The sequence below is a fragment of the Diuraphis noxia genome, unplaced genomic scaffold (assembly GCF_037042655.1).
Source record: "Diuraphis noxia isolate RWA-SAM2 unplaced genomic scaffold, SU_Dnox_SAM2 contig0005, whole genome shotgun sequence".
NCBI classification, from domain to species: domain Eukaryota; kingdom Metazoa; phylum Arthropoda; class Insecta; order Hemiptera; family Aphididae; genus Diuraphis; species Diuraphis noxia.
In genome coordinates this window covers 45,419,020-45,707,377 of record NW_028301715.1, presented here as the reverse complement: position 1 = coordinate 45,707,377, position 288,358 = coordinate 45,419,020, and the positions used below count along the sequence as shown (strand labels likewise).

Below are 288,358 nucleotides of genomic sequence, written 5' to 3'. Positions count from 1 at the left end.
ATTGAAATATTAAATATGTTCGTATAACTTAACTGCTTGGTTACTTCTATTGTTATTTCAACAATTTTGTATACACATTTAGATAACTTTCCACTGTGTGTTGATCAACAGTTTTTGAATTACGTTGTTGGTATAATTTTTAAAGTTATTAAAACTACTATACATTAACTATGAATGACAATTCCCATTAAAATAAATAAATATATTTTTAGTTTAGCATATTAAACGTATGGTAAAATTAAAACAAGCAAAAAATAAACAAAATAATGTTCTTTTTTCGATAGACTATTATGAACAAAATATATTTAACGTTCGTTTGAAAAAGAAACATTGCAAAAATAATGTGACTTCAATCTATGTAAAACAAAACTGACCTACCTTTAAAAATACAACGATAACGTGTAAATTATTGATATTTTAATCATATTGCATCGGCTTGTCTGGAATACTTCAACGAGGCTTAAAGCTAGTTTGATTTTTCTCAGGCACATCGTTTTAATGGTATTATAGACACTCCCGAACTACTGAAACAGATTAGCTTTAAACTCCCTTCCTTTCATGCTCATCACACGCATTTATTTTTCATGCTTATATCTCTGAAAACAGATAATTATTAATTTTTCTTTTTAGTAGTTTGATTTTGGTTATAGACACGTCTTAATAATATTGTTATAAATTATTAATTTTCCATACGGTATTGGATGTACAGTGACATGTAATTAAAGAATATTATGTTAAATATAGTATAATCGCGTATCGACACACTTCGCAATTAGTATTTTACTATCGTTTCCCTGATATAAGATTAACTAACTAATTTCTGCATTCACGGTAAACTATTCATCCTTGAACTTTCTCATTAGAAACTAGTTCAGTTTCAATTCGAATTAATTTATTCTATCAACACTGATATATTTGTCCCATATTCTATTATAATAGTGGCTTTGACAAAATCGATTGAACTAGAAAACTAATATATTAGTAGTACATAGAATACTACCATGAACCTCACAAGACTGTAAGGAATGGAGAATGGTATGCACTTATAAGGTTATATAATACAGTTGCAGAGTCCTATTGTATTTTTCACTGCGGGAACACGAACACCGAGCCTTTTCGAACCCTTGACGTCAACAACACACGCTAACTGAGTAGCTACGCTATATCTTCAACAAATACCCCACAGAGTCTATAACGCTATAATCGATCGGATTCATATAGGAGATAAATATTATTTATATGGCCGACCCCTATGTCACCTCCGGCCGTTGGAATATCCTGAATTATTGTACGGTCAAGAAACGGGTTATACGCCGATCACAGTATTGTATTTTCTCGTCTGTTTTTGTTGGGATCGGTCATGGCCGCGTACATCGTTAAATGACATAATATCTTCGGTTTCGTGGCACATCTCTTAATAATTCAATTTAATGTTATTTTTACAGTTATTTATCCGTTTAATATATTATTATAATATGTACACATCGTATGGTGTTTGTGATCGTTACTGAACAGCATGGCACTGTGCACATACACACCTAGCAAAACTCGATGATAATAATAATATATTGATCAAATAAAAGCAGTTTGGAGAAAAATCTATACAAAATGTGTATTGCAAATATATTTTAACGCAGACGGATGAGAAATAATGATAATAGACAATTCTACAATAGTATGCATGAAATAAAAACGCTCATCCCTACGGTAATAATAATACCTATTATTTTGTCCGACCGTATTAAAAATATTTGATGTAACACTTTAAATATAAAATAACTATTCAAAAATATTATTTTAAAAATACTCAAGTTTATTGCTTCCCCTATTACTTTCGGTTATTTTGCACTATTTCATGAAAAAAAAAAACATGCTCACTCGCCACAAAATCTAAATTATATATTAAAATATATCTACAACTTACATAAATATACAATACATGTTATAATTAGATTTAAGAAAATTTCAAATACTTAAATTACTATAGTGTTTTGAAATGCAATCTTTAATTTACTTGTGCACTAGTTGTGGAAGGAGATTTTGATGTATCTATATTGCCTATTTGTATCGCCGTGTTTCGTTGTTGAAATTCATTAAAAAATAAATAATATATATTATCATGTCTTGGACGTGTAACAGTTTTTTACCTATAGATTAAAGTAATCAGGTATAGAATATAATTTAAAAGTAAATTTGTATGGATATAAATGTTTTATATATTTTAAGAGACGCCAAAACATTGTTCAATTATTTTTAATTTGTGTTTAATATTATTTTATGAAGTTTAATTTTATTATGTATAAATTAATTTTAACAAAATATATAACCTCATAATTGGAGGAATAAACAATCTAAATAAATAAATGGAACATTTTATTTACAACTAAAAATTCCTGTTCGTGTTGGTTGGTTTGTCGTTTATAATAAAATTGAATAAAATACTCAAAGACACGCAATCTTCATGATTGTGATACAAACTTCAAGTCTTCCGATTTGAATAAAACTTAAGCTTACTCAGATTTGTTTATTTTATTTTCAGTGTTTTTTAATATTTTGAAATTGTTTCTGTATTTATTTGACAGCCAAAAGCGTTGACATTTTTGACGACAGTTTTATACCTAGGAAACAAGACAAAAATACATTCTATTCTGATTTAGACAGCCAAGTAGGTCTAAAACGGGATTATTTTTTAACATATCCACTCTTTCATACGTCAGAAAAACTTTTTATATGATAAAATAAACTAAATAGTTTCTCGTCAAAGTTTATGAAATTTAAATATGTATAAATGTCAATGAAATGAAAAAAGGAACCATTTTTCATCTGTCTTTTAAGACAGTTTTAGATAAGAACTCAATAAATCGTGTCGTACACGTTTTATGACAAATATTCAATATTTTAATAATTCAAAATATCGATGTTAAAAGTATGTATAATAAACAATAATTATAATTTTAGCATTCAGGGAAGTATATTTTACCACAAACAATAATAATAATAATAATAAAACTTTAAACTACTTTAAAATATTATTTTTTTTTTCTACAAACTTATTGAACAGTGTGGCGTTTGATAGTTTATTAGTTGATTTGAAAATTAGTAGTTTGTTGTTTGTAAGTATGTATAATTATATTATATTAACATGTTTTTACATTATCATGTACCATTAATAATACAAACTTCAATTTGCATACTCGTTGTTGTTTGAAGTCATTGGATATTCATGGTTTCAATACATCCCACAAGATTTTACATAATATACAGCCACCCACTATGCAAAAATGAAACACGCGCCGATATTCTCATTGTATTTGATGTTACAAAATAATATCGGAAATTTTGAAATACTAATAGGTACATAATTATATGAGTTACAATTTAATTAAATTACCTTCAAACTTAGAACAAGATATAATATTATTTTTTACAAGACAATATATAGACATTAAACAAGATTTAATATAGGTAGACAGTCTCATTATATGTAAATCGAGATTCTTAGATAATTTCGTTTTTGTCATACAAACATTTTTTTTCTGGCTATCAAATTTTCAAAACAAACAGAAATAATAATTTTATACAATTTCGACAACGCAAATGGTTTAATAAAAAAATATTTATGACCTAGTCAACCCACGAAAAAAATCCCAATTGCATTTATTGTTCAAGCGTAGCTCCAATACTTTTATGTCGTATAACACCAAATACACCATTATATTATATAATACATATAGATATAAAGAACTGCGATATTCTCGTCACGTTTTCTTTATACATTTTTTATTATGAGAATGAAAAATATTCGTTTGTATATGAAGTTGAGATGCAGTATTTTTTTTTTAATACCATTACTTCTAAAAAATAACAGAACTTTTAGGGTTTTATAAAATTCAAACTGATATTTAATAATAATAAATGCCTGTGGAATTTTCCCGTTCAGTTCATTTGACGAATTATATTTGATGACATTTTTGTTTTGGTTTCAATGCTATCCTTATACATTGCAGGGATATCAAATCAATATATTATTATTATTACAACTATAGAATATAATACGATATGCAAAGATAAACATCTAATCCGTTTTTGTGTGCTGATAGAAATGGGTAAATATAATATAATAGAATGTGTGTAATAAAATTAATATCCTCCAAGTGCGGTACAATACGTATCTACCCAAAACCCCATTGTTTTAGGTTTTAAAACGAATGTTTAAAATTAAATGGTCCGTTTCCACGAGCAACACTATTATTCTATGTTTGAGTACTAAGCTACTAACTGTGTAAATAAATTATAAGTAGCAACCCAAGTGAATTGTTTCTGTTCCACTAAACAGAATTAAAGATCGTGTTCGGTTCCATTTCACTTTATGTAGCAATAGTAATAATTATTAAACTTTGATTATAATTACATTTTTTAAATCGATATAACTTAATATTAATTACTTTAGGTACACGTCTATTTAACATTTTTATGAGATTTATTTCATAAAATATTACAAGTAAATAAAGGGTACTTTTTCATGTTAACTAAAAGCCAATATTTTCACATAATATTTTGACCCATTTTTATAGGTATGTAACATGATTTGCTTGTAATCCATCAAATGCATTATCATAATAATAAACGATTTAATTTTATAGGTAGGTACATAACATTAGTCGTTAATCATTGATTAGAACATGATCAATATTATTATTAAAACTACACTAAATAGTAACTTTTGTAATATGAATTCGATTACTTTAGAATCATTTAGAATACATAAAAGTAAAACATTATTATAAGTGTGGATTAAACATTACCTATTATATTATATTATGCATACTTATGCATACTTATGCATACTTATCTTACTACCTAGGTATTACCATATATATAAATTTACCTAAAACATATTATACTCAATAATTCATTATTTACAGTTAATATTTACACGTAAGAAAACAAGAAAAGTAAACGTACGGCAAAGTATTACAAACGAAACATAATAACGTATGATAAAACTTAAACTTATATAATATATTCAATAAATAATATATTAACCTAAATTTTGAACATGAAATATTACATTTTTAATAAACTCATAAAATATTTAAGAAACAAAATGTAAACATTTATCACAATAACGCTTTCTCGTTGTTTATTATAGTACCACTAGTATAGTTGTATATATATAGTTCTGTAAAAAAAAGTTTTAAAATAATAAATTTACGTTCGTAAAAATAGTATGATAGACGACGAAGGTATAAAAGGTATATGACTGTTGCATTATTGAAAATTATTTAAATTGAGAAAAAAAGTATATTATACATATTATAAAACATTTTTAAAGACGGTAGGTATTTGAAACATTTTATCCGTTAGGAGAAAAATAGGACCAAATAATATGTTTATAATATTATACATACGTATAAAAAACAATGTGTACCTATAAGATACCGCTGTACTGAATATTGATTGGATATTTAATATTATACACGCCGGGTTATACACTGCAACGCTTGGAGTAAAGGGAACCGTAAATACGCGAATATTTGGCGAAGCGTTTTAAAAATAAAAATTTTTTTTTACTGACCATTGGTATACGCGAATAACATTGTTCTGCATAGTATTATAGTGCAACATACATTCTGCGTTAATAATTCAGATTATCGTGTTTCGGACACTCGGACCTTCGTTGCCGTGTGAACCACCGCCGTGCCGTCCTCTATTCCTCCCCCCACCCACCTCATCAATGGAGAGAGCTCATTGTTTTATGAATTATTTGACCAGGTTTTTATTTTATTTTTATTTTTTCGCGCGCGCCTCTCCGACAACGTTTCCATTGTTCGGCATTATTTTTGGACGAACAATGGCTCTTTTTGTCTGAACTTTACAAATGTCAAACGAGAAAGTGGGCGACTTTTGTCGTAGATGGTATAAATTCACTGCTCCGCATTCAAAAAGGCAATTTTATTGCCGCTTTTATATTGTTTTTAGTCCACGAAAACATAATAATAATATGTAATCAAAAGACCGTTTTCGGGCCATTTGACGTGCGTTGTGTGCGGCTAACGCCACCGACGCCGTCGCCGCCGAGCAGAATATTAATCAAATGTCATACACCGCCAAATTCGAAATTAGTATCCACAACCGAATTTTGTCCCTTTTTGTAGCACTGCACGGGGATAATCTCAACCGCTGACACCGCCGCTGCAGCCGCCATCGTCTCGCCTAGGAAATTAAATTACGTCCTTTGCCCTCTTGTTCGGCACACAGAAGTGTAAGAATAGAATTTTGATTGGCGCTCGTGACCGGAATACGGCTGGTGGACCTTTTTTTCATTTTTTTTTCTCTCTGTCGCACTGAACCCTTAGCGTTTTACATAATAACATTACCGTATTGATTTTTTCCGTAAACGGAAAACTCAAAAACTATTGGGAAAAAAAATAACGTCTTCGTGCAAAAATATTCAAAACTCCATTGACAATCATTCGGTTCTCTACGAATACCTACAACAACAACAACAACCATACTACACTACTATAATATTACCTACTACAACAACTACAACTACAACTCAGGTTTCGAATTCTTTTTCTCGCGTGTATATCTGTTGATTCGTTTATATTTTTCGTTTTATTATTTTTTAAACGTTCGGAACTATAAACGTAGGTATACCATATACAATATAAAGGTATAATATATGGAAATAAAATTACGATTCATATTTCCGTACATTACACTATTCGCTCGTCAGTACGTACATTTTTCAGAGAATTTTTCGAAAACATATTCGGTAAGATGTTATTCTTACTATACGACAGCTATGTGCAATGTGTCACTCACGATATTTTCAGCTGCAAAGAAATATCGACAGACAAGAGACAACAGTGTGCGGTCGTTGAATAAAAATTATTGTCGTTGCGATCCGAGCAAGCGGTCGCTTTCGAAAACAGAACACTAAAATCAAGGAAAAAAATCAATAATATCTCGTATTTTCATTTCGTTATTTGTGACGTACGGTCGGACACGCGCTCGAAAATCGTCAAGTTATTATCATTTCGCCGAGATTAATCGTCGCGAATTTCAACCCTCGTCGGCGTCCATTCAACGCGGCCACTGCGGTCGCCGCTCATTATTTTCACAAGTGGTTAAATAAATATTTTCCCTCAATCCTCGGCGCACGTATACCATAAACACATACCATCTCGCATACAACCATCGTATTTTACTATAATACTACGACTGCTATACTAACACATGTACTGTAGTTATAATAACGTTTCTACCCCTCCCCCCACCATACATTCGCTGACGCTCCCGCCCCACCATTCCGACGGCCTTGGCGTATCACGTGACCGGTTTTAATGAATATTTTGTGCCCCCGAGTACATATATAATATTGTACGATACGACGCGGCTCGGCAAAAATGGCCTCCTTGAATAGGGTTTCGACGAGTGTGTTTGCGTTGTTGTCGAGAAAACGCTGTCCGCCCACTACTACAGCATGGATTGCTTCCATCGCACCCCTCCCCGGATGAGCGCTTATTGTAATATGTATGTTTGGCACGCGGCCGGTGTTTGCTTGCACGCTGTTCGGTTGAAGACGACGATCGGTCGCGGTGGTACGGATCGAGAAACCATAACGAGATTAACGTACCAGTGTCGAGTATACCGAGTATACCGAGTATACCATTGTACCTATACAACAATATATATACCTATATATATATAATATGATGTATTGAGGTGACCATCGTGCGTAAACTTATTATATTGTGTCAGAACTCAAAACAAGTTGAACAGTATTTATAAAGGTAGATCTCTGTAGGTGTAATATTATATATGTAGGTGTAGCCGGTATAGGTACACGTCCACGAGGGTGTTAACCAATTGCGCTTAAAATGATCTTTTAATATACAAATAGCACTCGGTATTTTATGGGTCGATAGACCAATTGCGCTCAATAAAATAAAACATATTCAATAAACGTCAATATTAATAATATTTGTAAATTATAAAAATAAATCTATATCTAATTATACACATGCATATATAATTAAAATGTAATAAATTAATATTTAAATATTATTTTACATTATAGGTAGGATATACTTTTATAAAAATGTGTATTAATTAATACATTTTTTAAGCCAATAAAAAAATTACATAATTACATAATGAACGTCAACAATACTTAATAATGCGAGTATACATAAAAATATAATTACAATTTAATAGATTACTCTTATAATATTATTTTACATTACACCTAGTATTTACTTTTATAAAAATGTGACCTTAAATATAAGCAGCGCAATTGGTATACTGACATAAATATAAATTTTGTTCTTGTCGCAACTGGTCCATGCCCGTCCACGCAAGCATTATGTTTCAGTGACAACGATATTTTCATTAAATTATAGTATTATTATTATTATTCGTTGTTCGTGTAAGCGATTAAAATACCCCCAAAAAATTAAATTTCCATGTTACCACTCACCGCACATCAATTCGAGTATTATTTTCCAATACCATTTTCACCAGCTTTGACAAATCGTTCTGATGATTTATATTCATTTTAAAGATGTATATGGCATAGGTATACCGTATACATACTGCAGTAGATACAGGTGAATATCAACACTAAAAATAAATTCATTAGACTTTTCGAAAATCTATGAAAAAATAATTGTACGTATTATCAAGGAAAATATCAACGAGAATAAAATTTAAAACAAATTTTCATTAAATTATAGATATCACTAGATCAGTAATATAAAATATAATAATATAGGTAGTATGCTAGTACAAACCTTTGTTTGAATAAGGTTAGGTTAGGTTAAGTACCTACACCCACTCGATTCGACATATTTGATAAATTAATACCGTCTATCTTAATACTTAAAATGTATAGGTAATGATATCTATCTAATAACAATTAGTAAATAGCTACTTTTAATTTAAATGCCATTAACAAACTACAATAACCAGTTTGATACCTTTTAAGTCATTCACGCCTCTTTTTCATTCAAGTAATGACTTAGCATTATTTTTAATTTCATCAAATATATTATACTAACGACATCGTCAATCGAGTGAAAAGAGATTAATTTTTCAAATGTTTTATTTTTTCAACGAAAATCAAATTCACAAGACAAGTCAAGATTTTTTCTTTCATACATCTGATATCACTTCTATTAGTTTTAAATACATCTACTCACAACATTTTACATACTATACAAAATAAATAAGATAAACATAATTAATGTTTTTTTTTTTTTTAAATTTATATATATATATACAATAATATAGTATAATGTTATGTTTAAAATATTTAAAAAGCAACAACATAAAATTATAAAATTCCCTCCAAAAATTCATGTGATACAACAATATTATATCATAATAACGTCTACGACATAACTGCGGATTTAATATTTATTTACGTAATTTTCTGTTATCCATCCATGACATTTAATTCATGCTGATTCCCATAATATGGTTTATTTGTTCTATCTTCATTATCGGTGATAAGAAGGTAGACATCAAATATTAATTTTTAATTAACAATTCTGTCTTTTGGTTTAATCTCTACAGTCACATCAAATAGAATCGTATCAAGTAAAACGTATAATCGATTAAAGTAAGAGATAAGTTAATTATGTCTTCTATAAAAAAAAGTGTATTAATTAAATCCTCTGTGTATTAATTAAAATTAGATTCACCACAATAATAAATAATATACAAAAAACAATTCATTTCCATTAAAAAAATATATACAAGGTGTAACGGATAGAACTGACTTTTTTTCATAAATATTTTTTATTTTTTGTTCATTTAAGAGACCTTAGCACTACACGTATAGTACATTTTTAATGTTTTATTTTTTAGTATTGAAAATAAAAAAAATTAATTTAATAAAAAAATGTTGGAAAAATTCAAATTCGTCTATTTATGAATCTGATTACAAGAACAATTTTGATGGTAAAAAGATTTATTTGAATCAAGTAGTTTATTTTTTAGAATTTTTTTTTTTTGTATAATTAATTTGAAACGCAATAACTTTTAAAAAAATATGATTTTTGAGAATTTTCTGACATGAGTATAATTCTTAAATTATTTATTTATCATATAATATTTAAAAAAATTGTCATACGATGAATTGGCATATTTTTTTCAGCTCTTTCTACTACACCCTGTATACTTATAAATCTTTTTACAACTCCACTAAACCATTATTTAAATGTCATTATGCAATTAATTTTTATCAACCCTTCAATTAAAACGTGTAATCAATATTTAATGATTATTGAATATCCTTTTAGTTATGAATCAAAATATAGTGTACCTACCTACTTGGCGCCTGTCCAAAATGTTTATTTAAAAAAAACAATTTATATTCCATATATGAGTATTTGGTTCAATTCTTTGCATTACTTTTTATACATAAAAAATATTTGAAATTGCTTTGTATAACATTTATGATTGTACAACTAAATACAAAATATACAGTTAGTGTTACATAATATGTAAATTTGTAAGCTAGTGAGGTTAAAATGTTCTGCTACTGTGTTTATTATCATAAATTAAGCCTTTTTTTTTGTTTTTGAGTATCTAAATGTGAATAAAAGTTCACTTTAATCTATTAGGAACATTTTTTCTACATATACACAGTGCAAACGCATATAAAGTACAATAAACATCTACAAAACCTATTGTTTATGGTATGTTTTGTGTCTGACCAACGGATATGGTAAAACTATTTTCATTTTACTGCGAAAATTTAGTTTTTCTTTTATCAAAACTTTAGTTTTAAAATATTTGTACGTTTATATTTTAAATAAAGTTACAGAATAAACATCAAAAAACATAAAAATATTTATTATTATTCTCAGATTTTAGACAGGAATTTTAGTTTATACCATAAAGAAACTTTTTCAATGATATAGTGTTGGCCCAAAAATATGCAATAGGTAGTATAGTGGATTGGTACATATTTTATTTAAAATATTATTTATTTACCACTGTAACATAATATTATTACCTATAAGTAGTTTTTCCAATTAAATTACATAACATAAAATAATGCCTTGCCTATACAATTTCTTTTTGATCTACGAGAATTCTATTATTTTATAGGAAATCAAAGAGGTGCATACTTTAAAACTTAGATTTGAATAATCTAATGTTGTACGATTGTTTTTTATTTCGAGGTATAGTAGGTGTTAGAGATATACAAAACCATCAATATTTATCTACCTATAAGAAATTTCACTTAACCTTGTATCAAAAATATTTATCATAAAAACAATATTTACGACAATTGCATGCATTAAATTACAGCTTAGAAGTTATAAAATACATACCTACTACCTATTTACGAAAAGTTGACTTTATAGATATAATATTTAGTATTAAAAGTAATTCAACTGAATCTAATATACATAGTACTTTTGATCCTCCTAAAAATAAAAAATAAATAATAATAAATTTACACGATTCAATTAATAATACTAAAACCTATGAGTGAAGGCGTTAAAACTACAGATTTATTCAAAAAATATAATTGTAAACGTTACTTCAATGATATTGTTATTCTAAACTATGATTATTAGAATGATATTTTTTTTTCAGAAGCGAAAACTTTAAGCTTCTATATACTAACTCTTATTGAACCATAATACAAAATAATTTTGTTGAATATTTTTACTTGCTTACAAATTATTATTATAATTTAATTATACATCAAAAATAAAACTATGTATATTATAATACTATTATTAGGTATTTAAAACATTTGTGTTATATATTAATTTAACACACTGCTACAATATATACATATTATATCACATAAGTTTATTTCTCTGTTGTTTACGATTTCTCATCATGAGTAATATTTTTGACCCGCTTCGAACATTATATACTAAAACATATCTAAATCCAAACGGATTGTCACCCCATATCTACATTCCTTGTGAACAGTACATTGCTCTAGGCATATGATGCTGTATTGTGATACAAGGTTTGGTCTCAACTTGGAAAATGATAATACGTTGTATCCAATCTTGGTATGTGTTTTAGGGGAAAATCCCTCGAGGTTTTTAAAGGGTTCTGCTATTGTTCCATAGAAAGCAAATGATAACCATCGCACATTTCAAACGTCTCTTTCAGAAGTTCACGTGTTGCATTCGGTGACCTGCGTATGTATTCTGATTTCTAGCCAACGTCGCAATTTTGTTAATCCTTCATTGAGATTTTTGGTCGATAAAATATAAAAAAGAAAACTTTAAAAATATGTCTAAAAATCAAACATTTATACTTTTCAAACTTATAACTGAGTAATCAATGATATACTTTATTTTCTAGTTTATCTCTTAAAATCTTCACTTGACCTAATAAGTAAAAAAAACAAAACCATTGTATTTAAATACATTTAATATAAACGATATACCAACAATTCCCTTAAGTCGTAAGAAATTAACAAGTTCTGTGGTTTATTAGAAAATCCGTCATAATATGTACAATATTTAAGGACTCTCCGCTTATTAGTACAAATATATTATAATTTGTATGATATTTTTTAGTATTTTACAAACATGTGCTTTAATAAAGCTAGTAATTTTGTTTAAAATAATAGACATCGTAATTTACAGCATTATCCAATCAAATTAGATGAATATAATATAATTAAAAAATATTATTAATTAAAAAACATTTACATCACAAGTGGATTTACATATTATGTATCTTCGCTGCTGTAAAAGATTGTGGTCGGTATGAATGAAATAAAAATAGGTTAATTAAGATTGATTTTATAAAATAGTTATTTTATAAGACTTCACCCAGAAAAAAATTTAAAATGTTCATCATTATTTGTTAAATATAATATTATGCAGATACTTACGATCAAGTAAGTGGTTCAGTGCGCTTTTTATTTTAAAAAGTCATTGTAAGAACCGGATAGATGGCGCTGTGAATTTATTACTACTTATTTCATGTTTCAATTTCCCGAGGACAGAGCTATAGTTTTTTGAATTGTGTTGATTCGGTGTTATAATAAAGTCTGCGTTGATTAAAGTTCATTTGTAAATTATTTGTTGATATCTGATTGTTAGTTTCATAGATTGACCTTAAGATTTGAATTTGACAATTAAATTATACTATACAGAATTAAATTTTGATGAATTATTTAATAGTTGAATAATATACAAATTTGTTAGTATTTTGCGTGGAAACTATAATGTATTGTTTATTGTCAAATCAGTTAATTTAAAATGACACGGCATTATTATACATTTTTATTTAACAATATGTTTTTACATTATTGCGTGTCTTCTGTTTATCTTTACTTTAAGTACATTGGTATTTATATGAATAATATATTAAATATATTGACATTTTATTTATTATTGAGTTAGAATAAGTTTTTGATACAATTATGAAACCCAGACTTTCGAATAAATTCCCGCCGAGTACCGGATGTTACTATTTCCGCAAAGATACGTGCACTCCCGAAAGTATATCCTAATATCGATTCCCGGACTGCAATTGCCTGTATTACGAATTTTTCTAAAAGAACCCTTATATAGTCATTCGTATTCCGCAAGATCCGTCGGCGCCCAATACATAAAATTGCGCTCGGTGTTTGTAGTTGCATTTTGGTCGACTGAACCATTGTATGGCGCGGTGGTGGTCGGGTAGTTGTGTGATGGTGATGGTGGTTGGGTGGAGACGTACACCGGAGTAAGGCTATCCGCAGGACTATACGTCAATTACTGGCTCTTTTTTTCGTCTTCTCCGTGCCGAGGGTTAAAAGGAAAACTCGGTTAACCTTCAGAGCACGTTTCGTGTCGAGTCTTAACAAAAGATCACCGACTCTTTCCCCTATATTATGTTTCTACCCCCCGTTTCATTTATGATTGGCACACACACACACACACACACATATTATATTATATCCATGTAATATATGTGTTTCGGTTAGAGACTTCGAAGTAAGACGTATCCCGGACAAATACTGCGCGCGGCACGTGTTACTTTTTACGTGCGCCTGCCTGGTTGTTTTCCATTTTTTTTCCTCCACCCCCTGCCCTCCCACCGTTTCCGTCGCGCGAAAAATACGCTTAGCGACACTAAATCATTTTTAGTGCCACGGCATGTGCGCCCACTAAGCGTCTCGCGTATGTGTTTTATACATGCATGCCTATATAATATGTATTATATTATTACATATATACGAACCATCAGCGTTTAGGGACGAAGTGCGTATACAAATGAGCGGACGGCGTAATGGGCCGTTTAGCGTCGCGAGAAAAAAAACGGCCTGTGTGAAATCTTGAAAAATCTTCTAGTCGTCAGAGTTCGTACGTGCGCCCTTTAGCGGCAGTATAATTTTTATATTACATCGCCGCAACCGTATATACGTCCCTGGAGAGTCGTTGATACACACGAAGAGTACCAGCTATAATATTGTAATATTATAATAATCAATCGTAAGACGTATTATTGTCCGACTATAATATAATATACTATAGAGATAGACCATAGTAATAATATTTGATATATCTATGGAGATTTTCTGGAAACATTGAACGTGTAATGAACGCGAAGAGAATTCATAGAATTATTAAAGAATATACTTATTATTGAATACAATTCATAGATAGAGTTTTAGTAATCGTTACAAACACTGTGACATATATACCTACCAAATTTGGTAACTGATTGATGCAAAATAGTATAGCTCGTATCTATATACCTATACGTTTTATACTAACGCGATAATGCAATGTGTTCCCGGGGAAATCACCAATGTATATTATTGGCACGACGAAAAAAAATAATTTACCACTGAACGTCTGAACGATATAGACTCGATTGTTATCCGGGATCGTCCGCGTTATTGATGGTTTATGTCCTCGTGTGCAAGTTACTCGCACCCCCCCCCCCACACACACACCGCCAAAACCTACCTCGCCACAGTTCCGCGGCGACGAATATACGCGTCCTCTAGAACAATACGTGAGATCGATATCAATGGGACGGAATACCGACGCGGTGGTGGGTGGGTGTGTCGGCGGGTAGTGTGCGGGGGATCGGTAAGTAATGGTGGCACGGAAGCATATGTACGGATTAAGGAAAAACGCCCTGCCTGTTTCGGCGGACAAGAGAGGGGTCGATGAGACGGGTGGGCGGTTGGGTGACAAGGGCACGACGATGCCGGCAGAACACAACAGCACGACGAATATCCAGACGATTACATGGAGGGTAGACCGCGCGGCAGACGGGTAAAAACAGCCGGCGGCGGTGGCGGTGCAGTTAATCCTGGCGGCGTTCCAGAAAATCGGATATCCGCCCGAATCGCGTCCCACTCTACACACACACACAAATAATGATATGTGCGTATGTGGTGAAAAAAAAGGACGAGAAAACTGTTTTCTGATATGTGTGTGTGTGTGTGTCCTGTGTGTCAAGAGAGTCTTCTTTTTCCACACTTTCCGCCAATAAATCTCGAGTTTCTCGCATCTTAAATCCACCGCCGCCGACGCCATATAATACTGCGACGATGCCGATACTCGCACATCCTGTTATGACCGGCAGCAGAAAACCGTGAATGCTAAACGATTCAAAGTTTCACGCAGTTTTTCCTCATGACGCACGAGGCGCCGCAATTGTTTTTTGCTCCATCAGAAACCATTTCCTCAGAGCAGCCGGCTTTATTCCGCCGGACGCATCTCTCTGCATAAATTATTATTATGGTTCTTCTCCAAAATACGCCAATGACACTCAAGAGCAGATTGGTCTGACGATATATTATATTATTATTCGTTTATATTTTTTTTCATTTGAACCATTTATAATAACTGAATTGAATATATAAAACCCAAGAATGTTACTATTGATGACTCTCAGACTGACAAGTGGTATATTAAAAAAAAAACTTTTATTAAAACACTTGAAACTTTTTAAAAAAGAAATAAGGACGGACGTTTCATTAAATTGATTATGAAAAATATCTTTTCCTTTTAAACATTAAAATGCATTGTCTAAGCGAGACCATTTATACTGAAACTTTATTAGTGTTCAGTTATTTGTAATATATAATAATATAATTATATGAACTACACTGAAATTGTTCAAAATATATAGATTCATTCGTTCGTTCCTTAGATTTCATTAACAAGTTTTGAATAAAGTAAAATATGAATGCTTCCAATAACGTTAACTTTAAATTATAATTTATTTTTATTTTTATATTATAATATATCAATTTTATTTTTATATTAGTATTTTTATTATTTTACTTCTTTTAATCAAAATGGTTTTATTCATAAATGCTTTCATTTTTATTTATTGAATAGTATTAATTTTCACAAAATTATTTTATTTGAAAGGATGTTTAAATTTTGTAAGCCAAACTTACAGTTTGGTAAAAACTCAGCCAAAACTCTTAGGGGGTACTAAGTGCCAGAGAAGAAGAAGAAAAAGCCAAACTTGAATTATCTTGTAAAATGACAAATAAAGAAAACGAACTTAAATCTAGAAAATAACTTTGTAAAAAGTATGTAAAAAGTTACAGCGATGAAAAAGTTACAAAGTTTCTATTATCTATTCAGCCGAAAAAACATCATATTGCGTCAAATCATTTATCATTATTTTGAGCGCAAAAACAATAATAGGCATTAACGACAATCGCATTTTCATAATGTCATTCCATTACGATTCTTTTAAACCTTAATATAATTTTTATACTTCAAAAAATCTAAATTATTATCTTTTATACCCTATTATATCAATATTATTAGATATGAAAATATCGTGAATATTTATTTTAAATAAAATTCTATACACAAAATATTATAAGATACACTTTGGCGAATATTTCGCAAGCTCAACTAAATATTTGTCGTTGTAATGTGCAAGCGTTCCGGCAGCATCGTCGATAACAAGAAGCTTAACATTATTTAAAGAAATATAAATTATGAAAATATACATAATTTATTAAATTCACGATTTAAACTAATACAATACCTAATTCAAAATTGTTATACGCCTATAGTAACATGTTTTACTATTTTTTTTAAATTTAAATTAATATCAAAAATATATAAATATATTGATTAATATTACGTGTGATTGTTTGTTAAGAATTATATTATAATATGACATAAATTACAACTCTGGTACAGTTCATAAACATCATAGAAATTTGAGCTAAACGTTATCTAAAAAAAAAAAATCGAAACAATATAGTATAGGTACGTTATTAGTCCTCGAGTAAGGTTAGAATTAAGTGTTAAATATTATGTATTTTTAAGTTAGGTATTTCACAATATGTATAATACCTATAGCTAGAAATGATAACATTGTTGTTCATTGATTCCATTGAATTTCACAAAATATTTTCGAACCATATGGTTACCTATGTGTTTTCATTGTTATAAGTTACAAGACTACGTTAAGTATATATATATATATATATATATATATATATTGCCTCAATATCGATGTTCTTTAACTTTTTTATCACATATTTTATAACATGCAATATTAGTTTATACTACTTTTTTATATTTATAAGTACATGCATTACAATAATTTATCTAGTTTTGAGTTGTTTGAGTTGTTAAAGAAGATGATCAGCTATTAAGTGTTATCCGGGGTTTAGGGCTACTGACGGAATACTGGAAATTCCAGGTTCTTGTCTCTCCTATAAATTAACTATAATTATTGTAACCTTAACATACTTCATGGCTTTTCGTCTTGACTAAAATGTTGATTTTTTCATTACTTTTACTAAGTTGTTATTAAATCCTCTTATTTTTTACATCAATAACTATACGACTTCAACATACTGTGTAGTAGTTAAAAATTTAAAACCCATGGTATTATTTCTCATCTTTACTATCTCGTTTGACTTGGCGTCTTATAATACACACCATTGAACGCTTCATTGAGGTTAGGCTCATTATCGAGTGATTTACGACATAATGAGTTTGTGTTTTTAATATGTCACCGTACTAAATTTAAACTTTATATTATCTTAAACTGTATTTTGCGATTTACTTATTAGTATTACTTTATAGTGACAATTTATAAAATATCCAAGGACAGCAACGATATAAATTTGTGAATATAAATGGTAGGCAAATTTCTACACTTAAAAACATTAAACACGATATAAATAATTGTCATAAAAATATATGTTCGGTAGGTTAATAAAAATAAAACTCAAAGTGATAGAAGTTTTAGTAATAGAAATATCAATACCGCTTTTTATTCCATTATAACGATAAATAGTCATTTTTAATCATATTATAATCATCTGCAGATCAGATACATCGCGTATAATTAATTTGTAAGGATCTAAATTATGTTTGATCAGTAACTCTCAATATATTTGTATTAATAATAGAATATATTATACATCTATTACATTTTATATTTAGTTTACATATCACAGTAATATTTACTCTCTTTTTTCTTATCTCTAAATTTTGGATTATAAGTCGAAATGTATTCATCAATATAATCACAATAATTTTACTCGATATTAATTACGATTTATTTTACTTTTTGTATTATACAAAATATTCCAAAATGTAACTTATTAGTTATTTTAAAGCAGATTTTAATTATTATCCTCATATTTAAATCGCGAGAATTCCATACGAGTACATTTTATGTATATGCTCCCGGGCAGAATATAATATTCTGCCTATATGTCATATATATTATCATTTTACCTTTATTTTTACTACTTGTTGCCCGGGTTCTTTGTATACATATTATATATATATAATGTATACAGTACGGTCACCGTGTTTTCCCAGTGCAAGGTCTATATGTGTGAAAACGGAAAAACACAGGTCACTCACCCTATATGGGAGGCCACGAGCCCACAAAATACGAAAAACCAATTTGTATTCAGATAGTAATGGAACACGGATAAATTGTTTTTTTGTTTCTTTTTTTATTTCTCTGGCAAAGAGATCAAGGGAATTGGTCGGTGTACGCACAGAAAGTAATCTTGTTTACGGCACTACGCAGTGCGTCCCCGTCCCTTTGGCACGTTTATTGTTTTGATATAGCAGATTTTGGCCCCAGAGGACGCGAAGTGAGCAGAAAGCTCATAGAAACTAATCAATGGCATAGAAAATTCGTACGGACCGCGCTGCGGCGATCGGTGATTTATTGGTCGGCAACGACGGCCTGATGGAAATAACAACGTTTTAATCCTGTGGTCGTGGGGGGGGAGGGTGCTGAAGAAGTGACTATACGAAGAGACTTTCCACGAAAACAACGGATATTTATTGGTTTTCGAATTTAGACGGGTCAAGAAACGGAACGTACACGAATACAATAATTATTGCATTTATTGCATTACGATCTATCAGTTGATTTCTAATTTCTAAATAACAACAATGCATATTTACGTACTGCAATGTATTCGCATAATGCTTGGAGGTGAGTGACAATGTTATTTATTGAGCGTATAACGACGTGGGACATTAGTGAAGTACCTATTAATCACTATTGTAGTGGGACTTCAGATTTGTGATCAAGTTTAAATTATCTGAATTTCCTATTGTTTATAAGAATTTAAAAAAATAAAATATTATAATATCAGGATGAGCTAATATATCATATATGTGAACTATACGCGTTGGTGTAAATCTAACTATGATTAAAGACTTGAAAATGTAAGGGTATTAAATCCACTTACCTCCCCCCCAAGTCACTGGTTAGGATGTAAATCCCACAACGTTAAGGTAAAAAAAAAATCGAATTTTATAAACATTTTACTATCAACTACCATAGCCATGAATTTTGTTTTCAAATATTTGTTCTGTAAAAATTATATTTAGTTTTTATTTAAATTTGTTTAATTTGTTTAATTTGTTTATTTGTTTGTGTATTTTCATATCCTTTGTGTACTAAACGATTAGATATTTTTTTCTTTTTGAATAACTTGCAATGTCATGTACGACAATAATGTGAATGTCAAATTTGATTATTAATGTAAGTTTAGAAATGAAGGTGTAGAAATTTTAACCACAGACTTGAAACAGAATATAATTTTATAATTTGAATTTCATTGTCCTCAATTATTTTGTAAACGCGTAATTTCTGTTACACAAGATGTGCATATACTTTGTTTGGATAATACATTTACATTTTACAACTTAAGTTTACAAAGAAATATTAATTACAAAGCTGAGTAGTTACAGTATAATTTAGAACCCGTACGTATGAATATGGTAATTAAATTAGATACATTATTATTATGACAAGTAATAAGTAATAACATACCTAACGCCTTTAAGCTTATTATGTATAGTCAGAGTTTGTTATAGATACATAATTATAGGTATTTTATTTCTCAAGTATTATGTATACCTACTTCTATCCTTTTAATTTTTAGAATATTTATATTTTTTATCTTATTATTATTGAATGTCAACAATTAGGTTATAAGCTTCATTATATAATTACCTATATTAAATCAACTTATACTTATTATTAAATCGTATAATTTATTGTTTTTTTTTTAATGAAGAATTTTTAACTTCAGAAAATGGTCCGGTCATTACTTATTTAGCTTAATATTTAATTATAATAAAATATTGATTTTATGAACAATTTATTTGAGTAAGAAATATGCGTGAAAATTAAACTTAGATATTAACATGTAAGCACGCACCAGCTGCTTTTACCCCTTCTGTCTAATGCAATGAACAAAAAATTATTTATTAATCAACAAATAAGTTAATTTAATTTAAACAATAATTATCTGTAAAATAACAATGACTATCAAATCAGAACTCTATTAACATAAAAACGGCTGATCACCAATTAATTAATAATAATATAATTAAAATACTCGGCATTACTTTTAATTCAGTTATATATATGGAGATAAATTTAGTTAAAATTTTACCTCAAAAGAGCTAAGCTACACCGAGCCTATAATCTTTGGAATATGTCTAGCAAATGTGTACTCTCGTTTTTTAATCAATCATAATAAGTTATCCCGTAATTCTTTAAAGAATACATAAATACCAAATGCAATATATGTAATACATTACATACCTTCTGTATAAAAAAATTAACCATACAAACATAGTAAGAGTAACCTATTTAAAAACCTAAAATCAAATCAATCGAAAGTATCACGTATACAGTATACACTATACGTGATACCATTTATTCTTATTATATTGATAGAATTCTATGAAATAAAATTCATGAAACAGTACTCTCACTATATTCAATAATATATTCGATATAGTTTTATGCTTTTTTTTATATCCTAATGCCCATTCGTTTTTTAGTATCGATTTGAGTGAAAAAATTGGGAATCGTTCACACTATACTCGCGTTTTTTTCATTCTTGGAATAGAAATCCAAAAATATGTTATTTTTTTAGACGAGTAAAACTAGCTTTATTGTTTATTATTTAAAATTTAAATTTATATTAGCTTAAATTTTCATTTTAAATAATAAACAATAAAGCCTAGTTTTACTCGTCTAAAAAAATTACATATTTCTTTTTCTTTATTATTGTTTTCTAATTTTTATTGTTTGAACTTGACTGTAATTCGTGTAAGTAAAATATTATTTTGTTCATTAAACCAATAGCATAATAATATTCATATTGAGATTTATATCTTAATGATATCTGAACCTCTACATGTTGATACATATAGGTATACTAACGAAAAATGCTGCACTAAAATATTTTATTCAAATCGGCACGTTGCCACAATTTTAATTATTTTATTTTATTTTATTTTAACATTGTAATGTATAGTTATCATAGTTATTATAAGTACCAGAAAAATTATTTAGTGCCTATATAGTGCTACCACAAGCACAGAATCTGAAATAAATTAATACGTGGAAAAGTTCAGTAAAAAAACATATTGAAAAGTAAAACCTCATTACTGATGAGTATAACGCTTTTAATTGTAAAATACTTATTTCTTCGAAAAATCTTCATTTAAGCAAATACCCTTTAAAAAATCCTTTATAATTAATGATAAAAATAATATATATATAGTGAGGTACGGTCGCACGCTCAATCTGCGGAAACGCACTAAGCGTACGTACCGGCCGCAGTTGTTAGCTCCCGGGTGGTCACCCACCCGGGATTTTTAGCAACATATTCTTACCACTCATACAAATACGTGTTACAATCTTCTAACTAAAAAAACCTAGAAACAAATATACAAAAATAACCCTTACTTAGTAGTTAGTACTACCCCACACAATGGACTATGATTCCGCAGGTCCCCCCTAACAAAAAATAATAATATACATGTATACATAAATTATTATCGAAATTATGTTTCACATAATTTGTTCAAATATGGTTTAAATTGTTAGTCTTAAAAATGTTTTTATATGTTGTATGGCACTATAGCGTACAGTCTTTATAGGTATAAAATAAAAAGCATCTGTTTTTTTTTTTCAAAGAAAATAAAACTATACATTTCATGTTTTAAAATACAGAAGTTTTCTGTCCTCTATACGAACGTTGCCTTTTCATGTAAAGAGATATCTGTTCATGGACCGACGGCACGTTTTCAAACGGTTCCTGAGGGATTTGCCTACCAAGGTAAGACATCTCCTTTTCATTGGCTCGCGGGTCCCCCATCATCAAGTATTAAGTTACCACGTTGCCATTGATCAACAACCAAATTTCCCGAAAGCTTTCACGGTGTGCATGCATAATACTTTAGAATGTACAATAACAATATACACAATACACAAACGCATTGTGGTCTTAACTCTAACGTATTGATCTTGACCGAGGTTATCACCAGTGAACCTAAAATCCGGAAATGAACTTACGAATTTATCTGCAAATGCACATGCAGTAAGTTACTCGGTGGTTGGTATAAATACACGTTCTTCCGGTCATTATCTTTATAATTAATAAGTTATAAGCGGACTATTAACTATTGTTATCTAATATAATAATTATATCGATTACAAATAGTGAGTAAAACTGAATAATGAAAATTAACGATATAATTATAAATTAGATACACAAAAGTCTTTAATAAGAGTCAATTATAAAAATTATATTATCGTTTTGAACTTTTTAGTCATTTGAAAATTACGAAAAAAAAATTTGCCAAACATAATTTTAGTATCCTAATTGATTAAATTATTTACGTCATTCACAAGATAACTAATTTTTTAATTTTCTTACTAAATGTATGTTAATCGTACAAAAGTTAATCGTATACAACATTTCAGCTTATCTTTGAAACAAATTGTTGAAAAATTTAATCTTAACAAATGTAATTTAAAAATAAAATTATTCATAATATTTGTTACTTTAATTTTCCTCAGCGAACTTGAACAAGCTAAAATAATATCCGTATCTATTTTAAGGATATATTATTTAAATTATAAGAAAATAACAATATTAAAATATCTTAATTTAAATTATTAAGTTATTCATAGTAAATATTTTTTGTTTTAACATTTTACTTGATTATCTAGTAAACTAAGACGTGTTAAGCATGTAGAAATAGTGTTCTAAATAGATTAGTTAATAATATATAAGATTTAAAATAAAAACAACAATATTCAAGATTTATTACAAAATATAGTCCTTCCAGAGATCTTACATAGCTTGATGAAAATCAGAAGATATTTTGGATCCCTTGTTTGTATTATATATAAGCGAAAGCCTACCGTCTTCATACCGTTACGTGATTTGAATAACATTCCATTTCAGCATCAATAAAAAACAGTCTTATATCAACTTCTATTCCGTAATTTAGATTTATGTTACTCTTTTTTTGCAGTCTTCTAATTCAATTAGTTTATCTCAAAAATACAATTGAAATTTTATAAATATTGTTATTTCAAAAATATACCAGTTAGTTTAGTTAAACCACGAAGTCCGATACTAAAATTATTTTCAATTGTTAAAATATTCAATTTTGCAGACTCAATGCTTAATGATTTGTGTACTATATTTTATTTGTTTATATTTCATTCGGTAGTTATTCTTATTTTATCGTGAAACAATCTTAATTTTAAACAAACATTTTTTAGTTTCTAAAATAAATAATAACTAAAACAACTAAAAATCACTTTTTGTCTTTTTATACATGTGGCTTTTGCTAATATATGGCATCAAACAATTATGTCTAATCATTTCGACTGTAAAATTATTTTTGTTATAAGTTAAGTCAATACTTTTAAATCCGAAATGATATGATTTTACTATTTTAAAAAAGGTTTTTTTTTTCATATCGGTCAAATATTTCTATTGTGACTTAATTGTAAGTGTATTAGACCACCGATCTCGATCAGAACTATAGTTGGATCTTGAGTAGGAATCACGTTCATGAGATATTATTAAACTCTTGTTGTAACACATATATTTATGTACATAAATTATATTGTATTATTTTGAACCAATGAAAAAAAACTCGTTTAAGATTAATGAAAACCATGAAAGTTTATCGCACATTCAATTTTATCAATTTAGACATCCGTTTTCAGTCAAAACATAATATAATATTAATTTTACGAATATTAAATTAAGTCATATTCATACCTACCTATATATTAAATATATATATGCGTTCGGACGTGGAGTTGAATTCGTAACAGCCAACCCATATACAATTTAACGCAATATGATTCTTTGTCTCTCGGAGGGAATCCTTCAAAGTTATCGTTTAGAAATCAAATCGACATCGTAATTTCAGTCGACCACCGCCATTCACGGATAATCCAAGCGTATCAAAAGCGTATAGTTGGTGGTGGGTGGCAGCATCATGAAAATGCCCGAAACTTTGTTAATAAAAGATAGAGAGTGGAAACGGAAAATACAAGCAAATTGCATGGGAAAAGGAAAAAGGGTTAAGTGTAGACAGAGATGGCAAAGTTTTCCATATAATATAATCACTAAAGCAGATTTCTGCTTATGGTCGTCTCTCCTCCCTCCCCAGCATACATTTCCCGTCCACGAAGCACTCGCACTCCGTCACACTATCTATCTGTACCGTAATATTCACAGCACCGTAACAGTTACTGTAATCGCATGCGGTATATAAGTATTTATACTTAAAATGCAGTCCAAACAAAGATCTACAGTAGATTTCAAGTAAGTCGTGCTTAAAGTTTTGCCTATAAAAGTAATTCTGAGATATTTAACACAATCGTGTGTGTCACACGACGCACACCCTTAAAAGTCCTATAACAATATTGTGCACACTGCCACACTAACTGCGATCTGCATCTATATTATAAAGACTATTTAAATACAATGGGTCTTTAATATATAAACAAACCTCACTGATTTAACATCTGAACGAAATTGAAAAATAATAATAAAATACATAATTAAAATAAAATAAAGTTGCGACTAATAATTAATGAGAACTATATTATTCAACTAATCAATATTTGAAAATAGGTACTATCGATACTCTAGTAATCAGGCACGCACACAGAATAAATTTTCTGGGGGGGGATACAAAATATATCAATACAAATTGTTAACTGTGCAGCCACATAATAAAACAATTAACAAATTCTTCCTCCTCACACATTATTTTCAATGTGATTATTAACATGCTAAATATTAAAATTGTATGTCGTATTATGTCATTAGTAAGTTCAGAAGTATATATATATATAGAATAATTCGATTTATTTTTAAAAATTAAAAAGGGTCCCATGTCTTTCATCGAATTTTATGATTTGTAACTTTGTAAGCCTATAATTTTGTTTTCAAATTAAAAACATAAGTGCCGCCAGTGGCGTACCTGTGTGGGGGGGGGGGGGGGGGCAACAGGGGAATTTGCCCCCCCCCCCCGGAGAAGTTTTTTGATGTCATAATGCAAATTCATTGTCCAGCTTAAATAATGTAAATGATAAATATTTTTAATTTTCACTGGTTTTAATCGTGTTTGATATCAAAAGTTTTTGATATCACTTATCAAAGTATTATAAAATAATGATAGTATATTATCTATGTATAAAATTTCAATATTCGACTAAATTGGGATTAGGAGTAATGATATATAGTCAGAATATATAGTTACTATTTCATAATGTGGTTATCACTTATCATTGATATCAAGTGATCAACATATTCATATTTTGTTTCAGATTATATTATAATTTATAACCATAAAAAATTGTGCAATTAATTAATGCCTCCCCCCCCCCAAAAAAAAAAAAAAAATGTTTCAAAAGTACGCCACTGAGTGCCGCCTGCAGATTCAACTCTTTCTTGGTTCGCTGAACTACTATCATCGTTTTATTCTTATAACGCGCCCGAACTACAAGCCTCGCTAAACCGCGACCCGGCAGCCGAAATCAACAAATAATACTGTCCACTATTGTGAACGGCGACCGGGTAGGCCAGTTTCGACGCCTCTCGACGAGTGCTCGCCGATATAGCACTTGAACCCGGGCGCTGCGTTACGCCTCAGCACCGACGCCGCGACAAATATCGCTGAAGGCGCGCACCTCTCCGAACGGCGTGCTGTATTCGGGTTAGTCTACGGAAAGCGCGCGCAGATTTCGATACGCTGCCGTAAGTTACGTGGTCGCCTAACCCTTCGTCACATGAAATTGCGGTATCGCTGGCCGGACATAGATCGAGAAATCCTCGCGATTGACCCGAGCCTGCAGCGAACCGTGCCAACCCGTCAAAACACACAAACACAAGACGTTCAACATCGGTCACATTCACATTCACAATCGACTGATTCGAGCGCTATCCAGAGACGTGGCCGATATAGAAAATACGTCGGCCTACGCAATCGCGCAGTGCTGAACAAGGAACAGGATAGCACGGTTGGGTGTGCCCGACACGTCATCACCATCGACCAAGGCCGACAGTTCGAGTAGGATCTGTTCAAATCACTTTTGATCGCTTTCCGCATTCGGCACATTCGAACATCGCTGTATCACCCTCTGGCCAACGGGATATAGTAGAACATCTTCACCACACGCGCATCACGAATTGTCACAGTGCACAGTAAAGCTGCTTATATATACCTTACTACTCGCGCTGCGCAACACAGTCAAAGCGTGCATCGACAAAGCTCCGGACGAGTACTACTCGTCGAGTAGGTATACGGCACCACGAACAGACTCCCAGGAGAGTACTTTCACCACACTCAACCCGAACCACGACCGCCTGAGCTGGTAGCTACGTATAGTGAGACTCCACGAGATAGCTCCGACACACGCCAGGTATGAACCACGCGATACTCAACGCACTACGTTCGTGCTCACCGACTGAGCCGGGTCGGTCATGTTTTTGTCCGGATCGACGCGGTCAGACCACCGGCTCCATAGAGGGCCCACTCGTCGTACTCGAATGCCGGCAGATGACATTCGAGGTACAACTACGCGACCTGTACACGGCGTGGATTTCCATCGATCGAATCAGACCAGCATCATTCAACGCACGGAAGGATCCACTGGCCGACCACGCGTACGCCCCGTCCTTTTTGTTGTCGTATTCGTTATACCCACCGACGTACCTGCTCACGCGAACAGTCGCGCACGGTTCTTTATCCTTCGCAACCGACCACGCACAGGCACGTCTTTTTTGCGCCGCTCGCTGTAGCTTTTTCTCTGATTCTGTATTCGCATTTTTGTCAACTAAGTTAGACTAACTTGGTCGTTGAAGTTTTTTACTCTCGAAACGTCCGATCGACCGTGCTACTTTTTTCAATCCACTCGCGCACATCTGATGTTCGGCGTTCTCATTCTATGCTCACTGTAATATCGAATGTGTTATGGAAATTTGTTGTCTGTATAATAAAAATTGTTACTTTCGACACACACCCGAATATTAGCGTTGGTTTTTTTTTTTGTTTTTGTAATTTTCCCGCTATTCCTCGTGCTGTTCTCTTTCTGTTCGGAGTCGAACGATAAGTTGCGTGAGCGTAGTCACTATATAGTCGTGTATTGAATTATTTAAATTGCTCTTAGTAGCCCGCCGCCACTACCGTCTACACTTACCAAAGAATTTACGAAAATGATCGACGAACGCTATCAGCTGATAATCGGAATATAATATTATAATAAGCGAGATACGGTAAAAATAAATTGTGATGCCGACGCGCGATGGCGTCGTCCAAAATAATTCGCTGGAAAAAAATGTAATTGGTTATGCTAAAAGCACACAATCAGTTCCTATAAATATTTTTAGGTATGTTATATAAAATAGAATAAAATGTCAAACCATTAAGTAGTATGACGTGCCCAGAAAATTTTTCGTGCCTACGAAACAAAATTTCTAGGACTCGTGAAAAAATCTATCCCAGTCTCGCAAACCTCCCGCTGGCGTTGTGTATTATATAGGTATCCATTATTTAATATAATTAAGATCCTTAAACAACGAATATTTAAACTTCGGCGAATGTAAACTAATATACACTACTAATATTATGGTAAACAAAAACGTATTTATTATGTATGTAGATTTTTGTAAAAATTTTATTTCAGAATTACCTTTTTAATTTTTATAGGTATATAAATTGACTTGTAAATTAAAACTTTTATAGTTAATTTGTTTTAAGTTAAACAAAACAATCGATGAACTCGACAATTAAACGTTCCAAAAAAAACAATTTTTGTGTTTAACTTTTAGAAATAAGGTAACTTTTTTTAATCGGAATACTTTTTAATTAAAGATAATGTCTGAGAGGAACTTGATTTGAAAAATAACTAACATTTAAAAAGTTGACTATTTTTTTTCACTCGTACATAATTTATTAAAAGAGCAAAAAAGATTTACGCTAGCGACGTTACAATGTTGTATCAAAATGTAAAGATATTAAAAATAAAGATACAAGAGTCAAGAATACATTTTATCTAATAAATAGTAGATATGTTACGAACCATAATATTTAAGGTCGAACCGCACCTGAACCGAACTTTTCTTTAAATTAACGAACTTGAACAGATCCGAACCTACACACTTTTAATCGAACCCGAACCGAACCGAATTCTTCAAATATTTTATCGAACTCGAACCGAACATTAAAAGTTAAATTGGATATTATTTTATTTAATATTTAATATTTGTTTATTTATTTATTTATTTATCATTTAGCTTTAGCCACCATACCTCAGAATTACTAAATAAAGATTTTACTACTATTTACTTAAATACTTTAATAGTTAATAATTATTATGAATGAGATTTTTAATTTTTAATTATTAACATGATGATAACTGATAAGAAAAAGCGAAAAACATCAATATTTAAAACAAGCAAACATTAAACAACTAATATTAATCTATTAATTATTAATTATTTAATAATAATTTATAATTTTAGCCGTTACTCCATCGACTTTTATTTTTATTTCTCTGGTTCGATTATTGAACGGAACTATTAGATATTTGGTTCGGTTCGATTATTTGGAATTTCCAGTTCGAAAACATCTCTGATAAATAGTTTAATTTTTTTTTATAAGTTTCATTAAGCAAAAATGTTGGTATTTTAATTTTTAAATATTTTCTATCATCATATGATTTTTATATACTAAAGCGTTATAAAAACATAATTTATTTAATTACCTGCAATTACAAAAATGTATAGTAAAATGCATTTTTATTTAATCAAAATATAAATAGTAAATCTACCATTAGGTACATTTATAACTTTTTGAGAGACTAGTTGAAAAAAACTGAACAAAGCAAAGTTTTAGAAAATTTCTTAAGCCTCTAACAAAATTACACAAATTCTGATAAAAAAACTTTCTTCAGACACTCAAAAAGCCTAAAAACTTAAAAGCCATCGGTGTTGTAACAGTTACAAAGTAAAAACAAGATAAACATCCGTAATTTAGTTTCAGTATAGGCAGTATATCTGTAACGCAACAATTTATTTTTCGAATAACGTATTTTTATTTTTTCATATTATGCACTATTATCTTAACGATTGAGTATTAGGAAAAAATTTGTGCAACACTTGGGAATTTATCAATGTCTTAAAACCACCTAAAGACGTCAAGTTTTTACCCAATTACGTTTTTTCTACTATATTAGTATAAGTATGAGTTTACTATGACTATAGTTATCATATTTGTTCCACATTACTAGTATGCATTTGTATAATATTCATAGCCAGCTTTTCCACGGTATCTAAAATTGTTCAAGCTGAAATGTTTCGCTCTCAGAGGACACAGATTTACCGCGTGAAACAATAATTTTTTTTTTTTAAATACCATTAATATTTTTTCTGTAAAATTGAAAACGGTAAATATTTTTGTGTAAGAAGTAAATAGGTGGACAATTTTGTTTACCTAATCACCGTATTGTGTCACGCGGTAACTCTGTGTCCTCTGAGTGGAACATTACCGCTTGAAAAATTTTAGTTACCGCGGAAAATTTGGTTGTGAACGTACAAATGCATACTACTAACATTATTAAATTGAATACCGTATATATGCTCAGCTCACTGCAGAGAAATATGCACAGATTGCACAGTAAATAATTATAATTACATTGCAGTTTAAAATAATTTTTACATAATATAATTCAAGGTGACTCGATATCGCTTTGTTGTTTAACCTCTTTTATTTTTAAAACATAATATTTCAGACTTAACATTTGCAGACAAAATAAGATTATATTAACATTACAAAAATAAAATATATTTCAACAGTACGCAAATGCATGCACAATTTATAATTATGATTCAATATTAATTTAATTAATAACTAAATTTAATAGGTACCTACTATAAGTATATTACAGAAAAATAATATTAATCAGCAAACCGAGATTCTATGCTTATTTAATGAATATATTCATTATAATAATCTAAATTACTACTATTATGATTTTCATTAGTAGAATATATTTTACTGATATGCATTAACATTTATAGAAGAAATAATTGTATAATATTCTAGGAAATACTAAGCATAAAACATAGGTTGATGCTATTGATTGTACTACATCTAATCTGACGCTAGTATGGTCATAAGTCATAACAATCCACACCCACAAAAATCATGGACGATAGTAAAGAGTCTTAGACAATATAAGAATGAAGCGTATTCTCATTTAGTCTATCTTGACTATGTTATTACGTATTATAAAAAATAACTATTAGTGTCACTTAAGTTGTGTATCTAATTTATTAAACCATACTCAAATTTCAAGTACCAAAGCGGACGGATACGTTATAACATTTTGGTGGCAGCGTTGTGTCAAATGTTTTAAGGTACAAATTGAATTGGAACAATACAACGCCAATTATAAGTCAACTTCAGAGAATCAAATCAACTTCAATCAAAATATTGAATTTCATATTCAAACAACTTCAATCAACACAAATTGCATATTCAAGTAAATTATCGTCATGTATGCTACCAATTTATCAATTGCGCTTATCTCTGGGTTTTTAATTTCCTTCTGTTATTGTGCTCCTGCGTTTTCTTCCTCATCAATTGGAATTCCACAGGAGAACGTTCTGTCACGTGATATTTTCCGTCAGTGTCTATTACATTCTATACCTAAATCGTTAAATAAATCTAACATTCCAGAATTTTGTACATATATTGCAGCATGCCATCTAGGTTGTCGCTCTAATAATAGTGTTGAAAATGGTGTTACAAAAACTAGTATAAAAATTGATAGAAATCAAAAAAGATATACCAATGAAGATGTTCATGACTTTGTTGATACTGTAATTATTGTTGATAAAACTATTTGTGTAGTTGGTGGAATTGCCGTTCTTTTGGCAACAGGTGCATCTGGAGGATTGGCTACGCCAGCTGCAACTGGTTTGGCTGGGCATTGCGCGCTTGTATTGGGTGGTGCTGAGCTAGTCGATGCTTTGATGAAATATTTTGACTGGTAATTCACAATTAAAGAATAAATATTGTTAATATATAAAAATATTGTTTTTCCTACAATACGTTGAAAGTAGTTGTCAAGTGTTGCCGAGTTGATTATTTTAAAACTATATCTAAATTTAAGCGGTCACTTGTCGGGTAAAAATTGTATTTAGTTGCTGATGTATTTTATAACTTTTTATTTTTAATATAGTTTGTTATAATAGTTTATATGGTTTTTTTTTCGGAATCGTTGAAATTCAAAAAAAAATTCTTTCTATTATTATTTGATTGATTAGTATTATTCACTGAGGCATTTTGCATTTTTTTTCATTTAATTTTTTATTTTAAAAGTTATGAAATGTCAACTTTTTTGTGTCAGCTTCGCTGAGCAGCAGTTTTGAAATCGGGTATACCCGTTTCACAAGCTATACAAGATATATTATATTAGATACAAAAATATAAAGGATATTAAGGAACGAGAAATGGTAGGTAATACTAGGTTTTTTATCGCAGAAAGCTAATCCAATCTGAAATAAAAGTAGCTGTGCAGTTATTTAAACTTATGCAGGTATTATTTTTAAAATGTTAAATTATTACTTGCAGTATTAACATCAAAAGTTTAAAGGGAACAAAAATGACATTTTTTTGCTGTTAACAAGTATGATGAATTATAATTATTTTAGCTTCTCTATTATTTTTTTTTTCTTATTCTTAGGAATGTACCAGTGAAAAATTACTGTCTTATAATATATCTATATAATATATCTTAATAATATATCTTATATATCTATATATATATATTATCGGATTCATTTATTAAAAGAAATAAAATGTTTGTGTGATAAATGCCTAATATTATTTGTATGCATATTTTATTTGTGCTTAGTCGCAAATAAACTAAGTTAAAATATTGAATTTTCCGATATTTTGATTGATTAATTAAGTCATAATCATACATCAAATTGTATAATAGTAATAAATAAATTACAGAAAAAAAAATGAAGAAAGCGAAATTTCTTAATTTAAAAACTAAAAACTCATATGTGTCATGCACTCTTACGCAGTAATACGCATGTCAGAGCCCAGAAGTGAATACGAGAATGGTAGCAGAGAATCAAAATATTTTTCAGGATTAAAATCGTAAAAATTGTCACACCTATCGTTGGAATTAGGAATAATAGTTTTTGAAATATAATATGTCACTCGTTAAATGTGTAAATTGAATTGGTCTGCATATTTTAGGTATATTTTGTTTTTGTAAGAAAATTGCAACTATACAAAAATTTTCAAGACTGTAATGTGTGCATATATGGTTTTCTGTTTGTATACATTTTACGCATCGATCTGCAGTACATTTATACAGATATCAGTATTTTTTTTAAATATTTTTTTGGTCTCCCATTTTTAAAACCAGATGAAGTGGAGGATTGTTTTACTGACAATATTGTATCCATTGTACCCGAAAATGAAAAAGTACAGCAATTTTCCGATTATATTTTAAATACATACATAAAGCCTGATTGTGACTTCCCGCCTTCTGTATGGGCAATGTACTCATGTTCTATAATTCGAACTACGAATAGTTGTGAAGCCTTCCACTCCAAGTTTAACAGTATGTTTTACTCAGCACACCCGAATATATTTCAATTTATAGATGTTTTAAAAAAATGTACAAAAAGAAACTTATATTAAACAACGAAGTATTCATGTAATTAAAAACAGACGAATGATAGTATGTGAAAAAGAAAATTGACCAAGACAAAATATAGCAAAATATGAAAGTGGCTAATTAACCCGTCTTGATTATATTAAGAAAGTATCATTCAAGTTTTTACCAATTTTTAATTTTATAATTATAACTTTTTTATATGTATACATATGTATATATTTTTTTACTATTATATTATTATTATATTATTAACCTACACATTTTATTTTACTTACATATAATTGCATAAAAATGATAAAAAAACAATATTTTACCGATAGTATTTGGTATCGACAGTCCTAAGTCTGTATGAAATGAGAAGGAAAATAATGTTTTTACGTTGGGACGCAATTCGGGTAGTTGTTAAATATGGTTGGGACGCAATTCGTGTAGTCGTTAAATATCTTTGGGACGCAATTCATGCGGAAAAGGGATTTCGGGACGCAATTCATGTGCAGCGCTATAGCCGTTAGAACTTTTTTAGTTCTCGACGAGGTGAACTCGTTTTTCTGACAGTCGATAGAACACTACAGGCGTCCATCTACTATTGGAGTGGTGCAGGCGTGCAGCGTCTAACACATAAAGAACGCCTTTTGTTTTGGTAAAAAGTGAGCCCCCCCCCCATAACGAAAGGCGGCAACGATAACTGGGGCATTTTAATTAAATTAAAAACGAAAAAAGCGGTCGGGAGTAAGTGCTGGAAGGAAAGGGAACTGTGGAAGAGAAAGAAAGAGGAGCGGAAGGAAGAAAAAATAAGCGAGAGAAAGCTCCTTGAATGAAACGGCCGCAATTAACGTGCATATTGGGTGCAGAGAAAAATTCCGATGGAATTAAATCCCGCCGGAGTGGCGATGTCGGTAGTGGTGAAAGAGGGGCGCACGAAAACTAACGGACTGGAAACTATGTAAGGACAAAGGCGGTAAATCAACTGCCTACGCGCGACGTTTCGTTGCAATTTTCCAGAACGGGAACTATGTAGCATGTACTATATCTATATGGTTATAGTGGCGAGGGGTGGAAGCGTGACAAATTTTTAAAAGGGCATCTGACGAAATGATACGGAAAAGTGAATTACACACCTAGTAAATTTTAATAACTCCTCGGCTACATGGTTTATCTTACTACACTACAACTCAAACATAAGCCATACAAAAAAAAAAAAAAACAATAAAAATAAACTAAATTGATTTAATTGTTTTTGTAGACTTGTATATAGTGATAAATGTAATAACTCAATTCAGTACTTGGGAATGAATGGAAACCGAACATGATCAGTGAAACAGTGTAAATAATGATAACAATATATAATATGATACAATTAGGCACAGGTACTCAAATAAGAAATCTGCGTAAATGATCGCGGATTTTGACGTTACAATTTAAACAATAATTCTCGATTAGTATTGAACAGGAAGATGAATTTAACGTTTATAAAACATAAATCATTTTATCAACGAATAAAAAATAAAAATTGAACTAAAATTATTAAAATATAATGTATTACAATATTATTATAGGTATTAGATTTCATGTTCTATGATGAGAAATTTAATTGATCTAAATTGAATGTTTCTTACTATGAGTTGAGACAAGTCGAATTATTTGAAATTCTGTTTATGTAAATCTTTTCTATAAAATAGCAATGAATAATTATTTTTATCCATTTTAAAATAAAACCACTTTTTCAACCTGTTACGTTACCTTGTATGTGTCTCAATTAAAATGAACTATATTGATTATTTTAATTTAATTTATGTTAATAAATTTATAACATGACGTAACAATTGTTTTACATAATCATTACGTTTTAATATTATGCTTAAGTAATTGACAAGTTTCAATGTATGTAAATACTTCTCTGAAAATGGTTTCACTTAAATTTTAGAAATTCAAATGACAAGGGAAAACGGCGGATCGTGTAAATAACACTATCTTGATGAATAATACGCTAACATCTGTTTAAAACTCTCACACATTAAACGGGTAATCGCATAGTTGCGTTTCTATTTACAGCAGTAAGAATTTGTCTAAGAGATATTCATTATTGTCTGAAATATAACGCGACACAAATAAATTGAGTATTTTATGGTAAATCGCGAAATATTATGTGTGAAATGTGAAAATCGTTATTTTTATTCATCATGAAATAGATCATAAAATATTTAATATGTTATAGAACAAACCATTGATTATAAATACTATTATTTAATTTATAATCATTGAACAAACGTTTAAATAAGAAAAATTATAAAATATTGGTATAAGTCGATAACGATAACCTACATATTATTTAAAAAGATATTTTTATCGAATCGTTTGCACATCACTTTTATTTTCAATATTTTTTTTTTTAGAGTGTGTACTATTGCTACATACTGTATCTTATTCAGAGCTTTCAATATTATAACGTTACATAATCGTTACCATCAATATAATATTAAAAATGCATAAGAATTAAACACAATCATTTTGGAAGTCAGTTATTTTATACGCTATTCATTCTTTAAATTTACTCAATGTGCAAAATTTTTATTAGTCTATGCAGTTTTATAACGGAATGTAACGTGCTATCAGAACCTATTTTATGTGCACCGCGACACACAATAATGTGCACTACAAATGTATAATATAGTGCGCACTACAATTATTTGAACGTGTGTTCACTACGATATAGAAAACAAAAATTAAATTATACGTCAGCTACTAGGAATTATGAATATTTCCTGAATTTTGTTGTTATATTTAATTGCAGTGTTAAATTATTATATAAAACATAATATAAAAAAATATATAATTATGTAATACATTGCTTTTTCTTAGACAGTATAATAGCGAAAATAAAATGTTCGTTTAAAGTTTTGAAATTAAGTGTGCAGTCCGAAATTTTACAAATAATATGGCCTGCATCCTATCTATATTACACTATAATATACGTATAATATCGATATTATGTTCAGTTCATATTTTGTTAATGTAATTATAATGTATTATATTTTCTGAGAATTAATTTCAAATATCCACCACTATAATAACTCTGCACTCTGCAGACCATCAAAGTGTTCCGGTATTGTGAAACTGCAATAATTGGTACCATTTGTACGCCCTTTCCGGCAAACATATTATAAGCTTTCGATGTTTGTTAATGATATTATAGTAGCAGGGTCGGATTGGTATATATCAGACCATCGAGATTTTCACTTCTAAGTGGCCCATTTACATATTCACTGTCCCAAAATTTGGGTCTCCATTATTTTTTATTGGTTTATTACGTCTAAAACCGATACAAACTTATTTAATTATTCTAACATGTATTTATTTTCACCCACACTCTGACACTACCGGCCCTAACTTTAAGCGACCCACCGAGATTTTCTCGGTAGCTCGCCTAACCAATCCGGCTCTGTATAGTAGTGGGTGTATTGTCCCAGTTCACGTGTTAGTCGAGTTGTCTTGCGACTTAAATAAGACCGCACACCATGCGCATACATAATATATATTATGCACTTGTGTCGCATACGATTATTGATTTTCAAAATGAAGATTCGCATTAATTAACACTAAGCATAGTATTATTTATACTTAATGCGCAATCATCCTGCAGTATGAACGGTTTCATTACAGATCGTATGAAATCGTGTTAGATCCCGGCTGAAGTCACCCGTAGAACTGTAGAAGTGGTAGAACGGGACTTAACCACGGGCTCGGTAGGTATTCACCACTTTTTTCAAAGAATACGACCGACGTGAATACTCGATACAGTGACGTCGCTATTGAGCTCTGAAACACATCCCCTCTGTCGGATTAATGCAAACATCCACCAAGAGTTATATTTAAATATAAAATTAACCCCTCCATATAAAAAAAAAATACTCGCTATACGCGAATGGATCATAATGTGGCTTGTCTATTATATTATTAACGGTATTATTAATGGCCGTTAATTTTTAATATAAACAATCGCACTGCAGATAAGCCGACGGCTGCGTTTCATAGTACGCGGTATTCCCGATTCTGTGTATATGTCTGCGTAATACATCGATATAATGTGTTGTAAAGTAACATTGCGAGAAAAAACACTACAACATGATTATATCATTGTCAATAGTTTTTTCATTTTTTCGTCGTGTACGCTCCTCGCCTGGTTCCGTCATCAAATCGAATACAACGAATAATCGTATACATATTTTTATATAGTGTTGTGGCCAACGCAAATATTATTTATAAAGCGTTGTCCGCAGAGTATCATCGTAAGTCGCGACGGGCGCCTAAATACACACAATAATAATTTATCCGCGTATTATATAATTATGGACATATTATTATTGTATAGTAATAATTCATGTCGTATTGGTCGTTTAAACATATTACATTACCTATATACGTTTCTGCACTGTATACTGCACGACGTATCGCGTATAATAGAATAATGCGCGTGTACGAGTACCTATAATATTATTATTACCCGTTCTGTTTGCTGTTCATCGCTTTTTTTGGTACTCGTCCAATATGCTATTTACCGTAAATATATAATCTACCGTAATTTTATGATAGTTTGGTATGATATCTATTGTATGTCCTTATGCTGTATTTTCTCATTGCTGTATACTCTCATAGCATAATATACTTGGAATTTGGATATATCAGTGGCGTAGCCAGAGGGAAGGCTGAGGGGGCTGCAGCCCCCTCCCCCCAAAATGTTAATAAAATTTAAAAATTATTGTAATGGTCTACAAATATACAAATATTCAATCAAAAAGTCTTAAATTGTATTTTACTAATTTTAAATTGTCATCTTTATTTTGTTAGTTTTCTATAGCTTCGGCCGTGCTAGAAGGTATTTAATGCACCGCTGTGTAAAAGAATTGATCAGCCCCCCCTCCCGAAAAAAATCCTGGCTTCGCCGCTGGGATATATTATGCTTACTTTACCATCCCAACTTCAATAAGAGTGGTGGCGCTCGTTACAAAAACCAATCTGTTCGAATCATTCCTTAGAGCGGTCAGAAATACGTATATAAAAAAAGTATCAAAGTAGAAATGCTACATTATATAAAGATGGGTAAGGCAATTTACATTTGTAGATAGTAAACACGTGTTGATATCATACTTCAAAACTACGGTACATAAAATATTTATAGTAGATAGTATATGTATAATACTAAACCATCTGCAAACGTACGGTAGATAGCATATTGGACGAGTAACCTTTTTTTTCACCTCAAATTCCGTTTTAATGTCAGCACCACACGCGTCATTATTATAATAATTATGATTAATTATGCGATATCCGTCATCACAATACTACTCTGGTCAGTCTCAGACTTTGCAACCGGATCACCACTATGTACACGGACTGCCATTATTCAGCACACCCAAACACGCAGCGCCATGTACGTAATGCAATATTATTTTATAATGTATATATGTTAATAATAACATTTTCACGACCACGGAGACACGTGGCGAACAACTAACAAGTGCCGATCATCGTAATAACCTAGGTCCTAGGTGATTTATTCTGTGAGTGGACTAAAAAGGGATGATATGAGATGAAAGAGAGCTAGAGAGAGTGAGAGAGTATGTGTGTGAGTTGGTTGAGAGGGGGGAACCAAAAGTGTCGTTAAACGCAAGCAATGCACGGAAGCTAAATGAAACCAGTTGTGGGAAGGGGGTGTGGGGAAGTGGGAAAAAACTATACAGCCAACTATATATTATGACGTCGCCGATAAACCACGAACGTTTTTTTTTTCGTGTCAACTTTTTTTTTTTTATCGGACAGCGTCTACACCATGATGTCGCGTTGTATAATAATATTAATAAATAGGTGTTCCCGTATAATACGCATACAACATAATAATAATAATAACGATAATACTTAACATAATAATATTATAATATATTCTTTGCTGTTTTACCGCGCGGTGGAGATCGGAATTAAAACATTTGAATTATAAGACCGACGCGAATGAGTATTATGTTCGTGTTTATATGATAATATAACAGGTACCGTGTGAACACTGCTGATCACCGAGTTCAGTACGATACCTGTACAACTGGCTACTGCAGTATTATTTCGTAAAGCATAACCGAGGGTCGTTACTCGTCATTGCGCCCATTTTTGCAGGTCTCCCTCTCTTGAGCGGTTTACTCGCGCTTTTTTTTTTCGTTGTTTTCTTTTTCGAGCCATTAATTCCCGGATTTATGTTCTACGTCAACGCGTGGAAACTTTGCCGGGAGATCGAAGTCGATGAATCAAAATTTTCCGGTCGTTTTCCCTTATAATTTCTCGGAAAACTTTTCCCGTTTGACCGGCAACACTCGAGTTTATTTCGAAGAAAACCGAGCAAGAGACCATATCGTGCACCATCCTAACATGTACCACAGCCGCGACGCTACCTTCCCTCCACTACTACTACACGTCTACATCACACACACACACACACACACAACCACCATCACGCTTGATGTATTTTTGTGCTTCCCGGAAGATTGAAATTCCACCGGCAAACATCCCTTGCAATGTAATATATACTCCTTCGTGCAATGTATAGCTCAGTTTTCACACCCCGCTCGATGGTCGCCATTGCCACGAGGCCATTTGCATGGACAGGAGCCGTGGGGGGATTATACTTTATGCTCGATGAGGAGGGGACGAGTGAAAATAGTTATGTTCACGCTGGCTCATGTAGTAAATAATATATTATAATATTACACTCCCGATTCAACGGAAAAATGAATATTTGTTGTCTCTGTAATAGAACTCCACAAAACACCTATATACGCAATGGTCTCGCATCGCGAATTCTTACCATCATCTAAATGCGATGCAGAACGTTGGCCTTGTCCTTTATCAATTTACATGTTACAATTGCACAACCGGGAAAATTGTCCGAGTATACAAACAACGCTCACTCTGCTGTCCCCACTCGGATAGGCGTAACTTCGAAAGTGGGTCTTTCGTATTAGGAGCAGGGACTAGATCTACGTCATCGGGACCGGTTATTTAAAAAAGCCAGGTTTTTATTTTAAAGAGCATATACGCCCGGGTTATAAAGTAAAGCCCTTGCACAGGTCATTTTAAGGTACATGATTATATTATTATATACATCGTATATTATTTGACCTCATGTGGCGCGCACATTGCACAACATAATGTACAAAAGTGGTAGCAGTGGTACGCTGTATATTATTATATATAAAAATATAGTTGGCGTCTTCTCTTATCCCACCAATCGTTGTTTGTCAAATTGTATTTAATTAATGTTTTTCCAATTCACATTAACTTAGCTTAGAACATTGGTATATTAAAATAATAATTATGAGTATGTACTGTAAATTTACATATAAAAATATACACACATAAATCGAATTACCTAATAAAAAAAAAGTATACAAGTATTTCATACAAAATTTAACAACCAGCTTGTATAATATACGTCGACCTAATGTGTATACGATAAACAAGTCTCAATTTTGGATGTTTAATTTATTTTTTTATCTTTCAATATCGACGTACCTTTGTATATAATCTAGCGCACGTAAATGCAAAAATTAAGTTTGGTTATTCAGAAGATCCGCAGCGACCGATAACAATAAATCAAGACCCTTTTTAAATTGAACACGATTGCTATAAGCGATACTAAGTGAGATGGGCATATAAGTTATAAGTATTAATATTAGCTTTTTTTTTTTTAGATAAATATATAATATAATACACTTATGTATTCATTTATACATTTAATGCTTATATATCCTACCGAAGATAGAGAACCGAAATATTTCAATATTCAAAATGAATACGAATTAAAAATATACATAAACCTTTTGAAGTTGCACATTTTATGATTTAGATGAATAGAATATTAATATAAATATAAAATTGTATTTAAAAATGACGTTCCTTGCGTTCTTTTGTATATCAGAAGTAGGTACATGCACTCGTATTATTTCGAGTTTAACCAACTATTAGCAATGGTTGCATATAGCGCCATAAAAAAAATGTTGTTTACCTCAAAACAAGGCAGGTTAACTACTTATACCTATCTACCTACCTAGTACCTACCTTAGGAATGCATTATTGTATATAATATTATGTATTACAATTTTCATATCTCGCATTGCAGAGGGGTTTTAAAAAATGAATTAAATCAAAACGTACAAGTATAGTATACCTACCTAATGGCTAATACAATAACGGTAAATTATATATTATTTTTAACACCGTGCAGAAGTAGAACAATATATTCATTATATATACCTACTTTGACAGTTATACCATCGTACCAGCTAAATCGACACGAATAATTGTTGCTCTTAAGTTTAAACTGCAGTGGCATACACGATAATTATTTGAATATTATGTTTTTAATCATTACCTCTGATACAATATCTAACTAAATAGCTGCAAAATATGTAAACCGTGACACATTTCACGATGCGATGAGAAATGAATAAATAACCGCGCGTAACATTTGTTTCCATCGACCATTATCGAATAGGATTTTAGGTAGTTGAAAACCGAATATTTTCATCCTTGAAGTTGTTTTTCTGGTTGATGGACAGCTCAGTGAAATCGTGAAATCCTTTTCAAACGGTCGGACAGGAAACAATGTCAATCTATGCGGCACGAAAAGCGCGAAAATCGACGCTGCACCGCGCGCATAAAAGCACAAACTGCAGTGGTGTCGCTTACCGCGCTCATGCAGGCTGCGGCCAAGCAGCATCATTTGACATCGACGACGTCGAGCACTGTCAAATCGCTGTCCCTGCACGTCTTTACTGTGTTGTTATCAGACGTTTTGTACATTTGACACTATTTCCCAAAACTGTATTTAATGCTGTTTCCTATTATTTTGTATTTCAATTTGGTATAATATTTTGATAAAAAATAAATTATCACAGTTATAAAAACAAAATACTCAATCTCATGTTGTTCAGCAGAAATTCCAAATATTCCCGAATACGAGTAAGAGTCGTTATTTTATTATATCTATAACTGTAATAGGCACGTCACTAGGGAAGGAGACTCAGAGGACCTGGCCCTTTAAGAAAAGTCAGTAGCCCGAACTGGCCACTTTAGTTTTAAATATTTTAAATATTATGCCGTTTAATTGTACTGGATCTCAGCTGTTTATCATCATAGGTAATCTGTATCATTAACAATCGTAAATTGTAGTTAAATTCTAAGATTTGAATAACACGTCTAATAAAATATTAAAAGCTAGTAAACACTACATATTTTATGAAGACGCATGTGTTGTCTCCGTCAAATATACAACACATAAAAAACTGTTTTGCGTATAGGATAGAACCACTCAGGGTGCAGTGATAGCACAAACCTCGATGATCTCATGCATAAAATTATAAATTTAAAAATAATCTAAAAATATCAAAAAGGAAGTGTACAGAAATCATTGAATATGAAAAATATTGAAAATTAAATAGGTGTCGTATAATTTCGTAGTAAAAAGCGGGAAAGTGGATATCGCTCTGCTGTACAGTAGGTACAAGTGGGTTACTGCAATGGATGGAATTAAATTTGAATCTAATGATATTATATCATCATTATATCAACTAATTGTGCGTAAAAATTCCCGTTTTTCTTTAATTTTTAGTTTGTTTATCCCGATTATTTAGAAAAATATTGACAATTTTTTACTTTTGACCCTTCAAAGTACCAACTAGATTCACTTTCTAATCTGACAAGGTACTGAAGTCGAAAATCGAAGCATTTTTACTACCCAAAAACGTGATGACAGACAAAAAAAAATAATAATAATAAAGAATAAAGAACACACATAACGGTAAAATAAATACATTCTTCACTCCGCTCAGAATCTAAAACATACATTATAATGATTAGATTTCAAAGTAGATTCAATAATATTTCTATATTTATAATTTAATTTCTATTATTCATTATGAATTTGTATTACGCATCTTGAAAATACTGCCAATTGCTTGTTGGTGAATTAGCTTATTATTATTATTAAATATGAGAACGTAAAAACGTGAAACTTTAACCCCTCTCTTCTCACTAAATATCTCTCTAAAAAAAATGTCATTTCAAAAAGAACAAGCTTTATTCGTTAATCAATAACAATAGATCACGTGTTATTACACCAGAGATATATTATAATTTTTATGTTTATTTAAAAACAATTAGCTGTTTCTGTGTGTGTGTGGTTATTACAACAATACATACTCAGATTTATTCTGAGTTAAGGGCTTAACCAAAACATATTTACAATAATATTATATTTTTAATATAATATAATATAATATAACATATTAATAATAATATAAATATTATATATTACATTTAGCATCATTAAAAAATTATTGTTAACTAAAAACAAGCAAAATTACACTATTGTTTGTATAACATGCATATCATAATATAAAAAAAGTTTAATATTAATAATATTTATTTTATTACTTATCGTGTGCATTTTTATTTTAGTGGCAAAAAATATTAAAAATGTTAATATATCTACATAACCACATAGGTATCAAGTATGATATCAAATAAATTACAATAAGTACTTTAAAGTTTAAAAGGTACTTAGTAGGTACTTCCTATACATATTTTTAATGTATGTTAAAAAAAATAAATATTTTTTGATTAAAACGAGTTATGCATAGATAATATTAATGTATATTTTATAACTCTACGAATTCCTATTCATACCTACCTGATCTCTGTAGTAAAAAAAATCTTAACTGAAAATGCGTTTTACAAGCACTTGAGATAATTTTTATTTATTATTTTTTATGTCCTATATTTGAAACTTGCCATAATTACTTTTGGCATATCTGTGCATTTATCTCCAACCAACGTTTTGCTCAAGTAAAAAAACAACAATGCATATGACATTATAATTTGCAGAAGAAAATAATTTATTACTGAGACTAGATTAATAATAATAATTATTTTACTTTAAGTATAATTAAATTAATTAAATTAATTATTACTGTGGTTGGACAAATTTTATAAAACATAAAGCCATTTCACTGGTAAGTACCATATTAATTTAATGATTAATAGTTCCGACATTTAAAACAATGAAATGTATTTCTAGTTAATTTTAATATTTTTTTTTTTGTTTTTGTAAGCGGAACCCGCTGCAACATAGGCCATTGGGTGTGGGGTGGTACGATAGGGGTTATTTTTATGTATTTGTTTGTAGGTTTTTAATTGGGAAGGCGGTTGTAACACGTGTTTGTGTATGTGTGGCATAGGATATGTTGCTAAAAATCCCGGGTGGTCACCCATCCGGGAGCTAGCCACTGCGACTGGTACGTACACTCAGTGCGTTCCGCAGATTGAGCGTATGATCGCACCTCACCAAGCCACATTAATATTTTTATTATACACACAATGATTAATTTTTTAGTGATTCCAGCATTTTATTTATGAGCATAATACGTATATGTAACTTTAAAAAAAATTTTTTTAATTTTCATTATTTGAATGAAATTTATATTTAAATGTCAATCAAAAAATTAAATTTTCATATTAACTGTTCGTAACATTTAATAAAAAATGTTATTTTATTTCCAAACTTCAATGATTTATACATAGTACTTATCAGAATTATTATCTTGTCAAAATGTACGTATATAAAATAAATAAAGACCACTGGCTTCACTAAATATCATTAAAGAGATTTATCAAAAGATGTAGGTATAGATTGTTTATAGTTTAATTTTGAGAAAAATAAAATTCGTACCTTAAATTATATTAATAAAACTTAATCTAGATATAACTCAATATTTTTTAGTATAAACTGAGATGGTAGTAGTATTGTCAAGATTATTATAGTTATTTTATGCTTGACTGGTCCCGTTTACATCATTCCACAATTATTGCATGTAATACTCAAATTAAAATAAAAAAGTTCTGAATTATTTACTGGAGGAAATTCACTCTTTATTCGAATTATAAAAAATGATGTAAAAAGAGCATTATATTTTTATTTTGAATATTCATAATAATTTATAATTTTCATTTCTAGTTACCATTATCATACACCATTTAATCGAATTCAAATGAGCTTTCAAAAAAAATTCCTTTAAATATATAATTTGTCACTGACAATTCGTAAAAAATAAACACGGAAAGTTGATACTATTCTGAATGTTTTGATGTATATAGTATATATATATATATATATATATATATATATATTATATGGTATATAATCATATACATATCGTATACGATTAAAAGAGCACTTGATACGAAATTTTCTATAGAATAATATAATATTATGTATTGGAATGTTGGAATATTTTAGAATGTAAGAATGTCATGCCGTAAATATTAAAATCTAACACCATTTACCTGTAACCATAATAATATATTGGGTAATTTAAAATAAGTAGCACAAATATGCGGTCATTTGTATACCTAGTAGAATATAGAACAAAAACTTAAACACACAATATTGTATATAAATATATAATAAATTCTGATTAGACTTTATTTGCTGCATATAAATACTAGTACAATATTATTCTTACAATATTATCAGTCTACGCAAATACGCAATTTAACTATTTCCATTGTGCAGTAAACGTCAATGATACAAACAATATAAATTGTTGCAAAGGGGAACGTCACGAGCTTATGACGGACGACCGTTCCACTATCTAACATCACACTCAAAGACACTGTCTCCGTGGAGAAATAGTCTGGCAAATTACATTTCCAAAAGATTTAACAATGAATTCAAAATATGTTTAACAGCATCAATGCATCAGCGTTATGTATGGGTGATGACTGTACATTACATACATCAGTAAACAATAGATGCAGACAAAAATTATAAATGAATAGCCAACATATTTAGGCAGTTTAAAGATGAAATCGATAAAAAATAAAATTAGATAACAAATGTCTCATATATAATAAATAATAATACCGTTTCTGATTATTTGTAACAAGCCATATTACCGACTTCGCCAGGGTTAAAATTAATCCATCTTTTCATCATTTTCCGTTTTGCTTCAGTTGAAAATGTATGTACGTAGATATAATACAAACACAAATACAATTACCATAATTGTTCCAATTCAAATAGTTTTTATTTACTTTCTAATTTTCTCGGTACTTGCTACTTTGGTTATTTTTGGATTTTTCCAAAACAGTCCCAACTGATTTGGAATGAAAACAATCCATTTTATACAGAACTAGTGAACCTTAAGTCATAAGAAACTAATATTCCGCTATGCCACTGTTTTTAAGAAAAAGACCAAATAACAGGTACTAGTACGGTAAGGCTGATGTATAATAAAAATTCCCATGTTACCCACAACGGCCACAACTACAATAGATTGAAAACTTATTAATTTATCAAATGATTTTAATATTATACCATAAAACTAAAACTAGTTTACCAGTACTAGTGCCTAATTACTTTATTCTTTATTCACAATTAAAATATGCTCAATAATACTAAAACACAAAAGGCAAGAAGTAACTTTAAAAAGTATCAAAAAGTATTTCGATCGATTTGGTCGATATATTGAAAAGCAACCAAACTAGTGAAAGTACTTCCGTCATTCTCCAAAATACGTTAGTCGACCATTAATTGGTCGGGCTTTCAAAGCACAGATAAAGAAAAAAGAAAATACCTACCTACGCTAACGATATTGTACTCATGCACAATGAATGACTTCAATCAACCTGTTATAGATTACCTAAAAATATTGCGAATTTACATCAAGAATAAAATGAATGACAGAATTAGATATTTTAGGGCCGTCGATTATCAAACCATCGTATATAATAAATTAAGCAATAATTCCAATCTTTATCATTACGATAAACAGACAAACAATATCAATCACAGTAGTATTGAACTTTGTTGACATTTTATCTCCATACTATTGTATACTAATATTATGTTATGCCGTTAAACAAAATTTCGTTTTAAAAATGCCGATTTATAATAGAGATTGAAAGTTGAAAATTGTATAGTTTGTTTACATTGACATTACATTGAAAACTTGTATAAACTTATGTTATGTCCAATCTTTACAGTAGGATCTCATATAACTGTAAAAAAAATAAATATGGGCCAAACCAATAATCCCCAATAATAAACTAAAAATCAATACAATGCTTCAACAATACCTATCGATTTTTTTATTTTACATAATATAATATTATAAAAATTTAATTTCAATAGTAATATTGTGGAATTCGATTGAATGAAATGTGTTAATATGATTTATTTAAGACTAAGCGTAATAATTATACTTGGACATAAACAAAAAATAATTGTTTTATAATTTGTATTATTTTTTTAAATTAAGCTTGAACTCCAGACTTCATACCTTGGACCACTTTTAAAATCCAAACTTTCCCTTTCCAATAATTTTATTATATACAAATCAATAATTCGACCAGTTTGGACATACGGTATCCAATTATGGGACACGGAAAAACCATTATACACTAAAACGATTCAGGCTTCTCAATCCATCTGCCAACGACTAATAAGTAATAACATCTTCTCCGTGGTACTTCACAAACAATAATCTACACAAAGACCTAAAAATTCCTACATTCAACTCAATCAATTAGCAAAATTATATTACTTTAAATTTCACACCAACTTGAACTCTCACAGTAACCCATTAATAAATCAACTTTCTTCCGCCTAAATTCCTGGTAATGTACGTAGAAGACTGAAAAGACAGTGGCCAAGGCACCTACTAAAATATAAAAATAAAAATAAAAATAACCACAACACTGCAAATGAACTCGGCCGGGTGGTGCTATCCGAAGAATACATTATTTTTGTGTACAATTATATTTATGCATAATTTAATTTCGATTAAAAAGTCATTGTTTCATATCAAATTATAAGTTCCAAAAGTTAATTAATTCTACGTACACGGATCCAATAAATCAACACAGTATTTTATTCAAGCATCGTTTGTTTATGAAAAGTTCACTATTTGAATTCCTTGAAATTTCAGAAAGTGAGAAAAGTGGACGCGTGTTCAGAGCACGCGGAATACGCTCATGATAATAAGAAAACGCCAGTGTTTCAAAGAAAATAAAATAATTACCAACTCGCATTTAAATAATAATTTATCGCGTAAAAGTGTTTTAACCGCAAATCGTCTAGATTTCCGTGGGCGAACGCGTATCGCAGCGGCAGAGATTAATCGAATTGACCTTTACAGGTTTCAGATCTGACGGTTTAATTAAATTCGTCTTATGAATGGTAGTAGCGTTGGCGTGAATCGGTGTCGACGGAACGATAGGAAAGAATGGGTGAAACCGAAAAGGATATAAATAAAGAACTATACTGCGGCGACCGGCGTGCGATGTTTTTTTTACGATGTTTAATTTAATTTGACACTATCGCGGATGCGGTTTCGCCGCGAGTGAAGAAAATACGAGTGCGCCGCCCGAGTATAATGTGTCACAAACTCGTTGGGGTGTTAAATGAGATAGAGAGAAATCTCTCACACTGCACAAGAAGTCAAATGATAATGCGAGACCCTCATCCGTGATGGTGCAGCCGACGAAGACGAACGGGCGCGTCGCTTCCCAATTTGGAAAATTCCCGAGCTAAGGAATTTCTCCCCTTCTACACACGCGCACGTATACACCATAAATGTATATAAGACTATAACCCTTTGCCGTCGTCCACTTTCCTCACTCGCATGCTCTATCTCACTCAGTCTCTCTCAGTCTCTCAGTCTCTCTCTTTCCCTCTATCCGTCTATCCTTTGCGCGCTGTGTCTTCGTCATTGTCGAACATGGAACGAAAACTATTTCATGATACTACCGTGAGGGCGCGAGCTTCCGGTACAGCGCAAGACTCCCGGCTATCCGGTGGTGTTTTTCCGGTAGAGGTTTGACGTTTGAAATTTAAACGAATCGAATAACATCTTATAACGGCTCCTCGCCGACCGTTCCTTAGAATTTAGACTTTTCGCGTGGACCGCTGACGACCGTTGACAATCGTCCAGACTATAGAATCTTCTCTTGAATCTCGCGTCTATATAGCCATTTATTACACTCACTAATTAATAATTATTAACAATATTTAAATATTGTAAATATTTCGACTTTTGGCTGATACGTATTACACATTTACACAACAGAAAATTATCGTTACTCCATTTTCCATCTTAACCTAACTCGTCGTTATTAAGACCAACGTTATAGACGTTCATGGTATACGTTTACTTTAGTCCTCGTTTTTCAGCTTCTTATTTTTCTTTGTCTCCGTGTTATGCTTAAATTCAAAGCTTGATTTTTAACAATTAACGCCCTATATTAATCTCATACGTGAATATGAGAAACGCGTTAATTAATGCTGATTTAAAATGTTTAGACACTATTTCATTCACTCTGTGTCTATTTTTAATATAAATTATTATGATCAAATGTGCAAAATAAATGCGTAAGTGTATTGTTACAAAATCTAAAGGGCAAAATTCAACAAAATAATGCAAAAAAATTATTATTTTTTAATATAAATTTAGTAAATAAAACTTTGTTCAAACTTAATATGTTTTTGAATAAAAACAAAATTAATGAATTCATTATTTTTTCTCAAACAATACAATTTCAAACTTTCTCCTTAGAGTGATAGTGCGTCAAAAATAATTATTTAGTATTTTTTTTTAAAAATGAATTATCCATAAGAATAAATGTCAGTTAAAAAAAGATTGATAAACACGAAAAATACGGTTAAATTAACTTATGAACTTTTTAAATAAATTCTATCAAGAGTGAAATATTATTATTAAACAAAGTCTCTACGTATATATAGAAAAAGAAGAATTTTTCTCACGAAAAAGTATAATAATAATTAATAGTACTGCTACTGTATTATATATTTTATGCAAAAAAAAATTAAATGATAATAAGTTCTTCAATCATTATGAATATATTTTGTAGCATGCTTGTACTTAAATTTTATTAACAAATTTGAATTCTTCGTGTAAATATATATACTACATAAAATAAATAGGCATGTTATAACTTAACCACGAGATTGAATAATCGAAAATGAAGTTTAATTGCCTATCCAAAACGCCGCGTTACCATAATATTGTATTATTGAAACATGAGATAATTAAAATAATATTATAATTTTTAGTTTAAGAGATAGATGAGTATTGAACAATTCTCATAGGGAAAAATCACATAAAATACAAATATTATTTCAGTGACCGAGCTACGTTGTACAGTGTTCACGTACCTTTTATATTAATAAGTATACTATAATATAATATTTTATCACAATTAAAAACATTGTGACCGCAAAAGGAAAGCGTATAGCAATTCTGTTAAACTTTCGTTCGCTTTATGATTAAAATGTTTGTAATTTTATATTGTTCTACAATATTGTAATCGTAGTTCAAAATTCAACCGCAATACACAATAATATAGAATGAGAGGTCCACATTTTATTTGTCAGTCAATAATATTTTTTGTTTTTTTTTTTTTAGAATACCCCCCTCCCTATTTAAACTCGGAAATAATTATTTTATAATGTTAAATATTAAAAGAAATAATTAAAATGTAACAATCGTCTCTCAGTACACTGAAGCGTTTTCAAACAAATCGCTTTAAACAATGCCAGTTTTTTTTTTTTTTTAACGTTCAACTGAAATTCCTCAAGCGTGTAGTGACAATACTGTGTCATAATAATTAATATTTCTGCGGGCGCCCTTGACTCCAGTGTACGCACAACACAACTAATGTCGTATAATAATATATAATAGTATTATAATATATGTATTATGTTTATGTGTGCTGTTTAGCCACCCTATCGAGCATTCGACTTTGCACTAATCAAATCGTCTTTATCTCGGCCGTCCCTCGTACGTGGCTATTGAAGAAGTCGTCGACGTGATCCCTTCGGCCATTCGTATTGTATATGTGCATGTTATTCCGGTTTCTCATAGTTTTTTTTTTTTTTTTTAATTCTCTTGCCCTTTTTTTCCCCGCTCGCGGACCGTCGTAGTTCGATAGGATATAATTCGGTTTTGATACGAATTTGATAACGTTGTACACCCGGTTCGTGTAAGTCGATTTCGCCCCCGGCCGTTTTGGGGTCGAACCGTTCGAACTCCACGGCAGTAACGGCGGCACTGCAGCAGCCCGGCTGGGGTGAATAATAATAACACGTTTAATTCTGGTGCCCGTAATTGCTTCGATTCGTAAACCGCCATAGAGAAGACCTCCCTTATCGCGTTGCTCAGAAACGATAAATTCCGGGTTTATCGTCAGCACGAAACCCTTGTACATTTGTGTCTGTTGCGTTAACACAACATACTTATGTATATATGTATAAAGATGTATAGATAGATACTGATATATACAATATATATAGTGTCTCCTCCGGAGTAATTTCGCCTACGATATTTAAAACCAAACATGCATCGAGTTTGTGGTGTAAAGTTTATTACAAACGTTTTTTTTTTTTTAGATTTTCGCTACAAAATGCAATCGTATACAATATACATAGTATAAATAAATGCGCGGTGTATCGTTAATATCGCTTCAACACTCAAATATTCTTTATAGTTACTAAAAGTTTACCACCAAAAACAAAATTAATTAAGTCAAAATAAACTAATTAATAGTTTCATAACTTTTTCTCAAGAATAATAATTTATTATTATCCATACAGAGAAACACTCCTTCAATAATATTGATTTTAAAGTAAAATATAATTTGATGAAATTTATTACAGTTCTCACTTCTCAATTTCTTATTGAGTATTGTGTTCAAAATTTGCGATCAATAGTGAACCAATAGGTACTATATATTTAAAAATCGTTCAGAAAATAACTTAACGCTTGAAACAACGCGAGGCGCTTTTTGTAACAACTAGAGTTTACACTTCTCTAATTATTTTTTTGCCAGACATGTAGAACGAGCCTGTGGGACCCTAGAGACCATTAATGACAGATTTATGGACTGCAAAATTTATTGGAAATAAAATAGAGAAAGCGCATTAAATATCTACTGATTCCAATATTTTAATAGCCGGAAATTAATTGAGAATGAAAGTAGAGATAGTAAACAGTATACAATATACGCATAGTTTACAATAAAAAACACAGTTACAATTTTATTTGATTGTTTCAAATTTTTAAATAGGATTTGTACGAGTTATGCGCGTCGATTCGTATCATGAGCAACCTTTAAAGATATTTTAAATTGTGATGCGTAAGTAAGGAATGAGGTATTGTATACTGTTGAAGGATCTTTTTTCCAAAATCAAAAACCAAATTAATTTTTAAAAAATCATATCTGAATATTTTGAAGCGTAATATGTTTAAAACCGATATATTCGTTAGTCCGCTCGGAATCTAAAATATACATAAGTCAAATAAATATACAATTTAATTGAAGTTATAAAAAATCACTAGAAGTAACTATGATAACAAAGTGGTATTTAATTAGTTGGCTATACATTTTTAATTCGGTTTTCAGTTCTTTTCTAGTCATTTTTGTACTATTTCAATATGTTGGATGATTTTATATACATATATATAACTATCTAGCTATCTATTTGTAATCTGTATGGTATTGTTTAATATTTTTAAAATGGTAAGAATGTATGGGTCATGAAATCATGAATGTTCCTTATACAATTTCTCGATGAAATAAATAAAATGAGAAGATTTACAATAATATTAGGTATTTGTTGATAATATTGTAATATTGCTACATGCCTGTACATCTTGCATACTTTTCGAAAGTTTAGAATTTTCATAAACATAATGTTCAAAGGTACAATCGGCATGTCGAAATTTTTGATGCTTAATCAGGAATTTCAAACTCAAAATCAAGTGATAAATCTGATACTCAAAGAAGGGTCGAAAAATATTAGTTTCCAAAGTGTGTCACAACATATAATTATTTGGAATATTATACATTACCTCAAAATTAAAATCGTAACCTAACCTAACCTATTCAGTCTTCATAAAATAAACTTGTTTTTTTTTTTTAACTATTATATTTATGTGTTTGACTAATAATAGTTTTTAAATATTTTAAGCATTTAACATTTTTTTTTTTTTTGTAATTTTTTCAAGTTTAATTCGATACACATTGATGTTATTATATAAACATAAATCTTTGAATGAAAAAAAAAATTAATTGTAAATGCATATAGGTCAAACTATATTTTAAATAACTTTATTTCTTCGCGTAATGACCAATTTTAATTACCTATTTAATAAGTTTCGTCTTTTTCCGATAAACAAAATAAAACAATGTTATCACGTGAACCGGGATGTTAACCGCCAATATTACCGCAAAATTTTCGGACCAACATCAATATAAAGCCGCTTTGAAATTCTTTAGGTGACGCCTGAACTCTCCCCCATCTGGACGAGTGCCGCTAATGACTTCAGAGAATTCGTGATATTCCAATTCCTTAAGCTACTCGTTGTTTTGGAAGCCAAAATTCAATTTTATCCTCTGAACATTGGAATGTTGGACCTTTCAAAAACAATGAAAATACTTGAATAATCCTGTGCAAAATCTAAAGTGGTTAACGAAAAATCTCGCAACAAATTGTTTTATTTTTCAGAAAAACAAAACAAAAATATTACCCACAAGGCTTAGACAATGGGAAAATAACAAATTTTTATAAGCTTATAGATTATAAAAATTTAAAAACTATGTGAAACATTAATTCATAATAAATTATTGTTATACGCTTCATATAAGCTTCAAATGTAAGGACACGTAATCAAATATAAAATATTATATATGCAATATATTAATAGTTTTAAACTGTGTAAGACATAAATCGTTATAAAACAATTTATACGCTCAAACAATGTGCAATGTAAGCACGCACAAAATGATTTGTTCAATTGTGTGAATACCTAAATGAAAAACCTAGACAGAATAACCTAAATAAACATGACATTTTCAAATTAGTAGAACAAAGGTAGATACGTGAGTATTTAATAATTCTCACCGATGAAAAACATTCACCATGCAACTATACTACTGTAAAGTACTGATACCTAACTAATAATATTATCTTCAGCATTCACGATTTGTGAATATTTTATGTTAAGTTTGAGTAACTACATTATAATCATATTTATTAATTAAATGTGTTATGCATATTTTAAACATATTTTAGGATAATTTTTCTTTTTATGGAAAACTAGGTAAATGCATACATTTTAATTAAAATGAAAAAATATAAGATTAACAATATAACAATTTGTTTGAAATATATTAAAATTAAAATATATAGCCTGAAAGTAAATGATTATCCAATGAGAAGAAAAGTTATTTCAGACAGAAGCTCCCCACAAATGATTATCCAATGAAAAAAAGTTATTTTCAAACAAAAGACTTAGTAGGATCGAGTTAATTTGCCGTCCTAAAAGATTTCAAATATACCGAGTTCAAAACCACTCGCCTCGCCCCAATATCTCTGGGTCCGAGCACATAAAAACGGCTTCCAGAACAAATAATTACAAGGGAGAAGAATAGTTTTCTACCAGTCCCAGAAAACTTTTCACTTATCGCTAAAACTTCTTTTTTTTTTAAAGATCCGTCCACTTAATAAGTTCCCGACCAAGCAGTTATAATACTTGCATTCTGTTATAACATTGCAACAATTTCCGTTTATTATTGCTGTTACAAATAACGAAAATACTGCTCCAGTCGTGTCCTCCAAATGTCTTTACACTCAATTCATATTAACTATAAATTTTTATGTACGTATTTATCTGTGCTGTACCTACAGTTTCATTTGAATAAAACATATGTTAATGTTATATGTTATATTATATTATATATATATATTAAAAGCTTATTTTCGATTAAACTGTACACATCATTCGTCCGGTAAAATATGTTCTGTAGAGTGCAGGCTATATTATTCTTTATTACAATAATGATGTAAATTGAAAGTACCTAAGAACCAATCGTAACCTGTGGTAGGTAGTAAAAGAGATCTACGGAGTTCACCTTAAGAAATATTATACAATACGTTTTAAAATATAAAAGATAAACTTGAAATGAATTTATTAGATGAATTATAAATACATGCATGTTTCTATCTTAAATTCTTAATGATTATAGTGTTAGGTGTAATAGTAAAATATTAAAGTTTAAATAGTTAAAACAAAATGAACAATCAAACACATTGTGTTAAGGTCGTATTTCACACAACTTTATAACATATAATGACTATAAAGCAGATAACAAGATAAATAAAATTCGCAATATTCCGAGTTGAAGCGTGTATTAAAAGATTAAAGCACGTAAAACTCCTAAAGGATATTGCGCATTTTGTAATTTGATTGAAAAAGCCACACAGTAGTTTATTATGTTAATTATAAAAAAAGCATTACAAGTTATTAAAACTGACTTATTGCTCTGAAAAAAAAAATAACATCTGCCTAAATATAGTAATAATAAACCTAATTCATTGTTCATATATAAACACTAGGTAATCAATTGATCACTATTATGTATGCTAAACTTTTGCAGTGCAGTGGTGCAAAAAACTCTGCTATAACTTCTATAACGAACTATGATATTAAAATATATACATACATTTTAATATTTAAATACAATATGTAGGTATACCTAATCACTAAACAATAGTTACTTATAAATTTCAGCCATCACTCACGCTGCAATTCCATCAACAATAAAAAAATTGTTATATTTAATTATAGTATGAGTAGATCGCATTAGACGTAAAAAATGCATTATTAAGGTACCTACCTAGCCTTCCAAACCTACCGATCTACCAACCTATGGAATCTGTTTTAGAGAAACCGTCTGAATTCGTAACTATTAGACTATTACCATAAAATATGATAAAGGTACTAGAAAAATAACCAAATATCTATTTAAATCTGCTGTAATATACGTCTAGAATAATTAATTAAATTATTTTTAAATTCTATATTTCAATTGAAAACGCGCGAGAAGATAAATGCTTCAGCCTACAGAGGTACAAACTCGTTGAAATACCTAGTCTGTTAGTTTGTACAATTAATTTGCTACAAAATAATAACTTGTTTTCGTTTAGGTATATAGTATAGGTATAATATAAAAATAATCTGCGTTTTATCACTTCGCATTTTTTTCCGTATAAAATAAGAGACCATAACTGAAAGAATGCACTTTACTATATTTTTTTTTATCTTAGTACGCCTACTGCCTGCATATCTATGATAATTTACCATTGTATGAAACATTAATGAATAACCAACATGATGCAACAAACATAGTAGGATATTTTCACAAAATCAAATTACTACACTTTAAAACTAAAATAATTTGACCGAAAGTTTAACTTAAATAAAAAAAAAAAGGTTAAGGCTTTTTAGTTATATAGTAAGAACTATAAAAACTTCTCGTGAAGGATCTTGTATAGGTAGTGTTTAATTTTTAGGCATTTGATACAAATTGAAAATGGTATACTCTTAACGGAAAGTGGTTAGTAAATTTTTAAGATTTGCCGAATTTTGTCAACATTTAAACTTAAACCGCTTTTATTTTTATTGAAAATAGAGAAAATGACAATCTATAAATACACATATTATCCAAAATTAAATTAACAACTAGATTCACATGGAAAAAATATTGATGTTGAAAATCGAATCTTTATTTTTCTACTTTATATTTTAGACATGTAGATATGTAGTTAGTAGTTATTATAAACATATACGTATATTGTATACAGACAACAGGCACAAAACAAAAAACAAAAAACACACATCGTTGTAAAATTAATACATTCAAAATCTTAAATCAGAGCCCAGTAATACATCGCAATTTGTTTTTAAGTAGGTACTTAACTAAACAAAAAAACAGCTCAAATATATTGAACTTAACTTTAGCACACTCTATAGGGAATACATTTTGCATGTTCATTTGAAGTTGTACCAACGATAAAACTATATTAGGCAATTATTTGTAACACAAGTTATAATGTTATAAATAGCAACATTAGTTTACACACTAAACAATTATTCGTGTGATAAATTCTGAATATTTCTATAGTTACATAATTATAATAAGCACTTAGCGCTAAAACAGTATATTATAAACGTTTAATGATTCTATGATATTATAAATCACAGAAGGCCGTAGGTGTGCGAAATTTTAATTTCGCGTTGGTACCTTATTACTGCGATCGAGGAAAACCACACACTACATAAGTATATTGGGACAATAGGTACCTATCTGTATTATATTACATGTTATGGTGCGTTATCGTATAGGTATAATAATAACGCTTAAATTATGTACCTACTATCTGTAAGCGCCTTTTTAGCGATAGAAGTTATTGTTTTTATTTTTTACAGACCAATCAGCATTAATAATGGACCCACCGCATTAATATTCATCTATAGGTAGTTAACTTAGTATTAGGAACCTATTAAATACATTTTTATATATTACCTACCTATTCATACAGAATAACGTAATATAGGTAATAGGTAGCTCTAGTATGTTATATATCCACTGCAGTGTAATGCACTCGTACGAATCGAAATGCCGTATAAGTGCACCATTAAAATCAATCTTTTCGTGGGTTTAAAAAAATAATACATATACCTAAAGGAGCATATTATAAATTATTAAAATATGTATAAAAACGCCCATTTTCCGCGAACACTACCTAAATTACAAGTAAATATAAGTAAGTACCTACCTCGCAGTAGTAAATCATACACTATCAATATTGTATATTATTATATATAAACACTGAATATCATAATATATATATACCTATAACCTACGCACTGCAGTTGTTCAGCAGTATTAGGTACCCGTTAATTATAATAAAAGATGTGTACACACCTATTTACCTGCCGTGCGGAAGATTGTAATTACGTATACCACAAGCCGTAAATAATTTAACCGACTGCGGTTAAAACTTAATTAAAACACATCAATCATATTATTATTATGGTGGCTGCGTGTATTTAATAACAATACTTAACTATTAAACTATACCTACATAAACCTGTACGTGACAATATGCACCTACCTACCTATATAGGTACACTAGTATTTATTATTTGTATAATAAATAATAACTATCGGTGTATAGTGAAGTGAAAAAATATAATTTAAAACGCGCTGAATTGATGAGCCAATGATTGTTTATAATATTATGTTAGTTATAACTTAAATATAAACAACCGTTTTCTAGATTAGGCCACAATGTAATGTCCAATAAACAAAAGAATCAAAATTAATAAATACAATATTTTCAGTATTTATCCAATCGCCTTAATAATTATTAACGACCAGGGAACTAGCTCTGCTGCTATTATAGTCTGTATTTCTGCAATATTGTAATTTGTAGGTGCCGACTGTCGAATGATTCATTGAGTAGGTAATCTGAGTGTTATAAATACACCCGTTATGGGCGTATTAAATTTGAATTCAGTGCTAAATCATTCATCACTCTGTGTAGGTAGGTACCAACAAAAAACGATTCTGAGTAGACGCTGTATCAGCTTGATAATCATATATAGATAATTAAAATTAGGTATTTAGGCATATTCTAATTATACAATTTAGGTATACAAAATTGTAATCACGTTTATTATTATTATATAATTTATATACTATCAAACTATTGAACTTAACCAATTTTTTGTCTTCATTTTTATTATGTTAATAAAATCCTATATTAAGTTTAGGTAAAGGTATTACGACATTCATTCGCTGTTAGCGGTACCAACGAAGTTCGCCAGGTCACCTAAATTAACAATAACTGTTACCAGAATGGCTTAGTCACACTTACAGCAAATTACATCCAAAAGGAATTGGACTATCACACTTTTTTTTAAGGGTTATCATTTTTTATAGGAACGAAGTGCTATACTTGTAGAAAATTGTTATCAAATAAATAATTGATTCAGAATTATGACTTAATATTTACCCGTTTGTCTAAGGTTTTGTAAGTGTTACTCACAACATATGAGGTTTTTGATGATATCAATCTTGCGCGTAAAAAATTATACAGGTAGATAATTATAATAGTAAATATAGAAAAATATATTGAATTTGTTTGCATAATTTTAAATCATTACTATAAAACAATATTATTTCACTAGTTTAAAGTTTATCCTAAACGTACGAGTATATATATGCCTGTATGTTTTATTTTATTTTACCTTATTTATTGTTATAAAAAAAAATATATATATATATATATATTATTTATTTACTCATATTATGCAATATTGCAATGATACATCTAATAGCCATATAAACCGCAGGTCATTTTTTCCCAAATGAAAAAAGTTTAATCTTTATAAAATACAATATACATTTCTAAATTCATTTTACCTAATAAAATATTCTTCTTATAATAATTTTGGTAAGTAAAAAAGCAGGTAAGTCGTGGATGTAGCTCTGCTGTACAGTAGGTTACAAGTGGGTTACTGTAATGGATGGAATTAAATTTGAATGCAAAGATATTATATCATTGTATACGAAAAACAATTCTGAGCGGAAACGGTTTATCTGTGTAGGATATATTATACATTACTAAAAATTTTCAAATCTTAGAGTTAAAAAAATTTTTTTTATGAATTTTCCAGCTTAAATAATTTACGAATTTTCGTGATTTTTACGTATGTTGTCAAAATTCAAAATTTAAATGCTTCTAAAAAAAAATAGTGACTATATTTTCATTTTATTTATCACCTGCTATTGTTACAATGTGTTAGAACCCTTGTATTTAATTTTCAAGCTTTTCTACCCAACAAATACATTTTTATCGATATTTAAAGAAAAAAAACAAAAAAAATTGAAAAATTAAAATGTCAGTAAATAGCTCAAAACAAATCTAAATATTTTGATAATTGTATCAAATATAGAAAATGACTATATAAAAATTTAGTGAAAATTTCAAGTATCTGCGGTAATTTGTTTTAGATTTAAACCAAAATAAGAAAATCGCTAAAAGTGAAATCCAGCGAAAATCTAATGTTGTAAAAATTTAAATTTCAAATGCTTATAAAAATTTAATTTGAATTTCCCGTGGAATTTTTATTTGTGTTAAAGATTCAAAAACTTGTAAGGAATCTTGTATTAAATTTTTAAATCTTAGATTTAAAAAGAAATTTTTTTATGAATTTCTAGCTTAAAATAATTTGTGAATTTTCGTGATTTTTACGTATTTTGTCAAAATTCAAACTTTGAATGCTTATAAAAAAAAATTGTGACTATGAATTTATTTTATTTTTCAACTGCTATTGTAACAATATGTTAAGAGCATTGTATTAAATTTTCAAGCTTTTCTACCCAACAAATAAATTTTTATCGATATTAATTAAAAAAAAACTAATAATTGCAAATACCTATGAATAGTTCAACTTAAGTCGAAAATTTTTGAAAATTGCATGTTAGATAGAATATACTTATAATTATAATCTATTAACATACATTTAACATTAATAATTATTATCTACGGACTACTATACTACACTAAATTATATGTCAAGGCTTTGCTATCATAACTGAAAAAAAAATAATGTCATTTAAATAATTTTCCTTACACAATTAGTTTTAACTTTTAATCCATTTGAACTCTTTATCTGTTATTTAATTGATAATTTTATCTGTTTTATCACTAACAAAACAATTATGTTCATCCAAATATACCATTTTGTGTTGAGTAAAATATTCCTTTTTCATAATGCATAAAATCAAATAATTTTTGGTTTACTCAACACTTATTTATACCTTCTTGGTTTTTTTATAAATTAATACTTAAATAATCATGAAACTGTTTAAAATAAAAGACGAAATCATCTTTACAGCGTTTAATTATATAAAAAAATACTTAAAAAATAATTTTACATTAGTTATCACCAAAATAAATTGAATAAGAACAATTTGTCAAATGTTGACAATTCATTATTAAAAAAAAAAAAAAAACAAATATGAACTGAACAAACAATACTAATACCTACGATGGATTTCCAAATTCCTAATTTTGCATGAAGCATTTAAATATGCCACTAAAAAATAAATAATGAGCACTGAATTTTGAGAAAGGGTGCTCTATTTTTTAAATAATTAATCTGTAAAATATTTTTACATTTATAATTTATATAGGTTTTTGAATTTATTAAATAGCCCTATATATTTCATATATAAAAAAAAAATATTATATTTTTTATAATTTGATCAGATTATCAATGTTCACAAAGTATGATAGGCACCACCGCGTCCCAAGTAGAAGAATCGGTATCCAACAAATCCAACTGCTACAATACCAAAAGCTAGGACCATGCCACCTAAAATAAATGAATTACAACATGTAATTAAAGATTAATTTTGTACTTTAGAAATATAAATTAATATCAATCATACCTAAGAAACTTGGGCCATCCCAACTTCTAGCAGGAGATGGTTCTGGAGTAGGAGGAATAGTAGTCGTAACATTTGGACTCAGCGTTGTTGTTGTAACATCTGGACTTTGTGTAGATGTTGTCACATTTGAACTGGGTGTAGTAGTAGTTACATTTGGTGATGTAGTAGTTGACGATGGTTTTGGAGTTGTGGTTGATGCTGGAGTTGTGGTTGATGCTGGAGTTGTAGTTGGTAATGGGGTTGTAGTTGGTTTTAAAGTAGTCGTTGTTGTGTTAGGCGTAAAAATAGTTGCATTATTTTCAGATAGAGATACTTCAGTTGGTTCTAAAAATATATATATAATTATTACAATAAACACTTAGTTACAAGTAAAAGATTTCTTATAGAGGTGCTTGTTTTATGGTTTTATCAATCTTAAAATAAATAGCATAACATCCGTTGCATAAAGAATTATAAAAATAAGTGGCATGCTACTAGATATTTTGTTCTACAAGGAAAACTGAGGAATCATATATGTTTTTATTATTGATTTGAGTTTGTATGGGTGTATGGCGATAAACAAAATATTACACAAAATCGATTAGAAAAAAAAATGGTTGTATCCAGCCCAAAAATATACATCTATATCTATGTATAAAGGTTAGGTAAAGAAGGTATTTCAAATCAATTATTTTAATAATTTGTTAAAAATAAATAATTAAAACGTTGATTATATATAGGGCAGAGGACTTGTAGCATTTGCATATTTTTTTTGCACAGTCACAAAAATAGCAGAGTGCGAAACAAATGCGTTTCATGCTACCACAAAATTAGTTTTGAAATTTTATTGTGCATATAAATGCATATTTTGCGTTTTTTGGTTTTTAGGGCATATTTTCCTTTTTTATATCGTTTTTATGGCATATTTTGCTTTTTTTTGGTTTTTAGGGCAAATTTTTTCCATTTTTCTCCTAACCCAAATAATTTAAATAATTAAATGTAAGTTGTTAAATAAAGTTGTAAATAACATTTTATCATAAAAATAATAAGTACCAACAGAAAAATTCTTAATTTTTATTCAAAAATATCCACTTTAAAATGCATATTTTTTATACTTAAGTGCATATTTTTAATGCATATTTTGTATATTTAAATGCATATTTGGTGACTTTTTAGAGCTACAAGTCCTCTGCCCTAATTATATAATATTATTCAGACATATCTATTATCTATATATTTTAATATAATTCTTAAGATTCTTAAGAAGGAATGTGTGGTTGTGTAAAACCTCAAATATGGACAAATAGGAAATTTTTATACAAAACAAAAATGATAAGCAATTTAAGAGTGTGCAGTATCCGCATGTGTTGATTTGTCAAACGAGTGCGTAACATAGCAAATTTTACACTCAGCAGATCACGTTTAGCTCCATTATTTTAAAATTAAGAGTGAATTGACCACTTATAAAAATTAAAGGTACATTATTATCAAGGCTTCTTATAGGCTTTTTATTATATTTTAATTTTAAAGGGAGTTGTGTATTTTAAAATTGCAAATTATTTGTACCTATATCTTAAAATACTCATACACACTTTAAAATTAAAATATAATAAAAAGCCTATGAAAAGCCCTCGATAATAATGTTACCTTTAATATTTATAAGTGGTCGATTCACTCTAAATTATAACTAAAGGACCTAAATGTAATCTGATGAGTGTAAAATATTCTAAGTTACACACTTGTAAAACAAAGGTATCATAATATGCGGTTGTAGCATCCTCTTAACTGAATTGATTCTTAAAAGTTAAAATAAACATGACTTGTATGTTATCACTCACTGCTGAGCTGTATACAATTTATCACCCATCCCCCAGGATTAAATTTACGTCATTTATCTAATCTAAAATTTCGATATTTCCTGCAATATTTAAAACTGGCATTCAATTTTTACAACAAAAATGTATCAATGAAATAAAATTACAGATACTTATAAAATTGTCTTATTTTTTATTGAGATATTAATTATATTATTAATTATGTTACTATTGGGTCCTCATAATCAAAAACTACTGTTTCTATCTTCAACAATGTGTTTAAACAATTATCATGATTTTCATTTCGAAAAAAATATTCAAATTCCCCGTTATATGTATAAGGGAACATTCAAGCCACATTTTTCATCGTAATTTAGAGAGCAATAAATGTTGTTATAATTTTTAAAAATTTACAAAATCTCTAACTTACCTAAATATTTAAACAACCAGATAAAATAATATAAATGTGCCTCCAAAGATTCCTTATACATGTTTTGGAAAAATATTTCGTCAAAATGCAAATTGACATAATAGTTGAGAGGTATAGTTAGAGTTCAGATTGAATGAAAAATAAACAATTTTTTGTGGTCACAAAATTGTTTTTTGATATGTGTGTGAGAGTGTATGCAAGATGCCTCTGTGCTACTACAATACGTCTATACAGGTTACTGCTACTGACAGTATCATTTACAACAAGACTTATTGCTGAATGTACAAGAAGTTCCCTATACAATATTCTTTAGAATTCAGTAGCAATGAGGCCCCTTAAATGTTAAGAATTTATAATTATTCTTTACTTTTGTTTAGAAGTTTTTAGATGGTATGTAAAAAATATTATCAGTGGTCAACCCCTTAGTAGGGTGATTAATTTTACATGGTGTGGTGGCAGCGCTGCAAAATGATTTAAATACTTAATTCATTAATTTAACAAAATCAAAAAATAAATAAAAGTTAACATGGCATATGGAATAAAAATTGTAACTCATAAATTAGTATAGCATATATTAATATGAAATTCACAGAACTTAAATAGACAATTTAATATTATCGAAATTAAAACAATATTTTAATTGATTTTATAAAGCTAATTCATTAATAATTTATAAAAATGAAAAATAAATCTTAGGCAACAGATGGTAGTCCAATTGAAACAAATTGTATTATCATTCGGAAAAGTAATTTAAAACATTTAAAGATCATATTATATTATAACAGATTTCTTTCCCATTTCATATAGGTCTACATATACAATTTTAACTATCATTGATAACACTAACATTATAACATTCATATTAAAAGCATCTTCAGTGAATGATACTGCCACCCCTCTTAGTCATTACACTATTGGTGCCTTCCTACCAAATTTTAGGTTCAATGGAGTCTCGTTGTAAGTACCACCAAACGCTGTGGCTTGTTTCCCTACTGATAACAATATTACAACAAACAATGTAAACTAATACTTCAGTGTCTTTTCACTAACACTTGAGAGTGACAACATAACAAATATTGAAACATTTAAAATAATCTAGAGTTGCTACGTAAGAAATGTGACTAACGCACGCCGCTGAGTGCCATCACTGTAGGTACCAGGTACTAAGGTACCATACTAATACTCCATAAATGATTAGTTATTCATTTTACATGTACACATAATTAGACAAAAATAACAATGATACTTTCTAACTAATATAAATATAAGCAACAACTGACCATTTATTAAGTAATATTCTACAGATAAGATATACCCTCGGATAACCTAACCTAACCTTATACCTACCTATCTTCCCTAGAGTCCCTTCCTCAAAGGATGCCAAAATTGTGATCTGATAATAATATTAAATGGACTGTGAAAATATGGTCACCAATTTAAAAAAAAACAAACTAAATTGACATCCCAGCATTCCTCACTACACTAATAACGTTTTCCATCTGACTGCACTATTGCACACTACATGCGAACACTGATACCCTAATCACAGTATTGTATAATTTTCCATACCACCAAAATTCACGGTATCGACCAGTATGCATTAGTGCAGTCAGATTTGGTCAGATGGAAAATGCTATAAAAATCTTTTTTTTATTTTTTTATTAAAGCCGCAACAACTAAGGTTATTGGCATATTGTCAGTGTTGGGTAAATTACTTTTAAAAAGTAATGAAATTACATTACTCGTTACTTCAAATATTTTTATTTAAATTACATTTGCGTTACCTAAAATTATTTTTATCACGTTACATTACTTTTTCATTAACAAAGTAGTGCGTTACAAATAACTTTACTTTTTTTTTTACCATATTCAATTCATATGATTCAATTATTATGTAAGTATATATTTTACGATCATAGACCTAGTGATAATATACCTATTATAGTATTATGTACAAAATAAATGTACGATCATTTCACCTACCTAGCTATATTGCTATATAGTCATAAGTCATAAATCATAATTAAATTTTATTCTATTTTTAAACCAAATTCTTTTCTTTCAGCTAATATAATGATAACATTTATTCCTGGAATGTTTAGTAATATTGTTAACTATTATCGGAATTAAAAATAAGTATAATTAATTTTTGATTTATCTGGGATATCTTATTGATATGTTTTTGTAATACATTCAAAATTATTATTTTAGTAATGTGGAAAATAATGCGTTAGTGCGTTACTTCATAAAAATTACTTTTCAAAAGTAATTTAGTTACAATTGCATTATTTTAAGTATAGTGTAATGAATTTACAGCTGCGTTACAGTCATTTGTATTTCGCGTTACGTTACTACCCAACACTGCATATTGTACAATGTAAAAATTAAATTAGGTGCTAGATAACATTATGAATATTAAGTACAATGTAGATTATTTATAAAGGTATAACATTAAAATATAGAAGTACAGCATTGGAAGTGAGAGAAAGACTATAAGAATCTATAGTGATCCATTAGTATAACAAAAATCTAAGGCCCTCCTCACACGGGGATACTCAAAAGAAACTGCAATCTACTAGGAGACTAGGCGAATAGGCAACTGCGCATGTGTGTTTGAATGGCGTCGTTCAAACGACGCTACTTAAGTCGCCGCGATTGATAAACTGACGCGACCAGTCAACTGGCAACTAGACATGTCGGTCTCCTCGCTACTTTGGTTGGTCGAGTTGCTTGGTAATTTTTATTTCATGTATAATAAAATATTATAACATGGATCAAAATTTTAATATTGAACAAATAGAAAAGTATCCCGAGCTATATAATTATACCTTAAAAAGCTACTCCAAAAGAAATATAAGGGAAAAAGCTTGGAGTGAAGTAGCCACAGAAGTTAAGCTCACAGGTAAGGCCGAGAATATTCGGGTATTATCACAGTAATAATAATAATTGGTTCTAAGTACAATAAGTACATGGCTATAAAGAATTTATTATTTATAGTTATTAATTAATTATAATTTTGTTTATATATTTTTAATGAACTGTACTGTCAGGCGACACTATAGTTTAAAAAACTAGAAACAAAAATTTAGTATACTGTGTGTGAAGATAACCGGCAACTGTAGTTGTCTAGCCACCCAGTCTCCTAGTACAAAGGCAGTTGCAGTTTCTTTTGAGTATCCCCGTGTGAGGAGGGCCTAATAGAATAAGACTTGATTGAATTAATAGATAAGATCAATTAGTCAAATTATAATTAAATCAACATTGTAAAGGGTATTTGAAATGTCAAAGCCTCAAATCAAAGCATCTATAACAAAATAATTAGACATTATTGATTAATCTAAACGGCATGATTATTAAGATAAAATTAAACAATAGAAGATTCCAAAAATGAATTAATGCTTATTATCATTATCTTTGACATACAAAATCAAATATAAAACATATAACAAATATTAGATTGATTCTTTAAGCTACTTTAAATTTGACATTTTAAAAAGTTATAGATGTTTTGATACTATTTCTTGTCTTTATTTTTTTTTTTTTAACTATCCCGCGGCAACTAAGGCCATTGGGAAGGGGGTAGTACTGTAGGTTCTTATGGAACTGTAGGTTGGTTTTACACGTGGGTGAGAGTTTTGGCAGAATTTCTATTGAGGCACCTGTAGGTTTTTGCCATACCCCGGAGTAGGGGATGGCGGCACTTGTTCTCCGGACACCGTGACTTGCCTGGAGAAAAATGCCGCCCGATGGTCGAGGATCGAACCCGGTCCAGCTGAGTTACAGCCGACGCGGTAGACCACTCGGCCACCTCGTCGCCCATTATTGTCTTTATTATACACAAGTTATATTGGCAACACACAATTGAGAAAAAATACCTACATAATATTTACAATACATATTTAGAGATAGGTTATTAACACACAAAGCAAAAAATTAGCCTGCAATAAAATGTCCAACTGCTGAATGACACAATACCTAATCCAAACTAAATTTCAAATATAACAATTTTTTTTTTGATTATAACCTATTTATTTACCAAAAAAAATTACTTATTTCATAAAAAGAATAAACGAAGAAAATTAAATACAAATTCTAACTATATACCCAGTGGCGTAGCAAGGGTATGGCGAACAGTGCCTACGCCAGGGGCGCAAATTATGAAGGGGCGCAAATAGATCAACTATTGGACAAGAGAGACTCACAAGCATGGAACTTTTATCCATAGAACATGGATTTTCTAGACAAATTTCATATGACGAAATCATCGATGAATTCTCTAGCCTTAAAGCAAGAAAAGAAAATTTTTAAAGTTCAAAATTACATTGTAATAATAACTTATAATTATATAATGTTGTATTGCCTAATTATATAAAATATAAAAAATAAAAAAATATATCATTTCGTGTTTTCGTCAATTTTTTAATCGCTTAAAAGGCGCATTTTCCTAGGTTGGCCAGGGGCGCTAACAAGTCTTTCTACGCCACTGTATATACCTAATCAATGTTATTTAACATTCAACTATTACATAATGTGTTGAAATACTAGAAAACCGTAGGTATTAGTTTAAATCAAAATTGTATTTAACTACCTACTAATTATAAACCAACTCAATACTCATAAATCATAATTTATTTAATTCTCAATAAGTAATAATCCTTGACAATACTTTAAAGGCTACACTTATACTGGGATTATTATTTACTAGATATTTCATGCTAACATAATTAAGCATTCTATAATTTGAAAGATAATTTATTTCCAACATAAGTACAATAGTTTAAAACTATAAAGAAAGAACATAGCCATACATAAATTTGTTTGAAAAAATTTTTTTTTAAACTGTCTCATTATTAATCAAATGAAATAATTGTTGACCCAAAAGTAATTTAAAAGCAGAAAAATGAATAATACTCTATGAACAGTGATGCATTTATAAGAAATAATGGTTGCACATTGTACAATACTATTGTTAAATAACAATGAACCTCTATATCTATTTTATAATTCAATCAGTCAATTCACAATTGTGATATATGAGAAATAATACATGTTACTAAGACAGTTTTGTTATATCGGTGGTATATCTATAAACAGAAATAACTCTTTAATCATCTAGTAGTAGTGACACAGTCAAAACCATTGTGGCCTAATATCTGAACCTTGAACACAATAAACACTAAGCAGTGTTTAAAAACAGTCGACAAGAGAGAAAACTATCAAGGGCGGATACCATAGTTAATGTAGAAAACAATTGGTCGAGATAAATCAATAACAAATAACCTAGGCTAGATAACAGTGACAACTAGGTATGCGATGTTTTCAAGTCACAATACAATTATACAAAGAGACGTCGGGAACACAACTTGTTTACACAGCAACCAAAGTCCAGGGGAGGTGAGCAGAGGGTGGTGGACGGTACGTGAAGTACGGTCTACGGTCGTCACAATCGAAACACGCCACGAAATAGGTGGTTTCAATGCGTGGGTGGTGTGGATGCATTCTTAAAAGACCCTGAACGTCATCTCATTATTATTTTATTTTGAATTCGCGCATGCGACAGGATCGACGATTGTTGATTAATAATGGTGAACCAAAAAGAAAACCGAACGAAACCAACGGCGAATTGTATATGTCGCCATTGACCTTGAACGGACGATTGTCAATATAATAACTACCGCTGCTGTTGTTTTCACCATCGAATAACGATATTGAGCCACAATGGCGGATACTCACCAGGATTTGTTGACAGACCACTGTTGAGCTTGACGTGTTCCTTCGACGCCTTGACGGCGGCGGGCACACTAACGGCGGAGACGCATGCGACGGCCAGGAGGACGACCACAGTTGTTTTCAACAAGACCATTTTGTCAAAATGTGTACGATGGCGGTGATGAATGTGGGGGTGTGGTATTGTGTACGAACAACAATACAAATAATGAAAGAACCGTCAGAGAAACTGAACGCAGACGAAAGTTGTGACTATTTTACAACAGCGCACAAGACAGAAGTCAGAAAGCAATAGACTGCGGTCTGCGATCAATTGCCACACGTAACGTTCACGGAACTGCAGTGCTGTTACAGCTACAACAAATACAATTAGCGTATAAATGTAGAATATTACTATTAAAGACGATCGTCGTGTGTGTGACGTATGTATTGTGCTAGTACATAAAGATAGATACAATAACATATTATATGAGTGTGTGTGTGTGTGTGTGTTGTATACTTACGTATGATTCGTGGGATTGTGTTGATGTGTTCGTGTGTGTGTAAAATCAGAATAAAGACCTCTGCACAGTGTTTATGTTGTTGTACACTGACGTAGTGGAAACAGCTTCGTTATTGCGATTTGCGACTGAACAAACGTCGGAATCAGCTGTGAGTACACTGCGCGTCTGCGCGAACTGCGCCAAGCGACCGATATTATTACTAATTTTTAGATGACAATGACGGTCGTGGAAAAGTCGATCATCGGCGGCGGCAACGACGATACCGTGGAAGAAAAGAAAAATGCACAGTTAGGCTATTATTGTTCTGTGGTTAGGCCATGGTTAGGTATGGCCGGAAAGCAAAGCGATAATAATATTGTCAGATAATAAAGTTCATTATTATATTATTTTATTATTACGATTATCAGCCCGACGATTCCAAAGTTATTAATATTATACTTATCTATGATTCCGAATATGCGGCAATGCTTGATTACGCATTTACGCTCGTGGTCTGGAAACCGAGAAGTGGACGGAAACGGGAAAACATTAACAACCGTTACTGGGGGATTTGGAATCGTGATATATCCTAAATGAGCGTTTCGGGCAAGTGGTTTTGGTTGAGCCTCAAGGGAAGCAATATCATAACCGATGATTTCCATCAAGAAAATTATCTTTGGGGTCTGGGGATCATGAATTTCGCAAACACCCTTTTTGTACATTGATAACGCTACACTGATAACGGTGACTGTCCGTACATCTGGGTCCTGCGGTGGTCAGCGTCCCGACCATCCGTAATCCGCTCCGCTGTTTCACGACTGAAGACGCTCACCCCGCAGCGCGTTAAAATATCGATTTTACCGTCGCAAGACACCTAGTGTACCGTTGTTGTTGTTTTGATCATTTGGTTGTTCGTCTGCGTGTAATAAACAGCGTAATGTCCGTTAACATGACCGAAGAAGTCCAGAGCGATGAGGTGTTCAAGAAACTAGACGCGTTGAAAGATATAAGGTGAGACAAGAAGTCGTACATAACCGAGGAGTTAGGCCCAGTCCATTCCCGCCATAGTGGTTGGGCCGAATGGGCCGTATATCATTTGTACCATCGATATCTCGTCTGTTCAATGCGATTTACTCGTTATTCACTCATTATTTTCATGTCCACATCCTCAATGACACCCTTATCTGTGTTTTCTAATGTCCCTCCTCCACCAACCATTCGTTTTATGTATATGGTATTGTGATGAATTTTTCACAGTCTTATATGAATTAATGGTGTACTGGATAATCATTTTACAGATGATTAAGACCATTTTGCTCAAACTAACTATTGTCAGTACCTATTACCTACCGATAACATTTTGAGAATTAATCGAGTACCTACCTATGAATATGTTACATACTTATCGATATATATTTCCTAAACATACATTTTCTCTAAAGTTTAGTTGTAGACATGATTTAAGATGTCTTGAATCTGTCTTGAATCTTGGTTAGATAAATCTTTATATTTTATTAAGCATACAGCTAACTAATTTAATTTAATTTAGATTGTTTTGTTTGTTGAAATCTATTGTTTTCTTAAACAACATAAAATATTATGTATTGTATATATATATTTTTAGAGACAAAACTGAAAAATTGGAAACTCTGAAAATGAACATTTTAAAGGAAATTGAAGCAAGTGATCAAGAAGATAAATGTCTTATTGAGTATCGCAAAGAACTAGAACTTTTACTGCAAGAAAAAATGGCACATGTAGAAGAACTTAGACAGATACATGCTGATATTAATGCGGTTCGTTTAAATATTTTCAATTTTAGAATTATAGATATATGATTTTAGATTTTATTATTTATATTATGTAGATGGAAAGTGTAATAAAAAAAGCTGAAGAATCTAGAAATCGATCTATGGAACGTGCTAAACAAGTCCATGATGAATATAAACCTCTTAAGACAGATATTGACCTTATGCGTAGGGATTTACTTGGACTTGAACGGTTACCAGAACTTCACGAAGAAGAAAGTGATCTTGTGAGACCAGAGTAAGCACACAATTTTTAATTAAATAATAAATTATTGAATGGCTTTGTTATTATACAATTGGTATTAGTTATAGAATTATCTTGTTGTATTACGTATGAAATCTCATTTAAAGAAATAGTACACTCGCATGTGTTGTCTCCGTTTTACTAATGTAAAACATTTCAAAAATTGTTTTGCGTGGGAAACACTCTATCTATGATCCAAGCTAAGCAACCATATTTTCATACTATAAAGAGGAGAATATTTACAGTGCAAAATTGTTTTTATTTGTTCGATATCAAAACTAAAAAAAAAAAAACAGTTATTCAAGTTTTAAAAACTCAAAGATAATAAATTCTTAAATCATAAAAACATTTATATGTATACGTATATGTGATATCGAAAAATTAAAAACAATATTGCACAGTAAATTATATTCTCCTCTTTATGGTGTAAAGATTTGGTTGCTTAGCTTGGATCACAGTTTGAGTGGTTCTCTCCCGGCACAAAACAGTTTTTCACTATGTTTTTACATTTGTAAGACGTAAACAGCAAATGTGGGTCTAGCGTCCTCTTAATGAAATTTATAAAGTAATAATGTTAATTTAAGAATGATTTGATTAAAATTGTAAATATGTGTTTTCAAAATAAATTGTAATTATAAATATATTTAATACATATAATAGAAACTATAATAATACTATTTAAATTATTAACAGTGAATTAGCTTTGTTTAGTTTGTATTTTTATACTTAGAATCTAATTCTTATTTCATAAATGGATTCTGTAGTTTTATATTGTTCTTGACAGATTAATTATAATTAGTATTGAAAAAAATCCTCTTCATTTTTTTTTTTTTTTTGGTAACTAATTGAACTATTTTATTTCAGTCTATTTGTCCAAACCTATTTTGACAAACAAATTAAACCTGCCGTGTCAACTCCCCCAAATTCAGATTGGCACAATGGAGATAGTGTACAGAACTTAACTCAAGCACATCAGCATGCTCAAGCTGCTGTGGCAGCTTTTCTTGGATCTCAAGCCGCTCCACTACAACAACTTGCAACTAGCAGCAAAATGGTTAATGGTGGACCTGTAGATACTAGACCAATACCTCCAATTCCTGGACCACCTGCTTTCAGGTATTTATTGTTAAATAATATATATGTATTTATGTATTATTATATAAAACATAGGTATCTATTGTTTTTGTGGAACATGCAATTCTTAAATAGTAACTATATTATTTTTATTTATCATTTTTCATTATACATAGTTTAAACTCTTAAAGGTATGATATTAATAAAATATGTAATGTAATAGTTATTATCAGTGGCGTAATGAGAAATTTGGTGGCCCTATAAGGAGTGAAAGTCCTTAAACATAGAAATGATTAAATAGTGATGTTAGACTCTAATTTAAGAAAAAAGTTGCCATAATTTATAATTTAATTGATGTTACCTTAATTTATAATTTTAACTTATAAAACAATAACATTATATACTTCATAATAATATTTTTGAGTTTTCGTTTTAGCAAACTTGTCTAAAGACCAAGGTTTCCTCGAAATTAATTTCCAATGGAAATAATTGATAAGCAAAAGGCTGCTATCATACCTGGTAAATAATTTTTTATTATTTTCAGTTTTGAAAATGATCGTTCTGCTGCTGCAACCGTGATGGGTAATGTCAAGTATAAAATAAAAGCAGTGCTTATATCAGGGTATGTTGTTGTAAAAGGAGAATATTCAATTTAAAATATTTCTACAATTTCTTTCATTGTTTTGGACTTAAATGATATGATATGATCCTTAAACATGATCGAAACAATATAATTTTTGCCGGCCTTAGTCCGGAGAAATATTATTTTGGTTATATTTTTTTCGTAGTATTTTTGCTCTCTTGTATTATAGTTCTCCATGATATAGATGTATAATACGATTAGTGAAATTGATTGTTGACATTTAAAAAGTAAGAATCATTTCGAAAACTTTGAAATCTTCATTCTTTTTTGTTGATAGTGTGCTAAAGTATAACATTAAAATTTCTAATTTTTTTGAAGTGATATTCATATTCAGTCTTCACATGAAAAACTTTAATGTAGTCTGGTTGTATTTTTAACATTAATATTGTTAAGACTAAAATTAATTTTTCAAATTCATAGAAACAAAAATAAAGTATTGTGCCCCATCCTAAATACGCCACTGGTTTTATTTTAATATTATTTTCTTTTAAAATAATTAAAATCAATTAGCATTTTAGTTATGAAATTATTTTTTTGGTATTCTATTTTACAAGAAAATACATAAATATTTTTAAGATCATAATACAGTAGAATTGATAACTGGAATCTCGAGAGATAAAAATAAATTTGAGTCAACTAGACTCAACTGTATTTTAAAGTTAATTATTAATTGTTTTTAGGTATCAATATGAGATTTTCAAAGACCCTAAGATTATATTATTTAATAGTTTTAAGTATTAGTTTAGAATAAATACAATTTGGTATTCAGCTTTGATCAATAATAAGTATAAACTATAATTTTACATTTGTATCATAAATTGGAAACTATTCAAAATCTTTTGTTTTATGTTACTATCTATTTGTAGTCTTAAATATCATAATTTTAAACCTAAAATATTAATTAAACAAAAATACATTTTTTTAAAGGATATATAATGATTACATTTAGATTTTTTGTCATATCATTATGTAAAAATGTTCTTTTAATGTTTTAGACAACAACCACCACCAATGAAATCATGCTTATCGTGTCATCAACAAATACATCGTAATGCTCCAATTTGTCCATTATGCAAAGCCAAATCCAGGAGTCGCAATCCGAAAAAACCAAAGAAAAAAGATTAACTAGAAATGACTCAGAGTGACAAATCTGAATTAAAACTTTTAATCAGAATTCAAAGTATATGATAATTTAAATAAGTCTACTTTGCTGAAACTGAACTGGCTTTTACAAATAAGACATTTTAGAATTATGGAAATGTTTTATTTCTTTTTGTTATACTAAATAAGATCTTTTTTAGATGCTTACTTTATAACTTAAAATAGGCTGAAAATATGAATGAGATTTAAATTTAAACAGTATTTTTATTTTTTAAATTATCTTAAGGATCATATGTATAGTATATTATATTATATATTTATATATACATATTATGTATAAAAAAGACAGTATTAAAATTGAAAATTTTCATGATTGTGATTATCTTCAATACACATTCCTAAAATAAGTATTAAATTTAAAAAAAAGAAAAGATGTTTTTCTTTGCATTAAATTTTTTTAATAACATATTTTTTATGTTGTACATTCAACTCAAATTTATATATTCTCAGTTAATTATAACAAATATTATCGTAAACGATTTGTGTTTGTAAATAAATAATTTTTATAAACATATGATTATGTATTATGTCATTTAATATTAGAAGCAATAATTATTGTATAAATTACTAGTTTAATTGATTTGTATAGTTTTTACAATTTCTCAGAAAATGGTTAATAATTAATTTTACCTTTGATTTTTATCAATTTCTATGAGTATCAAAATACAATAAATCTTTGTCAATTTATAATATACATATAAATTAAGTATTCTAATAATTAATATTTGATGTATAGTAGTAATCTATGTACAATGTTTGATCAACTCTGAAAACTATTTTTGAGTTTAAGTTAGATTATTGAAATGCATCTTCTATCTTTAAAATATAGTTTTTCAAACAACAAACAGTTTATCATTTATGAAATTCTATTAACAGATCCTCGTTTTTAATATATTTCAAAGTTATAAATCTTCATTGTATGATATCAAGTTTTAAAATTTAATGATAATATCAAAATTACACAATGTCAATCGATTAAATAAGTAATTTTATTTATACTTTTTTCTGTCATAAAATCATTTAATTTGATTAGTTTGATAATGGTGAATGAAACAAAGCAAAGATGTAACTTGTAGTAAGAAACAAATTTCAAGAACCTATACTCCTACTTATTCAGAATAAGAAAGGTTCTGGGCAGTGACTGGGTTTTTTTGGTGGCTTGTCGATTACCGTCTACCACTGCGATTAGGTGCTTCTCCCTTCTCCCAACAATGCTGGCACACGAGGAAAATCATTGAGATGAAGCCACATCTATGTGTACAGTTCGGCAATCTGGTATCTTTCTTATTCTGAATAGAGCATTAAACACTAGGCTATTTTTAGGATACTAACAAAACAATTTATTTTTTTAGTTGTTTCACGTTAGAGTTGTGTGTATGTTTTGAAGACTTGTATTCATAGGTCTAGAATGTAATTCCATCTTAAGGCTTTAACTTTATCCTCATATAATTCACTGAAGTCTTTAATACTGAATTTTTACTTAATATGTATTACAACTTTTAAGAGTATTAGTATTTTCATTAAACATGAATTTATAATACAAACTACAATAGTTCAGAAACTATTTTTAAAGTAGGTATTATTCCATGAACTGTGAATTTTAAATTTAAGTAACTGTTTTCGAAAAAGGAGCTGGTGCTGTGACTTGCTAGAGAACTAATATAAAAAAAAAAAAAAATCAGTTTATATAAATATAGCTAGTTTTATACAACTTCCAGTCAAGTGCCATTAGTGGATGGCTTCTTACTCATGTACTCATGTATTATTGTAACTCTTATCAAATATGCTAATTGTGCATAATTGTACAGATTGTATATATTATTGTGTAAAAAAAGCAACTAATTATTTTAAATTTTTTTGATAAAATTCAATGAAAATAATTTATTTTCGGTTGATTTAGAAATATTAAACCAGGAAAGTAATAATTAGTTTCATCTTAACTGAAATAGTAGTAGGAATTACAGTAGTCCACAATCACATAATTTAACTGTTCTAACTTAATTAGCTTTAGAGATCAATGATACTAAAATAGATATATGCTCAGACTCGCTTAATGCTTATCTAATATGCAATCTAAAATACTATAGGTGCTTTTTGCTCTAAACATTAGTAACATCAAATATTCTGTTGAACTCTGGCCGAAATACAATAGGAAAAAAAAGAAGCAATTCTCAATTACTCAGCACTCTACAAAGAATTGGCCTAATGGAAGACAGATTCATCCTTATGCTCAACGAACACATCATCATCTACTGGCCAAACTTCAACAGAGCTATTAATGAATTTCAGAAATTCATGTGAAGCAATTAGTCTATTTTCAATCCATCTCAACATAATTTCTTATATATAAAAAAAAAAATGAAAAGTACATTATACCTATATAATAAGAAAATGTAATATTTATGTAAGCTAATAATCATTATAGTTGATGCTAAAAATAATATTTAAAATAATAATTTTCAAACATTAAATAATGATTTATTTTAAACTAAAATTGTTAAAACATGAGATTGTATGATGTTAACCTATACATTTAATATAGTAATTTATAATTTTTTATGCAATTTAAAAATATGATAATTTCAAGGACAACAAATAAAATTTAATAAAATTATTACTAGCTAACACTTTCATTACTCTTGGTCTTCTGATTTTTTCTTCTCTTGTTGTTTGATGCGATAATCAGATAATGCTGCCTTAATAGCATCTTCAGCCAACACTATAAAATCAAAATTAATACATTTTTAAGATATCAAAAGTAATCATTACAAAAATAAAATTGGTATAATGGTAGGTAAAGAATTAATAGATATAAATCTTTATATTAATACTCTATAGAGTAAAGAATTAATAGATATAAATCCAATATTATAAATTTTAATTTTTCTAAATTATTGTTATTAAATATTTCAAAAATTACTTGAACAGTGAAGCTTCACTGGAGGCAAAGAGAGTTCTTTAGCGATTACCGTGTTCTTTAAGGAAAGTGCTTCATCAACCTTAAAATACATTAAGTATTTAAATAAATATATATTTAAATAGGTATGTATAATATATAATACAATAAATATAAAAATAAACTAACAGTTTTTCCCATAACCCATTCTGTAGCTAGTGAACTAGAAGCAATAGCAGATCCACAACCAAAAGTTTTAAACTTGGCATCAACAATTCTACCATTATCATCTACTTTAATCTGTAACTTCATGACATCACCACATGCTGGTGCGCCGACCAATCCAGTTCCAACATTCTTGTCATTTTTATTCAACGATCCAACATTACGGGGATTTTCATAATGATCTATCACCTGTAACCAATTTTAATTAATATGAATACCATGAAATATAATTTTGTGACATCAAATATTATTTAAATATGACGACTGATGGATAATACTAAACCAGAAATGAGGAATTTGTATTTAACCTGAGAAGTTAATTTAATTTAATTTGAATGATATTATTTTATTCTGCTTAAGTATACATAATAATTACGGCTAGGATTTATATGCGATAAAAAAACTGTAAAATATGCATTTTATTTACTAAAATATGCAAAAACAAATTTGTATTTTTATTTATTATAATTCATAATTTATTATTATTACTTATGGGGACGAGGCGGCCGAGCGGTCTAACGCGTCGGCTGTGGCTTAGCCGGACCGAGTTCAATCTTTGACCATCGGGCGGCATTTTTCTCCGGGCAAGTCAAATTGTCTGGAGAACAAGTGCCGGCATCCCCCACTCTGGTGCATAGCAGAAACCTAAGGGTGCCCCATTAGAAATTCTGCCAAACAGGCCTCTGGTGTAGGTTAGGTAAGTACACCCAGATAAAAGCGCCATATGAGTATTTTTATTATTACTTATTATTAGCTCATATTATTACATTAAATATTAGTTTAATTAGACGTAACTTGGCACTTTCGGCATACTGGACACTGTTATTAAAACCATTCAAATTATTAAGTATAAACGTCTGCACATTTACGCAACACACAACATACTAATATAATTATTCTGTGCTGTCTCACTGTATAACAATGTGTAAGTAATTCTACCAGTCGTCCAACCAACAATAAGGTAACAAACGGATATTACCCGATCTAAGATAAAATAGGTAGTATTTATGCTATATATTTACAAAAATTCAACGGATAAACCAAAAACTGTCGGTTTCGTGAAGTATCATTTAAAATTAACAATAACTTATAAAAATTAAAATATGTTAGTTAAAAAATATCAAATTCTAAAAAAATCTAATTATATGCATTATGCCCAAAATACAAAAAAAAATTGGTCCTATTTAAACGAGAATAAGCCAAATCGTGGACAAATCTGACAACCAATCAATTTGAACTTAAGGAAAAAAACATACCAATGCATATAAATCTTAGCCCTAATAATAATTAATATTATAATATAATGTAATCAATTTTAACGCTTACATTTTTATGATAGAAAAGGCATGGAACGCTGTTGGCCTTCGTCGTCAGACACTTGGGTATTTTGTTTAAAAACATGATCAGTTTAGTTCGTATTTGAATAGAATGAAGACGATTCACGACTAGTGAATACAATTTACTGCAGTCTGTAATGAACAAGCGACGTCAACAATCAATATGGGGATCAAAACAAGTTGCACAATATTGCAGTTTGCAGCGTACAGGGCTAGCATGCAGGTATGCTATTTTTTTTTTTATAGACGGAAGTTGTAGTTGAAGAGCATTTATTTAAGTAATAACTCAAAATGAAAACATTGAAAACCAAAATGCACGACCGTCAGGTTGTCAGAGCCACTGAGCCAGTATCAGTATCAACAACTAAACTATCAGACTGACATTACTATCAGTTATCAGAAGTTATATCTTACCATATTTTATTGTTCTGTGATCATATCACAATATTGCTGTGGTAATTAATATTTACTATAATGATAAAAATAAAAAGCGGGAAAAAAATATTACAATTAATATACAGTATACGCCTAACTATAAATATTATACCACAGAATAGATAAATTTATATAATTATATATTATTTATAATTATACGTAGTGGTTATTTTCACGCCCGATGTGAAATTATTTGTTTTCACGTCCTGCCCTGTGATTGGTCGTAATATTGATAAGAAATATTTAAAATTTAAATTATAATACTGTCATCATCGAGCATCGAGATGTATATACTACATGATGTCATCGAGATGTATATACTACACTGGAGCGCGCACGAGTCGTCAAAAAACGAGCCGGCTCGTTGATTCGCTTCCCCCACCATTGCATGGCAAAAGGACTGGATGGCACAAGCCAGTGCGTTACGCCGTTGTGCAATTTCGATTATTTCATTCTGTTTACTGGTTAAATTCCTGCTTTATTGTAAATTCAATCAAACTTATTTAATCATGGTAATTTCGTGTTCCTCATATGGGTGTACAAACCGGCGGAAAAAAGGATGTGGTATACAATTTCACCGGTATGTAAAAACATAGGTACCTTTAGTCATTTTTGTTCCGATTATTCTAATATAAATAGGCAAATATCCTTAATATTATACAAGATAAACGTTACTGTCTGATGAGTATATTTTGTTTACCTGGCTTAGCTTTCCTCTAAAGAGGCCATCCGTTTTGGCAAAGTGGATACATGAAATGAAACGCAAAAACTTCAAACCTTCTGAGTATAGCTATTTATGCAGCGAACACTTTACAAATGAAGACTACCAAATCCGTCCAGGAGCAAATGTGAAATGGTTAAAAGATGAGGCTGTTCCATCTGTATTTAAAGAGTTTCCTCAACATTTACAGAAGAAAAAAGTTGTTCGCCGGTTGTTACAAAGAAACCCATTGGTAAGTTTAATAATTTTACATCATATAATCTTACTCATTTACTAATTTCAGAAATTGTTGTTACCTATTTTTAATTAATAGTATGCAATATACTTAGGTCCTGCAGACTACATAGTGACAAATATTGCCTCTATATTTTTAACAAAATTAAATGTTGTTATATACAAATTGTGTATATAGGTTTACCTACCTACAAAGTTTGTTTCTCTGTACATTATCTAATTTTAAGACATACACTTTTACCCAGTGACATATACAAATGTCTAGATATGCAACTTTTATAAAATCTACTGCTTCAAACAAACATAAAAGTTGAAAATATAAGACTGATTCGGTAATTTTATTATTTATTGATTTAGGTTGACAATAATTGTGATATATCTGTCGATACGGTCGATATAGAATGTTCCAGTGCAAATATGGTACCATATATGGATCTAACTAAGGTAATTTAAATTTGTTATGAAATATTTAAATATGTTTAGCAATCATAATTATTAATTACAGAGTTCAGAAAGTTTTGAAAATAATAGTAAAAGTGTTCAGTGTTCCATACAATCTCCAACAAAGGCAATTTTGAGAAAAAAAGTAAAAGTATTACAACAACGCCTTAAGCGAAGAGAAACAAAAATAAAATCATTAAAAAGTAATTTAATTAACATAATTGTTTCTAATACAATATTGAATTTTTAAAATGTATTTGTGTTTAACACTGTTACAGGTCTTGTTATGCGCATTAAGAAAAATGTCCCAATGTCAGATGATGTGACGACACAGCTTGAAGAACATTTTGGTGGGATACCGTTAGCTTTATTACTGCATGAACGCAAAACTAAAAAAATTGGGAAAAATGCCATACGCTATAGTGATTCTATGAAAGAGTTTGCTAAAACGCTTTTCTTCTATTCTCCTAGAGCTTATAAGTATGTACGCACACATTTTAGACTTCCTCATCATTCAACCATTCGAAGCTGGATGAGCACTATGGAATGTGAGCCTGGGTTTTTGGAAGGAGTCTTCAAATTTTTAAAACTTGAAATAACTCAAAAGACTTGGTTACAAGACTGTTCGTTGGTTTTTGATTCTATGTCGATCAGAAAACAACTAATTTGGGAACCTGATAAAGGCAAATATGCTGGAAATGTAGAATTTGGTGTTGGTGAAAGTACAGAGCTTGCTACTGAAGTTTTAGTTATTATGGTTGTTTGCTTAACTAAACAGTTTAAATGCCCAATTGCTTTTTTTTATGTGAATAAGATAAATAGTAGTGTATTAAGTACATTATTATCTACAGCTATTGTAAAACTGCATGAGGTAGGCATTCAGGTCTGGAATGTAACGTGTGATGGTGCTTCTGCTAACATACAATGTTTTAAAAAGTTGGGCTGTAGTTTTGATATAGACAACTTGAATACAAAATTCACTATAGATAAATCTATAGAAGTATATTCCATGTTTGACACTTGCCACATGCTTAAGCTTGCTCGTTCTTCTTTAGCTGACAAACAAATTATTCAGTCAAAAAATGGTGATATAAAATGGTCATATTTATGCTCCTTGAACTCTTTTCAAAATGAATTAGGATTAAAATTTGCAAATAAGCTAACTGCACAACATATTAATTACAGAAATTCAGTCATGAAGGTCAAGCTTGCAGCACAAACGTTGAGTAGTGGGGTTGCCGATGCAATCGAATATTTGTGTCAAAAAGGTGAACCTTCTTTTACAAATAGCCAAGCTACAGTTGAATTTATAAGAAAAATTGACCGCCTATTTGATATTCTAAATTCTAGAATACCATTTTCTAAAGGTTATAAGAGTCCAATACACGCTGGTAATATCAACACTATAGTGTCTGTATTCAATGATACTACCGATTATTTAAAAACATTAAAATGTGATGGAAGTCCGTTAGTATTAGGTGGGAGAAAAATGTTCATATTAGGATTTATTGTTACAATGTCTTCTACTATACAAATTGCTTATAAACTTCTATATAGATCTCAAAGTCCCCTTAAATTTATCTTGACATACAAAATGTCACAGGATCACCTTGAAATTTTTTTTGGTTGTATAAGAGCGAGAGGAGGGTCTAACAATAACCCAAATTGTGTCCAATTCAAAAAAAGTTTAAGGCAATTACTATTTACCAAAAATATTACTGTGGAAAACGGAAATTGCTCTCATTTTGTTATTCCTGGAGGGGATGTTTTAGATTTCCGTTGTGAAAAAAGAAGCTTTATAACTGAAGACAGTGAAAATATATTTGAATCTGATATTAATAATTATTTAGATATTCTTAATAGTGTACAGTTAGGAGAGTACACAGGTGAAATACTAGATTACATTGCAGGATATATTGTAAGAAGCATATGCAAAAAACTTGTGTGTCCTTTCTGTGTAGGTATATTATTAAGTTCTCAATCAGATCATAACTATACAGCAGGTATTCAATTTACATCTTTTGTAAGTCGAGGAAAATTAAAAATTGTATCTGAGGCTGTATCTTTGATCATCAAGGAATTGGAAAAATCTTTTCACACTATAGTAGTAATAAAAAAAATATTACACAAGAATGTGAAACAAAGTATTATTATGTTAACAAAAAAAAATATATCAAATAAAAATTCACTTTTTTTTTTCCCAAATTCTCACCCTGTTAATGTTGATTTAGGTTCTCCATCTCATGAATATAGTCTGTTTACAGCTATAAGTAATAGTTATATCAACATAAAAATGCGTCATTATGCAAAAGAAATTAATTCTAGGGAAGTATTTAAAAATAAATCTTCACTGAGGCAAAAATTCACTAAATTAATATTATTTAATAATTTGTAAAATAAAATTAGATTTGTATGTTTTTTAATTTTTTTGAGGTAATATTAGAAATAAATGTAAGCCAGTCATTTGGCATTATGTATTTATGTTGTATTGTTGTATCAAATATAAATATTAGAAAAATAATGGTTTGTTTTAATTGACTGCTTATGAATATTGGGTACCTATTCACTAGTAGTTGCTTATTATAAATTATTTTTAAGTACCTAATTTCATTACAATATAATTCTCGGACCACAATTTAGAACAATGTATTTAAAAACTAATTATTTTCAACAAAGAAATTAAAAATCGTACATTTGTAACTACAGGAAAAATAAATAAACAACGAACGTTGCGAGCACGGAGCTTATCTGAATATGCTACGTGACTACGTGAGTTTTTTTTGCCCTGCAATGGTGGGGGAACAAGGCTACGCCGACGGCTCGTTTTTCGTTGTAGTGATATCATAGGGAGTACGCGCTCCAGTGTAGTATATACATCTCGATGTACTGTCATACAGAATACAGATACAGAATATAGATTAATTTTAATAATTCAAGTCAGTCGTCAGTGTATAATAATATTAAAGTAAATAATTAAATCAATAAATAGTTTAAAATTCATGGTCTAAATGTAGTATAGTATAAAACTTGATTAAATTTGTTTTGTTTTGCAAAATTTGCAAAACCATATTTTTTTTAAAATTAGGGTTTACATTAACACAAATAAAGTGGAACCACTCTAAATAGCGATTACAACAAATTGATTTTGTTGTAGCCAGTGGCGTGGCAATTTGAGCATAAGACACAGACCAAGTAGGTGTTATTTTTTGTCATTTGAATTACTTGTTGAATAGCAAGCCAATTTTATTCAGATAAGTAACGCTTTATTTCATTGATTGCTATTGCCTTATCTAAAACTGCATTTGAAACCTTTTCAGGTACAGTTTCAACATCTTCTTCATCTATTATTTTATTTTGATATACAGCAGATTTAGCAATAGTGTCATGTACAAACCAACATAATATTTCGGTATTGAGGCAGGTTTTAGAAAGTTATATTTTAGAATGCAGAGTTTTAGAATAAAAGGTTTAGAAACACTATGTTTTAGAAAATAAAACTTCTAGAATTTCAATTTTTAGAAAATTTTTTTTTTTACTGTTTACTCGTATATAAAATGTTTTCTAATAATTCTTTCATAATAAAAATAAATATAATAATTGTTAATACTTATTAGCAATAGCTTTCATAAATTTATCTAAATTAGAATTAGAATCATTAATAAATTATTCGTTTACATAATATTTGCAATAAGTTTTGTTTCGTGTTTCATTGTACTTTTTTCTCTTGAATAGTTGTTATTTTGTTAATATCAATAAAATAAAAATTTGATTACGATAATTGAGTAACAAAGTATTATGTTTATAAATATTTTGCATTTTGATATTTCCCATCTTCCCGATCAAACATAAACTATATAATTACAAATTTGGAAAAGTATCATAATTTCTATATTCTAGCTGTGTCGTAAATTCTATTAAAAAATAAGACAGCATTTTATTTAAAAACTGTATATTTTATTTATTTTATTTTATTTTCTAAAACACAGATTTTCTAAAAGTTTCATATTCTAAAATATAGATTTTCTAAATCTTGTCATTCTAAAACTTGATTTTCGAAAACATGCACCCAAATCAATATTTCATATACTGCCTAATATCTGCTGGAAGTTTTTCAAAAGGAAGTAAGCTTGTCTTGAGTTTTCTTTTCTTAGGTACACCAATCACAGTTTTGTCTTTGCCTACATTTAATAAAAGTTAAAATATGTACCTATATTAATAATATAGAAAGGTAATGTTACCTTATGATCGACCTCTTTTAGGAATTCTTGGCGATATAGATGGTAAAGTATCTTCTGTTTTGTGGTGATCTATTTAAAAATTTCGGGGGGTCCGATCCCCATGGACCCCTCCACCAGGTTACGTAATTATTTTATTAATTAAATAAAATCAATAATTCAAAATTACGCGGGTTTCCTTATCAATATTACGACCAATCACAGAGCAGGACGTGAAATCAAATACTTTCACGTCCGACGTGAAAATAACAACTGCCTAAATTATAATATTGTTATTTGTTATAATTGTGATGGGTAAACGGACGCTTCGCCCCCGCCGTTTCGTCTCCGTCAAAAAAACCAGTCCACGAACGTTTCATCCCCGGCATTCGGCAATTTTTAAGATAAGACGTTGCGTTTCGGAGAGTTATAAGGCATAGGACGTTTGGTCCCCGCCTCCCCGGCATATTTTGATTAAAGGACATTCGGTTCTAAGGTTTCTAAATAAACAGCATTCAGGCATTAAATTATATTACATTTCGAAGTAATAATACTAGCAAACAAGAAAAAAAATAACAAACACTTGGAAAATCGTATGACTGAGTACATACAGTAAATTTGCAAATCAACGATTTTAAATAATTATATTTTATTATTTGTATTTTGTACCTACACCTAGTGATGACTTCAGGGTGATTTTTTTATCATGATCGAACCACTCATTGTTTCAAAAAGTATCAATGTTTTTGAAAATATTGTTTTACAAAGTTTCTTTTTGTTAAAAAAACAACGTTTTTATTAAAAAATTATGGTATTAATATTTTTTATCCTTATAATTAAAAGTTTTTTACTTTTTTGAATGACAACCTAGAGTTTTAATTTAATATTCCAAAGCAGAATATTTTTCTAAGTATTTTAATACGTAAAAATCGAATTTTGAACGAGTAGTGTATGAGTTATAAGTATTTAAAGTTTAGATTGATAGAGTGGAAGCAAAATGTTTTTCCACTACTCCACTTTTCTAAACTTTAAATACTTATAACTCATAAACTACCCGTCCAAAATTCGATTTTTATGTATCAAAATACTTAGAAGAATATTCTGCTTTGGAATATGAAATTAAAACTCTAGGTTGTCATTCAAAAAAGTAAAAAACTTTTAAAATTATAAGGATAAAAAATATTAAAAAACATAATTTTTTAATAAAAACGTTGTTTTTTTAACAACATGAAACTTTGTTAAAAATATTTTCAAAAACATTGATACTTTTTAAAATAATGAGTGGTTCATGATAAAAAAATCACCTTGTTTAGTTAACTTCCAAATCAACGATTTAAAATTGTATACCTATATTATATAATTTTTTTTTCTGTAATATCTGTAATTCTGTAATATCTAATATAGCATACAGGCTATAGGCAAGTAATAAAGATTTTAACGAGCACTATACAGCCAAACAGGTCTGTGAGCTGAAATTCTAAATTTATAATTTTTACGAAATTTAATATGACTTAATATAATTGTGATTTATTTAAATTTTGACTATTTGTATAATTATATTGATTATGTATTTGTTATTTTGTAATATTGTCATTTAAAAATTAAATTGTTCATTTAAAATTAAAGTACTTATCAAAATATGCCGTGCCGGGGACCAAACGTCCTATGTCTAATAACTCTCCGGGACGAAACGTCCTATCTTAAAAATTGCCGGGGACGAAACGTCCGGGGACTGGTTTTTTTGACGGGGACAAAAAGGCGGGTGCGAAACGTCCGCGATTCGTTGTGATGTCGTCATGTCGACGTCCCTTTAAATACGGAACAATAATAAAATGCTTCCTAACAGGCGGCCATTTCACTGAAGCAGAAGCTTCTAAGTCCTACTAAATAAAAATCAATCAAAGTTTCGTAAAAAAATTATGAGTAGAGTACTGCAATTTATTAAATAACTTGATTGACTTGTTACAGTTGTTACACGGATATAGATATCTGTATCTGTGACAGTTACTCGTATTTTCAATATTCATTAAGATTTTAGGTATAGATACTATCATTTATTATAAATAAATAGTATTTATAAACAATGATACTATTAACTATATAATAAAATGAAATAATAAATACATGTACTTAATAAATATTAAATAATTTAATTAATTAATTAATATCATAACCTGTACTATTAGTATGGACTCTGTAAACTGTAAACTATTACCTTACATGTTGTATTTGTAATAAAGTATAATAATACTTCCAAATTGCGTTTAAGTACATAATTTAATTGTTTTGAGTTTTGTTTATTGAGGTAAATCATCCATATGATACACGGTAAACACAGTACGCAGAGGTCACTGTTTCATTGTTCATAAATCATAATTCATAACACATTAAACATGATTTGACAAGGAGTGATTCTTAATCCATCGGAATGATACTACATGTTTTCTAAATCGTTTGATTAGGTATTCAATATTATTTTTAATTTCTCTAATTTTGTTATTGATCGCTGTACAATTGATTTTTCAAATTTTTGATTGATTTCTGTTATTACTTCATTTCTTGAAGGTTAATAACGCAGAAATTATAGAACATAAAAGCCATGGATTGCCGAGATTGCCTGCTGTAGTAGGTTAACATTATAATTTTTTTTTTTTTATCTAGGTAGGTACAATACATTATTTATACTATAATCATAAAAACAACTATTTAACTTTGTTAAACTTATCAAACCATTAAACGGTAATATCTATAACGGCTTTATATACTATTCAAACCCGTACTGCCGATACCTACTAATCTATTTGAATTTAAATTTGTCGTTTTCCCGCTGAAATGAAATGTATGCAAAGAAAATCTAAAGTTTTTAGCAAATATTTTTGCTTATTCAATAAAAATTCATAATATCTTTTTTGGACTATTTGATAATTATTAATAGCCAAATAACTAATAAGTAGTTAGTAAGTGCTCAGTTGGTGTCTTGGATGTATTAAAAACAATTTCTAATACAAATTTGTGTATATAAGACGTAATATTATCATGTATAATTTTATGAATGTTTTGTTAGGTACCATTTATGGAGGTAAACAGCAAGTTGTACCTACTATAATGTTTGGTAACCAGTACTTGAATTGGGAAAAATAGAAATAAGAATGGGATGCAAAAATTTAGCAAAAATATTCGTACCCGAGTCCTAAATATTTAAATTTCTTATTAATTGAGATATTATAAGAAAGGATACGCTGAAATATAATTAAAAAGAAGAGAGACCTCCCCCTCCAGCATCACCGGACAATACGAGCATTGTTGATAACAATACTGTTGTGGCAGTTGTAGGTAATCATGTTATGTATAAAGCGTCCATCGTGGTATCGTCTGATTATTGCTTTTGTGTTGTACTGTTTGCATCAAGTCTCAACACTCTCAACGGCTACCTCGAGGCGTTAAGTGATTATCTGGACCTTTGGTTTATAATGCCATCCTGGACGCCATTTTTAGTAGATTAATTTTTATTTTTACTTGAATCTTAAGTGTTCAAATTTTCATAAACTTGTCATCAAGTATAATTTAAAAATCCTGACTAAACGTATTTTAATTTTAAAGCTTGAATATCATAATCGTTAGTAGAATACCTTTTAAGTTTTTTTTTTAAATATTTACTGAATATAATATTATTATTTATATTGATTGTAATTTTACTATAGAAAAATGTCGGGCGATGAAGAAACATCCAAATCATTACCGTCCACTTCTGAAACCAACAACATTGAAGAGCCAAATGAACAGAACACAGCTACTGAAGGTGATGCCAATATTGCTGATACCAATGCCGGTGCATTAGAAGTTACTGATGATAAGACTCCAGCTTCTGATGAATACATTCGTCTACGCGTAATAACTAGCGACATGACCAACGAAGTACATTTCCGTGTAAAAGCCGCCACTGCGTTGGTCCGTTTGAAACGCTCTTACTGCAGCAAGTTGGGTTTTCAGCCAGATGAATTGCGTTTTGTTTTTGATGGTCATCGAATTACTGATGATGATACACCAAAAAAGTTAGGTATGATTAATGACGATGTCATAGAGATATATCAAGAACGAACTGGTGGTGGTATGCAATGTTTGTAAACACAAGTTAATTGTTTTTATCGACAATGATTTATTTTTAATCGTAATTCTATATGTATTGTAAACAAAAAGTAAAGGTTATTAATTTTTTTTCTTTATTTACATCTGTAATTCATTTAAATAACCATCAATCATTTAACAGTTTCATGTTTTACTAAAGTTAAAAAAAATTATACATTTTCAGTTATTAAATTAAAGAATATAAACAAATGCCAATGACTTCATATTTTATTTTTGAATATTTTTTATGTATTTAACATTTTTAGGATTAATATACCTAGACTAATAATTTGTTATAAATACATACAATAAAATTCAATTATGTGTTTAATTAAATTGTCCATAACATAATTTCTGTATCTAAAATATTAGTAACCTTCAAATAATTATCTACTATTTTTAAAAGTAGGTAATATAATTTAAGTTCCTTTTCCTATATATTTTTTTTTCAATAGTTAAGCCAATATTGGGTAATAATTTATAATATTTTGTATTTAATCTAAAGATATAATTATCTAATACCTACCTATTTGTGTATTTTTTACTCGATTGTACTGTATTACAATAATGTAAGATGTTGCAGAAGTAAAATTAACTGACTAAGTTAGCACTTGCTAAGGATTATGATTTACCTACTATATACCATTAAATCTTGAATCTGAATTTTTTTTTTTACTTGTTATATTTTTAAGTTACTATTAATATTTTTTTAGTTGGCATATTAGATTACTTTTAACTAGGTATTTATATCTGTAAAGAATATATTTTTACTGTTGAAATATGAATTAATAATCGGATACATAATTAATGCTTGCAGTTTAACTACCATGATTATATTTATGAATCATTTTAATAAATAAATATATTAACTACTTTAATTAATTTATATTTATCGAATAAAAATAAAATCATTAAGATCAATTAATTGTTGCATTTTTATTATTTGTTGTAAATTAGTTTTTTACAAATTAAAATTACACCAACTTTTAAATATATGCATTATTTTACTTAAATATCATTTTTTATACATTTAATAGTAAAACTTTTCTAATACGTAACAACTACTCAAATTAATTATCATTTCGAAATAATATTTATTTTGATGTATCTTTATAAGCAGTATGTATGGCATTAAACCATAAAGCTACACCATAAGCTCCAGCATCCATTTTACCAACAGAAGTAACACTTTCTACATAAGAAGCTTTACCAAATCTATAACATTAATAACAACATTAAATTTATATCATTTAGGTACACAAAAGCCTAAGACTTTTTCAACTAACTCTGCTTTCATTTGTTTTACATCATTGCAAACATCTTGCACATGCTGTAATGCTTTTTCTAAAACAGTTGTATAGTTCTTAGCATTTAAGTTTCCATATTTCTGAAATACTTGATAAATCGCAATTATTGGATCAAACTGAAAAATTATATCATTAAATTAAAATAAATATATACTTTGTCTCATATAAGGGTATCCTCAGTTAGCAGATTTCTATGCATGGTGGCTGCAATAGATGCGACTAATCTATACCTGGTCTAACGCTCTCGAGAGTGACACTTTATTACACCAATAATCGGTTACCTTACATTTTGTTAATATAAACGGCTAATCTCTTCTAATCAGGTCTCAGCTGATTGTTGGAAACAAAAGTTGACTAAAACCAATTTATCCATAGGTTATGGTATACACTATAATACTGCATTACTGTCGTAAGACCAAACCTTATGAAAATTGGTCATAGTCAGGGGTTACTCTAATATGAGACAATTAATAGGTACAATTTACAAGTAACATTATATAATATATAATAGGCACCATGGTTTTATCTCCTTTTCTTGCACTTGAATATTTCATAGATGTATCTAGTGCATTTTTCAATGCTCCAGTCCAGTCTAAAAAGTCCATTGAAGCTAAATGCCCTGCAGCTCCAGTCAACAACAAACTATAAAGAGCCCCAGAGGCACCACCCATTTTGTCTTCACAGATGAATGCCAAAGAATATAAAACACTGGCTGGGTAGTTTAATGGCAGTTTATTTAGAATGGTAAGCAATTCTAAATTATAAATCAATTTTAATCTTTAAAGATTTTTAAATTTGTAATCATAGTAATTTACCAGAAGCAAACCGTGAAATAGTCGAACCATTGTCACCATCTCCGATTTCTTGATCCAATTTGTTTAAGACATCAACATTTTTTAAAAGATCTTCTCCAATTTGTTTCAATATGCTTTTTAATATTAAACTTGCTTTTTCTGATATACATACTCCTAACTACATACATTATTATAATACATACATATATCTCAACAAATCTTAGCACTTAACATAAGGGTATAATTAATTAATTTTTAAATTAAATTGGTGTATTCTGACTTGACTAATATAAGTACAACCGACTCTTGAAAATACTAAGTTGATGGGACTGTTAAATTATCGAAAGTTTGAATTGTTGGTTCAAAATAACAAAGAGCAAAAACAAAAAAATAAAATTACTGAGTTAAGAAAAATTTTTTTTTTCCATTACATAATAGTATATAATTATTAACATGTTGACTGCCATGCGGCCGCTTATAAAAATAATTAGGTATTGATAATTTTTTGACCGCCGACTGCCGTACCATATCATTCGTAGGAGGCCATACGGCCGCGGGCTGCTGCAGTAAATTAGATTAATATTATTAACTTTTCCGTAGTGCTACAATAATGGGTGCTGCTCGGATATGCGGTCTACCGATGGGACGCGGTCTACAAACATACATGTAGACCGCATATCTGAGCAGCAATAAAAAAAAACATTAAAAGATAAAATTGACCCAAATATACTTTGCTGTAATATAATGTATACCTACGATATAGTTTTGTATTTTCCACCTATATTTATTGTTGGATACTAAAAGACAAAATCACTGATATATCACAGTGTGGTAGTGTATTTATTAAGTTTGTTAATAATCGAACAGCCGTCGATCAGTAACCTAACCGTATATTCATCATGCAATTAAAAGAGTTCTATTCGACCATCGCCTGTAGTGAAGATACTAATATATTAATATACTAATAATTAATATATTTGATTATTATTTTAATTTGGTTATTTATTTACATACTACTATTACTATTAAAGTATTAACTGCGTATTATAGGTGTGCGGTCTACATAATATATAGACCGCATATCTGAGCAAAAAAATGTCGGTAGACCGCATATCCGAGCAGCACCCAATAATGATCTAGAAAATACACTGTGGGGTAGTAGGAATAATTGCAATTTTTTGATGTAATAAACATAATTTTAACATTTTTTTTTTGTATATTTATTTGATATATTTTTATATATATATATAATTTATTTTTAACGCCATATTTGGATAGGCCTATTTTTTAAAAGTAATTTTCATGTATCAAATATGGCTCTAAGTTTAATATTGACTGAATAAGAGCCATGCCAATTTTATTAAATAATACATTTTTAAAAATTTATAAAATTAATTATTATTGGTTACTTTTTGAATATTTGTGCGTATTTTTTTTTTTAGAAATGTTATAAATAAGACTAACATAATATGGATACAATATTATTTATTAAAAATCAACTTGGTACAAGTGAACAATAGTTATCTTATAATTACACAATAAATTAAATAAATTGTTCAAAGTTTTCTCTCTATTTTCAGCACGACGGAGCTCCTGCTCATATTATTAGAGATCATTTAAATCGGGTATATGAGGGAAAATGGTTTGGCACTTATGGCCCCATTGAATGGCCAGCAAGATCTCCAGATATTACTCCACTCGATTTTTTTAAATTTTAAAACAATAGTCTACGCAGATCCACCAGTAAATCTAGCAGATTTAAAAAATAAAATTGTGGTTGCGTGTAATAACCTTACCAAAAACCAAATAATGTCAGCAACCAATAGAGGATGTCTACAGTGTTTTAAATTATACTTCGACAATCACGGAGTAAACTTTGAACAATTTATTAAATTTATGGTGTAATTATAAAATAACTATTGTTCACTTGTACCAGTTGTACCTAGTTGATTTTTAATAAATAATTTTGTATATTAATATAAATAATTTTGTATTTTTGTTATTTAATAAAATTGACATGGCTCTTATTCAGTCAATATTGAATTTAGAGCCATAGTTGATACATGAAAATTACTTTAAAAAATAGGCCTACCCGAATATGGCGTTAAAAATAAGTGTTGCTATTAAAAAAAAAAGTTTTTACTGCGCATGTGCAGACCAAATTCTCAAAAAATTTTGAAATGTATCGAAAAATGTATATTCATATACCACCAATTTGTAAATAAAAAATTGTTTTATTCCCAACAAATCCGGCCAAGAAATTCAGTATTCCCAAAATCAGAAAACACACTGTATATACAAATACAAATTTACAATGACACTGAAAAATGTCTTAGGCGTACCCATGATAAACATTCTTAAGGAAACCGGCGGTTGCATGGCAGTCAACGTGTTAATTACTTCAGCAAATTAGGTGGTACATATTACTTATATATTGTTTTTAAATTATAAATTAAACTATATAATAATATTATACTATTTAAATTAAATTATTATTATAAAAGATTATTATTTTTTCCAGAATCTGTGATGGTTTTCTGTTTCATTGAATTTAGTTTCATTTTTCCATAATTTTTTACATTTGGTAAATATGCTTTGAATAACCGATTGTTAAACGGATGATACTTCGAATTGTCACATAGATATTATTGACCAGTTTTCTCAAAACTTAATTTCATATTAGCGAGTGTACTTAAATAAATGCATTGTAATTATTTGAATTATCAAGAGTCGACTGTATTAAATTGCATATTATCACATTAAACTTTAAATTAATAAATGAAAAAGTAATAAATAATTCCTGATTTTACTAATTTAACCTATGATAATTATAACTGAAATTATAGAACATCAAGTATAATAGAAAATAAATAACAATATTTTTTTTAAATATAAAATTATAAATTTTGAAACGTGAATACAGATTACAGAAATGCACACTTCATTATTTATTCATTACAAAAAATGTATGGTTGAAATTATTTTTATTTTTATTATAATATTCATCAAAACACAAACTTAATTTTCCTATATAATTTAATGTTAAATATAATTAGTTTTAAAGATATCTTAAGATTAAAACTTAGTCTGTGAATATCATATATAAAGAGATCTTGTATGGTTTTATTTACGCTTAAAATACTTTGGAGAAAAGGAGAAAATATAATAATATAATAATATAATACAATGCCATAGCCTATACCAAGATGAACTAAGAGTCTAAGACATAATTTGTACTTATCTAAGTAAGACAATGCTTTGTATTTATATTAAATTTATATGTAATCCTATACATATGTTATATTTTTTTTATGTATTTGTATTTAGTGTTCAGCTTTAATTCAGACATAATAATAAGATTATTCAACTTAAGTTATACTTACTTTAGGATTTATATCGTCAATTTTTGGAATTTTTATAATTTGCGATTTCTGTTTTTCAATTGTTTTGATACTCATATGATTTCCTGGCCAAGCAAAAGCTGATGTATCTTCATCTATATAATTAATCCATTCTTGATTGTCACTAACATCAATAACACATAGTTGAAATCCATACATATTTAGAGACACAATAAATGTTCCCACAAACATACGACTAACGTCGATTTTAAGTTCATCTATAAATGGTTGTTAAAATTACTATTTATTATAATATTACATGCATATACTCAATGAAACATTAGAAAATACGTAGATATCACTAGATAAATCATAATTATTAATTATTATTATTTTTATATGTACAGTCGTTAAATTAGCAGTTTTTAATTTGACTCTATAAAACACTAAAGCCAGTATTACACTGGATCGACATCTGCTACTGAATTCCGTACGACTTTCATGTCGATTGACAGAAATCCTGATCGATAAAAAGTCGGTAAACATCAAAGGAAACTGAATCGACAATGGGTAACGGTATGCGTTATATTAGTTTTTATAAATGTTGAACGTATGTAATAGTAAATCTACAAATCGACAACACGTTTGACATGATACAGTATTTTGTTGATCGACCAATGTCAATCCAGTGTAATACCGGCTTAAGGTGTCATAAGATATTGTATTAATTACTTTACACATAATTAATATTATATTTTTGATTTGTAAATCTTGAGTTACATTAATAACTATGGCATTATTAGGTGCTTTGATGGTTGAGCTTAAAGCTCCTCGGACCAAAAAGATTTAAAGTTTTTTAAAAACTTAAAAATTCGAGAACCACCAACATCTTTATTTCATTTAGATTAATCTTATCAACTATTAAGTATATCATATTAATTAACAATTAGGTATTATATTTTAGTTAAAAGTAAAAATTACAAACCATTTTATACATATTAGTAACAAAAAAATAAATAGATTATTGTATACATACCAAAATATTCTTTAGTGTATTTAGCTAATGCACCCAACTCTATATGTGATACTAATCCAAGATTATTCACAATCAAGCAAATTACACTGAATTTTTTCAAACCTAGGGTGCTACATATCTTATCTACTGCTAAACGAATCAAATCTTTCACATCACATGCCTATAATTATATTGATTATTATTAGTTAGATAAATTGTACATACATATAAATCACCTAACTATCTAGTATCTATGTATATCATATAACAAGACATTGGTACCTAAGTAAAGTCTTAATAAACAATCGGGCTTGGATTAATGTTTAATATAATAAATATTTCCCTAGAATGTATTAAAAAAATATGTGACTTTTGTATTCCTACTTTATGTAATAAAATCAATGTTCATAATGTAAATATCCAAAGGACATTGAAGGTTCTAAGTTATAGGGTACCTATTTAGAATTAATGTATAGGTACATGTCAAAAAACAAATCTCTAAATTTCTTCAGGATGTTCAAATAAGAATGATAGTTAAGAAGACGTTTTTTTTTTTAAATTTGGAAATAATATTTAAAATAAATATCTCGTTTATACCTACTGGAAATTAAAATAATGAATACTTTTAGTATAGTAAAAAGAGCTAAAAAGTATAACATATTACCACTGAAAGAAGTCTGTGTAAATGTGATATCTTCATTTAATATTGAAGTAAAACTTTTAGCTAGGTACTTAATATATATTTTCATAAATTATTTTGATAGCGCATAAACTAAAAAAATATATATTTAGTTTATTAAGCTAATAATCAATTATTAAAGAATAAAACTATTATTTTGATAATGTAAATTTTTTTCAAAATACAAATTAGACATCCGTGCAAAAATAATGTATTAAAGTAGTCTAAAATACAAGAGGTGTGTGCAAACTCCAAAAGTACCTAGAAAATCTTTCTTAGAGTAATATTTTGTTTTAATCTTGGCCTGCGTGCAATAAATAGGTATTATACTATTATTATTACCTTGTTATTAATTATTACTTATTTGTTAGTTATATTTTTGTTTAATAAGTGAAATGTATTTAATTATACTTTAATTTACTTTAATTCTTGAAGTCCCTGCTTCTCCGTGTAATCCGACTCCAAATTCAAATTCTCCTTGTTGAAGTAAAAATGACGGTTCTTCACCAGGAACATTACATGAAGTTGCACTTATTCCAAGCGATGCTAGCTTTTCATTGATATTTTTACCCAGAGACAATAAATCTTCAATACTACTACCTCGTTTAGCCAATGCACCCAATATCTATCAATAATAAGTACATATATGTAAGAACCATTATATTTTGAATAACTTTATCACTACTTATAACAAATTTTTCAATATATCTAATGATTAATATTTTTAAGTTTGAGACGAGTTTGTATCAGAGGCGGTTTGAGTATACTGTTTTTGGTGCACTGCACCACCAATGTTAGGGGGGGGGGGGTCTTGGTTGAGCATGTGCTGACCAAAATGTTTAATTTTAATGTTCAATATAAATGAATAAAGTAATAAAGTACCTAATCAATGACATTTGATAAATGATAATCGTGGCTGAAACTATTGAAAGTGTCGAGTTAAGAATATAAGGGCCATATAAACTATAAACTTATAAAAAAATATTTATTTGTAATTTCTATGTTGAAGGGGGGGGGGGGTGTATATATTGTCTTACACCACTAAGTATAACACATTCAAACCGCCTCTGGTTTGTATAATAGTATATAGAATGCCACGCTAGGGTTTACCCATTGCGATATCTCCTGAGATAATAAATACATCATAAATCTGTTTTTTTTCGTTAGACTCACATACAAAAGAGCCACATGCATTTTATTTTGTAAATTTTATTAATTTTTTTGGTAAAATTTTTATTTATTTATTTTTTGTCTTTGAAAAAAATTAAGATACCTATTTTATAGAGTTTATTTTACTGAAAATTTTGACCTTTCAACATTTCATTTTTATAAATCACATGATTTTTAAAAATTTTTGTAGTTTATAGATAAAACGGCAAAAAACTGGTTTTTATCCAGGCAGTGAGTCCCCCTAATCTAACCTCATGGGCCACCTTGTATAACTCCAATAGGTGCTTTAAAATAAATTCAATAATAATGATCCTACAATTTATAGTAGCCAGTAGGTATAGATTATTGAATAAATTAATATATAATACATAGGTACCTATACTAAAAATAATAAGAACATGGTTTGGATTTTGAAGACTACATAATATCATTACTAAACAATGAGCATATATTGTAACTTATAAGTTATAAGAGTAAAAAATACTGTAATTTACAATCAGCTAGCATAGGTGGATAGGCCTACCGGGCAACCGGGCATTTCCCGGTGGGCCCCTCTTAGTATTTCGGTAATGGGGCCCTTTAATATTATATATTATACAATTTTTTTTCATGTGGAGGCCCCTTTTTAAAATTTTCCGGTAGACCAAAAATGGCCTATCCGCCCATGTCAGCTAGGTATTAGTTATACTATGAAGTATGAGCGTTGAACAGTTTGACAGTAGGTACAGTTGAACCAGGGGACAAACTGAGATACAGGCAATACAGAAATTATAAAATTAAGTTGTATAACGCAAAATATTTAAAAAAAAATTATATATATTAATCGTAAATTACCTTTATAACATACAATAAGCCACACATGCCTCTTTTCCCTACTTTTCCTCCAGGCCTTGAACAATCATCACTCACTATTAATTCGGCCACCTAAAATTAAACTCCTGGTTATTTTTGATATGTAAATTAGTTTTTCTTGCTAAATAATCAACAACATATGTATAATTTACATTAATATTGTCGATTTTTTTTGCTTTTTCACAGGCCAATCCAAAATTGAATACGTCACCAGTATAATTCGCCACAATAAGTAAAACTCCTCCATTATCTAGGTACATAACAACATAAAACATTTTTACAATGAAGAATTGAAGAATATTGAAGAAGTCAAAATTAAAATATCATATAAATAAAGAACTAACTGTTGTAATTATTTAAATACTTGATTGCCTGGTAAATATTCAGTGATGAACAACAAGTAAACACATAGCCACTAACAGATGCAGATAACATCCCATCACCAATATATCCTGTAACACAATATAAAATATAAAGAAGTAAGAAAAAATTATAATAAGGCTATAAGTTACATTTAATGACCAGATTTGCATCTAAAAATCACACACATACTATTTGTATCTGTAAAAGGTGATATGAGAAACAACATATCCATACTTAATATTTATATAACATTACTTAAACTTAAGATTAAGATTTTTCCCTAAAACAAAAATTTTAAAACTTAATATAATGTACCTCTTTTGTATACTTGACTAATTATTTAATATTTATAATTTATAATTAATAATTATTATAGTGTAATATAGGAACCTAACTTGTTATAACATCTTGAGCCTTGACTGTAAACAATGCATATATTAATTGTTCTTAACTTAGATCATTCATTAATTCATTAATTCATTAATTCATCATAAAATTTATTTTTCAAGAAAAGCATTTAAAAATATCTATCTATTTATATTTATATATTGTATATATATATTATACATATATACCTACCATGTAATTCATTATAATTAGACACTCATTATTCAAAAAGTATTGATGTTTGTGAAAATATTTTTTTTTCACAATATTAACTGTTCTGATTTATTACAAAACAGTGTGATAAAAAGAATAATTATATTTTTAATATTTTTTTATGCTTAAATATTTTTACTTTTCTGAACTAAAACATACAGTTATAATATCATCTTCGAAAGTAGACTATTTTTCCCAGTTCTGGGTACTTTTATACATTAAAATCAAATTTAGAACGAGTGGTACATGATTTATAAGTACCAAGTACCTATTTAAAGTTTTAATGAGTAAAGTGGAGTGGTACACGGTAACACTGCAAAATGTTATTGTCCAATGAAATTAGATGTTTAAAAAGAGAAAAATGCTTTTAGTTATTTTATTGTATTTTAGAAATATTACAATATAGACTATCTTTGCTCGGAACCTTTTTAGCATACAATGATTTTATATTTATTTATTCAAATTTAACAAAACTCCACTATAGTGAACCACACAACACTACAACAGCAACACATCTAAAATAATAGTATAAAGCGATAGGTACCACTGGTCTGCCCTTTTTTATTGAAGTGATCAGTAAAGTATTTTATTTATTTTATTTTAAAATAGAAATAAATGTATGGGGAAAAATTATAATAATGGTTTAACTTGTAACCAGGTATAGGTACTAAAAATATTGAATTGGATTTTGGATAAATTGTGTTATTTTATATCATACAAAAATATATATCAATATCAAAAATAATTGGTGACATTTTAAAACATTTATACCTTATACACCTACTTTATCATGACGGAACGATTAATATTTTTACTATTTATTGTTTAAAATAATATTAAAATATTTTAAAATAACATTATAAATATATATGTAGTTATAATGTATATTGTTTAATTATAACTTTCTAAGAATTATTTAGAATTTAATAAATAGGTATATTGGTACATTGGTTTGTTTTGTAATATATAGTATAATATTATTTTCGGATAGGTTATACTTACCAAATGGATATGGTTCATGTCCAGATCCACCGCCACCAAGTAAACAAACCCGTTTTTCTGATTTCTAAAAATATTTCATATTTTTATTCAATTTGTAAATAAAATATAGTCATAAAGTTATAATATAAATTATAAAGACTAACCAATTTTAATCCAACTATTCTACTCTCTGGATATACATCAAATACGGGATAAGTATAAGCTAATCCGTCAAACATTTCTTTTAGTAAGACTCTGCCATTTTTCAACAGGTATTTTTCATCTGATTTTGAATTTTTACTGGCCATTATAGTATAAGCTATAATTAATTTTGACTGAAAAATACTTTTATATATACATAAATTATATTTGTACTTTAAAAAAATGTACTTATGCTTCCGTAGCAACGTAAGAGTTACAAAACATAAGTAGGAATTACCTAAAAGTAATTATAGTCAAAGTATTAAATAAGTAACTAAATAAATTTTGATATATCTATGAATAAAATATTTGAATACATACAAATGAATAGGTATTATCTTTATGAATAATATACACTTGATGATATATTATAATGCATGCTATATAGTGTTGATTATAAATACAAAATACAAATTGTATTTATAATCAATGATGTTACGTCTCATAAATATGTCACATATCCTATACTTACTTGAAAGTTGGAGTAATATAAATACGTTCACTTATAATTGTATTAAAATGTCAATACTATCACAATACTATACTCTGGTCTCTGAAATAAAAACAAACTATGAACTTGGTATAAAACTTAACCACAATAAAATGTTCAAGAATTGTTCTATTAAAAATTAACGCGTACCTATATTACCTATATAAATATACAGTGATGAGTGTGACCACTGGGATATAATAGGGTAATAGGCACTTACATTATAATATTATTATATTAGTAATTAGTGTATAGTTTAGAATTTTGAATAGCTACTATAGGTAATTATTATTATTATCATTCATTAGTTACCACTTACCTATACCTATTTAATCAGTAACTAATTATAACGACAAAAGAAACTATAATACTGACCTATATAATACATAAACAGGTATATAACAATATAACTAAATGATAAACAAAATATTTTAACGGTTTAGGTTAAGTGATAGCTGAAGTATGAATATTATATTAGAAATTAATAATTATACTAGTAATTAGTATTTCAGTATTTATAATCGATGGTAGTATAGACATTTTTTTTTTTATAGATTCACCGACCGCCTTATTAGCCATCAGTGCCACACGCATCACACGTATGAATGTCTTAAGATTTACCGTAGGAATTTAAGACATGTTGACAATTTATTTTATGAAAATGTCAACTTTGGGTATTCGGATTCCTATGCAATAATTTTTCGTTTTTAAAAATATAATAGGTTTAGAATTAGCATAATGCAAAATATGTTACACGCGTCAACACATGCAGTCCAGCAGGAGTCTACTATGATGCTCATTGCTCAACATGTTGCCCCTCCTACGTCACACTTAATGTCTTTGGGTTATCATTATTTTTTGTTCAGTGTACCTACCTATCTTTTTATAGACAAAACCATGAAATAGGAATTAAAATATTTACTATATTTTATAATAAGTACATAATATGTACATAATCACAACAATTTATATAGGTACTCTATAGTCTACCTCTACAGTTACAGCCTGTAATTCGGTATTGTGAATTGTGATGAACAGTTCCCACCCATTCCTTATTTTTCGAACGAAAAAAAAGGTACTAAATAACATTATAATATATATTGTAATAAAGTATGTAAGTATATATATCTGTAAATAGATAATGTACTTATTTATATTTTGATACCTATGTATTTTACGTATCTATTGTATATTTGTAAATTTTGTATATAATACAATAATACTATAATTTTTATAACCATATATCCATATATATATATATACGTACCTACGTCCTACTTGGTTTGGCTGGTTTATGTATAGATCTTTGCTGGATACAATACAATAAATTAAACATATGTTCAATATATTTACCAGTTATGAACGTAGAATATGTCAACTTCAAGTACTGTAATTTTCTAACTATATATGTTTATCTTATATTAGTACAACAGACGTATATATTATACACTATACAGTAATCTATATTCTATAATACAGCTTATGAAAAAAATAATATTATAGAAAGAAGGAAATAATTAATTAAAACTTCATACACGTTAACTTCACAATAGACCACAATGGTGCAATGGTCATTATCTACAAATACCTAGGTAATCACACCATGTACTAAATTACTATAATATATATATATATATAAGTGATTCAATAAACAAAAAGATAAATACATCATAAAATACAATGTACAACAAATTAATCTTTTATAAGTGAAATGCAATGTTGTAGTCTAGAATTTAATTACCTATCTATAGGTACTTCAGATAACTGATAACTGCCTAGCGCCTATGTACTGTTTAAATATTAAACTGATTAAACTGTTTAAAGGCTTATACATTGTAATGTTGTATAGACTATAGCCTATAGGACAAGTACTTATAAGCTATATTATATAATATTATAGCTACAAAATACATATATAGTATATATTATAGTGTATACTATTTGCGAATAGGACACACATGGCTAACACACCAATATCTGATGAAAAAGGAAGACCCTTCCATTTGAGCCAGTTGTGGTATTCCTCTCACAATCAAACACATCATATTTGAATGCCGCATATACGAAACGGACAAACGGGAAGCAAGTGTATCCAACATTTTATCAGAAGCCCTACACCCAGACAATATTAGTAATATGATAACATTTATAATTAAACCCAAACTTATAAATGGTATATAACCTGTAAATAATTGTATATATATGTAACCTATTGTAAACCAACGCCAATGGCCTTTGACATCGAGGCTTAATATAGATTAAAAAAAAAAAGTGTATACTATTAATTATTATTATATATATAACTGCAGGCCCTATTTGTAAAATTTCGAACTGCACACTTAATTATACGGCTATTTAAACGAAAATTGTATGCACTACTATTATCTTATAAAAAGCAATGTATTACATATAATAGGTATATATATGTTCATAAATAGAAGTATAATAATAATTTAACAATACAATCAAATAAAATAACAAAATTCAGGAAATACTCATATTTTTTAGTAGCTGGAATATTATGTAATTTTTGTTTTGTAGACCGCAATTAGTGTATACACGTTCAAATCGTAGTACACATTTGTACATTCGTGGTGCACATTGTGTGTCATGGACTCGCGGTGCACATAAAAATAGGGGCTGTATATAAGTTTACTCTAATAAATAATTACTAATTAGGTATGACTGCATAAGTACCAATATACAAGTACAGAACTACAGAATATAAATGTATGAAATAAATTGTTTTTATTAAAATTATAACTAATATAAGTAGTAAGTGCCTAAGCTGCATATATTATAAGTAGGTTTAGGATGTTTATGATTTTGCATATTTTTTTAGGTTGTCCAATAGCAATTACTGAATAAACTCACTAAGGAAGTTAGAACGGCCTTACAAAACAATCGTGTGTCGTCTTATAATAGCTATCTACTAAATATGTACCCGGGAGATTCAAATTTATGGAAGGAGACCAAAAGACTACTAAACCAAGAAATAAACATAATCCCCCCTCTTCGTACAGCAAATCAACTAGTTATATCCGATACAGATAAATGTAATGTTTTTTCGGAAATGTTATACAATACATTTTCTACCAACCAAATTACTCATATTAATAATGAACGTCGGGTCCACAAGTTTTTAAACCTACCTGATTATTCAGTTCAAACATGCATGGATTATGTTACACCTAATGAAATTCAGCTAATTGACAAAAATTTACCTAACAAAAAAGCCCCGGGTCACGACCATATAACCAACACCATGTTTAAGAAACTTCCTACCAAAGGACTCGTCTTTATAACTTCCTTATTTAATTTTTTGTTACGTGTTGGACACTTTCCACAGAGCTGGAAGTTAGCAACTGTTATACTAATAAAAAAAACCTGGTAAGGATAAATCAAATCCTGATAAAGACCGATAAGTTTACTTACCTCCCTATCAAAAATTTTTGAAAAAGTTATTCATACGAGACTACAAAATTATTTGGACATCGCAGATGTTATCCCAAAATTTCAATTTGGGTTTAGAACCAACCACTCGACAGTACAACAGCTTTTTCGCATAACTGAACATATCAGTAATTCATTTGAAAAACATTGCTATACTGGTGCCGTATTTATAGACGTCTCAAAAGCGTTCGATAAAGTATGGCACAAAGGTCTTTTATACAAACTAAAATCTTTCAATACACCGAAGTACTTATTTGATATTATCAATTCCTTTCTAACAAATAGGCAATTCTCAGTTAGAATTAATGATAATTTCTCTGTCCCCCGGACCATATCTGCTGGTGTACCTCAAGCGTCCAAACTGGGACCTATATTGTTCAATATATTCATCTCTGATATACCACAGTCACCACGTACAGACATTGCACTATTTGCAGACGACACAACAATATACAGTGAATCCCGCAACGTTGAAGCGATAACAAACAACTTACAAGATCACCTAAATCTATTAGCAACATGGTGCAATAACTGGAAAATACACATAAACGCTTCAAAAAGCTCAGCAGTCATTTTTAGCTTACGTCGCTATTCCACTCCACCACCTCTAAGATTCGGCAACGATTCCATACCTTGGCAGTCTTCTGTCAAGTACCTTGGTGTCACGCTGGACAAGAGGTTAACCTGGCTTCTAAATTACAACAAGCATACCAGCGCCTCTCAATGCTATTTCCTATCCTAAACAAAAAATCAGTTATACAAAAAAAATGCTCAATATTAATTTACAAGCAATTATTACGCTCACTAATTACCTATGCTTGTCCTATCTGGGGAAACTGCTCAGTGACACACTTAAGAAAAATACAAATTTTCCAAAACAAAGTATTAAGAATAATAACAAACGCACCATGGTTCATACGCAACGAAAATCTACATAAAGACCTCCGAATCATAAAAATTCAAGATCATATAAAAGCTCTAGCAGAAAATTTCCATAGTTCACTCCAAAAATCAACTGGCTCAATACACTTCAACTTACACATACGTCCACCACCTCAAAGACTACTAAAACGCGGTCGCCCGCACGATCTTATTCGATAATGCTATTAAATAACTAGTCACTACTGTAATTATCGCTCTTAATTGTAATTGTAAATACTTATATCATGTTAAAATTAGTCAAAAAAAAATTATGTTATTTATCCATAGATGTAGATAGCCTTATAGGCTAGGAATGTCTTATTATAAAAAAAAATAAAAAAAAAAAATAATAAAAAAAATAGCATCCATTCTAATACAGAAATATGTTTCATAATATCTATATTCAAAATATCAAAATTTTGTTTTGCATATAATTGCATATTTTACCATTTTTTTAAAAAAAAGGGCATAATTTGTGTTTTTTTCTGTTTTTAAGCGCATATTTGACGGTTTTCGATGCAAAATTCTGAAAAACACTGTAATTACTAATTTTATATTTTACTGAATCTTATATAAGTTTGATTATCAGTATTTCACTTATTATCATTTATCGCTTATTCATTGTTGAGAATTCAATATGGTTATAGGTACCTATAAGGAGTAAAGGGTAGGTAGGTACCTACTTAAATAGAATTTTTGATAAGCCTCGTTAATTGTCACAGTCAAACTTATCTTAAAACTGCGAGCCATTAAAATTTTATTTTAGAGAAAAACAGTGGATTCAAAACAGTCAAATTTCGAAAGTACTTAATGGAGAACTTGAAATCATTGAGGGGATCGAAGAGGAATTAACAGCGGAGGATTTCGTCGTTTTTTTTAAAGTTAGGTTAGGTTAGGTTAGGTTAACCTCACCAATTACGTCTGTTGAAGTGGAGAGGAGTTTTCCCAGGTGGCTATTATTATTTAAATTATAATTAAATAATAATTAATTTAAATTAATTTTTAATTTATAAATTATAATACCTAATTTAAATAAATACAATTTTTTACATAGAAATTTTTTGTTCAATAGATTCAAAAACGTACCTATTAGCACCAAACAGACCAAGATTTACAGCGGAACATTTAAAACAAACTTTAATTATTCAATGCAACTCTTTTTAATTTTTTTTTAATTTTATTTAATTTTTTTCAGTTTATTCAATTTTTCTATAATAATAAATGTTTATTGAATTTTTTGTCCAAAAATTTCTTTATTTTAAGTGCATATTTTTCAAATTCTTCATGCACATTTAGCTGATTTTTAGTGCATAAGTTCATACAGATTTATATACATTTTTAGTGCATAAATATCCTAATTATAAGGTACGTATTTGTAATTTATTTTTGTATTATCTTTTATGCAAATATTAATATTGTTGTTTAGAATGTTTAAATAAATTTAAAAAGTCCAAATATGGTGATTTTATCGAGGTACTTAATTTAATTATTTTATTTATAATAGTTATAGGTAGTTTTATAAATAGATATAATAATTTCATGATAAAATTAGATTTAATAATAATATTAATCAACAAATCAAGTGAAAGTAAATATTATAATACTTAAATTCAATCCTTATATGAGTTATGACTACAATATAAATGTATATTTAATGATTTTAATGACTGAATGCTTATTATTAATAAGACTAAGCTTGTATTATGTGCAGTGTACAGAAGGTGGTTATTATGATTATAGTTCATAAAAAATGGAACAGCAAGGTATATAGAAAAAGTATGGTCGATCAAATATCAAGTCCAATGGGCTGTAGATTAATGGAAGAAATGAACTCTTAATACAGTGGTGGATATAGGGAGAAAGGGGTGTTCCCTCTCTGCAAATGTCGTACTTGTCCTAGTTTTAGCCTGTTTTCCACTGAAGTTCAGTTCTTTAGTATAGTAATGTAGTAAATTGTTTTGCTTGCACTTTTAGTCCCCCCCCCCCCCCCCAAAAAAAAAAAGAAAGTTTATCACTGGATCCGCCACTGACTTGAAATTAGTGCCGGAACAGCAGGATACCTAATAGAAGTATAAGTATTAATGAACAAAATATATATATAAATTTAAAAATGCGACGAGTGAGTACCACTTTTTTGGAAACTAGGTGTCGAGTAGGTCACCTAGTCACTGTAATCATATTAACAGTGCCATGGATGCGTTATAATATCTTATATGCGTATACCACTAATAATGTACTTATAGAGTTAAGTTCGGGTAAGGGAGGAAATTAATTATTCCTGAAAAATTTGATTTGGGGGTGGAGGGGTACTCTAAAGAAGAGTGATTCCGGCCCCTATTTAAATCAAGCACTGTGTGATCTAACCTAGAAACTTTGAGTGCTTTATTAATTATATATTAACTGTATGTATTATGTATTATTAATATTGTAATGAAAAGAGGGTGTAAGGTAAATTCAAGATTTTTAGCTAGGTATATGTCGTAAATCTAAAATGTTCTACTCACTTACTCAGTGCCGTTCCCAGGTTTTGCGAGGCACTGGACTTAAAATATTATTATGCTAAAATATTTGAAAATATTTTATTTACACGATGTATTATATTATTATATAAACGCGAGGCTCTGAGCGTGTGCCCCGTTGCCTTGCCCTCGGGACGGCACTGGTTCTACTTGAGAAATAGAGGCGTGAAGATGTCAAGTTCAGATTGAAGCAGAATATAGATAGCAGTACTATTTTCTATTTTTAAGAATATTTTCAGAACAGATATTATAAAATACATTTTCTAGACTGAAATAAAAGCTTTTGATTAAGGAGTAACGAAATAGTTGGCTAAATAGTAGATATAAAATTGCTTTAATAAAATAATAGCAGTGATTAGATTTAATATTTTCTGGAGTATTAAAATATGCGTATTTTCAATGAATAGATGAAGTACAATAAGGATATCTTTAGTGTAAACATTTTTGAAAGTGGAACATAAGGTAACTGATTGTATGAAATTTAATAGCTTTTTGTTCGATATAGAATTATAAGTAGGTTGAAAGGTTGAAACTTTAATGTTAGGGAGAATTGTATTTTATTGTACAGAATATGAAGAGAGAGAATTTCAAAATATCAAGTTGTACTGATACTGATGAAGGAATTGAGGGTTTGGTTCAGATCATAAACTTATTTTTAGAAATAATTAGGAGAAAAAGACAAAGATTACATGATTAGTATAATTAGCTTTGGATTGTGCTTAACACTTTGTTTTGTTCATAGTTAGGAAAATATTTATTAAATTGAGATAAGTACATAACGTTTATAGACTGAAACTGTATGAGCTAACTTTTTTTCTCATCTCATGAACTTCAAATTCGGAATTTTACTTTTACATTGATTACAATTTATCCTGGAATTTTTTAAGGTAAACTAAATACTAAACTGTAATATTTATTTTGTAAATCAAAAATTTAATCAAAATCTCCGCGAAAATCAAACAGGCTCGTTGAAATATTACCATGGTAACCGAACACCGAGTATACTATACCTTGGTATAAAACCATAGTCATAAATAAAAGATTTTTACCGTGGTCACGTATCGTATCTCTAGACCTATGCCTAGACCAGTAGAACAGTGTTTCTTAACGTCCCATGTTCCGCTTCCGCGGAACCCTAGGGTTGCTCAAAGCTTAAAATCGCAAGTGAGAGACCACCGGCCACCGGCGGCTGGTGCCTGGTGGCTGGTAGTCTAAAGATAATTTTCAAAGGGGTCCGTATGAAAAAAATATTATTTGGTATTCCGTGATATTAAAAAGGTTGAGAAACACTGACTGCTGTAGAGTACTAGATGTCAGATGCTGAATAAATATGGGACATCGGGAGTCTGTAGAAATATTTTTGTTGTACCCATTTCGTCAAAATAGTATCAATTTTAATGTATATTTAAGTACAATCTGTTATACAACATAACGATATGTTCCAGAATTATTTGGTTTGCCTATAATTTTACATAATTTAATAAAAATCATTGCGTCGCGTCTACCAGTCGTGCTAAAATAAATAATAATACGTCATATCGATTGATATTGAATGAAAAAAACAAACAAAAAACTTATGTTTGTTGATGTCCGCCATCTTTTATTTTGATAATAATATACACTATCAGGTAAACTATAATACCATGTGTTGTTACCGTTATTAAGCCAATGCTGAATAGTGAATGCCATTCGTTGTAACTTGTAACTCGCATGAACGTATAATAGAAATCGAAATTTCTTGTGGGATACCTAGTGTCGAATATTGAATATTCGACGTGTGCCGTGTGTCTATTTGACGTCGTGCTATACGAATTGCTGGGGCTGCAGCATCACGTCTGAATCAGTCTGAACGGCAGCTATAGAGTGTTGCGCTGAGACGACAACAACACCCGAGTTTGGAGGAGCGTCATCAAAACTTTGGTAGTGAGTATTAAAGGACTCGTTAGATTTTGGAGGGACACGTACATAATATATATTATACCTATAAACTAAATTGAAATAATTAGTTTGTAGGACTAAAAACATGTATATATTAGGCACGGGCGTATACCGTTGTAGTGGCGTGACGAGTAACAACTTGTCTTTGTTGGTATTTGTAGAAAATGTTAAGCGACGAGGAAACTCCGAATACAGAACCGTCCACTTCGGATACAACCAACGTAGCTACTGGCTCTGCAACCGAAGTCACAAATGATGATAACCAAGGCCAGAGTACGTCTGTGGCTGATCCAAATGCCGGTGCCCTGGAGGTGGCTGAAGACAAGACTGTAGCCAACGACGAGTATATCCGATTGCGTGTCATCACTAGTGACATGACCAATGAGGTGCACTTTCGTGTTAAAGCCGCCACAGCCTTGGTTCGCCTGAAACGCTCATACTGCAGCAAGTTGGGTTTTCAGGTGGGCGAGTTGCGTTTTGTGTTTGATGGTCATCGAATCACTGATGATGATACCCCAAAATCATTGGGTATGATAAATGATGATGTTATTGAAATATATCAAGAAAGAACTGGTGGTATGTGATGTGAACGTGTAAAGTTAATATTATTTAAAATTTAAAATTTAGGTTTTTTTTCTGAAGTGTCTTAAAATTTAATGATCATCACAAAATAAATATGTGTTAGTTTCAAACAATATATGTTAACGGTGGTATTTCAATAACCGAATTTCTAAATTCCACAAATAGAAAAAAAGTTTTCATTAGCAACATTAGTTTAATCGTTTAATGTACTCACTCCAAAATAAATTTCAGAATTGTTGACCAAGTTCAGACTTAACTTCTATATTAAGAATGTCAACTAGGTATAATTGTTGTCTTTAACAAAATTAAATATACTGAATGATTCAGAGTTTCTTCCTCGTTTATTGTGTTTACCTTGTGGTTTTTGGGAACTGTATATTATGCTGTAATTTATACCAATTTTATTTAAGTGAATTGTTGAATTATTGTACCAATAATGGAGTAGGCAATATCAATTGATATAGAATAATGCTATTTATATGGTTAAGTACTAAAAACTGCATATTAAAAAATTGTTTGTAAGTCCTTTTTGATCTATCACCGCATAATATATACATACATTTGTTTATTTTTTTAAACATCTTTCTATATTTGTAGATGCAATATTTCTATCCTACCATTCAATATTTGTTTAACCAATATGTTTACCAAATTATAAATAAATGCTTTTCTAAATTTATTTTCCTTATTTTAATTATAATGTATGCTATAGTGAACAATTTAATGTTATTTATTTTAAAAATATGTGATTTAATTTTTTTTTTAGATTATGACAATATTTTTTATACAAATATAAAAAGTCCATAAAAAACTTGTTTTAATTTATATTACTTATTTATAACCTGTGTGGTTTATTGACTTTAATTCACTTTTATTGATTATAAACTTTGAATCCTGGTCCAGAATTTTAGAAATCAAGTTCAAGAAATAATATATCATCTGATTATCAAAATGTTAGTAGATGTGTAATGAGTTTTTCCCAAAATTGTGTAATTGCATCAGATTGAAATTATTAAGATTACGAGTGACTCAAATGAGGATTTATTATTATATTGGAGACCTAAATAAAAATGTAAAAATGATTGCTAATAATTAATATGTTATCAATTTATCATGTTTGTATTATTTCTATTTTTATTGTAGATCACATTGTACTTGTTACTTGTAATATAATTGTGGTAAACTGCTTAATATGGAATCATCAGTTTCATATTGAAATAAAGAAAACATCAACATAACAAGACTTACAGCTTAGTTAAACCAAGCTAATTTAAAAATGAATAACTAGGTTCCTATATTATGTCCATTATGTATTTTATATTTTTGTGCATATTATTGTAAGATATTGTACAATATGTTTGAGTATAACCTGTTAAAAGAAATAGTGGAGCTTTTCCACTTAAACACACATATGTTGTTAACGCTTTCACAAATATAAATTTTGTTTAAAGTATCAATCTTTTCCCAGCCTAATGCCTATTCGTTCTTTAAAATTTATGAAAAAACATTTGATTTTGTCATGAAGTTAATTGAAATCGACTTTCTTACATTTTAAAATTAACTTATTTAGTTAGATGTTATTAAGAGGATGCAGGGACGCCCGGAGGGAGGGGCCAGTGGGGGCCATTGCCCCTCCTGAGATTTTTTGTGTCACTTACGAAATTGGAAGTTTTTTTACATAAAGTTGATCTTGAGCAACTATTCGACAATCCTTGTATCTAACAAGTCATATAGGAGGTATTTAATCGCAATAACGATTATTTTCAATACTTTTGGCTGGTTAGGCGTAATTGCCGAAATCTTGTATGAAAAACATAAAAAAAATTTTGTTTGCCCCCCCTGAGCTGCATCTCTGCGGGCGTGCCTGAGAGGATGTATTTGTTTTCTCTCTCTGGCCCACTTGCTATATAGACAAAACACATTAACATTGAATCGTTTTTCTATGTTTTTATGTTATCTTAGAGTAAAATCAATATCACCGATTACTAAAAAGATAGAGAATAATATTTTTGAGGGAATAACATTTCATATTATATTTTGTATTCGACTTTCAAAATAAACGAAAAAATGTTGTAAATTTAAATGATGTTTAAATTGTTTTGAAACAATATTTAGACAAAAATGTGCTGACATCCTCTTAACATTAATTTTTTTAATTATTAATCATTTAAAGTATCTAAATTTTTTAAATTTAATTAGATATAATTTGCTACCAGGAGTTTTCATCAAATGATTGATGACCACAGAATTATTTCAACCAGAAAGTGTTGCCAGACAAGTAAAATTTTTTAATAAGTCAATACGTTCATTACTATAGAAATTATCAGAATCTATTACATGGAGCAAGCGATGAAACGGACTAGTTATTAATTCGATACATATTTTAAGCAGGCTAAATTATCATTATTAAGAGTATGTAACAGTGATATTTGTCGTCTCCATCTTACCAGTGCGTAATATAGCAAATTTACGCTCAACAGAACACTTGTAGCTCCTTTAGTTTAAAAATTACAGTGAATCGACCTATTATGAAACTTGATGGTAAGAACATTATCAGTGTTTGTACGTTGGTTTTTTCGATAATTCAATTTTTAAGTGAGTTATGAGCATTTTTAATGTACTGCTTATTATATGCCCATAACTCAATTAAAAATTGAATTATCGTAAAAAACCAACGTACAAACACAGATAATGTTCTTACCATCAAGTTTCATAATAGGTCGATTCACTAATAATTTTTAAACTAAAGGAGCTACAAGTGTTCTGCTGAGTGTAAATTTGCTATATTACACACTGGTAAGACGGAGACAACAAATACCACTGTTACGTACTCTTAAGGATTTGTTAAGTGACAATGAAAAATGACACTTATTTGGGATGTATGTATGTATGTATTTCAAACTATTATAATAATATATATTTTCTTCTAACATTTTTGTTATTTATAAATCTAATGCATAAATTCCCAAATTTTATTTTTAACTACTTATGTTTCATAGGAGAACAATGTGCCACATACTTCCTGCATGATTTCATCTTTCACAGGGCAGAGAAAAGAATAATATTGTTTTGCATTGCTAAGTTTAAATAACTGTATTCAAAGGGTTAAAATATCATCCAATTTGATTAAATTTCTTTGTTTAATTAGAAGAAAATCACTCACCAGCTGATGTCAATGGTGTTTTGATATATACGACAACAGTATTCATAGGTTTAAAAAGTTTGGAGATTTCTGTTCTAAATCAAGGAATTAAATGTACAGGTGCGTCATAAGTCGGTTCCTCAATTTACACAACAAAGAAATTACAAATAATAAATTTGCGGGAACCGACTTATGCCACACTCTGTATTACAGAATGAAAATACTAATAATAAACTGAGATTATTTTATTGTATAATACATTAAATACAATGCTTGTCTAAATATTAAAATTAATATAAAGAAACTAAAATCATAATTGTACAGAAAAAATTTAATAATTAAACCATGTAATATTCAGCACGAAAAAAAAAATTTGAAAAAAAATGTTTCGAGTAAACAAGAATAATTGAGTAGATATATATAATAATTAGTGTAAAATGGAAAACAAAAATGAAAGTTGGTATAAATATATAGGTATTTTAGGGGTATACACATACATATATACATACACATTAGTATGTATACAAATATATATAATAATTAATGTTGGATGGGCTAACAAAAATACAAGTAATATAAATTGAAAATAAAATTATTATGAACGAATAGTGTTAAGTACTTCATAGCATCAAATTACAATGATCTATATAAAAAAAAAAAAACAAATTATGGATCATAATATGAATACATATTAGTTTGAATAATAAATCATATTAAATTAGAATTAGACAATTTCAAAAAAGATAATAAAAAAAAAACCAAAATAAGTCAATAAGGGTTTTAAAAAAAAAAAAATGTTATATGAGCACAAAATTAACTTCAACAATGGACTTTCTCAACATTTGAAAGAGAAAATACATTCAAAAATATAAATGTAACTGTAAGATAAGTTAACAATGAATAATTCTCTAAGTAGAGAAATTCAACAACTTAAAAGCCAACATAAAACTATTAATTTAAATAACGTCATTAAAATTTAATAAGTAGGTCCAATTTTAGAAACAGAAAAATTGAAAAATTATCTTTAACAAGAATACAATTGCAAAAATGATTTATATGTTACAATAACAACAAATTTTGAAAATATTTCAATTTTTCATAGTTTATTTTTATTTTATTTATTAGAACTCGGGCAAATGCTAACTTTATTAGTTGTAATTTTTTCTTGATCCATGTTTAGCATTTTCTTTCTTACTTTCCAACACAAGTTTTGATACATCCAAAACACATGAATTGCAGTCATTTTCTGTAGTATTTTCATTTAAAAGAGAATCATCAGTAATATATGGTTCGTATTTCCTTAACCGTTCAATCACATGTTTTAACTCTTTTTCAAGGCGAATGGTTTTCTTTTGATATTGATCACACCAAATGCGAAGATTTTTAAGTTCAACTGTTTCAGGCCGAGAACAACTTAATTTATCTCGAATATATCTTTAATACAATGAAATTATATTTTAATTATTGATTTGGTTTTGCTTGTTTAGATAACAATATCACTTACCCTAACGGATCATTAGGTCGAAAAGGATCTTGGTACATCTCAGATAATATATTAGTGAATGTAGACAAAATACCCACTTCTTCCAAGTATTTTCTGAATTCTTCATGTCGTGTATCAAACTAAAAATAAATATTTAAAGAATAATTTTAGTTACTATAATTGTTATTGAAAAAAACAAAAAAGTAATAAGCCAGAAGCATGCTGTGGGTTTTGAATGATTGTATAAGCAGTAAGCAGTGTAAGCACTGGTACATACTGACTGAGATACTAACTTATCCCCCCTACCAAAAAACACCAATACACATAGGTTAATTTATATAGTTGTGATTTCTAATTTTTTTTTTTATTTACATATCAAATTGATTATTTTGTTTTTTAGTGAAATCATAAAATAGGTACATCATCTTGATATTTGATCACAGCAATTTTAATCATTTTTAATAAAACGATATTATAATTTGTTAGTAAGTACTAGAAGTCTAGAAGAACTATTAGTTAATATAATATATATATAAATTTTTTTTAAATGTAAAAACCCGAGAAAAACTTAGCTATACAGACAAACATCATAATGAAATTAACAATTAAAATATAAACAGTGTCATTTAGATATCATAACAATTCTTACAAACTGTATAATAATACATGGCGTTTTCTTATACCACTTTTATAACTCGCGTGATCAGTTTTGATTTGTATTGTATGGCTTAAAGTATAAAATATAAAGTGATACAAAAATAAATTGCTGAAAATTATTGTGGGTGACCAAATTGCAGCGTTGTATAAGCAACCATTAATGCATGCTCTGCATCCTAAAAATCCCAGTACCTATTACTTGTAAAAATCATGAATAAATTGTAACGAGTTAATTATTGCACGTGTATTGAGAAAGAATTGTATACATAACACCAACAAATTATGAAAATGGCCAACCAACATTAAGGCTAAACATTTTTTGACCAATGTAGACACTAGAATAGGTACTAGATTTTATCCAGTATAATATGATGAATATTGAATGGCATAAAAATATTTTAGCACAGCGGTTCTCAAACTGTGTTCAGCGAAGCCCTAAGGCTCCACTAAAGTAGTCTAAGGGCTTTGTGGCTCCCTGGGCATATCTGTATTAATTTATAAATTACTAAAATAATATGTTCTTTTTTCCTATTAAATGAATTGAATAAATTGTATTTGTGAAATTAATCATTTGACATCAGTTTTTATAAATTATTGTTGTCTCAAATAGACATTTCTGATTTCTGGGGCTCCATAACTTTTTTTAGGAACATAAAAGCTCCGCGAACAAAACAGTTTGAGAACCGCTGTCTTAGCAGTTTAGTCAAAATTTACATTTACTAAGGTAAGTATCTTAAGATCTTTTAAAGGTTGTTTGCTTTTTTTTCGAATTGAAAAAGTCACTGAGAATATCCAAATTTATTCAACTTTTTTATTCAAAATAGATATTAGTAGGCATCAAAAAGTTGGTTACCTACGATAATTTATAAATTGTAATACATTTTATTCATAATAAATTCAATAATGAATCCATTATTCAGTCAATAAATTAGTCTGTATCTATAAAAATAGGTACACTAAAAATTATACCTACATAAAAAAAAATATAATTTTATCTTTATTAAATTACTTTAAAAATAAACATTAATGGAGACCTTTATAGAGAATAATGTAAAAATTGGCTCAGATAATTCACTTCGCATTTTTAACTTGACTAATTCTTGGGACTTAAGCACTTATACAGGTGGCTTATAAAATGAAGGATCCTTACTTCAGCACTGGGGCCAATCAGTTTTGTTGAAAAATAAAAATTCAAAATCCTAATCATACCTAAGTATATGCATCCTCTTTTACTTCAAAAGGGTTTTTAACAATTAAATATCATGTCCCCTTCTCAGCCTTCTTCAACAAACTTTATAGTTCTTGCCATGCTGTGCCCACTGCCCAAATGCCCAAGTATATATTATAAAAAATTTATGTCAATATAAAATTTGTTACCCCTCTAACGCAACGGGATCCGATTGAGGTGTTGTTTACCTTATTGGATACAATTCGTGAGAACGTCTGCCGGTTCTGACGCTGGGGCGACTGAAATTCCAAATCAATTTGTAAGTTGTTTGCGGAGTTCATATTTTTGTTGCTGCTGTAGTTGTTGTTGTTGTTGTTATTGTTGAACACGAGCTGCTGTACGTTGTACTCATCGTCCTCCTCGATGCGATCGTGGGCTGGTTGCTGCGGCGTCACTGGTGGCGGCGGTGGCAGCGGTGGATATTGATGGACTGGCGACCATGCAATGGGCGGATAACCAAAGTGGGGTGGCATCGGAAAGATCGGTTGCCCTGAAGGCATTGGAAATGCGTTCGTCGGGGGCGGCGGTGGAGGCGGCTGTGACATTGGCGGCTGTGTCAGTGGCGGCTGTGACATCGGTGGCTGTGGCATTGGCGGCTTTGACATCGGTGGCTGTGGCATTGGCGGCTGTGACATCGGCGGCTGTGGCATTGGCGGCTGTGGCATTGGCGGCTGTGGCATTGGCGGCTGTATCAGTGGCGGCTGCGGGCGATAAATGGGTACAACTTGAGGCATTAACTGATACTGGGGAGGACAATCGGCCATGGTGCGGCGCGTGTCACTTTTTTTAAGGACGAGAAAACCGAACACTGGCCGGAAACACAAATTACAGTTTATTTAAAGAGAATAACTACAACCGGACGCCGTGGGAAAAACAGACCGACATAACTGTGTATCAGGCACACTCGCACACTAATGATTATTGACTATTGTTTTGCACGATTCTACAACTACACGTACATACGAACTTCGAATGAACTGTAAAGCATTGACTGTTGATGGTCGATTGTCATTTGTCGGAGACTGTAATGTTTCATTTTTATTTTTAACCGGGAAAACCACAATTCTTAAGCACGTTAACCGCGGTTCAAGATGCTTATCAAATGGTTAACCGGATATCAAATCTGTTATCATATTTTCTTATCGACGACAAAATATGTATTCGAAAATAAACAGTATATTTATTATTTTATTTTTTGTTATGAAATTAAAAAAATATTATGTAGCTAAATTTATTAGTTAAATTTTTCTATAAAATAGCTGTATTCTTTTTATCGCTTCAACACGATGGAGTTGCTCGTGGCAGGATTTGATGACATCAAGTTCAATGTTGAAATAGCTTTAGACGAACAACATGGGGCTTTACCTCTGCCGTTCAATGGAATGGACAGTAAGTCACTATTATTATTTTTTTTTTTTACTCTATTAAAAATCTGCATCTATTATAGCCATATAAGTGTGGTATGAAAACTATTAATTGGCTTAAAAAGTTTAATTATTTATGTGTTATGAAAAAAAAACTGTAAATTGGAATGGTTATCAAATATTTTGAAATTTGGACTATATTTTCAAAACATAGAATTTAAAAGTTTAGTTGTGTGAGAAAATCAAAGTCACAATATATTTGCACAAGCTATTTTTAAACATATTTATGCTGAAAAAATTCTGACCACTTGTAATACAAAGTATAAGTTTTTGTATCAGATCAGTTCAGATCAATTCTCTTTTTACTTTTACTTTTTTTTTTTTTAAATTATCTTAATTTGTAATTTTGACTTAAAATTTTTGAGCAATAATAATTGTATACTGAAAGCTAACAAAGCTAAAAAATAAACTTTTAATGAACAATTATGGCGCTAGGTATAATTTTTATTAGAATTCTAGGTACTAATATCCTAATTATTTAACCAAAAAAAGTATAGAAACCATATAATATAATTAAAAAATATACCAATAATTATTATAGGTGAAATATTTATATAAAATATCAATTAACATTTTCTATAAGAAAATAATAGACTTTATGAAACTTATTTTGTACAAGTTCATGTTTTTATACTCGGAACTATCTAGGTATAGGTTATGTTTGTTTTGTATTTATATATATTTAACTTTAAAAAATAATCAATTTTACTCTAACATTGATATTTTATATTTTTTGTTTAGAATCTATTGCTGCAGTTTGTTCATTTTACCCAAAAGGATCCTGTTCTAAAGGAGCATTATGTCCAATGAGACATGTACGAGGCGATCGAACCGTTGTTTGTAAACATTGGTTACGTGGTTTGTGCAAAAAAGGGGATCAGTGTGAATTCTTACACGAATATGACATGACTAAAATGCCTGAATGTTATTTCTATGCTCGATTTAGTATGAAACAATAATTGTTTTTAATAAATTATGTTCAAGTACTTGTAAGAATTTTTTATATTATATAATGTTTTTTTAATTTATTTAGATGCATGTCATAACAAAGAATGTCCATTTTTACATATTGACCCTGAAAGTAAATTGAAAGACTGTCCATGGTATGATCGAGGGTTTTGTCGCCATGGCCCACATTGTAAACATAAACATGTTCGCCGAGTACTTTGTATGAACTATGTTGCTGGGTTTTGTCCTGATGGTCCTAACTGTAAATTTGTTCAGTATGTTTTATTTCTACCTAGTTAATCTTATTTTATTATTATTATCTAACCACCAATTCACAATCTAATAATAAATAAAAATAAAAAGTTTTATTTTTCAAAGATTAATTTGATATTTTCCATATTTTATTGATGGATAAAATAAAATTGTACTTCATTATTTCTTCAACAGTTGATTCGATTAATATGTGAGGAACCTTTATTCGTGTTTATTTATTTAAAAAAATATGTTTTATTTAAGATATAGTTTTGCTACTTTAAGGGTAATACCTAAAAATTATTATATTTTTACTTATCTTAGTTATGTAACTATGTAAAAAAATAAAAAAATATATTATTCATTAATATTAAAATTAACTTATTGAAAATAATGAATTAATAATTTATTTTATAAAAATAAATTAATATAATGTCCCAACTTTATTTAAAATTAATATTTGACACTAAATAATAGAAGACTAAGGGTTATATTTGGCGTCAGAATGCAGTTAATCTATTAAAAAAATTATTGATGATAAATTGAATTATATTTAATTATGTTTTTGTGTTTAAATTAATATTTTATTCTTTATTTTAGTCCTCGATTTGAACTGCCAGCATATCAACAATATGATGCTAATCAGAAAGATTCAAAAAAACTTGTAGTTATATGTCATTTTTGTGGTGACACTGGACATAAAGCTATGTACTGTCATAAAATGGTATCAGATCTTGTAAAAATCAAACCAGAGCTAGAGGTCAACAATGAACCATTACCAACAAATACTCAAGCAGGATTTGCTAGAAAATTAAAACCATTAGAAGAAGTTACATGTTATAAAGTGATTATGTTTTTATTCATTACCTCAAAAAAATATTATGATCAAAATGTTTAAGAAAATATGTCAATCTGATCTTTGTAAAAAAATCAACTATTTATATTTAGTTTCACATTCAAATACATCCCTTAATATCTATGCAATATTAAATTGCTATAACATTTTGATATACATTTTCTTCGTGTTTTTAAATATATCAATTATGATACACATCAGTAATGACTAATAATTAATAAATAATGTATAGTTAGATAAGGGTTAAGATATAATAAATATTTGATATTCCTTACATATAATACATACTAATCTATATTCAAAAAACTTTAATTTTCATTTATATCTTAAATATTTATTTTTTACTTATTGCATGAAATCTATTAATTAATTAATTTTATATTTAAAAAAAAAAATTGTTTATTCATTAATCTATTCAATTTTAATTTTTTTTTAAGTGCTTAATTTTATAGAATTATTAATGTTATAGGGTGAGGTAATAAACAAAATTTTGCATTTTGTCAGGGATATACAGAAAATGCTGTTTTATCTATTTGATAACAATTATTTATTTATTTTTCAGTGTGGATTTAAAGGTCATTATGCTAACAAGTGCCCAAAAGGGCATTTAGCTTTTTTATCTTTGCAACAAAACCAGGCACTCCAAAACAACCAAGGTGCATGATACAACAAGTGAACCTTAACATTTTAATAAACTAGTAATTATTTGATTATGTATTATTGGTGTATATTTTTGTTCTTTTTAGGAGACTTAAGTTGATTTAAGTATAATTTTAAGAATTAAGATTATTTTTGATCCGTATTATTTATAAAAGAAGATTCTAACACAGAAAGAAAAATATTCTGATGTTTAAAAAAAAAAATATAATATAATGTTAAACCTTTCCTCAATATATGAAAGTTTGATACTTCATGAAATAAAAAGGTGACTGCATAACCCATTAGATTTAAAACTGCTATTTTTATTCCATATTTTCATGCAATCTTTGAAAGCATTATTAATTTCAACCCATATTTATTTTTGTAGTTTTATTCTTTATATAATAATTTCTTTATGTTTACTGACTGAAACAAATAGTAGATGCATACTTTATAAATCCTATGGTATCATAATATAACAATACAATTCTCGAATTTTATTTTTTTTTATTCTATATTTTGATTAATGATTTTAAATCACCAGATCATCTATAAAATCTAAGTCAATATAATCAATTACTATTATAATACAAATCATCATTAAACTCACTTAAAATCAGTTTTAAATAATTCAATTTATCTGATGTAACTTAAAAGCGTGTCATATAATTTTATAATACATACTTGCACCAACATCATAAAAATTAGGTTTTATATTTAAGATACTTTTTTTAATAAATTTATAAAAATATAATTATAGTAAGAATCTAGTTTGTAAATTTACTATTTTAAACATGTGTTTAATGAGAGAAAATATATGCAGATACAATATCCTTTTTAGGTGCCTGCCACACTGTGCATTTTGGCAAGTCCGTTTAAAAAACATTTTTTTTTTTTAAAATGAGATTTTTTTATTGTAGACACTACACTATACATTTTGGTATGTTTTAACCAAAAAATATTCATTAATAACAAATTTTTGAAAATAAAGTTCTATACATTTTAAATTATTTATGATAAGCCATATACTGCTGTGCCTCTAGCGCACCGTAGCGAACAGTTTGGGAATAGCTGGCCCATAGGACCAATAACTAACTTTTTTTCTTCATTTTTATAATCGTAATATAAATATCCTATAAATTGTGCTAATTATTGAAATATTTTATTGAATTATTAATGTATAATATTTTACCCATTTTGTTTACATGTTTATTTTTGTGTACAGGGAATCAATAGTTAAAACTAATTTGAATTATTATTTTACATTTACTTACAGCGTTGTAATTATAAAAGATAATTTTAAAATTGTATTTAAATACAGATACCATTACATGTATTCAGAAAGTATTTAAAATGTTTTTAAGAGAAAAAATATTGAAGAGCAAATACCAATACTTGGCATGTATTTAAGCATTTTTAATTTATTTTTCTACTAGTGGGTTAGTTAAATTAATTTTGTAATAACTAATTTTAAATTTTCATTTCATATTTAACTTGGTATTATTAGAATTGTTTGTACCTCATTCTTAATTGTATACTGAAAAATTAAAATAAATAAAACTTGTTATATAATTATCGTAATTCTTTAATATTATCTAATTAAACAGTTTTTAAATAAATACTAAAATAAGACATTTAAATGAAGAGGAAGTGTATTAAAAAAAAAAAAATCATTCCCTTAAAATTTGTTACAATTATATTACATGTTTTTTCACAGTATTTATTGCTTATTTTCCTTTATATATATATATATAATATTCAATAGCTCATTGGCATCCACCTCGAAATAGGAGTTGTTCTCAATATTTATGATTGAAAAATACTGAAAATATTTTTTAAATATATTTAATGACTGACAAATGATTTATTTTAATTTTTAAAAGTATTTGTTTTCAAATACAAATATGTCCAAGACAGTATTTAAAATACTTTCCAAGTACTTAAGTTAAAAATTATTTAAATATATTTATTCAGATGCCTTACAAGACTGTTTACTTTATAATAATAAAATAAGTACATTAGTTTTTGTCATTGGTGGATTTGATTTTTGTAGTTTACAAAATTAGAATTGATACCTACTTGGTACTCTGTTGAAGTCGTGACAAAGGCGGGTTTCGGAACGAATGCAGTTTAGCTCCCAAGCGATTTTTGGAATTTTTTTTTTCAAAATGTGTCTTTTTGCATGCCTAATTTGATGGTACTTTTAAAAAAAGCCGGTCGAACTTATTTTGGAAGTTATGGTAAAAAAACTTCAAAATGCTGAATTTCTTCAAAAATCGTGTTATTGAATTTAAAATACCAAAAATTTAAGTTTTTAGAATTTTTTTTTTTTAGAATTGTTTGGCAAATTCTGTTTCCACAAAAATGTTGAGAATATAAATACAAACATTTCTAAAAAAAAAAATTCTAAAAACTTAAATTTTTGGTATTTTAAATTCAAAAATACGATTTTTGAAGAAATTCAGCATTTTGAAGTTTTTTTACCATAACTTCCAAAATAAGTTTGACCGGATTTTTTTGAAAGTACCATCAAATTAGGCATGCAAAAAGACACATTTTGAAAAAAAAAAATTCCAAACAATCGCTTGGGAGCTAAACTGCATTTATGCCAATCGGCGTCGGTGCTGTGGCGTAGTGCGGCGCCCGGGCTCGAGTGCTGTATCACGTACCACTGATATAAAATGGTCAGGATTTTGAAATCCGAGTGATGGGAGAGATTGCTGACGTACCAGAGGGGCATTTGTAATGAGTTGAAGTCAAATTTACTGGAATGATTGGAATATTTTAATATTTGATATTTTGGCCGTACCCATAGCTGAATTCCACAGACCATCGATGGGCGGATAAAATTGCACGGTAAAATCAATACCTAATTAATAATTTGAAAATCGTGTAAAGGTTCTAATAAAAGGTTAATGCGATACTTATTCGTCTACTACCTGCAATGAAATAAAAAAAGCATGTAAAAAATCAATCAGTCAAATAATTAATGACCTCGGTGAGAATGAGTGTATCGATAAAAATATAAAATGTCGATATGTGTAAACACTAAATATACATAGGTACAAATATTTCCTATTTAATTACGAAATCGATAGTAATTTAAGATATAGGTAATAATTATAACGAATGAATAATCTATATACTCGTATATAGCTGTAGGTACATTTAAAATTATATTATAATTTCAATTGTATAATAATTATATTGTAAAACAAATTAAACACATTTACTCTTTGTCTCCGATCCTTGTCAGATAAGGTAGGTACAGGCATAAACATTCAATAAAAATTATTGAAGGGTATAAATTAACTCAATTAAGGTTTCATAAAATATTAAATAATGATGTAAGACGATGGAATTGTACAAACAAAAAGTGTAAAGCATATTTTAAGACCGATGAAAGTGGAGATACTGTTATAGAGAATATCTATATTAGATCATAAATTCATAACCATGAAAAAGGCGTACAAGACATTATGGTTAGACAAGTTAATAAGTTATTCGTAATTCATTAAAAAGAAAAGCACAAGATGAGATTTGTGAAAAGGAAGTACGTGCAAGAAAATTACTTACATCGAAGACAATATAAAACAATTTAAAAATAATAAAATATCAATATTCGATTTTGTCAAAAAAATGGCATTTAAACACCAACCCATATAAATATATAATAATAAAAAAAAATTTTTAAAAATTGTACGCTCACTTAAACTTAACATCTTAAGCTAAAATAAATTAATAATAATAATAAAAATAATATTTTGGGGTGCAAGCCAGTTCACCTCCTCGTGGTGCACCCTGGGTATTTCTAAATGAACTGGGGACGCATTCGGGCTACCTAATGTAAATAATATGACTTTTTTCTTGGGACGCACTCGAATGATACTTTATTCTGGACGCACTAGGTACATTAAAAAAGGGTCATTTCGGGACGCACTCGGGAAACTCCCGGCGTAGGTCAGTGCCTTGGTTGGTATATAGATACGTATATATGAGCATTGGCCGGGTGGTACTCGTTTCCACTAAATGAGATATTTACCAAGTTTCCATCAAGACAAGTTAATACGATTATATTAAAAGCTGTTGTAAATTGTAAGTAATAATTTAATATACAAAATAATACAAACAATTTAATCAAACTTTGTTTGCAAACAATTATTAACAAACAGATAGATTATGATTAGTTGTAAATTTGAAAATGTACACGGGACATATGTCGGGTGAGACAGCTAGTAATAATATTCTATAATAAATTCTATTCTAAATAATAATTCTGCAGTGAGTGCAATTTGGCCAAAAACAAAAATAATTGGATGTCGATTTCATTTGACGTAGGCTTGATATCGACAACTGCAAAAGCTCGGGTTGTCGACCGAATACCAAAATCAATCGTCTGAAATTGACATTTGGATACGTTATACTTTTGGTTAACCTTTTTTGGAGCCAGCCGAAGTTACTGAATGCTTTGTTGAAAATTTTATGTCCGATCGTCCTACTGATGAACGTTTTGAAAAATATTCAGATTACCTGTTATATTGATATAAATAGTATGTATCCACCAACACTTTGGGCGGCAATGTCATGCAGCCTACAACGGACGACCAACGCATGCGATTTATTTCATTCGAGGTTCAATCAAAGCTTTTATAAAGAAAGTCCTCCAATTATAAAATGGCTAAATGTTTTAATAACAGAAGTTCAGACAGACATGTATATCAAATTAAAAAGTACTAAAATATCAAATAATCCAAAAGACCACACAGTAAGAAACCGCCAAAAGAAAAATTAGCGAGTTAGAACGGACAATTTTGTTTGAATATTAGTTATAACTTGGTACCTATTAACGAGTTTTTCTTATTTTCAATATTTTATACATAATCTACATATTTTAAATTTGCTCCACACATTTTTGTTATTTGCCCTTTGAATTATGTAGCATCCCATGCCCTTTTTCACCAGTCCACGCCTGCCTTAATATCATACACATCTAAATTAATATACTATAATTATAATTTATCATTCTATATCATTTTTTCCCCAAGTTACTATATACGAGTACAATATATTACCTACATAAATACTATAATACCATATTGTATCATTTTATGTTTGATTAATTTTGTACATTTGACAACTTTGTTTAGTCTTGGTCTGTTATATTATTTTAAATAAACTTTACCATATATGATTTTTTTACATTTAACCGATTTTTTTTTATATTAAAACTTAATATTTTCTATATTATGTTGTATATTAATTTATTACTAACAACAGCTTTTAATATAATCGAACTATATAACTTCTCTTGGTGGAAACGGGTATTGGTAGAAAAGGGAAAGGTACACTTTTGGTGGAAACGTGTTACGCCCGGCCCCATGGAACAATTGCGCCTAAAACAAAATTTGTATTTTAGGGTCAATATACCAATTGCACTGCATATATTTTAGGGTCAGCGTACCAATTGTGTTGCATACATTTTAGGGTCATTGTACCGATTGTATTGTGCCTCTTATATTTTACGGTTAGTGTACTTGATATATTTCAAATAGAGCATATTTAACAAAAAAATTAACAATCATTTCTTATATCGAGAAATACCAATCTGGCGAAATTAGCAGAAAAGTATTTTTAAAGATTGAGTGTTATTATTATTGTAAAATTTTGAAATATGTTTTATAATATTATTATATACCTATTAATACTCCCAAAAAATCATTTATGTGTTTATATATATTTTTATCATATTTATAATTACGATTTAATTTTGAATAATCGACGATCAAACATGTGACTGGTTATTAGTGTACCTATTTATATATTTTTATATTATTTATACTTTGCTCGTCTCTAAATTTACTCACGTTGTGTTAAATTTTGAAGTATTGCATATGACGTATAAGGTGATGTACAATATACTAAGTAAAAATGTAATTTTGTAACTTACATTTTCGAGTTTATGATGAATTTTGTCAAAATTTGAACAAGAAATGTTTATGTACATAAATTATTTTTAATTTTAAAAATCTTAAATTATTTATCATCTATAATATAATATTATACATCATGTACCTAACACAATTCGTTATACCCTTCTATTGTTTAGAATATTGATGTGTATTTGATGTACCTACGATAATTTTGGTTAAGGTAAGCAGACGATGCGCAAATCATATACGGCCATTTATGGGTGGTAACTAGAGCAGAAGTAGTAAAATACTAGAAATCTCACAATGTATTATGCATTAATAATCGCAAAAAATCGGTTAGTAACTATAACTAATAAGTTTTCCTTAGGTTATGTAAAATGTATAGAGCGCAATAATTGGTCTATCGACCCTAACATTTTTAAAGCCCAATTGGTATATCGACCCAAAAATGTTTTGAGTGCAATTGATACATTAAAAGGTCATTTTAAGCGCAATTGGTAAACTCCCGTATATATAACATCATGTACTCTAATACATAACTATAATTTACTATTTTTTTCCTGTGGTATCGCCACATGGGAGTGAACCGTTTGAAATAAACGACTAAAATAAATAAATAAAACTAATCGTTTATCAATGTTTACATAATATATTGTATACACTATTGTCCGAAGTTGTAAAACATTAATTCTAATTTGCAATAATTACATCGGCACCTACTCGTTAAACTCGTCCAACGTGGCAACGATTGTACCTGTAGGTACCTATTACAATTATATAATTATTGTTTTTTATATTCCACCTCGAAAAATGTATAAAACTCAATTTCTGACAAAAAATGATGTAGTTTATTATTTTTCGGTCAGTTTGCAAAATAAATTGCTCTGCTGAATAAAATTTGTCGTTTTATCAGTGATCGCCAAGTTAAAATCGTACATTGTGGCATTTAATTATTATCTTCTAAATTAAAAAGTTTATTAGTCATTATTTATTAATGTACATTATGTTTTTTTTTGGAAAAGTCAATGTATAAAATATATTCGTAAGTATCTTACGACCGTATAAATAAAAACAAGGTTAGTTAGGTAGATTGTGTACATAATTGAATAGAAATAATTAGAAATCCCAAGTCCAGATTTATTGTAGGTAAATAGTAAGTACCTACTCATGTTTTGCTAATGGTCAAACACGAAAAGTTATTTAAAACGATTAATTAATTTTTTTAACCTTTTCGGATTTTGACGTAATTAGTAGAGACGCATGCGTTATCGTGAGGTACCTATATAATCTTCATGAGACACCATACAGAATACAAATAAATGTAGGTACGTTAAGAATACAGAATATGCGATGGATATCCGGTAAAAATAATTATATAATATTTAAATGACAACTGAATTATCAAATATCAATAAATAATTTTAGAATAAGTAACTAAAGCCATGATACAGATAACAAATTTTGATGAAATGGAGTAGGAGCCGGTTTTAAAAAAATCTTCTCACAAAAATATAAAACTATTTTCGGCAAATCGTCAATTTATACTACAGCTAACATTTTTGAATTAAAAACAACATTATAGTGGTTGGTCCAACCCCTGAGTCTCATCTTGACCAAGGAGCTCATTTTATAAATTAACTTACTCTGAGTTTTATCTAAGTATTAATTTATTTACTTAGATTCTGAGCGGAACGATGAATGCATTGATTTTACAACGTTGTGTGATGTTTTTTTATCTGTGTGTGCGTAAACGATAAGTAGTCGAAATAATGCTTTGATTTTCAAATTCAGTATATTTTTCGGTGGGAAAGAGAATTAAGTTGTTTCATTTGAGAGTTTAAATTTCTATTAGTTATCAAAAACACTGGGAAAAACAAAAAAAAAAATTAAGGGAAAATAATTTTTTTCTGAAAATTGGTTTACGACAAAGTTGATTTTAGTTTTTTTTGTAACTTTAAAAAATAACTGTAGATACATACAATTTTAACTGAATATTAATATTATCGTTTTATTTACGAAACGAAATTTTCAAAATATTTTGGCTTATGTTAAGCTATTTATAAGCATATGATTATACAATTTTTGATTATTATTATTATTTTTTTTTTTTAAATCAATGTCGATAAAATATGTTCGATTGGTTCAAAAACCTGAAAATCTAATTGGTACAAGGAATTAAAAAATGTTTGACATTGGATATTCACCCGTTTCAAATGTTAAATTATCACACAATGATTTTCTTATTTTTCCGTAATCTTAGGTGGGTACTAGAAATGTTCACAAATATTTATTTATCATTTTCTATACAATGTTTAAAATATATTGACTCATCTTGAGTTATTTATTGATATTTTTATTTTTAATTTTTTCTATGAATGTCAATACAATTTTTACTTTTGGTCAAAATGCTTGAAAATAATGAAAATTCAATACAAGCTACATCATAAGTAGTTATGATAAGAGTTAAGAAATATTAAAGATCCATAAGCATAATTTTGTTATAAGTATTTAAAGTTCAAATCTTATTAAAATCTCGAAAACATTTAAATTATTTGAAAACTATAAAATGCTCAATTTTTATAGCTAAGAATTAAAAAATTTAATCTAGAATTCTAATAAATAGTTTATATTGTAACCAAAAACTCTCTCTCCCTCTATATATATATTTTTATTTATATAGTCCTTTATATATCTATACAATTTGTATTTAAATTTAGACGAAATTACATATTATTAAAACCAAGAATAATGATTTTAGTTATTTTATTGTACCTAATTTAAAAACAGTATTCGTGGATACTTAAAACTGTTATAGTACATTATTATATTTTATTCACGCAAATGACATCATTTTTAAATATAAATTTTATGTTAAAATTGAATTTTAATTACTGTACTAATGCTTAATAGTAAAATAAATTACTTTCATCACTATAATATCATATCATCATATAAACTTAGCAATATTATAAAATGGCAGACCGTCTTCGCTTTACTAAATCGTTTTTTGTATTGGTACTATTATTTTATCTCATTCAATTCAAATTTAATACATCCATGACGGTTACTTTCTAGACACCTAATGTTCAGTAAAGTGTTAGGTCTAGTCCTAGGTCTCACACTTTATAGAAAACAGGACCCAATAAATAAAACTTTACACTACACTCATTTATAATTTCAAGTAGATGTATACGTACTCCATTCATAAAACATAGGATGTATTATTTTGATTCCGAGCGCAGCGCATTGCATTTACTGATTAATTTTGTAGTTATTTGAAATTATTACGTAATATGTGTAATAATTAAGGTTAGTAATTATGTAACATTTACAGATTTTAATTGGAGAGTGTAATCCTCTGCAAGTCCTCGCAGGTGTGTAAAAATTTGATGGTGGGATGTCTATATTAAATTTATAACTTTGCAACATGACTAGGAATAAACCTCGACGTCATTGGTGCACAAAATATGTACTCGAATATCAACACTAATATCTATTCTAAGAATTCTACACCTAATAGAAACAAGAAACATGATATATTTAAATTATGGAACTATGATGTGCCTCTATAATTTATTGAACTTTATAAATTATAATTGATTTAAATATTTAATGCTTAACAGAACATTAAAAGAACCTATTCAGAAGTTGGGAGTATCAGGTTTGTCACAGCAAATCGATAAAACAATTTCAAGTTAGCTATAAAATTAATTATAATATTATACGTATTACGTTTATATGAAAAAGATAATTGTTTATATAGTTATATTTAGTACCTATAGCACATGTTATGATATTAAAAAATCGTTATTTTCATGTAAAATTTTGTCAAACAGTAATTTAAAAAGCCACTTAAAATAATACATATTTGAACATGATTTTACTTACTATACCTATACTATACCACCTAGAAACAAAAAAATGGAGCGAAAAGATCTTGCATAAGTCATGGACATGAAACAATTATTCACTTTATCGTTGTGAAACTTAACATATAATATTATTATTATTATTCAAAGTAAACAGTTACAAATAATAACAATGATTATAGGAATTTCTTTTATAAAAATGTTTTTATTTTAAACTATATTACATTATACACATCATGTACAGTGGTAGGTATGTCATAGGGCAAAAACAATACCAGGATGTGAGTTTGATTGTTTGAATTATAATTACAAATGGGGACATTCGTATTACACGTATAATTTTTATCGAGTTCATTTGGTAAAACTTCCAAACATGATTTTATGACTTAATTAAAAAAACAAATCAAAAAAATAAATTTTTTAAATATATACTATAAAAATATATAAAAACCTATAGTAATTTTGGTTGTCATTCACTTTATAGTTTATAGGGAATAACTGCCATTATGATGTTGCCGTGAAACTTACTAGAAACATATATATTGCATTGGTATATAGGATAAAATAGTTGTACAACTAAACACATTTTTCTGTGAAAATTCGTTATTAATAAATGGATAAGAACCATTGAACATATTTTAATCCTAAATAGTGTACGTATTTGTAAATGTGTATTTAATTTAATTAAATTGAAAAAATAAAAAATATTATTTACATTATTTTTAAGTCATTTTGCTTATTTAATTCTTCTTCATAATGATAAAACAATTGATATAAATATTAACTCATCAATGAAATTAGATACATGACATTGATCGTCTGTTACAAATTTGAATTAATCTACATATAATTATAAATAATTAAACGAATCAAAGGTCTTTAATCGAACAGCACTGCCAAAGCATTGGACACCGCATTTCAAATCATTTTAGTGTCAAAATTTTTTTTTTAATTTTAAATGTGTTTGTTTTAAATTCTAATGTTAATTATTTATTTTAAACAAAAACAGTCGTGGGTGTAATAAAGAAAATTAATTGTAATTACCGGCAGGAGTGTTTTTCTTTGTTATAAATTCTGTGTATTTCTGTTGAAGCAATAAATTACAATTTGTTTCTGTGTTCTGTTATTTTAATAGTTTAGTGTATGTACGTGTATATTTTGTAATTATATTTTTATAAGTGTTACGCATTTAATTCTCCATTATTATTATATTTCAACTAGGTAATTTAGTAAACAATAATTACGTGGACAACAATATGGTACCAAATCGAAATAAATCACTCTGTGTAAATCAAAATGGTAATTATTTACTAATTTATTAAAATTATTGTATTGAACATTATCGTATACAATAGTGTACAATTTATTAATCGTTATTTAGTGAATAAGACTGAAAATTATGAAGAAGCATACCGACGATCTTTAGAAGACCCTGAAGGTTTCTGGGCTGAAGTCGGTGCAGTAGTCGATTGGTACAAGCCCTGGGATAAAGTTTTAGACAATAGTGCTCAACCTCTAACTGATTGGTAAATATTAAAATAGTTTAACTATTTGCTCAACTTATTATGTAATATATATCATTATAGATTGATGAAAGATTCTTATCTTATTCTTGATTATATTTGTCAATTTTTCATAGAAAAATAAGTCAACATTTCTATTTTTCTATTTTACGAAATGATGTACCTAGTAAATGATGTATAGGTATTATTATAATGTTTGAATATAATAGATAGGTACCACTAAGTAATGCTTTATAGTTTTGTACATATGTGTATATATATATACACAAATAATAAATATAAATACAAATAATAACATAGTATTTTAGATTTATAATAACAATATTATTATCTGAACCAGTGATTCTCAATTGGAGTACTACTGTGATTCGTGAGCTTGGATTAGGTGCACCTCTATGTCACGATGGTAAATACGAACATGCTATAAGTTAAGCGATTCTTAATCTTTTGTAGAACACGGATCCCCGAAGAAAGGTTTTTAAAAATCGCATATTTTATAGTTTTCAAAAATAAGCTAAAAAATTAAAAATTGTTTTATAACAGTACCTATATTTATTGAATATTGCAGGTGTTCATAAAAACTCAATAGGTAAATAAAGCCATACAACATTGTTGCATTTGAAAATTCAAATGACGTCTGAAATAATACTTGTTATTTAGTTGAAAAAATATAAAATTTTATTTAATATAAATTATAAATATACTACATGGAATGTGCCTATTCCAAGAAAACTTTTGGATATTTTATTATTTTTTTTTGTTTGATTTTAAAATATAAATTTTTAGGGCAGATTATAATGGGCTAACATTTTATAAGTTTAAATTCGTTTGAGTTTTGGTATCAGGTTTAAATTATTTTGATCTTGCCTGATTATAAGGTACGATAAAATTAGTGACATATCGTATTATATGTAATGTTTATAATTATGAAGTTAAAACTATCTAAAGTTTTTTGGTGTCGTATGCTATATACAGATATTATTGTATCTACTGCATGTCTACACATAGTTAAACAGTTTCCTTTAACTCTTACTTTTGATATAAAATATACATATAAAATTATAATGTGGGTGCCGAATAATCTTATGAGAAAATAAAAATATTATAGGATGCTTATTAATTAGGTGTCGTACACTAGTCTACCATCGGTCACTCCAGCGAAGGGTAAAGGTATCAATATGTTGTATAACATTAAATTGAAAATCAACGCATTCGAAAAATGTTTATAGCAATATCTATATACCAGCTAAAGCACCCATATTTACCTATATAGGCTATAGGTAATTACTGAATCGTGAATTTATTCTAAAAAACCTGAAAGCCTGTGTGTCGTTATAAAACTTAAATGAGTTTCCTTGATATGGACGAGTATGATGACAATATTTATTTATTTAGAAACCCTCATTTTAGTTTATTATATTTCAGTTTATGAGCAATAGCTATAATCATCAGGCATGTCGAACTCAAAGTATAACTGGGCCAAATATATTGAATATGTTCACTATCACTACTATGCGGGTCGCACATAAAAATGTATTGAAAAAAAAACATTTTATAAAAATTTTTAAATTTATTAATAATAGGTACTATATAATACTTATTAAATTACAGTTTACCAAAAGATAAGACAGAAAAGAAACATATTGATATATACCTCTCGGCTCTCACTAGCATAGTTGTAGCACGTAAGGAAAATTTTACTAATAATTTTTTTCAATTAATGGTTCATTAGTATATTACTATCCATAGGTCGTAAAAGAATGAGCCAAGAGCCGTATGTTTGACATGTCTGGCTTACATAATCATTATATAAGTTACCTATATGATAATCGCTTTTTAGGCAATACCCATGTCGCATTTACACAACCAATAGAATATATAACTATATATTATTCATAGTAGGTACCAATATAAACACATAATTTGTTAGAAGATTGGTTGTTAAATGTATCTATTAAAAATACTAAAATCTTTAAATCGTTTAAGAACGATATAAATCACTATAATAAATACGCACTTATACGTTAATTATTTGCCATTGAGAGACAGATATAGTACTGAACTATATTTTCGTTTTCGATAAAATTAAGGGTGCGTCGAGATGCAACTCGTTTATAGCCTGGAGACGATTTGTATAGATACAATTATCAATCTTTCAAACTTCAGGAAGCAACAAGTATGTGCTTGACAGTAGCCATAACCCACCCGATTACTCAATTCCCCGTTACATATTATATAAATATATACATAGTTACTTATATTTACTGGTTTTAAATTAAGCATTAGGTGGATTAGATCAGCTTACTAATATATGTATTAATTAAAATAAAACACTAATGCTTTCTATCAATTTTAGGTTTGTTGGAGGTCAAATAAATGCATGTTACAATGCAGTCGATCGTCATATCAAGGCAGGCAAGGGTAAAAAAGTCGCCTTAATTCACGACAGCCCTGTGACCGAATCTGTGACAAAAATTACTTACGATGATCTATATGAAAAAGTTTGTAATACAAGATAATACCAGCTGTATAAATATAAAAATGTTTCTAATTTTATTTACAGGTATCATTGTTAGCTGGTGCTTTGGTAAATCTGGGTGTAGTAAAAGGTGATCGTATTTTGATTTATATGCCTCTTATACCAGAAGCTATTATTTCAATGTTGGCTGTAGCTCGTATTGGAGCCATTCATTCTGTGGTTTTTGGAGGTAAGATAAACTAATAATTTAAAATTGTTTGAAACAGTAATATTAAAGTATGTAGTTTAGTCTAGTTATATGTACTACGTATACCGATAAATGTTATAGTTATGACTTATGAATATACAAAAATAATTGAAAACTTATGTATGTACCTAATATTATTTTCTTCTAATTATAACAACCAATACAAAATATAATACTACCTACTGACTATCGATTCACTGAGAAGTGAGTAGACATTTAGAATCGTGACCCAAAGAATTCAGAAAATATTCATTAGTGAAATACTTGATAATTGATTACTAAAGTTTCAAAGATAATTTTAAAGAAAATTTCTTAGCCAGTACTTTGTCGTATCTGTTAGTTAAAATGTTAATTAAAGACTAAATAGGTTTTATGAAACATAATAGAAAAATGTTCTTTTAAATAAAATTGAAGTGAACCGTATGCCTTTATAGTCACTATACTGTTATGATAATTATATTTATCTATTTGATAAAATCAACTTATTTATTTTGACACAAAATATTTATAGAAACTTATTAGGTGAACAATTAATTTTAATTGTACCGACGTGTATTGTTTTCAAATTAATACATACCCAGTTGTTATATGGAAATATTATATTTCTCAGGATTTGCAGCTCGTGAACTTTGTGCACGTATCAACCATGCTACTCCTAAGGTTATAATAGCAGCTAATTGTGGGATTGAACCGAACAAAATAGTAAGGTATTTGAAGAAAAAAAATTATAATGCTAAAGAAAATGAGTGAAAAACAATAATCGTTCGTGCTGTGGTTTCAAATCTAGGTACAAAGATATTCTAAACTCTGCTCTTGACCGGGTAACAGAAAAACCTAAACACTGTATTATATACCAAAGACCAAACATGAAACCTTCTCCATTAACTCCAGGAATTGATATACTTTGGTCCGATGCATTGTCGACAGCTAAACATCATTCATGTGTGCCGGTGGAAGCAAATCATCCTCTTTATATATTGTATACTTCAGGCACTACGGGTACGTACATTATATTTTCAATGTATGATAACGTAAATCGAAATATTAAAATACATTAATCTAAAAACACATATTAAGTAACTATAAATATTTTTTTAGTTTTTAAAACAATTTGTATTTCATTATTTGCATTGCATATCTATTAGCATTTAAATATACGAGTACAGTTGTTAAAAATTCTTTTAATTAAAAAATGTATATATACATATACCTTTAGTAATTAAAAAATATTGTAGCTTATAAAATATTTGGACTTTTAAAATGATGTGTTGTAATTTTTTAAAGCTGATTTAGATTATTAATTATTACCAACAGAAATATATTATAGACTATTATAGAGGATCTCATTCTTACATAATTAATTAATTAAAACATTAATAATTACATTTTTACATTTTTACATTTTAATGAAATGTATTTCTATGTATATACTATCTATGTACCTATATTAAAGTAGGCGCAAACCTGATTGTTTATTTAAATAAATATTTTGGTCACATTTTTATATGATAGCACATCATATGCATATTATCTAATATTTTAAGTTATTTTTACTTTTAGATAAACCTAAAGGAATTGTTAGACCAACTGGTGGACATATTGCCACATTATGCTGGACAATGAGCTGCATTTATGGTATGACGGAAGATGATGTTTGGTGGACTGCATCCGACATGGGGTGGGTTGTAGGACATTCGTACATATGTTATGGTCCACTTTGCGCTGGAATCACATCAGTTATGTATGAAGGTAAACCGGACAGGACACCCGATCCTGGACAATATTTTAGGTAAATCATGTTTGATTTTATAGATAATTTAAATTAGTCAAGATATATAAACAAAATGTTTATTGTATTTTCTAGTAACCTAATAATTATAGAAGTCTGAAACAATTCCATTATTACTTTATAGAATTTATTAATCAATAATCGCATACTTATAGTATGAAATGATGTTATTCCGAAAATAGTCGTAAGAATTTTAATTACCTATTTCATTAGTATATCTAACTCATGGGATAGAAAACTCTTATTGTTATTATTAATATTATACATATGGATATTATTGTATTACCATATTATATATTCATACATTATTTACCATACCGTACTAATAAATTATTAATTCCATTTTTAAAACATATAATTTTAGTATAAAATACGTATTTGAGCATTTTTTTTCTCTTAGGGTAATTCAAGACCATAAAGTGAATGGACTGTTTACGGCACCAACTGCTTTAAGGGTCATCAGAAGAGAAGATCCAGATTTGGAGTTTGGTAGCAAATATAACACTAAATCGTAAGTTATATCATATTTATAATATCAATTTATTACTTATAATATATTTCATTTCAGTCTAAGAACTCTATTTGTGGCTGGAGAACATTGTGATCATGAAACCTTGGCTTGGGCTGGAAAAGTGCTGAATGTAAGTTTAAAAAAAAAAAAAAAATGTTATCTATGAAATCATACATACCTATATTATGCATAAAAACTGAAGATATATACGATGTACATATTTAAGTACTTAAATACAATTATTGAGTTCGATTTTTTTTAAATTAGGTACCTGTTTTGAATCACTGGTGGCAAACTGAAACTGGTCATTCAATTACGGCTACTTGTCTTGGATTTGGGCATAATCTAAAACCTCCTATGTTTTCTGCCGGAATGCCGTTTCCTGGATATGATGGTAACTTTTAAGAATATAGTCGGTCAAGTGATACAATTTATGTATACATTTACTGAAATTATGTGAAACAGAATAATTTTGATTTTGATAAAATGTACCAATCCCAATACTACAAATTTCATAATTGGCCATAATTTACTAATTATAATTTCAGTGAGAATTTTAAAAGAAGATGGTAGTCCGTGTCAGTTATTGGAATTGGGTCGAATTGTGGTCAAACTTCCATTACCGCCAGGAGTCATGTCATGCTTGTATAATGCCCCCGAAAGATTTATTAACACATACTTCAATAACTTTATTGTAAAATTATACGAAATATAATCCAAAATGTATGACTGATACTGTAAAATATTATATTAGGGTTATTATGATACAATGGATGCTGGATACGCCGATGAAAATGGTTATATATATGTCACAGCCAGGGACGATGATGTTATTAATGTAGCTGGACATCGGCTTTCGACATCAGCATTGGAAGACGTAATCCTATCTCATCCGGACGTTGGCGATGCAGCTGTATTTGGCGTCCCGGAGACTACGAAAGGAGAAATACCCTTATGCCTTTATATTAAAAATAAAAGTAAATTTATAATTTTTGTTCAAAAATTTTCGAAATATATAAGTTAAACACAATGAAATTAGATTGCAGCAAAAAAGAAGAAGATATAAACAATGAAATCGTACAAAACGTTCGAGATTTAATTGGACCGATCGCATCATTCCATTTGTGTGCCCCAGTACAAGGTTTGCCAAGAACTCGATCGGGAAAAACGGCTAGGAAATCATTATCAAATTTAGCTAGTGGGAAAAAAGTGATTGTAAGTTAATAACTTAATAGATTAAGTATAGTATTATACTATACATTTTATTTTAATAATTTAGTACAATTTTATATTATTAGGTATGACAGTACTCAGCACCTACTGTAATAATATAATATATTATAATTTATGATAGCTATCCTTATATCTCAACAGTTTAGCGTATTTTGTATTTTGTCGAAGGGGGGATATACGTTATCAAACATTTAATTCCCTAAGATGAGGCGTAGTTCACTTACAACTGACATCACAGTATTATAAATAAGTAACAAATAAGAGACTAGGAGACTATAAGAGGAGGATCTATCGATATAATACGACATTGATGTTATTAATTTATAATAATTAGGTAGTCACTATCTACAAACTATTGTTATGTACCTATAATCTTAATTATATAATACCAACCCACATTATTTTTCAGATATCAGGTACAATAGAAGATCCTTCAGTATATTTGGATATCAAACAGGTGTTGCAAAAACTTGGTTATGCTAAAAATGCTCCAGACCCCGAAATTGAAAAATAACAAAGCATTTGTAACAAAATATATGTAAAATTTAATTTATTTTTAAATTTAAATTAGTATTTGATTTTTCAACAGTAGGTGCAGTGACATATTTTTAAAATATGTATAAAATAAACTATTTATATATAATGTAAAATCAAATAAAGTTAAAAATTATTATTTCTAATTGCTATTAATAGCTACCTTAATAGCTACTAACTTTTAGCAATATGATCAATATGGAAATGATGAAAAAATATGAAAACTCCAATCACTTTAAAATCTTTCTACTAAAAAATTAAGCTATTAAATATTGCATAATATATTTATTTTTTAATACCTTTGAATGTTTATAATGTTATTTTAATCATCATACACAAAAAATAACATTACAAGTTATGTATTCGAGTCAGTGTAAATTTAAGGAAATCATTGCAATAATTAAAAATAGTCACGACAGAGTCATTGGTATAGGTAATTTATTAATTATTTAATACTATACCACATAGTACTCATGTAATAAGAATTGAGTAATTAATATTTAATTTCAAAGATTAATTTTTAATTATAAATATATATTGTATTTAATAATTTGCTTAAAATATTTAGATATTAAAATCTTAGCACACATTTACTGATTTACTATTAATTTTTAATATACACTTTTTTATTTTTATTATTGAGCGTATAAACATCGGCTACTGAGTTATTAGTTGTAGATTACATTGGCTTAAATTAAGTTATATAATTTTATTTCCTTTCCTTTGTGAAGTTGATTATTTTAACGATTGATTGGAAATCTGGTTGTAGAGCTTCACTTAATTTTTAGGGTAAATGATGTTTTGATCTTGAGTCTGAGTATTTGTAGCAATCGATGATTAGTGTTTGGCTGTGACCTCCACACCACAAATGTGTGTCCAATTCGAAGGTGATTTAAAAAAGTTTCATCTTTCCTGTTTAGGCCGGTGTTTTTCCATACTTGGATATTGTTTTTTATTTTATTTTGTGTTTTATTTTGTTAGTATTATTTGGTATAGGATGTTTTGGGTAAGATTTTTAAAATCTGTAAACGTACGTAAATTAAGCGTTTGGGTGTTGTTAGATGAGGCTGCTTTGTGTGCTTCTTGATCTGCTAATTCATTTCTGTCTATTCAACAGTGTCCGGGTAACCAAAGAAAATAAATCTTTATTCCTTTTTGACGTGTTTCGTAGGTTTTTTCTTGAATGAGTATGGATAGGTCTGTTGAATTTATCAGGTTATTTATGCCAGTTAGGCTGCTAAGAGAGTCACTTAGTATTATATATTTATTCTGCAACGAATCTTTGTTTATGATCTTATTTTGTACTATTGCTTTGTATATAATATCTATTGCTTCGGCTGTAAATATAGAGCATTAGCGAAGAAGTTTGTAGGTAGTGGTGGAATCTTCGGTTACTATAGATATAGGTCTGTTTTTGATGCATCGGTGTAAATATGTTTATAGTTGGGGTATTTTTGTAAAGTGTTTTTAAAATTTTTTTCTTTATTGAATTCAGATATTTCTAGGTTTATATCGAGGTACATTTTACAAGAGGAGAAATTTGGGGATTTTATTTTTACTAAGCATTATAAGTCTATTTGTTATCTTCGGCTTCTTTTATATTTTTTGTTAGATAATAATTTGAAGGGGTTTCAATGTTTATTAGTGTTCTGGCTGTGTAGAGAAAAGTGTTGTAGGTTCTTCTTAAGTCTGGTGGTAGTCCATTCGCTAAGATTCTCAAGCTCTCAATGACTCAATGGGGCTGAATTTGAAGCCCCCTAATGCGAGACATATACCAGTGTTAAGAGGAGTATCAAACATTTTTAAATATTTTTGGTTAGCAGTCCTAAATATAGTTGATCCATATTCTGATTTAGATCTGATTAAAGCTCTGTAAATCTTTAATAAAGAGCATGTGTCACCACCCTAAGATTTATGTGAGATGATTTTTAAAATATTAAGTTTTTGTAATATTGACGTTTTTGTGGATTTTAAATGGGGTAATCAACTAAGCTTTGAGTCGAATGTCGTACCGAGGATTTTTATTTGAAATCTGTTGGTTATCTATTTTTAACTGTGGTATTTCTTGGTTTATTTTTTTTTTGAGAACAAAATATATTGAAATTTCTCACTGGAAAAGTTGAAACCAGTGTTGTTTGACCACTTTGTGAGACTGCCAATGGTTTCTTGTAGGAAGTATTTTAACGTCTTTGTGTTTTGGCTTCTTATTAGGATGCTTAAATCATCTGCAAATAGGTTGCTTGTTTTTGAACAGCCGACTGAATGGCTGAATTTCCTCGTCTCGATTTAAACCTTTAAGTGATCTCATTTTATTTCAGATAAGCGATGGGTGTGTATTGTTGTTTATGGTACTTGTAAATGTTTCACATGATTCCTTTTTACTATTCTTGATTAAGAACTTAGATTTGGATCTTAGTTTTTTAAGTCGAATAAAGTTGTCTTGAGATTTCTTTTCTTTTTTTTTAATGTGTTCAGTGCATATATTTTTTTTATGGCCTCTTTAATCGCATCATTTCACCAAGGAACTTTTGGTTTGAAGCTTTGATTTGTGTGGCTTCCGATAGTTTTTTTTTGCTGTTAGGGTTAATATCGTTGTGAATGTTCTGACCATTTTATTAATGTTTAGTGTTAGTGGTGGATAGTTTGGAAACTTCTTCGTCAACCATTTCACTGAAAAGTGTCCAGTTTGGGTTTTTAAGGTTCCATCTTTGACTTTTGTTTTTATTGAGTGAGGAATCGTTTCAGTAATAATATTTGAGTTGAATTGGTGGAGACATCCGGTATATTTAGTGTATGTGGTATTATCTGTGTGTGGTTTTCTGTATCGTATTTTTTGGTGGCCGAAGGTGGGTTATTGTTGATGTGACTGGAAGTTGTTTTATTATCAATAACGTTTTTGCAATGATTTGATGTATGACCTGATTGTTTACAAAGATAACACATTACGGTGTCATCGGATAAAACTATCCGATAATATGTTTGATCGAAATTATTAGAATTGAACTCGGCATTTTTTCGTTGTCGTCCAGGTGTATATATAATTGTTGTCGAAAACTGCCTATATGATCATACTTCTCATTACCAAAACCAGCTTTCATGAATGTAATAGAAGAAAGAATTCGAATCGGGATATTAGTAATTGCTTTTGTGATTATATCGTGTGGTATAAAGAGTTGGACGTTGGATATGATTATTTACGACAATTATGGTTGTTTAAAATTTGGTGATTATCTGCTGAACAATGTTCTTGCTAGCGAAATATATGCAAAACCTGTTATTGGATATACACGCGAATTTTATATTGTTTGGAGTAGTTATTTGACTGAATGTTTTTATGTACTCAATTTGATCATCAATTGTGTTAAATACTATGGCTTGATCTTTCTTTGGGAATAGTGAGTTTGCGGTTGTTTTTGCGAATGATTTGAGAGTATTTGATTGTGGTTGTGAGGAAGTTGAGTTAAGATTATTTGAGTCAAGAGTGTCCATATTGATGTACATATTGGTAGGAGAGGTTTCCTAATTAGGTACCTACTATGGTTGTGGGGGGACAAAATAAAATAACATGCCTTCTTAATTGCGGTGTTTGAAACTACTATCAAAAGCTATAAAATGCAATAGTCAACGAAAACCAAGAATACGCGTGTGTATCGGTCGGGTGCTTTACACGTACTGTATAATACACTTTTGTTATTATTACTTATTATGAAAAATTAGGTATCTGTATCTAAAACAACTAAGATTCATCAATAAAAATTGTGTTTAAAACCACAATTTTTAATACGTAAATTCAATCAGTTTTGAATGAATAAATTTATATTTATGTGATGAATCATATAAATAATTAAACTATAAGTCTTAGTAGTATGTAGTATGTACACTACTTCTCTAGTATTTGCCTACTCAAATTTTGTAATCACATTAAAACAAAATACTTACATGATAGGAAGTAAACACGAGTTAATACTTAGATCAATTTAAAAAAGAATGAACTATTTTTAAAATAAAAAATAGTTTTTTAAATTACTACAAATTATCATATTAATAATAATAATAAAAAATTAAAATCCATAATCATTATTAATCATAATTTAAAAAGTAGGCAAGTACTTATTGATTAGTGATAATTTAAAAAATCATGTTTTTAGGATTAATTAAAAACTTTATCTAAACTTTAACATATTTTTAAATACAGCTTTGGATCTACTTACACTATTTAGGTCCTATAACGCACAATTATAATATTGTTACGTACCTATAAAATATGTACGATATAGCACACAATTATTGTCACTATAAAATAAGTGTAGCTATATGATTAAAACTAATAAGCCATTAATATCAAAAGCATGCGGAGGTCAACAATATGAACGTGATGAATAAGATATAAAATATTAAAATTGATTAAATTATAAAAGTGTTTTCACACGTCTCTTCTCAGAAATGACTGTTGACCCATATGAAAGGATGCAAAACGTTCAGCGTATTAAGTTGTACCACAAGACCGAATTTCGACATGTAACAACTAACAGGAAAGTCACCACCAATGTAACCGCCACTCCTAAGGACCGAATCATATATAAGAGAGACAGGGACAAGAGCTCGTCAGACGGTTGTAAATGTGAGCTAGACAGTTAGGGCTGAACAAGATATTTGGAGGCAGGTCGTAACACCACTCACCTCACCATAATCGTATTTTTGTATTAAGTGAAATAAACAACATTATAACTAAATACATCAAGTGTTCATTTCTATACGCTGATATACGAATCGGCGTCAGTTAGGACGCAATAATATGTATGTATTTTATCCTCTATTATTTGCATTGTTTACTCTTACCATTTCTCTATTCTAAATGAATTTATTTTATAACCCGTAACTATGACAAATATAATATAATTATTTTAATTTGTTTTTCAATGTTAAAATTATAATAGTACGAGTACCTAAAATATTATTCATTATTGTTTACTAACTAAAATTTAAATGATATTATGTTGTACCAATAATGTATACATAAAAAAATATTTTTCACAAGATCAGTTTATTCAAAGAAAAACAAATATTACTTTAGTTTATTTTCTTATGAAAATATTAAATAATAAATATCATTAGTACCCTTCATAAAAAGGGTTTTTTTATATTTACTTATTAAATATATTAAAATAAACATTATTAACAGCATCTGGAAAATTACTTGATATACTGGATTAGAAAACTTGGGTTTTGAAGATATTTTAGTTCATATGGTTATGGTATTGATTTTCTACATATTATAAAAATGTACAGATATTTAAAGCATTTCACAGTTCTTACAAAGTTTTAAAGACAGTTAGGACAATTAAAAAAAAAAAAAAACACAGTACTATGAATTGGTTGGTTTATTTTCATACCACAAACAAGTACCCGAGTGGCCGAGTTGAATTATACATCAAATCATATAATTCACATTTCCTCTACAACTGAATAGTGCCTAATTAGTAATCATATGCTATAATATTATTACAACCGGTGCAATACATCTGCGCCTAAAATCATTTATCGTAGCCAATTATTAGCTCTAATATTAGCCCAAATGCGTCCGATTGTTTTAAAACCTATTTTATACAATATTTATCAGACATAACAACATCTAAAAAACTAAATTGACATTATTTTAAACTTGATTGTCTATAATCTTAAGCTGACCTTCCTTAAAACATTATTCTATATACATTTATTTATATGCTTAAAAATTTTTCTTCTCCTTGTATAATTATTGAAAATTTATTAGTTTTTATAAATATTCTGGTAAAAATTGATACCTCTGGGATCACATCGAACGTTTTCTTATTAAAAACTGCACCAATGAACCTGTAATAATATACTGTTATAGTGCTATCATAAAGAGCGTTCATTAGCTCAAACGTGATGTTTATTCCGGCACGGAGTTTACGAAGAAACAATTTTCGTTCTCGTTGCCGGAAACTTGGTGGTTAATTCTATTTAACAGTTTCCTTTATATTTTCTTGCTACTCCCACTAGCACAAACAATGCAAAATAGAAATAAAAATCTGTATTATGTAGATATTTTACTAAAAGCTTTTATCATGTTAAATATAATAATCAATAATAGTTACCTAATATATTATTATAGTAGCACCATTGTGAAATTTAATTGTACATGGTGTTATGGAAATTTTATATTAAAAGTATTTATTTATAAATAAATATTTAATAAAATATAGTTTAGGGTCATAAATAGCACTTTTTGTCCATTTAAGTCAAAACAAAATTTTGTTTTCAGCCAAAAGTATAACAGTTTAATAACAAGAACCTCCTGTGTTGGTTTTTACAGCAGTTAAACAATTATGAAAAAAATTATCAGCCACTTGAAAGTTGAAAATTCCATTATTGGTTTTATCATCATTTTCTGTACAAAAATTAGATTTTTAAATATCTAGAAGGAAATAATTTCAAGCACTTTACCTCGGAATTATTCACGCCTTTCCACGTTACGCCGATATTGACTTAAGTTAAATGAAATATGCGATATTTTTGGAAAAAACTATTAGTTCAATTTATCGAATTAAGAAAAATAAAATAAAAACTTTAATAATTATGATACATATACTATCAGTCAATTCCTTCACCACAAAATTGATTATTTATTTACAATGAATTTAAATGTAAGTTGCAACAGGTGATAAATGAGAAACAGAAAATGACATACTCGATGATGTAGTAAATTTCAAGTATACCTACACTTGAAATTTACTTTACAGCAGAGTTAATACTCCATAATTTGATAATAGAAGGTTTGAAATCATTTCAATTGGTGTAGAAATAATACTTTCTTGGTTAAAAATGTACCTTTTAAACTTGATATTATTAGTTACTAAGTATCACAAAATTTGTATTAGGTATATCATTATCATTCAATATTAGTAGGCACCTATACGTATATAATAATTATGATTAGGTAGGTATACATTTATTATATCGTTGTTAGCATATATTTCATATTTATAATTAACATTACCTATTTTGATTTTGATATATATGAATATATGATATATATGAATTGTTTGTTTTGGTAATTTTATCATCACATAGTTGTAATCTCAAAATGTATTAATGTTTTCGAAAATGAAAAAAAAGTGTAATTAAAATAGTTATACATAACTGTTGTCTGTTGATAGGAAAGACATTATTATTGGATTAATGATATAAATTAAGACTGAAATTAATTGGAATACAATATTAGACAGAAATGGAGACGAATAATTATTGTTAGTGTCGTTGTTGATTGCTTCTGCGTATAATTTTTCATGAATTGTACATGACTGGAAAAAGTCTTAACCTTTTGTCACATATTATTTTTTCCAAAAAAGTTTTATACAACATGACTGATATGTATATCAAAACATTAATTATGACAGTGTCGTGAATATTTACAAGGTGTATTAATTTTAAAATACACATGCACTATAACAACATAGTAATAAGTACCTATATATGCAAACAATTTATGATTGTAATATTTTCTGAGTGTTTTTGAAGACAGCCGCGTAAGTATATCATCATTATTTTTAAGTAGTATTTATTGTCCACTTTTAAAAATTAGTTTCTTTAAAACGCCACCTTATTCTCAGACACATGTGCCCAAAACATGTCTACCGTTTCCGAAATTAGTATTTTTAATACTGATTGGGTCGCATTTTATGGAACATCTACACTTATGAAAAATTAAAATTAAAACATCATTGCACTATATGATGGTTATTTATCATTTTGAGTAATATTATTATTACGCGTGTCCTAGAATATAATATGTATGATAATAATAAAAACTCGTTTATTTATACCAATACATTCGCCAAACACGCAGCTCACCCGACTTGTTTTCTTATAATAATCAATTATTTAAAACTCTGATTTTTGGAATCATTATATAGGTATAGCCCGGTATAGGTATGGTACCTAAGAATTATCTTTTAAAATACTTTATTTTTTTCAAATGGAACTAACCTTTTATTATAGTTTGTTAAGTAGATGCTTATTTTAAAATGTTGATGTGTCTAAATCGAGATTTAAAAAAACAGTTCATAAAATCACAAGTAATTTAAAATTTCTATATCATGAATAATAGCGCTTAAAATTTATTTTACAAAAATATAAAACATATATTATGTTCGATATAGTGATTTACTAAGACATTTTTTACATTCTATGTAATATTAAGAGATCATTTCTAATTATTTTATGTTTGAAATAAATTCATAGGCCCCGTATCTTTCAAATCTATCACCATGGAAATATTATCCAAAGTTAAGTCACCCAAAAACTTCTCTTTTGATATTTGATTTAGATATGTTACAACTTTCAAAAAAATCATTTTTTTTATCAATTTATTACAGAGAGGGTGATTATCATTTAAAATTACTGAATTTATCACCATAGGGCATAAGCACACTGCTTAAGCCATTACAATTTAAAGAACAAAAGTGTTAATTTGTACCTTTTTCCAGGACACCAGGACGCTTCGTTCAAACACGGGACTCTTCCGTACAATATGGACGAAGGAGATATTTTATGATAATCAAAGTATTTCAAAATATTAAATTACGGACCTAATGAAGACATCCTTAAAAATTCCGGAAGTCAATATTTTAAAAATGCAATCATTATGAAAATAATAATACAAATGTAATAATTACAAATGAAATATTAAAATTATATAAGTTATATACTAATAGCTCTTAATATTCGTATAACTTTAAAGGTAATTATCAACACATGTATATATTTTATCTAATCCAACTTGTATAACATAATAGGCATTTCCGTCTCAATCACTTCATCATCGATGTCGACCTACTCAACAAGATATAACGTTTACCCATTGACCATTGACCATTTATTACCAGCTAGTATTCTCAGTTAGTAAGTATACTCTACTAAATAGTCTTTCAATATATGTCGTTTATTATTATATATCTGGCATATTGTATAATTCAAAACATTATAAATATCACCCGGTGGCCATTGTTACGAGAGTTTAATTAATATAATAATAATGATAATAGGTATTATTGTATTAACATAATATTATATTGTGCACAATTCTAATTCCTCACAAAACTGTGATTTAATACTACCTAGTACATATGACACATCATTTCAATTTTGTAGCCGAAATAATTCATAGTGACTGATATTAAGTTATACTGTTATAGTGTTCTAGTGTTCATTGTTCAAGGTTTTTCAACGTAATAATATATTATGTCCATATAATAGGTTGGTAATTGGTGTATAATTAACAAAAGTTGTTTTTATTGTTATATTAATACCTACGTCCTCATAACTAAACTTTGTAAACAGAAGATTAAAACTATTAAAGTTACCGTGACAAAAAATGTGTATTTACTATTCACATATCTACACGCACTTGTGGGTATCTAGGTATCGGGTACTGGTATATATTTAAAAAAGTTCATACCCAATACAAAACAATATAATAAGAAAGTTTTCAACTTAAAAATTCATCAACGAGATGTCAAAATTAAACTTAAGTAAAAACTAATAATACCAATATATTTATGAGGTTTCGGTTACTTTTATAATTGAGATTTTAATTAAATTTCATACAATACCAGTTTTAAACCGAATTAATGATCTTTTGTTATTCATAAAACAATTCAAAATTAAATAATAAAATTTACAATAAATATAAGTGAATAGTTAAAAAATATATACATTATTTTTATGAAATAATGTTTGACACACACACAGAAATAATCGAAAATAAACGATCAAGATACGGAGACCTGTCAGTATACTCAGTATTATAGCACTCGTCACGTTTCGTTCACCTAAGATATTTCACAAATAAATGTACGTACCTACTTATAAAAGTAAATATATTACACCATAATGTATAAACTGAATAGACTGTTAAATTTTATGTATAAGAACGATTTGGAAGTATTTCGATTTTCTCAAAATATTTTCATGTCTAGTCATTGTTTATCGTAAGCCATAAAAGCCCCTTCATGTCTAAAATCGACATGATCTTTAATTGATATAAATGTTGGCCAAAGATTGTGATACGATGCGATCTTATTAACCCCGGAGGTCCGATTTCGACAACAGAATACCAAACAGAACAGTTAGAAATCAATTCCTTTATTTATTTATTTTTTTTACACCAATTCGTTCATTTTATTCTTGTGTTTTATTAGTGTACATTATTGTATTTACGTAACTTCAAATTCCCATTAAAATTTCCACTTGGGAATGTAATTTACACATTTACTGTTATTTTCCTTACTCTTCTCTTGATCATTCAGTAGAAAATCGCCAGTAGTTTAAACAACACTGTTTTGAAGTCCATAGTCCATATAAATGTTACTTTTTAAACTCATCATTATAATAACCGCTAAAATAAAAACTTTAAAAAATACTTATTGCTCGTTTGGAATTGTTTTCTGATTTAAATTAATTGGCGCATACTTTTTTTAAATAACAGTCAACACAAAATATCAATTTTACAAGAGGTATTTAAACATAATTAGATATACAATTTTTAACTTATATTTTTATGAAAACTATTATTATTGAAAATGAATTGATAATTTATAAACTATTTATAATAAACTTTTATTTATTTTCATAAATTTACGATTTTATAACGTGAAACCCTTTCTCAATGTTGTTTATTCACGATTCAGAGCCTCATTTTATTCCACTCATTAACTAACTGTACACCTTGTAATACAGTATATATTGTACATTTTCATTAAATAAATGATAACAAAAACAAAAACAATAAATGTATGATATTAAACTGACGAAATAATTTACAAATTCACTAGTGTAGGAGGTGGTTATTACGGTTGGACCGTTTGCCGTAATAGTTAGTTTTATTCTAATTAAATAATGCACTGACGTATAAAAAGTTAACTAAAATTTGAAACTAAAGATGAAAGAGTCATTCTTTGTTTATATTTTATAATATTTAATGGAGAGTAGTTCAATACATAATAATATTGTTCATTTGAGATATCAAAACCACAGTGATAGTATATATTACACGCAGGAATCAATAAATAATAATTATGTATACCAAAATTCTATAAGTTTTTAGTAATAAAGTTTTAAAATGCAATTTAATTATTAAAAGTTTTAAATTAAATATTAATTTTATAAAATAACGAGTACTAGGTACCTACCTACCTAATAACGATGAGCAAAATTAAAGGAAATATAATTTATCTATTTAAACTGACAGTGTATATTAACACAATTACACGGTGTCGTGAAGACGTGAGAGATTGAGGCGTAACGCGTAAATCAATAGAATTGAAAGATGATTTCGAAGACAATAGGTAGATTTTTTCGCAACACGTCTATAAACCTTAACCAGGAACGCGAACGTTGATGAATTTTTAAGTGACCATGTATAGTCTTATCACATTAATCCTTTAAAATACTCTAAGAATCCTTTTTTTGAGTGATTACTAAGAAGGATTTTATTTCCATGAACCGCCTATGAGTAAATTATAGAAATCTATGAAAACGTCCATAATACTATACTCGTATGTACCTGTATAATATATAGGCTATTATATTATTAGTTTTATATCGACTTATTTATATTACATAATCTGGATTGAATTATATTGAACTACTATATAAGTACCTATGTAAGTTAGGACTATATACGAACGTGTAGGTGGTATTATAACATACGTAATATGATAATGGATTATTCACACTCGAAATCATGTAGGTTCAGTTATTATAAAAATGTATAACCATACATTATTGCTATATTATTTAAATTTGTATTTTTTTATATATAGATAATATTAATGATAATACCTATGTATTATTTGTATTGAACCCTGTACCTATAGTTACATAATACACTCACTATGCAATATGCATGCTCACCCCTAGCTAGCTTTTCCTTCAATTATGCATTTATTCAAATTCTGATATAAATATATATTTTTTAAGTACACTTGAAAACATATTATATTCAATTACTTAGATGTGTCATAATCTTATGCCATTAGTGTTCAGTTCAGTGATGGTAGATAAAACTTCTTTTTTTTCAATCACAAAACATCCAGTTTACTATTAATTTTTAAGACTATACGATGTTGAAAATTTTGATTGTTGATTAATCCAGATTGGAATTTTATCGAGCAGTTTTCGAGTTATTCAACTCTGTGTATCAATGACACCATACTTATTATAGCACGATAATAGGATTAGAAAATTTGAGGGTTGTGATAAATTTAAAATTATGTTAATATAAATCAATTAATATTTTATAATTTTCGAAACATTTTCCAAGTTTATTAAGTAGGTACTATAAAAAATGTTACATATATTTATTTATTTATTTATTTTTTTTTTTATTGATCTATTTGTTACAACCCGGCATCTTAGGCCATTAGTTACAGTTTTTTTTTTTTTTTTTTGTGATACATATATTTTATGTTTTATGTGAGATCATTATTAAGTAATACTATTATTCTTAAAACATACATTGAAATAATTAAATATAATTTTTGTAGAAATTTCGATTTGAATACATCAACAGTACCAAAAAAATATCATCAAATTATAATGAAGAAGGGTAGTTTACATTTGAAAAAAAAAGAAGTTTGTATCAGCACAGGACACTTTTGAAGTATAGTTTGAGAAAATATGGTAAGGTTAAGTAAATACGATTTTTAAGTATACTTAAAATTCCCAAAAATTAGAATTATGCATTATTAAAGAGTAAAAGAAGGGTGAACACACTGGGTAAACCTAACCTTTACCAATATTTTGAATAATGATTAATAATTAAAAAGAAAAATATTTAACTATTTAATTTAATTATTTATCCAGAATATTGTTGATACTAAATATTATTTAATCATTTCTCTCAAAAATATTACTAAATCAGAGTAAACATCTTTCTAAAGTTTTGGGTTTTTGAATTTCAATTAGAGCACTTATAAACTCATTGAACCGTATGAATATTAGGAACTACAAACATTAAAAGTTCAATTATTTTAGTATTATACTTAGACCGCCTTACCAAAATATAAATATAAAACCCAAACTTTAATATTTGACGCAAACAATGCTGAAAACAGAAATTTTAATATCGTGTCAACAGAATAAAAGTGAATTGATACTTTTAATATCCAAAAAAAAAAAAACATTTCCATTTAAAAAATACCAGAAAATATAATATACAGATGCCTGGTGTAAATTTGGTACTCACTTATTAGTTCGATTTTCATACAAAAATAGATGATCATAGTGAATATTACTTCCATGGTTAAATTTTTTGCAAATGGTAACTTTTTTTACAAATTATATTCATGTAAATTTAAGCTTTGATATGTTTTAATTTTTCTACTATGTATTTCGGTAATTTTGACAATTTTTTTCCTATAATAAATTAAAAAATAACATTATAATATGGCTATAATAATAACGTTTTGTAATAGACGTTTAATGGTCTGATTACAAATAATTTCAAAACATAATTCTGAGCATAATGAATATTTGTTTCTTTATTTCAACTATAAAAAATGCGGGCGAACTATTTGCGCGTCTCACAGCTGATCGGCCAAGCAAATGACTTTTTCTCTAACTAACAAGCCGATAGAAATCGTCAATTGCTAACCGGATATCAGCTGTGAGCTCGATTGCTCGGGAATTAGTAGTGACTAGTGACTGCCTCGGATCGCTCCCCTCTTATGTTCAATTACGCAGCGTGCCGTTCGTAGTTGTCCGTTTTGACAATGTTGGTTTTTGTGACTTTTTTTATGTCTCCGTTCGGTATACGGTACAACTGATAGTATATAGATGTTTTATATTAAATGATAATTAAAGTGTGAATTTAAATAAAAGGCGATAAAAGATTGTCAATGACGTGTCGTCGCTACTACGCGCACTGTTGTCGCGTTATCAGAGTACGCGCATGTGTAGATCGGGATCCTTACCGCTACGTCGCAGGTCGTGAGCGTAAGCTGGTAACGAAATGGTACGTACTGTTCCATGTTCGTTACAGTTTGTGTTAAATTTTCAAACTTTTGGACCATTTATTCAGCTCATACGATTGTTTACCAAAAAATAATTTTACAGCAAAAGCACATTTAGCATAAAATCAATAGGTATACATTCTTCACTTGACACCGCAGAATCAAATAATATGCAAATGCTGAATACCGTTTACACGACATTTAACGCCACTGTTTCGGATATGTCACAAGGCTGGGCGTGTGTTATAACATTAAATTTGAATGTGAAACCTGTCGTATTTGAAAGATGTATCTAAAAGGAGACAAAGCGTTTCATTTATGAAGCTAAAAAAAAAAGAAAAAGAAACTGTAATATAATATATAATACATATATATATATATATATATATATATATATATATATATATATATATATATATACATATTTGCTTGAAACTAAAAGCTATGGAAAAAATTGAATACATTTTTATATTTTTAAATATTTTTTAAAACATAATCGGATTATTTTATGGACGTAATATTATTTAAAAACTATTCATGTATTTGAGAACCTTATAGAAAGTTTTTTCTTCTAGTTCACTAATAAAAAATTGGGTAAGATTAATATCATCGCATACGAAAAACGATGCTAAGCGGAGACGGTTTGTCAGTCTAGGGTATTTTATAGTTTTATACTACGAGTATATTAATTATATTATTATTATTTCAAAAAAAAAAAAAAATGTAGGATAATATATATTAAAGATATCAAACAAATAAATACGCTACAAGCCTACAACACAGAAAATATTATCATCTATATTGTGTCAACTTTTGGTGTTTCTACTAAGAATACAGACTGAGTTGTATTTCGCACTAAACAGTTTTTACAATGTTATGCACTTTGTAGTTTGTAAGACGGAGACGACACATGCAGGTATTACGTCCTCTTAATAAAAGTCATTAACGACGTTACCTATTAAAATTAGAATAAAAAGTATACTCTAAAAATTTCTAGTACCCAAGAATAATAATAATAATATTATATGTATTAAATTTCAATAATATAATTAAAATTGTTATTCTTGGTTATTTAATATGTATTCTAATCCAAATTTAAACTTAAAACAACTATAAAAATAACTGAGTTTCTAACTCAAAATAAATTGCAAATTTTTGTGATTTTTACGTATTTTGTTGAAATTCGAACTTTAAATGCTTATTAAAAAAAAAAAATGTGAATTTGTATTTTTAATATTTTTTAACTATCGTAACAGTTTATTACCAAAAAAACTTTTTCACCAAATGATTCGTATTTTACTGTCATTTATAAAAAAATCTAAAAAGATCAAAATTTCAAATGTCTATAAATAACTTAAAAATATTTTGAAAATTATATGAAGTATAGAAAATGCCAGCACAAATATTCAGTGAAAATTTCATGCGCCTACGGTATTTTTTTTTTTAGAGTTACGCCGAATAAAAATTTGATTTTCTCAAAAATTGATTTTGTTCTTAATTTTTTTTTTCCCAGTGCTAAAAATACTAAATAAAAAACACCACAACATTGTTATATCATTACATTCATCGCTCCACCCACAATCTAAAATCTAATATTAGAGATACTTCCTTGATTCATCATTAATATTAACGATGTTGTTTATTGATAGATATAATTTTTAAAAAAAATAGCATTATATAGATACATGACGTTCTAATGTGATAAATATAATTAGGTAAGTAAATGAGAATATAATACTATCTATGGTTTTAATTTTTTCGATGTCAAAATTAATGTCAATATTAATTTTAACTTAATCTTGATTTTTATCAAGCATTTAAAACATTTTTGATTAACTGCATAATATAATAAACCATTCTCCAGCCAAAATTGTTTTTTGACTAAGTTTATTTTGATCTTTCTTTAATAATTTAAAGAAATGTAAAATGTACGATGATATAAACATTATCAACTATAATTTAAACCGTAGTGGGAAGATTGAACTAATACCTAGTATTTTAAGTATAGTATAATATGTATAGAGTGTATATATAATTTATTTTATATTAGAATAGCATACATTATGCTACTGTGCATTTTTATATTTAATTTGTAAATATTTTGCAAGAACGTTTATTTACTGAGTTTATGTCACTAATAAGTATTTTCTACTTTCTAGGTAAACTTTTTAAAGTAGAAATCTGAAATGTACATTAAGTTTATGATTTAAAATATAAAATTCTTTCTACGTCAGCATGCAATCAACGTCAGAAATTCAATTCCGGTTTATTTTGCTAGAGGTCAAAAAAAATATTGGGGAACCAGCAAAGATAATATAATCATGTGCATCATACAAAAAAAAAAGAGGGTAAATCGAATTACAAGTAGTGTACAGACTTTGGCACATTTCATCTGTCATTATCAACTTTTTCTTCACATTTTCTTTGACTCCATTATTTTGTACTACTACTACTACTAATAATAATAATAGACAAATAATAATATAATTTATATTATTCAATATAATATGACTGTAATCAAATTCAAAACCATTAAAATCGTTGAAGTACTATTAGTGCATCTTACAGGTGAAAGTTCTTTTAACTTGTTGGTGTTAACAACGTTTTGAAACCAAATCTTATCAAAGGACGAAAAAGCAAAAGGTTATATGTGCGTTATAAAAAAAATCTTTACTTTTATAAAATGTAATCCTCGAATAGTGGTTTTATGATACGATATTCTATGATTATTATGTATAATTAATTTAACTTTGTCTAATGTAATATTAAAAAAGTGGATTATGGTCCACTCCAAAAATTAATGAAAGTAATTTTATTATAAATGTCAAATTCTTTATAACAGCTCATAATATAATAGCATTGCATAAAAGCTTAATAGTTAAATTAAATTGCTTCATATTATAATTTACATAGTTATTTCGCAACAGCGACATAAGTGCTAAATATAAAGTAAAAGTTTCTAAAAAATATTCAAGTTATGGATTTCTTATTTATTAATTTGAATTATAAGTTATTATTTATTACAAATCAAAGTTCAAAATAGGTCAAATAAACAATTATCAAAACTTTTCTCGCAAAGTTACAACTGTTTGTGAAACAAATATACTTTTTTAAGTATATTTGTTATTTAGTTTTTAATATAATTATTTTTATGGCATAACATTTATTTATTTACAATATTAAATTTGGAAGTACAATTACAATCAAATTATATTGCAAACAAAGTACCACGAATGGCAAGACGAGATTGGGAAAAAGGAAGGTACTCCTAAAATAATACTAAATACCTAAATCAAAATTTTCAATTAAACCAAATACATAAAACAAAATGTAAATATAATTATTTATGGACATATGGTACATCGTTGCTGCCGAACAGTTTTTAGAATAATTTAAAACTTTAACTACCAGGTTTCATAGTATTTAAACATTTAAAGATATATAGGTAAATGAACTTACGGACTACAACTCTGGGGAGCAGCCAAAAATTCTTATACCAACAAAATTCAAACTTTCCAAAATATTTCACTTCGCAAAATTACAAATGCCCCTTATTTCGTTTCAAATCTTACGCTCCATAACGACCTTCATATAAAAACAATTAACGAAGAAGCCAAAACGTTCTACAACATATTTCAACTCAAATTTGTCACTACAATCCACTCATAAAAGCTCTCTCCATCTCAACTCTTCCTGGAAATTCACAACGTAGAATAAAAATATCATGGTGTCGTGACCTTCTCTAAATTAATATAACGATGCATATCAACAACAGCTAAAGTGTCACTAATGGGTGGCTTCTTTAATCACGTCTTTCTCACCTGTTGTGTTACTTTTCTCGCATATGCTTATTGTCCTAAATTGTACAGATTGTATATTACATTATAAATTGACATTTAAAATTACAATAAAATAACTAATTTTTTTTTTTTCACACATCTAAATATATCCAATTTAAAAAAAAAAAATTACTAGACAATATGTGTATAAAAAATTGGCTTTACACTAATTATATATATTTTTTCTAAATTCTAGGAATTGCAAAGCAACTTGTATAAAATATTTATGTTTTAGACGTTAAAATAAAAATGTTATGAATTAACCACAAGATAGTTTTTATAATTTTGTGATTTTTACGACTTTTATGAAAAAAAAAGTGGGTAAGTGGATTGCAAGTAGGTTACTGTTATGGATGGTATGAAATTTGAATTCGATGATTTATCATTTATCATTCAGAGTGGAGACGGTTTATCAGTCTAGGATATATTATACAATATTAAATATGTTGTTATTATAAAAAAATAAAAAAATTAAAGTACCTATAAAATAAATTCCAAATTAATCAAATCAGATTCATTAGGTACCCGACTAACTCAGTCATTCGTAGTATGTACAATTGATTATAAAGTATTAATATAAGTAATTAACGACATTACCTGTTAAAATTAGAATATAAAGTATACTCTAAAATTTCAAGTACCTACCAAAAAATAATATTTTTAAATTTCAATAATTTCAATAAAATTGTTATTATTGGCTATTTAATATGTAATTTAATTCAAATTTGAATTTAAAATAACTATAAAAAAAAACTGTGTTTGTATAATTTTAGATTCTGAACGGAGCGATGAATGTATTGATTTTACCATGATGTGTGTGTGTTTTTTTTTGTGTCTGTCATCGCGTTTTGGGGCAGTAAAAATACTTCGAATTCAAAGTTTGAATTTTGACAACATATGTAAAAATCACGAAAATCATGAAAATTCACAAATTACCTATTTTAATTAATAAAGTAATAAATTACTTAAAAGATTTGAAATATTTTGAAATTTTATTGAGTACTGAAAATTTCAGTAAAAACATTCAGTGAATATTTTATGTATCTACGGTAATTTTTTTTTTATACAAAATTTGATTTTGTGTAAAAAAATTTTGTTTTTCCTGGTGCTTTTAAAAACTACCGTGAATTTCAAAGATTTAAAGAAAATTGACCACTCAATACACTAACAATAGATTCACTTTCCAACCGGAAAAGCTACTGAAGTTGAAAATCGAAGCATTATTTCGACATTTTATCGTGTATACAGACACACACAAAAAACAACAACATTGTAAAATCAATAAATAATTCATCGCTTCACTCAGAGTCTAAAAAATACACTCTATTGTAAGCCAATATACTTTAATAAATTTAATATTTATTTAGAAGTTAAAATTGTTTCTGTAAAACCAAACTATTCTTCTCAGATCTCACCAATCATAGTATATAATATTATGTGAACATTTTTGTTTACAGAATATTTTAATTACATTATTCTTTTTTTCCCAATGCATGAATTAAAATTATATTGTTATTTGTATTTTTATCTTTTTAACCAATATGATAAAATTAAAAGCTGTTGAGGTAAATTTTATTTTAACAACTACGGTCCTTTTTTACCGAATTATTAATTTATAAAATGGTACCTATATCTAAATACTCGAATCCTATCAATAAACAATAACAATAATTTCCATTGATGAATATTTCGTTTGTACATCGAAATTAATATTTGCACTTTTTCATACATGTTAACATTTAACAAACATACTTAAAGAAATCGAAGTATATACAAAAAATATATATAACTGCAAATTTACTTACCTACATTAGTGGTGTAATTTTTTTTTAGTTTACAGGTAAACTGCTATACATAACTACTAAATTTATCAGTGTTCTCTTTCAATTTGATAAAAACTAAGTTATTTTTACCTATACGTGTAAAAGTATTAATTCATCCCCAAGTTAAAATTTTTTGAAAGTTTGCTGTCAGATTTGCAAGAATATACATCACAATATAATTTACCAAGTCCTGATAATTAAAAACTTATCTGTAAAAATAACTACCAACACATATGATTGTTTATTTAAACTTAAGTTTTATTAGTTTTATATTTAGATGTTGTCTTTGCTAATTTGCAATGTTAAAAAAACAAAAAAAATAGTATCAGTAACTATACAGCGTAGAAAACTAAAATGTGCATTATTATTGCATTTTTAAATATGACTATATATGTTATCTTACCTATTTTAAATTTTCGAAATTGGAATGTGTATTATTATAATGTTAATTATTATATATATATATATATGTTGTATCAGTTAAAAGGATCATCTTTCTCTGACAATTAGTAAGGTTAATTTTTTTTGAACTTTTTTTTTTGGTTTTATTATTTTGTTTTATTCAATCTGTTTCAAAAGAGAACAATAAGAATAATTGATGATAGAAGCTAAGATCCGATTTTTTTGAACTTAAATCAAGTATTAAATTTACGTATTTTATTTATGTGAAATGACACAAATAAATTATTAGATTTGTATTCTTTTGTATAAGTATTTATATTATTCCTAGTTTTTTAGTTTTTTTTAAATTTAATTTTTTTATATTTACAATCTTTTACATAATAAAATTGAATAATAAGTAAAAGGAATGAATGAATAAAAGGTGGCTTATATCATTCCTAATATCAATAATATAATTGAAAATAGTTAAAATATTGATGACCATGTACAACGTGTATAACTTTTTATATTCTTTGACGTCATTATAGCTATAAATTTATAATAAAAATGAATATTTTACTGTATCTTTATCACAATGATCTTAAAAGGAAATGATAAGAACCTATTTACATTAAATAAGACGCTGGAAAATTCTTAAATTAACGATTGAGAATAATGAACAGTGGATAAATAATATGAATCTCATTTTTGGAGGAAAATATCTACAATCGTATCAGCCTCTTCGAAACAAAACTATTGATACTTGTCTTGTGTAGAATAAAGATAAACTATAGTATAATATACTATACTACCTATAATTATTATGATACACTTAGTATTCTATATAAATGTCTACACGGAATCATCAGCTCTAAAACCAAGAATTATAATACTTTCATCTAATTATAGTTTGATGATTTTATGAGTATATTATAATATAACAAATTGTTGAATATTAGACACAATTATTAATTTTTATGAACGCGCCACTTTAAAACAATGTTTGTTTATTAGGTACGTAAAAATAACGAGGCCATAGAAGTACAGGTAGTTGTTCGAATTTGTTTTATTTTATTGGCAATTTTTTTTTTGAATATATATATACAATGAAATCGATTTAATGCCATTGGGATTCAGTAATGCATAAGTAAACTTGGTAATTAACTACAAGCATATAGACTTCGAAATGTATTACAATTCTGCAGTATGTCTGTTTATTAATTACCAAGGTATAAATATCTGACCCTCTTTCTTTCCTAGTTGACCTTCTAGCAGATTATTTTATTGTATGTATATTATAGTTGTAAAATAAATAATAATTGCTTTAAATTCCGAATACCCAAAATTGTTTCTCGCTCATACATCAACAACTTTTCTTTTCTTCCACGAATTATTTTCAATGCCACTAATCTCGATTTTTATAACATTATATTTATTAGTGTAGGCGTTTTGATGAATAAAGAATTCAGACGGTATCGACAACAGTAAATCCCTGTATTTTCTCATTTCAGTATATCGTGGAATGGTATCGAATACTTATTTGAAACTGTTATTGCTGATAAGATTTAAAGCATTAAAGACGATTGTTATTTACTCTTTCTATATCCATTTGAATTACATAAACAGAACCGTCATGAGTTAGAATTAATAACAATAAATAATAATGATTGTGGATATACTTTTACAAACTATTAAAATTTAGTATTTGGTACTTTTCAAGAAAATGAATACCTATGAAAGTGCTTTAATTCAAACCACTAATGTTCTCTTTAAACCGTTAAAATGTCTAAATTATATCATTGTAATTGTCAGTTGAATACGATTCCTTTAAAGGTAAAACATTCATTTTTTCGAAAAGTATTTGATGTTTTGCAAATATTTTTTTACATAATTTGATTTAAATACAAAACAACAATTTTTACCGTCTCCCTATAAAACAGTAATAGATATAACTAACTATTTTTTTTCGATTACTTTCCAATATGTCTAGGAATTTCTAATTTGAAACTCTTATTCAATGTCTTTTTTCACCGTCTCATGTTATACTCATTATCACTCATTTATTGTGCCAACCACTTATTGTATATATCGTATATTTTCACGAAATAAATGAATTTTTATGAAACAAATAATTTTAAAAAATATTTATAAAAAAAATATTGATTACAACAAAAATTATTTCATTTGTCAGGTCTTCCAGTTATACCCTGTGATATATCTTATTATTTTTCGTAGACAAAGTTTCATGTCGAGGTTATCATACTCAATGCCTATATAGTATTTTTTTTATTATAAGACATTTTCAATACTTCAAAAAATATTAAAATTGTTGCTGTAATTTTTTCCTAATTTAAAGTCATAAAAAATTATATACGAGTTTTTAATTTTTTTGAAAGACAGCAGTTTTATTATATCATATTAGTGAGTAGAATATTTTTAAAGTATTTTTAAATAGTTAAATCAATTCCAAAGGTCAATTAATCATTTATTTATAATTTAAAGTTATAACTGATTTACTATACCTAATCACTTAAAATTCCGATTTTATACGCATCAAAATACTTACAAAAATAATGGTAAAAACAATAAAATTATAAAATAAAAATCTAACATTGAAAATTGAGTGTCTGATATTTAAAAAAAATCATTCTGTTCTATATAATCTCTTCTGACAGACTATTGCTTACACTTAAAAATGTTTATGGTTTGAATACTTAAGGGACTTAACTCATCTTTTAAAATATTAAAATAAATTACCTGTTTCAGATTCTTAAGTTGGTATGTTTTAAGTAATTAAAAAAATAAATATATTTTTAAATGAAAATAAATATTATTATTATTTATTATTAATACACAGTAGTTACCAATAGCCTTTTTCAAAAATTACAAAAAAAACAACTAAATATAGCAATACACTTTACAACAATAGTATGGTTTTTAGTAACCATGAACTCGTCGGAAATAAAATGTTTTCGAATAGTTTAGTACAAGCATCATGTTTTCCAATATTTTAAAACAGTGATTTTTTAGGTTTTTTATAACACACTCACTCGGTATATACTATATATTAAATAGACAAATTTGCAAGCTTTTGCAAGTGTTAAGTATAAAATGATATGAAGCGTATTATCTATCGTCTGTACTTGATCCTATAAGGCGTCAAATTAATAATAAATAAAATAATGTTATTTCATGAAATATCTAAATACTTTATTTGTACTAATCGAATTAAGGTGATAAACTATATAATTTTAAATCTAACTAAATATTTTATTAGTCTTTAATTTATACAGTCTGTAGTTGTTAATTATGTTCAATATTACCGTTATACAATGCTATTATATTTTATTAGGACTAGCTACACTTTTATTTAGACCTGCAAGTGTAATTTACATTTTTTAATTAATTTTTAAAATATTGTAATTAAATGATATTATATAGAAACCGTTGTACCTATATATATATATATTTGTTAAATTTTCATGAATTTTTACTTAACTGTCAAATTTTTTTGTTTGTCGTCTAAATTTCCATTTTCTCCTATACATATTAAAACAAATTATTTAAAATATAAAATAAATTATTATTCCCGAATGTAAACATTATTTTTTCAAATCAATAATTATATAACAATGCTTTAACTATTCCCAAAGAGGGATTGTAAAGAATAACTATAGTTGTTCTGTTATTCTATACAATTTATAGTCTTATAGTATTTACTTTATATTATTGTAATTATTTTATTTAAAGCAGTACTTAACTATGTTAAATTGTAAAATACTCGTAAAGGATTTTTCATACTTTAACGGTAACAGTAGTTCAGTTATGATGACTTATCGTTAGCTAGACAAAAATAAATTATATTTAGTAAATTAAAGTACATATTATGTTAATACATAAATAAGTAATACTTATAAGTATCTATTATTAATTGTATAACATTATAATTTACATCTATAAGGCTCAATTTATTAAAATATAAAATATGTATACACGCTTTATAATATAATAATAATAATTACAGTTACTCGAACTATAAAACGATTACCTACCTATTAATTATACCCTATACGGTATTTTTTTAGACTAGGTATCATTAAATGAATTTATATTTTTTCAACGATTTCAATGTCTCCTTAGCTAATACTATAAGGATCCGAGGCCATACTATTGCAAAACCATGATGTGTCATGCCATTTTTTGATAATTTTGAACGGGAAAACCATGTAAGAGAAAAAATTGAATTCGTATTCGTATGCCTTCAATGTTGACGATTCGGAGGTCATATTAGGCGTTAAGTATTTTACGAATTTTCTGTAATTTATGTATCATTTTGACATATCTGTAATTCTAAAATAGTTGCAGTAAAATTTATTAGGTATATAAATAAAACATCATATTATACATTGTCATTTTTATATTTATCTTAATGCTTATAATATTATATAGTAAGTGTTATACTAAAATAAATATTTAAACTGTTTTTTATATGGTATAGGTATTATAATAATCTTATTAAAAAAAAACCCCCCCGATTGAAGTGCAAACAGCTGAAAATTTAATTTTAAAAATGCAATTTCTTCAACTTGGTTCATTTTATTGTAATTGTTTTATATACAAATGTATATAAAGACCCATTATGCATAATAAATAAAACAAGATAACAATATTATTTTTGTTATAATGAATTAGTATGGTTTGATAAATATTGAAGATGTTGATGTATTCTAGATGTTTTCGGATATTTAGTCGCTTAATAACGTCAAAAACCGTATGTAAGTACCTACCTATATAGTTCATTCATATACAACTTATGTCATGCTATTATACCTATAAATATTGTGTCATAATAATTACAACGCGCTATAAGGTTTCATAAACATATATCTACTATTCATTAAACCATTATTATATTATAATAGTATGGTATCATAAATTGTTATTGTAATTTCTATTGATTAATATACGTCAACTTGAGAATTTTAGTACGTATAATACCACGGTAATTTTAATTTATAACCTGCCTAAGTTTAACTATATAGTATACCTACGTACGTCGTACGTCGCTATTTATTTAGAATCTTCAGGACAATGAATAGATAATTAAAGGATCATATCAAATGATTATTGTTTACCATCATAGTGGTTTATAATTACAATTTTGGTACACTCGGTCAATTCTGCTGATGTCATTACCTATGTAATAATTTATCAATTAAAACAACGACGCACGATATACTCGATGTTTATACTATTAGATTATAATATTATATTGTATTAAGTTCCTATGCTAATTTGAGTACGTCAATTTCATCATCTGGATTCTGCAATCCCATGATATAATAATATGTAGGTATTTGGAATTTGATGAAAAATCGATGTTCGGAATGCACTCATTTTTGCTTAATTTGAAAAAAATGTTGTATTGAACATTAGTTAGGTATAAGTACCAATTACTCATATATTGGTATAGATACTTACATAAACAACAGTTAAAATAAATTTTTCATGATTAATATTAATGAAGTTAAGAAGTTTGCTATATTATTTGAAGTGTGAATATTTTTTATAATGATTTGTATTTTGTATGTCATTATTATTCATCAAATAGAGTAAATCTATTTTTACGGAGCAATGCAAGAATTTTTCAATTATACTCTTTTAAGTATAAAATATTTTAAATATATTTATTACATTATTTGATTCAAATTTGTATAGTAGATATATTATTATATTACCTACCTATGATAACAATATAATCTTATTCTTAATGAAAATATTTCAATGCAATAAACTTCAATGAGTATAGGTAATTATTATTTAATTTCGGTTAATTTTTAACATCGAATTTTGTAATGTTTGATGTTTATAAATTAAAAATCATATTTAAATACTGAATGAATTCAAAACATTAACTTGTAGATAGGTGCCTAAAATGCAATATTGTTATATGTATTATTCAAGTAACAACTACAAATAAAGTTAAGAGAAATATGATAAATAAATAAATAGATATTGAATTGAAATAAGAATTATTTTTATAAAAATTTACAAATTGGTGTCATCATTACAGTCGATATAAATTAAGTGATATAATTTTAAAGACACACACGTTATAATTTATTCTTAAGCAATGGAATATCACATTTAAAATCATTATAGTATTTTTGTTTTATTATGTTGACGAATAACTGTCATGTAAAAAGTCTGTAGTATAAAGTCTGTATAAATTGTATTTCTGGTGGTAATCGATTTTGTTCACTGTTACTCTCATTGACGGATACCTCCCGGATACGTATTAATGTTACCATGGGGTTATTGTGTTACATGTTTTGTGACGTAATTAAAAACCGTCCTGGGGTTCTTAAGTATTGGACAATATTTCTCTGGTTTGAAAAATATTCAAATATTTTCATAAAAAAATTGTTATTATTTTTCTTATAATATAATATAAATACGCATAATTTCCCGCTAGGTAATTTTAAAAGAACTTTTTTCTAATCGTATTATTTCAATTACTAAATACTTTCATTCAATATTTCCAATAAAAAAATTCATCAAAAAATGTATCATACATTTTGCATGAATGGTATCATATAATATGATGAATGGAAAATTACATTTTACTTCTAAACAATTGTAGTATAAATAGAAAAATATTTAAAATATTTATTTTTTTAATTGGTAGGTATTTTAAATTTTAAGAAAAGTGTGATATATATCATATATAATATATATTTCGTTTTTATTAAGACGGTTCAACAGAGCTGGACTGCCGAAACATGATATTTGTTTTTCCTTCGCCGTTTCACAGATTTTCACGTTCGGCGCCTTTACGATTAAAAATGCCTACCCTGTCTCATACATCATCGATCGTGGTGAATAATAATGGTAATACATTTATTTGATTTTTAAATGACTACCTAGTCACATAGCTTGTGGACTATTTATAATATAGATGAACCATTAAAATGCATTTAAATAAATATAAAACAAATTCTACAGTTAAAATACGGGATATATTTTATTGGATGTTTTTAATTTTGCAAACCATAATCAAGTAATATTTATCTCTAAAATATTATGTTATAATACAATTTGCTTGTTATTATCTCATATCTATAACTAAATCTCAGATGCAAGGGAGGTACCGGGAAGCTTGATATTTAAAAGTTAAAATAAAAATAATTCATCTAAGCAAAACCAGAATTTAAATCAAACTTAAAAATAGTATATTATTATTTATCATAATATACTTATAAAAATTAATAATCTAATTTGATAGGTAGTTAAATTATATTTTGTGTCATTATCTTTTGCGTGTTATAGAGGTTTTTACTAACTACATTATGAACCATATAATTTCTAACATAAATAGCACAATTTGGGTAGGATACAGTGACCGGTGTATTGGGCACTTGTCTAGCTATATGTTACCTCGATGTAGATTAATGGTTTTTGAGATATTAAATTTGAATATAATGATGATTCATCGCTTTTCTCTGTATTTAAAATTAAAAATCTTCCAAAAACAATGTTTACGCTTGTATAATAGCACAGAAGTTAATAATGTGAAACCATTCGATCCACCATCACCTTGGAGTTTTGTTTCCATAATACGATGGAATTAAGTCCCAATTATAAAAATTCCCACTAAAAATAATTAACAATTATTTTCCGATCATAATAATGTTTTGTAATAAAAATGTATTTTTGTTTGAATATATAGAATTGTGTAAACTATAACCTTTATAACGTTTATAACTATTATGTGACAGATTTTCGATGAATCAAAAAATACTTCTTAACTAAATTGAATCTCGACGCCCAACAATTATATGGAATAACAGGTATAGTATGAATATGAAAGAATGAAAAATAAAAATATTGTTTCTCGCTAAACAAAATTAGAAATTGTTATCATATTTACATTATTGTGGTCACGATAAAAATGGTATCATAAGTTCCTTCTGCATTCACAAAATTACTCTTTGGTAGTTTGACTTACGTTCGTCAACCATTGTTTTATAATCATCTTTTAACATCCTTAGGTAAGTATATCACATATTATCTTTACGTATATTTAATGACATTTAAAATCATATTTTATTATAGAGATCATATTTGTACGCTCTTAAGTGTGTGCAATCAATCCCAGTAATTCTATCCTTGTCAATTATAATAGAATACATAATCATATTAATTTTGTAAGTTTTACTTTATTTAAATTACATTTTATTTTTAGCTTGATGTTTTAGTCGGTAGTCGGGAGGACATTAAAGTCATGACATTTATTACACATTGATTATTGAATGATTTGACAGAGATAGTCTTCAAGAGTAATAAGGATTAAACCTGTCCGACATCGACCTCGACCTCAAAAGACAAAAAATGCATGTACATGATTTGAAATAATTTTTAGTGTACTAATATGGCGCAAGTTCTACATTAATTATTATATTAGATATTATAAACATCACTTTTTTTCGTAATTCTTCAAAATGTACATATATTTATGTTACAGTTAAATATTTTTCGTGCGTCATTTGTATTTCGTGAATTCATTGAGAGTATAATAGCTTGTATTTTGCATTACTGCTGATTGGCTGGCCGGAAATATTTGGGGTATGCGCGTCCCAATAAAACAAGCGAACAAGCGCTCAACAAGTGCCGCGGAGCGTGCGTGAGTAGGTGTTAGTTCCGGAGCTATAAGAGACTGCATTCGGATATCCCGTCGTCTTTTACCATCTCGCACTTCGACTACTCGCGTTCGGTACAAACTCGGTCGTTGTTAATCAACATTAAACCAAAGGTAAGTGAACTACATTTTATATACATTCATACTAGGTATTAAATATTCTTAAAAAACAAATTTCCGCACGGTGTTCAAGTGAAATAAAAAATTGTTTTCCATGTGTAATTAATAATTATTTGAAAGATAATAAAATATGATATTTGATAAAGTTATACCTACTCAATGTTATTAACATTAGACCAAATACAATTTTATTTTATTATTTTAACAGTAAATTGGTTTGAATAAAAATAAGTTTTTTTTTACAAAATGTTTTCTATTACCATTCATTTTAAATAAATACTATTTGTTATAGATAATTCTTATTTTTATTATTATTTTAGTTTATAGAATAGTACGAATTCTTTTTACACTTTTTACACTCATAAAGATCGATTTAAAAAAAACTTAATTTAAATACAAGTCTAATAAAAATGTCACTTCTTCGTGTGGGAGATTATAAAAATACCTAATGTATTAATTTAAATCCTATATCCTTAGTGACTTTTGGTATTAAATTGTCCATAGGAAAATATGATTTCTCGTGTCTATTATTATTCCATTCAATATTAATAGTAAAAACATGATCGGTGGGAACTATTTAGTTCATTTATTTTATTTATTTGAAAATTATACATTCTGGTGTTCGGTTATCATTATTCAACTGAAATGACTAGTAATCTATTTTAAAATGTATAACTATAGAAATATTGAAAATTATTTAAGATTTTTTTTTAAATTTTAGTCATGTTAAAATGTATTTGCTATCCTCAAAGTTTTAAGTTCAAAATATATATCTTGCTATTATTCTAAAACTGTTATGAGAAAATATACAATTCAATAATAATTATTGGCTACCAATATAATATGTTTATAACTTTTGATTAACTATGTTTTTTTTAATGATTGAAAAAAATATATATTCAAACCGTTATCTAATGAGAGTTTAAATAAGATGATATAAAAAATATAAAATACAATTTTTTTTGTGTAAACAAATAAAAATACAATGAAAGTAAAATCGAAATCAGGTTAAGTTCGGGCTTTAGTATCGTATTGATTAGAAATATATGTCTTACTTAATCATTTACACAATTGTGTTTATTTTGAATTTAATTTAAATTAGAGATTTTTGAATTGTGATATTTAGGTCGATAATGATATGTTAGTTTAGTATTATGAAGTCAGAAAGCTGTAAGCCCGCATGAGCCAGGTGGCATCTAATAGTAACGTCACTCGTATATGTACACCTTAAAACCGTGTAATTTGTTGTAAAACTGAACTGTATTCACAAACAACTAAACAGAATCATTATAATATTATCATAATGTTTAAATTTCAAAAAAATACTGTTAGGTACACATCGTATTTTTCTATCAAAATAATAGTAATCATAATGAGATATGTATAAAAATAATTTTCTTAAATTCGGTAATTTTTTACCTTTACAATATTATTTTGTGTGCGTGAAATTTTAACGATCAAACGTAGCTTACTTTCTCCGGGTCTTACGTCATCATTAGCCTGGCTGCCTGCATTTTAATTAAAACATATTTCAATGTTAAAATTAGACTTAAAAATTATTCTAAAACAATATTTATATTCAAATTATTATCAAATGATCGACAGTCATAAAACCTATTATGATATTATGTCTTTGAAGATTTCAATGGTTTAAGATGGTTGGCCTAGTTTCATGTGTGTTTATGAAACGGCATTAGTCAAGGGCGCCCGCAGGAAATATTTCTAGGGAAATAACTGGAAAGACGAAGGACGATGATTTGTTTATTATTCAAAGAATTTATGTATGGATATAATTAATGAATGACCTTTACCTTTATCATAAGAACAAGAATGATGCGTGTCAAAAATGCATTTTGTATTTTCCCAACTATCTTAGAATCGGAAGATAAGTTTTGATTTATACAAACATAAAATAATTTTAATAAGACTCGGTTGATTTGTATAATTTATCTAATTGTATTAAAATATCGCACAGTTTAAAAATATTACTCCAATAATTATGTGAATTTTAATTTGTTTCATCTTTTCAATTAAAATCACGAAAAAATATATAATTAGAAACTATAATCAAAGTTAAACAAACATTTGTGAGTTTTACATTATCTGAGAAGTAATACTTCTTATCGGTTTGAACCAAAAAAAAAAAAAACATTTGTAACACGAAGCCAATAAAGAATGATTATCCTTTGAAATAGTTTAATGATACTTATACATTTAAATATTTTTTTTTTTTTTTTTGTAAATATAATAAGATGAAATGTAAGATATTGCGGTAAAATGAAAGATACAATATAAATGTTAAATTAGTTATACGTATTTGATACAATTTTTTAGAATTCTAATTAAAATCAATATACCTATAATTTTTTATGATCACTATACTAAATTGGCATTGAAGAATAATAATGAAGTGTGCTTAATTTCTTAATCCTGCATACTACACTTCCAACTACCACCAAGCAGATAAAATAATATCATACTTTTTGGGTATAATTCTATAATTTGTGTGATGTATAAATAACATTTCACTTCGAATATTAATTATATTGTTTTATTATTGGCTTGCTCGAATAACGTTCAAATAGTATTTAACATAAATACATAATTGTTTAATGTTTAATACAACATTGTACTTTTTGAAGTATTGTCCTGTAGTTTTCTAAAACGGTTGTCAGTGTTACTTACCAAAATTTACTAAAAATAAAAATAATAAAAAGATCGAAACACGATCAACTAAAAGAATTTAATAAAAAGCGAGTAGACATATAAGCACAGTCAATGTATGAAAAATAATCTAGTATCCTGCTTTTTAAAGCAGCGTATATTTTTATTATTATATTATTATATTTTAGCACAGTATAGCATATAGTAGGATTTATGTAAGATTTTACAAACATTTATCTTTACGAAAATATTGATTTAAAATTGTTATTATTATTTTATTCGTTTACTACTCGAAATATCATATTATTGTATGCACGTACCATATTATATTTCAACAATATTATTGAAAATAGATTTAAAAAAGATCTCAATACAACAATAAACCATAATATTGTCTTTATTGTATATTATTATCATATGAATGTATGTTGTTTAAAAAAACTAACAGAATCAAATAAAATGTAAATTTATCATTGCAATTATAATTACCCTTGAATAATAATAAAAATACATATTATTAACAGTTATTTGTTCCACAATAATGATTTTATGCACATTCGTTGAAATATATTTTAAAATTTAATTAGATAATGATAAAAAGATAATTATTACACCGCAAAATTAACATAATTCAATACCTAGATAAAATTATATAATTTTGAATAAAATTAACTAAAATACGGACAAACTGATTTAAAAAAAAAATATATTTTTTTTTCTATAACTTATTTTTATAATACACCTACATTCCACAATTGCAATTAAAATTTGTTAAAAATTTTAAAACTAAATATCGATACATGATTTATATGGGAACTGAAAAATAGATTCTATACATTTCAAATGTTACAAACTCATTATACTAAACTTCAAAAGTATTATATATTAAGCTTCAAGAAACATCATGTTGGTGTATAGTTAGGGTTTAAAATTTTCTTATTTTCCCACTTCATAGCTATACATAAACGTTGCTGATTACTTTTCAAAAGTATTGCAATACATGATAGTCGATTTTACATGTTTTAAGCGGGAAATTATTCTTCACATGAAACGATATGATGTATTTATGCGTAAAAAATACTACTAAATTTAAAAATATGTAAAGTAGATTTTTTTATGAAATAAAAGTAGGTAGAATAGGCAGATGCAGTGAAATTTAAATAATAATTAAAAAAATAATAATAATAACTTCAATAATACGTACCCATATTTACTACCTAGGTATTAATTTTATAACAGCTCCTAGAAGCCAAAAACTAAAATCTGTTTTTCAATATTTTACATAAAAATTACTATAATTATTATATTATACTTTAAAATTACATAATTAGAATTATGAAAATATCACATTATAAAATGTCTAGATTTTAGTATACTTGTAAATTGTAATCACTAATCGCTAATCAACCAATTTTTTTTTTTAATGTACACAAATATGTTATTAAAAATTATTTTCAATAATATTAAATCAATTTTTTTGGTATCGAATATTAAAATTAAAAATATATTTAATTTAAATAAATCTATAATTTATCTATATGTATGACTATACCGAACTCATTCAAATACCTGGCCGCTATCGGGCCAATATAAATACATTTTCAAATGATAGAAAATAATCAGCTGTCGATCTGTCAAAATTAAGTCATACAATACGTAAAAGCAGTCGGAAATTGACACGTAAATAGTTGCAATACATATTAAATAGCTTGTCAGGTATGAAAGCAATATAAATGCTTATTGACAAGACCATTAATATTTTAAAAATTGCAAAGGTACACAATATGTAATATCTTAAATATTGAACATACATTTAAAAAAAATCATAATAACTGGTTTAAAATATTAAAAATTTGACGAAAAAAATATATTTTATACCTATGTTATTGTTAATCATTGCCAAATAATTAATAATATAAGTCATACAACATTGGTATGATTAATTTAATCGGAGTCGCTTGAAAGTTTAAACAAATACTTTGTTTATCGTATTGGGTATTGCCTATTATATTGTGGTAAACATACAATTGCATATTTATATGATTAATTATAATTTAAATATAAAAACAAAACGGAAATATCATGAAGTCATGATCTAAGTTTGAAAATGTTGTATGTGTAGCCGTATTAATACACTTAAAATAAAAAAACCAATTTTGATTTTATAAATATTTTTAATTTAGTTGTAGGTGTACAACACAAATTGGTACCTGATTAAGAAAATAAATAAATATTCATGGAATCTACAAACATTAGCATTTAAGTATTTTACGGTCCGTATATAATTCAAAAATCACCAGTATCTACGATTGTGTTCATATCCGTGACCATTCTTGAATTTTTTATTGACATGATCACCAAGAACATTGTTGATTTTATAAAAAGTACAATAGGATTATGGGCCAAGTAATACTTTTGTCTTTAACATGGTATTTATTGATATTAAATCAAGAAATTTTTTTTATTCGAACATATTATGCGATATTGTATATCATATTAATTATAGCAGTCACAATCAATCAGTTAGCCTACAGTATTTGTCATAAATCGTAGCAATATAAGTTTTCCGTTTCAACGATTTCAGTTTAAATAAAATAACCAGTGTGATTAGGTGACATTAATTAGTGGTTAAATTAAATTTACTCATAAATAACGTGTAAACATTAAAAAGCATAAAGTTAGCGTTCTTGTAGTGTGTAATTTTCAAAAATATTTACCTTTATAATAATATAATAATTTTATTAAAAGAATATAAATGCTCTTATTTCATACTTAAAACCATTATAGGTATTCCTCTTTTTTATTGTTATTCATAAATTATGGACGTTTAATAATTATATAATTTAGCCACTCGTTAAAAAAAAGGTCCCAATTCAATGAAAATACCATTAGCTTAATAAAATTTCAAATTCGTTTATACACATTATTAATTTATAACTAATTCCCATCTTTATTTTATTTTGAACACGCGAGTAATCAATAGATATTATAGGTTCATCCTATTCCTACTTGCTTATTATTAACATCGTATTGTTGTATGAGCTATAGATTGTTTTACTTTATATTCATTTTTATTTTTCTTGTTAGTGTATTTTGTTCTTCTTATATAAAACGTATTTTAAAAGCATTGTTCAAGTATGGTTGTATAACTGACACCTATGGTTTTTAATTTGTAAGTTATAACGTGTAATTAAATTTTTATTTTTCTAATGCAATTCGGGTACCTACTCGTATTGTTTTATTTTCATCAAAAATCCAATGATTTTATTAAACCTTTCAAGTATGAATAATGTTTTTTCTCTAACTAATTTTAAATATAAATGGACAAAAAAAATTATAATTTGATGTATTTGATTGATTTTAATCATAAAACTAACCGTGTTGTGTTTGTAAAATTAAACAATGCTCTACGTTCCGCATACATTGCCTTTTAATTGTTGAACAAGTTAATCTAAATAACATGTATATATTTCATTTCCCATTTCGCATGAAAAAAAGGGAACGACTTAATCTTTTAATCCCAAATCTCATCAAAAATTATAAAATGTGAAATGCATTCAGAAAAATAACTCGTAATGTGTTTTATATAGTTTTCAAAAATAATAATAATAATAATAAAACATAACATTTGTATTGAAATAAATATTCGAAATTTTATGCTTTTTATTATTATAAACGATAAAAGTTTTAAAATATGTTAACCCTTACTCAGTTTAACCTAAAAGATATAATATATTTTCATTAATAAGTACTTGTTATACCTTTTCAATAACAAAACTTAATGCTTTTAAGCTAGAATTGATTTTTATTTTGTTTTCACTTATCACCATGTACCTATACAATATGATTTACGAAGCATGCTAACTCCCCTTTTTTCAATAATGCAGTTCTTCAAAATCGTGTTTTTTTTATTTTTTTAAATATACTTAAGACGGTATTTTCGAATTCTTGAGATACTATACTGATACTACTTAAGGAGTGTCTTGTGGAGATAAGAACATTGAAACATTAATTTTTCAAATAACAACCTCTTCCTTTTCTACTGTAAAATATTAAGTGAATATTATTTTCTAAAAATGTTGACGTATTAAAATAAAAATTTGAATGAGTAGTTTTGTTGTTTTGTAGTTTAGAGTTATTTAATTGTTTCTACTAACGCTAAGGATTATGATAATAAGTTTGGGGAGGTATGAGGACTATTATAAGACAAGTTTAAAATTGTAATCTTTAATTTACCAGCAATCGTAATTTATAAAAATGGACGAAGTATAATATAAAATAAATACTAGATCCAATATTATATCCATTTTATATTTTCGTTTAACTGTTTAAAAGGACTATTATCATGAACATTTTAATAATTTAAAAACTATTAATTTGAATTTTTAAGTAGGTTTATCAAAATCTTCAATACAATGATCCATTACATAATTTATAGTTTAAAGGGAGGGGGTTCTCATTTGAAAAACAGAAATTTGAATTTTTACAGGATAATTATTAAGTAATAGGTACAAACACTTTCAAGAGTTTGAAAATATAGTCTACGAGTACCTAGGTATTATAAAAAAAAACAAAATTTGAATAAATTTATAGCTACAAGCAAAGTAGAGATGAGAATGTTTGATGAATTACTCTGTATAAAATTTTAAAAGTTTATTTTTATAATAAACATTGTAATATTTGATAATGGCAGATAGCATATAATCCAAACCTTACAAGCGACTAGGTAAATTCATTAATTTTTTCTAGAAAATAATATTATCACAAGCATAAAGCATAATTTCTAGAATTTATTAATTTAATTTCATATCTTATTAACATTGTTATTTCATTTATTTTAGTAAGCTGCTTAAGTTTTTTTTTAATGTATTAATTCCATTACATCTAATTAAAATGTGTACAAATTATAAACAAAATAAAAATACCTTTCAAATGAGCTACTAGTTAAAGCATGTAGATTAGGTTTTTAAACAACTTATATAAGCAAAATATTTCTTACTGAAAACAATATTTCAATCAAAAGCTTTTACTTTGATGTTTGTACATTATATAAATTAATTGTTATGAATCAATACTTCAAAATATGGTAACCTAAAAAAAAGAAAATTAAAAATACTGTCTTTCAAATAAATCTATAAAATATTAGTAACCATATTAATTTTAATTTTTAATTTACATATTTTCTTAAAAGGTTTTATATAAATAATTTGTTAAACAATGAATACAATTTTATAACATAATAAATCTTCAAACTGTTCAGTTAATTAAATTTAATTCTGATATTATAAATTTCATTACAACAAATAATATTTACCTATGTACAAAGTACATTATATCTTAATTAAAGCTTTTATATCAGATAACATCTTAAATTTACAGAGATAATAATAATAATGAATATTGTTTACCTATATTGTATTTTATAGATTTTGACAATTTATTTTTAATTTTTAATTATTTGAAAATATTCACTCTAAAACAGTGGAAATTTAAAATAAATCACGTTCAATATTTAATACATCAATTAAGTTATTAATTTTATAAGTAGATATTTACACACTTTTTATGAAATTTATAAAAAAAAATGGAGTAATTTTTAAATATAAATAAAACCGCAGAAATTGTTGTAGAAACTGGGTAATATTAACAATTTTACATTTTTATGTATAATTGTTGCAAACAACAACTATAACATAAACTCTTCAATTTCGTCAACTCAACAGAACTGCGTCAACTGATTTAAATATTCTAACTTAGATTAAAATGTAAATCTTTAATTATAAGTAATAAGTAGAAAGCAAATATGTAAGTAATTAATGTAAATTTAATATGTAACGCCGGCTAGTTGATGCCATAAACAATTAATAAAAAAATAAAAAAAACCAACTACAACCAATTTTATTATTAAATTATGGTATAGCTTAATATATTAATATATTTTTAGAATAAAAATGTTTATTGTTAATATTTCGTAGTGCTTATGTTATTCTAATCAAAATGGTAAATTACATTGTAATACATTATTAAATAAAAAAAATAATCAGATAATTTGTTTAGTTTCAAGTGATAATTATAATTGTAACTTGATGTACAGTGCTTATGTTTAATATTTTAAAAAGTTTCCTTTGATACAAGCCATTCAATGAATCTGACACTCATTCCGTGTTCTTAAATTTCAATTACAATGTGTTGTTTTTTTAGTATCAAGTGTGTTCCTTCTTCAAGTATTAACTATATTAAATATTTAATTTCATGATTACAAGTTTTTGAAGCGCATTTAAAAACGTACGACTTAATATTACGTTGAATCCATGTTTTTTAAATGTTATACTGACTTAAATTTATCAATTATATATATATAAATATAATTTATTATGTTCAGGATAAAAAAAAACTGTTTAAATTTTCTTATTTGAAATATCACTACTAAATGTTATAAGGATGTTTTCATATACTTAGTTACAAAATTATCTAATAAGTATGTATTAGGATTTAAAATATGATTGATTTTCACGGTTGGTAAACAATTTTTCATTTATATAATTAATTTATGTTTTAACTATGATTTCGTGTAGAAAAGAAAACTAATTAGATGAAATAAAACTCTGAATTTATCTACACCTTTAGTTTTAGTTAAAATCATCGACATTATGTACATTAGCATATTACGCCGATATTTCAAAGCTAGCAAAATAATCTTAAACATGTCTTAAATTATTTATGTATATAATAAGACCACTTTTATTAAATGAATACGATATAGCTATTTATAAATAATATGTGCTATTTACAACATTTAAAATAAAAACAAATTGATATTTGCTATGTTTAATGTTTATGATCTTTGACGACAACTTGATTGATTTTTATAAAAAATATTTTTTATTTACATTTTAAAAGTAAGACTTTAAGTAGGTAGTGATCAGTATAAAACTTTTAAATATTAAAATAATACATTTATTATACTATTTAAATTGCTTTAAATATAATAAAATTACAATCATGATTGTAATAATATTATGAATATATAATACATGAAGATTTATTTTTTTTAAATTATTTTATGATCATACTTCTCGGAAAATAAAAATATACGCACGACTGTACTTGAACGATTTTGTTGCTTTTCTGTCGTAACCGTACTTTCACGATCAATCATCTAACCAATTTTCAGTTGAAAGAAATTCCACCATCGTTCTTTTCTATTTTTATTTTTTTTTTTGCATCAAAACGAACAGACAAATTTAAATTATTTCGGTTATAATATAAAATATGATATTAACATATTAAAAAATGTTTTAAATTTATTCATAAAAAAATCCCCAAGAGTAAATAAATGTAACATATAAATGTATGTAAATGTCTTATAATAGTATTTTTGTTTGTAAATGCGATAAAAATATTTTACTTGTTTGAATAAGAACTGGATTGGGCATGACAGGAAAATATTTAAACGATAAAGGATCTTGATTAAAAAAATCACATATCATAATATATTATGATAATCATTTCAAAAGTCAAACTTTTTTAATATAATTAAATTGAATTGTATTGTTAAACAAAGTTTATAAGAAACGACAATTTTAACCTTCGTGAATAACCTAACTGTATATATAAAATTATACTGGTAATCATTTTGTCATTAATAGTCTGAGGCAGTCATTACCAATATTTCAAATGAAAGTATTTTAGGATAATAGCCAACTATTTTATTTCCTATTAAATTAATATTTGGAAGATATTTAACAATAAGCTATATTATCGAATATTCGAATCTCGTATCGAAGGTTGTTCAATTTTTAAAATATTACGTAGTTAGAAAGTTGAACGATATTGTATATTGTATAGGCATGGTTTGATAATTGTTTTTCTCTTATTGTTTGTAAGACATACAAAATCGATAATTTCACAATCACCCATTTATTTACTTATAATATTTCAAACTAAATATGATATTATAATAAAAACATTTTTTAAAGTTTTTTTATTAATTTTTAAAAAGTTAGAAGTCATTTAATTTTTAAATTCTAAGTAAAACAAAAAATATTATATTGGTTATACAGTGAGTTTCTCACAATATATTATTAATATTAACTTCCTATTATTATCATTTTCTGTGAACACTTATTCATTTACAAGGAGAGCAAAAAATGCATGTGCTTGCCATGAATCGGTCATAGTTAAAATATATATATAGTTAGTTTTTAGACAAAAAAAAATGTTTCAATTATATCCAATACTTTCCATAGGTGTAGCAGGGTAGGTAAATTGAGTCCTAAATGACCCTAACTCGGTAAATTGAGTCCCGGTGAAAAATAGGTAGTAGGTAAGTTGAGTCCGGGAAATAATAAGGTAGTAGGTAATTTAAGTCGCAGGGAAAAACGATTTATATACATTTAAAATTTAAAAATATGCACTATAAATTTTTTATTTGTGATTTGTGGACATTCGTTGACTGCATGTATATGATTTTAAAAATAGAAACATGCATTTTTATTGCAGTAATAGTAACGTGTTTGAGTGTTTATTTTAAATTTTGGAAAATGGTAGTAATGACAAGTGAAAAAAACAAAACTGTAATTATAAAAGACGGTTTAAGTGTTTTTTAAGAGACATAATGATGTTGTTACTGAAATGTAATGATAATATAATGTAATGTATACTAATAATGACATTTATTTTTTATTATTTTTATTAATTTATATTTTTAATATTTTTAATCAATATAAATCTAAATATTATATCCTTATATAAATAACTTAACATAAATCAAAATATTTACTTACTACCAATTTTTTCCCGGGACTCAAATTACCTACTATCTGTTTTTCCCGGGACTCAATTTACCGCCTTCAAAATGTACCAAACTTATCTCAGACTCAATTTACCTAGCCCCAGTTGTAGGTAATAATAATGACAACAATAGAAATAATTCGAAAAATATTTTCAAGTTCAGTTTCAAATGGTTTATTGCTTTTAGATATAATATCACAGTACATTTTTTATTGTATTATCTTATATACATCGTGGAAATTATAATCTCCCAAACTATAGGAAAACGGTTGTATCTTTTCACACTTTAATAACAATATATAAATCGATTATTATTATTATTATTTTATGATTTAATCTCAAACCTTCAGTAAAATAAGTAGGTTGTTAATATTTTTTGTAAAAAAAATATTTTCTTGTTTTAATTTTGTAAAAAGCTTTAGAGAAGTTTAAGTTCAGTTTCATTTTAGAATGTATTTAAATCTGTACGTGTCTTTTGAACATAATATTTTGACCACCTCAGATATTTTTAAGTGGTATATTCTTTTATGTTAATTTCATTGGTTTCTGCAGTATTGTTTTTTAAGTTTTCGAGTTTATTTTAAAGATTATTATCGTTATTTAGATTGTAACAGTAAATTATAATGTTTAGTTCTTACACCAGAATAAAAATAAAAATTGTAAAATATTATATATAAATATAATCTTTCAACATAAAATGCACTATGATATTATTAGTTCGCAGAAACACATGGTTACTATAACAACATATAGTCTAGTTTTGAAAATAGCAATTTTAGACCTATAATATGAATTCCCGACGAACCGACCAATAAAACTGACCGCAAATTTAATCAAATACTATATTACAAAACATGGAAGGGCCTATTGGGACTATTGTATAGGTTCAATCTATAGACTATGAGAGAATAACTATAAAAACTCGTAGACTAATAAGGATGAGGATCCGAAATGTACGATTAAGTATTCCTTTGTACGAGTATATAACTTATAATTTTACTAATTTACTAAAAATACGAATGATTACAAAGTATTTTAATATTAATATTTGAAATATCGCCAATAATATCATAGAAAAAAGTACAGCTACTTTTTTCAGATATATTATTATTTAAACAATCATAAGCCCACACATATTTTCTTTACTCCCGTCAAGTATTATTATGTTCTAAGTTTCTATGGTATCCTACATTTTCAATCACTCACATAAAGCTTGTACGTATAATATATTTAATAACATTTTTCACTAATCCTTGATGGAACTGATAGGACATAACATTCAAGACACATTTTACAACAAAATATATTTTATAGTAGATTTGACGTCTTTAATTTTTGACCAACACTATTAGGAAAAAATCAACAAATTATTCTCAAAACTCAACATTGAGTATATTTGTACAAATAACAATTTAAAAAGTACCTACCAGTAGATATATTTTCCTTTTTTGAAAACGATTTAAAATTTAGATTAAATCTAACTATATTATATGCTTATATATTATTGTAATAATATAAATTTATACTTATCAAGAACAGAAAGTACACAGATGAGATGTATGTATAAAATATACTATTAATAGAATTAAACTGTTTATATTATTCATAACAAACAAAAATTTAAGGAAAAACGCGAATTTTTACATTAGGATTTTCTATACCTACAGCAGAACATTTTCAAAATATTTCAACTCTTTTTAAGTTATTTATAAACATTTGAAATTCGAATTTTTTTAGTTGTTTTATTTATTGGGTCAAAAACCTTGAAAATGTTATAGGTACAAGGTTACCCATAAGTTTACATAATAGCAGTTGGAAAATATTATAAATATATAAGCACGATTTTTTTATAGGTATTTCAAGTTCAATTGTAGACAAAATGTATTATATTGAAAATTATGCAAGTTTGCAACTATATTTTAAACTGTACTAGCAAATAATTTCGATTAGATTATAATTTATTAAATGATCTAAATGGGCATCAAAGATTAAAATGCAAAAGCAAAATTTCATCATATTAAATAATATTATTTTATCTCAAGGAGATTTTTAATTTTATATCTGATTATACTTTTTGTTCGCATAAAAAATTGATTTTCAATCATACCACACAATATAGTGTGGTAGTGACCTTTTTATCTCACCGGTAATTTATTAATTAATGTTTAAGTTGTTCCTTAGTTTATTTGTTTAAACACAGTTTAAAAAAATTACAAGGAAACTCAAAAGTTACTAAATTTTATATTTATTTTTACCCTCAGGTAGAATTTCTTTATATTGGTATGAAGATTAAACTGTTAATTCAAACATAATTACTTGATTTTTGTATCATATATCTACATTTATAACATATAAAAATATTTTAAATTACACCATCACGAGTAAATATGATTATCATTATTTCATAAATAATTAATAGGTAATTTAGCATTACAATATTACATAACTCAATAACTGTGAAATAAAGTTGACATTAGTAACACATATGTTACAATATATTATATTGTGAATATATACTGATTAAAACTATACTACTTACCTTAAAGAAATTGAATTGTATAACAGCATATAATAAGTTTGTTTATTTGTAATACTTGTTTTTAATTGTATATAATCGAATTGTCCAATAACTTATAATACCGTAAAATGTAGAACCTAAAATGTAATAATAGTAAAGCTAATAACCTTGCAGTTGATGCTTAAACAATAAAAAAAAAAAAAAAAAAAACTATACTAGTTTATACCGATGAATATTATTAATTTACCTAAACAAATAATATACATGTATACAATATTGAAATATGTTTAAAGTGCTTCTTTGGGTATATCAGTGAATGTTTTACAATAATAAAATAAAATAAAGTAAATTAGGTTACAATATAACACAATAAGGATTGGTATCTTCAAATTCTATCGTTAACTTATTATAGTCTCATATTTATTGTCCAATCAATAAATTCTAAAATGTTAATTCAGCATTACAATCCTAAATTCTTAATTCTGATCTATAAAGGCATAAACGTGTGGATTTTGAAACTCTAAAAACTATAGAATAAGCATTTAAAATAAAGCAATAAAACTCTAAAAATTCTTCGAAAGCGAAAAATAAAATAAGCTTTAAAAAAAATGTTAATTAAAACCAGACTATAAAATTAGGCTTAAAAATATTTTCATTATTAACATTTTGTTATGCATTGCTGTAATTTTTATTTTAATGATTTATCTGTAAATGTATTTAACTGTTTTAGATCATTTATAATAATAAATAAAAAAAATAGCATTAAAATAATTTAAGACCATTTTTAACCATTATAAATTATAATTTTTCATTAAGTTTTTGACATTTTAACTCAAATTTTATAAATTTATTTGACATTACCTAAACCTTAACATCCAGCATGGCCGTAACTGGTAAGAGGATCCAAGAGTTCGGACGCCTCCCTCTTTATCAGTTCCTTGACATCCGGCACATTTGCTTAACCTCGAAATAGGTACATTTTATTCTGTAAATATTTTTCTCAATTTATTATGCTGTGTTATTTTTTCAAATTTAGAGTCAAAACTCCGCGAGTCACCTAATTGTGACGGGATTAAAGGAATTATCAGTATAAAGAGCTTATGTGGGTACAGGATGTCATATCAGTAAATTGTACATGTGCAGGAGGTTGAATTTATACACGCCACAGCCATTACCAATGTCAGAACTCGGTAAATCAAACATAAATGTTAAATCCTTTGGTGACAAAAAATAAATGTTTATTTGGGAATATTGTCACCATTTTTATCTTTCTCCTCATCAGACCTTAGTGTAATATACGAAATTTCAGATTGACATTATCGGGTAGATGATGTTATATATTTTAGTAAGATTTGCATTTACGGTAAAATAATATTATTATATTGTGTTCATAATCTTATAAAGTAATAAATTACTTAGTAATTTAGTAGATACTTTAAAAAATATGTAAAACTAATTTAAAAAAAAAATAAATCGAAATGTGTATACTGTATGTATATAATATATACCATAATAGCGCATTTTAGCACTTAAATTAAATATTCTAAATTGGATCTAATTGATTCTTATGTCAAAAGTAAGAACTTCCCGTAATTTTATATTTAATTTAATAAATAATAATCGGTAAAACAAAAGAAATTATACAAAAAACCGTTAAATGTCTAGTTTTCAAAAAAAAAAATTTTGTGTAATTTCAGTGACCTACTAATTGACAATTAAGCCTCAATACCTGCTATACAGAAGAGTTCCCCAGTTTTTTAATTATTAATTTAAAATTTAACCAAACAGTAATAAAACGAATAAAAAATGTATACTGGTTTAGATATTTTTTCAAAAATATTATTTATTTTGACGTTTGTTAAAAATAATAAATACTCAACTTAGGTGAAGGAAGAAAATATATTAATTTCGAATGACATATTAATATTGTATTATTGTATATGTGAGGACACACAAGTCAAGTAGGATTATATACCGAACATTCGTACATATTAAATTTAGTACATAGTTAAAAAAAACTCTTCACCAAGAATACAAGTTCTATTAAAAATGAAAATAAAATTATTTCGTTGGTAATAAAAACCATGTAAAGAATATTAAAATATGAGAATAAACATTATGAAAAATGGAAAATAATTTTATTAATAATAAATTTAATTTAATAAATATTATATCATAACCATATTGCTGCTATCATATTTTAAAATGTTTTGCTTAAAATAGTATTATAAATAAATTAGATTAAATAATTTTACTATTATATTGAATTGTATATAGACAACAATCACAATTTAAAAAAATAATATTTATAAAAATAACAACTGGCAGTAGGTAATTACACATTTTGCAATAGTATAAATGATTTTTAAATAATATACGGGCACGGGCCTAGTTAGTATAAAGTATTATAGTTATAAAATTAAATATCTAAACAGCCCGAGAGACGATATATTATATTGTGTACCATATATGCATGGTTAAAAAAGCAGGTAAGTCGTGGATGTCGCTCTGCTGTACAGTAGGTTACTGTAATGGATGGGATTAAATTTGAATGCAATGATAGGTATCATTGTATATGAAAAACGATTCTGAACGGAGATGATTTGTCAGTCTAGGATATATTATATTTAAATATTGTCATATATTCTATTTTGAAACAAATATTTTATTTTTCAATTAAGACGCATTTTGCATAAGGCATGGTTCATCAATTAGTGTAGTTATCATAATTCATAATACCTTATATATACGAATACCTGGTTTGAGGATAAATCGTTATCATTACGCGATTTCATAAAAATTTAAAACTCAAACGCTCAAAACATTTTTCCTATAATTACGCTTCAAATTTTCTCTATAGCTATTTGAAGCAAAACTTATGGAAAAATTGGTGTTAAATTTTATAACCTTAAATATAAATACAAACAATATTATGAATTTTGAACTACAAAATAATTTGCAAATATTCATGGTTTTGACGAATTTTTGTCAGTATTTGAAATTCAAATGCTAATAAAAATTTAATTTGAATTTCCGGTGGACATTTTTTTTTGTGATAAAGATTGACAAATTTGTAAGGAATATTGTATTAAATTTTCAAAGCTTAGATTTAAAAAGAAAATTTTTTATGAATTTCTAGCTTAAAATAATTTGCGAATTTTCGTAATTTTTACGTATTTAGACAAAATTTGAACTTTAAATGCTTATAAAAAAAACGTGACTATACATTTCTTGATTTTTCAACTGCTATTGTAAAAATATTTTGGAAGCCTTGTATTAAATTCTCAAACCTTAGAATTAAAAACAAAAACTTTTAAGAATTTCGATCTAAGATAATTTGAAAATTGCCGTAATTTTTACGTATTAAGTCAATATTTGAACTTCAAATGCTAATAAAAAAAATCATGCCTATGTATTCTTATAATTTTTTAATCACTATAAGAATTACTTATGAGGAACTTTGTATTAAATTTTCAAGTATTTTGATAGGGCCAAAAAATTTTTATCGACACTTCAAAAAAAAATTTTCAGACAAATTGAAAACTTCAGTCGTCTATAAATATCTCAAAAAAAGTAAAAATATTTTGAAAATTAAATCATGTAAAGAAAATGCCAATCTAAATAACTGGTAAAATTTTCATGTGTCTACGACTTATACTTTTTGAATAATAACAAATATTTAAATTCGTTTGAGGATAAATCGTTATCGTTACGCTATTTCGAAAAAATTTAAAATTCAAACGCACTTAAAATTTTTACTATAATGAAGCTTCGAGTTTTATCTATAGCTATTTGAAGGAAAACGTATGTAAAATGTAGTGTTGTATTTTTAGTTCTTAGTTATAAGCACAAACAATTTTATGATTTTTCAACTTCAAAATTACTTGCAAATATTCGCGTTTTCGACAGATTTTGTAAAAATTTGAATTATAAACGCTTATAAAAAAAAATTGTGACTAACGATTTTTAATTTTTTTTAGCTACAATTAGAACAACTCATAAGGAACCTTGTATTAAATTTTCATGTTTTTTTAGTTGTCCAACATTTTTTTACCGACACTTCAAAAAAAAATTCTCAAAAAAATCGAAAATTTCAGTGGTCTATAAATAACTCAAAAAAAGTCGAAAATTTTTGAAAATTAAACTGTATATAGATATCACTAACATTAACATTTGGTGAAAATTTCAAGTATTTACAGTGATTAGTTTTTGAGTTACAACCATATAAAAATATCGATTTGGTCGAAAACTGGTTTTGCGTAAAAATTCCCGTTTTTCTGTCATTTTTTTTTTTTTGTTTTTCTCGATTTTTTTGAAAACTGTTGGAAAATGTTTACTTTTGACCTCTATAATGCACCAAAGATATTCACTTTTACCACCCCCAAAGTTTGAAATTGAAGCATTATTTCGACTAGTTATGCTGTGCACAGACACAAAAACAAACATAAAAAAAAAAAAAAAACACACATCATTGTAAAATCAATACATTCATCACTTTGTTCAGAATCTAAAATGTTGCCCACTATACATCGTGATTTCTATAATAAAAACATGATCAATACGAAATATTTGCTGACGAAATATCACATCGGGTACGGAGAGTGAATGATGCGAAATCTACAAAGTATAAGAAATTCGTATTGACGATGACGCAATGTCAATTTTAACGATGAGTGAAAAATTAAATACTCATTATTACCCACTTACAATATTGGCTTAGTATTGGTCGAATAACCTATGCAATCATGTACGTGAATGAAATTCTGGTGATATATTTGTCTAGAACGACAAACGAAATATGCAAAACGTTTAGTTTTATTTTAAAGGATCGTGGGTAGGTGTCTAATATTTCGATAAGTTTAGGCAGTTACACGACAAACAATGATTGTTCATATTTCATCTGTGCAACACGATGCAGCAATTTTGTAAGTTTTGTCGTAATTGATTGTTGTAGAAAGAAAAAAATATGTCTACGTACAGGACGATGCTGACTAGCGTACTAGTGCTACTGGTCGTGGCCAGTGTGTGCGATTGCCGAATAAACAACCTCCCCACAAGGTGTATGCCAGGGCTGCTGGAGGATGCGCCGCCCAAGGTGCGAGAAGCGTGTTTGACATTGTCCACCATCCGCACGCTTTCGAACGCTATCGAAACATTTATCCAAGATAAACAGTATCCGATGCCAATGCCTTGTGAGTAAATTTTTCAATCCTATATCCTATATATCCTGTATACATTCAATAAAATATAGGTACCTATTTATACAATACGTACATATAGGTATATATACCATGATAATGTAGGTATTGCCTTATATATTTAAGTATTATGACGTTACTTTATACACTTTGGTACCTATATTCAATTTTTCTAAAAAAAAAAAAAACAATTAATTTTGTATGGTTAGGTTATTTAAGTGATAATAATATTGAAACATAGACTGTTAAAATCGCATTCATCTTACAAACATATAATTGTTGTTTTATAAGATAACACATCGCTTAGATAACCTAACCATACAAAATTATTTTTATTTTTTTAAGTTAAAAAAACAAATATTTAATTCTGACCAGACGTACGATAATAGTTTTACATTTGCAAAACAATCTCTCTATGCTATATATTGACGTTTCAAAATTTTATTTTAATTAATTTCCTGATTTTTAATATTTTTTTTTAGTTTCGAGAAAAATTGCGAATTATTTAACACCGTAATGTTATCAAACATGTGACCCGCCAAATACTTTCCGTGTTCCTAATAGTTATAAATTTATAATCATATTTTATTTCTTCAATACTAGAAAAAATATTAAAAAATCAGGAAATTATTGAAAATAAAATTTTGAAACGTCAATATTTTCAGAAAAATAAACTCTACAAAATGGCTATCTTTATTTTTTTTGGAAATAATTAAATAAAAAAATATATTTTTTTAACTTTTTTACCCAAACATTAAAATAAATTTAAAAATGAAATAATTGCAGTTCTTATCCCTGTGAATCTTATTATAAAACCAGAATTTTGATATCTCCATTATTTCGTTAGATATCGCAATGGGTAAATCCTCGCGGGACACTCTATATAATATATATTTATGGCATGAAACAATAAAATATATATAGATACATAAATACATAATATATATTTAATTTATTATTTACATATAAGGAATAAAGTGGTGTATACTCGATCAATATTCGATATTAACATTATTATTAACCGTGTATTGGTTATATTTCAAGTATTTCAATAGCATTGAAAATTTCAAAATCGTTTTGATATATTTTAATGACAGGGTTCTATTAATATTAAAAATATTGATCGTGTATAGGCCGCTTAATGGAACCTAAATCTATGTAATATTCTATTGACTATTATTATAGTTCAAAATTATTTGTGTATTATACATATTATACACATTATTAACAATAATACTCAGGTGATATTTTTTTCACAGACACCAGAATGTCTGATGGATTGGTCGACACAGCGATGCAAAATGATAAACGTCAAGACCTGGACCACGTATTCCTCAGATTCGGTCGCAGAAGACGTTAAATACGACGCTTTTTTAAAATATGCTTAAGATAACTTCCTTCTTCTTCTCTTAGATCCTAAACAACTTTATTATATTTGTGTGTCATATATAATAAAAAATATATAGCTATTTCAAATAAAAAAACGTAGACTATTATCTACACCATAAAAAAAGAAAACTATTTTAAGGTTAACATTTCGATCATTTGTTTGTTTTTATTTTATTTATTAATCGCGTAAATTGTTTTGATTTACATAGCATACCCAGCAATGTAGAATTTTAGTACCTAGCTATATCAATAAGATCAAAATTATTGTGAACACATTATTTAAGACTTAATTTATTTTTATTTTTAATTTATTATTTGTTTACCTACCTCGTTAGGATTGAATATCTGCTCATGTTTACTTAAAATAACATACTAGTCTGCTGTATTTTATTTATTTGTTTATTTATTTTAGTAAGAAAACATCGTAAAATGTTATATATATATTATTATTATTCTATAGTTAATAATATTAATAGACCTTATTTGGTACACTATATAGATTGAATTACTGTTAACCATAATTATTATTACGATTATTATTATTATAAAACTATACGAATATATTTAAATATATATATATAAATAAATGAAATTACTTTAAAAAAACTACACACAAATACTTTTGTTTTACATTATATTTCATTCTCCATATTCCTTTAAAATATAAAGCTAAAAACATTGAATGTTTTATGCAAGCGAATGCAAATCATCTTATTTTTCTTCTTATTAAACTACTGTTCATGACAGATGGAATGGACTATTGTCATGTAGACAAATCTATAGAATAATTTAAAAACATATTGATTTTGGATATGAATAAACTTCATCCATTTTGATGAATAAATTCTTATGATTAAAAAATATCCTCTAATTTTTGTTCTTTATAAAATATTTTAGAAATATCAGAACAACAAGTTTTTCGGGATAATTTCATTTTATGAGAACACAGCTTAACTAAAAATAATTATCAAAGAATATTCATTTTAACAATAATAAAATATATCATCAATATCTTTTTAGTAGATGAATTTTGTAATCAGAAAAATTTAGATAAGGATTTAGAAAACGGATAAACTTATACGTATATTATAATATAACCCTATTGGTGAAATTTTTACCATAATTTACACGATTGTAGTAATTTTTCATTGATTTTCTCTTCAGTCCTCAGATAATAAAAATTATCCTACAACTTGTATGAAAAACTCATCGATTAAATATTTAAATATTATATTTCTGAAATGATTATGTTGTTCTTACATATAATGTAACCTGTATCTACAACATATTATATAACATAAATATATTCATGCATATTGCTCACATATTCGTTTAGTAACACACATTTTTTTTATTAGCGGGTTTATGGTATAAATTATAAAACCCTCAAAACAAATAATTAAAATGTTTCATAGAATTATTGTTATTTATATGGACGTAACAGTTACGTCTAAGGTTAATTATCTTGTGATGTTGTATGATCCGTTATTCAACCGTCCACCATTTTCAACATATAGTTAGTTGAAGACTGGTAAAAAAGTTATAGTATTATTTTATATATTATTACCTATTTTATTTTTATATATTGAAATATTGAATGGAATTCTGTAGTATTGGTTATAAAATCCAACAAAACAATAGTTTTATAAATACAATATAATTACATATATTAAAACCAAAAGTCCTACTATCACTTTTACAGTTAAAAATATAGATTAATAATTCCAAAAAATAGCATTTTTTAATTTTTTTTTATTTAACCGGGTAAGTATTATATCAAAGTAGGTATTAAAAAGAAAATGTAAATGTATTACAAAAAAAGAGCTATTTATATAAAGATATTACTGTACATAGGTGAATTTTATTTTTAAAATACCTATAGTATTATAATAGTTATAGGTACCTAAGAAGTTTAAACGTTAGTCAAAAATTAGGGTAGAAAAATATCATAGTTATAATAATATATTCTATAGTCCGAACTCTGAATATTGAAAATCTTAAATGAAAGTAGTGGTAAATGGTAGTAAAAGTCTGAAAGTGGTAAATAAGTTTTCAATTCAATAATACATATCGTATTGAACATTTCAGAACGTCAATCTTTCCTAGATAATTGATTTTGTTATCTCTAATGTACAGCTTTTTCAAGTTTACTGAATTCATCGTGACTTCATACCAAAAAGTATTATATTACCTATAGGTGTTTGCGTTCATACAAACTAGATTTAAAAAGCATTTTATTTTTAATTAATAAAAATATATAATTCTACTATTTACACTATAGGTACCTATGAATTATAGCACACCACAGTATTATGCTTTAATGTAATATTATTAACATAATTACCGTTATTCGTTAAGGTTATATCAGCTCAATGTTTGTTTTCATGAGTATTTTTAAATATCGTTATATCATTATATTCATAAAATCATAACCTTCACACAAATTCAAACAATCCTAAAAACATTGCAAAAATAAGTTTGATAATAGGTTAATTTATTCTAGTTTATTAAAGCTAAAATAAGTTAACATCGCAAAATTAGTTTTGCTGAACGCATTTTATTATTGTGCACTTGTGCATGGGTAAGGTAGAGAAAAAAATAGTTCACTGACACTCTCTTCATCATATTTTAAATATGGTAATAGGTCTATAATATATAATGTTGGGTAAATGTGCCTACCGTAAAAATGTTCAATTTCATTAAACATTTTTACAGGAACTTAGTTTAGTTTATATTTTATACTTACCAAAATAGACATAATAAGCTTGTATGATTGTAGCTTTGACAAAATTCGTTTGTACTACAAATCGGTAAATATTATTCGATGAGTGTCTTATTTCATAAGTAGCTAGGTTAAGTAAGTAGGTACACAATTTCAGACAAATATTAATATTTTTTTAATTTATAAGGTTTTTTTTTTTTTTTATTAGTGAAATTAATAATTTATCAAAAGGAAAATGTATACGAAACGGATGGCACACAATTATGAACCTTATTATGTAAAACCGATTCAAATATAAATAAGAGTAGTATTTATAACGTTGCTTTTATAAAATAATAAAAAAAAAACTGATAATATGCGTCGCATACAAATATATGTTTTCACCAGACAATAATGTTCTTCCAGTCTCGAACTTTATTATACATATATCATTATTCATTACCCATGTATTATAATTATGATAATATTATGGTATACATTTTGATAATTTATATCCTCAAGTATACTAAGATTTATAACCTAATATGAACATTTTTCCTGTTTTTTTAAAAATTATGCTTAGGGTAGTGTACTCACGTCTATGTGTTTAGTGTTTATTATATATATAATAATATATCGAATAAATGTTTGATTCAAAAATTTGGCATAGCGATTGTTTATATTATTCTCTACCACGTTCGAAAACCATTTAGCCCACGCTCGCGAACGTTAACTCCGACATTTTTTTTCATACTGGTATGTAAATCAGTTTGTTTTCCAAAAGTGTATATTATAATGTTTTCAATATTTCAATGAAATTATTATTTTATTATTTTTTCATAAAAACAGTTTAGTGGAAAATATTGCATATATTTTTTCTGTTGTTGAAAATATGCTTTGCTCATTCGGCACCCGTGGAAAACGTAAAGATACCTGCGTCTAGAGGTGCGATACATAACACGAAGATATACAAAAAATATATTTCATGTAAGTATGCATACACGTTTTTTCCGTGTACAGATGAATCATAAAATAAAGAGTACCTAGGTATAATACCTATGACGCGTAATATTATAAACACTTCATGATATTATATTTCATAAATATATATTTACTAACATAAATATAAATGAAATTACCAGGGAAGAAAGATAATATTTGTTTACTATTCGTACATATTGTTTTATACTTAGTTTACCTTTTATTCTTGTATTATTATTTATTACGATATTGTTAAAAAAAATATTGTAATTTAGAGTAAACATTTAACAAAATAATGTTACAAACAAATTTAATATTACCAACAAACCTCTACGAGATTATTGGTCCTGACTGCCAACCAGAAAACATCATAGTATTACTCAAGGCATTAAAATTAGAAAAAATCATATGATAATTAATTAGAATTAAGCCACTATATTCTAGTTAGTTTATATATTATAATTAAGCCATTATATACTGTAAAAAAAATTATATATATATATATATATATATAATTGTATAAACTTCAAAAGCTAATGGCCTATGTTTTCGAAGCTATAATGTTCAATAAAAAAAAAAAATATCAATATATTGAAGGTATTATACATAATTATATAATTATTACATAAGAATATTTTTCTAGAATTAGAAAAATACCTATCCATTGTTACTGAACACGGTACTAATTTAACTTAATTTATGACAAAAAATTTTAAATTACAACGATATTTTAAGCAAGTCAGATATTATAAAGATATAAAACTTACCGTTACCGCACCTTTTTTTAAACCATTAATCCTCATTCCTCTTAAGTTATTTTGTTCTTCAATCACTTCTTTTATAACCTATGTGATACGTATTTATTAGAATATTTATTAATTAACCTTATTATTACATTAAATATAGCTATTCAAATAAAAAAAAAATTATTTACCTATTAAAATAAATTGAAATTGTTAAAATTGAATTAACTGAAATATCAATGTTTCTTTTACTAATTTAATTATTAAATTCGAAAATACTCAAATAATAGAATAAAAAATATATATTGTATACATTATGAAATTAATCATATATATATTTAAAAAAACAAATATTATGCAAAGGTCAACTTTTAAATTCTTAGTAGTTTAGAAAAGCATTAGTAATAACAAAAAATTAAAAAACCAAGAAAAAACGGGAATTTTTAGGCATAAACGGTTTTTAACAAAACCGATTTTTGATTTTGGTGTAGATATTCGTAAATGAAATGTTTACTGAATGTTTATAATAGCATTTTCTTATGTTCTTATAGGTACACCATACAATTTTCAAAATATTTTAACTTATTTTAAGCTTTTTACAGATACTTACAATCTTCATTTTTTTTTTTTTTTTTTTATAAATGTCAATAAAATTGTATACGTAGGGTAAAAAAGCTTGAAAATTTAATATTAAGCTCTTAATATATGTTATAATGATGGTAATTTGAAAAATATTAATCTATAGAGTTATATATTTTTTTATAAATATTTAAAGTTCGAATTTTGACAAAATACGTAAGAGTAATTTATAAACTATAAAGCTTTTAGAAGCTTAACATTTCATCAAAATTATAATTTATTCATTAATAATATCCAATATTCATTTTTCATCATGTTCGACAATTCTATAAATATTTATGTTATACAGTTCACTTACACAAAAAATAAAAGTATTAGATAGGTACCTAATATTATATGGTCTGTATATAATATAATGTAGTATAATACGTATTTCAATTTTCAATATATAAATTTCTTAAAATGTTGAACACATATCAATTCTAAGTGCTGTAGCCTTTACAGTACTGTAAACAAAGAAAATTCATTAATGAAAAATAAATTTAAAGTAGGTACCTACTGTAATATTATCACATATACACAAATAATAATAAGTGTTTTATTTCGTTAATTACACTTCAGACCTGACAGTTTAATAATATTTATCCAGGCAATGATAATAATTGATGTAAGTTAACTGCCACTTTTATTTGTACCTACCTATCTATTATTCCGACCAAACATAAGTGTCAAACGAAATACGATTATACTCTAAAACAGTATCAATACAATCTTTCTATTTGTATTTAACATAAATAATTAATTAACTTATAATCAAAACAAAAATTATGAGTTCCTAGCTATCTTTATAACCTTAATATAATATAAGTATTTGGTTTTATGATATAATATTATAATGCAATGTATAATTTATTATTATGTTCAATTTTAATTGTTTAGCTATCATAGTTTAATACTTGAAGCTAATAAAATAATAATATAAGTAATTATAATCATGCCTTACGAATTTTTTCCCACGTAATGTCAGTCAATAAATATTTATTTGTGATTCATCATAAGCGATGCCCATATAGCACACAGATATTTGTAGATGCATCGTGACATGCTGCTGTGGCACCTGCAGTGCAATTTTATCAAAAACGGTCGCCATTGCGATGTTATTCAAGAGATTGTATAGCTTAACAGAAGACGTGTTTTCCGATTAATATTCTAGAACACAATTAATAATGAAAGGATTAAAATCGGAGTGTGTCAAAATCGAGGTAAAAAAAAAAAATGACGAGAATTCATCAAGATTGAAAAATTACTTAATCATTATGTTATACAGGATTTTTTTTAACTAAAATGTATCTTTCAAGAAATGTACTAGCGATCTACTAAGTGTAAAATATAAAATGCAAAACCAATCAAAACGGGTTTCCTCTAGGCAGTATTATTGTCAAAAGATAAGTAGAATAACAATAATTGCCAATCACTCGAAATATATTGCATAACTTACACCTACCCCAGAAATGATTTTTTTGTTCGTCTTGTTAGTTATTACTTGTTAGTTGTTACTATGTAATTTATTATGAATTTTATAGTTTATGATCACATTAACTTGTTTTTATGTCTCTGGTATTGTCGATTCCCGTTCGTACATATTTTCTCATAAGTTATTGTTCATAAATTCTTCTTTACCAAAAATGTTAACATACTCTTTGTCCGAACTCCGAACTGATGATTTTTATAAAAAAAAATAATCGATTCCAAAGATATTTTTGTCGTCGTCACGTCGTTGTTTTTGTTTTCATTACCTACCTAACCTTAAATTTATAAATTCCGGGAGGAATAAAAATGAATTAGTTCCTTTAAGTGTTTTTATTTTTATTTTTAGCGATAAACAGATATATTATCGAATATTATATCAACGATTAATAGAGATAGAATAAAGTTTTAGTTAATTTTTGGGAAAATTTCAAAAATGAACCATTCTTATTTCTTAAGCTCACTCAGTTCAATAATAGTTTTACTGATCATACTATAATATATTGTTCAGAAATCAACAATTTGTTTGATCACTATTGTAAACATCTGTTTTGAGGATTTCGAATTTTCGAACTACTTGACTAGGTACGAACATACGATTAGAACCTAAGAATTTCCAATCTCAGAAGTTCAAAAGACGTTCACGAACTATTTTATTAATACAAATGCACAATGCTGCTATCTTTTTTTTTTAACTGCAAACTGTTAAGTTACAGGTATTGAAACAGTTTAGAATAGTTCAACAAAGTGAATAAGTTAAAACTATCAATTATTCGTTTCGAACTTAACATCTCTAATGATTAGGTATAATAATAGTTGACTAAATAATAAATATTTTATACTTTTTAAGACTTAATTCGTTTTTGATTAATTTTTATAAATGTATAAAAAGGCATAGGTATTTATTCAATTGAAACCATCCATTTTCAATTATCATGATTCATGATTCTAAAAAGTGTATTACATAATATCCATTATTCCAAAATACCTGCTATTGCCACAAATGAAACATTTAATAATCAAAAGTCATTGTTTTAAATAGTTTAATTAAACGCTTTATCATATAATATTATACAAAAACACCTACAATTGAAAATTATTATTATTGTATTAATATATATATAATATATATACATATAATTAAAAGATAGGTACCAATTAATTTGGCTTTACCATTTTATTATTATTTTTTTTTCAACAATAATTAAAAATTAATTGATACTAATATTGAAATGGATACAGACAGATTATATCATTATATTTGCAGAAACTTACAATTATTTACCAAAATATTCTGATAGTTGGAAAACAGCATGGTGCCAAAAAGATAACCAATATAATTATATGACTTATCAATTCGTATGACCGATACCAAAGGTAATTTATAATTCAAATACCTAATTTATTGCTGTTAATTTTAGATTATAATCTAAACACTGAGCGATGTACCTATGTATTGATTTAACAATGTTTTTCTTTTGTTTATGAAGACATTATACCTATAACTCAATATTTTTATTCATTATTGAAGTGTAAATTTTAACGAAATCAGATAAATTTAAAGATAAAATAACGATTTTAGTTTGTTTTGTTGTAAATGAAAAAAATTATTCGCAAACATTTTGAACATTTTTTTTATCATCTTAAGCCATGTAGATAATATAGGCAAGTACTATTATTGTAATAAATTAAATATATATATTGAAATCGAAGAGAGAGAAAAACGGATAGCTCAGAATCATAATCTATATAGCTATATATAACTATAAAAGTACCGTGATTCATCATTGAATTCAAATTCATAATATATCCCTTAATGTGGGTTATTATATTATGATAATGGAAGTTCACTCGAATTTTGATACCTAATTATACGTCTATCGTCTATACAGCAGATCGACTGCCGGATTGTTTTAAAATTTAAAATACTAAAATTAAGATCACACGGCGTCTTAGATAGGCTATTTAGCTACACCGCTATGGCGTGTGTATTAAATATTTACGTAATATATAATTATAATATTATATATGTATAGATAGAAAAGTATTTTTTTTACTGTTATAATTTATTCAATCTTGGTTATGTATTCAAAATATACTTATCGTAGGCCAGTTTTACCAACTATCATAGAAATTGGATAAAATTCCAAAAAAGGTAAATCTTTCTGTTTATCGCTTGCTTAATTGCAAAAGAAAAAACAAAAGCTATTCTTTCATAAATGGTATTTGCAAATCAATTTTACAGTTTTTCGACTTAAAATTTTTTTTGTTAATTTTGGATAATTATTAATGAAAGTACTAAACTAAAAATAATTTGTAAAATTATGTTCCTAAAAAAAGAAAAGAAGAGAACTGGGATATCTTATATTTTCGATTCCAAAGTAATAACTATATCAAATATACTACCAAAACTATTCTTGAAGTTAAGCACTGTTTTGATCCAAAATGTGATTAAGTACAAATTAATTAAAATCACATTATTTTAAAACCAATAGTCAATATTCAATTCATTCCACTCAGAATCTAAATTCACGGTTGAAATTAACTATTTTTAATCAAGATAAATAATTTAAAAAAATAGAATATATGATACATATAAAACTACATAAGCCTGTCCTTTTTTTGAATGTATGTTGAATAAGTGACTCAACATTTATAGTTTAAAATATTTAAAGTAGTATATAAAATAAAATACCAAACTTAGGTACTGAAAATACATATTTATCAAAACATAATTAAATTCTGACATGTTTTACTCAATTTATATTCAGTCTACAATTTACTTGATATTTAATTACCATTTTTTGTAAACCAAAAAAATTATAAATACATAATAATGTTTTACAAAAAAGAAATAAATTGTAGTGTAAAATATTTTATTTAAATATATTTTACCTTTTTACAAGAAATATTTTATAGTTTTGACATTCTTAAAATATGTTAGTAGAATATTTACAAAAATAAAAATAAAGTAAAGATCAACAAATAATAAATCACTATTATAAAACAGGAAATCAATTAGATTATTCTAAGAATCTACTGTCATTTATTTTAATATCTTATTTAATTTGGCAATACAAACACGATTAATAAATGTTACTATATTTTTTTTGTTTAAGTACATAAGTCATATTGTCAACTATATAAACATATAGATTTTTAGTAATTATTTGAAAAAGATCATTATCAATTAAAAATATTTATAATTTATAAACATCTATGTACAAGTATACAACCATAATCTAACTAATAACTAATCCTCATTAAAGTATGATACTTCGACTACATCACCTCCAACATTTAAAAGACATTGTCCCTAAAATAAAAATGTGATAAGTAGGTATTAAATATGTATTTTTTTTAAACAGTGTAATCAGTTATAACAAAGAAATTCTTATACATAGAATTATATAAATATATATTGTAAACCCAAGTGGCAAGAGGATTCCTATTTTTTGATTTAGCCGTTATAGAAATGAGTTTCCACTCAAATCCTTAAGTGTTATTGTTATTACCATTGTTCATATTATACAACTTACTTGATTTTTATGAGGATTATTCAGCAAAATACATTCGTTCATAAAGTAAGCTACCATTGCATTTCCTCCAAGTGCAGTTACATGTGCACGAACTATTGCCATTACTTCAGCCACAAAACAATGAACAAAGCCACTTAGACCACCACTCTAAATTATAAATTAATTAATTATACAAAATTTAATTACTAAATTACTAATTTGTTTTACCTCTCTAATGCATGTGCTTTCACGTATGAAAAAAAAATTTAAATTTCCTAAATAGCGTTCAATCTTGGCACCAGGTATGTAAGTCATTGGTGTAATGTCCACACCATATCTATCTTTTGGAGCAGCCTGCAATTTATCACACATTAAGTTTAACATATAAAGCTAATCAAAAAATAAACAAATTATTGAATTGTATATATTTTAGAAAATGTTAACTTACATGTGTAGATAGTCTATTTGGACGAGGTGCTCGTTCAAATTTTCTTACTTTTTTTTCACCGTGACCTAATGAAACATCTTCTTCTAATTTAAAAATAAGTTCTTCTACACAAAACAAATTATTAAAAAAGTATAACCAATAATAAATTGTATTATAAATTATGTAATAAATTGTACGTAAACTTACCGGTTTTCTGCTCAAAATCTTTTAAAGGTAATTGTCTTCGTCTTAAAATTTGTTTGGCAGTTGTTTTATCAGATTCGCCAAGACCTAATGCCATACCTAAAATGAAAATTCAACTAGTATTTAATTAATTATATTATTGATTTTTAATTTATTTGATAGCATCCATTTTGCATATTTTTTCATATAATAGCCAAAAGTATTATTTGAGACCTCTCAGCAACTAATTATCAAATAACAACTTGCATCATTAAAATTCCATCTTAATGATATAATAATAGTGACATACTTATTAACCCATCTACTAACTAACCTAACAAAATCTGGCCACAATAGTTTGGTGAGGGAAGCGAATAAATAAATTCCCAGAAAAAAACCAGAACCACCACCAAGTACTTAAATCCATCATATATTATGCTGTTATTTTTAATCAAAAATATAATTAATGATAATAACAATGGAGTTTATAAATACTAATTATAAATTGACTAACACCAAGAAGTAAGAAAGCCCATCATACAGAACTTAGTAGTGGTAGAAGGAAGGGTGACAATAAAATGAAAAAATCTAAAACCTAAAAAATTGCTTTCATTGTCACAGAAAATAGATATACAACATAGATAAACAATATACCTATGTAATACTTCATTTAGTATAACATAGTAAAAAAAAAAAATAGTTTATTATTTACAATTAAACTAATTACTATCAATTCACATTGCCATGTCATCCCCTTGTGCCTCCCAATGGGTACCCATGCTAGAGAGCAATCTAAAACATTAATATCGCTAGATACTATTTGAATGTCAATGATAAAATTAATATAACTAACCAACAATTGATATTTGCAATTCATCTGGTTCTGGAATATCAATCTTAAATGATAGCTTTCCCAATCCACATGGCGTCATCCTCCTCAGTTTGAAAAATAATCCCTAAAAATTATATATTTATTTTATGGAGATAATTTTATATTGATGTGTAAGGGAAATATGACTTACTTGAAGCATTCGTTGAAGTTGTTTGTCGAAATTTCCATTGGTATAATGTGCTTTAGATCGCCAAACTTGAGTAAACATTTGTAGATTACACACTGGTTCCATAGGGAAAACTTCTGAACCAGTTCCAGGAAGAACATCGGTATTGGACAGTAAAAATGAACCTGGAGGAGTTGGTTCTAATAATTGAGATACTACATCTAAATCTTCTGCATCATCCATCTAAAAAAAAAAAAATATGTTGAATTAATTTTTGCAAAGAAGACCAGCATGTGTTGTCTCAATTTTACAGACCATACATACCAAAAACTATTTTGCACATAACAACATTACTCCTTCTATATTAATAGCAGGATATATATGGAAGAAAATAATCTGTACTTAAGTCTTTATTCTATAGATAACACTAACCAATCATTTTTAAAAATATTAAATAAAAAAATAAAAAAAAAAATAAAAATAATAATCAAATTGATAACTTTAATTGCATTTATGTTATTGAAAAAATAAAAACACTACACCACAGATAAAGTTCTTCTCTATACTTTGTAGAATTTTGGTAATTTTGCATAAATACAGGAGTAAATTTGTCCCATGTAAAACAGTTTTTGTTAAGTTGTACGTTTATAAGACAATACATGTGGGTGTAGTACAGTCTTAACTTAAAAAAAAAGTGCTCAAAATAATTTATACTTCTAAAATACATGTGTCTCTATTTCCATAACTTAAGTTTATATCAGGTAAAGTAGTTTTTCCGGTACTGTTAGAAGACGTATTTTCGGATTCATCTTCCTATAAATAAGGTAAAAAATATATTTACATTTTGTTATATTTTAGTAGTTGTATACTAGTATTATTACTTTTTGAATAAGATGATAGTGTTGTCTATTATTAACCACGGCATCGTTAAGTAACTTTTGAGCACGTAACACTTGTTGTTGATCTGGATGAGCCCAAGATTTACCAGCTTTTACTAATGGTAATGGTGGTTCAGGCAAACAAGTTATGTACATAGCAGTACCAGTAGCATGCAAAGAAACCACTCGTTCACCAAGACAAACTTGAATCTAAACAAACAAATGAAGAGTTATCAACCTACAAAAATGATTGCAACTTATTTACTTTGAGTCCGAAAATGGCATTCATTCCTTTCACTCGTAATTTATTCAATAACTGACTATGCAGTTCATATTCAAGAAATGGCAAACCATCTGATATTTCTTTAGCATTCATCTCTCCTTTTAGTTCACGTTTATTACGGCAAACAAATGTTTGCAATAGAGTTCCAGTACCTCGAATAGTAAGTCTTTCCATAGGTTCCAATGAAGATAAAAGTATATGTGGTACTTTATATCGCCTATATGTACAAAATGCTAAGTTAAATAAACTTAATGAGATTCAAAAAGATCATAAGTTAAATTCCTTACTTGCAAGTAGAACAATACTTCATATTCATAGAAAATGGTACACTATGCTCATTATATGGTATATGACAAATGGAACATGGTAAAGAGTCCAATTTTTCATGACTATTACTTGAGTGTTTATGAGTTTTGTTGTTAAATGACTAAAAACAAATTTTGAAGTTAAGTGATTCTAATAAATAAATCAAATATTTGTTACAACATAGACATAAAATTCAGTACTAAAAACAAGAAAAAAATTGTTCGATGGTGATTACATTAGTAATAAAATAGTTGTTTAAATATATTGTTCAACAAATACTCCTCTGCTGTTGGTTCTAACAGGAAAAAAACAAAAATATATATATATTAAATTATCTAAAATAACCCATAATTAACTAAATATAATGTTAAAGTTTTTGTGGCTTGGTGAGGCGCGGTTGTAGGCTCAATCTGCGGAAACGCACTGAGCGTACGTACCGGCCGCAGTTGCTAGCTCCCGGATGGATGACCACCTGGGATTTTTAGCAACATATCCTTGCTACACATACACAAACATGTGTTACAACTAGGGCTCGGATGTTGTTGCACTAAAAATGTTATGAAATTGATTGCATTATTGCTGTGAAAAAAACCCAAAATTGCACTTAAAAATTGCAATAAAAAAATATTTTATTGTACCAAAAAAATAAAAAAATATATATTAACAAATTATTTTATGAAATGGATTAAGTCATTTTATTAAGTAATATTATAAAGTTTTATTAGATAGGTTTTAAACGAGTAGATAATAAAAAAGATTCAAATTCAAATTCTCGTCAGTTGTCACTAAAAATCTGATTAAATTGTGCGGTCTTCTTATTTTTTCAGAAATCTATACTAATAATTTTATCAAAATTTAAAACTTTTTATTTATACTATTTTTGATTTGTTTTTTAAAAAAAAACCTTACCTTACCTTAAAAATTATAGCACTGTATAATCTAACAAAAAAGAGTAAATACATAAAAAAATATATAAAATTGTATTGAAAATGACGACAATCAACAAAATTGCAATAAAATTGAAAAAAGGTAAAAAATTGCAAAAAATTGCACTTAAAATTTTTATATATTAATTGGTACTCGTTTGAAATAAATTTATAACTTACTTAGCAAAGAATCCGAACAATAGAAAAAAAATTGCAAATGCAACAACATCCGAGCCCTAGTTACAACCCTATCCACTTAAAAACCTACTAACAAATATACAAAAAATAACCCCCACACCCAATGGCCTATGTTGCCGTGGGTTCTCCTTACAGAAAAAATAAATAAAAAATAAAAAAATATTTAAGTTTCTAATATTTGTTTTATACAATATGAATCAAATTTGAAAATCTTAAGTTATAAATTACTAGAAAGTGACTAGAAAAATATAAAACCTCAAAAATATTTATAACCTAGAAACAAAAAAAAATTTCAAGAGTAACTTATAAAAAATAATTAAAATAGGTGTCTTCAAACAATGTTTTAAATATGTATGTTTAATTTTTCATTATTTTTACAACAATAATTAGTAATTATGTTTTAGAAGTAAATTATTAACTCACATATGTACTTGAAGGTTCTGGTATGTCTGCAAGAGGAGTATTGGGATAAATTCCAGAAAAATATCCACCTGGATTTACTGATGGCATAAGGTTTACAACTGCTGCAGTTCCCATTGCACTCAATACACACACATCATCACTGTACAAACATAATAGTAATAATGTCTTTAAATAAAATGAAATACATTTTGATTCTTTCTATATTAGGATATATAGAAATTAAGCTTTAAAAGCAGATATATTGGTAAAACTCTGTTATACATTAAGTATCTAGAGAATGTCTTAAATTTCAATTCAATAATCATTGTGTCCAAAATAATATTCTGATTTAAGAAGATTTATCAGCCTATAACATTATTGAATAAATCTTATGATATTATTGTGGTTAAAGAAATTTATTTTACTTATTTTTTTAACATTAGTAGTAGTAGGTTAAATTAATTTTTAATAAAAAATTGGATTTGAAAATGTTATTGTGTGTATACTGTACACAGTAATGTACTCCAAAAGTCTCAAGTATCCACAAATAATATTTTTAAATAATCAAAAAAATAGCTAAAATAATTATTCTTGGTTTAAATATGAAAATTTATCCAAATTGAACTAAAAATGTTCATAAAAATAACTGTATTTAATTAGTGATTGTCTTTTTAAGATTTTATAGTTCAAATATGAAATCATGAACTATTTTTAAGATTCCTTGTTCTAAGTTTTCATAAAAAACAAAAAAAAATAGAACCACTAACAGACACTAAGTACTTAAAGTTCCTAATAAATACCTATATAATATTGTTACTAGGATTTTTAACCTTAACTAAACATTACACTTAATGCTATATTAAATATACTTTCTTTATACTAAATTTTTTTTCACACCATCTGTCACAATAACAGTACATTTTTACTTGAACATTAAATTTAATTAATAAAAAAAATAATAAGTCAGAAGCAGAATGAAAAATTATAAGCTACTAAATGTGTATATATATAGTATATACCATATTGAAGTATGTTCAGAATAACCCAAAATTACATTACAAGATAATGCTCTTGCATGGGATCTCATTTCAAGTCTTAATTCACTCCACCAAGAGTCTCTACTTTCTGGTTCTTCCATGTTGGACATGCGTTCAAGTAGTTTAACTGATTTGGCATTTACCATACCACCTAAATATATTTTTTTTTTTTGTCAAATTAGTTTATAGTTATACAGAATGATTATGTAGTTATTTAATTTAATATTATTCATTAACCTAAATGAACAACAAAACCAGGAGGATATTTGGTCATTGTGAGAAATGGATATTCCATTGCATCCAAAGTATCTTTGCTTAAAATTGAGCGATGAAACATTGTATGTCCGTGTGATCGATGTGAACTAACTGTTGAACTTCCACTTCCCGCCAAACTATTACCTTAAAACATATTAATTCAACGTTAATATAAGTTATACACAATAGTGAATAGATATATATTATATTATATCATAAATCATTTTATTGTATGTGCTTAACATCTTTTAACAACAATAATTATTTGTCATTCATGCATACAATTATTTACTAAATTGTTTAAACCCATGAAACTAAGAAAGTTAAAAAAATTCAGGTTATGTTACACTGTATTAGTTAAATATGAGATTATAATATAAATACTTTAAATTTTGATATACATAAAAATGCATTTGAAATTAATTTTTTCAATCATATTTTGTAAATAAAATTATAATATAAGATCATACTATAACATATTTTTAATTAAGATTGATATTGATACCTACTACAGATTTTTCCATATATTTTTATTTATGGTTTTATGTATGGACATGTTTTTTAAATAAAAATGTGAAGTGTATAATACAATTTATTCATCCTCCGCCACCATACATTAAATAAAATCCTAACTACCATATTTATTTATATATTATAATATACAGGAAAGTCCCTTGATATTTATATAACATTAATAATTAATAATTTAAAAATACACATACAAAATACTAAAAAAGATAATAACATATAATAAAAAATTTTAGGTACTAATGAATTTTTAAAATTTAGATGTGCATATTTATTAGTTTAAAACTGAACTTTAGTGAATTGTGAATGTCTAAGTAAGAAAAATCAAAAAGTCTGTGGTGAATTTTTTTTGAGTTAAGTGCCAAATTTTTGCAATCGAGAGCTTGCAAAATTATCAAATTCCCAAAGTTTTTAACACTTAATAGAACATAATCAATTTTACATAAGAATATTATAATTTTTAAAATGGATATAATTTGTTTCTTTGAATTTTTTACAAGCAACATTTTACAAACATCATACATTTTTAATGCCATTAAAATTTGACAAATGTGCAATCTTTGGCACACATGCCATAAGTTTACTATCCCTGATATAGAGCAATACAGTAGAATTTATAGAATGTAAATTAGGATAAAGTATACTAGTTTACTTTTATTAATTCCTTTTACAAATCCAATATTAATCTTAAATTTAAAAAAATGTACGTAATACTGTAAAAAATATTTAACCAAAATGTATTTAGAAGGTCAGCAACTAGTTATATAATTTATAGGAAAAAAGTTAAGAGATCACAATGTTGAACATTTTGAAGGGGAAAAAATCCCTAATGCCACCGATAAATAGTGCATAATGAAGAAAACACAACTATTATTATTCTTACCTGAATATAAAATATGTTCTCTTGACTGAAAAAAATTATTTTATATATTTATTATATTTTTATTTTTATAATTAGTAAGTGCCTATTGCATTTACACAACAAAATAATAAGACTTTGTAAGATAAAATTGTAACAAGTTAAAAAGTATAAAATATAAATAATTGTGATTTGTGATCATATAATGAATAATTATCTTATTCATCTTTATCTTAGGGCAAATTAAATAGTTTTATAATGAATAAATAAAAATGTGTTTTTGAAAAAATTATAACATTTTGTAACAAATAAAAAAATATATAATTAGAAAATATTTTTTTCTATAGATAAAATATAAATCATACAAATAAATAATCTAGCATAAAACAAATCAAATATCATGAGTTTTTTTAAGGAGGTAATAATTATCATACAATACAATTAATACAAATAAAACATTTATACAATATACATAAACACACATACTATATGTATATTGGTTAGCCAAAACAATGAACCTAGATATATATTACCTTTTGGTGTATTATTGATTTCTGAGTCTGATGACCTTCGATGCATTGGAAGGTGTGTGACTTTGCTAGGTGACTCGGCTGTTTCAACGTTCCTGTCATCACAGTTAAAAGCATGCGAAGAACACTCGGATGCAGTTATATTATCAGAGAAAACAGGAAAAACATTTTCTTCGAGTTTTATTAAACTGGGCTCATTGTTAATTATACATTCTACATCAGAATTAGAAACCATTGGTAAAGGCGGCGTGTTGTGTAAAATTGTACTCTGTGAATTACTAAAACTACTTGAGTTATAAGGTGACACACTTCTGGATTTACATATATCTGTTAAACGGCTACTAAGAAAACTCGGTTTAGTGTTGCTTAGATAAACAATTTTAGAAATTGGAGGAGTATTAGGTCTGTCAGTACATACTATTCTTGACAATGGAGGAGTGTTTGACTTTTGAAATAAAGATTCTGAATTTGTGCTCACAATATCAACTGAATCTGAATCAATGGAGTCTGAAGAGTCTGAGTAATAGGTAGGGTTATCAGATATACAAGGAGAAGACTCTCGTACATTAAGTTTTGAGACTTCAAACCCAATAGCCATTTCTGACTCAGCTGTTGAATCAGAAATTGAATTTAATGAACTAGAGGAAGGTAAAATTAAATCAGGTACAGTTTTTTCATCCTGATCATTAGGATGAAACAAATATTCTAGAGATAATTTAGAACGATTTGTATCAACACTAGGTTGTCTGGTTAATGGACTACGTGAACTGTAAGGTTGTGTTTCTTCAGACTCTGATGGTAAGTCAAATGACGAATTAAAATCCAAAGTAGCTTGTGCTAAAAATGCTAAAGCTGAATTACAAGTATTATAATGTCTATCATGATCTGATGATGAACTAGCAGATTCTACTGAAGAAGTATACATTTGTTTTTTTTTATGTTTTTGTTGAGAATTTTGGAAAGTAATAGCTTTAAAAAATCTATTTCGTCTTTTAAATTTGGATGTACGCATATCTTCTTGATCAAATAAGCTTTTCATACTAGACAGTTCAGCAAAATCCACAGTGTTTGATTTCAGAATGTGGGGTGACATTTTACGGATAGAATAGGATTTTTTATTTTTGTTAATAAATGAACTAGTATGGTTAATATTATCAGTTTTTACAAATGAGTTATGAAAATCCAAACTTCAAACAAATAAAAACAAAAATAAAAATAGTTAATATTTTTTTGAAAATATTTACTTACAATAACCTAATACTTATTTAGTATTAGACCGTATTTTTTCTTTGCTTCATAAATGTATTTAAAAAATTATATATTTTAATTCTAAATAAATACTCAATGTTTAACATGTTTTGAGATAACACATTTAGCTGGATGATAATTTTTATCGATTCGTTGCCAATCAACACGTCAGTATCAATGTATATAATTATAATATTATACATTATACATAAATAGATATTTGCTTTGAAAATATAATATTGTAAACAAGAAAGGCAATCATTACATTTGATTTTGCATACATTTATATTTGTTCGTAAAAAAATATATATATACAGGGTGATTTTTTTATCATGAACCATTCATTATTTCAAAAAGTATCAATGTTTTTGAAAATATTTTTTTAAAAAGTTTAATGTTGTTAAAAAAACAATGTTTTATTAAAAAATTATGTTTTTAATATTTTTTATCCTTATAATTTTTGAAGCTTTTTACTTTGTTGAATGACAACCTAGAGTTTTAATTTCATATTCTAAAGCAGAATATTTTTCTAAGTATTTTGTTACGTAAAAATCAAATTTTGGACGAGTAGTTTATGAGTTATAACTGTTATAAGTATTTAAAGTTTAGATTGGCGGAGTAGTGGACAAACATTTTGCGGGGTAACCCCGTACCGGCCGTACCACTCCACTCCGCCATTCTAAACTTTAAATACGTATAACTCAAAAACTACTAGCCCTAAATTCGATTTTTATGAATCAAAATACTTAAGAAAAATATTCTGCATTGAAATATGAAATTAAAACTCTAGGTTGTCATTCAAAAAAGTAAAAAACTTAAAAAATTATAAGGATAAAAAATATTAAAAAACATTGTTTTTTTAACAACATGAAACTTTGTAAAAAAATATTTTCAAAAACATTGATACTATTTGAAATAATGAGTGGTTCATGATAAAAAAATCACCGTGTATATAATTAAAGTCTTTAAATTATGTAAAACTTTTGTGAAGTGTATTTTCATTTATGTGAAATAAAAAAATAAAAATTATTTATTTTATTTTATTTGATCTAAAAGTCTAAAATTACTACAAGAAAATATTTTTAAAAGTTGGTAGATTGTATCGAATCTTCAAATACGAATACTAATAAATGATGGTAAATAGGCCCCAATAATAAATTAATAACTGATGATTAATCAACTAATAATATTTGTAATACAATTTTGGATTTGAGTTAACCATGTTTGACTGTATCATTTATAGATAATTTAAAATGATTAATATAGTTAATTGGTTTGTAAACCTTTTTTCACAAGTCATTAATTATCAATCCTTAGTGTGTAATCAATAACCATTTCTAATTCTCTAAAATTCGAATACATTTTAAAGGAAGCTACACATTAGCGTGTGTAGTATCCGTCTTAAAAATGTAAAACATAGCAAAAACTGGATAGTGCAAAAAACAATTGAGAATCTTACAACCATTACTTAGAAACAACATTTTCATCACATAAAAAAAGAACTTTGGCTGTGAGATATCATTTTTATTTTTTCTATATCAGAACTACAAAAAAAGTAATTCAATTAAAAACAAAAAATAATGGATTTTGGAACAATATGAATTTTTTTACATAGGTAATATCAAAAAAATTAAACCATATTTTACAGATAATATTCTCAACTATATTGTTTATTAATTTTAAGTCTGAAATGTTACTATAGCCTGAGTGTTTCAATCCTTAACAAAACAGTTTTTGCTATGTTGCACATTTGTGAGACAGACACAACACATGTTGGGGTAGCCTCCTCTTAAAAAAAAAAGAAATATTTAAAATTCATAACCCTGTATATAATATAATAGAATTTAACTATAAACTTTTCATTTGTTGTAAAAATGTATTTATTTTTTCATTTAAATGAAAATAAATAAATCATCATGATAGTATTAAAAAGTAGAAGGCACCTATATAAGATATGTATATATTTTAAAAACATATATCAAATATGAAAAAATAACACAACTAAATAAGTAATATGAGAAGAAAATATTTAAATTTTTAAATAATAATTTAAAAATAATGTACTTACTCGTCAATTATTGGGGGCAAATTTAAATTTACTGATGGTAATGTTAAATGTCGCACTAATGTAACTGCTGTTCCAATACCACGAACAACAATCCCAGATTCTCCTTCCAAATCAAAATATTGATTATAGCTAAAAAAAATACAGGTATTACCTAAATGATTTGATAGTAAACTATTTTTACATCTATTTACACAATAAACATGTATTAATAGTTTTTAAGCTTAATTTTGATGTAAAGGGATAATATGTTTTATATAATAGTAGGTATTTATTTTTAAATTACCTATAACAATTTAAAAGTAGGACATACAGTAAATATTGGTCATACCAATGCAGTTTACCGGTGAGATTAAGAATATAGTATGCAGTCTTGGTCTACCGGCAATTCACAAATACAATAAGGAGTACACCACAAAATAAAATTTTTTAAGAAAATACAATTTCTTTAAAATCAAATAATATCATTCCAAAAAAAAAAATTAATAAATAAATAAATAAAAAGTTGTTTCGAGTTATTTTTCATCCCTTTTGTTTGCGACTGAAAACTCCTTTTTTTACCTAACATATGTACAAATCATCAAATTTATCTCATTTCCACACTTGTTAGTTATTAGATTAGGCATTTTTATTATTAACCAAAACATTAAAATTTATTAAAAATTGGTGGTTGATTTATCACTAATTATGATTAAATACAAATATTTTTCCATAATAAGAAAGTGAACGTTTGATAATCAAAATAATATTCTTATATTTTGTGATAATATCAATGATATTTTATAGTCACTGTAAAGTGACACTTCTATACAACAAAGTTGCACGGGGAACAAAAAAATATAGGGGAATTGGTTAAATAGAATAACATATTTGTAACAATGATGACTCTCAAAAATAATTCATTAGCAAGAAAATTTCGTTAAATGGAAGTTTGTTAAGTAGAGGTTTTACTGTATGATATGTAGAATAAATGAGTGCCATATTGAGTGTCTGCAGAGTTCACTTTTAAGAAATATCGAAAGTCATAAATTATAAGAATAAAGATTAAACCATAGATAGGTATCTATCAAAGACCATAAGTCTGTATAAAAACCAGCTGGCTACAAGTAAACCACATGCTATAGCAGATGACAACGGCCGGTAGACTGAATACTATAATATGACAGTCGTAAATACTCGTAATTAGTAAAATTCCATTATTTTGAGTACCAATTAGAGATGGTTGTATTCCATACAAATTTAATAACTCATAATTTGCAAATACAACCACCGTTGTGATTCAGTCTAAGTGTTAAAACTAATAATTTATAAGTTATAACTAATTAAGCATTATATTGGGAATCATAAATATAATATTACTTGAATTTTGAGATTTCCAACGCTAATATTATATTTAATGAGTCTGATACATTTAATTTTGGAATATGCATTGCAATTTTAAACACAATGTAAAATAAAATAACTAACCCAATTACAGCATTAGCTCCAAGCTCTAAAACCTTTAAGCCTATACGTCTCTGTACTTCATTAGAAAGCTTTAGAAATATAGTTTGTCGTGCTTCGTTAGTAGCACGAGGAGTACGAATTTTATCTAGCCACTGATATTCAGGATCATCTTCAACTACTAATTCTTCAACAAAGCCATGCACCCATTCTGTATGTGCTGTTATTCCCGCTCCAGCTGTTAAATAAGAATCAATTTAAGAACAATATCTCAAAAATGTTATTTATAAATATATACTAACAGTAAAAAAATTGAATTCCACACGATGATTGACGAAATCTATTAAAATCTGAAAATAGTTCTACTTTTATAATGATATGTACTTCACCTCGAATACCATGCATTGTATCAAAAACGGGAAACCATCCAGATACCACAGATCCCCCTAAAACAATAGTTTATTTAAGAAAAATATCTTATGCACTAAAGCCTCTAAAGGTGTATGAGTATGTATGATTTATACCTGTTGTTTGACTCTGATTTGAAATCAAAGTATCTGATAAAATTTGTTGACCTGATAATTGTACAACTGTTGGCTGTGGTAAAAGTAATGGATTTAAATTGAAATATACTTTTCCAATTGCGTCATTAGCAGAATATGTATCATGATCCATAATTCTAATTTGAAGAGGCTCGTCTTGAAGTTCTATATCATCTAACTGATATCATAAACAGATTTAAATCAAAATACTTTATAAACAAAAAATGTGTGATCATACATTACTCACTTCAAATTTATACCAGTCAGAATTCCACTGAGGATTTAATGACTTCCTACAAACATCAGTCTTGTATGTTGTGCTTCCAAGCTTGACTTCAACATAAGCATCAGTAGTATCACTAGACCGATCCATTACTGGCAAATTTCGTCCAGCCAATACACGTACCTTTACTTTTCCTGGCATCTTATTAATACTAGTTATAAGTTACAGCATACCACTATTGAACAATAACATAACAATACAAAAATGTTTAATTAACTATATGAAACATAAGTGAGTAGTTAAAAATTACTTATTGGACAAGAAAAATTTTTTAGAAAAATTCAATTAAAAAAAAAAATTTTCAAATCATAAGTCTTAATGCAGTTTTGACTATTAAGCAAGCCTTTGTAATTTTGGTCAAAAAATTTTATGAATCATTGGCATCTATCTTATTAAATCACAAAGATAAACAAACAATTTTCACTCACCCACACTAAAAAAAATGCTTACTACTTTATAAAATTAAGACATGGATACAAACTTATAATATTGCTATAGACTAGTGTCCCACATTGTATAGTTCACGGTCAACTAAGTACCAGCCACACCAAGCTAGGGTAGGGTGCGACCAACTCTGTAATGGTAGGAGAGAAAGCATTTCTGGAAATCATTTACATTAGGAACATACTAAATCATGTGAGCAGACGACTATAAAAATGTTCTCATTAAGGGTGCACAGGACGTAGTTTTATGCATCATTACAAAAGTTCTAAGAACCAAGTGTTCACATGTAATATAATAATATATATTCTTAATGTTAATTATAATATCAATCATCGAGGTCTGCAGCTGCATAGGATGCACATTTGGATTGTATGTGGGCGAGTGACATTTCCCGTCAGTCTAGATAATTATACCACATCCGTGAGAACAGCGACAAGAGCAAGTAGACTATGGTGAGTAGAGGGTAGCAGGCACGTATCCAGGGGGGATCCATGGGGTCTGGACCCCCCCCCCCCGAAATTTGATTGTGCACCGGCACATAAAATCATTAGGGCTCAGCAAAAGGTTTTATATATCAATTAAGCATAAAAATTGTACTAACAATTTATTTTGACCCCCCCCCCCAAAAAAAAAAATATAAAATAAAATCCTGGCACCGTGCCTGGAGGGTAGCACTATATAAGGGACCCCGAAACGACCTGTATTCAGACGCAACTTGACCAGACTAGCCAGAGCACGTTCACGCCAGTCTGTTCTTTAAATTAATTAAATTGAACTTAGAAAATATTAGAGTCAAACCGAATTTATTTTAGTCATTCAGAATACTTAAATATTTAAATGAATTTAGTTTTCATGTTATAAATAAATATATATATGTTTTGTCAAAATAAATAATCAAATAATCTAACTAAGAAGAATTCCACGTTGTTTAAATTAATTAAAGAGTCACCTTCCAAACATCATCCTTGACTACTGATACCTGTAGGCGACGTGATCACTACAATATATTTGTACAATTTTCTACCAAAATCACTGGGATATTTATGGGACATCTCTAACATGTATTTTCGGTACTATATACTGTTTAGTATTATTAGAACAGCGATAGTAGAATTCAGAAGAGATACCAAAAAAATCTAGGTATAATGGATAACATTCGTAGATGTGGGATGTATGAAACAGAATAGAATACCTAATAGACAGATTTTTCATCACAGTTGTATTAAACGTGACTGCAGTTAGTATTAAAATCTATAATATCTAAAGTTGATGTGTTGTTTAAATTGAATAATTGAACACATTCAAAAATCATTTGAATTCTCCCATTCAGATATCTTTATTAAGTAACATAGGAGACGGGACTCTTTTCTTTAATGCTTATCAACTTAAACAATGATCAGAGAATATTATTCCTAAAAGCTAAATACTTAGCAGTGGATTACTATTATTACTAATAAAATGTAAATCAAATAATTATTACCATAGAACAATACCTCTTCGAGGTTATTAATGACACGCTAACAATGCAGGTCAACTCTAAATGTAAATTAACCGTTGAAATTAACATATAAGTAAATTAGATTTGATTCACCAAAAATATAACATTTAAAACAATTCACAAGTCACAATCCATAGACCATCGACTTGATAATAATTAATAATTAATTGAACCGGTTCAAAATTTAAACCTGATAAAAGATAACAAAATAAACAGCTGTTCCTTAACATTGATTTCTTCTAACCCTTTACAATAAAAATTCACAAATTTATCAAATTTGTTCAATATATTGTCTTATCTCGAGTACACTATTGACTATTGAGTTTGAGTAAGTACGTAGGTAATAAACGAATAACTAATAAGGGTACCTATACCCTTAATCCTTGTGTCGGGTTGTATTAAAAATGGGCGAATTGGCCTCTAAATTATATTTAATGGTCCATTAGTTCACTGTCGATTCGTATATTCGTAGAAAAATAGAATCTAAAAACTTATAAACATGATGTTGTTAATTATGTTTGATAATAATATAACAGGTATTAAAAATTTATTATTCAATGGTTTAAATCATGAAGCGGTAGAAATGTTAAATTTTCTTGTAAGAAAAAATTGTTTTGGTTAGGGATGTACCTAGGGGCTAGGATTTTATTTTGGTTGAGGGGAAGCTGAATCATAGACATATAAATATTTATATGTCTATGGGCTGAATAGAAATTTAAATATGTAGGGCCTCGTATGGATAGCAGGGAATACGTATACAGATATACGTCACAAAGCAATAGACACTTGATAATTAATACTTTAATAAATATACTACAAAATAGCAAACACATACAAAACTAACAATCCGAATATTTACATTAATTATGACTCGAATATTCAGTGCCCGAGAGTGTGTGCAGTTCGGACACTCTCCGCTGAACACGCGCACGGCAACGCATGCAAAAACAGACTACTACTATTGATTAAGAAAACAATTTAAAAAATTTACTTAATCAATGCTACTACTACGTACTGACTAGAGTACTATACGCAATAAGACGCATAGACCTTATACTCCTATTTATAATACCTTATACTACCTAATATATTATATAAGGTCTATGACTATAAAAAAATAGACGTCGTTTCGGCGGCACGAGTAGACAGTGTTATCATTTATCACTACAAATAAACATTTTTGAATAATAATTATTGTACCTATTTATTTTTAAATATCGCGTATAATATACATACGAAAACACGCTTGCGTAGAATCTTAGAATATAATTCATACTTAGATAGGTAAGATAGATATCTATTATCTAATAAAATGTTTAATAAAATTCATAAATTTAGTCACTCTCCTCCTTCACTCTTCAGTGTGCTCAGTGTGCCCTCATTCATTCAGATTGTTATTACTCATACAATTCCAACTATTCATTAGCGTATAAATACTCGTAAATAAAATATGATTATAACTTATGCCACTTATGGTACTCACATAGAATTAATAACTTATTTAAGAGGATGTCAGCACACTTTTTGTTTTCTCTCTCTGACCCACGCGTAACATAGACAAAACGCATTTACGAAGAATCATTTTTTCTATGTCTTTAAGTAATTTTAGAGTAAAACCTTTCAATACAAAAAAGATAAAGAATAATATTTTTGAGGGAATGACATATTGATTTATATTTGATTGATATTTGACTTTGTATTCGACTTTCAAAATAAACAAAAAAATACTGTACATTTAAATAATGTTTAAATTGTTTAGACAATATTTAGATAAATCGATATGCCATTCCCTCAAAAATATTATTTTCTATCTTTTTTGTAATGAGAGGGTTTACTTTAAAATTACTTCAAGATATAGAAAAAATGATTCTGCGTATATGCGTTTTGTCTATGTTACGAGTGAGCCAGAAAGAGAAAACTAATAGTGCGCTGACATACTCTTAATGTTTAATACTTAAAAAATTTTCAAACCTTAAATAAATACAATAAATTATTCAACACTTATTAGTTTTACCATTGATTATAGAATAGTCTATTCTATATTTCTATAATCAATGGTTTTACTAGTTCTACTAGATGTAGATTATACATAAATAGTAAATACGATCTAAGCATTTTAGGAACACTCGGATTTTAAAACGTACTGGTTTTATTGTCATGATGTCGTTATGAACTTCATATTTATAAAGCTATGACATAGAAGACGTAATATATGAAGTATACAACACATAGACATTAGATACAACCGACCGGGAGAATACATATCTCATTATTTCATTTAGGTCTATTTTTATTTGATATTGATATTTTTCAATTCTTCCATAGTTATTATAAATAATTATTAATTATCGAATATTCCATTTCCGCGTTTCATGACTTTCATGTTTGAATGTTTCATTATTACATAGGTACTCGAGGTCACGTACTCACGACTCACGTATAATAGTCAATTCCCATGTCTTATGTAATTTAATTACTATTCATTAGGTCTTAATTATATTTACAGACTAAACACTGAAATCATATTAAATTTACTTCTTGCTACAAAAATTTTCACGGGTGAGTTGAACAACATTTTAGAACGCATCTACCGAAAGTGATTTTGAAAAAATGGTTAAAGCAGTTTGTGTATTGAACGGTGAAAATGTCAACGGTACCATTTTTTTCTCACAAACTGTAAGTACATAATTATAATACGGGTACAAAATTTGTTCTTGTTAATTGTATTTATTAATTTATTTTAATTCTTAGGATGATAAAGCTCCGGTTGAAATAACTGGTGAGATAACTGGACTGTCTAAAGGCCGCCATGGATTTCATATACATGAATTTGGTGATAACACTAATGGTTAGTTAAGTATATTGATGTAAGAATTTACCAAAAATTCTAATTTTTATTTTCTAACCAATTAATAGCTTGTCATATTTTGTCATTTTGACCACTGTACCATGTAGTGTCGTGCTAAAGATGGGGAGGGCAATTGAAGCATGTAGCCTAAGCTTTTTTTTTTTATTAAAGTAGAAAAAAGAAAAATATTCAATCTGTATAACATAAATACAATAAGTAATTTGGATAAAAATTATTACCAGACTGGATGGCTTGAGGGAAGGGAGAGTCCATTGACACTACTTCCAATTGCCTAAGCCTTAGGGCGCTTATATTTTTATCAACTTCAAATTAAGAGATTCATAATTTTTTATTATTATTAATTTACTTTTAAAAAATATATGGTCAATTTGTTGCAGTCATCGCTGAATTCAGTTTGTTAATTAATTAAGGTTGTAGATATTTGAGTTTTTGCAGTCATAGAGTTTTAATCTACTAATTCTAATCTAATCAATTAATATTGGTTTGTAGTTTTTCATTTGCTCATCTGGTGTATCATCGTATTCATTATTATAATAGATGTATTTAAAATCATTAAATATTATGAAAAATACATAATTATTACGATTAACCTATAAACATCTTTATGTTCCCATACCGGTTAATTTAAATAATTATCATTTCTATACTTTTAAATCCTGGTAAGTAATATATTATTGTTTTTTAGGTTGCATGAGCTCTGGTCCACATTTCAATCCTTTTGGAAAAACCCATGGAGCTCCTGATGATGATGTGAGACATGTTGGTGACTTAGGTAATATTGAAGCTCCTGATTCATCTGTGACAAAAGTAAATTTCAATGATCCAATCATATCGCTTTCAGGACCACTTAACATTATAGGTCGAACTTTAGTGGTGAGTACTTTTTAAATTTTTTTTTAATATATTGTATAATAATCATAACATGGACTAGTTACTGAAATTGATTATATATATTTAAGAATACTTTATAGAAATTAGAAAATTAAAAGATTTATATAATTGGTTTTAAAATTATTTTTTGCATAATACTACTATTATCTTTACTTCACTCAATTTTATACATTTTATATGTAACAAAAAAAATATTCCTTTTATAGGTACATGCTGATCAAGATGATTTAGGTAAAGGAGGACATGAATTAAGTGCAACTACTGGAAATGCAGGTGCCAGAATTGCTTGCGGAGTTATCGGAATCACTAAATAATCAATCTCTACCTACTACCTAGTATACATTATTTTATTTTCAAATTGTTTTTTATATTAATTGGATTTGTAGACATATTGTAGAAATATTAAAAACAAATAAGTATAGTTTCATTTATTATTAATAATAAGTAGGCCCGTAAGTAGGTAATCTGTTTAATTTTCTTACTGAACAAGCTTCTAAAAATTGTTACTAATAAATATTTTGATAGTTTTTGACGGTAATCTACTGTTATTAAATATGATTATATACTTCAATATTTAGTTTTAGCATGGTTATTAGTTATTTTTATTTTTTATCTTGGGAATTTATCTTCAATAAAATAATTTTATTAAGATTATTATTTTATTTTTTATTGAGTACCTATCTGATTTTTTTTTTCAATCATAATTTACTCATCAATTATTCAACTATGAAATTTTCATTTTTTTTTTTTTATTTTGTTGTTAACAAATTATCACTAGAATAATTTGATATATTATGAATATAACTCAATGAATCAATTAATGTAGGACTAGGTATCTAAGTAACTAAAGTAAGTAATATTTTACTTTTATCGACAATGAGTAAGCACAATTGAAAGGTACAAACGTAAAATATGATTTGTCATATAAACATTTTATTACTTAAAAAAAATTGAATCGTTTATTACATATTATATAAGATAGTAATTTTTCACTGGTACATGACTAATCAATAAAAAAAAAAAAATTGTAATGGAGGAGTTAAAATAATAATTGATCATATTTGTTAATATAGTAGGTATAGTAGAAAATATTTTATTTTTCATTTCTTTCAACTTCGATATTAACTGTAAGCAGTTTTAACTTTTAAATAATACATAAGCTTAAATAACTACACAACTACTTTTCTCTCTGAATGGATTAGCTTTCTGTGATGAAAAACCAACCATAAGACAATCTTCCAATTCTCGTTCTCTGATATACTTTATAATGTCTTGTATAGCTTGTGAAACGGGTATACGTTTCACAGCTGCTTCTCGGCGAAGCTGTTCCGTTATCTGCCGTTGCTGTTGCAGATTGGAAATCATCATGTCCATGACTGCAGTATCGGATAGGCCTATTTTCGATGGGTGTGGTCACACTTTCAATTAGAAATATAAGTCCAATGAAAGGACTTGGAAGTAACTTGAAGTTGGCGGATATTGATCAATATATTAATTAAATAATTGCTTCAAGCGTGATGAAAATTATAATCGTAATAACTTTAAAAGAGATTAAACTGTAATGAACTATTGTATTGTTAAATTAATGATAATAATACGATAATTGACAAAAAGCAAGTTCACACTTCACGCTCAACAGTTGTTGTTGTTTCGGTATTACTAATAGTCCTTGGTAGTTAAGGATAGAATAGAAAGTGATAAAAAATAAAAATAAAAAATGTTATCAGTTGTAATAAAAATTCACAATAAATCCAAAAACAATTTATAGGTAGGTAGTTGTGTAACAAAATTTGTTTGGATGTATTCAGAAATAATTTTCTGCAGCAGCTGTGTTCCTGTGTTTGAGCAATTTGAGTGATGAACTTACTGATGACAATAATAAAATTATTTTGTTCCATGAAATTTATAATTTGTATTCAGTATTCACACGGATATCAGCTGTCCGTGGTATTCACTATTCACTAATTAATGTAAACCACGGTTGTCGGTTGCATCTACAACCATGATACCTAATGTAAACTTTACATTTTGTAAACCACTGTTATCTTTCATATCCGGCCAATGGCGAACTAGATCCTTTTGTTGACGTTTTTCTTGTGACTCTTAAAAAGCCGATAATGCTATTTATCTAAATCTAATCAACTTTTAGTACAGTTTTAAAAACAATTGTCCTAGTTTAAAGTTTAACTTTGTTCTACTTCAAAAATTTTATGCAAGGAAATCTAAAGTAAGTTTGATTTATATAAAGCTTATTTTAGAGAATAAATATTAGATAAATATCCAATCAATTACAACCATCTGTATAATATGATTCTTAATAGCTATATAGAATTTTTTTTTTTAAATCTTTAATCCATTTAGTTGTGAAACATGATGTCTATTATCAAATAATAAAGTATAAAGTATATTAATATTAATTTAATTTGTCAGTAGTTGATTAATAGTTATAATATAATACTATATAAAAATCTTATTGTCATATGTACACAAGTATTTTGGTTTTTGTATCTACAGATTTTAACAATCGATTAAATTTGTAAAGATTTAGTAATTTTTAAACTTATTGTTAATACCTATTATATATAATCTTATAGTAACAATTTATTTTTTGTTTGTTTTATATTCTAGGTTAAAATAGAAAATTAAGAACTACTTTGTACCTAAGCTTATACTTATGCAAACCAACAAGATGAGAGGTATGACTCAGTTATATTTTGCTAATTAGTAACTACTAAAAATATTAAATGTATCTAGTAAACTTACTGAGTGATTCTTTTTACAAAGAAAACTCAATGTATCCTAAATTAACCTAGGAGTGAATCTAATTTGTTGTTGAACTTGGTTAAAACTTCCTTAAATTAGATATTTTTAAGATTCTGTTTTAAAAATACTTATTAGTACCTATATCAAAAATTATACCTTAATAAATTCATATGTTTATTTTTAAGGTCGCCCTCCAAAGGCAAAATCAACATGTACTATGTGCAATGATTCAAAGCATCCTTTAAACTATGTATTACCTACACAAAATGGGAAAAAAGAATTTTGTTCTGTCAATTGTCTTACGGAATTTCGAAAAGAATATGTTAAGGTAATTATTTTAATAACGGTAATTTAGTTAATCAGCTATTTAGAGTAACAGTGAAATTGTATTAAACTGTTGTAATAAGGCCAGTAGTATAGAACTAATTGCCTAAAAAATTAAAATAACACATTTTCATAAATTATTGGTCTTTAATTGGTTCCAACATTTTACTATTTTATTAATAATACTAATAGCACATACTTAGCCATAAGCTATCTCTATCTAAGGATATTTACAACTTTAAGATAAATTGATAATTTAAGTTAAACAGTTTATAATAAATAATAATATACTAATATTTACTACAAGTATGACAGAGTGTAATGTGTATGAGTGCTTGGAAGAAGCGCTAGTGTATTATGTAAATTTGAATGTTGTGAGGGTGATTTATTATCAGAGTCACATAAATTTACATTCTCATAATTTATACTTAATTATTAATTTTATATATAAATGTGTACAACGTACATTTTATATATACCTAGTACCCTAACCAGTCTAACCATTGGGACTAATAAAACAGTATTATTTATATTATTAGTTATTCAATTGCCCAATTAGGTAGATATTACTTTATTCATTGCCACTCTACAGACATACAACTATCAACATTTTTGTATAAGTAATTATTTCTTGGTAATAAGTTCTGCTGAATTAGAGTCAAAACCACATGCCATCCGAGTGTTTTATAATAAAAATAAACAGCTGACATTAAGATACTGTTTTAATTTTATTTGATGTAATACATTGTTATTTTATATCTGATTCTTTTTCATACTCATACAGGACTATTAAAATGTAATATAATTGCATTAATAATATAATATGATAACTTCATTGAGTTTAAAGTCTTAACACCAACCAATTTTTGATGCATTTATTCATTTTGTGAATAAAATTCATTTAAAATTACCGGGCAATTAGAATTAGTCCATTTAGAAAATTTCCATTTCCAGACAATTCCCTCTGCCCCTGAATATAGCTAACTAAAAGATAAACACTTTAATAGGATGCTGAATTATACTAGTACATTAGTTTTCTCTCTAATCCATGTATAATAGCTTATTTATGTTTTGTAGAACCTATGTTATGTTGTTAGTATTGATAATAAAGTAAGTTGACTTACACTCAATCTTCTTACCATCATGAATAATATATTTAAGAAAATTAATTTAAATAATATACATCTTGATCTTTTAACTGTACTAAATATATTTGGTTGTATATTATAAAAAATTGTATTTAATACAATATATTATATCAATATTATAAAGTTGACTTAAAAAGTGTTATTCGATTCCACTACTGGTTAAATTATGTGAGTCTAGAATCAGTGGGGCCGAACTCAATCTTTATAGATAGGGCAAAGGGCAAAGTACAAAAATTAATACCCATCCCACCTAGAGACACTTAACTAAATCGCGTATTCACTTTGGTTTTTTGATATTTCAGAATATTTATATTTTATTTCTCCTTATATGAATTATTTTTATACATCAATAATATCCTACCTCCCCTTCCTTCGCCTACCTAAATATAGGATTCAGTGCCACTCTCTAGAATTATATTTTTAGTACTAAATATGTATATCTTAGTATTTATTTAATTAAAATTAACAAGTTGACATTACTTTAGAACGGATGTGCAAATTGTGATAATATAATTAAAGGCTCTCCAGTTAAACAAGAAAATCAAGATTCTACACCAAAAAACTTTTGTTCAACTGCTTGTTTAAATAAACACCAAAGGAAAGAACAAACCAAAAAAAGTTAGTACATATATTTACTTTTAAAACCTTTACTAAATATTTTTATTTGATAGGAGCTAGTTGTCATGCCTTATATAGAAAAATATTTTATAATTGCTATGTATATTAAATTAACTTGAAATATTTAATAAAAATACAAAATTAAATACATCAAATACAAATTTGACTAATTAAAAATATATTATAATATCTTGTATTTATTTGTGTTAATTGTATGATGTTATAATAATAAATAAATTATATTTTTTCTATATTTTAGCTGTTTTTGGAGATGTTCAAGTGGAAAATCCATTTTCTGTTCATAATAATCCAGTATTTGATTGGGATAATTATCTTAAAGAAACATCAAGCACAGCAGCTCCTACTTATTGTTTTAAACAGGTTAAATACAGTTAATTATCTCTTGAATTATTTTTAGTGAATATATTGTATGGTAACAATTAGGTAATTCTTTAAAGTTAATGTTAATTTAAAAAAAAAAAAATTAAATTACATCAAATATAAATGTGTTCTAAATTATATATTTTCCATAATTTATTAAAATAAAATATTATCACGTATAGCATGAAGTATCTCCGGAAAATGAATTCAAACCAAGTATGAAATTGGAAGCTGTAGATCCACGAAACATAACATCTATGTGTATCGCAACCGTCATAGGTGTTGTTGGCCCCAGAATACGTCTTCGTCTAGATGGTGGAGATAATAAAAATGATTTTTGGCGATTAGTTGACTCTTCAGAATTAAAACCCATTGGTTATACAGAAAAAAAAGGCGGGATGTTACAACCTCCACTTGGTATATCTATAATATTTTATATATTTTAATTTAATTTATGCTGACAAAAACTTACATTAGGGTTTTAAATATGTTTTTAGGTTTTCGTATGAATGGTTCACTATTCCCTATGTTCCTAGTGAAAACTCTAAATGGAGCTTTCTATTCTCCTGATACTGCTTTTAAATCTGAACCAGAAACTCCTACTGACAATTTATTTAAAGTCGGTCAAAAAATTGAAGCCGTAGATAAAAAAAATCCACATTTAATTTGTGTGGCAACTATTGGTAAGTTAACTAATTATATTAACTTATTTATAATCAGTAGACTTATTTTTTATAAATAATCAACTTAATAATTATATTGTATTATTTGTATTAGGTGATGTTAATAAAAACAATATATTTGTTACATTTGATGGATGGAGAGGTGCATTTGACTATTGGTGTTCCTATGATTCTAGGGATATATTTCCAGTTGGATGGTGTTTAAAAAGTGGACACCCACTTCAGCCACCTGGCCATAAAGGTGATAAATATTAGACAGTGTAATCATAGTAAAATAAATTAACAAATAAACTATTACAGGATCTCGTTATTCAGGAAGTAGACCAAATAGTGCACAGTCTTCAGCAAGTGTGAAACAAAATTTTAATGATTCTATAAATTTAACTCCAGATAGCGCAAGTGATCTAGAAGCTGGTATCCAAGAATCATGTTCTGGTATTGCAAATTTCAGTTAACAATCTTATTTTTATAATTAAAACATTTTTATTTACAGTATTTATAAACCATGAGTGCAAATGTGGCCCATTCATGGATTCTTCTAAATTGTTTGAACTTCCCAAACAATTAGGGCCTGGATTAGTTCAAAAAGTTTTGAAAGACACTATACAACATTTAGTAAACACTGCACATGATATTCAATCAGTTACAACTTTGATGAAGAAACAAGGTGATAGTACGTGTACAATAACAGGTAAAAACTACAATAGATCTTAGATAAACTTAATTTAATTGAATATAATCATTTTATATAGAACTAAGCACTTGGCCTTGTTTCTCCGAATTCATAAAGGCTAGACTATCCTCTATAACCCCCAACCACACACTTAGTGTTCATACATATTTTAAAAATTTCAAACTTATGAATTTATTTTAGCTGTACTTTAGTTCATATAAATGTTTAAAAAGTTTGGATTGAAAGTTTTGCTAACGAGCAATAATATTTTTTTTTTGCTAAATAATAATATTACACAATTTTTTTGATATTCAGCTACATATGAAGGAAAATCTAGAGTTTTTAAATTGCCAAAAATTGAGAAAACAGATGAGTTTTGGGATTATATTAGAACTCTGTTAGAGGATCTGTCATGCTGCAAAAATTTGTTAAGCCCTGCTTTAAATGTTTGCTCTGAGTGTAAACTAGAAAAAAGTAAATAATAATATTTAATTTAAATTATAAAAATAGGAATATTTTATATTATTAAAATAATTATTTTCATTTTAGATACCAATGAAGTAATAACAAATGTTAGCAAAAGTATAAAACGACATGGTTCACCAGAAAGTTCGACTCCTGATGAAGTAACATTAGCTACAAAAAAACCATGTATAACTGAACCTGAAATGGAAGCTGCATCTTCAACAACTCCAACTGAAGGGCCCATAAGATTGCCTGTAGACCCTATAGAATGGTCTGTAGAAGATGTTATTCAACACATAAACTGTATAGACCTACAATTAAATACATTTGCTGATCTTTTTAGGAAACACGTAAGATTTCATGTTTAATCAAATTTCAAAAAACATTTTACCACACAGATAAAATAAATAAAATATTTATTTTAGGAAATTGATGGAAAAGCCTTGCTATTATTGAACTCTGATACAATGATGAAATATATGGGACTTAAATTAGGGCCTGCTTTAAAACTTCAAAATTTAATTAATAGATTAAAACCCCGAAGAAGATAAAAGTAAGCCATATTTAACAATAATTTGTGAATTTGAGTTTAGTTATTATAGAATAAACTAAAGTATAATATTATAAGAATTTTAATATACATTCAATTTTTATTTCACAGGTAAAAAGCTCATTGGGAGCTTATTATTTAAGGTTGATATATTATATATTATAATTTTGTTTTCTCCAACTATTTTAATGTATTATGAATGATTGGTGCTTAGGTAATAGATGTTTACTATGAAATTAATTCACATACATTTTAATAATTTTTAAGTAACAATACTTATGTTTTCCTTAATTAATATTTTATTTTATTTAAGGAATTTCTATTAACTAACTTTTGATCATTGTACATTTTTGTTTTCTAATTTATACCAATAATGATTTATTTTTTACCTGATATAAAATATAAATATAGTTTTCTCATAACTAAATTTTAAATTATATTTTGTTTTCATTGATTTTTTTAGTAATTCATATGCCAAGAGGATGGCTAAAGTTGAATTAATCTATTATTTATTATTTCTCTGTACTCAGCTTTGATTCTATAATATATAAATTTGAAATGTTGCATGATAGACAAACATAAATAATTATTTTAATTCTTATAAATTTTATTTTTATTTTTCGAGTATAAATTTCTTGTAATTATTAGCATATTAACAAATTCTGAAACTATTATTGCAATAAATATTAGTCATTTGTATTTTTATTAGAAAATAATAAGTTAAGTTATCAATTTTTCGTATGATTTTTTTTTATATCTAATATCAGTATGTTTTTCTTTACACAGTGGTTTTTATTGGGTAAAATTAAGTTTTTTTATAGACTATTAGTGATTGAATTAAATCAATAATATTATATTTTTATTAATGTATTAATTTGATATTCTGGGAACCATAACCTCGCTTAGCACAAACATTAAACTTTAGTCCATAATATCCTATTAGCTAAAATGTTTAGTTTTGATAGTAATAATTAGCAAAATAAACAATTTTTTACTATTGAAAAAGGTAATTGTGATCATTTGAAATAACATTCTACACTCCATGGTTTTGTACTTTTAATTTATTTTATTTTTTGTTATTAGCTTTAATTTATGTATATGATAAATCTGTAATATTTTATCATGTTTCAACTTTTGTAATATAGGTATATTTTATTTTATTTATAGTAACAGAAATATTAAATTTTGTTTATTAATTATATTATAATATTAATAGCCGTAATGGGAGAAAAATGTAATGGCAATTGTTTCTGTGATTTTAGAAATATTTTGATTGTATTAAAAAATTATATTTTTTAAATGAATATAGATTTTTGTTTGCATTTGTATTGTTTTATAAATACACTACATTTATTATTATTTATTTATTAATTACCAAATAAAATTTAAAATTTTCCAACTTATGCATATTTTAATCTCTAAAAGAATAGTAATACTTTGAATAATATAATTGTAAGAAAGATATTACAAACACTCCTTATATTGTACCAAATCAAACTAATGGCATTTATAAAAACTGTGTGCGTGTGTGTGTACACAATTTATAATACTAAAAATTGTTTGATTTTAAACTCTACTGATGGTTCCTCTAGATCTAGTTTGTACATTTGAAAGGCTAAAATTTGAAAATTCCAATAATTTTGGGAAAAAATTTAAGAACAGCTGAAATTATTCAAAAATTAATTATCAAATTGTAGATAACTTAAAATTTTCATAAAATATTTAAGTTAGCATTTTTTGTACATGGTCAAATTTTCAAAATTTGTTAATAGCTATTTATAGACATTGAACATTTTACATTTTTTTCTATAAATATTTATAAAATATTTTAAAATTTAATTATAATGTTTAAAATCTAAAATCTTTATGTTTAGTAAATATAATCTCAATATTTTTTTATTAGTGTTTAAAGTTAGAATTTTCGATAAAAAGTCTAATTATGTAAAGCTCTTGGGCATACTCAATATTAAAATAAGTACCTAAGCTTTGTTAAAAAAAATCAAGACCCGTTAAGTAATTTAGGTAAAATATATATTCTACTATATAGATCTTTGAGTCATTGACTACTGTCAAAGTTTTATCTGTATTTCATCTATATGCAGGATTGTCAGTCACGAATTTTGTGATATCAATTATATTGATTTTAATATGAAATCATAATAATTAAGAGGGTGCTACGCCCATATTAGTTGTCTCAGACACTCAGTCTTACAACGCGTAACTAACGGCAGATTCATGCTCAGCAGTTCACGTTTTATTCCATTAGCTTAAAAATAAGAGTGAATATATCTTCTATGAAACTTGATGGTAAGGACATTATCTTGTTGGAAGTTATTTTACAAAAATTCAGTTTTTAAGTGAGTTATTATGCGCGTATATTAAATTGCAAAATAAAAATATTCATATAACTCACTTAGAAACTGAATTATCGTGTAAAAAACTTCCAACAAAACACAGATAATGTTCTTACCATCAAGTTTCATATTAAGTAAAGGTATTCAGAATTCACTATTTCAGTATTTCACTCTAATTTTTAAACTGACGGAATAAAACGTGAACTGCTGAGCATAAATTTGTTAAGTTACACGTTTGTAAGACTGATACAACAAATACAGGTGTGGCGTCCTCTTAAGCAGTACACCATGTAGGAATTAAAATTTAAAATACCCATGTATTAAAACTATTTATATCATTTAATAGTTTAATCTATTCAAAGACATTCTCATGTTTAAAAATAGTTGCCTCATTTTTGTTTATAGATATTTAGTGATTCAGTCCTTACTCCTTGAATGACTTAACTTTTTTTCTACCTTTTCAATAGTTAAATACTTTTTTATAAATCATAATACTTAATGACTAATGTTGTATACCTACCTATTACCTAATACTTTTTTAATTTACGTTACGCAGTACGCACTATAACCTGTAGCAGTATATTTTAATTTCTAACTGTCAAAAAAAGTTATTTTTTATTGGTTACGTGGTATTACTGCTTATGACCAGCATCAGATCAATAACTGCAGAACGGCGCGGAGCTGTGGCTGTGTTTGTGTCGTTTGTGAAAAGCGAAAACTAAAAAGTATCTAATATTGCAGTCTCAAAATGTTACGATTTCTGCAATTGCTTTGTAATATTTACAACTTTCAACAATAAACTAAATACATTCATATGTCAAAAATGTGAAAAAAAACATAATTTTAAATTTCCTATAATAGTTATTTTATTAGAGTAGATATTATAATCCATAGGCTATAGTAGTAAATAATATACCTACTTAGTAAATATATTTTATTAAAATATCATCATGGTTACTAAATCAGTTTCGTGTAAGTTGGTAATTTAGGTATTTGGGTACGATCCTAGTACCTACATTATAGTTATATCACTGATTAATTTACATATAACGTTAAAAACACTTTAATTTTTATTTCAGTTATTGCTAAAATCAGACACCTTCAAGATTATCAACTGCGACTGAGCTATAATATGCTTCCTTGTCCATCTGGGCTAGAAATTGCTAACTGTTTAAAATATTTTTCTCAAGTACTTTTGAGTAAGATTAAAATTTTATAATTTTTTATAATTTATAAATTTGTGGATGAAATTTCTAGTATATATAGATAAATACACGTTTATAAAAAGTGTATAATCTTTTAGCTAAGCACACTTTTAGCTCAAGTGTAATTGTGTAAAAAAGTACTATAAAAATTTTATAATAATACATCAAACTTAATTTCCTGATTTAATAAATCAATCTATTAAAATATTTAAAAACAATAATATAGTACAGCGACATTTTTTGGTTTTTCAATCGACATACATAAGCTTGTCACTTAATTATGAATACCTCGCTATCGACTATCATAATAATATAGCTCTAACGATTTTTGTAAAAAAAAAAAAATATAAGGAATGTACGTATTATATGTTAAATTTTAGATACTGAACGGAGCGATGAATGTATTGATTTTATTTTACAATGACGTGATTTTCTTAAAAAAAAATTGTTTGTTCTGTGTACACAATTAGTAGGTAGGTATCGAAATGAGTCGATTTCAGTATTTTTTTTGTGGTGCTAGTTGAATCTAGCAATCAAAAGAGCTGGAGAAAACGTAAATTGGAATTTTTCGGTTTTCGAAAAATCGATTTTGGTTATTGGTGTAACGCTATCAGAGATGAACGTAAATATTTGGAAGTACTTATATAGTTAATTTTATTACGTTGTATTAAAATGAATATGTTTGGGAACCGGGAATTTACATGATTATACAGAGTGATCTTTCCCAACTTGTTTTTAACTATTATTATTTTTATATTTTATTCAAAATGCTTATGAAATTACAATCAAAATAATATATATTAAATCCCAGTAATAACATTTTACAAGAAAAATTATATAATATTACATTTTCAAATCTCAAGAATGAATATTTATCATTTTAGGAATTGTTTATTACAAAATAATCTCCAAAGGCTTGCATACTTAATATATAAAACGATTCTGAGTGGAATCTGGAAATATCTTAGCAGCCTATACCAAGTATATTTTTTGATAAATCAACTGTGTGGATATAGTTTTTGAAATTTTTGATTACGATATTAACAACTCAGTATTAGTGAGAAACTTTGTTATTCATTTTCAAACTTTACTTAAAACATTTTTTGAATTGTTTAACTACGATATAATTTTGCAAACTGACGTTATTTTGGCGAATTTAATTGAATATTTTGTATATAGTTATGTTTAACGCAGTTAAATTTTACCATCGATATTCTTAGTAAAAAAAAGTAAGCATGCGTATTAATAGCTCAAAAAAAAAAAAAAAAAAATAAGATTTAAAAAAATTTATTTATACCTACATTTAAGTTAATATAATTATTCAATTAAAAGGTCGAGAAACTACCCGATTATTCGTTTTTGAATTACAATAAAATAGTTAGAAATCTAGAATAGATTTTAGAAATTAAAATAGAAGAATATCTTTCCATGAGAAATTATTAGTTCACGCTTCACGCGCAGTTGATATCCAATGTCGAAAAAATATAAGCTTCAAACGCTCATAAAAATTAATTTGGCTTTCTGATAGACTTTTTTATTAGCAACGGTGAACCAAGGGCGCCCGTAGGGGGGGGGGGCCAAAGTGGACATTGCCCCTACTGGAGATATTTTAAAACTATTGTTAATTTAATGCCACGCATATTAAAGACATTGTTAAAAAGCAAAAACAAAATATTATTGAAGACGTTTTACAATCATTTTGTTACAACCAAGACGCATACAACTTTTATTTGATAATTAATATAAATATAATGAATTTGTAACATCTACATTAACATGTATTTAAAAAATATTAATAATGTATTGTAAACCTACACATATTATAAGGGACTTAATATGTGATGACATATGATTTTTTTTCTATTTAGGTTATGCTATTTTAGAATGAAGACACTAAAAATATATTTAAATTTAAAATAATCTTTTTGATTTGGTTTTAGAATTTTGATCTTGCCCCGGGTGGGATTTTATCCTGCGGACGTGCTTGCGGTGAACAAACTCTGAAGAACATTAAATTAAATTTCCTTATCTTACATAAAAAAAAAAAAAATGATTATGTATTTCTAACTCAAAATAATTTGTAAATTTTCCATTTTCATGATTTTGAAAAATTTCGTCAAAATTCTAATCTTAAACGTTCATAAAATGTATATTTTTTTTAAAAAATCATATACTAATTTAACCACTTATGAGAAACTTGTATTACATTTCCAAGTTTTTTCCATTGAAAAAAAATTTTATCTACAATAAGTAAAAACAATAACTATAAAACTAATAAATTTCAAAATTTCTCATGCTTACAAATAGCCCAAAAAGTGTCAAAATATTTTTAAAATTTTTAAATTTATTTCCTTAGCAATTTGAAAGTTATTGGAAATTTTCAATTTTTACCTCTAAAAAGTATTAACTATAGATTCACTTTCCTGCCAGAAATGGTTCTTAAATAGTGAAATTGAATATAGAACCATTATATTTCGATTTTCGATTACTTATATATAGTTATGTTTATTCGTGTTGTGTTCACAGAAAAAATAAAAATAATACGCATAAACACATCCATCCACACGTGGGCGTAATTATTAGTCTTCACCTGCAGCAACAACCTAACTAATAGCCAGCGCTACCTGAATGGCTGAATGAACCGTAATAAAAGCCCTATACACCAAACGTCGTATTTTTTTTTTATTGATCTTTATAGCTTCGGTGACATGGGCCATTAGCTTTATACATAATTTACATTATACTATTACTTAAAACTTACATGTTTTAGGTGACAATTTAATTACAATAATAAGGGCTGTTGACAAGCTGTATTCTAATTAAATGTATTTATCTATTTTGGTTGTCCTGAGGAATGACATGATTTTTTCGGGTTGACAGTCGGGTCCGATTGATTCGTGTAAGTTGGTTGGTATATTTAGTTTTTCTCTTTCTTCTTCATTTGACCGGCATTCTGTCATCAAGTGTTTTACTGAGAGAGTTACTCCGCATGTGGTGCATTCTGACGGTGCAGGTTGGTTCTTCATGAGGTGTCCATGTGTGAGGTGGGTGTGTCCGATTCTGAGCCGGTTTATTATTATTTCGGTTTTTCTTGAAATTTTGTATTGAGGCCAGGGATTTATGTTATGTTTTATTTCACGTAATTAGTTGTTTTGGTTTGACCAGTGATTTTGCCATATATTTTGAGTGATTATTTTTATGTGTTTTTTTGTGTCTAATATTGTGTTACTTTTTTGTTTGGGAGTTTCGGATACTATGGCTTCTTTTGCGTGATGATCGGCTAATTCATTTCCGTGAATTTTGCAATGTCCTGGTGTCCAAATTATTTGGACGTTCTTGTTTTTGTTTTTAAGATTATCGATTTTATTTATAATGTTGGCGGCAATGTCGTTGGATTCAATATATTTTGGATGCTATTGATGGAGCTTAGGGAGTCTATCAATATATTGAAGTTTTCAATATGTTTAAGAGCTGATATTATAGCGATGGCTCCGGCGGTATACCTAGATTGAGTATTTCTTTTGCAGTTTATTATATGTTATTATTTCTTTGTCGATTATGATTGCTATTCCTACTCCTTGTTCGCTTTTGGATGCATCGGTATATAAGTCTTGTCCTAAATATTTATTTTTGAGGTCGTAGAATTGACTTTTGAAGATTTCTGGGATGGTTTCTTTTTTTTGTTTACTGCAAGTTCTTGTTTAAGTTGATTTTGGTGGACCATGGTGGTGTTTGTATAATTGAGTATTTTATTATATTTGAAAAATATAATTTGAATTTTGTGGTAATCTGATTGATGTGGTCTTGTATTATTTTTCAGAGTTGTTTCTGGTTATTCTTGTGGCGAAATTAAGTACTATTTGAATTCTTCGGATCCAGTGCCGGTTCACTAGCTATAATGTAGATGCTTTCAACCGGGCTGGATTTGAATGCGCCGATGGCTAGGCGTAGACATGTGTTGTGTATTGGGGTGTCGTATTTTTTATTGCCTCTCTTTTCAATGAAATATTTATATAATCATTTTTTTTTATTCATGGTTAAACATCAACATCTAAGATTATTAGCTTACAACAATAATAAATTTAAAAAAAATAGTTAGGTACATAACAATAAATACCTACATAGAATTCACTAGATTTCGAATAAATTTAAGAAATTAAATAATTCTATAGGTATGTCTGTTAAATGGGGCACAGCCGCGCACAGGGCTTCAAAGAGGCTGTCTGGAATTCCAAGGCTAATTCTGGTTTCCACGTGGTTTCGATAGTGCATTATGAGATGTTTAATAGTAAGCGGTTCTCCTCAGGTTTATCATAATGTTGGTTCTTCTCTTCACATGAGATGTCCATCGGATATCTTTGTATGACCTATACGTAGTCTGTAATTGAATAAATTGGGTTTAGGCCAGTATGGTATAGTATATTTTATTTCTCTTTGTTTGTTATTTGTTGTATGCCGCCATTTAGATTCCCACAATTAGGCACAATAGGTCGATAGGTACTAACTTTCCTGTGGATGTCAATAAGTGAGGAACGAGGTGAGGAGAGTAGGCACGCATTTCCGTGTTAGTGTTATTTACTGATTCACGAGCTACTGTGACTGCTTTCTCATGCAATCTATTCCGCAATGGCCTGCAGGTGTCCATATAAATCATATACCTAATCTTGTTAGCTTTTGCAATGGTGTGACTTATTTTAATAGCTAGAGTGGACGACAAGTGTGAGTTGTACTTAAGATTTAAAGTTTAGGATATTGAGTGAATCTGAACAAATGTTGATAGTAGGGTCCGGTAGTTGAACGGCCTGGTGTACTCCTTTGAGAGGTACAATGTATTCCGCTGTATATATACTATTATGGTCTGATAGTTTGTAAGATATGGATAAGTCGACTAAAGTCGTATATGAATATATGATATCAATTGCCATACTTGAGTTGGTTCTAGAAGCATCTAATTAGAGGGTTTGACGGGAGAGAGTCCAAAATTTCATTAAAAGCTTTTTTAAATAGTGTTTTGGGTTTCTGTTTGGTATAATCTGCTTATGTAATCTAAAAAAGTCTGAACTATCTATTTTTAATCAATAATCTATAATATTTTGCAGTCTCTTTAAAGTTTAAAATGTTTAAATTTAATTCTAGAAATATTATTTATCCGCAGCTAGCCGCCTGGATTACATCACCTAGCTACAAAAGTCGACTGTCTTAACTCTTAAGTCTTTACAGTAAAGGTTTTTTGAAGTCGCGTTCTTAATAGGTTATAGGATAGTAATTATAACAGCTACTACATATTTTTTTTTTAAATAAAAGTTGTAACCCATGTGACTTAAAAACTCGGTTAACGGGCGCTTTTCGAAAATTGCAAGTGCAGCCTAGGCATCATAGGGTGCCACTGTAAACACGTCTATGCATTTATAATATTAAAAGCTCGTATTATACGATATACCTATTCATTGCTCCGATTAGTCCAAACCAAAATCGAAATCATAATAATAATTACCTATATCGCAATCTCAAATTTACAAAATTGTTCGATTAAATTTTTTATAACTTTATTAAATATGTATTTTATTATTTATATAATTTTATAATTTATAACTAGAACTTTATTTAACAAAATAAACCCTAACATTTAAGTGATAAAAAGGATTCGATTATTATTCATAATATTATTTTTTTAAAATTTATTCTACCCTATAATTTAATGGAAACTATTATATTATATAGGTAGTAGTTCAATAAAACCATTATTTTTGTCTACAGTAAAATTACTAATTTTAATTACTATCATATTATTTTAAGAACCTTTATCCATCGTTATTTAATTAAAAACATGTATTTTATTTGTTTCAGCAATGTTAAAAGAAGTTTCAAAATCGCCACATGAAATGATTTTACATCCTGAAATGGATGCTGCTCGTTTAGCTCTTTATCCAACATTGGATTACATTGGCTTGTATTCTGCCCTTGAATCATTACTTCATTCTGCATCATCTATTAATACTGGTTTACAAGGTATACCTATATATACACTAATACCTACTCTAGATATTTTCAGTGACACGATTTTTTTTTGTGGTGAAGGAGGTGATTGTGACAGTATACCTTTAATTTTTCTGCGTCTTATTGGCCTATATATTGCAATATACTCACAAACCCGCCAATAACATGAAAGTTAAAATAAGAAAACCATATATAGAAAATATACATAGAAAACCATAATATTTAAGATATATAATAGATATATAATATATAAAGATATATAATAGGCTTATTTATTATTTATAAATATACAATATTGAATATATAAATTATAATTTATTATTATCTATACATGAGTGCATGGCAAAATATATTTCCAACTTTCAACTTACAATTTTTTTAAATAATTCAAACTATAAACACACAACCCTTCAACCCCATGCATACTCCATACTCCAAAGTCCATACATACACAAAACTTGTGTATTTACTATGATGAAAAAAATTGGTTTACTTAAATTGTATAGTATAATATATAGAATTAAGAATAGTATCTCTATAGATAGTTTGTTATCTACTGAGACTACTAGCTTTAATATACCTACAATCACTTATTATAAATTGATCCTTTTTAGATCTCTAATATAATAAGATGTTTAAAATATGACTTATATTAGTATATTTAGATTTTGAATAGATTCTATAGATTAAAATAGATATCTATGTAACATTTATTAGATATCTAAGAAAAGTCTAAAAGAGATTTAACGATAATTATTGGTGAATACTGTGTAAATTTTTCTTCTTACTATCAATATTCCTATATTTTATTATAGGTAATTAATTTAGTACTTATAGTTTAAAAACAAATCTGGACATGTTTCTATGACACATTATAAATTTATTTAGCATTTGGAGAAGCATTCAATCAATGTGTGGCTTGTCTGGTTCCTTTTCTTGGTGGCGATACCTTGGAAAGCTTACCATATATGATTGCAACTGCTTTTCAAGTACTCCCTTCATCAGTACACCATGACCTGATCAACACGTTATGTTATTTTGTGATACCATTTACAATACGTAAATTTATCAACATTTATGATTACTTACTTGTCTTTTTTTCTACTTGACTATGGTACTAAGACATTTATTTTGTTTTTTAGCTAGAAATAAATGCATAAACAATGCAGCATTATCTGTAGCTGGGATTTTATTGCTAGTTTTTCAAAATACATTTGATACAGGTAAATTAAAATACTTATTAAAATACTTAACTAAGTTTTTATATGTTATGGTTTGTTATCAGCATTACATTTACAATTAGTTGAACGTCTTATGACATTTAAAAAAAATATAAAAAAAGATTTACTTGTGGTAATTGCGTATGGAACTTCAGTAGCAAGATATCATGCTGCAAGGTTATTATTCAATTATTGGCCTTTGTACAATGCCAACAAATTTGACAGAAATAAACCGAAATCAATTGGTAATTATTTATTTTATTATTTCATATTAGAAAATGATTAATTAGGTAGGTAATTGTAAAAATTAAATTTACCCATATACATTTTTTATCCCGTTTAAGCAGATACTATTTAAGTAGGCACCTACTCAAAAACTGTTAACTATTGTTAAGATTTTTTTTTTTGCAATCTCACAATTTTTTATTAATAAACTCATTAAAAATATGCTTTTAACTTGTAATTGATTATATTTTAGAAACCAAATGCCAAAATGATATTATTTTATATTTCATGTTAATATAGAGACTTAGTACAAATAACAAATTAGGTATTCTAGTAGAATTTTACCTATTCTTACTTTAATCTTTTTAAATTTAAGCACATAAATTGTACATACAATTTGTGATTGATTAATAAAATATGTGTTTAAATGTTATAAAAACGTATTGGAAAACTTTAATTATATTAATACTTTTGTGTGCCTATGTTATAAATATTTGTTGCATTATGAATAACAATGATCAGTTAAATATAAGTATCTAATAATTTGAAATGATACACTATTACTTAGAAATTTAAAAAGTAACTTGAATTTTTACAAAATTAACTACCATTTTTTCATCATATATAGGAAACTGGTTGGCATTGCTGTGTCAAAAAAAAAATTGTCCAAAAGTGGGTTATGGTCCTGCAGAACGTGTATGTTTGAATCATGAGTTATCCATGAAACATGCTGAAAACTGTCCACCACCATTTTATTTATGCACTGATTGCGCAGAAGATTTACACAATAAAAAACCATCATATCAATTCCATATTGTTTTACAACCATTACTTTTAGCTACGTGGAAATGTGAATATAAAGTAAATAAAATAAAGTTTATAAATAGATTCCTTAAATTTTAAATACTATACAAATATTTGAATTAATTAAAGGAATGTAAATCACAAAACACTATGATTAGTGTGACATGTTTTTCACCTGAGTGTGCATCTATGAATAAAAATCGACCCATTAGATTATGTTCAGATTGTAATAAACTAATTCATTCAGAAAATGTTGACCATATTGTTCACTGGACTTTAAAATCAGCTGGAGAATTAGATAATGAGATGCAAACTTATTTGGTTGAGTCAATTGTTAGGTAAATATTTATAAGAGTGTTTTTATTTTATTTAAATTAAAATACAATATTTATTATATTTTAGTTTATTAAAAGAAGTTCGAGCACCTATCTCAGAGGCTACAAAAGAAAGTCAAACTAAAGCAGCTGTATTTGGAGCTAAAGTAAAAGGCACATTGTCATCTAGCAAGACAGATAAAGAAGATGAACAACCAGAAGTCACAATAAATGATAGGCAGCTTATGGGCAGAACTGGGGTTTGGCTATTGGTTGCTTTATATCGAATAGAAGATCAGGAACCTCCTCGTTCTAGTATAATGGGAAGATTATTATCTATACTATTTCATTGGTTTCATGTCACTGCTTATTCTTATGATGGTAAATTTGAACTTCAGATATATTTAAATAATGTACCTTAAATTTTTTTTTTTTGTTCTCACTAAATTGAGCTATCGGTTTTACAATGAAAAGGTGATGTGTTTTGTTTTTTTTAACCAGTCAAGGAATTTATCATTAAAATATCCATAATGCATCTTTATAAATTTAGATTTTTGATTTCAGGGTTATCAAAATTAATAAAGCCATAAAAAATTTTAGTTTTCGATAAATTTGATTTAAAATGATTTTATTAAACTTTTAATGTTGTCGTATACACACCTTTTGGTGATATACCTCTATTGACAATTGAGTCATCAAAAGACCATAAATTAACCAGTTACAGTTTGGCTCTCAAGAAGTTGATATCGCTATCTTTCTATTTAGACATAAATCTTCAACAACCATAAATTAACCAGTATTTGATCATATTGAAAGAATATAACTAAAGTAGGATTACCTTCACTATTTAGACCTTTAATCCTTAATTACCATAAATTTACCTATTACAGATTGTATTCAAGGAATATAGTAGAATTGTGTGGCTACTCAAACAAAACATATAATTTTAAAAGTTGGCAACACTTTTTATCAAAATTATAAAACAATTACAAAAAACAAAACACCCTTATCCCATATTTATCGTTGCTTTACTCGCATGACCGTTGTACCTACTCTCCTCCTGAAACACTTAAAGACAATGTAATCCCCTTTGCCTACGCGTCCACCAATGTTATTTAGGAAATTATTGTTGTCGCCTCAGCACATTTAACTTTGATGGCCAAACTTATCTTTACATTAAAATATTCTCACCTTTTATGTACCTATATGAATTAAATAATATTACATTGATAATAACTGTCTACAATATACGTCAATGTTAAATGTGGTTAAAAATTTATCATTTTATAGTAATTAGATATAAAATTATAAAATAAAATGTACCTATAGGATATTATTTGAAAAATATTTCATGATAAGTTTGTGATTTATATTTAGTGTTATATTATTATGTAACATGCTTGAATATACTCAAATATATATTTATTTAAAAAAATAATTGCAAACCTCAAAAGAATTGTTACAGATAAATTAATAACTATTATAGAACAATATTTTAAAATCTATTTATTTAAAGATTGTATATTATCCTAATCATAGGTACAAATAGTGTTTGTCATTGAAGATGGTTGAAGATCACAATCTATACTGAATATTCCAATATACTATGTAGTAAATCCATTAGTTTTTTAGGAAGCTATATGAATTCTTGGGGGCTGAGCCCCTAGCTTAATTATTTGTACCTTTGATGCTAATTATAATTAAAAATCAACAAATTTACTCATAAGTAAATAATTAATTAGTATTGTAAACAGAAACTGTAAACTTTATTTTATTAACTGTTTATTTGTTCTATTTATCATAGACCAACAAGAATGCACTTTAGAATATATGAAGACAGAATATATTGGTGAACGGTGGCTAAAGGGTGTTAGACAGCATTATTTTGAAGCATTTGTCAATTGTTTATTACCATGTCCACCAGAATATGCACAAGTTGGTGGTAATTGGTATGTACCTACTTATATATACATTATTAAGACATATTACAAATACATTTAATCTTTAGGGATATGTTAGCAAGTCAAACTGCACTTATTAAAAATGGCTTAAACCAACTGCTATGTTTAGTACCTTATGATATTGTCACTTCAGAAATATGGGAATTAATTATGCCTCATTGGTTAGAAGCTATTGTACGTGATGTTCCGCCTGACGAATTGCCAGAATTACGAATGCTTTTATGGTAATATAAATGTTATTATAATAACACTTAAAATCATAAAATTATTATTTATTTTAATATACCTAATAAAATAAAATTTATGTTTAGCAAAATATTAGACTCAGATATGAATCCTTTAGGATTTGATGCTACAAAGCTGTACAATTTCATAGAAATACGTTTTAAAGGTACATCTGCCAAAGTTCAAGAACAAGCTTTAACTTGGATTCAGGTAAAATAGATAAACTTATTAAAGTACTTACTGTATTTGATTTAAATTATAATTTTACAATATATTTTACAGGTATTAACTAGCTTAGAGATTATTATACCGATTCATCTATTATTTAACTTTTTTAAAGATGGATTAGATAGCCTAAAAAAAATCTATAACATGGAAAATATAAAAGAATCTAATTTTGTGAAGAGTAATTTGAGTTAGTACTTATTAATATAAATGTATTGAATAAAATAATATAAAATTACTTGAGTTGAAATTTTTTTAACAGTAGTTATATATTTCAGATCCTGTTATAATTAAACGTACAGAAAGTGTCACAGATGATGAAGATAAACAAAATTATTATACTCGGCCAGATATGTTAGAAGATGATTTGAAACTTAGCTGTTGTGTGTTAATGCTGGATATAACATCAAAACAAGTGAGTTTAACTAAAATTAAATGCTAACATAAGCTTACCATTAATATAAAAATATACTATAAATAATTTTAAATGAATTCAGATGGAATTACATGGCATTGAAAGACATACAGGATTTGCAAGTGCAATAAACCATGAAGTATGTAAACTAATTACCAACACTTTAATTACTGGATGGTTCACTGAGTCTCATCGAGATTGCGAAAACAAAGTGGAATGCATATCTTGTGAATTAATTGTATTGTGGCATCAACTGGCAAGCTCATTGATAGAATATATTTCTTTGCCAAATTTAGCACATCCTCCTGATGTAAGTAAAATATCATAAATATATTACTTAGGCATTTTCTAAGGACCTATTTCTGGATAAGGACATTGTCTATTGCTTTAATTTCTATCAGTATAATCGAATATTTTTTAATTAATAAGTCTCATATAATCAATTCTCATAGTAATATGAATTAATCTCAATATCTTGAATATCATCGATTGTTTGCAATTACTATTGGATTATGTATTATTTTTAACATAATTTGTATTTAAAGGATCCGATTATAGAAGAGTGTTTTTCTGATGATGCAAAAAAAACACCTACAGAAGTGGATAAAAAGGAATCAAAATGTGAAGGAACTAACTTATCATTTATGTTAACTCCAGACACTATTGGTGGACTTTTAGTTAACATGCCTCAAGTAAAATGTTTATGAATACAGTTTTAAATTTAAATTAATAATTAATTATTAATAATAATTTAATTTTTATAAAAAATTTAATATAATTATTAGTACTAAACATTTTTACTAAAACTTTTAATCTTCCATAAATATCTAAAAGTGTTTTAAAAAAAGTAATTTTTCAGCTTATGACTGCTACAGTGGAAACCGTTGTTGAGCAATTAGACTTAACTCCAGTAATGCCAGCTATTGCCAGAGCCATTACATTAACAGAATCTGATGTTGGTAATTATTTTTCCAACACATTTTTCTATTAATCAATGAATTTAATCTTTAATATACATATTAACTGATTCAAATTTCAAGTTCTGGGATTGGCAACCCAGGCTCACAATGTCGTATTTTATAGGCCACAAAAAATATGTTAATTTACGTTATAATTTAATATAATTTAGTTCTATTTACTTGATAAATTATAGATATCAGTACATATTATAATGTATAAAATCTTAAATCTATTCAAATTATTATAATGTATTAGTGTAATTGCGTTCTTCATTTGTTATAGTTTAGTAATTTTAATATAATAAGTGACTATATAGATTGGCTACGAGTGCTACGACTATAATAGTGACTTCTTACTTGATTATGGTGACTATGAAAAGAAAAATGTATGATAAACTTTGACTTTTGATGATTCTTGAGTTGATTTATGTATAATATAAATATATTATGTTTAGTTAAAAAAATAAATAGAGTTTCAGTTTTAAAAGAATATAATATAAAATGGAATTATGATACTAAACATATTAACTTTTGAAAATATCATTGGTAGCTTAAACAAAAATAAAAAAATAAATCCATAAAGGAGTAAATGAAATTTTTTTGTACTTATGTTTTTAAAGTAATAAATATTGTTTGTTTTAGTAATAAAATTATTGGTATTATCTAATAGTATATAATATAAATAATGTGTTAAATTAGTTTTTTTATTTATTGTTCCTCAATGAAAAGTTGAGAAATTTGGCTCGCATTTTTCTAAAGGTTGCCGAACCCTGACTTAGTTAAAAGTTAAAAGATTATTAATTATTATTTATACTTTTTTTAAGGAGTTGCAACTGCAAGAGTTGCACAAGCCAAATTAATGAACGAATATGATGAGCCAATAGATGAGTCAGTCCATAATATACAAGATTTTTGGCAAACAGGTCAAGGAAGGTTTCGAATCAAAATTGATGAACTTCCTGACCAGTTACAATTGGTTTATCACATTCTTAAAGTATGAATTTCAATAATTATATATTGATAAATCTCAGTATACATAGTCATTGATAACCTAATTTTTACAAAGTGGACAGTGGCGATCCAGAGAGAGCATAGGGGGACTTGGTCGCTCCCTTCTCAGCAACATAGTTGCCCTATGTTTTAACCTGTGTTTTCCATTGAAGTGGAGTAGTATGTGTCTGTAGTATTAATGTTGTTAACTATTTTATGCTTTTGTTTGACTACCAAAAATAAAAATATCACTGGATTTGTCCCTGTAAGTTTATGGTTTATAAATTCTGTGTTTCCCAGTTTCAGATACATTAAATTTCCAATTGGTTTTATGCTGAAGTGAATATGGTATTTTTTTACAAGCTAGAGATAACTTATAAAACTTTTTGAATTTTTAAAGAAACATTTCAAAATTTTAGGTTTCTGGTACAAAACTTATATTTTTAAATATTATTATAACAAACTCATATTTTTGATGTCATGTTTATTATTTGGTATACTAATTTTTAAGGTTAGGTTTTACTCAAAAATATTAATTCTTAGATAAAAATTGATTGAATGAGAGGTCTTTTAACATTTAATCATTAAAACAAAAATTGAGTACCACCTACCTATTTCTTAAAATCCACAAACATACACAGTACATAATACATTATAATAATACTGATAAAATTAAAATATCATCTGTATTAAGCACTAACAATATATATTAGATCCTCCTTTGGAAAATCTTAAATGTACTTATGTTCAAATGACTATGCATATGGTTTTATAGAAATAGATTTTAGTCTTTAGAGGATGTAAGTTATATTTTAAAATGATTATAATTATATAATTGTTTGAAAAATTAAAATTAAAAATACAAAGTTAGCAGAAGAGTAGATAATTATAATTAATTGTTCATTTAAATTTGATATTTTTACTTTTATATATTATTTAATTTTAATATATTTTATTTAGGAGTTTCCTAAAACAAATGATACAAGTTTCAAGTATTATTTATTACAATCCTTGTATCTTGTTGTTTTGCATTGTGATACATTAACTAAAGCTGTTAAAGAGCACAGAGGATTTGTAATATGGTGTCAAGAAAATTTGATAATTAAGAAGTAAGTTTAAGTTTAATTTAATTAAAATATTTAATTGTTTATTACATTTAATTATTATTTAACTATTAACTATAAATTAAGCCATAAGGTTGAGGGCCTAAGAATACTTTTATCAACAAAGAACAATATTTATTTATTTTATTTTAAATATAATATAAAAATACATCTTACACTTTTAAAGCTGTTCATTTTTGTAACTTGAGAATACAACAGATGAATAAAGGTACTATAAAAAAGTATCATTCATCATATTAAATTGTTATTAAAACACAATGGAGATAATTACATTTATTTTTATGTGAATAAATAATTTAAAATTAAATCATTTCATTAACTTTTTACATTAATCATGTTATTTTTAGCATTTGGGACTGTATTGAGGGTATCAAATCTCATCTTTGTGAAGTAGCTATACCTGTTATGCTTCATTGTGTGTCATTACCATGTGGCAGTGATATTTTTTGGAAACTAATTAAAGATGAATTTCATAGTTCTGATTGGCGTACTCGTTTCAATGCAGGTATAAACTATATTAATTATATTACCTAATAATAATACTTTACAACTTTACAAGTCATTAAATCAATTTATAAATTTAAAATTTTGTAAGACTAGTTTGTGAATAATTACATAGTTTATATTATAGTTAAATTACTTTAGCTTAGTTTTTAAATATTTTCAAAATGTAGCTATAGAATATTTGAGTGTACTTATCCCTTAAGAGTTATTATTTATGATTATTATGCATGATCTTAAAATTTTATCAAATCTGAAGTCTTTTCTAAAAGTAATTTTTAAATAATATAATAATAATATAAAAAAAAATTAAAGATAAATTATTTATAGCTAAAATATTGTAATAACATGGTGACTGTCAGTGCCGGCCCAAGATACGGGCGAACCGGGTGGTTGCCAGGGGCGGGGCGCTTTTAATATACAAATATTTTATAAATTTTAGCGTAATATTTATTCAAATTGACAATAATGTAGCTAAATGACTAAATTATCTATGACAGAATATTCTGTTTTATATTTTTTTTCATAGATTTTACTCCACTTTCCAGTTTTTATTATTATATTACAAATAATTTAAAAACAATATACAATGATACATAATCATTAACTCGGGAAAACCAAAAAAGTATGTGTTACAGCCGATACGTCTATAAATTGTATCCAAATAAGTTTTGCAATCCTTTACCTATCAATTATTTTTCAATAAAAAATGTTTATAAAAATTAAGTTATAATCAAAATATTAAACTATAAAAATTATACACTTTCAGTCTGTATTCATCATAGATGCACATTCTATTTATTATATACTATTATAATTATCTATTAATATATGTATCATTTATGTTTATATATAACTTAATCTAATAATTAATTATAATATTTTTTTTTAAGTTGAAAAAGTGGTGCTAATATCTAGATTTGTGGACAATACACCCTTAAGAAATAACCCTACTCTTCAATCATGTATAACAAATGCATTTTGTTACCTTTTATCAAGTATGGATGACCGTAGTTCTTATGTAGCCACAAGAGCTACCCTTTTATTACCTACCATCCACGATTCTGCATTAAAAGTAATGTTTTTCAACTTAATATCTTATTTATTTTTAATAAAATGATTATTAATTATTTACTTAGAGTTTAATTCATTGTATGGAAATGCATTTCGATACTGTCATGGTAGATAGACCTATGATATTACAATCTCTTTATCAGTTACACAATACATTGAATGACAGGAAAATACTTTCATGGGAGTTTTTCTTAGGTCGTTTTGATGCTTTATTTATAGAAGCTCAGATACAGTTAAAAAAAAGTGGTGATATTACTCATGTACGAGGTGAGTTAATTCATACATTTATTTTTAAAGTTATACTTGAAACAAAAATATTATATGATAAACAAAAACCATGTTTTTTAATTATTTTTAAACTAGATTTAAGAAATTCAGATATCACAAGCGATTCATTTATTAAAAAAGTCCAAAGAGCTCATGAATCTATGGCATCTTCTTCAGAATCTAATTCTGTACGAACATTAAGCGCAAGTTTTGGTCAAAAATGGCCATATAAGAGAACCATGTCTGCACCCGCTTCAACTTTAACAAAGAATGTCCCAAAACACAATGGTGGTCAGTCATGTTTCACATATTATTTTTATTTGAATAAACGATAGTTGCTCATTTAAATTTAATTTAGTAAGTGCTGAAAATTTGATACATGGGTTATGGCAGAAAAATATAAAACCATACAAATACATTAAAATATATATGACATTACTTGTCCCCAATATTATATGCATTTTAAATTATAAATTTATAATATTTAATCATCAGTGTAAGTTAAAATGATATCATAGTAAACTGTAAAAATAATTTCTAGGCGATAAAGTTTATAATAGGCAGTTTTCTGCTCCAATCTTGAAAAGAAAAACTTCGCAGCTTATTACACCAATTCTATCAATTCTTCCAGGTATAATTAATATTGTTTAATAACAACCAACATTATAATTTATAACAATTTTTTTTTTTAAGATCATTCTTATGGAATTGATTCTCACGAAGATAATGCTAGTGAGCTCTTACAAAAAATTGTTGATTTAGAAGAATCTGACAAAGAAACAAGCAGTCTGATTGTTTTTTTACTCATGCAATACATGTCAAGACCAGAACATGTAATTTAAGTAATATATTCGATTTAACATTTATGGCACTAACAACTTTTCCATGATAGGCATATCCAGAAGAATCAAAACATGGAATAAGAGTTCAAGGTATTGTGTTACAGCATTTATATTTATTATTGGGCTATAATTACAATGAAAAAGGATTTCTTATACCACCAGATAAATTAAGGTACTTATATAATGCATCCATATAATATAATATAATTATAAAACAAAAATGTATTTTAGGGTTTTACCAGTTTTTAATTCATTTTTGTCTAATTTACCACAAATGTTGGACCAAAACTTCACTATGGGCCATGTTATTGCACCTACTGCACTGTTGTTACTTCAATATTGCCCTTCACCCGAAACACATTCTATTAATGCTACTTATTCTTTGTGGTTTTTAGAACCAATGGCTAGAAAGTCATGGCTCATGTCTGTTATGGTTTATCTGTATAAGGTAAATTATTTATTAATCAATTGGTTAGTTTACGGGGTTTAAACTAATTTATTCATACCTTATTTTAGTACAATTTCGATAAAGAACCAGTCAGCCTTCTCGTAATTTCATTAATGGAAATTGTTTTGAATACATTAAATGCACAACAACATGTTTGTAATAGAATACCTCCAACAGTTGTTATGCCCGATGCATCAAAAACCAAAGGTCTGTTATTTAAATTAAATTGAATACCATAGTATAATATTTTTATGAAATACTAGTTGAAAAAAATGGAGAATCTTTGTATGCGGAATCACAAAAATTATATGAATCCCAGCCTTCTACTTCAAGAAAATATCCAACAAGCATGGAAACACACTGGGAAGAAGATATTTCATTTCGTAGAAGAATTCCTCATAAACAAGGATCTACGTATGTAGTTTTTACATTTTAATCCAACATATGTAAGAATGTAACTATAATTGATTGAAATAATTAAATTAGCGGATCAACTGAACCAGATGAAACAGAATCAGATTTAGCCATTGCTCCAGAAAAATATAAATCAGACAGTACAACTGGTCATTACAGTTCACATGTATGTATTTACAAGGTTGAACATTGACAAGTTAAAGTATAATCACTTTTAACTAAAAATGTTGAAAAAAAATTGTTCACTTGTCCAGCCTTGTATATTTAATTATAATCTTACGATTGCAAAAATGTATTTACCTAATATAGTATTACTTATTGAATATATTATTTAAATATGATTAATATAATTATTAAATATTATAAAAATAGTGTATTGTAATCATTGTGATTTATATATACATATATAGGGATCATTTGATGAGTCAGCAGATGAGGCTTTTAATAAAAAAGGACCACTTCGATCATTTTGGTCTAATGAAAATAATGTCGATGTAAGACGGTAAATTCATTGTAATTAATAATTTTAAGAGTAATGAAGTAATATGATTTAATTAGAAAGCGGATAAATGGGGTGTAAAAGAAGGAATGAAAATGTTGGCAACTTCAGCTATAATAAGTGTAGCCAATCAACAAAATTTTTTATCACAACCTATTTTAGCTACAACTTCTACTTCATCACCTGAAATAAACACTACATTAAAGTAAGTATGAATTTATGAGTAAAAATATAAATAAAATTTAAACAATGCTAGTTTCTACTCAAATTTTTACTTATTAGAATTACATGGTTTACATTGAATATAATATTTTCTTTTGGTAATTTGTTATTAATTTGGCTAAAAAAGCATAACATATTATGCAACTTTAAACTGTAATTGTAGTATATATATTTGATTGTACTATAGTTATTTAATATAACATAATATTTTGGTTAGTGAATATAATCTGATAATTATAATAGTCACACTAATATAACAGTTAATAACTATTATTGTTACAGAAAATCTGAAGAAATAATTGATGTTCAAAAAAATCAAACATTTTATAACCCAAAAGACATCAGTCAAACATCCACGTCATCTTCTTCCGTTACATCTCACCCACCAATAGCTTCAAATATGAAAGATAAAATATTGTTTCACAAACCAACTACAAAATTATATAATTGTCCTGAGTCTCCTCTATCAAAAATGAAAGTTCATAAAAACTCTTCTTTTTCTAAGGGTAATTACTTATAATTTTATGATTATAATAGTATACCATTTGTAATATACAATAATAATAAAAATTTAAATAATTAGAATCGACCAGCGAAATTCAAACTGATTTGGGATTTAAATTGGAAGTTAGTATAGAAAAAAAACCATTGGAAATTCCAGTACAAGAACGTCTTTTACCGATTGGAACAACTATAAATCTGGTGCAAAAAATGAACAAGACTTTTGGATTAGGAGACATAGACTCAGCATCACAATCATCATCTCTTAATAGAGAAGATAGTTCTGAAAAAGAACAAGTATATTTTTGTATTCAAATTACTAATTGTACAGCTAAATCAGCATAAAATAGACTTCATTTTCTATCATTTCTATTGAGCCTAAATAAATTTATTACATAAAATATTTTTTGTCATTTATCTGCTATTTTAATTTGCTTTAGTAAATATTTTTTTTGAATACACATATTACATAATAAACATTTTAAAGATTTAGTATAAATAACTTGAATATAAATGGTACTTTTTTAATTTTATAGAAAAGTCCCCACAGCCCTCGCAAATTAACAAAACAAAGTGCTCTGGATAGTCCAGAAGATAATAAATCATCAAATCATTCTTCTACACAGCGTTCTATGAATTATGGAAGTGATTCACAAAAGAATTTTAACTACAAGTAATATATTATAGCATATAAGTTGATTATTCTGATTAACTATTTATATCTTCAACTCCTAAATAACAATTGAGCTTATTCAATAATTTGTAATGTCGTATTTGTTATATAATAATTTTCTTTTCAACAAATTTATTTAGGAACTACCATGCTCAAAATTTGGATCCTCCAATTTATGAAGCTTTCTCTGCAAATAAAAATGTCAGCAATAGCACTAGTCGCATTGGAATAGATTGTATTCAAGAAAGGTATGAATTGCATTATAATTTATAACCTGTAAAAAGTACACAAGTATTTACATAACAAAGTGAAAACATTTATTTATAGGTGTAGTGATTGTGGAACACGTAAAGAAGAATATAGCGATGATGAAATTGGACTTTGTATTGTGTTGTTAGGAACTTTTGTACATCGATCTCCTTCAGTTGCTGCATGTCTTTTACCTGAAATACTGACAGTATTAGCCAAGTACTTACTTAACTTATTATTATATTTGGCATTTTAGATTCTAAGGGGAGCGATGAATGTATTAATTTTACAATGTGTGTTTTTTTATTTAGTTTTTTTTTTGTGTCTGAGGATACGTTAAGTTGTCAAAATAATGCTTTGATTGTCAACTTCTGTAGTTTTTCTGGTTAAAAAGTGAATCTATTTGGTGCAGTGAAGAAGTCAAATTTTGAATTTACTAGTAGTTTTCAAAAGCACATGGATATTTTGAGAAAAATGAATTTTGATATTGGCGTAACTTTAAAGCTAATCATTGTAAACACATGACATTTTCACCAAATGTTTTTATTGGCATTTTCTATACTCAATACAATTTTTAAAAATATTTCAAATTTTTTAAAGTTATTTATGGACATTTCAAATTTTTGACCTTTTTAGTTGTTTTTTTTTATATAAATGACAGTAAAATGTTATTCGTATGGTAAAAAAGCTTCAACATTTAATACAAGACTCCTAATGCACTGTTACAACAACGTTTAAAAAATATTAAAAGTACTTATATGGTCACAATTTTTTTTAATTAGCATTTTAAATTTAAATTTTGACAAAATAGGTACAAATTATGAAAATTTATTTTGAGATAGAAATTCATAAAAATGTATCTTTTTAAATCTAAAATTTTAATATTCAGTACAAGATTCTCTATGAGTTTGTCTACTTTTATAAAATAAAAAATGTCTATCGGAAAGTCAAAATAAATTTTATTAGCATTTAAATAACAACATTGGATATTCACTCAATTTCTCTTGTAGCATTATTCTTATTTTGTTGTTATCCAAAAATAAATAACTGTTAAAATTTGAAATTTACACCAAATGTTTATTTTATCAATTCCTTTATTTGATAACATTTTCAAAATATCTCAACAATTTTTAAATTATTTACAGACATTTGAAAATTTCGGTTTTTTTAGTTTTTAATTCTATAAATGTCGATAAAATTGTATACATTGGGCCAAAAAACTTGAACATTTATTACAAGGTTTCCCATAAGTTGATATACCTAGTATCAGTTGGGAAATATTAAAAATACATAGGAAGTTTTTTTTTGACTATTTAATGATCAATTTTTTAGAAAATGTGTTCAATTGAAAATTTACAAATTCATTAGTTGTTAAAAATGTATCAAACATTTTAATTTTATAGCTGAGAATTCTTCCGCAAAAAAATCTAAAACCGATACAAACAGTTTTTTTTTATAGTTTTTTTAAGTTCAAATTTGGATTAAATAGCATATTAAACGACCAAAAATAACTATTTTAACTATATTGCTGAAATTTAAAAATATTATTTGTGGGTACTTGAAATTTCTATAGTATACAAGATTCTCTATGAGTTTACTTAGTATACTTAATCTCATAATTTTAATAGTTTATGTTGTTAATGACTTATTATATTAATACTTTATAATAAATTGTATATATCTACTATGAATGGTTAAGTGAGTCAGGTACAAAATGAATCTGAATGATTAATTTGAAATTTATTTTGTAGGTATCTACATTTATTTTTCTTAAATAATAGCAATATAATTAATATAGTATAAAACTATAAAATATCCTAAACTGACAAACCGTCTCTGCTCAGAATTGTTTTTCATATGCAATGATATTATATCGTTGAATTCAAATTTAATTCTATCCATTACAGTAACCTACAAGTAGGTTACTGTACAGCAGAGCAACATCTACTTACCCACTTTTTAAATATGTAATTTTGTATAATAGATGTCACACTAGACCTACTTTTTTATGGCAAAAAGAAAGTCAAAAATTTTTGCCTTGTGGTTCCACTAGTATTGCAAAAAAATTCATAAGATGTATACTTTATCAACTTGCGCCAAATGGAGTGTTTGCTCAAATATTTCAAATGAAACATAATGGTAATATAATGTTAAATTCCATACATTATTTTTTATATGTACAGAAAATTAATCTATGATTATAGAAAGCAATGATAATAATTTCTTTAAGAGTATTATACAAGCTTTAATGGACTTTAATGAAATGAATCCTATCGAGCCATTGCAAATGGTTTTAGAAGTAAGTAATATATATATAATATATTTATATTATATAAGCAGAAATACCAATCTGATTTACATAAGCACAGTCAGGCGAGGATCCAGCCCGAGATTAGGGGGGGGGGGGCGAATATTTTACATACAAAATAAAATATCTAATAAAATATAATAATATGTGGGCAAGCGCACATATTTGTGTTCAAAAATAACTTACACGAAACAGTTTTGGTTAATACAACTTTATAATCAATAATTATTATTTAGTATTTGAAATAAAACTATACTATAACTTTACAAGATTACAACTGTATATTATAAGAATAATATATAAATATAATATAATATTTATGTATACAGTGATTGTCGTGGTCACCGTCATCGACAGTTTTCTGGGAAAAAATAACCATTACTTTGTTAAAAATGAACAAAAATAAAATCTGAATACACCGTTGAAAAGGAGACATTTCACTGAATAACCACGTTTATAAACAGAAGAATTACTCTGATGACCGAGTAAATTATAAGGCCAAAAATAAGCCATACAAATTGACAATTGTCTACTACCCGTCGACCGCGGCACTCAACGTATTAAAATTAGTTTTAAATCTTTTTACTGGTCATTTTTCCTATACAAAACACAGCTTACGGAGGGGGGGGGGGCGCCCCCTCCGCCACCCTACTGAATCCGCGCCTGAGCACAGTTTTCAAAGTTTCAAAAAAATAAAAATATTCACAAAAAAATTAAAAAATTATTTTAATAAACATTTTGGAAATGTTATTTCAAATTACATATAATAATTTAAACAAGTAATTAATTATTAATGACATAATTTTGATCTAATTAATATTAATTTTTTTAAATATATTATTTATAAACGCTTGCATTACAAATACTTTCTATTACTGAAAATAAAAGGTTTAAATAAATTACATTTTTTAGGAAAAGTGAAAATAATATAGGTAGCCAATTTGTAAAACAAATTTTTAGAATAATTTTTGGTGGTCAAGTTGTATGTTTTTTTTTACATCAATATGTTTTCAGAGTAAATTAAACAAAAAAGTATTAATTTTTCATTCGTTTGGTCCCTTTGTGATATATATTATATAGATTAATACATCAAGAATGTTTATCCAAATTATTTGTTTTTTTAAAAGTGAATTTATTAAAATTGTGTTATTTTGATTTGAGAATTTTCATGTATACTTAAGGACTAGATTGTCAAACCTCAAACACTTTGATTGTTAAGCAGTTGACTTTTATGAAAATATTGAACTATCTAAATCTAAAATTTGAACAATTAGTTTCTTAGTTTTGTATACTAAAGGTTATAAGCCTTATAGGGGTTATGATTAGTTCTAAATGTTATTAATTAATATAATCAATCTACCTATCAACATTGTATGGTATGTACAATTTTTTTAAGTAGGTAAAATAAATATTTGAAATAATTTACATCCTTATAATCCATTTTTAAGGATTATTATCCTTAATATAAATGTGTTAATAACTCAGAAACTATGGCAATAATTTACATAGATCAACATTTGTTTAAAAAATCCCCTGTTAGACATTTCACAGTAAAACAGATTGGTTCTATCTTATTTGAAATATAGAAGTTTGAATCATCACCATCAAACACTCCTTAAATTATATATAAATCTAACTAATTAAAAATATGATTCTCTAGTACATATAAACTCTAAAACTCAAAATTGAATAAACTCATTATTAATGGAAAAATGGGGGTTGAAATGCTTGGTGAATCATCAAGGGAAATAGAAATGATATATTGATTAAACTATTAATACTCAAACTTAACTCTTTTACTTTGGAATAAGACAATGCCATTAATTCATTTAAAAAAAATACTTATACAAAAAATAATATAAAGTGGGTTTTTTAATCAAAATCTTTCATAATTGTGTAAAAATGTTTGAACTACAGAATTTATAAAATCATGTAGGTAATAATTATAGATTTATGTATAGTCTAAAGATTGATCCATTCTGAGTGTACTACTTATAGTTTTGTTATATCTCATAATTTAATTTACTTAAAACTTAATTTTTCAGGTATTAAATTCTAAAAAATCATTGTCAACAGATGATTGTTGTATAATGTTATTTAATGTTAGATATTATATTGATATATTAACGACAGACATAACTACCACCACATCAACACTGACTTGGACGACCATTCTTAATCATTTTGACACTTTGTTTAGAAAAATTCAATTAACAATAAGTAGTTTTGAAAATATTAATTTAATATTCAAGCTGATGATTACAGTATTGAAAATACCAGGAATTATTTCAACTAAGGTAAAGTTTAATTATTTTATCACCTTTTTCCTTGTTGAAGCAACTAGTAATGAATCCTTTATAATATTTATAAATTTTTTTATTTTTAGAGTATTTTAGATCCATTTTCAAAAATATTAACATATGCCCTCCAACAACATTATATTGATTATTATTTATTAGTTGATCTTTGTTCATCAAGTTACAAGACATTTGCAAGGGTAAGAACTGTTCGATACTAGTAAATAGTAAACTATATATAAATAGTTTAACTCTAGTGAAAATTAATCTTAATAAACAATATATTAAAATGGTTAATTCATAGGAAAGAGAAAAAACAATATTAACAAGAGTTGTAACAGCAGAGTTAATACAAGCATTAAAATTCAAAACACAGAATCTGAATAACAATCTTTTGATTTATGTTGCCTTCATACTTCAAGTAAAACTAATACACTATGAACAAAGTTAGCATATATTATTATTACAATTATTTCAGGATATTGGTGGAATATTACCAGAATGCTCAGCAATCGATAACATAGTCCCAACATTTCCAGCAATTGTAACAAGTGTACCAACTGGTGCTTCAGAACTTTTGCGAAACAATTTACAAGATATTTTAGATTTCTTAACAGATTTCAATACTTTGACAAAATTAAAGGTTTATTCTAAAATATATATACATATATTTTTTATGATATTCATTATAAATGTAAATCTATTAATACCTGTAGAGTCGATGTACAACACCTGAAGAAGGAATTAATGAGGATACATTTGGAAGTACTGTGAAAGCTGGTATGTCTCAGTACCTGTCATTAGAACTATTAAAAAGTAACACTCGAGATGCAAGATCACTACATAAGATATTCCCTTGGTTATATTATGGACCTAATGAAATACAAACTATCGGGTAAATATTTTTGTCTTAAATTGTATTAGGTTAAATCATTAATTGGATATTTTTAATTTTTTTTTTTTTGTTAAGAACATTAAAATATGTTGATAATATTCTAAGTAAAATATTATTTTGAACCAAAATTATTATTATTCATTTTTTTTTTTTTTGGGGGGGGGAGTGGTTGACTATAAACTACATAATTAACTTCTGGATTTACTAATTTATTCAATACACATTTATTAAATATATTTATTTATAATGTATAATAAATATTAAATGTGCATTTTAGATTATTTATATACAACTGTAAAGACTTCTCGGATTGTCTCAGTCACATACGTTTATTATCATGGATTCTAATTGGATCACTCTCATATACTACAATGCAGAACAGACCTTGTCTACCACTATCTCAAGACGTTTCATGTCAAATAGCTGATCATGTTAATGTTATAATGACTGGATTTGCAGTAGAATCAAAATCATCAGTCATTCATATGTCTTCACTTTTCCACGCCTTTGTACTTTGTCAAGTAACAACGCTCAATTATACAAATAATAATATATTATATTATAAGACCTGTATTTATGAAACCACTTATAAAGTCAAAACATTAGAGTGATAAACATTTATTTATTAGTTATGGACAATTTATATGGAACAAACAGCTCAACAAATGGTAACAGCTGGCGATCATCACTCATTTACAATGAACATATTACATGATTTTTGGAATAAAGTTACTCAAAGTATGCTAAACTTATCATCTAAATCCAAAACGGTAAGTTAAATTATTAAGAAATACTCAAAAAATATATATATATATTTCATAATAATGTAAACATCATTCGAGTTTAATATTATGTATATATTTTTATTTTAGATGGGAGAAATGGTAAACTTGCATTTTTTGAGTTTACTTGAAGCATTACTAGAGTGTCGTTCAGTGACATTGTGTAAACTTATACCTATGTGGAAAGAGGTTTTATTTACTGATAAAAATATTAAGGTATAGTATTTAATACATGTAATTATATCTTGAGATATATATATATATATATATATATGTTGATTATGTATTTTAAGTAAATTATTATATTTATTATAGTTACCAGGCCATATGAAATTACGTTTAGATACATGCATTGAATTTGAACCTAGAGAGCCTCCAACAGTTAAGCCTAGATCTGATCTTTCCAAATCAGAAGTCAATTTAGATATTCTTAAATGGCTACAAACGTTACAATTTAAAATGGCACAAATTGAACTTCAATCGTCCCAAGTCAATGAATTTTATAATGTTTAAAACAATGTGAGTTTATTACTCATGTCATGTAGATTCACACTACTGAACCATCAATAGGAAATATATTCAATAGTTAATTCAATTTTTTCCTATTTATAGGAGATAAAATAATTAGGCTTAAAACCAATTTTTTTAACTTTCAATTAAATATTAAACAAGGGTAATAAGGAACAATAATATTTGCTGATTGTTTTATTTTTTTTGTGTTAAACTCGGATACATTCAGGTACATAAAAAACGATAAACCTCAAAATGAGTATTAAATAGTTAAACATTTTAATTTGGATACTATAAATTACTGTTCAAATTATATACATTTTAATGACATTATTTTATGTATGTTTTGTTATGTAGTTTGTTTACTCAGGTTATTTTTACAATAGAAGTAACATATTTATATACTAAATATAAAATGTATTTTTCTCTTATGTTTTTAATTTATAAGTTTTAAGTATGATGGACGATTGCCATGTAAACAATATTTTAAAATGTAGAGTTATTTGTGTTTAATTTAGAAATTAAATGTAATGAATTATTTAATATATTATAATGAAATATATGTTTTGTTTTAAACACTTAATTCAGCAAACTACTATATTTGTCTGTTTCATAACTAAATCTAAGAAAAAAACATTGATATATTATTATTTATACATTTGATATAAAATGTGATATGGACTTTTAATTATGTAGTTAATAGATGATAAAATATTTATTTGGGAATTAAGAAAACATTAAAAGTTATTGTTTTTATAGTCATAATTATAATAATAGGTAAGGGTTACCAATTGGTTTATCATTGCCTGTATATAAAAATTACTTGAAATATATCCCATAAATAATTTAAAACAATATCCTTCCTGTATAATTATTTTTTGAAGACATTTCTGAGACAATTTTTATGGTGGTTCTGAGCAATGTGATTAGTTGGTCTAAATATTCATGATTTCCCTTTTTTCAATATCTATTTAACAACTGGGTTCACGGTCCATGCTAAACTCGCTTGTTTATATAGCCTATTTATGATTATTGCTGACGGTATGTCAACTTATAAAGAACGCACCTTAAACATAATATACTGCAGCTACTAGAACTGTTCAAATAAATAATTTATATTGATAGATGTATGAAGTACAGTCCACTTTAATTTCTATAAGATGTTTGTAGAATTAGAATTTGATTATAGTTCTACGGATTGGGACATGTAAGTTAATCATAAATTTATAATAATGGTATAACATTTTTCAAAGATTTTCAAAAATAATTTTAATACCTAATTTATTTTATAAACATTAAAATATTGTACACAGATATATTTTGACATAGTATCTTCAGAATATACCATGACTGACGTATAACTATGTAATCTAAATCTAAAATATTATATTGAAAGAATAGTTTAAATCATATCTACAAAGAATTTACAGTTGAAAAAAAAACTTAAATTAATAATGAATACTAGCATACTGTAACTAGGATTTATAACCTTCTTTACTATTCATATTTTGTACTTCCCTTTTAAGTTCTTCTTGTCTAGCTAATGTTTTCTTTTTCTTCAAGGAATACGTTTTTGTTTTCTTAACTCTAGCAGGAAAGGTTTTTCTAATTACATCTTTCATAGCTTGAAATATATCGATCTAAAAGAACACCAAAAGTTAATATTTTTAACTTTTATTTAACGTCATTATTTCAACTTACAGTTTGAGATAAATGAACATAACGTATCAATCTTGATTTTAAAAAGAAATTATCACAAGAATATCGATTACCATTTGGATCGGTAACAATAACATCGCATAAAGTCACGTTCATATCACTATAAAGCATATTAACAAGTATTTAAATATTCATTTTCCAACTAAAAATTTCAGTGTTTATGCAATACCAATCAACTTCTTTAACAAATCCGTACACTGAAGTTTCGTTTTGTAAATCAATAGTGGTGTGTTGATTTTCCACTGATTTTACCAAACAAACTAAGCTTTCCACAGTCTTCATTTTCATCCTACGGGTCTTTCTCTCCATATTTTTAAATTCAAATCAATATCTTTTTATTAAGTTACAGATTACGAACACGGCTATCAGTTTTTATTTCCAAACAATTAAAGCACGACAAATATCATTGAAATGCGAATTATTTTTGATCACGAATTCAATTATGATTCAAACCGTTACAAGTCGGGATTTTCTACTGGTCTGATTATACTAGTAAGTAGACAATAATGATATGGTTATAATCGAGTTTTAACAAAATATAACAAAATACAAATCACAAGTTCAAAATCAACTATAATATAGCGACTACCAACAACGAAAACACGGCATTCATATTTGATATTACGGACGGAGGTAGCCGAATGAGTCGAATGACGTTAACACTCTAACAGTAAAGTTGTTGTCAGTTACTACTGGAGCCTGGAGGCAGGCAATCACGTGGAGGTAATGGAGGCATAGATAATAATATTATTCCTATAGCTGATGCAATCGGATTATTCAATATCTATAATCGTGCAATGGAAGTATGGACTTTGAACTATATTATAATATTATTATATAGTTCAATGGCTATGGATCATGAACTAAGATATACTTATATATATCTTAGTTCATGCTATGGATGCAGCCTGACGTCATTTAAGGGCCGAAATATCACCAATAACAATCTAACATATGTATATGCGCGGGAATTTTGAATTTGTTAGTTCTGTGCCAGCGTATCGGATTATTCACGATAAGAAAAATTAATATCTGTAATATCTCTTCACGCGCGGTGTAGCAAAGATTTGCTCTATACACCTTACCATGGACTTACGCGCCGAGTCGCAAGAATAATCACTAGTCGTTTAACGAATCAATAGTGAACATAGTGGTCAAGATTTATTATATATATTAGAGGCCCGCGATTGAACCGTTAAATCAATACATTTTTCACGTGATCCGGCATAAGAGTCCGTGGCCTTTACGCAGCGATTTCGTATACCTGGTGTTATAACCTGTATATTTCAACCGACGGCATATTTATGGTGGTTGAGGGGAGGGGGAAGGGGCCGGAGGGGTAAGGGGATATATCCCTACAGAGCCTTCTTTTTTAAATAACCGTAATTGAATTCTCGTGCTTGGCCTCAAATGATTTAAAGATTTTAAAATAATAAATAAGAATTCGTGGACATTTATCATTGGTTGACATTTTTTTTGATTTTACTAACTTAAAATTACGGTATTACCTCAACAGTTATAATATATTTGACAAGAAAACTGTACGGCTCATTGTTAAAACATAACTTATCTTATAATCATTATTATACCATATTTTACCTCATTTAAATTATAACAACAAATTAATATAACAGTACATATGAGATCTATAAATTAATGCAATGGTCAAAAGGGTGTAGGGGTCATAGACCTCCATTAAGACAATAATAGTACCTATCCCTGCAGAACCAAATACAAATTACGCGGCCATTGATTTCAACCATTTTTACTACTAGCAGACTAAATTTAAATATATAGTAGAAAATCGTTTTATTCATCTCAAAGGGTTATACTGTTATCTAACAGGGTCAGCAAATAACTGCGACATAAAACCATTAGATTTTATGTACTTGTGTTTGCATTTATTTATACTGAGACAGACTCCAATATCGTCTGATGAATAGATTTTATTGTTGATCATCCGTTTATGTTTTTTTATTTCAACTAAATGTAATTATATTTATTATTTATAGTAGGCTGAATGACGAAAATTGATTATATAACATAATTTATACCTATATTAGGTATTTAGATTCATTCCTTAAATTTTTAGTTAAAAATAATATTGTATGCATGTTTTGATTTTGAATAGCAGTTTTATCCCTTACTTTGAACGATATTATTCCATTAATTGCTTCCTAATAAAATGATGTTGAATAAGAAAGAATTTTATTGGTTTATACGGTTTTTTTTAAATTTCCAGCATTTTTTTTCATTCTGTGCAGAGTGAGGTACATTGATTTTAGTGTTTTTTCTGCCATCACCTTTAGGTAAAAATAGCAATAAAACTGTGTTCAATTTTCCATTTTATTCTAGTACAGGAATCTGAATAAAGGTAGTACTGGGGAGGAGAGGGCAAGTAAAAATTTAAAGTTGTTTTAAAAATCGTCGGAAATAAATCAAAAAACTGGAATTTTTACGAAAAAATCGATATTTGTAGTAACTCAAAAGGCAACATTAAACGAATAACCGTAGATACTTAACATTATAATACTTACGGTCGTATATAAATACAACGAATATGTGTGAGTAGTACAACAAAAATTCATGAACTAAGAAAGTTCTTAGTTCATGCAATAAATTAAGAGTACAGCAGATTATATGGCAATACTTTTTACATTTGATATTAATTAATTCCGATTTATTTTTGTCAGCTTCAAATCCTGTGACTTCAAACCTCCTTATCGCGTGTACATGTATCTACCACAATAACCCGATGATGCATTGACGCAATGATATTCACGAACAATTAATACAGAAATTTAAGATAGAATTAGTCTTAATTAGTTACTGACAACTGTAAATAGAACATATTTCTCATCAGGTTGCATAAAATGTGCAAAAGGCTGCAAAGGCTGTATTCAAACGTTCATCGCCGTTATATTGTTTTAAGTCCTGCAATAGTTTTATTCATTATACTTAACACAATGTGCGTCACTTTCATTTCGTACATCTAGCCCAACGGGCAACGATACGTATTATATGGTGCTCGTCCTTGAATAATTAAATGTACAAAATAATATGTTTAATACGATAGTAGGTACAGAAGTTGAGGGTCATTAAAATATTATCATTTAGCGATTAGTAAGTGAATATAGAAGTCACTGATTAGACTACGGCCTGCAATTTTGCCTAATACGGAAAATATTAAGCAATAATGCAAACAAATATCGAAAACAAATTTAATTAAACGAAAAAGCGCGTTTTAATTATTAATCTCCGTGACATTTCTATTTTTCTAATATAGTAGTATGCAAAAAAAATAAAATAAAAATTATTACTTATCGTTTCGTCATTGAGATTTTCGTTGATTAATTTTAAATAAAGATAAAATTTTTCTTAGTGCGAAATAATGTTAATTATATTAAACATAGAATTGAAAATATTTGATATAATTTAAGAAAGCCAATATGAGTTTTTGTTGAAACAATTATAATTAATAAATGAAAAAAAAAATGATGTATGTTTAACATTTTTTTTGTGTACCTATATACATATAGGTGCACAATTTATTTAATGAGGAATACTCGAATATTATAATACTTTGAAACAAAGTATATTACTTAGTAGCGATGGCGGTGAAATGTTTTATAGACCTAGCTAGTTGTTTAAAAATATTGATTTTTGCACACCATTACTATATTTGAATGTGTTAGTTACACTTCAGGGTTAAGTAAAATATAACATTGTATCTATGTATACTATGTAGTATATAAGTATACTAGTTTGCATTTATGTAGGTAGGTATATTAGGGGTTTGTTTCTTAAAATTATCAATGGACCGCTCGAATTAAACTAATTTTTGAAAATTTTTTAGCGCAAACGCTAGCCATCCACTTTAACCGAAATTTGTATATTTCACCGTATATATTACAGCCGAACGTTATTTTGAGCATTTTTGGATTCAAAACATCATTGAGTTTTTTTCTAAAGCCTTTTAAACGTCTATATTTATTATGTAATAAATGTTAGCTATATTGGTATATATACGTATTATATAGGTTGTTGAATACTTAAGATATACCTATTTTAGTGTGATTTTAAACGATGACTCGTGTCGACTGTCGAGTGACACGGACAGCTAAGTGCAACCGGCGTAATGAAAATGTGTACTTATATAATATAAATAATATAATGTATTAATATTATTATATAGCTGATAAACATAACAGGAAGTCGAATATCGGCAACACTCGCTAAATGCAGTTAATTAAATATTCTAAGCTTATAATCTTTTTAATTTGAAAATTTTGCTATGTAGGTAAATATTTATTATATATGGCGCATGTTGCATTATGTACTCGACACTTTATATTTGTTTGTCAGTAGTATATTGTTAGTCATTGAATGATTGAAGTAGTTATAGATGTTAGTATATGTTACCTAACTTTAGTCACTTTTTACTAACTGACTATAGTATTATATATTTTAATATTTATATCTTTAGGTAAAATACTACACTCATACACTAGTACACTACACATTAAGTTAAAATATAAACACACGAGTACTTTTATTTTAAAATAAATTTTCCATATCCACTACTACACCTGATGGCAGATATGACATAACTACAGAAGTATTATTGATAATATTTAGTCGTAATACCTATCTTATTTTTGCTCAATAATAACAATTATAAATTTAATTGCTAATGTAAAGACTTAGCGTCAATGGCTGTAAGAAGTATGATTTTCTGTAAAATTACTAGATAAGTAATATTCATAATGTGTGCATCAAGTATCAACTATACAGTTTTTTTATGAAAACACTTTTATAGAAGTCAAGAAAATATTCATGTCATATATAAATTGAAAAAAATGCTTTAAAAAATAAAAATATAATTGAGAAAATTAGATTATTAGGTAGCAAAAATTAGATCATTTTTATTATAATAATTATTAATATTCTTATAATATAAATATTTATAATATATTAATTAAATGTTTATTTTGTTTATATTGATTATATATTCAATAATTATTATCATCTTATAATTATAATATTAATATAATTCTATACTAATAATTAACTCAACCAGTATTAATATTTTTCATAATATTCTGTTGTTTTTGTATAGAATAACGAAAAAACCAGTTGGACGGGAATGTTATATCTTGTATGAATATAATATTAAAATAAAAATATCTATTAATATTAAATTTGAAATTCTACTCATTGTAGTATTCATTAGATTTTTAAAATCCTTCGCCAGAAAATTGTTAAACATTTTTCAAAAAACTGGTGATAATAAATTATTATAGTAATATAGAGCCAATAAATTTTAAATTTTAAGATTCTCTCGGCTCTCGCCCTCTCGGTGTAATCGGAACACTTGTGAATATAATATGAATGTTTGTAAATACTAAATTGTAAGGATGAGTGGGTATAGAGAGGGGCAAATTGTAATTGTCTGGTAGCACCACATTCCTAAATTTGGCCTTGAGTGTCGCAGCAATATCACACGAATATTTGCTATTCTGCTGAATATGATAATATTTTATTATAATATCATTCAAAATTTTAGTATAGTAAGATCGAGTTTATTAAAGTATTCAAACGCAAGTTTAGTTATAGCACTATGATATATCAGATATAAATTACATCTTAGGTAATAAATTAGATTAAAAATTTGTTTACTAGTTAATTGTGACGTAGATGTATAGCCATAATAATTATTTATAGGTTAGGTAGTATATAGGCTGTTAATTTGAAACAAACACATTATATTTTTGTTTTTTGAAGGTTTTGCATAAATTGTAAAAATCAATTTGTTCACAAACAGAATTTTGGACTATAAATAGGTCGTGAAATCTTCAATGACCAACAGACGTATTTTGAGAACACCTTAAATTTAAAAAAAGCGGGTAAGTCGTGGATGTCGCTCTGCTGTACAGTAGGTTACTGTAATGGATGGGATTAAATTTGAATGCAATGATAGGTATCATTGTATAAGAAAAACGATTCTGAACGGAGATGATTTGTCAGTCTAGGATATATTATATTTAAATATTGTCATATATTCTATTATGAAACAAATAAATTATTTTTCAATTAGGACGCATTTTGAATAAGGCATGGTTAATCAATTTTTCCAAAAACATTGCATGTAGTTATCATAATTCCTAATACCTTATATTATCATAGATATACATATACCGGGTTTGAAGATAAATCGTTATCATTACGCGATTTCATAAAAATTTAAAACTCAAACGCTCATAATTTTTAATAACGCTAACATTTTTCATATAATGACGCTTCAAATTTTCTCTATAGCTATTTGAAGCAAAATTTATGGAAAACTTGGTGTTAAATTTTATAACCTTAGATATAAATACAAACAATATTATGAATTTTGAACTACAAAATAATTTGCAAATATTCATGGTTTTGACGAATTTTTGTCAATATTTGAAATTCAAATGCTAATAAAAATTTAATTTGAATTTCCGGTGGACATTTTTTTTGTGATAAAGATTGAAAAACTTGTAAGGAGCCTTGTATTAAATTTTCAAATCTTAGGTATAAAAGGAAATTTTTTTATGAATTTCTAGAATAAAATAATTTACGAATTTTCTTGATTTTTACGTATGTTGTCAAAATTAAAATTTGAATGCATGTAAAAAAAAAATGTAGCTAGGTATATATTTCTTTTATTTTTCAACTGCTATTGCAAAACTATATTATGAGCCTTGTATTAAATTCTCAAATCTTATAATTAAAAAGAAAAACTTTTATGAATTTCGATCTAAGATGATTTGAACATTGCCGTAACTTTTATGTATTTAGTCAAAATTTGAACTGTAAATGCTTATAAAAAAAATGTGTGACTATATATTTCTTTTATTTTTCAAATGCTATTGTAAAACTATTTTAGGAGCCTTGTATTAAATTTTCAAATCTTAGGTATAAAAGGAAAATTTTTTATGAATTTCTAGGATAAAATAATTTACGAATTTTTGTGATTTTTACGTATGTTGTCAAAATTAAAATTTGAATACATGTAAAAAAAAAATTGTGGCTATACATTTATTTTATTTTTCTACTGCTATTGTAAAAATATATTATGAGCCTTGTATTAAATTCTCAAATCTTAGAATTAAAAAGAAAAACTTTTATGAATTTCGATCTAAGATAATTTGAAAATTGCCGTAATTTTTACGTATTAAGTCAATATTTGAACTTCAAATGCTAATAAAAAAAAATCGTGCCTATGTATTTTTATAATTTTTCTTATAATCGCTATAAGAATAACTTATGAGGAACTTTGTATTAAATTTTCAAGTATTTTGATAGGGCCGAAAAATTTTTATCGACACTTAAAAAAAAAATTTTTAGACAAATTGAAAATTTCAGTCGTCTATAAATATCTCAAAAAAAGTCAAAATATTTTGAAAATGAAATCATGTAAAGAAAATGCCAATATAAATAACTGATACAATTTTCAAGTATCTGCGGCTTATACTTTTTGAATAATAACAAATATTTAAATTCGTTTGAGGATAAATCATTATCGTTACGCTTTTTCGTAAAAATTTAAAATTCAAACGCACTTAAAATTTTTCCTATAATGATGCTTCGAGTTTTCTTTATAGCTACTTGAAGGAACACTTATGGAAAACTTAGTGTTGTATTTTTAGTCCTTAGTTATAAACGCAAAAAATTTTATGATTTTTCAACTTCAAAATTACTTGCAAATTTTCGCGTTTTCGACAGATTTCGTAAAATTTTGAACTATAAACGCTTATTAAAAAAAATCGTGACTTACGATTTTTAATTTTTTTTAGCTACAATAAGAACTACTCATAAGGAACCTTGTATTAAATTTTCAAGTTTTTTTGGTCGTCCAACATTTTTTTACCGACACTTCAAAAAAAAATTCTCAAAAAAGTCGAAATTTTCAGTGGTCTATAAATAACTCAAAAAAAGTCAAAATTTTTTGAAAATTAAACTGTATATAGATAGCACTACCATAAACATTTGGTGAAAATTTCAAGTATTTACAGTAATTAGTTTTTGAATAACAACCATATAAAAAAATCGATTTGGTCGAAAACTGATTTTGCGTAAAAATTCCCGTTTTTCTGTCATTTTTTTTTTTGTTTTTCTCGATTTTTTTGAAAAATCTTGGAAAATGTTTACTTTTGACCTCTATAATGCACCAAGGATCTTCACTTTTACATCGGAAACCACCCCCAAAGTTTGAAATCGAAGCATTATTTCGACTAGTTATGCTGTACACAGACACACACAAAAAAAAAAAACACACATCATTGTAAAATCAATACATTCATCACTTCGTTCAGAATCTAAAACACACATCATTGTAAAATCAATACATTCATCACTTCGTTCAGAATCTAAAAGTTACACACACAATATTTTTTTTTATTTAATAAAAATGTATTATTCTTGCTGAACTCCACCCAATTTACTCAATTATTCTTATCATTCAGTGTAGTTTACGTAAATTTATTATTATAGATTATAATTTGTATTATTAATTTATAAACTTCCCTGTGTCAACAGTAATTTACAACCATCCCTCTCGAGAGCACATGCAGTTGTAGTAATTGCTAAACTGTCTGGGCACTATTGGAGATCCGAGATCCTATAGCCTATAGGTAATAAATATAAAGTATGTCGATACCGCCTACTTACATAATTTTGAATTTCAAAATTTGAAACTTTTATTTTGTTTCATCGGTGTATTATTTTTTTTAATTGCATCTCTTATTGTTTTTACTGCATTTTCGTAAATTTCCGTATTTTTAAAAGTCTTAATACCGCCTATATTTTATAAATAATTAAGGTCATTTTTAATATTGTTTTATTTATTCACAGAACACTGCTGGTCTAATTACAATGTGGCGGTAGACGACGTGCGGACGTAAAATAAATTTCCAGGGGAACCAGAAACCACAACATAACAATATAATATCGAGGTCGATGAGCCCCTATTGTACTTACCACCGGCACCTATTATTGAGTTTTTATTGTAACAAAAAATAATAATCTACGTTCAGAAGTTCGGAAATGACGTCACGGCACGAAAATGTCGCTTTTCACTCTACTAGGCGTTCCGCGGGGGGCGGGGCGCGGAATGCCGACAGTGTTAACAGTCTCTTATCTTATCAACAACCGACGACACTCCGACAAGTGACAACGCATAGCAAAGGTTTTGACTTGGGACTTTCGGAGAAAACTACAAATAATAATAACAGTAAACAACATTAGATAATAATAATTATAATGATTAATAATACGGCATACTGCATATAACACACTTCATTATCGTTCTCATTGTTTTCAGGCGACACGAACGCAGCGGACGAATAATTATTGTTACCTACTAATAACCTCTGAAATTTATCGCTATAGAAGTCTTCGGTTTGTTAAACTTTAATCAATACCACAACGGATACTCGCAGGTCGCGATCATCTCATTGAACTCTGCACATTTTTCATTTCCAAATACACCTGCAGTTTGCTGTAAACGAGAAATACCGACGAAGTTATGAGTGACGGTGAGTACTTATTATTTCCCACATCATAATAATATCATTATATTGCGTACGGGGACTACTTCGCTCTACACATGATTTATAGTGATATTATAGATCATCTTGCTGCATAACAGAATCTGGGAAAGCTAAACATTTATTATTAACGATTACAACCTACAACGTTTTAACATAATTACAGATGGCGAAAAATGCCAACCGTAGAGATTTACGATTCCGAGTAAGTTATGATTGTTTTAAAATGTACACAAAAAAAAAAAACTGTTTAAAAATAGTCATAACTTACTTACAATGAATAATATCAATACAGTCTTCCGATGTACCAGGGGCGTATTTAGATATTTTTTTTGGTGGGGCTGTGGTGTTTTCTCCAACTGAAATTTTCAATTCAGCCTATATGAGTTAGAAAATTTACATCTGATAGGACATAATAAGCAGACTTCATAAACAATTCCTGAATTTCGGGGGGGGGGGAGGCTGAAGCCCCCTCAGCCACCCCCATAAATAACCCCCTGCGATATACCCAACATAGATAATATTCTTGCATTTAAATTGTATAAGATGTAAATTCAATCTAATTTTAAAAAGTAAAATGTATTAGTGTGAACGTACAATTTGCCGTGTTGTACGTTTGTAAGACGTAGACAATAAATACTCATTTGATAATTAATCTGTTGTGCTAAACTATAGCCAAAACTATAGACTTTGACGTTTAAATAATATAAAATATTGAGGACACCGAGGCCGGTTAAAAAATCAATGCTTGTGCAGTTGGAGTACGAGCTAGTTCAACCTCGTCCAACCCTGAGAATAGGTAGCAAAAAACCTCTACGGCCTTGGGAGCGACTCGTAAGGGACAAGATAAGTAGAAGGATAAGCATAATATGGATATAGGAGAGCCCCGGTTGATCCAATTTCAAACGGGTTTTTATGTTGATTGAGTACGACTAGTACGAGCACCTCCACGGTGGTATGTTTTTTTGGAATTAATTTTTTGGACTTGAAAAATAAAAACATCAAAACGTAGATTTTCTAAGCGCCTAGATTATTCATTGATCAGAATATTTTAATTGATCTTTATTAATTGTAACTAAATTACGGTAGTACGAGTGTTGTCTTTCGTGGAGCATTTTTATTAATATACAGTGCATACTATCAAACTGTTCGAGTTAGTTATTAAATTAATAACATATCTATTTTGTAATGTCATCACCTGTACGTGAGAAAACGCTACAATACATAATAAATTGCTTACTTTATACTTGCCATACTTTCCATTTTAATTACCTAATCACATCATTGTTTTTTTTATTTAAATCAAACACTAATAAAGATGCGATTAAAATTATTTATACCTATGAATACAAAGTAAATTTTTCAAAATGATGATTAATAATACGTGATATTATATTATTATATATTTATATGATAATGTTAGTGTATTTATTATTATTTAAGCCCTGTTATTGTTTACTCGGCGCTTCCGTTTTGTATCGTTTGAACATTGAACAATAAAAATAATAATTAATAATAGGTAATAAATAATTAACGTCGATTCGGGTTCTCGGTATATCCATCTGTGCCCTGTGGAGGAAAATCCAAAGCGAAACGTACGAACACGAAGGTACGATAATCGTGAGTGGGGAACCGTCCGTCCGTAGTCCGTGCACTTTGCACATCCTATAAAAAATCCGCTCATCTGATGGTGGTCGCTCCGCCGCTGCCGTCAACGTAATTGGTCACCGTTGCCCCGTCGGTACTCGGTAAATTTCAGGTTGTTGTTGACTGTAGTTGTCCCGCCTAACCTGGTCAAAGTACCATCATTGTAAAACATCGTCATAATATTAAAATATTATAATGGTAAATATCTGGGTATAGGAAAATATATAATATTCACGCAATCAGTAATCACCCGCAGTCTGTGCTCACGAGTCCCCGAAGCAGCAAACTCGACCATCGATAAAATTATACCAATCTCTCGCGGCTTTTTGGAACCCGGACATTTGTAACTTCGTACGAGGGTTTTGAAAAAAAAACCCGTTTTCAAGGTAAAATCTGTTTAGAATTAAGTATTACTGTATTAGGTACAATATATTAGGTATTAGGTACTGTATTAGGTATCAAGTAAGGCGTAGAGTTTTTGGTCTTTAGCGTATAGATTTTTCGGATTCCCGTATTTTAAAACTCGCTTATGATTATTAATATTATTGCTGTATCTGCTCCGAAGTTTATGACTTTTTGCCTGTCTCTAAAATTAAACATAAACACTTACTCACTTATTTTATAGGTAATCAATATTATATATTATGTTTTATGTGTAAAAAAATAAATAATACATTTCCTCGTAATATTAAATATTTTTAATAATACAGGTATAACTGTTCAATTCTAGGTTATACAATAATAAATTGATATTGAAAAGTCGATAGATATATTACTTTACTAGCTATTTCTAAGTTATTGCAGTCTAATTCATACATTATAATTAATTAAGTTAAATTCCATTATTTAAACTGCATTAGAATCACAATTTAAAATTGTTCATGGATATGAATATTATATGGAAATAAGTTCAGATGAGAGGCAGCATTTATTTTATACCCAAAAGTAAATACCTACTACCACATTACTTTTATGACTCTTCCTCTTGTATATTTTTACTTTTTGGGAAACCATATTTTTAAGTTCAATTTTTATATGAACTGTAATTATATTTGTATAGGTAATAATTATATTCCTGTATAGGTATTTGCCAGTGTAGGAAGTTCTTTGTGTATTGTTTTTGAATCTACAGTTTTATTAGACTGAAGGTCAAACTTTTTATTAATTTTTAGATGACCCATCATCCATAAGTGGATTAAACAAGTAATCATCATTTTATAGTTTATTTTTGTCTAATGAAATTATTTTCTAGCACACAGTTCAATATAAGTATTATAAATTATATAATATTATTAAATGACAAAATAATGTAATACAAAATATTATTAAATATTATTTTAAATTTTCTCTCTCTTTTTATTAGTTTTTATTTTTAATTTAATTCATAAATCTTTAGAGCAGAGAGTACAAATTGATTTTTATATATAATTTTGCATGAAAATGTTTGAAAAATAAAAGTATTTTGTTTGATTATCATTGATGACCTATATTATTATTTTTAAATTTCTAATTAGGTGATTTCTTTATTGCACTCTTTAAATCCCAATTCCATTACATACTTGGTTATTAAATACTACATTATTAGTAGTTACCTATCTAGGTATTGCTTATTGAATATACATATCTATGTTAAGAGTCAAGTGTAAATTAATAAAAGTAAAAAAAAAATCTTTTCAGATCCTAAAAATATGGCACTCTCTAATATAGAAGCATTGAGCTTGGCAAATCATGATTTTTCGTTTTCTTTGTATAAGGTAAAGAACTTTTTTGCTATAAATATATGGTTTGTTTGAACTAATTATTATTTTTAAATAATTTAGGAATTGGCCAAAACTGAAACGGGTAATATGTTTTACTCACCATTCAGTATCCATGTGATTATGTTTATGGCTAGTGTTGGAGCAGCTTCAAAAACCTTTGACGAAATGATAAACGTTATACATTTAAATAAAACTACTCATTCAATGGAAGCATATAAGAATTTATTGGAAGACTTAATAGTGAGTATATCATTTGATGTCTGGATTTAAAGATAACATTTATAACTTTATGATTTTATTAATAATAATTAAATCTATAGTAATAGTAAGTTAATTTCCACCTAAATAACAAGGTAATTCATACTTAAAATTTAGTCTTTTAAATGTTATTAAATAAAGTATAATTAAAACTGTATGAAACTAGTTATTTATATATAGTTATTTAATTCTATTTTAGAGTGAAAATGATAACCTGAAACTGGCCACCGGAATGTTCGTCGATACAGCTTTTAATGTTAAAGATAGTTTTGTGGAAAATTCTAAGAAATATTTAAATTCATCTATGGAGAAATTGAATTTCAAGAACGATCCTGAACAACAGCGCCAATATATAAATAATTGGGTTTTAAGCAAAACCAATAACAAAATCAAAGATTTATTTCCCAAAGGTTATTACTAACGTATTATATTATGTTATGTTTACATTTAAACATAGATAATCTAAGTTATATTAATGTTATTTTTATTTTTACAGACTCTATTACTCAAGCCACTGCCTTAGTATTGGCAAATGCTGTGCATTTCAAAAGTGCTTGGGCTCATAAATTTAATGATGCAGAAGATGACTCATTTTATGTAACTCCAAGCAACAAAGTAACAGTCAAAATGATGACTCTCGTGCACGATTTGCAATACTATCATGATAGTGATCTAAAATTTGCTGCACTTGAATTACCCTATGAAGTGAATATTACTTAATAAATGAAAATTTATTATTATGAAAAATGTATTATTTTGTACTTTTTTGTTTAGCACCATGCTTTTAAAATGATAATTTTGTTGCCCGATGCTAAAGATGGTTTAAAAGATCTGGAAAATAACTTTTCTAAAATTAAATTGCACGAAATTTCAAATAAAATGACTCAACATCATGTGACAGTCAAATTGCCTCGTTTTAAATTAGAACAGTCACTCCAATTAGAAGAAACATTATCTAATGTGAGTAAATAATAAAAAATAATAATATATTTATTTATTTATATAATATTTTAGCTTGGATGTCCTACAATGTTTACACGGGCTGCAAACTTTTCTAATATTGTTGAAGATGGTGATCTGTATGTGACTAAAGTTGTGCATAAGGCATATGTTGATGTCAATGAATTAGGAACTGAGGCTGCAGCAGCTACAGGTAACAGAGTTTATTTATCTTATTGGGGTTTGGTTATCAACTTCTTTTATCTACTTTTTATGAGAAAAATAACATTTAACAAGTGATATTGTTTCTATTAATCAAGCTTTTTACATTATCTGCCAAAATTTAATTTGATTAAAATCTTCAAAAATTGGTTTATTTTTGTCTAAAACTCTTAACAATTGAGTATGCATTGTTATTTAAAGCTTATTGTTGGGAATACTTTTTTACAATAATAGGTGATAGTAGATACATATTTCTAGCAACCATTACCAGTCGTTATTTTAATATCATTACTTATAAGTAGAGATGTGAGTGGGTATTATCACTGGTTATAAACTTATAAATATTAATTACAGTAAATGGTATACATATGCATATAATAAAGTATATACACATTATATACAATTATTTTTCATACACGTGGTATAAACAAAAAAATACATTAAAAAATGTATTTGATACTTATGAATTTAATTAATATCTGAATTGTAACTTCATTATTTTATATTATTAGTTACTACATATTACAGTTGGAATAATAGTATCATGACTTAAAATATTAATTTAATCTTAACTATTTCTTTTAGTATTGTGATTAAAAGTTTTCCTAAATGATTTAAATATTTTGAAACTGGCCATTGCTTATAAGTCTTATAATCAGTCATCTATGGTCAATTGTTGGTAATTTAAGATTCTACATGGCTTTGTATCATATACAGGCCTGGATTAAGATCTACAGTGCCCATAGGCTGTAAAAAATTTGGTGCCGCTATTTAAAAAAAAAATATTGTACACATTTCTCTACTCGATACTTGATTAAATAATAAAATATTATTTTAGGTTTATTAGCCACAATATGTACATGTATATAATATGTGAAAACAAGTAAAAACATAAAATTAAAATTAAATAAAATATATCTTAGATTTATAAAAATATAAAATAATCATATTATAAAAAATAACAAACCATTAATTTACTCTTCTTTTTTTTATTATTGATTACATAGATAATAAATATTAATAATATTAATATTATAATAATATTATCTATGATTGATTATTATACTATTTCAAATTTGATAGTATGAGGTGCCCGTACCCCTAAATCTGTGGTTGTGTAGGCTGAAGCCTACACTGCTTACGCCTTAATCCGGGCCTGACCATATAATAGTAATGCCTTATAATATACACATAATGCAATACAATAAAATCCCGTATTTTAACAACTCTACTTATAAGTTACTCATTTTAATAATTTATCTCTTAAGTTATTAAAATTATATCTCACCAAAGTTTGTTATATCTATTTTTTTCTGACACAATAAATTGATGTGTCTAAATCAGATTTCCATCTAATATTTTTGTACTTATCTAAATTAAACTATTTTAAATAAATGTTGATTCAATTAAAAATAAATGTAATAGATATGGTTTACAAAAAGAGTTGCAAACCATATCACAAAGGGCAAAGTGAATGAGAAACAATATATAATAAATTGATACACTAACTTCTATTATTATGGGATAAGATAAGATTTAACTTATCTATTTATTATTGAAATAATTTTGTTTTTGAAAGCATATAGTTACATGTTGACTAATTTAATAATTAAGAAATAATAATGTGTACATATTTATGTTATATTAATATATACATTTAAATATCCTAATATTAAATTTGCTTTCTTATCAATATATAAGCATTTTTGTTTGTAACATAAACAACCTAACCTAAATTTACAATAATTATCAATATACAGTTGAACTTGTTTAGCTCAAAGTTGAATAGATCGTAAAAAAAGTTTGAATTATCCAAGAATTCGAGTTATTCAAATACGTATGACCACGTTGAAATTTATAAAAAGTTTAGGGCACTGACCACTGAAGTGTTTATGTATGTTAGTGGATAATGAATTGTTGTGTAATAAACCAGTTAGATAAACCACTTATCTGTAAAAATAACACCAATGACTTATTTTTGATTGTAAATTAAAAAGATACATGAGGGATATATGACAATTTTATAATACATACACATTAATAAAATTCGAAACTTCAAGTTATTCACAAAAACGACTAGAGACTGGAGAAGTTAAAGGTATCGATGATTTTGAGTTTACCAAGTTTAACTGTTTAATTTAATTTTTTTTTTTAAATTGTTAAATTAATAATGTTTTTTGAACTCAATATCTGTATTTAGATGTCAAATAAGTATTTATATACTATAAAAAAATTGTAGTAAAATCTTGTGTAGTTAATAAAAGTTTACTCAAATAAATTTTATGTGATTTAGAAACTATCCATTATAAAAATATTTGATCAATTTTTTTGAAAGGTAATAATATAGTAGTTATTAAAAAAAAAAATTCCTAAAAGTAAAAAGTTATTGCGCTTTAAAATTTGTAATAAATGCATTGTTATAGAGCTTTTATTATAACTGTTGGTTATAAAAAGTTGTTATGAGATGTGTTAAATTAAACTTTTAATTTAATTTGTATAATTTATTATGTTTTAACTTTTAGATATACAAAACTCTCATTTTAATCATTAATTATCATTGATCAGTGATCTTGGTGATTTTTTTTTTTATTAAATTAAAGTGTTTCTGACATACAAGGTCATCAAACTTATTGATATAATAAAGAATTTTTAACATCATTAAGTTGTTAAGCGTAAATTAATAACAATATATACAGTAAATTACAGTAAATTACAGTAAATTACAAAGATGAATAATGATCAGTGATCTATGTAACCTTGTTTTTGCTGTGTTCCATATATGATAAATAAAAATAACAAACTTTGGTGTTGATTCCTCTTCATTAATACCATATTATAAAAAAATTAAACTTTCAATCTGGCTTTAGTAACTATATAATTAAAATTATTAGCTAAATAAAAATATTTGAAATATTATTAGGTATGCAAATTCGTATGAAGAGAAGTTTAATAATGAGTGAACATAAAGATTTCATTGTTGATCATCCATTTATATTCTTTATTTCAATTAAAGGTGGTAGCATTATTTTTGTAGGTCGAATGACCAAAATTGATTCATTGGTACAACATTTTACTAAAGAAGAACTTTAATTTCTCATTAAAAAAGAAAATGTATTTATAATTAGATAATTAATTTTGTTGACAATTTTATTTATGTTGAGCCGTATATATTATTCATTTATTTATGTTGTTAACAACTTTGTAAGTATTATTATTATTATTTTTTCTTTAGAATGGAGATTGTATGTATTAGTTACAAATAATTAATGTTATTGATAACATTTAAATGTACAGTAGACAATCTATGTTAGTATCTTATTCTGTTCTAATACAAGTGTATGCTTATGTTATTAGGAATGACTATGCTTACCCGGTGTTTGATGACCCCCAGAGCATACGAAGAAGTTGATTTTTTTGCAAACTGTCCATACATCTTCTTTATAATGGGCCAAAATAATGAACTTTTATTTTTTGGCCGAGTAAAAAACTTATCTGAGTAATAAAAGCCACCCAAATGTTGTCCTATTACTAGTTATTCATTTAAATTTTATCAGTATTTTCACTCATTTTTATTATTTCATAGTTAGTTTATTATTGTTATTTTAAACACAAATATTAATTATATTCTCAAACATAAAAGTGTTTGTATTTGTTAACTATTTTTTTCGGTTGAAAACTAATTTTCGTAAAATAAACAGTATTTTACGTATAGTACGTAAATGGTATTCTGACGTACTATTTATATTATTTAAACAACATTATTAATTTTATTTCACATTGTACATTTGGGTGCATCTTAGGTAGATATTTTTATTATTAAATTTTAATACAATAATTTAATTACATGTAATTAACATTTTAATATTCAGTTTTTAACTATCTGATCATTCTGATCTAAACAAAAGTTATAAAAATTATAAAATACAACTAATTGGACGTTATAAAATACTGTTAAGCATCCAATTATATTTATTTTGTAAGTTGATCAATTAATTTTCTATTTTTGAAAATCAATTTGAAAAACTGATTTATTATATTATATATTATATTTTTCTATTAATTTATTGCATTGTTATTTTTGTTTAAATTGTTATTTTTACATTAATTAGACGTATTTAGTTTCAATGTTCCTGTTCAAATTTATCTGATTTAAAGTAGTCTTTTTTATAAATAATATCATGTTAATATCAACAATATCAAATAGCCAAAATACTTACATATATATATTTATATTTTTAACAATGTAATCTATCAAAATATAAGATTAATTTTAGGTTGAGCACTAAATTATGTTATATACCATAATAAATTATTGCTTATGTGTATGAGGTTTTGCATTATTTTATAATTTTATAAATTATAATTTTTTTTTTTTTCCCGTTACATAGATTTTTATTTTCTAGTATTATAGTATCCGCTTGGGTTGATATTGTAGGAAGTTTTACCTTAAATCATTATTATGGTATAACCTTAATGTGTTCAACAGGCTGGGCTATGGACAACAGTATGAGTTTTCCACAATCAAAAAAAAGAAGTATATTCAAAGCTGACCATCCATTTATTTTTGTTATTATATCATATTTTGATTATTCTCATGTAATTTTTACTGGCAGAATCGTTGCGCTGTGATACCACGGTACTGTACTACTTCAATAAGTTTTTTAATTAACTGATTTACATACTTATCCAAATAGTTGAACTAAGTGTTTTTTTTGCTTCTTGAAACTAATCTCAAGCAAACAAATATGTTATATTGTGTTGTAAAAGCACCCAATTAATGTAATACTCCAGTTGTGGTATTATATTTGATTTTTACTTAATAATTATTGGCCATAATATTACCTTAACCTCACTAACATTTATATTTATATCAATAAGTTAGTTTGTTAGATAGATTTTTAAATATAAGTTAGGTACAAGTAATCATAAATACTGACGGAAACGTTGTAAAACAAATAAGTCATAACTAATGGTATAGTTATTTTGTTGTAATATTAGGTATTGTTGATTTTAGAGCTTAATTTTAGTATTCTTATTATATAATTATCTTATAAAAAAAACGAATGTTAAAACTGTGCTTAGATTACACGATCGTTAGGTATTAGGTAACCTTCATTAATTTTGGTGCTGGTGTATGTATATTGGAAATTGATTGAATACTAAAGTTAAGTGTATGCGAATTCATAATATTTTGAATGTTGTATTTCATTGCATTGAAAACACCTAACAATCAGTTATTTTGTTTATTTCATTATATACCCATTTCATTTTATACTTGCACGTTTGTTTTTACGCTTAACTATGCTAAATAATTTTCAAAACAGACGATATATTATTGTATACCTTATTATAAGATTGTTTTGTTTTTATACAGGTGTAAATTTAATTTTACTGAGACTTCCTGTACAACTACCCAAAGTATATTTTGTCGCTGATCACCCTTTCGTGGTTTCGATCGTTTCTAGAACAAAGACCATTTTATTTATGGGTCGTTTATCAAAACCGTTAAAATTATATCGTTTTTAATTTATATTTAATATAATATTTGAAATGTTCATTGCTATTACATTTTTTTACTTATTTTAAAAGCATTAAGCTACTACCGGTGGGTGAAATGGGAAACGTGGAAAATATTGAAGGCTTAGAACTCCAATATGCATTTGAACGATACTCATTGTGCGTTGAATATTTTGACATGTACCAGCTTTGGTTGTGAATGTTATTGTTAACCAAGACTAACTATGTAATTTAATGTCAATTTTATTAATAATAATTTCCGAGCAGCTCTTACGAATTTCGTGATTTGCTTATTTAAATCTTCTGCGAACGAATTTTCTGCAATCGTTTAATCCAGAGTGTGTTTCAATTTTAAAAGCGGGGAGTCGATGGTCGGAGCGCCTCCTCCCCTTGGAGTGTTTTTTTTGGTATTTATAATATTAAATAATATTTTTGTATCTCTAGTAAAACATTTACGTGATTTGATTTCATATCATCAAATATGTGGCGCATTACAAATATGTAATATTGAAATACCCGCTATATATACGTACTATCTATCGTTTATATCTATTCTCATGTTTGTTTTATATTTGTGCAGGTATGACGTTCGTGACAAAGAGTTTGACTCAACCAATTTGGCCGCTGCCTAATGTAAATTTCGTCGTCGAGCACCCTTTCATGCTTTCAATAGTTTCTCACAACAACGTCATAGTCTTTGTAGGCCGTCTGTCGAAAATTTGAGTGTTGATTCGAAGTCTTCCGGTGACACATATTGTGTTGTAAATTTGTAATACGCTTATACTTGTAACATATCATAATGTACCTAAATATTTAATAAACATTCTGAACAATATTTTACCATTTGATCCTGCGACGTTCTTTAGGGTGGTGGTTCGATGGTCAGATCGCCTCCTCCTCTTGGCAGTTTTTTTTACGTATTTACAATAGATATTCATGCAACATATTATATTAATGTATAATAAAACATTAACGCGATTTCACTTTCATTTAATAATATAGCATACAATTTGAATGGCATTACGAATTTACATTATTGAAATAGGTACCCACTATATTATCTACTATCATATAATATTATATGTTTGTTTTATATTTGTGCAGTTATGACGTTTGGTTTAGAGAGTGTAATCCTGCCAGCTTCGCCACCACCCAGCGTAGATTTCGTTGCCGATCACCCTTTCACGCTTTCGATAATTTCTGTTAATAACGACGTAATGTTTATAGGCCGTCTGTCGAAAATTTAAGCGAAATGTTGACTCGCAGCTGTCTTCCGGTGACACATTATATTATCGTTTTTTCCATTTGTAATTGGTTCATAATCCATGATGTATATTATATACCTACAGTAAAACACTAACTCGATTTCTTTTTTATATATAACATTACATCAAGTTTGTCACGCATTGCAAATATGTATATTATTGAACCACCCAGTGTCGGTATGGCACATCAAGATGAGCCCACGGATGAGTTTTTTTTAAGGGACTTCATAATGAACGGCCTTGGGTCCTGCAATGAAAAATTGCGAATACAAATTTTGTACTGGTAAATATTTCTATAAATACTTTGCAGGGTCCCTAAATTTTTTATATAGACCAGGAACACGCAAGGCTAATAAAAAAATGTACGTGACTTAAAATAAAAAACTGATAGGTCCCGGCCTAGCGCACTATGGCCACGCCGACACTGGAACTACCCTCTATACTATCGTATAGGTACTATCTTTTTGTTTTATATTTGTGCAGGTTTGACGATTATGGTGACGAGTTTGTTTCGACCACCTCCACCGCGGCCCAACGTAAATTTCATCGCCAACCACCCTTTCATGCTTTCGATTATTTATCGCAACAAAGACGTATTGTTTATAGGTCGGCTGTCAAAATTTTAAGGCTTTAAGCGATCTGTCTATTACTCGATTCGCAGTCGTCCAGTGACACATATTTTTATTGTGTTGTTAAATTATACGCGTATAGTGCTTAACAAATCATAATGTAAATAATATATAATAAATATCTTGAAAAATATATATCATTTTACTATGATTAAATTCTGGATTGAAAATAAAACGGTGTGAGGGTAAATGAGAATTACTCGAAAAAAACGTTTGATGTAAACTATTTGTACTGGATGTACTGATTTTTAATTTTTCATAAGATAAAAGTTCAAAAATCAAATATTTTGAAACTACGCGGAGTACCTGCTACTGCCTAAGAATCCTGGAAAATAAATCCTCAGACTTCAATATTACTCGCTAATATTTTTTAAACATTAATTAGTATTTATAATTTATATTTAATTACCAATTCGTTTATTATGTTTTAATTTACAAAAAACAATAACACACATATACATATTTTATATTAGTAAGTAGTTTAAAATTGAATCCCCTGAAATAAAATATTACGTTTTCTGTGATATTTTGGCGATAATTTATAAGGATAAGAACTTCAAATGATACTTTACGGTTTAGTGTGCATTTTTGATAATATATAATATAAGTTAAAAGGTTACACGCCTACCTATTTAATTTTTAATGGGCTCACAAACATAATTTGGATCTAGTTATCTTAAATAAATGGGTACCCGGGTATGATCATGTCCAAACATTGTATTGTGCAATAAAAATAAGCAACGATTTTCAGTGGACCACATAATATTATAGGTTTCAGTACCTACACAGCTACACATTTAGTTCACTATACACAATTACAAAACGATAACGTTATGGAAACGTTGGAAATTTTTGAAACTAATGGTAAAAACACTAAAAACCTAAAAATACGCACATAATAGGATTTATTTATCATTTTCAAAAAGAGTCTTAAAATTTAATTGGTAATTAAACATCCCACAGTTTGGCATTTAATAAGAAAAATGAAATATGAGGTTGGTGCTGATTATGCAAAATTAGTATTGGATGACGTTACAGAAAGCAATTAAAAAAGGACCAAACTTGGACAAATGAGAACGACAGAAAATAGATTACAACAACTCTGGGCCAGGTTTGCAAGTGGAAAAATAAATATTACAGTATTTTTGAATTCGATAAGCCATAACATTAGAAAACAATCTAATAATTAACTGTGGGCTGCAGTACTGTATCATTTGACGTATCGACCATTCGAAATATTTTTATACTTTACCTATATATTTGTGTATACTACACTACATCGTACACAACAATCATAAGTAACATTTGAAGTTTTGAAAACGTTATATTTTATTTCGGTAATTTAATTTTTACAGAATTATACCAACATAAAACGTGTAGTAATATATTAATATAAAATGTTATTGTTTTTTTTGTAAATTATGTTTTTAACTGTAATATTATTTGACGGTATCGATCATTCGAAATATTTTTATAATTTGTGAAGTTGTTAAGTTAGTTAAGTTGAATTACACATAATATACTATCGTCATTTAAAATAAAATATTATTTATAATTATAATTTTTTAACAATATAATATACGTATTGTTATCAACTATTGACTATAGATAGGTACTAATTAACGCTTAAAAAATATTCGTGAGTAATATTGTAGTCTGGGGATTTTTTTTAGGGGTTGTTCGTCGCGGGATAGTCGAATTGTACTTATTACCTACAAACAGATGATCGAACTGCACTCGTGTAAAAACCAGGTAGTGGTCGAACTGCAATTTGGCTCAAAAAGTATTTCAATAAAATTATCATGCATTTGAAGCGGTTAGGGCTAACATTCATTTTTCTTCTCACTTACAGGCTTAGGACTGACAATGATTTTAATCATTGGTGGTTAAAAATGATTGTTTTTGATGCTAATTATATATATATTTACATTATAATTATTATGTTATACATCATGTTATATTATATTATACTATACATATTATTATTATTATCAAACATTTTTTTTTTAATCGTCAAATTTAATTATTGTCATTATTATATATACATATTTTTTGTCATTTCGATCATTTTTTGTAGTAATGACTAACTGTGTTCAAAAATTCTAGCCTGGTAATACGCTTTTGAGTATATAAATCAATATAGTTTTTAATATTATTTATTTTTTTCTGGTACCGTGTTGTTGATGATCTTGTGTCAGTATTCTGCATTAAAATGTAGGATTCGATTTGTAATTGTGTTAAAACACCAATGAAAACAAATAAGTTCGCGCGGAAAGCCTCATATTTGAGCTTAAAATATAATATAATATAAAGTATAATATAATAATTATAGGAAAATGAGTGTTAACTAAATGTTTAACCCCTTCAAATTCAAGATAATTTTATTGAAATACTTTTAAGCCCAAGTGCAATTCGACCATACCCGTTCGTCGGGGGATGATTACCTACATAACGTTACTATTTGCGGTAATAATCACAAAACTACTAAATTTAGTTATTCCTTTTTACCATCGGCGCGCCATCCACAGTAAAGCCAAGACGCAGCCATACCGTTTAAATGTTTTTATAATAATACACAGCACTGCAGCACGCGTCATGCACATAATAATATTGCAGTGGTCGATCAAGTATGATATTTAGACCAGTCACTATGTCAGCGTATTGCTGCAGTTTAATCTAAATAATAGTTTTGTATAACTTTGTCACGTCGACGTGGATATTTTTCCAATCGATCCGATAACATATTATATTATACTATATCTTTACGGTAGCCGAATGGAAACGGCGGCGGTGTATGGCGGTGACGATCATCAAAACCGCCGTGTACCTATACGCTCGAGTATATTATATATATTTGTGCCAATCGATCAAATTATGCGCTGCACGCCGATTCGAGATAATTACACATACACTGCAGGTCCGTATTATAATATGTTACACTGCGACAAATAATTGTATGCAGCGCATTATTGTGTCCTGCACCATTTGGTTACATCCGGCGATTTACACATTCAATTGAACACCCTTATATTATGTACCTTGACCGCTTATTCCGCAACCGCGTTTCTGTTCATCTATACGCGGATCGCAGTAATGGTTATTAGAGTGTATCCATTTAAGGATTTAACCGCCCGAGGTCGACTATTATATTATTATGCAGGTATCTATGTTGCGTGCGCGCGTATTATTGATGCTCTCTAACCGGGAATCTTTTTGATATCGAAAAGTTTTAACTTTTTTTTTAAAGACTATCTGTTGGTTTTTTATAAAATATAGGACATAAGTATAATATTTATGAGATATATAGGTACAATTCCAAGTATTAACGTTGATCTTTAAATCATTTTTTTTTTTCAACTTCATATATAATATATTATGACTGTTGTAGCATGTACTACGCGATACTACTAAATCACTACACATTGATGTTAGGTATTATATTTTACTTTGGTCGTCAATTTTTTCCGACGTAAATATATTATTTCGTATTTTTGTATTAAATTTGCATTTTTTCTATCTTTATTGAACTGATAATTATTATCTATGCGGCTGTAGTTACCTACTACTACCAATAGGCACAAAATAGTGTTTGAGATTTGGAGGGGGGCTGAAGCTCAGGTTTATATTGGACACTTAATGTGGTATATGTATGACATTGGTTTTTTTCTGGGGGGGAGGGGGGTTAAATATATTATATTACAGACTTTAATGCAATAATCGCTCGTCTTGTTCGCCGATAAATTTCGAGAAGCTAACCTTTGATATGTCTTCGTAACAGTTTGCCCCTCATGAATGGTGAAAACAGAGCTTTTCATTTATTAAATATTAGTGGGCCCCCATATACCTGTACATCGGTGTATGATGCTATACGTTTCCAAGTGCCAGCACAGTATTACATTGATGTAATATGATGTCCCGTTGTTGTTTATCGATAAATTTCGTTTGAACATATTTCGCGGTTATTGTTTTGTAATTATTTAGAGTTGTTACTAATATTATGTGATTGTTGTTCAATGCTATTATTTATATTTGCTTTTGTTACGTTTCTCAGCGGGAACCGATGGCTTTTGATAACTTAAAGGTTGCAAAAACAGCTGTGTATGTGTTGCATAACGTTTTATCTGAATGAAAGTAGGTGCCTACAGTGTTTAAAATTGTATTAGATATTAGAATAGTAATTTGTTAACAATATTACCCGTCTTGGTGCGTTTAAGGGCAAGGTGCATGAATATATATTATTATATATCTATAAAAGTGGTCCGCAATAGATTAAATAAAATTAAAAAACAAAAAACAAAAAAACTTAGCTATTTACGATTTATAAGCTAAATATCGATTTCGAATGATTTCGTATGGCCTGAAACCTAAATACATACCATCGGAGAATTTCAGTTAAAAACTATTATTTCAGTATTTCATTATTCCAGAAATAAATATAATAATATTCCTTGCAGTCCATCGCGGTCATTTTTAGTTTTTTTTCTTGGGACGAGAGCCGTCTACTTTAATCCTCACCTTTCCTCGTCACCTGTATTCTTTATTAACAACACTACTTACTGTATAGATTTAGACATTTAATAAATATACATAATATATATTGTGCAGCACTCATTATTGTGAAGTACAGTGCCAGATATCCGGTCGAACCGCCGAAAAAAGTCGAATTCCACGCCGATCGGCCCTTCGTCGTCGCAATAATGTCGCGTACTTTCGACGTCTTGTTTATGGGCCGCCTGTCAAACCCATGAACGACGTTCCATTATTACATAACATGTATATAGACTTAGGTACTTATAACATTAATTTATTATTATTGCAAGTTCGATCTAACCGTTTTTCCAGCAGTGTTACGGTGGGCATTACTTTGCTCAACCCCATTAAAAAAAAAAAAATGATAATGTATAGTTATTCAAAATCTAATTTTTGCATCACAGAAAAAGTGTCTTACGATGAAATAAACTTCTGTTTTTAGTTGATAACTACACATTTTTACTGTTAAATTTATTTGTTTACGAAAATAGTTAGATAACAGATTCAATAAAAATATTTTCTTCTTATTGTTTTAAATATTTTAGCTAAAATAATATATCAATCCTTTATCGTTTTAAAACATTTATTTTAATTGTACATATTTTAATAACTTGATAATAAAAACGTGACTAAAGTTAATAATACATTTACATATGTGTATTTTAGTTTTGTGTATAGCCATAGTCCGGGCTTGTATCATGTTTAGTATCTTAATAAAAAATAAAGTGAAATAAGTTGAAAACATCTCGTATAAATTTGGATTTGATAGTAGGTAGGTACATCAAAATGTTCAAAAAAATATAATTTGTAAATTTAAAATAAAATAGGGTCATTCAAAAATCATAAGTTTGTATCGTCACAGAACGCTCCTTAAAAATTCTCAAGTATTTAAAAATATATGGAATTTAAATTTAGTTAAAAATTCCAAGGTTAGGTTACATAACAATACATTTTAAATAACTGCATTAGGTATCCAAGAAAACAAAAGAAGTGAGCATACTTTGTGAATCTCCATTGTTTAGTGTGCGCATCAACTTATCATAGGTTAGGTATTATCATCTGATGTTACGAGTTGAATTATGTATTTCTATTAAATATTCAAATAGTTGTGTAAGTTTTAAAGTATACGCATTGAGGATGGCTATTAGAGAGTACTCACACAACTATTACCGCTATGCTTTATATATACACAATATACATATTATACTATATTCTCTCTATCCGCTTTTTGATCTTAAACTCTATAAGACTTATATGACTATTTGAATTTAATTATCACAATAATGCATAATTTAACTCCGATAGCATTAAGTTAGCAATTAGTTCTAAAAAAATTATATTTCACAAAGTATTTTAAGAAATGTTAAATACGATGGCGTTACATATATTATACTCATAGTTCACCGTTTTATTGTTTCATCGTTGTTTAGCTGTATCATTTATAAATAATAGTTATTAAATCTTGTGTATTTACCTTCTTAAATTTTTCAAATAAAATACGATATTAATTAGAGGTATATATAACAGATTATACGCTTTAGAAACGACAGTCACAGTCAGCCAAGTCAAACGTATTGTGCTTTTATATTGATATAACACAAGCTGGTTGCGATTTATATTTTTTTTTTAAATCAGCTTTTTTATTGTTCCGTCCAATCGCTTTGAATTGTTGTAGCCCGCTGTGTGCATATATAATTTTCAACATTTACATACCTATATATATATATACAGGGTGTCCCGAAGAGATCTGACATTCTGACAAATGAAATAACTTTTGTTCTAATCAATATTTTTTAAAAATTTCTTTTACATATAATCCATAGACACTTGCGCTACATTTTTTATTTTTTAATACTGAAAATAAAAAACTTAAAAATTGATAAAATTTTTTTTCGAAATATTCAATATAGCCGATTTGTAAATTTGATTTTTAGAAAAATGTATACGGTAAAAACACTTATTTAAGTCAAATGGCTGATTTTTTAAAAATTTTTTAAATATCAATATTGTCGTTAAGTAAATTTCGATCTAGTTTATGTTAGAAACATTTTAATTTCAAATAATATAAAGTTTTTAAAAAATATTTTATAAGAACATTTTTAAATAGGTGCATGTTAAAATATAATTATTTTTTTTATTGCATTTATTTTAATAATATGTGATGTATAAACTATAAATTAGTATAATTAACTATAATTTACTTAACGAAAATATTGATATTAAAAAAAAATTGTAAAAATCAGCCATTTGACTTAAATAAGTGTTTTTACCATATCAATTTTTCTAAAAATCAGATTTACAAATTGGCTATATTGAATATTTCGAAAAAAAATTTTATCAATTTTTAAGTTTTTTATTTTCAGTATTAAAAGATAAAAAATAAAAAAATTATTCTAAAAATGTAGCGCAAGTGTCTATGAATTATATTTAAAAGAAATTTTTTAAAAATATTGATTAGAACAAAAGTTATTTCATTTGTCAGATCTCTGTGGGACACCCTGTATATATAATGTAACCTGTACATGCCATATGTAATATATATATATATCTAAATATATTTTGAAATATTGATTTTTTGTTCGGTGTTTTAATTTTTTATGAATAACATTGTTGATCAACAACCATTTAAATAATAGATAAAAACTCATTATTATGTTATTGTATGTGATTTGCATATACAGGTGTGCATTTTGCGTTAATGAGTGCATGGATACCCGAACCGGCGCCGAACGTTGATTTCCATGCCGATCATCCGTTTGTCATCATAATAGTCTCTCGTACGGAGGACGTATTGTTTCAGGGCCGTGTTTCAAAACCATAATAGTCCAGAACACCAATAGCTTATTATATTTTATTATATTTATATACCATACCTAACAAATATTATAAACAATACCTACTTGTTTATTGATACGATTATTGTTTTTTTTTATGTTTTACTTTAAAGCGATACATTATTCTTATCATTTATACATTTCTAAACATTTTTCAACATTTGTTTGTAATATTTAATAATTATTATACTAACATTTCTTACCTAAATGCGCAATTTTAATAATTCCAAGCAATACCAAGCAATCCTCCCTAATCCCAAGCCTGGGCAAGTTAATGATAATTTTTAACTGAGTTAAGTTAAGTTAATGGAAAACATTTTAAAAAGTTTAAAGTTAATAGTTAACCTAATTCTTTTTTAACTCAGTTAAATTAAAAGTTTTATGAACATTTTCAATTAACTTATTAACTTAAGTTAAGTTAAGTTATTTTTTTTTTTTTGTATAATATCCATATAAATAAAAAAAATCATAAATATTATTGACCACAGGAAATAGCCAATAGCTTTTCTATACATAGGTATTGAATTAATAAAATTATGTAGTAGGTATAAAAAAAATACAAAATTGAAAATGCCGAAACAAATACAATCCTTTGATTTATTAATACACTAATACAGACAAGTATTATACATTTTTTTAAAATTATTAAATAAAAATAACATGGTATTTAAGAATGTACTCTGAATACTTTTTCAGGAAACTAAAAGTCTAAAACTGTTAGAGAATATAGCCAACTTTATACTTCATTATATTTATTATTTAATTATTTATAAATTAACTTAACTTGAATTTGATTAAAAGTAACTCGTTATTTAATAAATTTATATCAATTCAAATAAGTTAAGTTAAAAATTAAGTTTATGAAAATTAAAT

General features: G+C 27.3%; 17 protein-coding genes and 1 pseudogene across 49 annotated transcripts; 11 read left to right on the top strand and 7 right to left on the bottom strand.

The window, feature by feature from the left end:
- Window positions 1-61,370: 61,370 nt before the first annotated feature.
- Window positions 61,371-70,560, bottom strand: LOC107167964 (uncharacterized). The gene is made up of 4 exons (XM_015517200.2): window positions 70,392-70,560; window positions 69,895-70,242; window positions 61,939-62,262; window positions 61,371-61,862 (listed from the first exon to the last, which is right to left on the bottom strand). Exons 2-4 carry the CDS (start codon window positions 70,022-70,024, stop codon window positions 61,768-61,770), a joined length of 549 nt encoding a protein of 182 aa, XP_015372686.2. The 5' UTR covers window positions 70,025-70,242; window positions 70,392-70,560; the 3' UTR covers window positions 61,371-61,767.
- A 285-nt stretch (window positions 70,561-70,845) lies between these two features.
- LOC107167963 (zinc finger C4H2 domain-containing protein) lies at window positions 70,846-76,145 on the top strand. Of its 2 annotated transcripts, XM_015517198.2 has the most exons (6): window positions 70,846-71,381; window positions 71,995-72,166; window positions 72,238-72,416; window positions 73,287-73,538; window positions 74,041-74,118; window positions 75,135-76,145. In XM_015517198.2, the coding sequence occupies exons 1-6, from the start codon at window positions 71,308-71,310 to the stop codon at window positions 75,262-75,264; spliced, it is 885 nt and encodes a 294-aa protein (XP_015372684.1). In that variant the 5' UTR covers window positions 70,846-71,307; the 3' UTR covers window positions 75,265-76,145. The 2 variants fall into 2 exon arrangements, with proteins under 2 accessions (XP_015372684.1, XP_015372685.1); XM_015517199.2 differs by lacking the exon at window positions 74,041-74,118 and having other exon boundaries at window positions 70,863-71,381.
- Window positions 76,146-77,756: 1,611 nt separating this feature from the next.
- Window positions 77,757-80,114, bottom strand: IscU (Iron-sulfur cluster assembly enzyme). Its single transcript, XM_089228815.1, has 4 exons — window positions 79,748-80,114; window positions 78,386-78,610; window positions 78,221-78,299; window positions 77,757-78,019 (listed from the first exon to the last, which is right to left on the bottom strand). The coding sequence occupies exons 1-4, from the start codon at window positions 79,820-79,822 to the stop codon at window positions 77,934-77,936; spliced, it is 465 nt and encodes a 154-aa protein (XP_089084941.1). The 5' UTR covers window positions 79,823-80,114; the 3' UTR covers window positions 77,757-77,933.
- Window positions 80,115-80,502: 388 nt separating this feature from the next.
- Window positions 80,503-89,419, top strand: LOC149055409 (THAP domain-containing protein 1-like). The gene is made up of 7 exons (XM_089228814.1): window positions 80,503-80,773; window positions 80,903-81,146; window positions 81,506-81,592; window positions 81,654-81,792; window positions 81,868-81,939; window positions 82,775-84,781; window positions 88,868-89,419. The coding sequence occupies exons 1-6, from the start codon at window positions 80,598-80,600 to the stop codon at window positions 82,786-82,788; spliced, it is 732 nt and encodes a 243-aa protein (XP_089084940.1). The 5' UTR covers window positions 80,503-80,597; the 3' UTR covers window positions 82,789-84,781; window positions 88,868-89,419.
- Window positions 89,180-95,649, top strand: LOC149055408 (small ubiquitin-related modifier pseudogene; annotated as a pseudogene). The gene is made up of 2 exons (XR_016191947.1): window positions 89,180-89,419; window positions 89,505-95,649. The product of XR_016191947.1 is annotated as a small ubiquitin-related modifier pseudogene (transcript).
- Window positions 90,840-103,295, bottom strand: LOC107171426 (uncharacterized). 10 transcript variants are annotated; one of them, XM_089228804.1, is made up of 14 exons: window positions 102,989-103,295; window positions 101,553-101,784; window positions 101,195-101,365; window positions 101,052-101,115; window positions 99,431-99,538; window positions 99,239-99,336; window positions 99,069-99,158; window positions 97,486-97,689; window positions 96,407-96,566; window positions 95,413-95,648; window positions 92,051-92,207; window positions 91,751-91,989; window positions 91,215-91,351; window positions 90,840-91,143 (listed from the first exon to the last, which is right to left on the bottom strand). In XM_089228804.1, the coding sequence occupies exons 3-14, from the start codon at window positions 101,336-101,338 to the stop codon at window positions 91,023-91,025; spliced, it is 1,758 nt and encodes a 585-aa protein (XP_089084930.1). In that variant the 5' UTR covers window positions 101,339-101,365; window positions 101,553-101,784; window positions 102,989-103,295; the 3' UTR covers window positions 90,840-91,022. The 10 variants fall into 10 exon arrangements, with proteins under 10 accessions (XP_089084930.1, XP_089084931.1, XP_089084929.1 ...); XM_089228805.1 differs by having other exon boundaries at window positions 101,195-101,375; window positions 101,704-101,784; XM_089228803.1 differs by having other exon boundaries at window positions 101,704-101,784.
- A 7,017-nt stretch (window positions 103,296-110,312) lies between these two features.
- Window positions 110,313-111,251, top strand: LOC107171427 (small ubiquitin-related modifier-like). The gene is made up of 2 exons (XM_015521669.2): window positions 110,313-110,537; window positions 110,714-111,251. Exon 2 carries the CDS (start codon window positions 110,717-110,719, stop codon window positions 111,134-111,136), a length of 420 nt encoding a protein of 139 aa, XP_015377155.2. The 5' UTR covers window positions 110,313-110,537; window positions 110,714-110,716; the 3' UTR covers window positions 111,137-111,251.
- Window positions 111,252-115,180: 3,929 nt separating this feature from the next.
- On the bottom strand, window positions 115,181-131,722 carry LOC107167958 (uncharacterized). Of its 4 annotated transcripts, none has more exons than XM_089229265.1 (4): window positions 131,582-131,722; window positions 117,794-118,345; window positions 115,781-115,899; window positions 115,181-115,710 (listed from the first exon to the last, which is right to left on the bottom strand). In XM_089229265.1, the coding sequence occupies exons 2-4, from the start codon at window positions 118,322-118,324 to the stop codon at window positions 115,425-115,427; spliced, it is 936 nt and encodes a 311-aa protein (XP_089085391.1). In that variant the 5' UTR covers window positions 118,325-118,345; window positions 131,582-131,722; the 3' UTR covers window positions 115,181-115,424. The 4 variants fall into 4 exon arrangements, with proteins under 4 accessions (XP_089085391.1, XP_089085390.1, XP_089085388.1 ...); XM_089229264.1 differs by lacking the exon at window positions 131,582-131,722 and adding an exon at window positions 130,891-130,933; XM_089229262.1 differs by lacking the exon at window positions 131,582-131,722 and having other exon boundaries at window positions 117,794-118,762.
- On the top strand, window positions 118,808-122,770 carry Clp (Cleavage and polyadenylation specificity factor subunit 4). Its single transcript, XM_089229266.1, has 5 exons — window positions 118,808-119,033; window positions 119,810-120,013; window positions 120,102-120,291; window positions 120,869-121,112; window positions 121,687-122,770. Exons 1-5 carry the CDS (start codon window positions 118,931-118,933, stop codon window positions 121,786-121,788), a joined length of 843 nt encoding a protein of 280 aa, XP_089085392.1. The 5' UTR covers window positions 118,808-118,930; the 3' UTR covers window positions 121,789-122,770.
- A 702-nt stretch (window positions 131,723-132,424) lies between the features above and the next one.
- On the top strand, window positions 132,425-139,911 carry LOC107167962 (acyl-CoA synthetase short-chain family member 3, mitochondrial). 3 transcript variants are annotated; one of them, XM_015517197.2, is made up of 15 exons: window positions 132,425-132,703; window positions 132,784-132,861; window positions 132,944-133,088; window positions 135,442-135,586; window positions 135,649-135,793; window positions 136,422-136,518; window positions 136,599-136,810; window positions 137,372-137,600; window positions 138,001-138,111; window positions 138,169-138,241; window positions 138,379-138,505; window positions 138,660-138,805; window positions 138,866-139,088; window positions 139,151-139,326; window positions 139,754-139,911. In XM_015517197.2, exons 2-15 carry the CDS (start codon window positions 132,819-132,821, stop codon window positions 139,856-139,858), a joined length of 1,977 nt encoding a protein of 658 aa, XP_015372683.2. In that variant the 5' UTR covers window positions 132,425-132,703; window positions 132,784-132,818; the 3' UTR covers window positions 139,859-139,911. The 3 variants fall into 3 exon arrangements, with proteins under 3 accessions (XP_015372683.2, XP_015372682.2, XP_089085719.1); XM_015517196.2 differs by having other exon boundaries at window positions 132,425-132,707; XM_089229593.1 differs by lacking the exon at window positions 132,425-132,703 and having other exon boundaries at window positions 132,714-132,861.
- Window positions 139,912-168,611: 28,700 nt separating this feature from the next.
- Ms (neuropeptide receptor myosuppressin) lies at window positions 168,612-189,841 on the top strand. Its single transcript, XM_089229738.1, has 3 exons — window positions 168,612-168,769; window positions 187,705-187,942; window positions 189,208-189,841. The coding sequence occupies exons 2-3, from the start codon at window positions 187,717-187,719 to the stop codon at window positions 189,306-189,308; spliced, it is 327 nt and encodes a 108-aa protein (XP_089085864.1). The 5' UTR covers window positions 168,612-168,769; window positions 187,705-187,716; the 3' UTR covers window positions 189,309-189,841.
- Window positions 189,842-198,725: 8,884 nt separating this feature from the next.
- LOC107167960 (C2 domain-containing protein 5) lies at window positions 198,726-215,729 on the bottom strand. 7 transcript variants are annotated; one of them, XM_089229822.1, is made up of 21 exons: window positions 215,579-215,729; window positions 212,742-212,952; window positions 212,477-212,672; window positions 212,255-212,398; window positions 211,977-212,190; window positions 210,513-210,641; window positions 207,200-208,383; window positions 205,262-205,423; window positions 205,007-205,175; window positions 204,009-204,147; window positions 202,443-202,582; window positions 202,138-202,372; window positions 201,876-202,082; window positions 201,709-201,807; window positions 201,019-201,237; window positions 200,850-200,952; window positions 200,021-200,116; window positions 199,835-199,938; window positions 199,615-199,740; window positions 199,408-199,554; window positions 198,726-199,184 (listed from the first exon to the last, which is right to left on the bottom strand). In XM_089229822.1, the coding sequence occupies exons 2-21, from the start codon at window positions 212,916-212,918 to the stop codon at window positions 199,122-199,124; spliced, it is 4,053 nt and encodes a 1,350-aa protein (XP_089085948.1). In that variant the 5' UTR covers window positions 212,919-212,952; window positions 215,579-215,729; the 3' UTR covers window positions 198,726-199,121. The 7 variants fall into 7 exon arrangements, 6 of the variants coding, with proteins under 6 accessions (XP_089085948.1, XP_089085947.1, XP_089085950.1 ...); XM_089229821.1 differs by lacking the exon at window positions 215,579-215,729 and adding an exon at window positions 214,702-214,879; XM_089229824.1 differs by lacking the exon at window positions 215,579-215,729 and adding an exon at window positions 214,702-214,877 and having other exon boundaries at window positions 207,200-207,480.
- Window positions 215,730-216,931: 1,202 nt separating this feature from the next.
- Sod1 (Superoxide dismutase 1) lies at window positions 216,932-219,133 on the top strand. Of its 3 annotated transcripts, none has more exons than XM_089229830.1 (5): window positions 216,932-217,395; window positions 217,471-217,567; window positions 218,274-218,360; window positions 218,430-218,461; window positions 218,686-219,133. In XM_089229830.1, the coding sequence occupies exons 1-5, from the start codon at window positions 217,330-217,332 to the stop codon at window positions 218,791-218,793; spliced, it is 390 nt and encodes a 129-aa protein (XP_089085956.1). In that variant the 5' UTR covers window positions 216,932-217,329; the 3' UTR covers window positions 218,794-219,133. The 3 variants fall into 3 exon arrangements, with proteins under 3 accessions (XP_089085956.1, XP_089085955.1, XP_089085954.1); XM_089229829.1 differs by having other exon boundaries at window positions 216,947-217,127; window positions 217,226-217,395; window positions 218,274-218,461; XM_089229828.1 differs by having other exon boundaries at window positions 216,948-217,395; window positions 218,274-218,461.
- A 257-nt stretch (window positions 219,134-219,390) lies between these two features.
- Window positions 219,391-220,302, bottom strand: LOC107169911 (guanine nucleotide-binding protein subunit gamma-1-like). The gene has a single exon (XM_015519866.2). It carries the CDS (start codon window positions 219,851-219,853, stop codon window positions 219,641-219,643), a length of 213 nt encoding a protein of 70 aa, XP_015375352.1. The 5' UTR covers window positions 219,854-220,302; the 3' UTR covers window positions 219,391-219,640.
- Window positions 220,303-220,550: 248 nt separating this feature from the next.
- Window positions 220,551-227,485, top strand: Scm (Polycomb protein Scm). Its single transcript, XM_089229827.1, has 14 exons — window positions 220,551-220,706; window positions 221,108-221,175; window positions 221,428-221,570; window positions 223,200-223,332; window positions 223,592-223,713; window positions 223,896-224,130; window positions 224,211-224,396; window positions 224,491-224,637; window positions 224,697-224,831; window positions 224,890-225,087; window positions 225,385-225,543; window positions 225,619-225,884; window positions 225,960-226,087; window positions 226,196-227,485. Exons 2-13 carry the CDS (start codon window positions 221,154-221,156, stop codon window positions 226,083-226,085), a joined length of 1,872 nt encoding a protein of 623 aa, XP_089085953.1. The 5' UTR covers window positions 220,551-220,706; window positions 221,108-221,153; the 3' UTR covers window positions 226,086-226,087; window positions 226,196-227,485.
- A 1,642-nt stretch (window positions 227,486-229,127) lies between these two features.
- Window positions 229,128-269,916, top strand: unc79 (UNC-79 domain-containing protein). 6 transcript variants are annotated; one of them, XM_089229815.1, is made up of 54 exons: window positions 229,128-229,410; window positions 229,518-229,637; window positions 235,491-235,652; window positions 236,529-236,699; window positions 236,783-236,863; window positions 236,926-237,105; window positions 237,714-237,946; window positions 238,019-238,227; window positions 238,292-238,584; window positions 240,008-240,152; window positions 240,212-240,388; window positions 240,476-240,599; window positions 240,672-240,804; window positions 240,893-241,029; window positions 241,112-241,339; window positions 241,575-241,721; window positions 241,889-241,988; window positions 242,813-242,982; window positions 243,939-244,087; window positions 244,450-244,607; window positions 245,497-245,678; window positions 245,743-245,944; window positions 246,041-246,235; window positions 246,486-246,575; window positions 246,638-246,777; window positions 246,837-246,958; window positions 247,018-247,234; window positions 247,303-247,441; window positions 247,498-247,648; window positions 247,721-247,814; window positions 248,059-248,142; window positions 248,207-248,352; window positions 248,652-248,875; window positions 248,953-249,167; window positions 249,407-249,543; window positions 249,684-249,791; window positions 249,871-250,011; window positions 251,777-251,931; window positions 251,997-252,091; window positions 254,146-254,397; window positions 254,487-254,597; window positions 254,702-254,818; window positions 254,876-255,040; window positions 255,114-255,292; window positions 255,570-255,813; window positions 255,922-256,062; window positions 256,165-256,290; window positions 256,390-258,795; window positions 258,886-259,026; window positions 264,088-264,209; window positions 266,875-266,969; window positions 267,190-267,568; window positions 267,659-267,872; window positions 269,748-269,916. In XM_089229815.1, exons 1-48 carry the CDS (start codon window positions 229,389-229,391, stop codon window positions 256,585-256,587), a joined length of 7,509 nt encoding a protein of 2,502 aa, XP_089085941.1. In that variant the 5' UTR covers window positions 229,128-229,388; the 3' UTR covers window positions 256,588-258,795; window positions 258,886-259,026; window positions 264,088-264,209; window positions 266,875-266,969; window positions 267,190-267,568; window positions 267,659-267,872; window positions 269,748-269,916. The 6 variants fall into 6 exon arrangements, with proteins under 6 accessions (XP_089085941.1, XP_089085937.1, XP_089085938.1 ...); XM_089229811.1 differs by having other exon boundaries at window positions 256,390-259,026; XM_089229812.1 differs by lacking the exon at window positions 264,088-264,209 and having other exon boundaries at window positions 256,390-259,026.
- On the bottom strand, window positions 257,828-258,612 carry LOC107169912 (U7 snRNA-associated Sm-like protein LSm10). Its single transcript, XM_015519867.2, has 3 exons — window positions 258,473-258,612; window positions 258,286-258,403; window positions 257,828-258,224 (listed from the first exon to the last, which is right to left on the bottom strand). The coding sequence occupies exons 1-3, from the start codon at window positions 258,610-258,612 to the stop codon at window positions 258,060-258,062; spliced, it is 423 nt and encodes a 140-aa protein (XP_015375353.1). The 3' UTR covers window positions 257,828-258,059.
- Window positions 267,667-287,693, top strand: LOC107169914 (serpin B4-like). Of its 4 annotated transcripts, none has more exons than XM_089229819.1 (8): window positions 267,667-267,872; window positions 271,209-271,285; window positions 271,352-271,531; window positions 271,749-271,959; window positions 272,046-272,254; window positions 272,324-272,509; window positions 272,564-272,702; window positions 287,333-287,693. In XM_089229819.1, the coding sequence occupies exons 1-8, from the start codon at window positions 267,863-267,865 to the stop codon at window positions 287,470-287,472; spliced, it is 1,152 nt and encodes a 383-aa protein (XP_089085945.1). In that variant the 5' UTR covers window positions 267,667-267,862; the 3' UTR covers window positions 287,473-287,693. The 4 variants fall into 4 exon arrangements, with proteins under 4 accessions (XP_089085945.1, XP_089085944.1, XP_089085943.1 ...); XM_089229818.1 differs by lacking the exon at window positions 287,333-287,693 and adding an exon at window positions 279,976-280,256; XM_089229817.1 differs by lacking the exon at window positions 287,333-287,693 and adding an exon at window positions 275,631-276,023.
- The last annotated feature ends 665 nt before the right edge of the window (window positions 287,694-288,358 follow it).

What these genes read in the sequence shown, in the direction of transcription:
- LOC107167964 (XM_015517200.2), bottom strand. Translation starts at nt 70,024, where the DNA reads ATGGTCTTGTTGAAAACAACTGTGGTCGTCCTCCTGGCCGTCGCATGC. An exon ending in TGGTCTGTCAACAAATCCTG is followed by an intron (nt 62,263 to 69,894) that starts GTGAGTATCCGC and finishes ATATATTTTTAG; the next exon opens with AACCAACTGAAGTATCTCTA. An exon ending in GGATGGCCCAAGTTTCTTAG is followed by an intron (nt 61,863 to 61,938) that starts GTATGATTGATA and finishes CATTTATTTTAG; the next exon opens with GTGGCATGGTCCTAGCTTTT.
- LOC107167963 (XM_015517198.2), top strand. Translation starts at nt 71,308, where the DNA reads ATGTCCGTTAACATGACCGAAGAAGTCCAGAGCGATGAGGTGTTCAAG. An exon ending in AGTGATCTTGTGAGACCAGA is followed by an intron (nt 72,417 to 73,286) that starts GTAAGCACACAA and finishes ATTTTATTTCAG; the next exon opens with TCTATTTGTCCAAACCTATT. An exon ending in CCTGGACCACCTGCTTTCAG is followed by an intron (nt 73,539 to 74,040) that starts GTATTTATTGTT and finishes TATTATTTTCAG; the next exon opens with TTTTGAAAATGATCGTTCTG.
- IscU (XM_089228815.1), bottom strand. Translation starts at nt 79,822, where the DNA reads ATGTTTTTAAACAAAATACCCAAGTGTCTGACGACGAAGGCCAACAGC. An exon ending in AATGGGTTATGGGAAAAACT is followed by an intron (nt 78,300 to 78,385) that starts GTTAGTTTATTT and finishes ATGTATTTTAAG; the next exon opens with GTTGATGAAGCACTTTCCTT. An exon ending in AGTGAAGCTTCACTGTTCAA is followed by an intron (nt 78,020 to 78,220) that starts GTAATTTTTGAA and finishes TTGATTTTATAG; the next exon opens with TGTTGGCTGAAGATGCTATT.
- LOC149055409 (XM_089228814.1), top strand. Translation starts at nt 80,598, where the DNA reads ATGGCACAAGCCAGTGCGTTACGCCGTTGTGCAATTTCGATTATTTCA. An exon ending in CATATATGGATCTAACTAAG is followed by an intron (nt 81,593 to 81,653) that starts GTAATTTAAATT and finishes TATTAATTACAG; the next exon opens with AGTTCAGAAAGTTTTGAAAA. An exon ending in AAAAATAAAATCATTAAAAA is followed by an intron (nt 81,793 to 81,867) that starts GTAATTTAATTA and finishes ACACTGTTACAG; the next exon opens with GTCTTGTTATGCGCATTAAG.
- LOC107171426 (XM_089228804.1), bottom strand. Translation starts at nt 101,338, where the DNA reads ATGGCCAGTAAAAATTCAAAATCAGATGAAAAATACCTGTTGAAAAAT. An exon ending in CAGGGACTTCAAGAATTAAA is followed by an intron (nt 96,567 to 97,485) that starts GTAAATTAAAGT and finishes ATATAATTATAG; the next exon opens with GCATGTGATGTGAAAGATTT. An exon ending in GTAAAACAAATGAAAGCAGA is followed by an intron (nt 91,144 to 91,214) that starts GTTAGTTGAAAA and finishes TTAATGTTATAG; the next exon opens with ATTTGGTAAAGCTTCTTATG.
- LOC107171427 (XM_015521669.2), top strand. Translation starts at nt 110,717, where the DNA reads ATGTTAAGCGACGAGGAAACTCCGAATACAGAACCGTCCACTTCGGAT.
- LOC107167958 (XM_089229262.1), bottom strand. Translation starts at nt 118,408, where the DNA reads ATGGCCGATTGTCCTCCCCAGTATCAGTTAATGCCTCAAGTTGTACCC. An exon ending in GATCCCGTTGCGTTAGAGGG is followed by an intron (nt 115,900 to 117,793) that starts GTAACAAATTTT and finishes ATTTATTTTTAG; the next exon opens with TTTGATACACGACATGAAGA. An exon ending in CGACCTAATGATCCGTTAGG is followed by an intron (nt 115,711 to 115,780) that starts GTAAGTGATATT and finishes ATTGTATTAAAG; the next exon opens with ATATATTCGAGATAAATTAA.
- Clp (XM_089229266.1), top strand. Translation starts at nt 118,931, where the DNA reads ATGGAGTTGCTCGTGGCAGGATTTGATGACATCAAGTTCAATGTTGAA. An exon ending in GCCGTTCAATGGAATGGACA is followed by an intron (nt 119,034 to 119,809) that starts GTAAGTCACTAT and finishes TTTTTTGTTTAG; the next exon opens with AATCTATTGCTGCAGTTTGT. An exon ending in CCTAACTGTAAATTTGTTCA is followed by an intron (nt 120,292 to 120,868) that starts GTATGTTTTATT and finishes TCTTTATTTTAG; the next exon opens with TCCTCGATTTGAACTGCCAG.
- LOC107167962 (XM_015517197.2), top strand. Translation starts at nt 132,819, where the DNA reads ATGGTACCAAATCGAAATAAATCACTCTGTGTAAATCAAAATG. An exon ending in GCCGTTTCCTGGATATGATG is followed by an intron (nt 138,506 to 138,659) that starts GTAACTTTTAAG and finishes TTATAATTTCAG; the next exon opens with TGAGAATTTTAAAAGAAGAT. An exon ending in CATACTTCAATAACTTTATT is followed by an intron (nt 138,806 to 138,865) that starts GTAAAATTATAC and finishes ATATTATATTAG; the next exon opens with GGTTATTATGATACAATGGA.
- Ms (XM_089229738.1), top strand. Translation starts at nt 187,717, where the DNA reads ATGTCTACGTACAGGACGATGCTGACTAGCGTACTAGTGCTACTGGTC. An exon ending in GTATCCGATGCCAATGCCTT is followed by an intron (nt 187,943 to 189,207) that starts GTGAGTAAATTT and finishes TTTTTTTCACAG; the next exon opens with ACACCAGAATGTCTGATGGA.
- LOC107167960 (XM_089229822.1), bottom strand. Translation starts at nt 212,918, where the DNA reads ATGCCAGGAAAAGTAAAGGTACGTGTATTGGCTGGACGAAATTTGCCA. An exon ending in AACTTCAACGAATGCTTCAA is followed by an intron (nt 200,953 to 201,018) that starts GTAAGTCATATT and finishes TATAATTTTTAG; the next exon opens with GGATTATTTTTCAAACTGAG. An exon ending in AAAGCACATGCATTAGAGAG is followed by an intron (nt 199,555 to 199,614) that starts GTAAAACAAATT and finishes TTTATAATTTAG; the next exon opens with AGTGGTGGTCTAAGTGGCTT.
- Sod1 (XM_089229829.1), top strand. Translation starts at nt 217,330, where the DNA reads ATGGTTAAAGCAGTTTGTGTATTGAACGGTGAAAATGTCAACGGTACC. An exon ending in CCATTTTTTTCTCACAAACT is followed by an intron (nt 217,396 to 217,470) that starts GTAAGTACATAA and finishes TTTAATTCTTAG; the next exon opens with GATGATAAAGCTCCGGTTGA. An exon ending in ATTTGGTGATAACACTAATG is followed by an intron (nt 217,568 to 218,273) that starts GTTAGTTAAGTA and finishes ATTGTTTTTTAG; the next exon opens with GTTGCATGAGCTCTGGTCCA.
- LOC107169911 (XM_015519866.2), bottom strand. Translation starts at nt 219,853, where the DNA reads ATGGACATGATGATTTCCAATCTGCAACAGCAACGGCAGATAACGGAA.
- Scm (XM_089229827.1), top strand. Translation starts at nt 221,154, where the DNA reads ATGCAAACCAACAAGATGAGAG. An exon ending in TTCGAAAAGAATATGTTAAG is followed by an intron (nt 221,571 to 223,199) that starts GTAATTATTTTA and finishes ACATTACTTTAG; the next exon opens with AACGGATGTGCAAATTGTGA. An exon ending in CTACTTATTGTTTTAAACAG is followed by an intron (nt 223,714 to 223,895) that starts GTTAAATACAGT and finishes TATCACGTATAG; the next exon opens with CATGAAGTATCTCCGGAAAA.
- unc79 (XM_089229816.1), top strand. Translation starts at nt 229,389, where the DNA reads ATGGTTACTAAATCAGTTTCGT. An exon ending in TGGTTTATCACATTCTTAAA is followed by an intron (nt 242,983 to 243,938) that starts GTATGAATTTCA and finishes TATTTTATTTAG; the next exon opens with GAGTTTCCTAAAACAAATGA. An exon ending in TATCATCTAAATCCAAAACG is followed by an intron (nt 256,063 to 256,164) that starts GTAAGTTAAATT and finishes TTTTTATTTTAG; the next exon opens with ATGGGAGAAATGGTAAACTT.
- LOC107169912 (XM_015519867.2), bottom strand. Translation starts at nt 258,612, where the DNA reads ATGGAGAGAAAGACCCGTAGGATGAAAATGAAGACTGTGGAAAGCTTA. An exon ending in TTTGTTAAAGAAGTTGATTG is followed by an intron (nt 258,404 to 258,472) that starts GTATTGCATAAA and finishes TATGCTTTATAG; the next exon opens with TGATATGAACGTGACTTTAT. An exon ending in ATGTTCATTTATCTCAAACT is followed by an intron (nt 258,225 to 258,285) that starts GTAAGTTGAAAT and finishes GTGTTCTTTTAG; the next exon opens with ATCGATATATTTCAAGCTAT.
- LOC107169914 (XM_089229817.1), top strand. An exon ending in ATTTATTGGAAGACTTAATA is followed by an intron (nt 271,532 to 271,748) that starts GTGAGTATATCA and finishes ATTCTATTTTAG; the next exon opens with AGTGAAAATGATAACCTGAA. An exon ending in CACTTGAATTACCCTATGAA is followed by an intron (nt 272,255 to 272,323) that starts GTGAATATTACT and finishes TTTTTTGTTTAG; the next exon opens with CACCATGCTTTTAAAATGAT.